The following is a 229,608-nucleotide window of genomic DNA, read 5'->3' on the forward strand; positions in this document are numbered from 1 at the left end:
CTCGAAACTGAGAAACTTGCGTTGGAGCGCGATAACAAAAAGTTACGAGCTGAAGTACGTGATTATCAAGAGCGTTCCGAACGTAAAGGGCGTCCCATGCAGGCGAATGACGTTGAAGTACGCGCGCTACAACAAGAGTTGTCAGATCGCAATAAAGAAATTAGTGAGATTAAACTATCACATTCCAAATTGAAGAAACTTTTAGCCGAAACTAATACAGAGTTAGGACATGCCGTACGTCGAGCAGAACAATATGAAGCTGAGGTATGTACTCTATTTGACCTTTACAAATGAATTATGTGCATATATCCATATATAAAAACTGAGAGTTTCTACTTTCCATTACAAAATACCTCCTCTAATGAAAGAAAATATTAGTCCGAATTGAGAAATTAAAAAGTGTGAATTTTAAAAGTATCAAAATTATTTTATTATGATCTATTTGCGGATATTTCCAATCTTAGTGGTCTTTTAAAGTATAGATACATAAAAAATAAATGCAGATAAATACGAACATATCAATCGAATTTTAATTAGCGAACGCTGCTATTCCTGTAATACCACGTCCAAGAATAAGCGCATGAATATCGTGTGTTCCTTCATATGTATTGACCGCTTCCAAATTCATGCAATGTCGTATAACATGATATTCATCGGATATACCATTACCACCAAGAACATCACGCATAGTGCGAGCAATATCTAGAGCCTTTCCAGAATTATTTCGTTTGATAAGTGAAATCATTTCAGGAGTATGCAGTTTCTGATCCTTAAGGCGCCCCACTTGTAGACAAGCTTGTAAACCTAATGCTATATCGGTTAGTGCATCAGCAAATTTCTTTTGTATCAATTGATTTGCGGCCAGTGGACGCTTAAATTGTTTCCGATCTAGTGTATATTGGCGCGCTATTTCCAAGCATGACTCCGCTGCACCTAATGCACCCCAAGCAATGCCATAGCGCGCATTGTTCAAACAGCCGAATGGTCCCTTAAAACCCTCCACATTTGGTAATAGATTGCCTTCCGGCACATGTAAATCGTCCATCAGTATCATTCCGGTGGTGGAGGCACGTAGTGAGAATTTCCCTTCAATTACAGGTGTGGATAAGCCCTTTTTAGATTGTGCCCGATCTACTATGAAGCCTCGCACTTTGCCATCTTCGCATTTTGCCCATATAATGATAACATCCGCAATTGGCGAGTTTGTTATCCATGTTTTCGAACCATTTATAATGTATGATTTACTGGCACTATCATATTTCGCACGCGTCTCCATACCGGCTGGGTCGCTACCATGATTTGGTTCAGTTAAACCAAATGCCCCTATAAACAATTAAAATTCATAAATATTAGTTTTCTAATGTAGATGTTAGAAATAATAGCAAGACCGTTATTTTGGAGAATTAATCTTAAGTCTATTTGTTTGCATGTCTTGATTTTCTATACAGCAACTGGTGAGTTTTCCCTTCAATCGGTTTTACGTTAATAGAGCCATCCGAATTCATATCCGACCAAAAACTGTCTAGTAACATTCCCTAAAAAGTATTGTTGTTTTATGTTGTTACAATAAAAAAAACTAACTACCGCCGTAGCAATGTGCACAAGTGAAGAATATTCGGATTTGGCAGCGGATTGCTCTCTTTCAGTTAAGATGTTCCAGTGTTAATGTTAAGTTCCAGTGTTAATGTCCGTGTAGAATGCAACCCTTTCGAAACCGACTGGAACAGCAAAGGAAGCTCTTTATGGAAATGTATCTCTATGCTTAGCCATAAAAACTACTTAGCAAATATGTTACCTTTTTTAGCCCGGCGCATCGAAACTACTACATTAACTGCCTTCACTTACATAATTGCATATCATGGACGAATTTATATATAATTCGTGCTTACACCCTTTTTTTCGGGCGAGCTCTTCATCTTACTTGTGGTGTTCGTCTTGATGTTGTTCCACAAATGGAACAGCCAACTACGAACGCTGATATTTTTTTATAAGGAGTTTTTTCATGGTAGGAATACACTATTAGGTTTGTCATGCCAAGGGGCGATCGCTATTAGGAGAAAACTTTCTATCATTTTGGGGTTTCATGCGCGGAGATTCGAACCTAGGCACTCCCGAATGGTAATCACGTACCATCTCTTTCATTAATGGCGACCGCGGAAGATTTTACTTATACTTACATCATTTGTATCTATTTTCTACCAAAAGGTTTACCACATACCAATAAGTTTGCCCTGAGACATACGGGGTAGATAAGTTTCCTTCTGCACAGCAGAACCATAATCGAAAATTGCTCCCATCACCAGCGAACTCTGCACGCTCAAGGCAGATCGATAAGCCGAATCTACACGTTCTATCTCTCTGGCCAGCAAACCGTAAGCCACACTTGATACACCGGCACAGCCATAACCTTGTAGTGTACAACCCAAAGCACCAAAACTGCCAATTTCTTCCATAATTTCTTTGTGGAACACCTCATTGCGATTGGCAGCAGTTATACGCTGCAACAGACTTGTTTGACAATAACTACGGAATGCGTCTCGTATAGCGATCTCATCTTCGGTCAGCTGTGATTCTAAATTGAGTGGATCATGCCAATCGAATTTTGGTGGATCCGCTGTGGTTGCAAATTTTTTGGCAAAAACTGTTCTTGCATAGAGTTGTGGTGTCGGACGCAATGCCGATAGGAGGTATTTTGTAATCATTATCAACTGTATTTTTATCTGCTCAAAATCTTTAGTAATTTATTACACTACTTGCAATGATTATTTGTTTGTTCCCCATACATTTAATCTTCTTATTAAATGTGTCAACACCGCTTGCGTGCTCTTCTACGATTGTTCACTTAAAACAGTGGCCAATTTAAATCTTGCGATAATATTTTTCGTAAATACTATCTTCAAAAAATATACTCATTCTACATTCCTATAAGTATGATCTTAAATGTTATGAATTTCATACTGTAGATTGTAATACAAGGCGAATTGAATATCTGTTATGGTGCTCACACTCACCAACGTAAACGTACGCCCGTATCAGCTGAGACGATTAAACTAATGATAGCCCCATGTGAATCAATTCTCACCACCGTTTCGTTCCGTAGTATCGTAGATCGTTGTTTCATCGTGATACGGGCGTACGATTACGTTGGTGACTTTGAGTACAATCATTTTATCATTCTTGATTGAAATACCATTGAAGATCAAGGCAAATTGAGTATCAAAGGGGCCCTTAAAAAACAGTTTATTTTTCGCGATTTTGACAAGTCTGATGTCAGCTCCCTTCGCTGCCGTGTGTTAAATTCTGAAAGCACAAGTTATTATAAAATATTCAAATGCAGTTTGTTTGCGTTTTTATGCCGAAGACGGCGTGGTAAGAAAGTATGTGTGTGTGCGTATATTTGTTTGTGAAGAAGAAAGGTAGGCAAAAGCAATGGAAACAACCAAACACAAGAATTATACGCACGCACACATACTTTCTAGCCTCGACGTCTTCCGCATAAAAACGCATAAAACTGCGTTTGGAGGCTTTATATTCATTTGTGCTTTAACAATTTAACACACGGCACTTCGTTTGCATTAGTTTAAGTAGTTTTAATCACAAAAATCACAATATTACCAAGCCATTCACTGAATTTTCACAAACATGCAATTTCTCCTACTTTTGTTTGTTTTGAATTGCGAAGGGAGCTGACGTCAGACTTGTCAAAATCGCGAAAAATAAGGTAAGGGTTTTTAATGGCGCCACCTCCACTACTCAATTCGCCTTGAATCATTGTTGCATATGACCCCATTTACACGATGTCTCCACTGGAAGGGAAACATTTTGTTCGGGGGTGAAGGACGGCCGCGGAAGAGAGAAGGGAATTTGTCTCCTGTACTGGCGACACGCTTTGTGCTTCTTATTCGTATTTCCAATCTTAAAGCAATTTTTGACAGTTGCTTCATTCGTTTTCTTCTTTCGTGGAAGAAAGTTCTAAGTTATGTGTTGGTTTTCAAGCAAACGGAAGATAACAACGATGACAAACATACAAACGCTGCTTGGGAAATGCACAATTATTTTTGCTAGTAAAGTAGTATAATTTAAAATAGTTATGGGACATGTTTATGTTGATTTCTAATTTTTCCCTGCATTTCTAGATACTCAGTTTAATTTTAAGTTAATTATTTACATATGAAGTATTTTTAATTTAATTTTTTTTATTCAAGTATAAGAATTTATAAATATATTTCAATAAAAAAACCAACAAATTATTTATTATTTAACCAGTTTGCATTTTTCATTCATATATTTAAGAAACTGTTGTCGAACGCTCTCTGCTTTACATGTAAGCGCGTGCTAGAATACATCCGAATCAGACGATGCTAAAGTATTAAATGTCAAAATGTCGCCGAAAACATTTCTGCCCGTGTGCCCGCGAATGAGACATGAAAAGAGAATTTCCAGTGTTTCCCTTCCAGTGGAGACATCGTGTAAATGGGGTGTATTATGCAAGGTGGATTTAATAAGGTGACAGCATTCACCCAGCTGAATTTTTCGCCGTAGGTATGGCTTACGTCAAAATGATATGCTTTGTTTGTATGTATTGGTATGTTTCCATTCGTATGTTTACATTTGCTTGCTGATTTTGACATGATGCTTGCACCAAACGCAACAACAAATACATGTAGGGTTTTACTTATATGTGTTTGCTGTCACCTGTAATAAATTCGCCTTGATATTATGCATACGAATGAATACAAGGTGATAGCGGTAGATCTTATATGAATTCTCCTTGAATTCGTAAAATAACCATAGCACCGAGATTTATTGACAAGTTTTGACAATTTATTTGTGTCATATATAAATTTTTTATGAAAATACATGTATGTAAGTTATTCTCCTATAAAACCCTATAAATCCAATGGGTATTGTTTAGTACAATGTGACGTGGACAATTTTAGGCAAAGTACAATAATTTATTTAATGAAACTTTGTGGAGATGTTAGGGAGTGGTTCAGGAATAACCTTTACAACTCCCAATTTTCAGAAATAATAGTTTTGCAATTTTTGGTCCTTCAGGAACTTCACTATAATTTGGCACATTATAAAGTATATTTTTCTAAACTCCACTTTAATTCATAAAATATACAGTCACACGGATGTTTTTACTCGTATTAGAAATATTTCTATGAAAATTAAATGCAAAGCATTTATCAATATCAATACTTTACAATTTCAAACGAGAACATCAATTCATTGGAATTGACAACAGTACCATGTTGCCAGATGCCTGCAAATGAAGATTAAAATACGAACAAAAGTGAAGTTGTAGCAAAGTTACTGCTACAACAACAACAGAAGGGAAGTATTTCAATTTAGTGTCCTGCCTTCATACTACACGCATGCATATGACGTTTTAATTTTTGGTTTAATGATTTTAACGTGGAAAGTAGTTCTACGTAAAAATATTGTGGATAGCGTAGCCGGGGTTGGACTGATGAGGGTTATTATTGTGAAGAGCGCCCGAAGGCAGCCCACGCGGATAGGAATTCTATGCAAAAATACTGTGGATGGCGTAGCCGGAGTTGGACTGAGAAGGGTTAATTTTTGGAGCGCGCCCGAAGATCGCCCACGCGAAAAGGAGTTCTATGCAAAAACCACGAATACCCCTTTGTAAAGCTTATTGAAGCAATACAATACAATTATAAACTGTACTTTTTAGTTTTTAATTACTTTATTATTTTTTCTGATACCTTTTATATCATTCTTTTCAAGTTTCGGTGAGTCATATGCGTGTTTAATATAATCCAGACAAAGGCGTGGTTTTTATTCCGAATTTTCTTCTGCGACGCATTTTGTCATTTAAAACAATGTTTATATTTTCAAAAATATTTCTATGTTCTAAACATAAGCAAAAAATACTCCAGATATACAAACATCCTTCCAGTGAATGTCTCTGCATTCGAACTTCATTCTTATTTGAGGTGTCTGGCAACATCAAATTTTCGCAAAATTACACAACTCTAACAATAAATTTCTTAAAAACTAAAGGGTTTTTCAATTGGCGCGGATCGATTTTGGCGCCCTGTGGCAGCCATTTTGTTTTGGTGACATCACTCAAATCTTTTGTTTATTATTCAGTTGCTTATGCCAAATCATCATGGCAAGTTGCACGATTGAACAGCACGTTCAAATGATAAAACTTTATTATCAAAATGAGTGTTCTTTAACGCAAACGTTGCGCGCATTGCGCCCATTTTTCGGTAGACGTGGTGGCCCTTCCAATTTCTTATGGCTTATATTGAACCATATAGACCTAGACGACACAGCAAACGCCATTTTATTCCATTTCAACATCTACCCGCCCTTATTGAAAAACCCTTTATAAGCATCCGGGTGCTGTTTTCCCTATCCCTAACCCCCCTATTCTACTTTTTTTCAAAGCGTGTTGCGTAATGTTAAATATTTTCCAATCCAAATTTCGAACTTTGTGCTATTACAACATTACACTTTTTAATCAGAATTTTTAGAAAATTCCGAGTATGTTGTTTTGTAGCCCACTCAATTTTGGTAATAATAAATTTAATTTGGCAAATTTGAAGTTTCTCAAAAAACGCGTTGATTTTTGAATATTTTTCTTATTTTTTGCTGACGGGCATTCCTTTCCATATTAAAAAAGGAGAAACTATTAGTTCTTTATTTTCGGCCAACACGTTAACATCTACTATATGTACTACGTACATTAAGGGTGTCTCATCAAAACAAGTTGCGGTTTATAAAGTTTGCTATATTATATTTGTTATATTACATTTTGAGACTTTGCGCCAGTTCGGAAAAATATTGAGATTTATGTGAGCTGGACCTACTTGAAAATACCTAAAAAAATCCAGCTTTTTATAAATATATATACTTAGCTTTGAAAATATAAAAAAAAAACCATCAGACGAGAGAAGAGTTTTAGCTTGAAATGAATCAATGATCAATGGAATCAAAATAATGAGATTTTTGGTACGTTCATTTCGGTTAGGCTCCCGTAAATCTTAATAGTATTTATCATAAATATTGGGTATGGGAATAAGTTTCCGCCCTCGCTGCTGATACTATTTTTGTGTTCGCTCAAGTAATTTACTTGTGATTTGAAGGTGTCGCAGTAGTTGAAAATCGTTTCAAACGTAAAGATCCTTTTTTTATTTGACGTCAAAAATGTCTACGTTCGTCCCGAAAAAAACAGCATTTGCGGGAAGTGAAGCTTCAGAATGAGCTTTTAAAGAAAAGTGCAGCTGATACGTGCCGTATATTGATCAATATTTACGGTAATCACGTTCCATCAAATGCAATTTGGAGAGTGGTTTCGACGCTTCAAAAGTGGCAATTTAGACGTGAGTGATAAAGATCGCGAGGGGGCACCGAAAAAAGTCGAAGATACTCAACGCATGTCGAACCCTTACCGATATATCTAAAGAGTTTGATGTTGATAGATCAACCGTCGGTAAACGTTTGCACGCGATGGGAATGGTCCAGAAACCAAGTAACTGGGTGCCACATCAATTGAAGGAGAGGGATGTCGAGAACGTTTGGTGAAGTGTGAGATGCTTTTTAAACGGCAGAAAAGAAAAGGTTTCTGCATCGCATCGTCATTGGCAATGAAAAATGGATCTATTATGATAACCGTAAGCGTTGACAAAGTTGAAGCCTGCCAGGTGAACCAGGTCCATCGACAGCGAAAGAAAACGTTCATGCTTCAAAGATTATGTTGTGCATCTGGTGGGATCAGAAGGGTGTCATCTGAAACCATCACTGGCGATCGTTACCGACTGCAGCTAATGCGATTGAATCGAGCTCTCAAAGAAAAACGGCCGGAATGGAACGGTAGACATGACAAACTGTTTTTGCTGCATGACAACGCCAGACCACACGTTGCTAAATCGGTCCAGAAATATTTAGAGGGGCTAAATTGGGAAATCTCGCCCCACCCGCCGTATTCCCCAGACATTGCACCGTCGGATTACCATCTGTTCCGATCGATGCAGTCAGCCCTTATTGGGGAGCGGTTCACTTCTAACGAGAGCATCACAAACTGGCTCAATGAATGGATCAAGTCAAAGGAACTCGAATTTTTCGTCAGAGGAATCCGTATGCTGGCTAAAAGATGCTGCCATAATATCATGTATTATTTAATACCCAATTATTCCCATACCAATAATTTGGCGGAAGTCTTGGAATATAATAAATCTTATAATGCATCCTAATGTGCATATAATAAGTAAGTTGAAAAGTTAGAAGCAAGAGCAGCAGGGAAAGATTTTTCCTCAATAAAAATTGTTCATTAATATAAATGAGGAGCTCATCAAGTGAGTCTATCAGAACAATATTAAATCAGTAAAACAGATTGTACTAACAAATCTTCAAGAAAACTAATAAAAATGTATATTTACATATTAAAAAAAAAAATCAACAATTAATAGATTTTTTAAATATTATATATTATAAAAAAAACTCTTTTGTATTATTAATTTAAAAGGTAAAATCTGAATCTTCGGCCGCCGTAGCCGAATGGGTTGGTGCGTGACTACCATTCGGAATTCAGAGAGAGAACGTTGGTTCGAATCTCGGTGAAAGACTAAAATTAATAAAAAGTTTTTTCTAATAGCGGTCGCCCCTCGGCATGCAATGGCAAACTCCGAGTGTATTTCTGCCATAAAAAAGCTCCTCATAGAAAATATCTGCCGTTTGGAGGCAGCTTGAAACTGTGGGTCCCTCCATTTGTGGAACAACATCAAGACGCACACCGCAAATAGGAGGACGAGCTCGGCTAAACACCCAAAAAAGGGAGTACGCGCCAATTATATATGTATATATATATAAAATCTGAATTAAAAGTTAACGTTTCTATTCTATTATTTCTTAAAATACTTATTTCAATAGAATATCTGTGAGATTATATTACTTTATTTGATTTCATTATAAAATAAATCATTTAATTTAGTACTAGATATAAGGAAAAAATCGATGGCCTGTGCAAGTATTGTGTTCGCAAAATGGGGAAACTATTCAACAGTTAATGTTATAATGGTGTTTTTTAAGGCAGTTTATTTATTTCCAAACTTTCTGCTATGAAAATCAAGTCACGATCAATTAAAATGCATAGGAAACGCTGACCGTGGTAGACAAAAGCCACTTCTGTAAATGATAAACCTCCGAGTGCATTTATAAAATGAAAAAAACTCCTCCTCATAAAGAACCATTTGCCATTCGAAGATGGTGTAAACCTGTAGGGCCCTCCATTTGGGGAAACTATTCAACAGTTAATGTTATAATGGTGCTTTTTAAGGCAGTTTATTTATTTCCAAACTTTCTGCTATGAAAATCAAGTCACGATCAAATAAAATGCATAGGAAACCCTGACCGTGGTAAACAAAAGCCACTTCTGTAAGTGATAAACCTCCGAGTGCATTTATAAAATGAAAAAAACTCCTCCTCATAAAGAACCATTTGCCATTCGAAGGTGGTGTAAACCTGTAGGGCCCTCCATTTGTGGACGAAAGTCTTACACCTCAAATTGGAGAAAACACAAACATCCAATAAAGGGTGTAGTAGACCAATGCTTTGAGTACAAATATTTTTTTACAATTCGTAATTTCTAATTTTTTTTAGCTATAAATAAAAACTTATTGTTAACTGTTGTTTTAGGTAAAACGTTTACGTCAGCGAGTGGAAGAGTTGAAACGTGAATTAGCTGGTGCTGAAGATGAATTAGATTCGGCTGTAAATCAAGTACGCCGCTTGCAACGCACCAATGACGAATTAGTTGGCCAAACCGAAGGACTGCAAGTGCAAATACAACATTTACAAACCAGGTTTGTCATTATCTAATAAAGTTAACATTTCACAATTTGTTTGCTCTAAAGTCGAAGTGTTGGCGCTTTTTTAAACCCTTGTATGTATTAACTGTTTAAAAAGGTTACATTTTCAATTAACATTTCGGATTGCTGCTTCTTGTAATGGATACTTTTTGTCTAAATCGAAACGCTTACGGTTTACTCATTCCAAACACATTTATATACATAAATATGTACATTAAATATATAAAATGTAAGACGTGCACACAGTCCTCAATTGCGCACCATCGGTGGTGTACAGTTGCGCAACAAGATCGCTGTAGAAATTCCTAGTGAATGCTTGCCCAATATTAATGATCTACGTCAGATTTTCGATGATCAACCAGCTGGTAGTCGTCATAGCCACAATGCGGCTAGTAGTTTACCAAATGGTGGTGGTGTTGCCGAAGTGGCCATTCCGAAACGCTCAAGTCACACTGAACGTACCTTGATGCAACAAACCAGCACTTTTTTCGATGCAAAACCGTCACATTTGGAAGAGAATATATTTGAGTCGAAATCGCGTAATCTCGAATTCGAGCGTGCCAAACAAAAATTTGATAATCCATCACATCTACAGCACCAACATCATCACCGCCAGCGCGAGCAGCGTGAACGATCATCGGGTAGATTTGCTGGTGGTCAAGCTGGCCAACAACAACAGACTGGTGGTAATCGCTCTAATCTGGCATTGCCACTAAAAACGACCACCAACTCGGGCATGGTCATTAGCGGTGGCGGGAGTGGCAGTGGCAGCGCGAGTTTGAATTCGAATTCGATTGCGACTTCGAATTCAAATCCTAATACAAGTAAAGATGATATAAATCGCCAATTATTTAATGATGATCATTCGCATTCCTCGACGTCTGGTGGTGGCAGTGTTGGTGTAGCAGGTGTGGTCGGTATTGGTGGTACTGCTAGTGCCGCCAGCACTGGCCAATATGCCAGAATGGATGCTGGTAATGGCGGCGGAGGTAGTGCTTGTGGCAGTTATGCAAGGAACAGTATTAATTTAGATGGCCTCAAAGTGTCTGATGATGAGGTAAGCACTGCACACATGTGACTTGGGAAACTCTTGATTTCTGATTGCATTCGGGCGTGTATTTTATTTGTGCCTGAATATTTTTTTTTTTATTTTTTATTTTATTTACAGTGATTTATAAAAACAATACTAATAACTTTTATTAACAAATCTTATTTAAAGTTGTATGCGTTTAAGTGTATGTAAGTATGCTTTGAGTTTATTTTAGTATCACAAATATATGTACATACCTATATACAGCTATGGACAGAGGAATAGCCCATTTTCCCACAATAGCATATAAAAATGATTATTTTTACTGGACGATCTAGTAGAACAATTATTTTTGCTCAAATTATATTCTTCTATTTCGGTATTATAAAAAAAACGCAAAATAAATAACAATTTAATATCTAAAATTTTAAGGAGCTCGAAAAATCGGAATGAAAGAGACACTGAATAGCGCTCTTTTAGCGATCAGCAAGAAAAACAGAAATTAGTTATTTAAAATTGGTAAATTTTGTTTATTAATTACTTATATATATGTGTATATATATACCTAATATATATGTATATAATTGGTGCGCACACCCTTTTTGGGTGTTTGACCGCGCTCCTTCTCCTTTTTGTGTTGAGCGTCTTGATGTTGGTCCACAAATGGAGGGACCAACAGTTTCAAGCCGACTCGGAACGGTAGATATTTTTTTAGGAGGAGCTTTGTCATGGCAGAAATACACTGGGAAGTTTGCTATTGCCTGCCGAGGGGCGACCGCTATTAGAAAACACTTTTTATTAATATTGGTGTTTCACCGAGATTCAAACTTACGTTCTCTCTAAATTCCGAATGGTAGTCACGCTCCAACCCATACGACTATTGACTAATATGTGCCTACTATTCGGAAGTGTATATGTTAAATCTCTATGCATGAAACACCGAAATGATAAGAACAGTTTTTTCTAATACCGGTCGCCCCTCGGCAGGAAATAGGAAACCTCCGAGTGTATTTCTGTCATGAGAAAGTACCTCATAAAAAAGAACATTTTTCATTCGAAGTCGGCTTTACACTGTAGGTCCCTCAATTTGTGGATCAACATCAAGACGCACACCACAAATAGGGGAAGGAGCTAGGCCAAACACCAAAAAATGGTTTAAGCGCCAATTATAGATTTAAAAGGAAAACAATTTTTTAAAGGAAACAAATATGTATATTTATAATTATAACCAACCAGAATTTACCGAAAAAATTACTTATGATTGAAATATAACTGTGTTATTTTGTTGTCCAACGCAACAGTATGCATTTCGAGTAAAACATGGCAAAAATTTATTAAAAATTAACGGTACTTATTATACTATCATTGGCATAAAAATATGTAAGAATATCAGTTAATCGTCTAAGAAATAACTATTCATATAGGGGATACCTTAAGTATGCTATTTCTATGTCCGTAGCTGTTTTTTTTTTTTTTTTTTGTAAAAATATTCGTAAATAAAAACTTAATATTTATATTCTTTGCTTATATTTACCACAGCTATAATCTTTGGTTTTTATTTTTTCTCCACACACTAATATTCGCAAAACGCCTGATAAATCCTAAATATCATAAAACTTTATGTAAAATCTATAGTAAAATTTAATTTAATTTCACAGACTCCGTAATTACGGCTCAACGAGCTTACTACTAGACGATGAAACTGAAGGAAACAGTGATGAGGGAATTTAAATCATCGATCGATTTTAAACACTAAAAATATATAATCATATATTTAAAAGCAATAACATAAAAGTATTCCACATTCGACTATTTAAATAAATATAATATATATACATATATTCATACATACATACTTCTAAAGTTAGTTTTAAGCTATACTAATTTGTTCATGATTTTCTTGAATATATGCAACAAACTACATACATATGTCGCCTTTTTCATTTAACTGCATGATATGCTCCAAAGTAAAAAGGATGTTTTAAAAATAAGAAGTATGAGTTTTGACAATTAAATTTTGTATTATATTTAAAATCATCCCTTTCCGACTCAATGTCGCATAAGTATTTTATATTGTGGCAGGAATTTCTTCACAATTTTACACATTACACTCCATAAATAAATATATGTATATACATACATATGTACTTCTATATTTAGTTTTAAGCTATGTCTACCATTTTATAATATGCATTTACATACATTTACATACGATCAACCAAATATTCAAAACGTGAAGGATGCAGGTAGTTGTCTGAATTAACGATGTGGCCCGGTAGAATAAACTCTTCGTTGGCAATGCAATTGCATTGATACTTAATGAGTTTTGTTTACCATAGTCTAGTGCCTTCCAATCGTACTTGGATTATTCTGGATCATATTGAAAACAAGGAGTCCGTTGTCCTTTGAAAGCTGAATTCCACGTCATTTCATTTAAGATGCAATAATTCCGCCTATATTCGTCTGAAATGCATGGAATATAGACAGTGCATCAGTGAAAGATCTACTTTTTCGACGCATGTAATTGTCAATAAAAATTCCTATTTTTGAAAAGCGCACTTTGCTTTGGAATGCATATTTTATATTTACTCAGTGTACGCCAAAAAGCGCCAAAGCGAATCTGAAAAAGTAGCTACTAAGAATTTTAAAGCCCGTATACTTTTTACACAGAATGTGTGACTATTATGAAACTAAATTTACTATATTCATACTCACTCAAATAGTGGCTTTTAAATTAATAGCAGCGCAATATATTTTAAAGTTTTGACCATTTATTAAATTTTTATTTAATTTAATTTGGAAAAATAAACAAATTTTCAGAAAAATCTCAAATTATCAATTATCAATTTCTAGGTATGCAGTTTTGTAATAATAAAGTGCCGTGTTTTTTACGCACATATGTATTTGCACTTGTAGAAACAAAACAAAAACGCATATCGACCATTGTTCATAATTTGTAAAAATATTTGGCATAACTGTTCAATAAATATCAAATTGCAAAACACATCAGACACTTTGGAAGAATCGATTTCATCCGCAACCACATGGTGACACAAAATGAATAACTCTAACGGAAGATGTATAATTTTTGCAAATTTTTGCTAGACAGCTTCATCATACAAACAGACAAACAAAAAGAGCGAAAAGGTCCAAAGAAAGATTTACATCACTCAAATCATTTTGTTTTTATTAAGTGAAAGTTTTTCAAAAACAAAATTGATGATTAGTTTTGGGTTACCTTGCATTTCGTAAGCGCATACAAAACTGTGCGCTTATTGCTTCATACAAATTTTACGCATGTGCGCGTAAAAAGACACAGCTAATGTTGTGGAAGCTTAAACTTCGCCATGGCACTAATTTAAATTACACAAGCTAGCACTATATATTTACATATACAACTTACATACATACATATTAATGTTTGACGATTGCTGAAAAGAGGAAATTAATTGAAAAAGTAGAAGGAGGTGAGAAGAAAAGCGATGTGGGTTTTTCTGACTATGTTTAAGTGGATGAAGATGTTACTGTCTTAGGATTACTAACCGATGGCGACATTTTATCGGACAGATACGAATAAAAAGAGCGACGATGAAGATGAAGACGATACATCAGAACCTTTGGCAGAGGTGTCAGTTAAGTTAGCAAGAGCCTCATTCGATAACTAGATTTTTCTCCTTAAAAAATTGATTGAAAAGTCTAAGCAGCAGCAATGTGCTTCGAAGCACTTCCGTATATACCTATATATATATATATATTATATATAATAATATACATATAATTGGCGCGTACACCCGTTTTGGGTGTAAAACATTAGCAGTTAAATAAAAACACTTGATAATTCGAAGTTTTATTTATTTTCTCTCAAGTATGGTTTCTTTAGTATTTTCTGGTATTTTCTTGTTTATTTTTACAATGAATATAACTCTTAATGTCCTATGTCTCACTAAGGATTGATGACCGGAAGAAACGATTACACCTCTATGGTTTTAATTCGCATTCAGTAAGTTCAAACGCTTTTTAAAACGTGTAAAAAGGTTTTCAATTTTAAGAAGAGTTGAGAGAAGAAGATTTAATATTCTTCATAACCTTAAATGGAGCCAAAAATTAAATTTGCACTTTCAACTTATCAAATTTTATAAGAGTAAAAAAATTTTCATTAGCACTAAAATCTTCTCAGAGTGACCTTTTTTAACCTTTTTTTGTTTAATAATATAGTTTGTTTTTTTACTTAAAGTTTCGGTAGCTTTAAATTTATAAAAAGAAAGAAACACGAAACTTAAAAATGTTTGCATTTTGGGTATAAAAAAGCATTCAATTTATTGTGAAGAGCAAATGGTTGGCAACACTGCACAACTCGGCAAACTCGACGTCACGCACTATTGATGGGCGCAATCTTCTTTCTATCATTCTTGTAAATAATGCTTAGGGCGAAGCTCAAAATTGCTCAAAATTCGTGTTGATTTTTGATAATTTTTTTGTTGACGGTGTATTTTTTTATATGTAAGAAAATAAATAAAAAATTTCAAAAATCAATGCGAAGCTTGAGCGACTTTAAACTAGCGGGCCTATTATTTTAACCGCCACTGCATATATGTATCATACTTACATAAATAGTCTTTATAATCCGGGAGCCAGGGGTCGATTTTGGACTGCGTTTATATGCCGTTAAATTATTGACTATACTTGTGATTTAGCTTTCAAGAATAACGAAAGTGAACGTCAGCTGGCGCACCCGCGGTGGGTGTGATTGTGGGAGGGTACGAAATGTACGGTAAAAAAATGTCTACCAACTCATTTAAAACCGGTTGAAAATTGTTTGTGTATTGTTGACATTTAGTAGAATAAAAAAAAATAGTGAGCTGCGCCGTAGAGGTTGGAAAATACGTCAGCTGAATAGGCGAACATTTTTCGATACGTTTCGCAGCATCCCACGCACGTACCCACCGCTACTGGACCAGCTGACGGTTCGTTTCGTCATCCATTGGATGACGTCTGCCTTCAGTATTAAAATCAGTCGGAATGAAATGATGAGGTCAAAATGATCCCTGGCTCCCGGACTATTAAGACTTCGATTCGAATAAGTGCATATTGGGGCTCGCTGCACACAATCGTATTGAAAAGTATTAAAATAGTTTTCCAAAAATACACATATATATACATATATATATATATATATACGAGTATATATACTTCCTATTTACATTACTAAAAACTAACTACATTATCTACATTAACTAACTACATGCATACCTAACATTTGTTAAATATAAAATACAGAAATGATGTTGAAAAATGTCTTGTTCGAAATTAACACAATTGTATAGATATAAGTCATATACGTGCATGAGTGTATTGAGAATTTAACGGTATCTTGCAAAAGCATATTTCATATAATACTCGTACTACTAAGAAATGTGCAACCTAAATACCATATAATACAAATACAGCCATGAAAATTGCGTTCAGAAATATCTCAAATAAAATTTAATAACTCTCTAACGTCATCAATTGCGTTTTTTAAATCTCGATTCTGCACAACTTCAACATTACACATTGAACTATTGTTAGCTAAGGGAAATTTTTAGCATAAATTCGAAAAATAAAGTCAGATACTTGAAATTTGGTATAGTTGATTGTAATAGCATTTACAGGGTGGGCCATATAGCGTTTGCTTTTTGAACCATTTATTTTTGTGAGAGTGGTAACACAAATGATATGTCCAATGTGTTCATAATTTACTTAAAGGTTTGACATTTACGAAATGGGACGCTATACGCTTGAACAAAATTGGGAAATATTGAAAACCTATTTCCAAAGTGGTGAGTCTTCTTCTTCTTCCGCGGTTACAGTAAATGGCGAGCGTTACCGTGATATGCTCAACGAGTTTTTGTTTCCAAAAATTGAAGAGGATGACATGGACGACATTTGGTTTCAGCAGGACGGCGCAACTTGTCACACTGCCAAAGTTACACTCGAACTTTTGGCTACCGTTTTTGAAAACCGAATAATCAGCCGAAATTCCGATATCAATTGGCCGCCTCGGAGCTGTGATTTAAGCCCGTTGAACTATTTTTTGTGGGGAGGCGTTAAGGACAAATGCTATGCGAACCATTCAGAGACGATTGATGCTTTAAAACACGAAATCGAAGTTGCTATTCATGACATTGGAGCCCAAACAATCGAAAATGTGCTTAAAAATTGGGTTGATCGAATGGCCTACTGTAAAGCCAGTCGCGGCAGTCATTTGAACGATATTAGTTTTTATTCATAAATGACAATGTTCAATCTTCAAAATAAAAAAAAAAGTTTGAAAAAATATTGATCAGTTTTTTTTTTATAGCCGATTCAAAAAGCAAATTTTACATGGCCCACCCCATATAAGAAATGAGATAAATTTCAGACTCTTCCGACCGTGCTAACTCTTACCGCTCATTATGAGCGTATCGAATTTGAAATTACGATTAATACGAAAAATTCTATGAAACCCATATTACAAAATTTAAATACATAGTCACATACTATTAACATATATTATAAAATAAATAAATAATAAATTATAAATATCAATCTCTACGACGAATTCGGCATCTGGGGAAATACAATATTTCTTTTTGTGTTGTTACAATCATTTAAAAAAATTAAGATTCTATAAGTTCAATTACAATTGCTGAATAGTTTCTTTTTGTTTCAACTAATCGTTTGAGAAAGAAACTAGATATACATAACATCGGACGGTGGTCACTTTTGTAGAATTTTTTGCGTGCATCTGAAGCGTTTTCCCCAAGTCAACCTTTTGGCAGCACTAACTGTATTTTATGTACAGTTGCTGACATTGGAGACCATGGACATACTATCTATGAGCATTCATTGGAAGTTAGCCACCCCTGCCAAATGGAATGGTGCGTGACTACAGTTCAGTAAAGCCCGGTTTCGAAACACCCGGCATGAAACATCTAATAGTAGTCGCCCCTCGGCAGGCAATGGCAAATCTGCGAGTGTATTTCTGTCATGAAAAACCTCCTCATACGAAAACAACCATCTACCGTTCGGAGTCGGCATAAAACTGTAAGTACCTCCATTTATGGAACAATATCAAGGCGCATACCAAAAATCGGAGGAAGAGCCCCAACAAACACCCCATTAAGGGGTATACGCGGTAAATATGAAAAAAAAACTTTAAGCATGAGATCGCAGTAAATCGTGAGTAAAAATGCTCCCTTCGCTTTATTGCCGTTATTCCTGCACAATTTTTAATCAACTTTTACAATTTCATTTTTCATCTCTTACTTACATTTTTTAAGTTTCATCCTGTATGAAATTTTTGATACAAACTCAAAAAATTTTATTCACATATGAAGTGGATTTATGTACTTGATAAATTTGATATTCGCATAAAATCTTTAAGATTAGCCCCACAGAGAGCGAAACCCCTATATTTTTCTTTGAATTTTTTGGTCAAAACTTCAGCAGATTGCAACTTTCTCTTCAGGCTTGGTCCAGCATCGTAATATTCCTCGGATGGACGTCTTACTGTATTCGATAATGTAATAACAATGCACTTAATTCATATTCACTCAGTTGTTAGAATATCCAGCTGGAAACAGCGGAATCGTTTGGATAGTTAGCAATCAAAATATTGAGCAGCGTTGAGGCCAGAATTCAACTTTGCCTACAAAATAAAAATGTCCTATAGGCCGCAAAAAGACTATATTATAATATATCCATGTAGTAGTTTCTTTTTGAAAATTCAACAAAAAATGAACAAAAATCTATTTTTTTTTTTTGGTATTTTATTGGTTTATTCGAAAGAACCACATTCATTCATTTGGCTACCGCGACTGGAATTGCAGTAACATCCTGTTAACTCCAAGACCTTGGTAACTGAATTTTGCTCACATCTCACGAATGACTTGCTTGAGTTCCTCGTCTCGAGGATCTAAATTGTTAATGGATTGTTCACATAACAATGGCCCTTCACAGCACCCCACAAAAAAATGTATCCGCATCAAATTATAGCTCCGAGGTGACCTATTTACATCGCCGTGACGGCTGACTACGCGATTATCGGGCACATGTGTAGTATGGCATGCCGTCCTGCTGAAACCAAAAATCATCCATGTCTATGTTTCAACTTCTTGCACCAAAAAATCGTTTATCATTCCTTTGTAGCTCTCTCTGTTGACCTAAATGACAATTCCAGCCCAGAATTTCCACATTCTTTTCCTTGTTCGTTTTCACGGCTTTTCACGTTTTCGGCTATAATGGAATGATCATTCACGATCAGAAAGTGGCTATTCATTGCTTCATTCCTCTTCAGAACTGGCGACATTCTTTGATGAATTTTATCACAATTTGTATTACCGCAAATGCGTGAATATGGCTTTTTGCTTCGCAAGTCCACGTGACTTTTGTCCAATAAACTTTCTGCTTACAACCCAGCTCTTCGAAAAAGCAACACTCGAGATGAAGCGGCAGCGATATTATGAACTCACTATTGCTGCAACCAATAACGGTGGCCTCTTAATCGACATCGGCTTTGAAAACATGTTGAGTTAAATTTTCATATGCACCACGAGTATATTGAATACATTGCCAAAGTTACATATTCAATAATTCCATTAGCCAGATTTTCGAAAATCTTCGATTTTTGATTTCCGGGAATATTTTGACTCGCTTACTACTAAAAAAAAATTAAAGTTAATCTTTATTAGAACCGGTCGGAGAAAAATTTCGAAAAAATGCTCCTGATTATTATTGTTCAATTGTTCGACGATTGCTATCATCCCCGAAATCATATCTTACTTATTAAGTTATGTATTGTAAATGGAATTCTGTTTTTCAAAAATTAAAGCTCTCTAAAATTAATCAAAGTCCTGCCCAGGGTAACTTTTTGAGACTTTTGCTTTGTGATTGACTTAATATTATATTAATAGAGGTTTGTCGTCTTCCGAGTCGCACATAATCTGGTCATCGATTAGCGCAGACATTTTTGACATTTCGTGGGACCTAGTGGGAATGCGGGCACTTATTCAATTGTATAGAAGATGAAAATTAGCCAGAAAACCGTTTGGAACCATATTCATAAGTTTGGTCTTAAGAAGAAGCTCAATGAAGACGTACAAAAAAGTAAGTGGAGAATAACTGGCGATGAAAAGAAAAGATCGTAGTCAATCATCCAAGCCGGTTGCTCTATCCTGGATACACCGTTTTAATTAAGTTTAAATTTCTGTAAATTAAAATTCAGTTCATCGAATGTTTTTATGCATTTGAATTTTTATTTTGCAACTTATTATTTAGGTATTATTATAATTCCTTTATTGTATTTCAGTTTAGTTGTAATACAAGCTTTAGCACATTGTCAGAAGAATGTAACTATTTTATATTTAACAAAGTGCACATACTTATTTATTTATATTTATCTTTTATGTTTTATGTAGGTATACATGCGTATATAATCTTTCGCGCCTGGTATTGATTTGTTTATTCAACAGATTACTTTTATGTAAAGCAAGTTTTTGGTACTGGTATGTTATTCTCTGTGTCGCTCCGTGGAAGAGGTACTTGCGATTTGTTAATAGTTTAATGATGACTAAGTGTTTAATAATTAATATACTATAATTAGTAAAAATCATAAATTATAAAAATAAATTAACACGACGGGCCTCTTATATGTTGGCGGCTTAAGGCAGTTAGCAACGACTCATCCTTACTTTTTGTTGTACGACCTAGTGTCTTCTGTGTTATCGACAATTATTATTACGAATGTAAGGAGAAACGTCCAAGTAGAAACTAAATAAATTGTATGCCGGTAAAGAAAATATATTTGCTGACACAATTCCAATAATATTTTTGTTAGATATTATTAATTATGCATTAATATCACAGAAAAAAGCTAGTCAGAGCCAGCTGGAGGAGATTGATGGGGTTTAGTTTGGCGCACTGCTCCAGGCTCAGGAGGATGTCTATGACAGGGTAGGAGGTCTTTGTGACCAATTCAGGCCCCTTTCTGGCAAGCTCATCAGCAATTGCATTTCCCTCTATGTCCCTATAATCTGGAACCCAGTTCAGAGATATGTTAACTGCACACCCTACAGATTTGATCTCCTCCTTACAGAAGTAGGCTAGTGGAGAAAATGTTAATATCGCCCTCGCTCCCAAGTTCCCTAAGCATTTTGCATGTCTGCAGGATCGCAAAGGCTTCTGCCTGAAAAACACTAGCAGTATTCGGCAATTTTAAGAAAACAGATAAATTGGCTGATTTAGAGAAAATCTCTGCTCCGACTCCCGATTCCATCTTGGAGTCGTCAGTAAAGACAGAGGTACCAGCTTTGGTGCAGATTGTTACTTCCTTTTAATTCTGCCTACTTGGAAAGATTGTCCTGGCACGACTCTCAAACAGTTTGTGGATAGAGAGATCTGTCTGAAGTTCAGAAAAAAGGGGTGTTAACTGACCAAAAATGCTGCAATGTCCCTTGAGAGATTGCCTTCAGCGCCAATCTCCTTTAACCTCATAGTAATTTGTGCAGCGATGGATAATAGGGATATTATAGCCCTTCCGCGGAGCTCCGAACGGTACTGCGTATGTGAACGTACTTTAAGGGTACTACTAGGAATGATCAATATTATGATGCTTTGCTATTATGAGACTGGCATATAAAACAGACGTAATAAGCTCCCAGCAACACATGTTCTCACACAGCTCACATATTCGATTCTATTACTATATATTTACCAGGCAACCGAGAAATGATGCAAAAGTGCTTCTCTGTAATGCGTAAAGAAGTGAATAATTTGAAACTCTTTTAATTTACGCTTTAGTCTATGGAACGTTATACTGGTAGTTCTGTTTTTGGGCATTTTGTACATATGCCCTGACCATCTCATTCTTTGACTTGCAAGACGCAAAATACGACGTTTGCATAATACGTATAATAAAAAAACATTCCTACCTAAGCCAGGCGGCTATAAACAAAATCGCTTTTCATCGCGAAATTGTTGCTTTCACATACAAATACTTCGCTTGGTGAGTAGCGGAATTCTCTAGTAGCGAGCAGGAAGGGTAAATCGAAAGTGGCATATATATAAGGTGGCACAAAATTAATCACCCTATCGGAGATCGATAAATTTTGTGAATGGCGTTGCACAGGTGGAGTGTATAAAAGTATAAACTGGCCAGCAAAGGACCCTGTAAAGGTCAAAGTAAAAAAGATTCGCTTTAACATCGCTTAAAAGATATTTTTTTTATTTTGTAAAAAAATCAAAAACAAAATTGGATGATTGATTTTGCATCACCTTTATATATAAACATACATATGAAGAAATGCGCAAGTAAAAGTAAAAGTTTTATTCCTCAAAAATTTGAAAAAAGCTGCGGCTCTGAAGATTTTCCAACGATAATGAGATAAGAACGATTGCAGATAGAATCTCGAAGATAAAATGAATAATAGTTTCTCAAAGGCTCACATCTATATAAAAATGTGGTTTATACATCTAATGACATACATATGTATCTCATCCGATGGAAACTGTGTTGAACAATAAAAATACATAAATCACAAATATCGTTCCTCAATTAACTACCGGACTGCTGACTTATGAAGCGCCGTTCATGTGGATGTATATAGGTATATGTATGTTATATGCTGCCATACGTTACGTACTTATATAATACACATATGTTCTTTTACAGTTCATAAAAATTAAATTTCCTATTGAGTACAATTAGGTTTTCACATGAGAAACTACACAAATTGTAATTTAAATGTTAAATATATTTTCGTAATACATTTTGGGGATATTTAAGATGCATTTTTTTTTACTGGCATATATGTACAGACAAATGTTGTATTATTTATATATGTACTATGTAATTTATTTAGTTTAATTTTCAACGTCAAACCATTGGTAGTTGAAGGTTTCTCATAGCATATAAGGTACAAATGAAAGCATTCGAAGTCAGTATTTTTGTATTTTTTTTTTTTACCAGGCCGAGTCTTAAAAAGTGAAAAGATCTACATGCATACATACTCACATATGTACGAGTATGCATTTTAATAAGTATTTGACGCATACAGTACTTTTTTATTGATTACGTTATTACGTAACGTTAGCGATATATTTACTAAATTTAGCTAAAATTATTTAATATTCAATATTAACTTAATTTCACGTTACTGTCCTGCAGAGGACTAGAAACATTTTCTCACACATCGATTTCCGTCGATCGATTTCCATTAATTCTTGCAATACTTTTCCTACACTCATACACCACTATTCAAAAGCTAAATTTTCTAGATAAATACAAATTTCATGCACTTCCATGTTACATACATATCGTTACCAAAGTGCGCGAAGGACCTATTCCAAATTTGTAATATTTTTTTAATGACGGTTTATAAAAGCTATAAAGTTTTTTTTGCGGAGGTATATTTATTGTAGTATAGGGAATGGTAAAACAGCTGTTACAAAAGAAATGTGGTCAGAGATTTTGGTAGCGATATGTAACTACATATCTACTACACATACACATCTATTTACACATACATATACATATACATATATATATTACGTTTCCATGTAGGCAACATTATTCATACTTATTAGCCCGTTGTTGCTCGAGGTAATATGATACTTCTTTGAAATTTTTTAAGGAAGTTTATGTATATGAATGAACTATTTTCGACTTTGGCAAGTCCTTGGACTACAGTTATGAAATATTTGTTTCCTTTTTTAGACTTAGATACATACATATATTTATCATTGCAATATATGTATGTACATAAGTATATTCAAAATCATTTAATCTGTGTTTTATACATTTTATTCTTTTTCTACTTATATTCGAATACATATCTGTACAATATATGTATGTGTGTGCGTATGTATGTGCATACATTCAAGTACGAGATTTTTCTTTACAAATAGGTAACTAATTTGCTTTAGTGTAATAAAATTTAGATTTGTTTATTGAATTTTCTACAACGAATTCGATTGACAGCCACATCTACCTCCAGCAGAAATGTGAGAGTAGGTACATGTGTATGTACAGTATCTTACACATAAAATGGAACAACTTCGTTTGCAGGCATAAATTTCGAATGTGAAATTAACTAAGAATGCAAATATTTTGTGAGTTCTATTTTTTATATTTACTATATTTACTTTTTATCATTTATTTACTTTCTATTTTTACCTACTTATATACATATTCTTAAGAGTAGAATAATATACAGACATGTTCTGTAAATCGTACGATTTGGAATCGGTGCGGATTGCAAAATATATTATATTTGAATATTTGTAATGAAAATAATATATTTTTTAAATGGAAACTGCCAGAAATATATCAATTAGCTTATATATAATAATTTGGTACACCATTTTTGCTTTTTTGTTAAGAAATCTCCGAAATAGGTTTTGTACATCTCACTGACTTCAAATCGTACGATTTGCAAAACATACCTGATTATAGAATTGTTACACAAAATATTCACTTCCTCTGTTCTATAAGAATAAAATAAAAAATAATATTGGATTCGGAAAGCTAGCGAGAATTTGAATTAAGCTACTACAGAAGATATAGGCATGCGCCAAAGGTCCGCTAGCTCCAACTGTTTAACATGAAGTATTTTGTTTTGTTTTTTTGAATGCAATATTTCTCGCTTCTGTAAAGGAAATCAGTATCGTTATAGCCTTGGTTCGCGTTACAATTGTTCTATGTTTTTCCGGCTAAATGTTAAGTTTAAATGGCAAATAATATTCGCGCCTAAGCAATATAAAATGCAGTACGAATTTCATCGCATCTCTCATAACCAACCACTTATTTTGTGATATCACGGAAATAACGTTTAGAATCATGGGCTTGGTAAAATGTACATATCATAAGTTCGTCTGCTCTGCTTATATGTAGTATGAGAGAAATACGTTATGTGTATTTATATATTAGTCTGGAGAAAAAGAAATCCATTATTATTGCGTAAAATGTTTGCGCAAATGCTTTATACCTATTTTAAGGTCGATCTTTAGCTCCTGGGCGTCCCTATAACTACTAACATGCCGGCAACTTCGACTATTTGTGGGACATTTAGACATTTTTAACACCAAAAATGCCGAAATGGAATTAACAAAACCATAATTGCAGTTACAGTATCGTCACCATCATTTTATCAAAGAAAAACTGTAAAATGTACAGCATTTTCTCTTTGTTGACTTCCATTTTTAGCACCCTGTAACTCACAACTGAAAGGAACAAACAAAAAAGAGCTAAAGAATGTCACCTTTAAAACAAGCATAAACTTTATGTTAAATTGTTTGATCGATACTTTACGAGATCACGAAAATAATGTCCTGTCAAGCTCAAAAAAATGAAAAAAAGGTAACGGAACGTTGAAAACGCATTCTTTTATTCTTACTTCATACTTAATTTTGAAACGCAGTCAAAATATTTGTAATACCAACTTCTTCTTCTTAATTGGCGCGATAACCGCTTACGCGATTTTGGCCGAGTTTAACAAAGCGCGCCAGTCGTTTCTTTCTCGTGCTAACCGGCGCCAATTGGACACACCAAGTGAAGCCAAGTCCTTCTCCACCTGATCTTTCCAACGAAGAGGGGGCCTTCCTCTTCCTCTACTACCTCCAGCTGGTACCGCATCGAATACTTTCAGAGCCGGAGCGTTTGTATCCATTCGGACGACATGACCCTGCCAACGTAGCCGCTGGATCTTTATTCGCTGCCCTACGTCTATGTCGTCGTAAAGCTCATACAGCTCATCGTTCCATCGCCTGCGATATTCGCCGTTGCCAACGTGCAAAGGTCCAAAAATCTTGCGCAGAATCTTTCTCTCAAACACTCCAAGCGTCGCTTCATCGGATGTTGTCATCGTCCACGCTTCTGCGCCATACGTTAGGACGGGCATTATGAGAGTCTTGTAGAGTGTTAGTTTGGTTCGTCGAGAGAGGACTTTACTACTCAATTGCCTACTAAGTCAAAAGTAGCACTTGTTGGCAAAAGAGATTCTACGTTGGATTTCAAGGCTGACATTGTTATTGGCGTTAATGCTGGTTCCTAAATAAACGAAGTCTTTTACAACCTCGAAATTATAACTGTCAACAGTGACGTGGGTGCCGATAAGCGAGTACGCCGACTGTTTGTTTGATGACAGGAGGTACTTCGTTTTGTCCTCGTTCACCACCAGACCCATTCGCTTTGCCTCTTTATCCCGTTTGGAGAAGCGCGGCTGTTAAGGCCGATGATGTCAATATCATCGGCATACGCCAACAATTGTACGCTCTTATAAAAAATTGTGCCTGAGCGTTAAGTCCTGCGGCTCATACGATGCTCTCCAACATCAGGTTAAAGAAGTCACACGACAGCGAGTCACCCTGTGTGAAACCTCGTTTGGTATCAAACGCCTCGGAGAGGTCCTTCCCAATTCTGACGGCGCTGCTGGTGTTGAGCAACGTCATCTTGCATAGCCGTATTAGTTTGTATTAGTAATACCAACTAGCCCATCAGTAATAAACATTTAATGCTTTGTCATCAGAACATCAAAACTTTGTGCAAACATTGCATTTGTACGTTTTAGAAGTGAGACAGTCTGTCTTGATTGAATCCTGGTTTTAGGTTCGCATCGCAATATAGATCTAGCAAGTATTTCTTTTTAACAATGTTTTATTTTGAAAACTGTCACCGTCAGTTCGTGCCTCTTTGACAGATATTAAATATGCATGAAATCTACAACTCACTAAGGATTTGATGAAGCTGTGAAAATGTGAAAATTAAACCACACTCGATATTTTTGTTCGTTACAAATCGTCCGACAGAGTCAGGAATAAAAAGTTAATCGAAAAATTTGACTGGACATGCTTTGAATTTGACTTAAAAACACCAGAGTCGGTTTGTGCCGGCCGTTGAATTGAAAATGGGGGCTGCTGATGTTATCGAGATTTGTTAACAACTGTTTTTGGACCTATTGCCAAAATCGCCCGTTTTAAACGCCTTTTAGAATACTTTTGTGCAGTCATCTCAAGAGTTATAGTTTGTGTGAATAATTTAAAAACAATTGAAGGAATCCTTAACTTAAATAATCTTAGTTTAGTTCGTAAATAAAACATGAAATTTGATGAAGTGTGAAACCAGCTTAAGGAAGTGTCAATTATCTTCATATGGAAAAGAATCTTTGACATATATTACAAATGTATTTTTTTGTTTCAAAGCTCTTTGTGAGCAATTTACTAAGTTTATTCTTCCGTTAAACTTGCATCACTATTTTTTGTGTATGCTTAGCGATAAGGAGCTATTTATTAGTATTGCTAATCTAAAATTTAAACCGTTTCTGTCAATCCTCCTTTTGATTTCTAAAATGGGCCGTTACAGCCTTCATAAGATGTTGGGGCGCGCTTCTTTTTTGTAGTGTTGGTCGTCTTGATTCCTCTCTAATATTTATTCACTTCCTGACGGTTTGAAATGCCAAAGGTGGCCGTTAACTTGTTTAAAATTCGATGCTTCATGTATGCAGGGGGTTTCAACCGAATAGCAGTCACGCACCTGGCCACTGTAATATGTAAAATTCAAAAGTTATGCATACATACAAGTACGCTGTGTCACACAGTTTCTGTTCCATTTTATGTGTCCTTAACTGTAAACTTTTAAAGCACATTCTTCAAATATTTTTTTATACCTTAATACCACAAATTACTTACATATGTGTACAACATTATTATATTAGACTTAAAGCGAAAGGTAAAAACAACTTTACAAAAAATTAATTTACAAGAATGGCTCTAAAATTTAAGAGTCCAAATATTACAGATATCGGCATAATGAAAGACCCAGCAGCAGTAGGAATATGTTGACAAAAATACTTCCAGCATTACCACACAATTCGATTGAACTTTCCTGTTAAAGATAGTTAAATGAATTGATTATGAACTTTTCATTTCCCTAAACCATTTACGACCGTTTTCTCAATATCAAACGCTTAATCCGAATATAGTCAGTGGTTGGTTAAAAGTGATTTCTTAATGTCTGGTTAGCGAACATCTGTCAAACGTCTAATTAATTTTATTGGAAGATGGGCTACCGAAAACGTAACAAAAAATAGTTTAATATCTCATAGTATTACACCAAGCAAGGCTAACAAGCAATATTTTACGGTATATTTCATTGATAGCATACAAGCAATTGCAATTATACAACATAACTATAACCCGTGGGCCACTAAGTCTCGAAACTTGGTTCTTCGTAGTCCTCTTGTGTACATGGTTTCTCTAAGTGCTGAAGCTTCTGGGTTTATGTGATCTTCTAGCCTTTTATCATGCTTTGCAGTAAAGGTATGTAGGTATAATGTCGACAACCTTTTTCACCGACAGATCGCTGTGCAGATCGGTACTTCTTATATACCAAGGAGCATTGACCATGCCTGTGAGCACTTTATTTTGTTGCCATTGAATTATTTCCTTGTTTGATGCAGCGGTAACCCCAATGGAACACCGTATGTCCATACTGCCTTTAAAACTTGATTGTAAAGAACTAATTTGTTTTGTATTGACAGTTTAGAGTTTCTACCAACAACCATTTAAGCTTTTTTGCTTTAATGCCAATTTCGTTTTCTTTTATTTTGAAATGTTCCTTCCATTTTAGCCTCGTGTCCCATGCCATTTCAGAGTATTTAGCAATATTACTATAGGGTACTGTAACGAATAATATTATATTTTCACCGGAATATAAGTAATCTTCTTGCTGGTAAAGTCACCGTGTACAAATTTGCTCTCGCTTAAGGGGTGTTGGACTAAAAAATCGAAAATTTTTTTATGGCATATTCTAAAAGTATATCATCTTAAAAATATAAATTCAAAAAATCATAAAGATCGGAGCACTACAACGAAAGTTACAGACCGTGGAAGCGCGCGATCTGAATAAAAATTATCCATAAATGAAGTGCACGCAAAACTTTAGACGTGATTATTTCGAAGTCGTGTCTTTTGAAACTTATCGACGCGGTGATCATTATTTATTAAACAACTATTTGACTGATTTGCATACATTTTTTTTAATTATTCGAAATTACAACCTTGTGAATCTGAACGGTTCACTTTTTATAAATATTTGCATAGTTCGCTGGAATTAATTTTTTTTTAATTTTTCAACTCCTCAAAAATCGTTTTTTTTGGGGAATAGCGGTTTTCATATCGAGAAGTTTTTTTTTGGGTAAATAAACCGTTCAGATTCACTAAAAACATTTTTCTACAATAATCATTTAATTTTTTTGATTTGAGTTGAGCTGCTCATGCGCTACCGTGATCACGGCAAGCCTCTTCTAAAAAATGTCGTTTCGGGGGAGGGGCGATATCAACAATAAATAATAACATTTTTTTAAATAAAAGCACCAAAATGTATTCTTCGAGAGTTACCCTTCAGTACAATATACAGTTAGTAACATAAATAAGTATACAGGAACCTGATTTATGGAATCGTTTGACGCTAACGCTTTCCTTAATATTATAATATATAATAGGACTATGAATAAGTTCGTTACGGTTTTACAACAGATGGCGTAACTTGATTATTATTCCATCGATCCACATTTCCAAACATTCATTGGAGAGCTATTGTCGTAAGGCACAAACGTCAGTATAAGTTTTTTATTTGAAGCGTAAACAACAATATTTTTACCACACTTGAAAATGTCGAATTTCGTGCCAAATAATGTGTTTTTGCGGGGAATTCTTCTTCATTATTTTAATATGAAGAAAAAAGCAGCCGAAAGTCATCGTATCTTGGTGGAAGTTTATGGTGAGCATGCTCTATCTGAGCGAACGTGCCAGAAGTGGTTTGCACGCTTTAAAAGTGGTGATTTTGGCTTGGAAGACGAAGAACGCGAGGGTGCGCCGCCAAAGTTCATGGATACCGAATTGGAGGAATTGCTCGATCAAGATCCGGCTCAAACGCAAGAAGAGGTTGCAAAAACTTTGGGAGTTGATCAATCAACCATTTCCAAACGTTTAAAAGCCATGGGAATGATCCGAAAGGTAGGCCATTGGGTGCCGTATGAATTGAAGCCAAGAGACGTTGAACGCCGTTTTATGGCATGCGAACAACTGCTTCAACGGCACAAAAGAAAGGGTTTTTTGCATCGAATTGTGACTGGCGATGAAAAGTGGGTCCATTACGACAATCCAAAACGTCGGGCAACGTATGGATACCCTGGCCATGCTTCAACATCGACGTCGGCGCAGAATATTCATGGCCTGAAGGTTATGCTGTGTATCTGGTGGGACCAGCTGGGTGTTGTGTATTATGAGCTACTGAAACCGAATGAAACGATTACGGGGGATGTCTACCGACGACAATTGATGCGTTTGAGCCGAGCACTGCGAGAAAAACGGCCGCAATACGCCGATAGACACGACAAAGTTATTTTGCAACATGACAATGCTCGGCCACATGTTGCACAAGTGGTCAAAACATACTTAGAAACGCTCAAATGGGATGTCCTACCCCACCCGCCGTATAGTCCAGACCTTGCGCCATCCGATTACTATCTCTTCCGATCGATGCAACATGGCCTGGCTGACCAGCACTTCCGTAATTACGATGAAGTCAAAAAATGGATCGATTCGTAGATTGCGGCAAAACCGACCGAATTTTTCACAAAGGGAATCCGTGAATTGCCAGAAAGATGGGAAAAAGTAGTAGTAAGCGATGGACAATATTTTGAATATTAAATTTGTAACCATTTTACGTCAATAAAGTTTCAAATTTCGAAAAAAAACCGCACGAACTTATTCATAGTCCTATTATAATCAAAATATTTTACACATGGTAATTGTGTACTAGGATAAGCTTTCATATGCGCCTTAATTTAGCTGTAAATTTTAGGTACCGTTGCTTTGTCTTTGATGGCAGCGAAATTTATGTCACAAAAGTTAGTATACAGCAAACGATTGTTCAGTTAGCATCAGATTTACTTTTACGTATTGATTAAAAAAGTTAAAGCTATTAAAAGGAAATAATTAAAGTGAGTAAAAAAATTTAGGGCAGTACGTTTTGTATTAATTTTTGCTAAATTTTTAGTAATGGCACCAAAAGGAAAAGAGCTTTCTGATGATTTAAAAAAACGGATTGTAATACTATATATCACAAGGAATATAAATCATTGCGAGGAATCGGTCGTTTGATAGATAGGAGTTTTGCTACAGTTCAAAAGGTTGTGAATAAATATAAAAGTGCGGGAAGCACCACTAATAAAGAGCGTTGTGGGCGTCCGCCGCTCTTAAGTCCCAGAGAAAAAAGCTTAGTCGTACGGAAAATCAGGATAAACCCCAAAATAAGTGCCCCCAAATTAAAATCTGAAGTTGAAAATGAGACTGGAAAACAATTTAGCACCCAAACTATTGGCCAGGCTTTGCATAGTGCTGGTTATCATGGGCGCAATGTAGGAAAAAGCCCTTCTTGAGTAGAGTCAATCGGAGTAAACGGATTTCATTCGCAAAAGATCATGAAAAATATGACCAAACGTTTTGGAACCAAGTCATATTTTCTGATGAGCGTAAGTTCAGTATCTGTGGATCTGCTGGCCGTGAAAAAGTTTGGAGAAAAGTTAACGCGGAATTGGATCCAAATAATATAACCGGCACTGTGAAGCATGGAGGGGGCTCTGTGATGGTTTGGTATTTATCGAAAATATTATGGACCGATATGGTTACTCAAATATTTTGAAAAATATTTTAAAAGAAAGCGCTACGAAATTGGGCCTTGGAGGAACGCTTATCTTCCAGCAGGATAATGACCCCAAGCACACATCCAACATTGTATGAGAGTGGCTGTTATAGAATGTGCGAAAACAGCTGAAAACACCGCCACAATCCCCGGATACCAACCCAATCGAACATTTATCGGAGCATTTAAAGCGGCAAATACGTAAACATCCGATTAGAAATAAGGAGCAACTGAAAAACTTCCTTCAAGAGGAATAAAATACCACCAGCTGTAACTAAAAACTTGGTGAACACAATGCCATCACGACTTAAAGCGATTGTAAAGTCTAAGGGTAATCCTACCAAATACTAGGATTTGATTTTAATTTTGTTTTTGATTTCACAAATTAATAATATGATGAACTGTCTACTTACTTTTGAGACATGAATTTTTATAAAGTTTAATATAAAAAGCTATAATTTTGTTCCTTTTTAAAATTCTGTGATTATTTGGATGAAATATGACTTTTTTATTTCATTCATGTAAATAAAACACAATTTTGTTATAACTTAGGTTGTTTGAAGGAATCGATTGGGGGAAAATTGAAAACGTGTCCGGTGTATACTTACTTCTGTTACTAACTGTATGCCTCATTTGAATAAAAGCTCTAAAACATATTTAAAAAAATTATGACATTCGTCCATTTTTTCGGGCTCACAAGGTATATAACCCCTTAATTTAATATTCTAGGCTTTAGTCCACATTCAAATATCATCCACTGATTGTTGTAATTTTCTGTTTGAATCGTGCTCGTTGTCTCCAACAGCTAGTATACATGTATCCTCAGCAAACGTGGCTACTCGGCTTATGGTAAAAACTAGTCTGCTGTATAGAGTAAATATGGTCCAAGAATGCTGCCTTGAGGTACACCCGTTTCGATTTTTTTAACTATTAAGTAAGTCTGATATGGCTCTCACGCTAAACAAAAAGATCATTCGCACTCTCACAGGCGCCCTCACGGGTCACTTCACCTGCAACAAGCACTTACATAAATTAGGCATAACTAACACCAGCACCTGCAGATTTTGCTGCGAAGATGAGGAGTCTATAGAACATCTCATCATCGAATGTTTTTAAAGAAGTTCATTCTTATAGATGAAGACCTTCAATCAATCCCTCAGGAGGAGCTGGTACAATTCATAAGCATACTTAACAGTCAATAGACATCATAGGGTGCACAATAGATCAATATGGTCGCATAGCTAAAGGCCCATACTTTAACCCTTTAACCATTAACCAAGTCTGATTTTGTTTTGTTCTAAAATATCTCTCAACAGCATATGATTCGAGTTACTCGGTGTATTGATATGGCAGCATCGTTTTTAGTTTGTAGATCAGGCCTTCAGGCCACACTTTATCGAATGCCGGAGCTACATCAATATTGTTGAACAAACTTGGCTTTGTTCTATAGCTTCTTCAATGATGTATACTAAGTGATGTACATATTTGATCGATAGTGGAGTGTTTCTTTCGAAAACCAAATGGTGAGAAGGTATTATTTGTTTGTATTCTATTACTTGCTTTAGGCGTTTGGAAAATAATTTTTCAAATAGCTTTCCGATTACTGGAAGTAATGCAATGGGGCGGTAGGATGTGACCTCATACAGTGCTACATATTCGTTTAAACGCATTGCATTTTTTTCGTTTACTTTAGAACTGTTTTAAGATTACAACAATAACAACAACAAATATTCTTCCAAACTATTCGTTTAGGTAACAGTAAACCATCGTTGCATTTGTTTCTTATCTATTGCTTTTTGTTGTAACATAACGGGTCTCTATTTAAAACTATGCTTAAAAATGCTACATATTCGTATAAACGCATAGTTTGTTAAAGACTGCAGTAGTGAAGTTAAAAGTGATTAACTTGTGAATATTGTTTGTAACTGAATATTTTGGTAAATTCTTACAATGTTTTTACACATTCATTCAAATTTCTTAGTTAAATTAAATTTTTTAACCTAATTTTTTCAGATTTTCTAAAATGCCTAAGGCAAAATACTTAAATGATGAGGAACGGGTATTGGTCAGTGTTTACCATGAGGAGGGCTATTCCAATCGTGAAATTGGACGAAAAATTGGAAGATCGGAAGGAGTTGTGCGTGCTTTCTTAAAGAATTGCTCCTTAAGCCAATTTCGAGACTCTCTTGGCACATGGATGGAAGCGTTGTCTTGCTGAAAAATGCTGTCTTCGTCCATTTTTTCATCTAAAAATGTGATGAGGGCATCTTCTAACATATCGGTGTACGTTTTTGAGTTCATTTTTGACGGCACAAAGCACAGTTGAGCCTTGCCAGCTGACGAAAATGCTGCCCACACCACAACACTGCCACCACCAAAGTCACACTTCGACATGCGTACATTATTTTTTTGTAGATCATACCAATAACATGAGTGTGAGTCAGGGCCATCTAAATTGAACTTCTTCTCGTCCGAAAACACAACTTTCATCCATTCCGTAGTCCAATGAATGTGTTTACGGGCAAATTCCAAACGAGCTTTTTTTGATGTTCCTTTAACATTGGCTTAGACTTTGGTTTTTTCCATTTTATATTTTCATCACTTCGTAAAATGTGTAAAGTGTGTTTTGCCGTTACAGGAAGACCCAATTTATTTTTTATTTGTGTGCAATTCAAAAAATTTTTCGTAGCCTCATACTTTATTTTGTTTTTGTCACGCTGTGACAATTTTGTGTTGCCTCTTGTTGCTTTCTTTATTCCATAATTGCCTGCTTTCTTTAAGAAAGCACGCACAACTCCTTCCGATCTTCCAATTTTTCGTCCAATTTCACGATTGGAATAGCCCTCCTCATGGTAAACACTGACCAATACCCGTTCCCATCATTTAAGTATTTTGCCTTAGGCATTTTAGAAAATCTGAAAAAATTAGGTTAAAAAATTTAATTTAACTAAGAAATTTGAATGAATGTGTAAAAACATTGTAAGAATTTACCAAAATATTCAGTTACAAACAATATTCACAAGTTAATCACTTTTAACTTCACTACTGCAGTCTTTAACAAACTATGCGTTTATACGAATATGTAGCATTTTTAAGCATAGTTTTAAATAGAGACCCGTTATGTTACAACAAAAAGCAATAGATAAGAAACAAATGCAACGATGGTTTACTGTTACCTAAACGAATAGTTTGGAAGAATATTTGTTGTTGTTATTGTTGTAATCTTAAAACAGTTCTAAAGTAAACGAAAAAAATGCAATGCGTTTAAACGAATATGTAGCACTGTAGTAAGCTTTGCAATCATTTTAATTTCAAAAATGTTCCAGTGCATTGGTATATATTTGAATTTCAAGCATGCATTAATTATTGAAGTTAGGCGGTACCTTTTTTTATGCCATATTTGACATTTGTCAAATAGACAAGTGTACAAGCGTTAAAATTATTGAAACTTATTATGGAAATGGTCGGTCTTTAAGAACAACAATATTCATGATTTTTTTGGTGGAAATAATCATTCAAATGAGTCGACAATTCAATGTTTGAAGAAATTGGTTCTGTCGAGTATAGAAAATCGACTGACAGACCAAAAACTGTTACGTTCTGCTGAGAATATTACTGCTGTAGCGCAAAGTGTTGCTGAACAACTTTCAGCATCGATATCTCGACGTTCGCAATAATTAGGGAATCATGAATTGACTATTTGGTGGATTTTACTTGTGGAAGTGCCCATGGTGGACATTTTTCACATACAATTCTTGAGAGCCGTATTTTGAATAAAACTTGTGAAACCCGAAAGAATCTAAATTTGTACATATTTTATTTTAAAACAACATCTAGCCGCATTTTTTAAAATACTCATTATTTGTGTTTTCTATCGTTTTTCTATCGAATTTGAAAATTGTTTTCTAAAATTCTCACAAAGATCGACCTAACTCGGGGTCGGCTAGCCCGATATCGGTGAACATGAAATTGTGATTTCAAGCCATCATTCGGTGACCGAATTATTCTTATTAACCAGATATTGAGAAAACGACCGTTAATGGGTATATAAAGTTACAATTCGGTTGCGCTCGAATACAAATATTTTATTATATATAATATTTAAGTACATGCACTCTTTTACTTACATTTATATGCTTGTTTATACAACTAACTGGACGCACCCTCGAAAATTCACGATCATTCTTATAGCAAGCAAATGTTTGATTTTTATCTAGTGGATATATAATATCGATTGGATTAACCGTCAGTTGTATCATTGTATCCCGTGGGCATCGTTGATCGATTACCACCAGAATCAAATTGCTATTCGGCACCGGTAACACAACAAATGGCCGCTCACATGCGTGAGCTGTCATATTGTAAACCACATTGTCCTTCTCATTGTACATAAGGTATAATTCGCGTTGCATGTCGCACGTCTTGAGGCGTGTCCGATGCAGCGTCACCATACGCAACAAATCGGTATTCTTTGTACTGGCCGGATAGTCACTCATGTCTTCGTCGATGTAATGATCGCTAATTTCGGCAATGGCCATATTAGTGAATTGCACAATATACCACAGCACCGCATGGAGCAACCATTTGAATATGCGCAGTAGGTGGAAGAATGGCTGTAAAAGCAATCATAAAATTAATTAGGCTCACAATTACAACTTGAGACATTAGAAACAGCAATTTGCATAGGTTTTAAAATAATAGTTAAAATTATATATATATACATAGGTATATATACGTATATATTATAAAATGGCGCGAACACCCTTTTTTGGCCGAGTTCCTACTCCTATTTGTGGCGTTTGTTCTTGATGTTGTTCCACAAATGGAGGTACCTACAGTTTCAAGCCGATTTCGAACGAAAAATATTTTTTATGAGGAGCTTTTTCATGGCAAAAATACACTCGGTGGTTTGCCAATGTCTGCCGTGGGGCGACCGCTATTAGAAAAATGTTTTCTTCATTTTGGTGTTTAAGCGAGATTCGAACCTACGTTCTCTCTGAATTCCGAATGGTAGTCACGCACCAACCCATTCGGCTACGGCGGCCACCTTAATACGTAATACCTAAAATTACTTACCGATAATAAGCTATTTGATGCATTCATATCACCATCGGATTCAAAGCAAACCGCTTGATAGTCGTACACAATGACACGCTTAAAGACTTTCTCTTCCACTAAACGAAACATAATGCCGCCATTGATTTCACCAAAGAACTTGCCAGTCTCTTGCCGATACGGCGAAATAATAATAAATCCATTATTATCGATAACATAACACTCGCGGTCCTCAACGGCGCATCCCTACAAAAGTGGGTATTGGTTAGTAAATAATATATGGGATTGTTTTACAAATTACGTAACAAATTTAATTAAAATTTAAGCATTTAACGTTAAACATTAAATTTACACGAGTTGAGAAGGTTCTGTTGCCAAGATCTTTGCCTAAACGATCGTATCGGCGTTTTATCAGCTATTATTCGTTTCGCATGTGGAAATTTAGTCCACTAAATGTTTCACTGCATCCAGCCTTTTTCAAACGTCAAAACTACTTCTTAAATTTTTTTGAAGTGCCGATATCTATTCTTGTATATCATCACCTAAAATGTAAAGGCCATAACTAACAAATACTGCAAAAATTTACTTTATGACTGTTTATGGCGCATTTCATAGAACAATAGTCCCCCACATCGTAATAAAATTTCGCGATGAAGAAACTGTTCGAACAATTCTGTTTAGAATATCAGTCAATGCTGTATTACACAAAATGTGATAGTTGCGTGGGATAATAATAATTGGTGCTACACCTTTTCCTGGGTGTTTGTCCAGCTTCTCCTCCAATTTGTGGTATGCGTCTTGATGATTTTCCATGAATAGAGGAACCTCTAGTTTTATGCGCCTCCGAACGGTAGATGTATCCACATAAACCCTCTCAGCTACGTCAACCACACTACGAGTATTTGATATTTTTGGTGGGAACTTAATTCGATGAAATATTTTTAGAAAATCACCTAATCCAGAAAAACGGAACACAGTACTAAAATAACGTGTCTTGGCAATTCTATGTGTAATTTTAACCTCTATACAGTGTTATATTTATGAGGGTCGTTTGAAAAGTCCATACAACGGTAGAGAGATGGCACTACTGGCGTGCATCGAGGTTAGCTAGTAGTATCTCTTGAAAGGACACAATCCAAGTTTCAGCCAGATCGGTCAATTTTTTTTTTAGCTTCGCATCCTTTTGAATCCAGGAAGTCGAGTGATTTTCCTGTTCCATCACGACAACGCACTAGCTCACGCCTCAGCACTTATGGTCCCAAAATGAATGGAAATAGGGTTCCAACTCTATTCACATCCCCCTTTTTCCTTATTTGGCTCTCTCGGATTCCTCGGATGACTATTTGTTCCTCAATTTGCAGAAATGGCTGGCGGCAAAAAATTTTTATTCAAACGAGGAGGTGATTGAAGAAACCAATGATTATTTTTCAGGCTTGGACAGATACTATTATTCGTAAGGGATCAACAAACTAGAACGGCGTTGGAAGTGTATAAGAATAAAATGTGACTAAGACGAAAAATAAAAGGGTTGGGGTAAACAAATAAGATGTTTTTATTTTTGCACGGACTTTTCAAAGCTCCCTCGGATATTGGATAACCTATGAATCCCAGAAAGTTTTACGTGTAATATGTAATATACAAATACTATATAGACTAGATACCACCGTTGCCTACAAACTATTGAGTTATTAAGAAGCTTAATCGTTCTTCTAGTACTTTTTGACAAAGACTAAAAATTGCTTGTACATATGTACCTATTACTTATAATCCATTTTTAACTTTCATGCACAAATGACTTACATTGCCAGTAATATTACGGAAAAGCTTTTCCAGCGCAGAATGATGAAACTGAAATCCTACAACGGCTGCTGCTGCGGATTTGCCACCTTCAGTGTGAAAAACAGCATTACTCGCAGTTACAGTAATTTCTTCTGCAAGATCTTGGTAAAAAACAATACGGGAGTAAAATTCAGTGCTTTGTTATATGTATGCCGAATTTAATATATGAATAATTTAAGCTACCTCCCGCATCAAATGGTACCGAATAAACAAAACTGTCTTCATGGATGAAATGCTGATCCACTGCACGTTTGTACCACATCTCTTCTATAGCACGTTTATTTTGTTCGCTGAAAACCTCACTGCATGAAATAAAAAGAAAAATTTTGTTTAAAGTATTTTTCTCTGAGTTTTCTGCCAGTCAAAAACAAAAAAGTTATCTCTTATGATCACAAGTATTCATCATAAAATAGAAATACATAAATACACTTGTGGTCACATAATTGCATTAATTCTGAATAATGGCAGTTGATGGCAGTTTTGATGTTATGCAATAAACTATATTTTTTGGTTGTGCAATAATGTATACTTTGTTTTTAATTAACGAATAAAATTTAAAAAATATAAAGTGACTTAATCATGTGAGCACAAGTGTATGGGAGCTAAAGACTTGTGTGAATTTGGCGAAATTGTTTAGTGCTATCTTCGATATTATTTAGGTAAAAGACTTTGAGTTTATTGAAAGACGATACATTTATTTTAAGAGCTTGTAGGAGGTGTTTGGGTTGATAGTAAAAGCTTTTTTCGGTTGGCGCTCACAACCTTTCTTGGGTGTTTGGCTGAGACCCTCCTCTTATTTGTAGTTTGCGTCTTGATGTTGTTCCGCAAATGGAGGGAACTTAACTTTATGCTGCCTCCGAAACGAAGATGGTTTTTTATGGTTTATGGTTTAAATACTCTCGGAGATCTGTCATTGCCTGTTGAGAGGAAAACGATGTGATGTTTCATGACCACTATGAGGCAAAAGCGTGAATTGCATTGCTGTGTCGCTAAGGCAACGCTTTAATTTATATATTAAATAGGTATTTCTTTCTAAAGCTTTGGGATACAGTTCTCCTTACTCTCTTTCCATCTTGAGTAAAAATAGATAAACTGATCAAGTGAAAAACATGTTTTAGTAACTGAACTTGAGCTTTGGTGTTGTCACTGAGAAAGCTAGGAGTACAAGAAATTGTAAATGCTAGAATTTAAATGGCAATGTGGTGGGAACAATAGGAATTCTTGGATTCAAAACATTCTCTCCCTTCAAAGTACCAATGCACCTTCGTCGCTTTGATCATGTTGGGCATCTTTTGTAGGTTTTTAGAGTGTGCAATTTTATTTACAACTAATAACGCTATGAATTGAGGATATGTTCTGCCTAAAACGCCAATAAATTTGCCTTTCGAAATGTATTTTGAATGTTGGTTAAGTACCGTTTTTTGTCTTATAATAATATTTTGAGTTTTTGGTTTTACTTGTCAGTGAAAATCCCGTCATAGTCATTCGTCTTTTCGGCGATAAACTCAGGGAAGCAGACATAAAAAATTTAAAAATGCTTGGTTTTAGTTATATGGGTTTTAGAATTTAAACGTAGTCGTACAACAACACCCTAGAAATCATTGAGAAATTGTATGATACTGTTTGTGAAGATCCAAATTTGACTAAGTGTGAAATTGCTGATACCACATTGATATGAAGTACTATATATAAAAAAATTATTCGGAAAGCAAGTGCTGCATTCATTAACAATTCAGCTATTGCTGCGTTTTTGGAAAAGCAATACATTGAAATAAGTGTATTGCAGTTTGTGGAGAAAATTAGAAAAAATCACATGTATAGAATATGCTTATTAAATTTAAGTTTTAGTATAACTTGGATTTACGTACATTTTGAATTTATTAATTTTTTTGTTCTGCTTCTTTAGGTAGCATTTTCCTTTTTTCTGTTAATGTTAACTTAAATGTTAACTGCAACCTTTCTACGTTTTTTTATTTTTTTATATATAATATTTATATTTACAATATAACTCAAATATTTTACCCCGTGCCAGCTTCCTCGGCCATATTCGAATGAAACTCTTGCCATCTTGTAAGGCCGCTATGTGTTGCTAGAAATGCCACAGTGATGCCAAATCGTTGTTTAAATTCGTTTCTGTGGAAATGAAAACTTTTTAAATTATTGCCCTATAAAGCAGAGTAACGAGCTATAAAAAATATGTTACATAAAAGTATGCAATATTAGTCGTACTTAAAATTATTATATAAGTTAAAAAAATCGCATATTTGCAAATGTTCATATATGTATTAAAGATTTCCTTCTCAATATGTTACCTTGGCAACAAACCCATTAGAACGGCGATTGGGCTTGAAGCACTTGTGCTGATCCAAGTAAAATTTTATAGTTTATAAAATATGTATGTTGTGAGATAAAAAAAATTATTCACCAAAAAGCAACGTAGAAAACAGAGGAAGAAATTTTTTTTGTGTAGAGAAAAAGAAACGCAGTAATTTAAAGGAACATTTTAATTATGTAGGAATGTAGGCAGCTTATCTGTTATAAGTATGGTATAATTTAGTATTTTAAAATAATTGTAATAAGTTAGAGAGTTAATGAAGTTTATTTCAGATTTCACTTCTAATACCGAATATTTCGATTCAATTACAAGTATCCGGCGGTCGCCTACCATCCAGTTCACTTTGGACATGAAACATTAAAGATTATTTCCAATAGCGGTCGCCGCTCGGCACGTGTTTTAGAGCTCGGGCGCTACCGAATGGTAGTCAGGCACCTATCCATTCGGTTACAGCGGCCCCCGAAAAATCTTTTTCAATAAAAAAGATACTAACAAATTGATAGTTGGTCTTTGAATTTCAACTTCGCGGAGATAATGACTCGGACATTTCTTTCAGGTTGGTAGTACTGGTATGATTATATTTCATCTGAGAGCCATGCTGCCCAGTTTACTTAAAGCTATTCTCTATTTGTGCGGACGCCTCCAGTCTCACAACCACCGTATTCGGCAGTTCCTCGAAAATTGTATCTTACTCTTAAACTACTTCCGGGATATCATTTTGAGTCCATAAAAGCGATACAACTTAAATCGCTGCGTTAAATGAATACCCTTCGAGAAATAGACTGAAACAAATGTTTCAAGAATTGGTAAACTGCTTGCCATAAGTAAGTTTTTTCGGAAGAGAATTGCTGTGAAGGAAAGGTAACGGATTTGTATAAAAAATGTATACTGTGTTATATATATTATAAATAAGGTTGAATTGATCGCAATAAATAATAGAGTTGTTGTCCGATTTTTTATACCGCTTCTTTTTCATACCCTCGTACACCAGGGCTCATAACGGTTGTTTTTAATAGCTTAACGGAGTTGAGACAAATGCAAATATAAAATATATTATATACTAAAATGTTCAAATTGTCGGGAGAAAGCGATTTAACAAGTGATCAGAGAATTTATTCGTCCGTGCACAACCTGGATTAACAATGAGATATTTTAAATAAAAAGGAGCTTGGGTTCTTAAGAGCTTAGCCGGAATTTCGGTTAATGATATGTGCTATTCGTTTGCATCGACCAAAATTGATGGTAGAGAATAGATTGGAATATTGAGAACTTGTTAAGAGTTCTGGAACGGCCATAACCCAAACTAAAGTTAAATAATTGAAAGTTGTCCAGAAATTTTACAGTCAAATTTCCGAACATGCCAAAAATGGGGAGGGCCAATTTTATTAATAAAACTGAATAAACTCTTAGTTGTGCCACTGCCACTGCCGTGTTGTATTTTAGGCTAAAGAAGTTATTTGGTGCCAGAAAGAAAATTAAATAAAAAATAGTTTAAAAAACTAAAAAACACGCTTTTATTGCTAATCGAGCTAAAAAGTAGAAAATAAATTTTAATGACAAAGAGACCTATAATGAAGTAATAGCAAATCGAACGATCAGTCATAGTCAACTACCTCAGAACAGAATTATAACAAAAATTAAGATACAAATAGAATAATTCAAATTAGAGTTAAAAACGTGGGATGCTTGGAATAGTAAATATTACAATCATTCTATTGGCAACTACCTATGTACAGAGGGTTATGAAACTGAAGCAAAATGCATCCCACGCTTTTAACTCTAATTTGAATTATTCTATTTGTATCTTAATTTTTGTTGTAATTCTGTTCTGAGGTAGTTGACTATGACTGATCGTTCGATTTGCTATTACTTCATTATAGGTCTCTTTGTCATTAAAATTTATTTTCTACTTTTTAGTTCGATTAGCAATAAAAGCGTGTTTTTTAGTTTTTTAAACTATTTTTTACTTTTTAGTTCGATTACCAAAAAAGCGTGTTTTTTAGTTTCTTTAAATTATTATTTTTTTATTATGAATGAAAATTATTGTTATCATTGCAGTTAGTGAATAAATGATTCGATATATTCGTGTAATATTTAATTCCTTTCTTATCGACTGTGAGTCTAAAGCTATGCAGTTATCGGCCGTGATAAAGAAGTAATCAGGATGAAGAACTGGCTACGTGGAGGTAGCCTCGCTACGTGGAGGTAGCCTGAGAAACTGATTTACAAGAATAAATAAAGATTTTTCATTTTATAACCAAATTCACCTTACCTTTTGCCCACAGGTAAAAAAAGAAAATATTAATCCTGGCAATCCTAATAAGGATAATGGAAAACTTTTATCAAATTATTGCATTGTCATCGGTCCTTGATAGGTGTGCAAAATTCCAAGTCGATCAGATTTTTAGAAGCCAGTGAAAATTAAGCTCAAAGATTCCGTTACATACATACATACAACCCGACCTAATAAAAGTGTGTTAAAAAGGCGCAAAACAACCTAGTGAAGTAAATTGAGAGTTTATTTGTTTAAATAAATCGTGTTAATTGAAATTACTAAAGTACAGAAGTGGTTACAATAATAGCACAGAGAAATTAGCGAAAGTTTTGATTACTTATTTAATTTTCAAATTCATTTTGACGTGATAACGTCTTATAATTTGATGTAGCCGGCTGCACGCACCAAAAAATGTCTCGTTATCTTGCTCATGTGTGATCATGCGTTGTTATCTTGTTCATGCGTCGTTACCTTGCTTGAACTGCAAGCAAGAGCGCGGAACGAACGACAAAGAGGCACAATCGGCCCCCGCATTCGGCAACGTTCGACATCTGGCTCTCTCCTACTTGAGTGAGCATATATATGTATGTATATGGGCATATGTATATAAATTACATATTTGTATTTGCATATGCCTCTTTCTGTGTGTATGGTAATGAACCATTTCTCTATGGGGATTATTAATTTGATTTACTTAAACAATTTAAAATAAAACCAATGGTATCATCATCATCATTACCGAATTTATAATTAGTGACGACTAGTTGTTAATAATACCTGTTGTTTTAATGTTTTTATTATTAATTTATAGGATAGAATAGGACGATGATAGCAAAAGTAGGAAATGAAAGGGAGTGTTTCGAGTGTAATGTGTCTTGAAAAAGTCAAATCGATGATGGTGCCTCTTAGTGTTGTTGACTTATTAACGTCTGATGCACAATCGAAATTGAACATATCTTTCATGAATTTGATAAATGCTTCGTAATTTTTCACGTTTGTGTAAATGTAACTTGGTCAATTCCATTGCGAATCCATTAACCTCCTTCTCTATATCCATACAAAATATCTATCAAACAAATAAAATTAAAATTTTCTTTTGAAAAATGCAACCATTCCATCAATATTTTATTATGACGTTGTCACGTTAAACTATCGTCAGTAAACCGACTTTATAGACAACCTCTTTTTTTTATAAAAATGCGGGCTGTGTTAAGTCAAAGTTTCACGCTTTGTACCATAATATAAAAAAGGTATTTTTATTGTCGTTTTTCGGGCACCATATTAATTACCTGACCCGAAGGTCTAGTCTAGACTACATCCCAACCGCGTGAAGAAGAGGACAAGTAGGAAAAAATAAGAAAAACAACTATTAACTGGCGAAGTCCTTCAGGCTGATTGGTCTTATTTTCTTTGCATTAAAAGCAATGGGGACGATTGTTCACAATTAAATCAGATCAAACATTTTTCGACTGTGAGAAAACATAAATTTGTGGCTTCCCCGACATCAAAGGAGCTTTCGACAATGCTACTCACTCGGGAGTACGTCGCATAGTAGAGAAGAGGAACGTGCAAAGACCTGTCTGCAATTGGATAGAAACAAGGATAACTAAAACCACAACGTCCAACAGTATTATCCAAATTCAAACGAACAAATGGTTCTTGTAAGGGGGTAGGGTCCTATCACCCCTCCTAAGGAGCCGTCCATGACTTACTGCACTTGGTAGCAAACAATAACATTGAGGGAAATCAATATGGGCGGAGTTTATTGAACGGTTGGTTAAGTTAAGTGCCTTGGCCTTATCTTGAATGCCAAGCTTAATTGGAAAAAAATAGATGAGATGGATGTATGTCATGATAATTCTACCAATGATAACATATGGACCGGCAAAAAGAGATTCAGGCAACTCTTAACCCTTCCACTGGCCTGATCCACTGACTCCTGTCGTTTGCAACCAATCTCCGGAAACTCCACCACACCTTCTCAAATGTGATGCTATATCGAGAAGGATTAGATATCTCAGTCAGTTGCGGTTAGAAAAAAGGCACATACGCTCAGCACAACCCAGCTCTATTTGCGAGAACTGAGTTTGTATTGCATTCTGCTATGAATAGAGGACACAAAAGACCATCTATACCTCATTTTCATTCATTCCTTCATTTATTGTATTATGTACAGGTATATAAATATATTATTATATATATATTTATATATATATTTATATATATTATTATATATATATTTATATACCTGCACATAATACAATAAATGAAGGAATGAATGAAAATGAGGTATAGATGGTCTTTTGTGTCCTCTATTCATAACAGAATGTAATACAAACTCAGTTCTCGCAAATAGAGCTGGGTTGTAATATATATATTTAGTTTCCTTTTACTCCGGTTCCGGTTGGAAAATAGGACAAAATAAAATTATTGGAAATAAAACCATAATTTCGATATCAGTCCTCAACGTCGATATCATTTGATATAACGATAGGTCCAGAAGGCGAACAGTTTCGACGGAGTGGGACTAAGAGAAAATACTGTTAGATGAACGTTCCCACGACCGGAACGACACGGATTGATAACCGGCCAAGGACTTTCACTCCAGCATCATTCCCCGTACAGGTATGAGAAATGTTTATGTTGCTACAATAACAGCAACAACTTTTAGATGAACGTTCTCACGGAAATGCTTATTCTGCTACAACTACAACAAATGAGTTCGCAGCAGACAAAGCTTCAGATCTGTCAGAGTATTGATATCAGGATAGCAGCGGGATGTCTTCTAATGTCTCCCCTGCAACATCTCCACAACGAGGCGACTATGCTCCCGGTGCATAGTAAGATGCTCAGCAAGCAATTTATTTTGGGTTGCTACCGCAAAAACCACCTTTGCAGACACTTGTTAGAAACTAAGCCGCTTTTCAGATGAGTCAGGATGCATCTCTTCGACTATATATATATATATATAATTGGCGAGTACACCCTTTTTGGGTGTTTGGCCGATCTCCTCCTCTTATTTGTTGTGTGCGTCTTGATGTTGCTCCACAAATGGAGGGACCTACAGTTTTAAGCCGACTCCAAACGGCAGATATTTTTATGAGGAGCTTTTTCATGGCAGAAATACACTAGGAGGTTTGCCTTGCCTGAGGAGGGGCGACCGCTATTAGAAAAATGTTTTTTTTTCTTGATTTTGGTGTTTCACCGAGATTCGAACCGACGTTCTCTCTGTGAATTGCGAATGGTAGTCATCTCATCTCTTCGACTATAGTGACGAAAAACAGGATCCAATACAACTACAACTAATAGATCAGACAGTTTAAAGAGACGCATTAAATGACATTAATCGGGACTCTCTTGCCACCTTCCTAAATTCCCGACCCCCGAATGTTATCATAGGAGTCCAAAAACCATCATCCTTCGCAGAAAAGTACTTCAGCTGCCTCGTGAGACCCGCGTATTTTTGGCTTAACTACGTTCTGGATATTGTAGCAGCTTAAATCCTATGCAGATTCGACCCCGATATGCTAAATATATTCCGTCATGCACGATACTAACCACATATTCATTTGCCGTCTTAAATCCACTCATCTAACACCCCTATCCCTTTGAACCCAACCCGTCGAAACAATAACTATTGGCTGAGTAGGTTTAAGCGCCTTGTGAAGAGGTCATTAATATGTTCCATCTATACTTGACACTATGGGACAATTTCGATTTCCGATATTGGATGCATCTTCAATGAAGTAGGAGTTTAACCTATTAACACATCCAGAACGTAATTGAACCTGGCCCTCACGGTGCAGCTGAAGCTTTTAAAAAATACTATACATCTTAACCTTTGACGTTATTCCATAGTTAAATCAAGGCTAGCCTAGTAAGCTTCAGAACAATCTATATACAGTAAAATAAATCTTCTTAATGAAAGTACTGTGATCGTGTGTTTATCGTTAAGATTTGGTTAAGTATCAAGTGTATTTAGCAAGTTTATTTAAGTTCTAAGGGGGTTACTAACTATTCTTCTAATACTATTCTTGAAATTATTAACGTTAATGTATACAGCCGGCCGCCGTAGCCTAATGGGTTGGTGCGTGACTACCATTCGGAATTCATAGAGAGAACGTAGGTTCGAATCTCGGTGAAACACCAAAATTAAGAAAAACATTTTTCGGCAGGCAATGGCAAACCTCCGAGTGTATTTCTGCCATGAAAAAGCTCCTCATAAAAATATCTGCCGTTCGGAGTCGGCTCGAAACTGTAGGTCCCTCCATTCGTGGACGAACATCAAGACGCACATCACAAATAGGAGGAGGAGCTCGGCCAAACACCTAAAAAGGGTGTACGCGCCAATTATATATATACAGGGTGAACGATATGAAGTGTTACCAACTTCACACTGCTTGTATCTGTAAAACAGCTCATGACATAAACGTCAAAATTGTTCTAATGACAGTTCAATATATAATAGTTTATAAGCCATCAAAAGCATTTGCGTCTCAGTTTTGTTGAATTTTTTTTTTCTGTGATGGGACTCAAACGTAATACTGTGATTTCGTTATATTTGGCTGGAAAATCACAACCAGCCATTGTTCGTGAGCTTAGTCACCTCAAAGTGAATAAAATGTTTGTGTATCGCACTATGAAACGTTACAATGATACTGGTAGCATTGCAAAACGCTATGGAGGGACCAAAAAAAAAACCGCAACAACGCCAGAAATGGTTCGGAAAGTGAAGGCTCGACTTGAACGAAATTCACGTCGAAGTGGAAGAAAAATGGCCAAAGAACTGAAAATATCGCAAGACAGCACTCGACGAATATTGAAAAATGAGCTCAAGATCAAGGCTTACAAGTTACAAAAAGCACACGATCTTTCACCCCAGCAAAAAAAAGTTCGCTGCGAAAGAGCAAAGGAGTTGTCGCGCTTGCACGAACGTGGCGAATTTCTTAACATTGTGTTTTCTGATGAAAAAAATGTCCCAATTGAGCAGTTCATAAACACTCAAAACGATCGATTTTACTTGACCGAACGGCCACTCGAAGCAATTTCCCATCGCAAGTAATGGTTTGGGCCGCAGTGACCGCTGATGGACGCTTTCCAATCGTTTTTTTCGAGTCTGGTGTCAAAGTGAATGCGACTTATTATCGGGAAAATGTTTTAGAAGCTGCTTTAGAGCCGTGGACACGCAAACATATCAGTCGTAGATCATGGACGTTCCAACCGGACTCAGCACCGTCGCATTAAGCTCGTGTGAACCAAGAATTGTTAAAAAATCATGTTCCACACTTCATTTCGTCCACACAATGGCTTTCGAATTCGCCAGACGCAAATCCGATGGACTATTCCATCTGGTCCATTTTGGAGAGCAAGTTGAGGACTAAAAAATATGCCAGTATGGATGCGCTGAAAAAAGCGATTATACGAGAATGGGCCAAAATACCTGTAATGGGCCGGGATTTACTGTATACATATATATACTTCATGTTGAACACATGAAAAAAAAATGTTTTTTAACTCTGGTATACTTTTAACGGTAACCTTGGTAGTCTAGCGTAAAACCACTAGACTGCCATCCCAGAGGTTGTGGGTTCGAAGCCCACGTAAAGCACGGTCCTCGCACTTTTCCAAATTTATCTACTTTTCCTGTAAGAAAAAAAAACATAAAAATCAAATCTCATTCCTCAACCCCAAAAACGTATTCTTTCCATTCTTATATATATGTATATAATTGGCGCGTAAACCCTCTTTGGGTATTTGGCCGAGCTCCTCCTCCTATTTGTGGTGTGCGTCTTGATGTTCGTCCACAAATGGAGGGACTTACAAGCCGACTCCGAACGGCAGATATTTTTATGAGGAACTTTTTCATGGCAAAAATGCACTCGGAGGTTTGCCATTGCCTGCCGAGGGGCGACCGCTATTAGAAAAATGTTTTTATTAATTTTGGTTTCACCGAGATTCGAACCAACGATCTCTCTGTGAATTCCGAATGCTAATCACGCACCAACCCATTCGGCGGCCGCACCTTTCCATCCTTACTCCCCGCATAAACAAAGAAAAACACACAGTTACACATTACATCAGTGGCGCCAGCAAGAGGAAGCGGGCAATAGCGGTAATAGTGCAGACACACCAAATTTAGCGAAGTGCTCAACCATCTGTGCGATTCTTCTGGCAGAAAAATGTGAAACACAGATGGCGCTCCAAGCAGTAAGAAGGTGTTGCTCCTAAGCAACAACGTATGCCCCATTCCCACTATTTAGGAATGGTAGCGGTAGGCTAATCACCTAGCCTGTCAGAAATCAAAATAGATTAACGAAATCAACGCAAGACTAAGTCTTGTCGAAACCCTATGTTCCCGAGAGAAGTGAAAAAAAGAAAAATACTTTTGACTGGGTATATATGTATAGTAGATCGGGCTCGCCATACAAAAGAAAAAGATGCAAATCCACACCGGAATTTAAAGCTTATGTTAAGATTTCGGCATAATAAAAAAATGTTTGATTTAATCCAAAACAGTATAAAATTAATCTTTTAATGAATTTCAAAGTACTAGGCTTTGATGAAACAAAAGAAAAGGGAGTACGGCTCTGGGTAACTGACCCAATATAAAAATTATTTCCGAACTCAAAAGAACATAACAACGAAATATAGAACTCCTCATTACTACATAGAATAATGACATGTTATTTTTGAAAATATAATCATGTTATAATAAAAACTAACCATTTCGGCGGTTTTTAGAAATATGAAAAACAACTTTGTAACTTTCTTATCGACCCAGTTTAATATACAGTCATTCCGAACCATATTCCATAACTTAAGGCAGGTATCATATTTAAATAATAATGTGAGATAGTGAAAATATAATTTCATCGAGACATGCAAAAAACTGTAGGCTTAGTCGAGTGGAAAGAACTGAATACTCAGAATTTTTAATTGACCCACGAAATTTGAACTTACCCGAAAAACCATAGGTTGAAGCTGCTTGAAACACAATGTGATAGACAAATTGTTTCCCTAATAACGGCAGGCAATGGCAAACTTCCAAGTGTATTTCTACCATGAAGAAACTTTTCATAAAAAAACCATCTCCTGTTCGGACGAGGCATACAACTTTTAATTTTATTCTCAACGAGCCATAAACTATTAAAATCTGTTGAGGCTCGGTTAAGACCTTTTTATTTCGTCATTCTGGAATATATGGAGAAAACTGGGAATTGGTGATTTTTTTATGATGAAACTTTCTCACCGGATAAATAAATATACAGGACTTTGAGAGATGGAAATCTTTATTTTGGCACAACTTGCCATACAGCGTGCTTAACAATCGATTTATTGCAATATTAAAGTCATCATTGACGTCATACTGCCAGATTTATTGGAAAAAGAAGTCAAAAATAAATGCGTGAAATTATTCACCACATTATAATAAAAAAAAATGTATTCCAACAATATTTTTGTTTTGTATTATCGTTTTAAGTTGTCAAGCTCTATATATCAGGTGTCTACATTCTTATTTTTGATGTATGCGATCCTGAGTCACACGGTTTTTTAAGATTTGTATGCAATACCAAAAAAGTCTTTAATTCTTTATCTTTAATTTTAAATGGTTTGCATATTTAAATGCTTGTAGTTATTTAATTTTTACTCAAATTAAAAAAATATATCCCAATTTGAATCCCTGGACGAATCCCGAGATCACGACATCAATATTTTCTGATAATATTGGCAGCCCTAGTAAATATGTATATGCTTCAACCTATGAAAAATTGATTTTTCGATCCTAAGTACGAATTTTGAGGTTAATTCAAAATTCTGAGTATGGCGTTTTTTTTCTACTTGACTAAGCTTACAACCGTATAAATCTGGAAAAACGTAGTATATTAAAAAAAAAATTATCACACAATGTTATTGCAATTATTTTAATTTTTTGTTTTTTTGAGTTTAGTTGAAATAATCAATCTTACCCCTTGTCATCTTTAGAATTAAAGCTTGTGTTCTTTGAAAACCATTCGGTAACCCTTGCATCAAAGACAAGTGATTGCATTAGCTGGCGATCACCTGAAACAAATACACAACTTGTGTTCAATTTCTGATAAAATTGTTGAAGTATATTCTATTTAACAATATTTGTATTCAATATAGAAGCACTCATATTGCTGGGCGTGAGGGTTTGTTCTTATATTTTTTATTTTTATTTATCAACTATGTATACTCTAATGAAATGAGTAAACGTTTTTTTGTAGGGAACAAATATTTTGTTTGACGATTATAAAAAAAATTGCAATGTTATTTTTTTAACTTCCAGGATAGTGAGTACTTCTTCAATGTTACAATAAATATTGTATATGTAATATATATATGCGAGTATATTTGGGGATTGCTTTGCAAACAATAAATCGACGTTGGTGCAGGTGAAAGAAAGATGGTTTTAGGTGTGGTTACACATTATAAATAATTTAGAAATAAATGTTAGATTTATAAATATGATTTTATCAATGAATTTGCAATGTGAAACATGCACAATACGTTGGCAAGTCCTCAGCTAACAATATAATATGAGACTTTCAAAATTTATTAGGTTTTAGTGGCAAAAAATAATTGTAGAAATTAATGCGACGTAAACTATTAAAATAAATTAGTTTAATGGAGTGGTTATAGCAAAACAAAAGTGATGTAGCACTACTTTTTTGAAATTATTATTTGTAACTTAAAATAAAAATTACTTGTAATATTTAAAAATATAATATTGTGCAAGCTCAAAATTAGGCAATTTACAGTCTGGTCTGTCTAATGGAAGCGTGTACTTAGAATTGCGTTATACAAAATTTAATTGCTGCTAAATAGGTGTATCCTTTTCGTAATATGCGTTGTGCAATTTGTTAACTTTGTGAGAAATTTAGAAAGCGTAAACTGTTTTTACAAAATGAGTTCCACGCATGTAAAACGATTTGAAGCAGTGCTTCTACGTACACACCCTAAAGGTCCAAAAATGTCTCGCGTATCTGTAGCAAAACATTTGAAAAAGAACAAGACGTAAATAAATGGGAGCAACGGTATACCGAAGTTAAATACGTTGACGACTGCCTCGGACGAACCAAAAAAAAAATATCTCTCCAAAGCAAAATTAGAAGATTATTGTTTTGTATGTGACAAAGCTGAACTTATCGTTGCGTCAGGCTGAAACAGTTTTAAGAAAAAGTGGTGTTAATATCTACAAAGACCAATTCGAGGACTTTTAAATGCAGAAGAGCTCAAATTCTGGAGAACATTGAAAATACCAGTGTTCTCGTTACCACACAATGAAAAGAGCATGCATGCATGAGCTAAGAAAGATTCAGAACGGAATTGAGCAAACGTAATATTCACGGATGAATCTTCCTTTTAAACGAATAGTTCCATACATCGGTGCTGGTGTACGGCTGATAATCGACAACTTCAACGAACTGTAAAGCATGCAGTTAAGGTTCATGTTTGGGGCTGCTTCTCCGAAAAAGGATTTGGCCATTTATTTGTGTTTATCTTCAACTTGAATGCAGCTTTGTTGCATACAATTTACCAAAAGAATTATTAACGTCAATTGCGAAGATTTTTATAAAAACTAGCCAACCTTGGACGGCGGCCGCCGTAGCCGAATGGGTTGCTGCGCGACTACCATTTGGAATTCACAGAGAGAACGTCGGTTCGAATCTCGGTGAAAACACCAAAATTAAGAAAAACATTTTTCTAATAGCGGTCGCCCCTCGGCAGGCAATGGCAAACCTCCGAGTGTATTTCTACCATGAAAAAGCTCCTCTTAAAATATCTGCCGTTCGGAGTCGGCTTGAAACTGTAGGTCCCTCCATTTGTGGAGCAACATCAAGACGCACACCACAAATACGAGGAGAAGCTCGGCCAAACACTCAAAAAAGGTGTACGCGCCAATTATATATATTTATATATAATATATATATATAGCCAACCTTGGACTGATTGGAATTCGGCTGATTTGGAGCCAACACAGCCTCCACAACTTGCGTCGAAATTTACACAAAGTATGCCTCGACGATGTGAAGCCATTATAGCTAATGGTGAACTTGCATTTTATTGCATATATTATACGCAATATTTACGCAATTGATATTATAAGCCCCTATAATGCAGTTTGTTAGAACTGAATTGGTCAAATAGTTTCCAAGTTATGGCGGTCACGCTTCTATTAGACAGACTGTAAACCTTCTAATTTTAATGGTGTCCCCATTTTTTTCTGGTTTTCGAGACAAGGGTGTTTGAAAATACCCCTTGGATCTCTGAAAGCTATATTTAGGTATTCTGCTAAAATGTTACTTAATACAATGATGCAATGTTGCTTCTAATGGGCACATCAAAAACTGGAGCCAATCTAAGATTTAAATGAAGAAAACTATTGAAGTCAAAAGCTTCCAATTCCCAGAATTAAGGTGAAAATCCGAGCACGGTGTAATTAAGAATTTGGTTGGTCAAAACAAAACATAAACAAAAAAATTAAAAGTGTCCAACTTTCTTAAAAAAAAGCTAATACTTAAATTATTTCTTCTGAATTCATAAAATTGGTGATTTATCGATTCCCTCGAAATAGGCCGTTGAGTGATTTCTTCATATTTGGAAACATAAAATAGTCGCAGCGTCTTGGGTATTCTCATGGCTACTCTCTTCTCTCGTAGATAGTAACATAACAAAATTAACTGTCAAATATATTGGGAGGTTGAATTAGTTTTAAAGGTGACACACAGATGGCGCTATTTATCACTTTATCGGGTGGCAATACTGAATATATATTCATGACAAAGCCTCATCCCTAGGCTTTGTTTATCAGTATCTGTCATTTCGCTGAATATAAACAACGCAGTGTTTTCGTGCTCCGAGTATGTCAACTTTCGTGCCGTCGAAACGCAATTTGCGGGAAGCTTTGCTTTTCTGCTTCAATTTGAAAAAAAATACAGCCCAAGCCCGTGAATTGCTGCAGGAGGCCTACCCAGACCATACTCCGTCGATTTCAACATGTGAGTACTGGTTTCGACGATTCAAAAGTGGTGATTTTCACACCGAAGACAAGGAGCGTCTTGGCCAGCCCAAAAAGTTCGAGGACGCGGAATTGGGGGAATTGGTAAACGAGGACTCGTGCCAAACCCAAGAAGAGCTTGCTGAATCATTGGGCGTTGATAAATCAACCGTTTGCAAGCGTCTAAAAGCGATGGGAATGATCCAAAAGCAAGGACATTGGGTCCCGTACGAGTTGAAGCTGCGCGACGTCGAACGGCGACTTTTTACGTGCGAATTGCTGATCGAGCGACAAAATCGGAAGGGTTTTTTGCATCGGGTGGTGACTGGCGACGAAAAATGGATCCACTACGATAACCCAAAACGCAAAAAATCATGGGGTTTGCCCGGCCACGCATCAACGTCGACGGCCAAGCAGAATATTCACGGTAAGAAAATCATGCTCTGCATTTGGTGGGATCAGGTCGGCGTCGTATATTTTGAGCTGCTCCAACCGGGCGAAACAATCACGGGGGATCGTTACCGACTGCAATTGATGCGTTTAAGCCGGGCATTGAAAGAAAAACGGCCGGAAACGGTAAAAAGGCACGACAAGGTTATTTTGCAACATGACAACGCTCGGCCGCATGTTGCTCAACCTGTCAAAAAATACCTTGGAACGCTTGGCTGGGAAGTGTTCCCCCACCCGCCGTATAGTCCAGACATAGCTCCCTCCGATTATCATTTGTTCCGGCATATGAGTCTCGATTTGGCGGACCAGCGGTTCTCCTCGTACGAGGCTACCAAAATATGGGTTGAGTCATGGATAGCCAAGCAGCGGCCAGAATTTTGGAGAAACGGCATCCGGAAATTGCCCGAAAGATGGGCGAAAGTTGTAGCTAGCGATGGCCAATACTTCGAATAAAATATTTTGTACCGTTTTTTCACAATAAAGCCCCAAATCTTCGAAAAAAACCTTTAAAACTAATTCAACCTCCCAATAGGATTTTCCAAACAGAGGAATCGACCCTGGCCTGTTGGCGGAGACCTTCTCTATCACGTGACCCCAAAGAAAAAAGTCACAAGATGTCGGTGGCCAATTGTGATCACCTCTTCGAGAGATAACACGGTCCGGAAACTTTTCCCGTAAAAGATTAATGGTTTCGTTGCTTGTGTGGCACGTAGCGCCGTCTTGTTAAAAATAAACGTTGTCCAGATCAATACCATCCCATTCCGGCCATATAAAATTGTTATCAGCTCTCGATAGCGCAATCCTATTCAAAATACCATCTTGGAAAACCCTTTATTTGTTTGCTTTTTTGCGCCAACTATTGCTAATTGAATCTGCTAGCATGTTTTTCATCGGGATATTTTATCTAAATACATCACACTTTAAAGCAAGGACTTGCATCAGAAGAACTCCTGAATACGGAAATAATTTGTTAGTTTTGCTACTTAATTTATGCTTATTCAGCTCTGTGTATGCTTACATATTTTGAGTCCTGGTCGATCATTTCTACTTGAAATCGGTGTCAAATTTCTCCAAAAGTTCTGCATAATATTCTAGATATTTATATGTGCCCGTAATCGATTGGTGATCATTCCAAACAACTGTCGCCACCTTGTAGGTCGACATAATCAACAGCTCGGTTTACCACAAAAAGTCAACAATCTCGACTGTAACTTGGACCGAGATGCATTATGATGAACCAGCTTTCTGACCGCGATTACGAAACGGCGCAACAAATTTTTCGATTTGCGATTAAACATTGCCGAATATTGCTTTAAATTTTTCAAATCATTGCACTTGCTGTCAATTAAGAGCAAACACGGCAACCATCTTGCGGATAACTTTTTCATATCCAAATATTTATATCATACAAAATAATAGCCCGTTTCTGTAACTATTCTCGATTGAAATAGTCTCACTTGTTGTGTTTCTGTAACAAAATTAGTTCAATTTATCGACAACCACGGTAGTCAATTGAAGTGTTCCATTCCATTTTAGTACGAATATTCGATTGAAATGATTTGGGTAACCAATGGAACGAAATATTGTCGATAATTATTCTGTGAATGAGAATTTCGTGTTTTAATTTTACACCGTTCAAGTAAAGCAATGGTTTGAAAAGTGTTATGAGGACTCAGCTCTCTCAGAAACAAGAATAATACGATGGTTTGCTGACTTCAAACGTGGTCGTAGAGACACCGATGATACACAATGCAGTGGACGTCCCCACGGGGCGGTAGCACCAGAAAATATCAAAAAAACCCACAAAATCGTTTTGAATGATCGAAGTGTGAAGTAGCGTGAGTTAGCTGACATCGTAAAGATGTCAAACGAACGATTGGCTTTATGTGGCATGAGCATTTGATTATGAGAAAGCTCTGTTCAAAGTGCCGCGTTTGCTCATCAAGAAAACGCACTGTACCACAAGTCAATCAAAGCAATGGCAAAACTACGTGAATTTAACTTCGAATTGCTCCCACATCCACCGTATGCGTTAGATTTGACTCCCACCGACTACTGGTTGTTCGCAGATCTAAAAAAATGCTCACCGGTAAGAAATTTCGCTTGAATGAAGAGGTTATCGCTGAAACTGAGGCCTATTTTGAGCAAAAGGTAAATCGTTCTACAAAAGTGGTACTGAAATGTTAGAGCTCGCTAGAATTTTTGCGTTGTTTTTGATGGAAATTACGTTGATGAAAAAGGCTAATTTGAATAAAAAAAAACATGTTTTCCTTGTTAGGCCCGGGACTTTTCAGCCCATGTGTTATGTACCTTAAATTGTGGACGCATTGTAAATTTTTTCCTTAGTGTTAGATTAGTCCGATATGTATCAGATGGTGGACACATTATAGCGTTTCTAGCAAAAAGGGTAGCACATTTTTTTTTCTTAAGTGAAAACACTGATAAGTAAAATTAATTGATAAGGTCAAAAAATTATCAACAGAGTCGTGGAGCTGACCGTGATTCTGCAACTACCGACAACAGTATCCGATTAAATGGTAAGCTACCGGTGATGTTAAGAGGGGGGAAAAATTGTAGGGTGTGCTCTGACCGAACGAAAAAATGAGGAAGACGCGAAACGATGTATTACTATGACCCAGGTCCGAGCCTAGGACACACCTTGGAGAGTACTTACTCAATTACCACACTAGGGAAAATCATAAAATATAATATTAAAATATCATATTTGTAGTATATAAATGAAAATGAAACTTGTAAATAAACTACTTTTGTTTAAAATTCTTATATTTAGGTTAGGTTAGCCTGGTTGGCAATTCTTATATTTGATGTGTTACAATTTTTTATTAAAACTACTGACGGGTAGCTGAATATCCATACTAAAAAACTGATTTGGGCGCAAAGAGTGAAATATGAATAGAAAATATGTACAATATGTAGTTGATTACAGAACTGGTTTTTTAACACAGTGAAATATAATCGAGTCGTGCGAAATGACTCTTCACTAACTGGCATTCTCAACATTTCTGAATGAAGACATTAGCGACAGCTTCATCGGATATTCAAAGACTCCAAGACTTTTGTGGTGCCATTTGCAATGTATGAGTATCCATTTAGTATATGGGACTTAAATACGGTACTTCCTCAAATACAAACGTCGGGCGTATTTCCCCCGTATTTAGCACAATACAAATCGATTTTACATTACATTACATTTTCGGAGAAGTATAAGTAGTTATTTAACAATATAAACATTTCTGTACACACATTTTGGTTTTCGTGCCTACTTTTCTCAATGTTGCCATAAAGAATTGTTGGCATACCATATCTCTCAATGTCTTGCATTTTGGGGATTAATGTTTTTAGAAACACTTTTTCTCGACAAATCGAGCAATTTGGCTCGAATGTAGGGACGGCATTATAATCGACAATCATAGTTTGTAGAATGTTATGGGAGTGATATTCACTGGCCGTGCCATTCCGCTAACGTAGAATGGACTATCGTCCGAACATGATATGCCTGTAGTTTCACTCACCGATGCACCTTCGATTTGAATGACCATTTGGTATATCAAATTCGGCTACGAAATAAATAATGGAAATTACTTGCAACCTCATTCGAAATTAAAAAAAAAAACAAGAAATTATACATGTATGCATTTGGTCAGAACCAATTTTAAATATGTATTAGTAAGATGCAATCAATGTTGAACTCAAAATAAATATTTACTTAGCATAAATTAGTTACTAGCATTGTGCTTTGGTGAGAATGCTTTTCGAAGTGTAAAATTAGTAATTAATATGAATATGTGTTACAATTGTAAGTGCTTTTCTGTGAAATTTACGATAACAAAAAACGATTTATTTAATAATTTTTTACTTTATATTTTTTACGAGCAATTGCAAGAATAAACACAATCGAAACTCAATTTTACTCACAATAGTAACTTTCTTTTTCATTTATGGATGGTAAGCGCCCGGAAGATGTGTTAGCTGTGGATTTGCATTTACATTTATAAATTATGATAATTACGGTAACATTTCTATATGATAAACTTAACGTGAAAATACAAACATATGTAAGTACGATTATGTCTAAAAACCATATAATCCATTTTAGAATGAAAGTTTTGTATTTATTGTTGCCCATCTTCTCTGCACTCTCCTAGACATAAAATAAAGGTATTCTTTTATATTATATAAGAGTATACATTTTGCAGATAGCGCACAAGTCCGCAAACATTGTAATTATATGTATAACACCGAAATAACGTTAAGTTATATCGTCGCATGCTCTTACGATCAATATTAGGATAGACAGAACATTGGTGAAACCACGTGTCTTCCACTGGAAATGCCCAAGCCTAAATGCCTCAGTCAAAAATACTCAGAAGTCATAGAGGCCTTTAATGCATTGGCAGTCTTTAACGGGAATTTAGAATTCATCTTTTAGTACCATATCATACTGCACCCGTTAGACCTACGAATAGTATGATATAAGTTGAAATGGTGGGGTAGCTTGCGCGCAAACGAAAACACCTTGTGTACTCAACTTTAGTCAGTTTATGTATATAGGTATAGGTCTGGACCAATATGAAAGCTCAACTGGTAGTAGGTTTGGATACGAAGTCTGAACGGTAAGTTAATTCTGGTAACATGGAAAATAGAAGCACTTTGAGTTCGGTCCAACCTGTTTTTAGGAATGGACCTTCATTTTGTGGTGGCTGTGTTTTGGCATCCATAGACAGGTAGAGTTCGACGTTGTGTCAACTTTATGTGGAGTTGCTCTGAATGGCGTGCCGGACTCAAAGTACGGTAAATTTTTAGATAAGCTTCTGGAGCTAGCGCGTCTACAAGGTGACGCAAACCATCAATTTATCGGAAGATTTACAATTTTTAAATAAATAGCGTTAAGTGGTTAATCAACCGTTATCACGTAATCTTTGGTGAATTCTCCAAACATAATCTGGTAATTTTGATATGTTTCAGGGGAAAGAGCTCGCATATACAAGTAAAATAGGAGTCACAAAAGCATCAAGTAACAAAGGAGCTAAAAATAAAGAACTACTTGCTATATCTCCAAAATTGTTAGTTTGCGGAACTAACTGCATGAAAATCCATCGGAAATCAGTCTGTGTTATTTGTAAACGATTGTTATCTTATCAGAAGCGGGTGGGTAACACTCGAAGCTCAGCATTAGAAATGTGAAAGTTTTTTTTCAGGCAGCCTCTTTTACATTAGTAAACCAGTAATAATGAATTAATGACAAGGTATTATGGAACTAATTTTTATACTCGCATGTTTTCGATTAACTACAAACACTATCTATGAATGGTGATGTTAATCTATTCTACATATGTACATAGATGGTTTTCGAGTCTTAAGTTAGTAAAGAGCATATGCCGTAAACTATTTATGACTAATAATTGCGCTGTATGACATTTTATATATTTTAGGAGACTTTGGGCGATTTTCGATATGCCAAGCGTCCTGCCTTGCATTCGATTAAGGATCATAAGAATGTTCTGATTGCTTTGCACAATAACATACGAAAATTAATGGAAAAGTTCTAGAATATAAATTATTTTGACTTTATGTGGCCATATGTACCTGCATCAGGGGTGTCCCTATTTGCCGCAAGAAAATCATAATGTAAAAAAAAAAAAAAAAAAATTTTCAATTTACTATGAATTGCTTAGTAAAAATAAAGTCAAAGTTCAGATATAGATATCACCATGAATTTTTTAAACAGCATAAAATATGGGTGGTAATTTTGCATATTTATTAAAAAAAAAAATCGAGTTTACAAACATATATCCGTTATACAGCGGTGAATATGTTTTCCAAATTTGAAAGCAAGGGCTATCTTTTGGATCGAAATATCATTCTGGAAAGAAAAATTAATCGAAATAAATTCAGAAGAATCTTAGCTTCGGCCAACGTTTGGACTTAAAATAAAACGTGTTTCTTAATTAACTTGAGAGTGTTGTGTTCGTGTTCCTTTTTGACATATCATTACCTATGTACATTTTTTTGTTGACTACATAAATACGACTACCACATTTTTATCAATTTCTTTCACCGAACAACTTGCTTTTCGAATTTTCTTTCGGATATGCCAAAGTTCAAAATCGCCTGGTCCATTACGATCAGCTGCGACTTGAGGAGTACACAATTGAAGCTGAAATTTATGGCTTACAACTTTTTATGGCGTTTTAAATAAGGACACCCCTTATCTATACGTATGTATATGCAAATATACCACATGTAAGTATATGCATAAGGCTTTATTTTAAATACTTAAATCTGCTTAGCTATAAATCAGCTTAAATTCAGCTTGGAAGTTTGTTTTTTATTTTTCACTGAAGTTATACTTACAAAACAGCAGGGCTGCATGTTCTGGCGGCACCGCACTCCTACTAAGTGGCCACCTCCAACCAGGTTGTGACATTTTATTCAAAAACCAGACCAATTCTTCTTCAGGTGTTGTAAATGTTTTATTGTTGTGTTTGCAATACAACCTGAATAATGATTGAAAGACAAAATAATTTTGTTTTTTAATATAAATAGCAAATGATGTATGTGAGTCGCGAAATTCAGAGAATTTAGTACAGTAAGAGTAAAATTACATAAATAAGAGGTTTTAAAATGATTTCTATTTATCGCGTCTTACAGTGGGAGTTTCGTATTTTGAAAACTACCAAAATTTAATAAAGAAATGGGTGCAATTTCACATTGACAGTTCTTAAAGTGTGTATGTCATTTAATCCAAATTACAATTTTACAATCTATTCCAGACCTTTAGATGATTTTAAACTGCAAAATGTGAGAATTAAGAATACAGTATATCTGAGATGCTTGGTGCATTTTCAACTATCTGATGGAAGTGTTCGAGTCCTTAAGCCGCCGAATCAAATTAACGTTAAGCTACAAATGCCCCGACCAGTACAGAGGTTAAAATGGTTGAAATATGGATTATAGTCCTAAGGATTTCTATATACATAAGTAAACAATTCTGGCTTAAGCTTCAGAATCGACGGAATCTGTTTTTCTCTGCCCTATAATGTAGGCGCTGATCAGCCGACCACCCTAATATGTATATGTTCTTCTTCTTAATTGGCACGATAACGGCTTCCCGCGATTTTGAGAGAATTTAACAAAACCCGACAGTTTCTATCCCCTGCTAATCTGCGCCAGTTGGACACACCAAGTGAAACCAAGTCCTTTTGCACATGATCTTTCCGACGCAGAGGTACCACATCGAAAACTTTCAAAGCCGGAGCGTTTGTATCCATTCGGCCGACATAACCCAGCCAACGAAACCGTTGAATCTTTATTCGCTGCACTATGTTTATGTCGTCGCAAAGCTCATATAGTTCATTCTTCCATCGTCTGCGAAATCCCCTGCGCCAACGGTAACGTGCAACGGACCAAAAATCTTCCACAGAATCTTTCTCTCAAACACTGCAAATAACGCCTTCCCGGATGTTCTCATTGTCCAAGCTTCTGCGCCATACGTTAGGACGGGCATGATGAAGGCTTTGTAGAAGTGTTAGTTTTATTCGTCGTCGTCGAGAGAGGACTTTACTACTCAATTGCTTCCTTAGTCCAAAGTATCACTTGTTTGCAAGAGAGACCATACGTTGGATTTCGAGGTTGACGTTGTTATCGGTGTTAATGTTGGTTCCTAGATAAACGAAGTCGCTTATAATCTCAAAATCATAACTGTGAACAGTGACGTGGGTGCCGATACGCGAGTGCGTCGACTGTTTGTTTGATGACCGGAAGTAATTCGCTTTGTCCTCGTTACCTATCAGACCCATTCATTTTACTTCTTTATCCAGTTTAGAAAAGGCAAAACTAACAGCGTGGTTTTTAAGGCCGATGATGTCAATATCATCGACATACGCTCGCAATTGTATGTTCTTATGAAAAATTGTGCCTGAGCGATTAAGTTTTGCGGCTTGCATGATTTTTTCCAGTATCAGGTTAAAGATGTCACTCTACACAGAATCAGCCTATCTGAAAACTCGTTTGGTATCAAACGGCTCGGAGAGGTCCTTTCTAATTCTAACGGCGCTACTAACAAATACGTGGCATGGGCTGCTCTGCCTTTAAAGCAAAGTATATTCAAAAGAGTAGTGAGCAACACAATAAAAAATCACCAGTGTGAACATTAATTTTATGAGTTTTTAATAAATTTTGGCTTATTAACGCGCCTCTTTTGTAAGTTTACGCAATTTTTGTAAAGCAAAAACCTTTCAGGATAGACTAGTTTCAAAATACAAAAAGCTCTATGCAAATCGGGGTGAATATTTATTAGCATACGTACATACATATATTAAGGTTTTTATTTTGTAAGATGTAGAGATTAAGCTCACTCTAATATAATATTAGGGTACACATACATACATTAGGGTGACCGGCTTGAATACATATGTTTTCTATACATTCCTGATATCTGTGATCAAATCAATGGACTTACCAGGTTGGATGAATTCGCCAGCGTTTACCACCAAAGTAGTTCAACAAGTTATCACCTTTAATATTCATGCGGTGTATCTCATTTTCGGCACGTATGGACAAACGATGTACACCATATTGCTCGGGATATGTGATTACCAGCGTAAATGGTGTATTCGGTATCGCTCTCCAATAATATTGCCGTTTAATGCGAGCAACACGTTTCTGAAATAAAATTTGTATTTATCATTGCACTTTTTATATTTCGGTGAAGTTTTTTCTTTACCATTTCGTCGAAATGATTTTTCACTAGCATCCATTTACTACCAGTTGATTGATTTATTATCGAATCTCGTATCTATAAATTATTCATAAAGAAATAGGAAACATAAATGAAAATTCTAAAAAAATAGTAAAGGAAATTAATACCGTTAGTAGTACTGGATTGAAATCTCTTGGTGCTCGATCATCGTCCAATAATTCGACTTCTATCATATCCACGCTATTGTAAGCGGGCTTTAAGATATTGCCTTGAAACTTTAAGGGAATGAAAAAGTGTTACAATTGATTTGTTAATATAAAATTATTGTTAATTATTCAGAACTTACTATTGGACGAAAATCTGGATGGAATAGTATGTAACCGTTATTTGTTACAATAAATGCGTACCCGTTGACGCCGAGCTGTAGTTTAAAGAATCATTATTAGTCATAGATTTTGAATATAATATGTAATAATTCATGCATATAATTCCGAGCTCTAGCAAGCTTTCGGATCTTTTTGAGATTATATTTTCAATTTGTCACATGTGCTAAAGGTACAAAAGATATTACCAACAATATCTTACAAATAGATAATTGAACATAGATATTAATGAGGGGAAAACCCTGCCCCCTCCCAAGCTGTGAAAGTGCCGGATGGCACTACGGCTCTTATAAGAGAATAGTCTGCGCTGACGAACGGTCACCCTCTATGTACAGGGCAGCTGTGGTCTTGGTGGAAGAGGTATGGGAGGGAGTCAAGCTGAAGGTAGTGAACAAAAAGGATCTACCTGTGCGTTCGCGTGCACGTGTCTGGCTCCCTTCCGAATCCTCTGCTTCGAAGGAGATGGAGGAAATCCTCCGCTACTGCAATCCTAAACTTCCTACGCACAACTGGAGGGTAGTTAAGGTGGAGAATACTGAGGGATCCTATCGGCAAGCGCTGATTCTGCTGAATGCAGAGTCTCTTGGTCCTTTCGCTGAAGCAAAGGAGGTCAAGGTAGTTCTTAAGATCTACCAAACCAATGCCAGAGGACATGCCTCTCCATATCTGGAGGTGCTGGGAGAAGAAAGACGAACAATAGAGGAACCTCCTGTGGGCATAGTGAACTTGTTTATGGATGGATCGAAGTTGGAAGGACAGGTTGGCGGAGAAGTTTTTTGCAAGGAGCTCCCCATCACACTCAAATTCAGGTTACTGGACCACTGCAGTATGTTCCGGGCAGAGGTAGCCGCAATAAAGGAGGCAGCTGTCAAGAAAGTAAATATTTACTCCGACAGCCAATTGGCAATTAGGGCCCTCGGGAATTGGGATCCCCCTGATTACCTGCGGTCTGCTCCTGGAAAGATGGACTACGCTCCAACTTAGCGAGCGCTGAACAAGTACACGAACTTGCAAGATCGCAAAATCCTTCTGGCCATGTGTGGATCGGGGGCGCTCGGGTGAGCTTCTGAGGTTGACAAATTCTCGGCTTTCGAACTTCGTTGGTTTTCTCAAGGGGCACTATGCGCGAGGAGAGCTTGCTGTGAGACTTGGAATTACTTCGAGTCCTTTTTGGGCCGTATGTGTGGAGGAGGAGGTGGAATCATCTTAGCACCTTCTCCTTAGCTGCCCTTCTTTGGCGGGGCTAAGATCTAGGCATTTTGGCTCTTACTTCTTTGCTACGACTGCTGATATAACTGGCGTTGACATTAAAAATCTGATGAAGTTCATCAGCAATATAGAGCGGTTGACGCAAACGCAGCACAGTCATCGTTCATAATCTACACACTCTAAGCCCATCCTCCTAACCATCCCACTACCATCTCTCCCCGCCCTCTCCTTTCATACCATCGGTTTTCTCCTTTACAATGCTATCACAAAAGACGAATCCGGTTGTCTTCCTCCAAGTGTGCCCATTCCAACCTGACCTGACCTGACCTGAGGATTGAATTCTGTCAGACAATCGAAAACACACTCCTTCGTTGATCGGTAGTTTTCGATCTTTTGCTTCCCCGAGCTGCCATTTAACGTTTCGCAAACTAATCGAAACTGCATTAGTGTGAAACTCTTATTTTAATAAAACAGTAGAAGCATTACTGCTTCACTAGTCCTGGGATTAGCTTTGCAAAATATATATAAGTATACTCACCAGAAATGGGGATAGCATTTTTTTGATATCTCTAATAGGTACATCCGTGCCCGCAACACCCAGTAGATTGGCAATTTTTGTCTAAAGACAAGTTTAACGATATTATTACAGTGGAAAAATATAATATATGCATGTTTGTCCTACTCAAACTATTCATACAGATAGCAACAGGGAAGTAAATTTTCTACTATAAATATGTATATCTGTTGTCTAACAATACGATTACAGTCACTAGATGCCACAGAAAGAAGTTTTATTCTAAATATGTAGCAACTTATTAAGCAGTACAAATACATAGTTACATATAAGGAAGTTCATTTGTATGTAAATACTTTGCAATAAAAATTATGTAAAGCTACTCAATCTGCTTTTGGTTTGTTTGAAAACACAGACCGACAATATTTGATTGACATTCAGAACCAAGAACTAGGCTATACTTTTCCGCAAGTCCGTGAAGTGTGAGTCCGAATCTGTCTCAGATTCCCTCCAGCAAGTCAAGCTTTCAAAATATTCCGGCTTAAAATTGCAAAAAAAAACAAAAAAACATAGCCAAACATATATTTGAGATGATGTAAGACAATTTTTTGTAGAGGCCGTGGCCCATTATCATTCCAGGAAGTTTATTTATTAATCTATGAGATATCCTTCGGAAAACTGTAGTTCTTCGAGTTCTTTGCTAAAATGTGGGTCAGCCTGTGTAATCTTAAGCGACTCATTACTTCTAACAAACTTGTTAAATATTTCATTCTAGATACCAAAATATCTATTATACATATTATTATAGCTAAAAAACAGTATATAATGGGTTAGAGTAATGGAATGTAGGAATTTTATATTGATTATTATTTTACATGTATAACGCTATCAAATTGCTTAAAACTGCTATACTAATAAATACAGAACGGCCAAACCGAACATCGAACGGAACTTTTGGGCCAAACATGGCCGTGACCCATGTTCGGTCGGTCTGTACTAATAACTGACATATTTTCTTTAGTGTTGTTTTTTCAGCTAACCTCTACCATAACAATTCCCTTTTTATGCCAATAAACACATTTTCGTTCTCTCATAAGCTTGCCGAACTCTCTGGCCGTTATATATAATGATTAGCTAATGTGAAGTGAAATTAATAGTCCGGGAGCCAGGGGTCATTTTCACTTCATCATTTCATGCCGACTGATTTTAATACTGAAGGCAGACGCCATCCAATGGATGACGAAACCAACCGTCAGCTGGTCCAGTAGCGGTGGGGACGCGCGTGGGATGCTGCGAAACGTGTCGAAAAAAATTTTTAACAACTCATTTTTTGTGAATTGTTGACATTTAGTAGAATAAAAAAAAAATAGTCAGTTGCGCCGTAGAGGGGGGAAAACACGTCAGCTGAACAGGTGAACTTGTAAAAAAAATAGAAAAGTAAAACTACTTTATGCGGATTGAAATTTATGCTTTATCCTTTATATTCTCTCTATATAATCTCCACCGAGTATTTTTAAATAAGAAGAAATGGCTCGGCTGTTAGAAGTTTCAGAGGTCATCCAAGAAACATGGGCCTACTTAGCTGCCTCGCAGAAATTTTAATATTTTTAAGGCATCGATAAATTGAAAAATGTTAGAAGAAGTGTATTTGGCTAAAATGAAATTATGTTGAAAAATAAATTCTTTTGCAGAAAGAGTATTCGTTAATTGAAATTTCAAGCACTATTGACTTAAGTTTTCGGTAATATTTTTAAAAAAGTATTTATTTAGAAAAAACCAAAAATATTAAGGCTTCTCAAACGAACTTAAACTTAAATTTTTCTACAGTACCATAGGTATTTATTTAGTTATGGTAGAAAATATAATCTAAATGTATTGATTACGTTGGCTCTAATTTCTTATACTATTTTCTGAAATTGAAGTTTTCCAAAAAAATGTACATTTGCATAAATGGAATTAAAAGTCGAAAACTGAAAACAACGCTATATAGAAATTGAAACGGATGAAAATTTAAATTAAAAATTTGGGACGATAATTTTAAGGTCGCAAGGTGTATCGTAAGTAATTTGATATCAGGAAAAACGAAAGGAATTGTTATTGTTTTTGTAGCCGTTCACTAGGCCCTGCCAGTGCGGTGTAGTCACCGATCGTCATCGTCTAACTTATCTAACGACAGGAAACGTGCTGTTTTGACAGGCTGGGCTCAGAGGGAGAGGGATGTTAGGTAAGTGAGTTTGAGAGGGCATATGAAAAGGTTGTTAGTGTCGTGCGGGGTGCCTTCACATGCCGGGCATATATTGAGTATGTAGAGGTCGATTCTGGATATGTAGGTGTTCTCTGTTGTTACAATATCCAGACCGTAATTGAGTCCCAGTTACGTGGGCTTCACGGGGCAGCTGAACCTCTTCGTCTGCAATGAGTGGTGGTTGGGCTCCGATAACGAGGTGGGGAGTTTTGGAAGCTAGCGAGAGTCTCTCGATGAATACCGTTTAATATCTGCATATAAATTGTCTGATTCAGTCGTTGCAGTCATATTTGGCCCGGGGTCTCGCCGGTGTAGTCCTCCTAACTCGCCTGGGAGGTAGATCAGATTCTAGCAAGTATCTGCAGTGGTGATTCCTGTGTTAACACCCCAGCAGCAATTTCTAGCAGGAATTTTCTCTGTGCTCTTTGACCGGGAGCATGGAAGCGTCATTGTGAAGGTGTTGCAGGGGAGACATCAGAGGCATCCTGGAGCTTTGCCCACTGCAAATCACTAGTACCAGGGGATCAGACGGGCGCAGCATAAGTATCAACCGAACAATTGCTTAAAATGTCGCCAGGAACATTTCTTATTCTTGCCGGCTAGCGATTTATGAATCCTGTAGTGGGTTTGGACCATAGTAGGAATTGCTGCTGTATGTACCGCGAAGGAGAGCAAATTTCCGAAGGTAACACCGAAATATTTGGAGTTGTTAACGGTCGAGCGAATATATATAATACGCCAAGTTTTGGAAAAGACTCATGCAAGCAGAATTGAGACACATCACGAAATGAATACGGCTATGCATGATGACGTTGTTTAATACCAGCAGTGCCGTCAGAATTGGGAAGGAGTTTTCTGAGCTGTTTGATACTAAACGAGGTTTCAGGCAGGGTGACTCTCTGTAGTGTGACTTCTTTAATCGGTCAGGCAAAATATTTTACAAGACGGTACAATTGCTGGCGTATGCAGATGATGTCAACCAGCATTGGCACCGATAACAATGTCAGCTTTGAAATCTAACAGGAATATCTCTTGGCAATAAGTGCTACTTTGGACTAAGTAGACAATGGAGTGGTAAAGTTCTGTCAATGCTCGTATCAGGCACGATCTTTCGTATGGCGCAGAAGCTTAGGCGATGACAACGATGGGAGAAAAATGAAAGGCAAAAACTTGAACGTTTAAAAGCACTGTAAAAGAGGGAATTAGAGGTATATTCTGACTTAGGATTGCTGCTCATGTGGCTTAAAATGCTTTTTTAAGGGATTATACACGCAGTTACACCCACATTTGAGAAGGCGTTTCAGAGTGTCTTTAAAGTGCTTTTCAAACTTTAAACGCGTTTTTCTCAAAATGGTGTTTTCAAAGTCGGTGACCAAAATTACTCGAAAACGGCTAACGCGAGCTTCTTAAATATATTTTTTAGTAATTAATCGAAGATTTTTTCTCACCGATAAATATTTTTTTATAAACAATTTAAGGCCGAAATTTCGATCAAAAAACGATTTTTTTTGTTTTGAGAAACCGCCAGTTTACTATTTTGCTTATTCCTTCGATTTATTACTAGTTTTAACATTACTTTAACGAAATCGGTTTGGTTTTGTTTTTTCCAAATAAACATTTTTACTATTTCTAAGTCTTAAAATACAGTTAAAAGATAACAATGTGCATAAATTGTAGATCAATAAATTTAAATGTTTTCTCAGAAAAAATTCTGGAAGCTTCGTTTTTTTCGGCCTTCTAACTGTATATAATCCCTTAAAGAATTTCACCGTCTTCAGATAGGTTAATAGCAATAAAATATGAAAAAGTGTAAATCAAATGATGACGCTAACAAAAAAATTCCATGGTTATTGAATCGATCGATCTCGATTTTACCTTATAAAAATTGTACCATGCATTTAGTTAGTATATGTACTATATTTTTATCAAAATTAATACAAGAGTATACAGATTTCATATCTACTTATATTAAAACGTTTTGTGGGTAAATAAAAATGTATAGGGAAAACTGCAATGCTGCTGGTTTTCTTAACAACCTATGAAGCTTACTTTGTTAATTAAATACGTAAATGTAGTCTTCCACACACATGTTATACATACATTTGTATATAAATATTTTCCAACTAACTGATTTGCTCTACTTTTATATGTATGTGTTTTCAAGTGGTTCTAGCAAGTTTTGGTTTGTTTTTAATCAAATTTCTGTACTAGCTATGTATATATATGTATTTATGTATGCAATTTAAATTATGTTTATTTAAACGTATGACGCAACAACAATAAATTTACGCTAAGGATCTTAGCAACGGATTTCTGACTACGCGTTTTCACTGTTTTTTTCCAAATTTCTCTAGGTACCTCACGAGTTTGTAATTCCCAAAGCGCCTCATTTATTAAAACCTCTTCGGTGATATTCTGTTTGTGTAATATTTGATTGGTTTGTTCATTAGTATATACAGCAGGTAAAATATATGTATGTACATATGAGAGTTCAACGTTATATTGAAATTTATATGTATTAAATATTTAATTTTTTGATAATTTTTTTGTACTTTTGCAATAAAAAATTATGATTAATTTTTCCATATGTTTTTGGATGAGATGTAAATGTTGTTAGTGTAATAAGTTTTTCCATATATATGTATACTTATATGTATTGATTGACTTACAGCATTCATGCGCCGATCATAAACAGGCATAGAGACAGTAGTCATAAATTGATATACTTCAGATTCGAGCGGTTGATTCCAGGCCTTCGTAAATAAATATCATATAAAAAAGATTTTTATGTTAAAATCTTTGATGTTTGCTTGTTACATATATTAAATTTAAAACAAAATATATTATTACAGCAATTCACAATTGGTGCAAATAATCTGACATCATGGCATTTGCCAAAACAATAATTAATATGCAAGAAAAATATTGTTTTCCGTTGCCAATCTGTATCCATATTTGAAGCGTTTTTCAATAACAGGTGTTATTTCAAATAGGATTGCGCTATCGAGAGCTGATTTACAGTTTTTTATGGCCGGAATTGGATGGTATTGATCTGGACAACGTTTATTTTCAACAAGACTGCGGTACGTGCTTCACAAGCAACGAAACCATTGATCTTTTACGGGAAAAGTTTCTGAACCGTGTTATCTCTCGAAGAGGTGATCACAATTGGCCACCGAGAACTTGTGATTTAACTCCTTGTGACTTTTTTCTTTGGGGTTCTCTTTATAATGAAATAAACATAAATGAATATTAAAAAATGGCAATTTTCTTCGAATATCAAAATAACACCTCTTATTGCAAAACCCTTTACATACATACTTATACATGTATAGTAATAATATGCGAAGGCATTTTTGGCACCGTTTGTTCGATTTTGAAAAATACAAAGTCGAGTTAAATGCTGTTGCTATATAAAGTTCGATGGGGTGTTAGTACAGAGATTGCAATTCCATGATATTGTTACTCAGTGGTTCAACTTAGAGATTTTAATCTTATCTTAGAGCTAGTAAGAGAGTAAATGTGCAGAAATAAGTGGTATATTTTAAACATATATGTGTATACAAAGTTTACAGTTCGTACCACCTTGATCAAAAAGTTCCCGAAACAACCAGGTGGCGCTCTAAATCAACTGAATTGAGTTTTGTTTTTTGTTAGGATGACACCGCTGTGATACTCTAACGCAAATTATATAATGATACTCTAAAGAAAACAGCCATTTACGAGTGGCATGAATGCTTTAGAAAAGACCTTAAATCCATCGAAGATGGCGAACTTAATGGCAGGCCGTCGACATCGAAACTGATGAGAACATGAATAAAGTGAAACTAAAGTTGATCAACAACCGCAAATTAACCATCAGAGAGCTGACAGAGAACTTAAACATTGCTTCTGCACAATATTTTATTGTAGGTAATGATTTGACAAAACTCTCGCATATTAGTTATCAAGCAACAGAAAAAATAAACATTAGAAATAAGAGGGGAAAAATAGAAATATGTCACTGTTTTACTCTATGAAAGAGAAGAATTGATCATTTTAAGTAGACAATTATTTAATGAGCTAGAAGATGTCAGCAATGCGCAACTCAGTGATCTTCTAAAGTTTGTGAAAAATTCACATTGGTTTTGGGTGTTTCCAATAGCAGGCAACCGCTGAAACCTAACCTGACCTAACCTTACATTTAAGATTCTGTAAGTGGGAGATCATGGGGCGAATTATATAAAACGCTTATACGAATTGTGTACAAAGATTTCAGATGATCTTTTTACAAAGTGTTGCTGACAAACAACCATTAATCATTATAATTATGGATTCCCAGTTTGAGCCTCGAATTGGACCGAAAGATCATATTTTAAAAGAAATGCGTTTTCGTCACGACAGTCTAATATAGAAGATTCGGACTTGAACCTTTGAGCTTTACGACGACATACAAGTATGTAGATATAATGCAGCGAATAAAGATCCAGCAGCTAAGTTGCTTAGGTCATGTCGTCAGATGGATGCAAATGCTCCAGCTCTGGATGCGATACCTACTTTTAATAACAGAGGAAGAAGGAGTTCTCGTTTACGTATGCAAGATCAGGTGGAGAAGGACTTGACTTTGCTTGGTGTGTCTAATTGGAACTCGCCCAAAATTGCTTAAGCGGTTATCACCCCAAATCTATCGACAAATTGATTAGTTGCCTTGATGGGTTATAAACAGGCCTGCCTCTGAGCTTCGTTTTGGCACGTTAGGCTTTTTTCGTAGGGTAGGCTGTAAGATCGAAACTGCGAAGTAGAGCTAGAAGCTGTCAACAAGGCTTAAAACTTTGTATTAATTTACGTAACTGCGAAGCCAGCGGAGGCAGTATAAGAGATATAGATATTATGGAAATATCGAATCACTCATGTAAAGAGGTCAATTTCTCACTTAAATCAATTTTGTCTGGTATTTAAAGTCATACCGCTTTATTGCGTTGATAGATGCGTTTGTGTACTTGGCTGGGCTCCAGCATGCGGCTACCTTCTCGGCGAAATTCCAAAACATCCTCGCGCTGATCATCACACTGCTTCATTTCCCATAGCCAATCGGAGAGTTTTGGGTCCTTAAAATACAAAATTAATATTAGTCTACAATTCATACTAATTAATTTATTTTTCCTATAATTTTAGTTCGCACTTACAATAACATCAGCATACACCTGCGTCCACACAACAGGATGATCATGTTTACCTAGAACAAGGGGTCTCGCCATTACTGGTATATAATTGAGCACCATCTCACGGACCTCGGCCATATCACTCAAGTGTACATAGTAACCTTGATTAGCGCATGCCATCCACTTGATATCCTTAACATCGGCTACTTCCTTACCAATGAGATATGTGAAAACGCGCACAGGTTTGAATGGCAAATCGCGCCAATTGTATTGTTCAAATACATCCTCATAGGTAAAAGGCGCACCATCACTAACGATCATGATGGCTTGATTGCATTGTGCACCACGAAGTTCCGTACGAAATTGTTCCAAAACTTCAAAAGCTTTCGTCAATGCAGCTGTGAAATTGGCAATGTTGGCAATTTTTATAGAGTCAACACCTTCCATGAGCTCCCGAATATTGCCAAGATTCGCCTGATGAATGGTGAACGGAAGGATATGTGAATGTGTGTTTGGGATTATGAGTATGGAGATGCGTGACAAGTGATTTTGAAAAGTATTTGTAAAAATAATATACAAAAAAGGCGAATAGGATAACTCAGATTATAACCAAGTATTTCAAGTGAATGCAAATATATAAATATATTATAAAAATGTATTAAAAAAATATTAGAAAACAAGGGTAAGTAAATGTAACGAAAAAAGCCAAACAAACCTAAAATTTAAATAGAGCATTTAATTATATTAGGTATCGAAAAACTTGTCGTGAGAGGCTTTGCCGGCTCTTTTGTATTATTGTCTGATTTTTCTTATTTTCGCGAGTATATGTTCTGCATAATATTTTGTACTAACGGTACGGTACTAGAATTAAAATAATCGCGCGACACTGGGGCGGCCCAGTGTAACATTAAACGAAATATGAGCTGGTCTTCATTCCAAGATTGGCTATCGAAAGGCTGCAAGTAAAAGTCCAAGGGCTTATTCTCTTAATAACGGATCATTATCGAGTTTGTTCACTAGATTTTACGTTTTCAGATTTCAGATTTTGGTTAACCAATACTTTCTCCGAATTCGCTGAAATAAGTGAGGGCGAGGAGCTTGAGATGCTGGCCAATAGGAACAACGCCCGAAAATTCTACCAGAAAGTTTGGCGGCTTACAGACTGGTGGCTGACATCCAGAGCATTCTTAAATTATGGAGGGAACACTTCTCGAACCTATTAAATAGTGACAGCTGCGCATGTCAAAGAGAATGTGAAGATCCCGATACCCTAATCGTTGACGGAATTGTCGTTCCGTTACCCGACCATGACGAGGTGAGAATAGCGATAACGCGTCAAAAGAACAACAAAGCCGCGAGCGCCGACGGACTGCCGGCTGAGCTATTCAAACATGACGGCGAGGAGCTGGTAATTGGAATTGGAATTTAAGTGTGCCCTGCCCAATCCATAAGATGGGCTATCCTGCAATCTGTGCCAATTACCGCGGGATTAGTCTTCTAAATATCGCCTATAAGGTTCTAGCGAGCGTATTGTATGAAATTCTGAAGGTGGGCAACCAACTTATTGGACCTTATCAGTGTGGCTTTAGACCTGGAAAGTCTACCATCGACCAAATATTCACAATACGCCAAATATTGGCGCCCCTGAAAGCTGCATTTGACAGTACGAAGAGGAGTTTCCTGTATGCCGCGATGTCTGAATTTGGTATCTCCGCAAAACTAATACGGCTATGCAAGGTGCCGTTGCTCAACACCAGCAGCGCCGTCAGAATTGAAAAGGACTTCTCCGAGCCTTTTGCTACCAAACGAGGTTTCAGACGGGATGACTCGCTGTCGTGTGACTTCTTTACCCTGATGTTGGAGAGCATCGTACGAGTTGCAGAACTTAATAGCTCAGGCACAATATTTTATAAGAGCGTACAATTGTTGGCGTATGCCGATGATATCGACATCGGCGATTGTTACCGCGTTGTTAGTTCTGCCTTCTCCAAACGGGATAAAGAGGCAAAGCGAATAGGTCTGATGGTGAACGAGGACAAAACGAAGTACCTCCTGGCATCAAACAAACAGTCGGCGCACTCGCGTATCGGCACCCACATCACTGTTGACAGTTAGGATTTCGAGGTTGTAAAGGACTTCGCATACTTAGGAACCAGCATTAACACCGATAACAACGTCAACCTCGAAATCCAACGTATAGTCTCTCTTGCAAACAAGTGATACTTTGGACTAAGTAAGCAATTGAGTAGTAAAGTCCTCTCTCGACGAACAAAACTAACACTCTACAAGACTCTCATCATGCCCGTCCTAACGTATGGCGCAGAAGCTTGGACGATGACAACATCCGATGAAGCGACGCTTGGAGTGTTTGAGAGAAAGATTCTGCGATAGATTTTTGGACCTTTGCACGTTGGAAACGGCGAATATCGCAGGCGATGGAACGATGAGCTGTATGAGCTTTACGACGACATAGACATAGCGCAACGAATAAAGATCCAGCGGCTACGTTGGCTGGGTCATGTCGTCCGAATGGGTACAAACGCTCCGGCTCTGAAAGTATTCGATGCGGTACCAGTTCTTGGTAGTAGAGGAAGATGAAGGCCTCCTCTGCATTGGAAAGATCAGGTGGAGAAGGACTTGGCTTTACTTGGTGCGTCCAATTGGCGCCGGTTAGCACGAGAAAGAAACAACTGGCGCGCTTTGTTGAACTCGGCCAAAATCGCGTAAGCGGTTATCGCGCCAATTAAGAAGAAGAAGAATACTTTCTGGAAATAGTCCACTTTCTTCATCGGAGAACATAACAGTGTCCCAATCAGTTTCCCATTGCACGTGCTTTTGAGCGAAGTCTAAACGCATTTGTCTGTGATGCGTTCTCAATACAGACTTGCACACCGATTTTTTTCCAGTTTACGTAATCTGTGTTGCGATGTGCCTGGTTGCCACTGGAAGACCCAGCTTCTTTTTTATTTGAGTCGAGTATTATTTATTTGAGTTTAAAAAACTTTTCGTGGTTTTTAATTTGGTTTATTTAGCTGTTTGTCAGTTTTTTATTGCCTTCGGTAAGCTTCCTCAAGCCTTAATTTTTTCGTTTAAAAAAAAAAGAGCGCACAACCAAAAATAAGTACACCGCTTTTTTTTAATATGTTTGAATTAAACGAAAAATTTTGCATTACAAGGAGCTCGGATCTCACACGGTTGAAGTTTTTCAAAACTACAAATTTTCTACAAATAACACCGTAGAGCAAAACCTAAAATTTAAAAACACGCGAAGAAATCAATATACGATAACTTGCAAAACTAGAAGCCAAATGTAGAAAAACTGTGATTGTAGATTTTCTCTCTGACCTCAGGTTTTTCTAAAAGGGCTTTGAAAATTAAAGGACTAATAAAAATTATTAAAATAATTCAGTGGAATGTAGAATAATAATATTGATATCAAATTAAAAAACACAAGCACCAATAGGTATTAAAAACGTCCTTTTAAACATTATGCTTGAATACTCTTGAAAATTTCCAATACTTATGTTTGAAAACAATATATGTGAAGGACTAATAGGTACACTACCACACACTTGAATTTCGTCTTTCTTACTTTATTGCAATGTAACCTCTTCTAACGGACACCTCGCTTGAACGGACATTTTTTTCTATATCTAATCTTATGTATCGGAAGAAGTTACCCCCCTTCGAGTGGACCTCTCTATTGGACGAACAAAAGCTGGCTGACGATGAGTGACCGCCCACGAGAGGTTTCGCTGTAATTTGGGATTACAAATTGTAATATTTCTCTGTACAACAAACATATAAGATAAAGAGTTTTCCAATAACACGTGTTATCTATCGCTATCGAGAGATGATTAACGATTTTTTATGGCCGGAATTGGATTTTATTGATCTGGACAACGTTTATTTTCAACAAGACGGCGTTACGGGCCACACAAGCAACGAAAACATTGATCTTTTACGGGAAAAGTTTCCGGACCGTGTTATCTCTCGAAGAGGTGATCACAATTGACCACCGAGATCTTGTGATTTAACACCTTGTGACTTTGAATATCAAAATAACAAATTTACTATCAGAGTATTTGAAGGGTATAAGGATGCCATTTAAAATGCATTTTATTAGTTGTTAATTTTATAGCAGATTTTTTACGAAGAATGTATGCGTTCGCTCACAGCGACCAGCAATATTCGGAAATCATGTGTCCCAGAAAGCTGGTTTTCATCACCGCGTTGACATGGCGGAAATGTATCATATTGTATTTTAAGGGGCATAATCTCTTTTCGTAATAGGCGTCAATCAAATTGCGGGCAAGTTCCTTGAAATTTTCAGCAAACACCTTATGCTCTAATAATATAGCATCTAATAATTGTGGTCCCCTGAAAAATACATAAAAATTAATAAAAACCTAAGTTTCACTATCGCACCACCTCGCGGCGGTGATCTTAGCGCCGTTTAGTTTTGGGAAAATTATTTTTAAAATAGTTATTTTAATTATAATTAGTGGCTTCCACATCATGACGCGTCAATAGCGCGAATAAGGTTTCGTATTAGTTCTAAGCGAAAGTATTACTTTCATGGAAGGAACTGTGGTCGGTGCCACCGCTGCGAAGTGCATAAGTTACCCGAGTCTACCATTTGTGGTTGGTGTAGTGTGATTCACTGCCGTCGACGTCCTTTTTTAAGCCGTTAGTATTTAGTATATTTTAAATCGCAGTACACTGTCTAACAATGAGTAGATATCGTATTTTATTATTTATATAATTTTCTTCTTATTGTAATTTTCGGTTGAAACCGTATTATAAATAATAGGAACTCATTGAAATCCGTTCCCATTATTTAAAAGCACTCGTTTGAGACTAATAACCGATGAATTCCCATTGAACGGGAATACATTTGTGGTCTACGATGGCAAACGTTTTCTCCTATTAGCCGCTTATACTCGTATTATGCCAGTTTCGTTATCGACGGCAAAAAATTCATAGAGCGCGTACGCATTCTTATGTCTCCATGTACTGAAGATCTGGTAACACTAGTCGCCACAACGAAGTATCTAATGATTGCTGGGCTTAATTCACAACGAACCATTCGTATAATTGATTATGTATTTTATTGCGCGCACTACCATATACCGCATCCCAACGTTATGTTTCAGCGCGTCGAAAAAATAGCACCACTATACGTAGTGCTCAGGGCGACGCATCCAAATCACTGGGTGTAGGGTATAGGTTTCGGGTTTTGATTTTCGATTTGAGTAAACCGCTGTAGTAGCAGACACAAACAGCTTCGAGCGCGCTCCATAGCTTAGGCGGAAAGTTGATTACAAAATATTTCTCGTAACACTACTTACAAATAAGCCACAAACTACGCAAAACTTATTTCGATTTGGGCACTGCATTTTTGGGTTTTTTTCGTTGATACGATTCCGACAACGAAATACTTGACGGTAGTGCCAGTGGGATCGGTATTTTGACCGTAAAAGATTTATTTTGGGTTCAAGAAGTCCCCCATGGGGTTAGTCTTCCTTCTCATAAAAAAAGTAACCAATGACATAAGGGCCATATATGGCATCATATGGTCAATTTGTTCTTTTAGAGCGTACACATGATTCCATAACAACTATTTCAGTACCTCATCAACTTTTTCAGTATCGGCCATATTGCTTTTATCCTTATTTAATAAAGTTAGTATTGCGAAATTCGAGGATGTGGTAGTGTACATATTAGTTCTTTACATGCATGTTTTTCAAATATCCAAGGATAACGTTTTATCAGATCGTTTTAAATAAATATTCGTCCTCGAACACCAAAAACTTTATTTGTTTGCATTAATCACATCCTTGAAACTTCAAAGGCTCTTTTAAAAAAAATGCTGAAGCCAGAGAAAAAACTATGAACGCAGATTTAGTACATTTGGCCCTTAGTTTTGTGACTATATTGATTTCTTATGTATAAAATTCACTGTTGCACGGTGTAATAAATTATAGAAAGAAAACAATTGGGGAAAAAGTACTTAAGTTAAATTGTAATAAAAACTATACTTGAACTAGCGTGTCCTCAAAACATTTGACGGCCGGCTCTACTGTTTTGCCAAAGGTGAAGATGTTCACAAAGTCATTGGTACCCAATGTATCGAGTATTGTATTTACAACCTTCTTTGCGATATCTAGCCTCTGTCCTTTCATAGAGCCAGAACTGTCCAATAGTATGATGATGTCCTTGGGACTTGTCGCTGCCTCCATATACCATGAACGCAGTCGGCAATCATACAAATCGACTGGTTTAGCTTTCCACTTGGCTGCCGGAAATTGGCGCATGAAACCGGTCGAGCTGCCATAAAATTGCCATGACAATGTTGGATCGTTTTTGTAATTATCACGAAATATTTGATCTAAATTCTCCGACCACTGAATGCCTTTGATGACATCCTTGGCTGTTGCAGCCAAATTGAATGAGTGTGTTTTTGTTTATTTTTTGTAAATTTATAAATTTTCCATATTCATTTGGTGATGTAGTATTGTTGAATTTTTGTTGTCGATGAAAATTATATCGATTTGTGTGTTGTTATTTGTTGTTTTTGGAAGAAAAATGTAGGTTCACATTAGATTTGATTTTCCACTTTAAAATAGTTACTTATACAAAAATTAAAAATATCACTTAAATGAGTAGATGAAGTAGATGTTATGTGCTAAACTCGTGTGTGAATCATTCAGCGGTTTCTATTTAAAGTAAAGAGCTTATCGTCTGCTCGTCTTCTTATTGAACCTCTTTTTTTTATGTGACTATAACTAGAAATATCTTATAAAGCTGATGCTTTATTAATCTGGATTTTCCAACACGGAGTGGCTTGTCTCTTTTCTCTAGCAGACATGACTTCGTAGGGATTTTCGTGCGCCAATCGTGGACGTTGTCGCAATATCATCTCAAATGTCGCCTCATCAGATAGTGCCACCATTTAAGCGTATGAGCCTCGCTACATGCATATAGAACGGACTATAATTAGAGACCGAGAGGTTTAACAGCGTAATTGTTTACACAGTCTAACTGATAAAAGTGATCCCCAATTGAATATTAATATTCACTTTTGATATTGGTATTATTGCCAGTTAGCAAACCGGGCAGAATCTTAAAGTAGTGTGGTCCTGTGGCAAAATTTATGGACCTATTTCCGAAAGTAACTCGTATGTTTTATGTTCCATGTAGCAACGGGATTGGCCAAAAATATCAAAAGAGCTAAATTGTGGCTCGAAAATGCTTAAATTTTTTATCGAAATGAATTTGGACTTTACTCGATCCTTTATTAAAAGTTTTTTTTCAAGTTTGCTACTCTCACAATCTATTTGAGCTCCTTATATCTATAATATATAATTGGCGCTTACACCCTTTATTGGGTTTTGGCCGAGCTCCCACTCATATTTGTGTATTTGCTGTTTTCCCACAAATGGTAGGTCCCTACAGTTATGAGGAGTCACTTCATGGCATGAATGCACTCGGAGGTTTGCCATTGCCTGTTCAGGGGCGACCGCTATTAGAAACAATTTTTCCACGATTTGATGTTTCATGCCCGGAGGTTCAAGCCTGGGCACTTCCGAAAGGTAGTCACGCACCAACCCATTCAACTACGACCGCCGCCATTTGAGCTCCTTTGTCAAGCAAAATTAATGAAATAAGAGTGTCTTAGGAGCAAACAGCTATTTGAACAATCGAGTTCGTGGTTTGCATGATCGTAGAGAGGCCAATGCCCTCCGTAAACATCAGTTTAGTAGACTTATGAAGTGATTCAAAGTGTCATTCGAATACAAGGATGGAAACAGCATTGTAGTCAACAAATAGCTAATAGAGCTATGGAGCAATAAAATAACGGATTTTTTAGCTAAAAGTTGTAACTTTGGACTTTGAAATCTGAAACAGGATACACAATTAACTCAGAACTTTCGGCCTAATACTATGAAATGAAACCCGCCACCATCCAGAATGTTCTAGCAATTTAGATTCACATGGGCATGGGAATTTATTCCATCGATAATTGGAACTTTTATGCTTGACAAAAAATCAAACAAATGTTAATTTTATTTTCAAATGTTTACAAAGCAACCACTAAATGATTCATTAAAACTTGAAGCAAAGTTAAAGAATTAATGCAGTGAGGAAATATGTTTTCAATTCTGACAAGCTTATGAATATTTCAAGCGATTGGTTTTTTTACTCGTATTACAACAATTTGCTTTTTATAAATCAACTATTCGTATTCCAAGTAGTAGCGCATTACTCAATCAAAATGGTAATTCAATAACAACGTTCGTACGAGCAGGCTTGGACTTGACTCAACTTTGGCCAGAATCATTTACGCAGTCACTTTAGTGCATATAAAAGCATTTCAAGCATACATGTAAATATTAGTATAACAGGCGTTAAGGTACTGCGGGGGCACGAAATGTGTCTGCGCAAGATTTCCTGACGAAATTCTTTGCATTTCCAAGTGTGCTTTCCCAAATACAGCACGTACATTAGAGCAAGCGTTGTATTTCAAAAAGCTTCAATGGTGCGATGGGTGAATGAGAATACTTCTTATGCTTATTATGTTTTTTTATATGTAATGTGTGTGCTCAAATAATAAAAAATGAATGAAGATACAACTTTAAAACTCAAACTCAAAATATTGCTAGAGAAAATCAAACCTCGATCGAAAACATTTAGGGGCACATGCACTGAACTGACGCTCAGATTGACTGGCGTATTGAAAAATTCAGCTTTCGGTGTTAGAACAATCTCTTTGGGCGGTACAAAAATGTGTGGTTCGCCCATATCGTCCAGCTCGCGCGGTGCGGGTGTTGGTATAGGATCATCGGGTTCTCTCATATCTTTGGCGTTATAATAAGAGAAAAACTGATCTTCCTTCTCGTTCTGATGTGACAGTGCAGTATTTTCTGCCGTATCCATTATGCGCTTAAAATATTAACAATATTATGTTAACGTTGTTTCAAAATATACTTACATATGTGTACATGCATATACAAATATTTTTTTTAATTAATTGACTATTTTATTTCTTACTCGAACTGCGCTTATTTTCAAATCCATCATCATTTTTACATCGTGCGCCATGTTTTCAACAATTTTGGCCCCAGATCGCGAAACCACTTGTGCTTCTTTGAAACTCTTTTCGTAAATTTAAACAATAAATAGTAAAAGAAAATTTTATTATAAATATTACAAATAGTGTCGAAAAGTAATATTAATATTCATATTTTTGCGAATAATTTTAGCAATATACTTAACCTTTTGCCTACAAAGCAAGTATACCTCCTTTTTTCCAAAAGAAAAAGGGCATAAATTAACGGATTTCAATTTTCTTCTTTATTTATTAAAAATACATGTATTCAATATTTCTTTTCTGTGTTAGAAAATTGAAAAACCCCAGCAAAGCTCAGTTCTTCCCCACTTGGCTGCATATGTAGCTTCCGACCACCCTCTTTTCTGCTACTAAGAGAGTATCTAATATTTATACATAGCCAATATTAGGCAAACTAAAACGTCCTGACCATTTTTCGACAAATGTTTAAAGTGAGACATATCTCACGATGTAAACATTGCAACAGGGCAAACTATAGGGCTGTTCAAAGGTGACAAAAAGTTACTTGAAAACGTGCTGTTTATGGACCCAATTAGGTATCAAAAGCAACAGTAAAGAGGTGGCCCCAATGACTTCCTTCTGATAATATGGAACAGGGAGTTGAGCGATTAGCCCGGTGTAAATGAAGCGTAACACAGTACCTGTTCACACCAGGTACCTTGCATCTCTCACTTCAAGACCGCAGTGTGTGATAAGGAATGGCTTCCTACAAAAAGTGACCCTGTTTTTATATATACGTTGGTTAGGCTTACAGCCGCTAGGCTAGCTTCTAGTATCGGAACCCGAGGAGACAGACTTTGACACTCTCGTCGTGACTACAACTGAGCGCTAAATCCTAAGGCAATGAGGATTGACCTCCCGGTCCATGAGCAGATTTCCCACATCACTTAAACACAACATCTGCTGGTCTTCTTCTTTTATAAACCCTCCTCTGCGGTTTTCCTCTCGTTTTTTTCCAAGAATGCTAAGTCGTATGAAGCAGAATTTGTTGATTAAAGTCTTATGCAGATTTCAAATTTTCTAATCTCTCAAAACAGTGTGTATCAGCACGGAGAAAGCAGCAAGATCACCCTCATTGTGATCGGCGCTGACTAGAACTCTCATTATAGGGCTCTAACAACACTAACACTCGAGATGAGTAACTTCTTGACTTTATTTTAACCTAGCTAATCTAACTATAAGCAACCGTGACAAAATGTCTAATTTTGTCACATCCAGCAGAGAGGCAGCGCTGAATATTATTCTGGTGTCGAGTACCTCCTGGCATGTTTTTCTATTTTCATTTCAACTCTCTTTGAGAGCTCCCACCCGTTATAGGAAATAGGAGGAGAACTGACTGGATAAAATACAAAGCGTCACTGAGAGTTTTACTCGAGCAACACATTTTTTTCGGTACGCTCAACCCAGCTTTAAGAACTTGAGAAGCGATCCCCTATAAGGCAAGGTATGCTTCGCTCAGTGAGCTTGACTCATCGTCTAAATCAGTAAACTTTGTTATCAAAATATGAATATGAAACTCTGCTTTCAAAATGTTGTGTTCTAAAGGAAAAAGGGGACCACCCTGGTGGAAAAGGGAACACAGAAAAATCGTCAATTTAACGAAAAAATGTCCAGAAAATCTTCAAAACAATTGTTAGAAGGGCCTAAGAGAATCCTAGAAAGGCTTCTACGGAATCATTGACGAAAGCTCTTTGGGAAATCGATTACGGTAGATGTTATTGAAAAATCGGATTTCCCAAAATTCAATATTTTTTTCATTTATGAGTATAAGATACCTTGAAAATTGCATTTGATTTGCACCAAAGTTGCATAGAGACCAACACTTCAGAATAGACCCATTACAACAGTATTGGTTCTGTGAACACTACTGTGATAAAGGCGTTTTCGCCTTATACCGCGAGAGGGAACCGAAAATGTAATAAGCGTTAAAAGTTGAGTGCATCGAACTTAAGATGTAGCTTAATGGTAAATATTACTTCAATATTCTCATTTAAAAATTTCCTATCACCTATGAAAATTCTCCGTCAACACAATTTTCCTCGATAATTTTTTGATGACCTATTTGCCTTGGTTAATTTATATAAACTTATGTATGGTACACTAGTAACGCCCGTGGTCGAAATAATAATAACAATAACAATTCTTACACCCTTTACTGAGTGTTTGGCCGAGCTCCTTCTCCGATTTGGAATGTGCGTCTTGATGTTTTTCTAGAAATGGAGGGATCTCCAGTTTTAAGGCGTTTCCTAATGGCAAATTGCTTTGTAAGAGGAGCTTTTTCATGGCAGAAATAGTTTCGGAGGTTCGCCATTGGCTGTCGAAGGGCGACCGCTATTACAAAAAAAGTTTGATGTTTCATGCCCGGACCGCCATAGTGATACAAATTTAGAGTTATTTTATTTTTGAATTTTTTTTACGAAATACGACCCTTGCACCATAGGTCGTTAGCCTGTTTTATAATTAGCGATTCCGAATCATAATCGGACAAAAAATGACTAGTGAGTAAGCTTATTTTGACGTTATATTCTATTTCTATATATACTATTGTGGGCAAAAAGTAAGGTGAATTTATTTGTCAAACTTCGCGAGATTAAAATTTCGCTCTAGTTATTTTTTTTCATGAGTTGGCATCACTGTTAATAACATCTGGGCCAACTTTCATGTGAATGTCATTATATATTTAAGCTTGTGTTTACCAAACGACCAAGAGTGCATTTTTCGATTTTTACAATGTCTGATTTGATTGAGCAGAGAAGTGCCATCAAATTTTGTTTGCGGAATGAAATTTCGGCTGCGGAAACCATGTTGCAGAAGGCATTTGGTGATTCGACCATGTCGCAGAAAAATGTTTATAAGTGGTACAACGACTTCAAAGAGGGTCGAGAACGTGTTGATAACTATGAGCGCTCCGGACGACCATCGACGTCAACAGATGACCAACACGTCAATAAAGTGAAGGAGTTAGTGCTCAAAAATCGTCGGTTGACTGTTAAAGACCTTACTGATATGATCGGAACATCAGAAGGATCTGTGAAAACCATTTTGAAAGACCATTTGGGCCTACGAAAAGTCAAATCTCGTTTGGTACCGAAAACTCTCAATTTCTTGGAAAAAAGTCGTTGCGTTGATGTGTGTGAAACAATGCTTTCAGACTATCAGGACAAGCTCAAATGCATCATTACGGGAGATGAGACTTGGATTTATGCTTACGACCCTGAAACAACCGACCAATCAAGCGAATATCGTGCTAAAGGCGAGGCCAGACCGAAAAGAGCACGTCAAAGTCGTTCAAAAATAAAGGTCATGATGACAGTTTTTTTCGATTTTCGTGGTGTGGTGCACTATGAATTCCTTCCACCTGGCCAAACTGTTAATAAGGAATATTATTTGAGCGTTATGCGTCGTCTAAAAAGACCAGAATTATGGGCCAACAACTCTTGGTTTTTGCATCACGATAATGCACCGTCTCACACTGCACTCGTTCTTCGTGACCATTTCGCCAAAAATTCCACGCATATCGTTCCGCAACCACCGTATTCGTCTGATTTGGCTCCGTGTGACTTCTGGCTATTCCCTAAACTCAAGAGACCACTCCGGGGAACGCGTTTCGAGTCGATTGAGGAGATAAAAGCTGAATCGAAGAAGGTGCTGATGGCTATACCGGAAATGGACTATTTGGCATGTTTCGGGGATTGGAAAAATCGTTGGCATAAGTGTATTTCATCGAGAGGGGATTATTTGGAAGGGGATGAAATTGATTTACAAGAATAAATAAAGATTTTTCATTTTACAACCAAATTCACCTTACTTTTTGCCCACAGTAGTATACTTATATATTCCACTTTTAATTTACTTACACTTGAACATTTTTTTGTTTTTGTATCTGTCTTTTGAATAATGTAACACCTACTGTCGAAAAGACAAGATAGTTGATATTATTAACTTAGTTGGTGAGAAAAGATGGAGCTCCATTTCTTCATGCGCCATTTCGAAAAACCTGTGACCCCAGTACAATAGACGCAGGATTCAGAAACTCCTGGGGACTACATGCCATTCAATTTCCAAACTCGTACCTTTTAACCCCCCTTGCAGAAGCTGTGGGGAGATTGTACGTCCGGGCTTGGCAGAATATTACGGACACTGGGTGCTCCTAAATCCCATCAATATTCTCCATTACATCCACAGCTCTGGCTACCTGAAGATATCTGCCTGTTGTAGGTCTGAAACGGCGCCTTATTGTTACTTGGCAAGTACCAGAGTGGTACTTCAACCAATTCACCTACCTACCTACCTGGTGATGTATGGAAAACAATAAGATGCGTGAATATAACTGCAAAAACACTCCTAGTCCCCATAAGTTTTGTTATGCTTGTAGAAAATATATTTTTGCACGGCCATCCAATTTTGTAAAAATCTTGCAAAATGTTTTTCGTTTATATTTTTTTAAATATTCCGCAAAACTTTTCACGATCCATGGAGACCGAGTGTCCTGTGCAGGATTTCATTTTAAAGCGAATGCCCAAGAATATATTGATTGATAAATGGATTCAGCGGAAAATTTTAATTAAATAATTTTACATTTTTGAAAATTTGTTGTTTTGTGTTATTAGCACTTTTAAAAATAGCAGTAAAAGTTTTGTTTTTTGGTTCTTCTGAATAATTTCGGTTTTGCAAATAGATTTTATTGAATATAAGCCCTCGATATGTGTTTTGTTTAATTGAAAGAAATATCTTAAACCCCTCAAAAGCTCAAGAAACATGTTTGCTTTTGCTCAGGGCAAGCCATCATAAACGACTTAGCATTAAGGACCAATTACATCAGATGGCCCTCGTAGTGGTAATGGCTCGTAAATTCCTAATGGCTTTAGCAAAATGTAATTAACCCATATTCCTCATAGATATTTTTTAGGAAAAATCAATATTTTGTCATGCCTTTACGAGTATGCTCACCTCTTGAACTTCCTTTCTTCTGGTAATGAAGTCACCCAAATGGAAGAGTTCCATGCCCAATTTATCGGCCCAAGAATGTGCACTGAATGCAGGTAGATTAAATATTTGTATTATGACATTGCGAGCTTCTTAAGTATACAAAGAAATAAACTCACAGATTGTAATTGATTTTTTCGCCTGGGACGAAATTGGCACCGTTTGGATATAGTAGAAAGAAACATATTAGCAAATAATACGTCCGCGATATCAAACAGTTCGCCATCTTTTGTTTAACTTTTAATAAATATGTTTACTTTTTTATATATAGCAATTTAGACTATTTATATGTATCCAATAAAAAACACTTTATTCTGACATTCCTTCACTCATTTTTTCACATATGTACCATATGTACATATTACTCGCCCAATTACAATGGAAATATTTCTATGAGGCAACTTTTTCCTTTTTAACACAAAATAAATTTACTATTTAGCAATTAAATATTTAACTTTCTGATAAAATTTCTGTTGAAAAACTTCATGTGTCTACACCGTTTTTCACAAAGTTCGCTTATAACGTCAACACCGATGAGTCCATCACTTAAAAGCTGTGTGTTACAAAAGGAAAAATAGCAGTTACGGCAATTCATCGAGGGTAACTCTTCTAACGCAGTTCAGCGCACGCTCGAACTACAAAGCAGCGTTTGCGCTAAGCGATTGTTTATGTTTTTCTGTCACGTGGCCGGCATAGTGGGAGGCGTAACAAGTGTTTGTTTACTAGATGTGATAATGTTGATGTATGGTCGGCGTTTTATCATGCCTTTCATTGAACTCAACTACTAAATGGCAGTTATAAACATAAACAATAACGTGGGCATGCGTATGAGGTATATTTTGAGCACACGCTTACGCACATACAATATGTGCATATATGATATAAGCAAAAGGTGGTCCATATAGTGGTTTCTTTTTAAAAATTAAAAATACTAACAAAAATCAACTTTTTTCGTAATATTATTAGTCTATTCGAAAGAGTGAAAATTTTCATTATTTATTGGGTAGGATTTCATTCATGTGGCTACCTTCGCAGTAGCGCATCCTGTTAACTCAGTTTTCCAAGACCTTGGTGACGGTTTCTGGCTTTATCGCACGAATGGCCTGCTTGCTATTTGCCTTACGGGCCTGAATTGTTAATGGATTGTTCGTATAGCATCGGCCCTCCACGGCACCCTACAAAATACCTAACAGCCAAGACGAGCAAAAGATCTATTGTGCCACGGGTTGTGTGACAAGACGTGACGCCATCCTGCTGAAACCAAAGATCGACCAAGTCCATATTCTCAATAATTTTATATACATATGTATATATATAATTGGCGCGTACACCCTTTGTGGGTGTTTGGCCGAGCTCCTCCTCCTATTTGTGGTGTGCGTCTTGATGTTGTTCCATAAATGGAGGGACCTACAGTTTTAAGCCGACTCCGAACGGCAGATATTTTTATGAGGAGCTTTTTCATGGCAGAAATACACTCGGAGGTTTGCCATTGCCTGCCGAGGGGCGACCGCTATTAGAAAAATGTTTTTCTTTTAATTTTGGTGTTTCACCGAGATTTGAACCTACGTTCTCTCTGTGAATTCCGAATGGTAGTCACGCACCAACCCATTCGGCTACGGCAGCCGCTCAATAATTTTACTTTTGATAATTTTGGGTATACTATATTAAGTTACGGTTTTCTTCATTACTAACATTCGCGCAACAAACGTAGGAGCGGAAAAAAAAAATGTAAATGGTTAAGAAACATGGTTTAATGGCTTATTACAAAATTGTAAATTAATGTTAAAATGTAAACTGTAATGTATGTAAAAATATTAAGAACCACGTCTATGATCCATATAACAGTATTTTTCACATTTTAAAAACATTTAATATATCAAAAATTGGTACATAGAGTGATCCCAAGAAATCATTATAGGAATCGTGAACATGTTGTATTTATTGCTCATACTATACTATACACCAACGCTCTCGATTTTGTTCGCACATTTCCAAACAGCTCCGCCGTATGAGCAACGAGTACCCGAACAGCTATTCGATGCCAATTACTCAAGAATTTTCAAGCGTCTACTCGAGTACATCAAGTTTTTTCGAATAATTTGAGCGATGTTTGTTTTGATTATTTTTTTACTTTTTTGTTAGTACTTTTTTTAAGTTTTTCAAATTATTCATGCACAGACTTACATTGGTGGAAATCTAAAGAAATTCGGACAAATAAAATTGACGATTTTTTTTCAACTGCAATTAAAGAGTTGGGCAGTACTGCAGAGATTTAAAGGGAATATTATTAATATTAATATTAATATTAATATATATAATATTATTTTTGTGTGATCAAAACAAGTTGTGAGTCACAGCGTTCCAAAATAAAGGTAAAAAAAGAGAAAATTCGATACATTCTTCAGTACGACTTTATTCTATTTATGAACTCCACAGTACAAAATGCAACAGCAAAACTGTAATTCCAACGATTCTGATCTGGTGATATGAATGTTAATGAGTCACGCTTTTGTAGGCTTATTGATTGCCAATCACTTAGTCACTCGCTCAGGAACTGAAGATTAGTCCGAAAACTAGTTGGAATCATTTTCAAAAGGCTAGTCTCAAGACGAAGCTCAATGCAGGGGTGTCACACAAATCCATGGAAAATAATCTTCTGGGCGATTTTTTCTGAAGCTTTAAATCTTGATCGTTTGGGCAGATCGCCAAGCCTAGATTAACATCCAGAAATGTTATTCTGTATGTTTGGTGAGACTGGAAAGAAATCACGCAGTACACTACTCGTATGAGTAGTTTCCATTGGTTCAAAACACAATTTAGACCTCTATTGTCAACAATTGGTTCGTTGAGGCAGGCGATCGACGAGAAAGAGCCAGAATTGAAGAATAAATATATATGTATAAAGAGATGGCCCAGAAACAAAAAAATTTACGAAATGAAGTATTTTTGGTTGTTTAATTTTTAAATTTTAGCGGTTTTCAAGGCCCCTATAAAAATACTTAATTTTTTCTAAAACATTATAAGGTATTATTTAGGTGTTTAGTGTAGTGTGGGATGCCCTCACATGTTGGATCGTTTTATTCGATTAACGGATTCTCCAGATATTAGACATTTTTGTGATATAGCTCTTTTGCTTTAATCGAAAACTGTTATTTGGCATATTTCTCGAGAACAAAAAAAAAGTATGTGGAATTTCAGACTCAGCATCCGATTTTACTTATCATTAATTAATTATAAACCTGTGTTATTTGTTGATTTAAGGTTTGTAACTATTTTTTAGCTTCCATTTGGAAGCTGTGCGACGCCTCTATGACTTTAATCCCATGTGTTCTAAACCACTGCTTCGCTGTTGTAATATTCTAACCATGCTCTGCCTAGAGGTCAGCTATCAATAAACTCAGGTAACGTGCTTGTTACAATACCCAAATCGTAATTTTTGTTCTCAAACTAAAAAGCATTCTGGATCTCCGTACACAGATAATAGAGCGCAGTGTCCGTAGGCGTTCCATCCCTGTATGCATGTTGGTTTATGTTGATTTTAATGGAGGCCTGATGTTCGTAGATTGATGTCATTGTCTTTTGCGTTGCTCTCAATGCAAAGGAGGTAAGACTAAGCGTTCCCCCGACAGTCGGTTCTACGTTACTGGAAAGACCCGGATTTATATTCGGTCAAGGACTGTCACTCCAGCAGTATTTTCCGTACATTTATGGGGAATGTTTATGCTGCTACAACAACAAAAACATACTAATCGGTCTGAAAGACTTTGTCAGTTGCCATTTTTTCCTAATTTTGGTATGAAAACCATCTTTTCTACTCTGTTAAGATATAAGTTAGTGAGAGATTATCTCACATTACTCCAATAAGATATTTTAGAAGTAATTCGCTGCCATGCTGTAGCTCCACCGAAGAAACTCTTTCCAGTAATAGGGATTATTTCGAAGAGCCCTCATGGCTCAATACCTCTCCACCCAGAAGCTCAGGTAACACTCATGCTACCCTTGGTCCGTGGCCAAGTCCCGCTCTTTTAACGTTATTTATAATATTCCGTTATTTCAAAATATAGTAAATTAAAAACTGCGTTCAAAATAGGTATAATATATATTTAAGTTTCACTGCGTATTTAAAAACTATAAAATTTTGTATACAATTAAGAATATGCAAAAAAGAGATATCCAAAACAATAGTTACCCACGAAACTACATAGATTTTACAACTTTTTTAGTTTTAATGAATATTTACAATATATTTTAGTAATTAACAATAGTTGTCCCTCTTGAGCAACTAAGAATTTTAAACGTCTTATATTTTTATGTGGAACTACCAAGTGCACTTGTTAAATTCAATATACTCATCAAAGCTCCGACAAGTATTTTTTCCGAAGCATATAGTATGCCGCCTACTGTTGCTGTTATTGGCTGAAAATGCAAAAGTGAATTATCGACCATTTTTTACTGGTATTTGCAATGAAGAGGCACTAAGTTCGAAATTGCACAAATACGTACACCGAGCAGATATAATGTAACTAAGATTACGCGCTGCAGAATCACGATCACAATGGACAATCCCGTTAACATTCCCAGCAATGTTATTAAGGTCAACACCTCAACTAAGCGCACAGCAACCGACATTTTAACCTTTTTGAAACCTAAAATTTATGTGCGTTGCTATTTATAGCTTTTTCCGTTAATTTTACAATTTTTAAGCGTCTTTGTTTGTAGATTTTTTGAATTTTCCTTTCATTATTTTTAATATATTTCCCTCACAGCAACTTTGATCTTGCTAAACTTTGAGATTTCCGCTTCATTCTTTGTCGAAAAGCTTTTGAGTAGAATTTCATTTATCGAAAATGTTAAATGCAAATTCAAGAAGTTTGGCCAATATCATTACCTAGAATATAAAATAACGAAAACATTGGTACATACATATATATATGCATATATGCACAAAATTATAAAGCTAAAATACTTACCAATGTGTCTGCAATGATACTAAATGATTTCATCATAATGGTTGTTATTTCTTCGGGATCATAAAATTGGAGTATTCGGAATACAACCTTGAAGAGCAGAATGAAATATTACATTTAGCTTTCATTTCCAAATACAGGCATGTGTGTATTACTTACAATAGCGGAAGCTATAATAAATAATGGCCAAATAACAGCCATTACTAAGCGTACTGCCCATATTATTGTATACCACGTAATGAGGAATAATCCTATGTAGGCAATGAGGGTACCGTAATCGTTAGGCAAATTCATGTTCTTCGTAAACCATTCATATAGTACACAATGCAGCGGTAAGTCCTGTAATTAATTTAATTAATAGAATATGTATTTACTCATTGTTCAAGAAATATGGTAGTGATTTGAATTTAATTTACTCACCGTCCAATTGCCTGCTTCAGTTGGTTGGAAAGGGGAATATGGCATTTTTTAAGAATTTTGAAGAATTAAAATTTTAAATGAAAGCTGTCATTCAATATTTCTGGGCTAAACTGTTTCCTGTAGATTTTCTGAAAGAAATCAAATAAAAGTTTTACATAAGCATTCACAATACGCCTTGTTATCAATATTGCTGGTTGAATTAATTTTGTAGCAAAGCCTTAAATAAGATTTAACTTTATACACATGAGCTTTGAATATTGTTTATACAATTGTATTTAAGATGATTTTGTAAACTTTAACCGCAAAATTTTTATACTATCAGAAATAGTATATTATGAATTAGCTTGTACCTTAAGCTATTCATATATATGATCGCAAAACAATGCAATACGTGTCCGAAGTCAATTGGGCGATTGCTTAGTTAATAAAAACACATTTTAGCAATCTATATATTGTCTTTCATCGATGCAATTGTATACTCGCATGTACTTCATGTATATACTTACATATGTATTTTGATGCCGGTAGTTATTGTTGTATTCGTGGTTTTAGTATGTTTTGCTTCATGTATGTACATTTGAAGTTTCCTTATTTTTATTTCTGAAAATATTTTTGAAGACTGAGGCAGAATGAAAAAAAATGATGTTTATTTGGCAAGTCTGGGTACATAATCATCGTACAGATCCAATTTTGTACAATTTACGTGATTTAATTATTATTAATTAATTATTTATTATTCATAAATCATGTTCTGTGTACGGAAAACGAATGCCATTGCTACCTGGCGAACTTTGTATTATTACATTATAATAAGTATTGCTTATTGGCACTATTTATTTATTTTATGATGTCAAAGAATGTCAGAGAGAACTATAAACAAACTATGGGGAACATTCTGTTGGTGTTTGTTTTGACATTCCAGTTTTGACAGTTGTCAAAATAAGTGATAAGAAGCTGCCCAACTGTTAAAATTTGCAAGCAATTTAAATAAACGGTTTTGAATAAAACCAATGAAGCATTTTTGAATTTTTTAGTATGTATGAAAATACTGCGGCCGCCGTAGCCGAATAAGTTGATGCGTAACTGCCATTCGGAATTTGGAATACGTAGATTTGAATCTCCGTGAAACTCCAAAATAAAGAAAAAGTTTTTTCTAATATCCGTCGCCCTTCAGCAGGCAAGGGCAAACCACTGGCTGTATTTATGTCATGAAAAAGCTCCTCATAAAAAAATATCTGCCTTTTGCGGTCACCTTAAAACTGTAATTGCCTCCATTTGTGGAACAATATCAAGACGCACCCCACTAATAGGTTGAGCTCTGCCAAACACCCAAAAAGGGTGTAAGCGCCAATTATCTATAAATATATATAAACATGCTTCATATAAATATATATATATATGAAAATTCTAAATTATTAATATATAGAATTTAAATTAAAATAAATCTAAAATGCTTCTTACAATTATTTTATAGCACGAATGTACATATTCATTACTTTTACTCATTTGTTTCAGCACATATGTATAGAAATTATTTTTCTCCTGTCCTGTTGAGGGTGAAGATTAGGTTGAGAGGCGAACTGTGCCTCTTATTGCTGATTATCGCTTAAATTAATATTCTCCAGTCCTGTTGAGGGTGAAGATTAGGTTGAGAGGCGAACTGTGCCTCTTATTGCTGATTATCGCTTAAATTAATATTCTCCAGTCCTGTTGAGGGTGAAGATTAGGTTGAGAGGCGAACTGTGCCTCTTATTGCTGGCTTCGGGCTCAGACAATAAAACAAATTATTTAACGGCCAAGTGCCGGAGTGGATATTTATTTAAGCGACTTATTGGAAGAGCGCTGTATACCAAACTGATTTCTTAATACATAGAATATTTCACTTAAGCTAAGCCAAAACTCGCATCACGCCACAATGTCATGGTCGGCAAGCCGACTCAGCAAAATCTTTGGCGATAACGGAAACTCTTGCAGCAAAACAAAAGTGTCCGGTTACCGTCGCTGACCATTGCAGCTATAGCGCGCTGATACAACTTATGTAAATGTGTGTGTGTGTGTGTGTGGTATATTTATTGCTAAAAATAGTTCTAGTACTGCATTTCAATCGACGTTCAAATTTACAAACAATTAAATGTCGCAATTGCGAGGGCTGTTTCTTAACTTATGAAGCACGCGGTAGCAAGGGTTGATTATAAACTTATGAAATATCCTATATTAAGTGTTATTTGTTAACTACTCCCCCTTCAAGTATAAGGCCGTCCTCGGCCGACCCAATCCCGGCGACGACTTCTCGTATACGATACACTAGACAGGGCTAGTGTACTGGGGCGGCAGCCCTTGGTCGGGAAAAACCCGAGTCATTCCGGTAACGTAGAACCGGCTGCCATGGGAATGATAAATAGCATAACGTGGCGACCTATGCTATCGCTTGCATCAGACCACTTGCCCATTATCGTCTCGATTGAGAGACCTGCCGACTTCGTTTCCGCGAACCACCGGTCCTATTTTAACTTTAAAAAAGCTAATTGGGCCGGCTTCACGGAATTCACCGAGGACACCTTCGCCGCTCTTCCCATCCCCTCTGATGTGCGCGTTGGCGAACGCGCATTCCGCAAGGTGCTCACAGCTGCTGCGGCTCGCTTCATCCCAGCTGGATGCTATAAGGGCATCCGTCCTCATTTCCCAGCAGAAGCAGCCAGTTTAGCAAACGAGCGTGACCACCTACGCCAGGCCGATCCCGGGGATCCCCGCATAAGGGATCTCAATTTGGAGATCCGGCAACTGGTAAACCAACACAAGCGGACTAAATGGGTTGAGCACCTGAAGACTTGTAACCTCACGTCCGGAGTGAGTAAGCTCTGGTCCACCGTTAGGTCCCTGTCGAACCCGACGAAACACAACGACAAGGTGGCTATCACTTTCAACGGTTGTACTTCGTCGGACCCGAAGAGATGCGCGAGCTACTTTAGCCGGCTGTTTACACTGCATCCTCCGGGCGACAGAACCAAACGTCGTGTTACCAGAAGGCTGCACAAACTGACGAACGACAGTGCGCCACTTACTTTCTCCGGTGATGAGGTTCAGGGGGCCATCAACAAGTCGAAATCATCGAAAGCCATTGGCCCTGACGGACTGAACGCGCTGATGCTGAAGCATCTGGGACCCCTGGGAGTAGGATACCTCACAAGGGTATTCAATTTGTCTCTGGCCACTCTCATCATCCCTGACAAGTGGAAAGCAGGGAGAGGGGTCCCACTATTGAAACCTGGGAAACCCGCCAATCAAGAGGAGTCTTATCGGCCGATAACTCTCCTTTCCCCAGTAGTGAAGACACTTGAAGCCCTCCTACTCCCACTCTACACGACACACCTGGCCCCAGCCCCACATCAGCACGGATTCCGACGAGTGCACAGCACCACCACGGCACTCACCGCCATAAACGCCCAGATAAATCGCGGGCTTAACCAAAACCGCCCCTGCGAGAGGACTGTCCTAGTAGCGTTGGACCTAAAGAAGGCTTTCGATACAGTCAGCCATTCCACGCTACTAGATGATATTTATCAGTCGACACTCCCGCCAGGGCTGAAGAGGTGGTCCGCGAACTACCTGAGCGGTCGGCACTCGTCAGTGATTTTTCGAGATCAAATGTCAAAGCAGAGGAAGATTAAGCAAGGCGTACCGCAGGATGGTGTCCTTTCACCCTTGCTTTTTAACTTCTACATCTCGAAGCTCCCCCAACCACCAGCGGGAGTTTCCCTGATCTCATACGCTGACGATTGCACGATAATGGCGTCGGGCAATGGCATCGATGGCCTGTGTTCCAAAGTGAACAACTACCTCACCGACCTTTCTCGCTTTTTCACTGCGAGGAATCTCCAACTTTCCCCCACCAAGTCCACGGCGACCCTTTTCACCACCTGGACAAAGGAGGTCAAGCTGTCCCTTAAGGTAAAAGTCGACGACACACCAATACCGACTGTGAATAACCCCAAAATTTTGGGTGTAACCTTTGACAGCTTGCTCTCCTTCTCTGCGCATACAACCGCAATTGCCACTTAAGTCCAAAATCGCAACAAGGTCCTCAAATCGCTGGCCGGCAGCACTTGGGGCAAAGACAAAGAACTGTTGCTTTCGACATTTAAGGCAATTGGCCGGCCGGTTCTAAACTATGCTGCGCCTGTCTGGTCGCCTGGTACTAGTGATTCGCAGTGGACAAAGCTTCAGACATGTCAGAATACCGCCATTCGGACAGCGACCGGGTGCCTCCTGATGTCACCTATACAACACCTTCACAACGAGGCACAAATGCTCCCAGTCGCGGAGCACAACAAATTGCTCAGCAAGCAGTTCCTGCTGGGGTGTTACCGCAGGTTTCACCCCTGCAGACACCTGCTTGAGCCTGAGCCGCCTCCCAGGCACGTCAGGAGACACCTCTTAGACTACGCTGACGAAATCCAGGACAAAACTGACCGAAACCTACTGGACCGGACAGTATTCAGACAGTCAATAAACGACATTCACCGGGAGACCGTTACCACCTTCATGAACTCCCGTACTGTGAATGCCGTAATCGGAGTCCAACCACCACCTATTGCAGATGAAGAGCTCCAGCTTCCCCGTGAGACTCGTGTAACATTGGCACAATTACGTTCTGGATATTGTAGCAGGTTAAACTCCTACTTATCCAGAATTGACCCCGACATACCAAACACATGTCCGGCATGTGAAGGTACCCCGCACGACACTAACCACCTCTTCACATGCCCCCTTAATCAGACTCATCTAACCCCCCTCTCCCTCTGGACCCATCCCGTCGAAACAGCATGTTTCCTGGGCCTACCCCTAGATGAGCTAGACGAAGACGACCGATGATATACCTACACTGACAGGGCTAACTATGCTGTTAAAACAACAACAACGACTTCTCGTAACTGCTTTGCAGACTTCTTTGCACCGATGATTCGACAAAGAGTGAGGCCAATGCAGATTAAAGCACAGCATATGGCTGCAATGATGAATGCCACACGATAAGCTTGATCAGTTCCGGCGCTTTTCTCGAATTGCTGTATCACCTCCAGATTACGTTCATTCAAACGATGAAGGTAAGGGAGGCTGAGGACATCTTGGGTGGCAGTGATGTTCAACAAGGGAGAATTGGCAATACCCGGGACTCTATTGCGTACGTTGTTGTGATTGTAAAACAGAGTCCCGTTAATTGCGACTCGGTCTCCGAACGTGATGAGATGCGTGCCTTGTACCTGGATCTCAGTGCCGTTGTCCACCTGAATCCTTGCGGACCCGTCGTTGAGGATGATAATTCCGTCATCTACATGGGTGATTATTTCCAGGTTGCTCGGCTGGATCTCGCAGTGTGCCGTGCCACCTGCATGGAGCTCTTTGGCACATGAACTTTCCAAAGCCAGACGACAAAATGTGGCTCCAGGTGAAGCGGCGCAACTCTGCAGTGTGTGGGTTTCTCCATCCCATTCGGCTATGACGTTGTCAAACAATCGCACTATGAAGTTCTTGTGGACGACAGGATAAATCGTGATCTTTCTGCAAGCTCTTTTAATCTTGGGGAATTTATTATTATTATTATTTATTTGTTATCTATAATTAAAATTACAAAATAACTTTTAGCACAAGCTACCAAGGCTATCGGCTTAGTCATATGGTTATAATACTTATTTCTAAAGGTTTAAATTAAGTGAAACATTTCAATATCTTTAAGAAAGTTAACAATTTGTCTTATATTAGATTCTGAGGGGGTTATAATACTTATTTCTAAAGGTTTATACTTATTTCTAAAGGTGTATGGTGTTAATGGATTGAAGAACTTTTACGGACGCAACGGGCATAAGATCTCCTATGGGAGTGTTGGTGGGTTCCTCTAGCCAAATTGATTTCAAATCTGAGAGGTCCAAAATGTTTGGGCTAACAATGTTAGCCTTTGCAAGAGTAATAGCAAGCACCAAATTTTGCAACTCCATCATTAGCATTCTGTTTCTAGACAGTAGTGTTTCAAATAAATGGCTAGTGTCAACTAGTGAGTTTTTGGCTATCTTGAGAATTCTGTTGACAGTGATTGTTAACTGGTTAAGCTGGTCCTGAACTCTAGTGTTTATTTCCATTTGTCTATTATTGGCATTTATTAACAATTTTTTTGTTTTTCTTTTTAAGGCCCACCACCAAGAAAGTTTTATAAAAACTATGCCAAGTGGCTAAAAGTAAGTTGAACAACTATATCTAACTTATACGAGTTTGCCTAGTGGCTTAAAAAAAAAGGTGTAAAAAAAAAAAACAAGGGAGTCACCTTAGGTTGTCCTTGTGGACCACCCTCCCTCTAATGAGGACCTCGGTCCCCAGGTCTGCTTTAACGGCCCTCTCATCACATAAAGGTGTGAGTTTGTTTCCGAGTCGTCGGTTGGACTTGACCAAAACTTTGTCACCAACGTCGAAGACCCTATTCTGCCGATTTGCGTTCTCCCTAGCTCTGAGCATCGTCTGAGCGTTTCTGATCTTTTCTTGTATTTTTTCTTGTGGCTCATCTGGGTGCGCCTGAACCACATCAACTGGTCTCTGGTCGATGACCGAATGGATCGACTTATTGTACTCAGTTGTAGCCAGTAAAATGACTTAACTAGATTGTCCTTGCCGGGTTTATAGAAGATACGTGCATTAGACTCGTCAATGCGCGCTTTCCACCTTTTGATCTTCGCATTTGGATTGGATTCCGTAACTGCAAAGGTCAAGGGTTGATGGTCAGTGAAGATATTAATGTCTTTCACCCCATACAAATAGTGCCTTAACTTGGCAAGTGACCTTTGAATTTGAACCTTTATATTCCTGGACTTATGCTTACTGACTGTTCCATTTTCACCCTTCAAAATATTGGAGATGGGTCTTGCTATTACGGCTAAGTCCCTAATGAAACATCTGTAATAACTTGCGAGGCCTAGAAATGATCTGACCTCGAACAGTGTTTTAGGTTCTGGATACTCCTGTATTGCCTTAACCTCTTCAGGATCCGTCGTGGCGCCAGTGCTGGTGACTATGAAACCAAGAAAGTTCACGCTTTTCTTAAAAAATCGTGACTTTTCGACGGAGACCCTCATGTTTGCTTTGTGTAAGCTTTTTAGGACCCAATCCACGTGTTTAATGTAGGAGTCCTCATCTTCTGAAAAGATGATTACGTCATCGACATAAACATAGCAAAATTTGCCAATCTGCTCTCGCAGTATGTCGTCGATGGTTCTTTGGAAGATGTTTGCCTCATTCTTTAATCCAAAGGGGAGCCTTTTGAACTCGTATTTCCCCCCGTTTACAGAGAAAGAGGTTTTTTCTAATGTTGAGAAGAATTTGGCTCTCCCCAAATTCCCCAATATCATTGATATATTTGGCATAGGGTATTTGTCAGGCACGGTTCTTTCGTTAAGTTTACGAAAGTCCATTACCAACCTCATTTTCCTATTGCCCGCTTCATCAGTGCCCTTCTTGTCTACTACCCATATTGGGTTATTGTAGGGAGAGACTGACTTTTGAATTATATCATTTTTTAGACAAGTCCGGCAGAATAAAAAAGGTTGCCTTTAACCCAATTTGTGTCTCGCCGTGAATGAAATGAATTTTGAAGGGGGACTCTACAGAGTGGACGCCTTTTAACCCTTCATGTGGCCGAATGAAATTCTTGGCCGCGCCCGTGTCTATGAGGAATCGCATGTGAGTCCCTGCTATTCTTCGTCTGATGACGGGTAGCAGGGATTTACTCCTAAAAAATTGAGGGCATCAGAGTCATCTTCTTCTATTCGATGTATTGGGATAGATTCCAAAAATGGTTGTTCCCGTTCTACGTCATTATACCGAATTGTAGGAGAATTAAGACGATCTAACGTTTGCAAGTTGTTCGCGAACAAATCGTTTCGCTAAACCATTCTCTGAGCTTCGCCATGTTTAACCCCTAATGCAATAATCTTATAATGATAACAGCCTGGTAATGACGAGAACTGCCATTATGTGGTCTGAAGATCTCGTAAGCGGCTAATGCTGCCTGCCTCCAAGATACATAAGCTTCCTGTACTCCTGCAAACTCAGGTAAACATTTGACGGCATCTAGCGGCTCGTCACAGCGAATGTCGTTTCTAATTCCTATAGCAGCATATGCTACTACTTGTGGGGCGGCAACGTTTGCTGCTGCTATTTGTTGAGCCAACTCATTAATTCTTTGAGTCAATGATCGTTCCCTCTGCTCGTTTGTAGCGGCCTGTTCAGCTAAAGCATTGCTGACAGCCGGCCTTATTATTTCCCTAAGCTTAACATGCGCAGGCCAGTGGCCGCGAAAAGGAAAACGGGCCGTCAAAAGATGGATCGAATTACGTCGTAGCTCTGAACCACGAGAACTGTATGTATTGCTATAGCACAATTTTAGACACATAGAAAGTAGCACAAAGTAATTTTATTAACGATCTGGATGATAAATTGTTTCAACTAAAATTCTCAAAGCAGTCACTTTCACGTGTTTCAGAAACCTGGTTCTGATTATTGTTATTAATTATGATCTGTTGCAATATAAAATACTCACAAGTACTAACTAATTCTTATAAAAAATTAAAACTTTTGTATTTGAAGAAAAATTTTGGCTAGAGTATCCACTTACATGATTCAACTAACACAAAAAAAATTTCTTTATAAGGTTGGTCACTCACAGCTCCCGCGCTGCTGTCTTAACTGCTGTTGGTTGTTGCAGCTCCTGTGCTGCTGTTTTAGTTGTTATTGGTTGTGGAGACCGCCCCACGTTGGGCGCCAATTATTTTTCTCCTGTCCTGTTGAGGGTGAAGATTAGGTTGAGAGGCGAACTGTGCCTCTTATTGCTGATTATCGCTTAAATTAATATTCTCCAGTCCTGTTGAGGGTGAAGATTAGGTTGAGAGGCGAACTGTGCCTCTTATTGCTGGCTTCGGGCTCAGACAATAAAACAAATTATTTAACGGCCAAGTGCCGGAGTGGATATTTATTTAAGCGACTTATTGGAAGAGCGCTGTATACCAAACTGATTTCTTAATACATAGAATATTTCACTTAAGCTAAGCCAAAACTCGCATCACGCCACAATGTCATGGTCGGCAAGCCGACTCAGCAAAATCTTTGGCGATAACGGAAACTCTTGCAGCAAAACAAAAGTGTCCGGTTACCGTCGCTGACCATTGCAGCTATAGCGCGCTGATACAACTTATGTAAATGTATGTGTGTGTGTGTGTGGTATATTTATTGCTAAAAATAGTTCTAGTACTGCATTTCAATCGACGTTCAAATTTACAAACAATTAAATGTCGCAATTGCGAGGGCTGTTTCTTAACTTATGAAGCACGCGATAGCGAGGGTTGATTATAAACTTATGAAATATCCTATATTAAGTGTTATTTGCTAACTTAGACAACTAGGCAAAAGCAATAATGAATAAATTCTTATCTGTGTGTACTCGTTTAAAATTTGTTAAAAATGAGGTTTTAGATCGATATTAGTGTCTTCACTTTATGCGACGCTATAAAAATAGCTTAAAGGCATGATGTACAGAAGCTGCATTTGGAGGTATTTTTATAATTCGTGCAAACAAGTAATTTCTCTTCCTCCTCTTTGTTTTGTTTATTTGTCTTATTTTACTTCAACTGCTGACGTCAACGGTTGTCAAAATTGCGAAAAATACATTACCGGTTTTCGGAAGGTATTATTCCTTAGTATTCTATACACCTTGGAGCTCACCTTATGTGAATTCGCCTTGGCGGTTTAGACAAGTTTAGAAAAAAAGTGCGGGACGTCTCTTTTTATGTAAATTTCTTTGTTTACATGGTTGTTAACAAATATAGAACGTTCCCATGACGATCAGTTCTACGCAACCGGAATGACCCGGATTTATATCCCGCCAAGGACTGTCACTTCAGCAGCATTCCTCGTATATACATGGGGATTGTTTATGCTGACACAACAACAACAACTAAAGATAGAAAACAAGATAGCGTCTTCCGAATTCACTGCTTAAGAATATACAAAAAAAAGAAGGTATTTTTCGAAGAGCCAAGGATGATAGAATACAAGGTTGCGTCTTCCGAATTCGTGTGTCGGCAGGGTCCATGAATAAAGGGGAATTACATGTTTGTGAAGACGAAGAGTAGGCGAAAATAATAGAAACTACCACACAAAAAGCATTCCTATTGCAGCAGGTTCTACGTTACCGGAATGACTCGGGTTTTCTCCGACCAAGGGGTGTCACCCAAGTAAACTAGCCCTGTCAAGCGAAACCTGCCTTACCATTCGTCTTTCGTCACTGGAGCAGGTCTAAGTATGTAGCAAGACTGCCCCAAATACTTATTTTCAGGACTGGCACTGAAGCCACTGAACCCCGGGACACGAAGTATACTTCTTCTGCGTATGCCATAAACGACTCCACTCTAACACAAAATCGGTTAGATACAATCCGTGCGACTGGTGGTTCATTCCCATGACAGTCGGTTCTATGTTACCGGAACTACTCGGGTTTTCCTCGACCAAGGGCTGCCGCTCCAGTAACTAGCACTGTCTAGTGAACCGTATATCATCCCCCCTCTTTCGTCACAGGAGCAATTATAGGAAGCAATCTTGCTCCAAATACTTTTCCTCAGGGCTGGTATTGAATCCAACCCTGGGCCAGAGGGACAGCACCCGTGAATGGACAACTGACTACGTTCCTCCCTGCTGCTGAGCTCTGCACCCACAACCCCGCCTGTGGCTCGGCCGCTAATCTCTATCAGGCCGCAACAGCGGAATGCACAGCAGGCCAAACGTAGATAACCACACGCGTCCCTCACGACTCGAGTTACAACAGTCACACCGAGAAGCTTCAAGATTCTGCAAATCAGCTGTAACGCACGTACGAGCAAAATAAATGAGATCGTCGACTTTATGAGCCGACACGGAATCCCAATAGCTGCGGTCCATGAAACCAAGCTGAACGCTAGCTATTCCCTGATAACCAGGGACGGCTATAACGTGCACAGGCAAGATCGCGAGAGAAACAGTGGTGGTGGCCTAGTGTTTATAGTCTACTATACAGTGCAGTATCGTCTTATTGATGAAGGCATCGTCCGCAGGGGCTCTTTAGAACGTCAAGGAATAGCTGTCCGGTCAAGTGATACCGAGCTCAAAATATTCTACATATATGCCCGGCGGGATATCACCCTGTCAAAATACTGCTATCCATGCAGACACGTAAACCCCCCCTGCAACACCTTCACGACGACGCTTTCATGCTCCCGGTTAAAGAGCATAGGAAAACGTTCAGCAAGCAATTATTCCTGGGTTGTTACCTTAGAAATCACCCCTGCAGACATTCGATGGAGACTTAACCACCTCCCAGACGAGTCTGGAGACATCTCTTCAACTGCACTGACGAGATCCAGAATAAAACACAACTGCAACTACTGGACCGGACAGTATATAGATAGACGCTAAACTCCCAACCGCCGAATGCCGTTATCGGAGGCCAACCACCACCAAAGACGAAGAGCATTCTGAAGTTGCAGCTTGACCTCATTTGTCCAGGTGGTAAAAAGGTAAATCTACGGCGACCCTTTTTACCACCTGGACAAAGGAGGTCAAGCTGCAACTTCAGGTGCACGTCGATGATACCTCAATACCGACCAATCGCCGACGGTAAATAATCCAAGAATATTGGGAGTTACCTTTGACAGCTTGCTCTCCGCATACAACCGCTATTGCAACGAGAGTACAGAATCGCAACAAGGTCCTCAAATCGCTGGCCGGCAGCACTTGGGGCAAAGACAAAGAAATGTTGCTGTCGACTTTCAAAGCAATAGGCCGACCGGTTCTTAACTGTGCTGCGCCTGTCTGGTCGCCTGGAATCAGTGATACGCAGTGGACGAAGCTCCAGACCTGTCAAAATACTGCTATCAGGACTGCGACAGGATGTCTCCTGATGTCCCCAATCCAACACCTGCACGACGAGGCTCACATGCTCCCTGTAAAGGAGCACAACAAAATGCTCGGCAAGCAGTTTCTGCTAGGGTGTTACCGCAGGCCTCACCCATGCAGACACCTGCTTGTGCCTGAGCCACCTCCCAGGCACATCAGGAGAAACCTCCTTAACTACGTGGACGAGATCCAGGACAAAACTGACAGACCACTCCAGGATCAGATAGTGTACAGACAGGCCATAAACGACATTCATCGGGAGACCCTTACCACCTTCTTAAGCTCCCGACCACCGAATGCCGTTATCGGAGTCCAACCACCACCTATTGCAGACGAAGAGCTCCAGCTTCCCCGATAGTTCCGCGCAACCTTGGCACAATTACGTTCTGGATACTGTAGCAGGTTAAACTCCTACCTCTCCCGAATCGACCACAATATACTAAACATATGTCCGGCATGTGAAGACACCCCACACGACACTAACCACCTTTTCACATGCCCCATCAAACCCACTCATCTAACACCTCTCTCCCTCTGGACCCAACCCGTCGAAACAGCTAGTTTCCTGGGCCTACCGTTAGATGAGCTAGACGAAGACGACCGGTGATTACACTACACTGACAGGGCGAAGATACTACAACAACAACAACAACAACAACAATGCCTTTCAACCTAACATCCCTCTACCTTTTGACCCAACCTGTTGAAAAAGCACGTTTCTTGTGCCAACCGTTATATGAGTTAGACGATGGCGGCCAGTAACTACACCGCATTGGCAGGCCCTACTGCACGGACACAACAACACTAACAAGGACAATTTTTTTCATAAACACATAAACAGTAACCAATAACGAATAGTGATGTCTGAACGCTACTTACATAGTATTTATTGATCAAACTCCCTGTTATTTATGTTCCATATTAACGGCTATGGAGATCATTAGTAAGCTCTTTTTAAGAAATGACAGCTTTAAATTTGTTTTTTTTTCTTTTAACGGCAAATGCCTTTATTTTCACACTCATTAAATTGAAATTACATACAGTTTAGTTATTTTATCAATGAAATTATTTATCATTTCGGTGTGGTAGTTTCTCTACTACATGTAGGTATACAGTTTACATTTTACATACATATTTGTATGTATATACTGAATGCATCTTATATATTTCGTGAATTCCGTACTTACGATGCCTCTCCGATTGATCTCTTTATAACTTTTACTTTGAATTTGTTTTGTTTCCTATATTTTTCTTTTATATTTCTGTTTTACTTTTATATATACTTTGTAAATTTAGCTTAATTTTAAACTTAAAATTTTCAAATACCATTGTAACGTGTTTTGCGTTATTTGTATAAGTTTGTTGTTATGTTCATATTGCGTATCCTTTTGTATCTCTTTTCTGTAACGTTTGCCATTTTAACAAACGTTTGAAACTTAAGCAACTAATTCAAAGTGAAAAAATGTGTATTTAACCAAAACATCTTTAAAAATTCGAAATATTTTTTAAAGAAAAAATTTAAATATACAGCCAAACGAAGCATTTAAAAAGCTTCGCAAATAAACGTAGATATTATTAGAACCCCGGACACAACACTTTATACTTTGACCTCAGCTGCGTCGAAGTATTCTATACCTAGCATGATGCAATACTATTAGTGCATAATTGTAAATTCAGTGAAAAACTAAAATCATTTGAAATTAACAATTACAGAGTGTTTTCAAATCGATTCGCTTAGTCAACTTGGTAAATAATATATTGTACTCGTTTGTTTACTGCATTTTCTGAATTATAAATGCATTACAAATTTATACAATGGGATTTTACCTTGCCACTTTAAGCGAGGATATAAAAAGGAAAACTGATTTTTTGTTATATCGAGCCATCATCACTTGTTGAACCGTATTTACTTATTGATGGACAAGCGTTCGACACTGGCAAGCAATTCATCCGCTGTCTGAGAAACGACTTGGTCTTGATCGTCGCTGGTGCTCAAATTCTGCAAACGTTGCTCCAGCGCAGACAAATCCTCAAGTTCACGTTGCTGTTTTACCATGTAGCGCAAAATGAGCGTTGTGAGCATACACATATCTTCTAAAATTTTGGCGCACTCGGGAGTGGGACGGTCATAGCGTGTGCGTAATAGCCGTAGTTTTGCTTCGGCTAATTCCAGAGGAGTTTTACCACTGCGATCAAACATATGCACACTTGCACCGCCCTGCAGAAGTACACGTACAACTACGTTAAAATTATTAGAGCTGGCCGAAATAACAGCAAGATGCAGTGGTGTATTGCCCAGAGAGTCCACAACATTTGGATTAGCGCCGAACTTCAGCAGCTGTTGGACGATTTGTATGTAGCCACGGCATGAGGCCAAATGTAGTGGGCTACGTTTGTACTCATCAGCCGCATTCGGATCCGCACCTGACTCTAATATGCGCGTTAATAACTCAATGTTGCAGGTGGCAGCAGCGGTGCGCAGCTTGCGACCATTTGACTCGGCTAAAATATTGTTATAGTTCGAACGTAAACGTTGCTTGCTACGCGTACGAAGACGCATTTTAAATTGGGAAAGATGGCTTCCTGACGGCAGGTTGCTCGGATGAAGTAAGTAATCCGAATTGAGGGGCAGTGGCGGCAAGTGTGGTAGCGCAAAATGTTCCCCACGATTCAGTTGGAATGCATTCGGACTGAAATTGGGCCACTCATGTGTGTTAGGCGAGGACGTTGGGGTAGGCGGCATTATGGCCGGTGGAGGTGTAATATCAATGATTTTACTTATGCCAGTTCCAATACCCACTGATAATCCAATACCGAGACCGCTGACTCCATCATTGCTATCATTACTTGTCTCTACGCCGGAATCATTCGCGGCCATTGCGTTTGTGTGTACCTTGCGCCGTGCGCCTTATGATATAAATAATGCTTTTTACGCTTTTGACTGTATGTTGTATTAAGCTTATATATTAATTTTTTAAATATGTCGATATTTTCGTAAATTCTCGGAGTATTTATCACGTTTTCTTAAATAAACAATATTTTTTCACACATCGGAAAATTTTTGTTTTGTGTATTTTGTGTTTTTTTCCTCTTCTTCGCCTATTTTCAATAACATCAGACTAATGCTGTCACATTTCATAGCTGCCAGCCTGTTAAGTTTGTTATGCTTTTAAAATTTACGGATCATTCTGCGATTTTATGGCCAGAACACGTTTAGTTCGTTAGAATTGTTTTTTTTTTTTGCCTTCTTAAAACTACTTTGAAAAACAACAAAATTTGTTTACTTTTCATATCAGAAAGATGTTGAACAATTTCTTGCATGTCTTATGTATACATACACCCATACACAGTTTTTAAATACCCATGTATGTTGTATAATGCCGATTGGCATAAATTTGGTAAATATATGGTATATACGAATATATGGGTTGGGGAAAAAGAAATGTCGTATTTTGTTGAGCGCGACATTTAGACATATCTTGCGTTGTTTTTATTGCATCTGGTCACACTAAACGGCGATTTGAAGATGACAATCTGGACTACAAGTGTCTCCTTGACAGTATTCTGATCGTACGTTTCAGTCTTAAGTTATAGCGCGTCAAAGATGGAGTCAAGGTGGATTTAATAAGGTGACAGCATTCACCCAGCTGAATTTTTCGCCGTAGGTATGGCTTACGTCAAAATGATATGCTTTGTTTGTATGTATTGGTATGTTTACATTCGTATGTTTACATTTGCTTGCTGATTTTGACATGATGCTTGCACCAAACGCAACAACAAATACATGTAGGGTTTTACTTATATGTGTTTGCTGTCACCTGTAATAAATTCGCCTTGGATGGAGTCCACCAAGCAAGAAATTCGTCATATTTTACGTTTTTACTACCTTAGAGGTGAAAATGCAACGAAACCCCCAGTAAACTAGCCCTAGCCAGAATTGGTCAATAGGAATGGTGTTGTGTTCCACCAAAACAACGCTCGTGCTCACACATTTTTGATGACCCGCCAGAAGCTACGGGAGCTCGGATGGGATGTCCTATCGCACCCACCATATAGTCCCGACTTGGCAGCAAATGGCTATCATCTCTTCCGGTCCATGCAAAACGCCCTTGGTGATACCAAGTTGGCCTCAAAAGAGGCTTGCGAAAACTGGTTGTCTGAGTTTTTTGCAAATAAGGAGGGGGGGTTTTATAAAGGGGGGATAATGAAGTTGCCTTCTAAATGGCAACAAGTTTGCGAACAAAACGGGGCATATTTGACTTGAATCGGATAACTCTAAGAACGTTAAATAAAGCGTCAAATTTTGATCACAAATACGACATTTCTTTTTCCCCAACCAATATTTCAGTGGCCGCAAGCTATAACCGCTTCGGTAAAACCCCAAAATGAGATTCGATAGAATTTTTTATGTGAATTACAACGGCACTAAAAGTCGCATACGCTGATTAAAAATAAAATGGATAAATCGAATGTCAAAGAAAATAATGTCGAATTCAAAATCAATTAATATCTCATAAACTACTTGACCGTTTACAAAACCACGGATCATTGGAAAGGCATTTAAAATATTATGTGAGTTTTCGTGAAAATACAGTTTTTAGAAAAAACGAAACGAAACAGTGTCCTTTAGAAAATTTAATGTACATATCATATAATTTCATTAAAACCCACGTTCCACACATGCCACATTACTACTTTTAAATTTTCTTTCGACAGCAAAATGGTGCGTGTTTTTTAATTGCTGCGCCGAGTAGTGTACTACGGTTGTACTCCTTAGTCGCATTCGGATCCGCACGTGATTCTAATATGCGCGTAAATAACTCAATGTTGCAGGTGACAGGCGCGGCGCGCAGTTTCCGACCATTTGACTCGACTAAAATATTGTTTTGGATCGAATGTGAAAGTCGGTTTTACTTGATCGAGAGGACCAAGATTTGCATCCGGCCAAGGATAGTCACAGCGACATTTTTTGCACTGGCTTCACAAAGTAAAAAGCTTTCAATGGAACCGATTAGATACGTTCCAAAGTAAACAGCAACATTCATTGACACACACTGCTGACCGATTTCTTACCATATGTCATTTTTACTATCAGTCACTTTCTGAATGCATCTTATTCGGCACTTGTCGATCAAAAAAATGGGTTTGTGAATGAAAGAAAACGTTTCTTGTCATCTAAAATACCGTCTGACAGGCCTAAATTAAATCGGTTTCGTCATTCATTTTATAATTATTATTCTTAAAAAGTCCTCTCACTTTGGTACTTTTGCAACATAAAGTATGGGATATTTATAGTAAAATTACCAATAATTCTTTACATTGAATTCAAAATTCAAAGTTGGCGATTTTCTATAATGCCAGAATTTATTTTAATTTAAAATATGCGTACGTACATTTTATAAAAGTTGAAATTACATGTATACACTACACTAATAATAAAAACACTAATTATTAAGTTAAGTGAAGGGGCAAATAATGTTCCTTTTTACCTAATAAATATGTATATTCAAAGATCTTCAAACATAATACTGTTAATATTTAGTTCTTATTATAATGAACATTTGTGCGTCTAATACTAACATTAAGAACGGAGTAAAATTATGTAAAATAATATCGACGCTTGCTTTGAGATTATAATTTCTGTACGGCAAGATAAATATATGTATAAAATAATTTAAGACATTAAATTGTCAATGCATCTTTAAGTTGTGGCTTATTTTATATAAAATGGAGTTTGATGAGTAAATATATTATTAATATTCGCTTAATGTTCACAATATTTAAGTACATATGTTTTGTATATACAAAGATATACCAATTTGAATTACCATTTCTTAGCCAGGTTTCAGTCTATTTTAAACGCTGCTAATAACAGCTTTTTATTAAAATATATGCTTCCTTTTAATCGAATGCTACCTTCCTAGTGAACGAAGTAAGCGATGAAATTTCACTAGGATTTGAATCAGAGGGTAAATGGCTAAATTCAATTTCTTCACTCGCGGCCGCAGCAACAATGTTTTCATTCGACTGTGTAGTTTCATCAGAGTTATTTGATGGCCATTGCTTGTGGCTTGGAGCATAGAGGATAAGTAGTGCAAAAATGTAAATATTCCACATTCCATAAACACCGGTCAGGAAAGCCGATGTTAATTGTATTTCCATATCCTCGTCCCATTTCCATTGGCCTTCTGCTACTTGCCCCATAATGAAGCCAGCCACTGTCAAACCGGCACAAAGTAGGGTTGCTAGCATCAGAAATTTGAATCTATATATAAGACCTAAAGATATAACGATACAATTAGGTTTTTTCTTTCATAACATAAAAACAAATTAAAATGGATATAATAATGGTTGTTATATCTAATAATTATACTTTTAATCAACTGCCCTTGAATAGATTTTTAAAATATGGCCATAAATTATTTAATAGAAACCGCTAAGTCGATTTAAATATTTGCCAGTAGTCTACAGGTATATTCTAATATAATATCTCAATTCCGAATTGGCGCCAAATATTGAATATGTGTTTAAAAAAAAACTTACCCTCATAATGTAATCGACGCGCATTAGACATAGATGGTAGTGAAGTTCGTTTTGCGCCAATATTCCTGAAAACTTTCCAAACCATGTAGCACAGAAAAAGGAAATAAATAGCTGCAGAAATTGCAGCCAAAATTATGAAACTCATTGCCACTCTAGCGCCCAAAGGAGTGGTCCAAATGGAAAAGAAGGGATTTCGCATCTGTACACCACGCTCACAGATGTCAAAAATAAAAAGTGACAAACAGCCAACTACTACCGCGGACAAATGCTTCCAGTAGCGCGAACGTATTGTTGATTTATATGGCGATTCCTGAATTAACATATGTTCCCCAGCAAACACCAGCCAGAATGAGAGCAACATTGCGTAAAACACTCCTTGGCGGATGTCACTCAGTAGTAACATATATGGCATTTCTATGTATAAAGAAAGATACTCCAGAGGGAAATTTAAAAATGTTAATGCGCCGCCAAGGTAGATAAGCATATATTCTAGTAGAGCCGGCGAACGTTGGAGGATGTGCACGCGACGCCAAAACCAAATCATTATAGCGACCACAAAGGGGAAAAGTACAGTTTTGAGTGACAGCCACACTTTTGTAAACCCACCATTCTGATGTATGACCGTTAGCGTTAAGTCGTGCATATGACCCATATTGATATTCATTTTCATATCAGTATCAATTGGAAAACGTAAATTAAGCAAATAGAAATCATGATGCAAATCACCCAATTCAAATAGTGGCACCATGTCACAAGAAAACAGCGATTCCTCCTGGCTCGCTGTTTTCAGGCTGCAATCAAGATAACGTTTCTCTAAGGAATGTGCGTAAAGTTTCCAATCATTTTTCTTGTCACCTTTATTTCTGAAAAAAAAAATATACACATTTTAAATATGCTAATATTTACATATATTTTCCCACTGACCTGTAAGCTAAACGAGCATCAACAATTAATTGTAGATCTTTTGGCGGTTCAACCAGTGACACATCCGAGTCATACGCAATATCCACTTGCAACACGCCAATTAAATTTTGCTGCCACCGCGAATAATCTAATTCTTCTCCACGCGGCAAAGGCATTTGAAATATATACACTATCTCATTGGCCATTTTGGTGACGTGCCGCTCGATATCTTCTTGTGAGACCGCTGCACATTTTCCTTCCCCACGTAAGTGCAGCCAGAAGGTTGTGTCATTTTGACGTCTTGGTGTGTCCTTACATACCATACCTAATATTACCTGGTGCCCGGCTGGTAGCGGCGCCATAAAACCACCCAAAAGGAAACATACTACTTGACTTAATAGTAAGAGAGTAACTAATATGGACAATTTCCGTCCACTGAGATTCTCGAGTATAGTACCCGACATATTTCGTGAATGTTAACACTAAATCTTTTTACGAAATGCAATTAATTAATTTAATTGGTATAAGAACACGAAAATTGTTACACTGTAATGGAAAAAGTAAGCATTGCCACCATTTTGCCACCATTGCTGCCATAAATAACGACTGCGCAAGAAGAAGCAAATCAGGTAGTGTTGCCAGAATTTTTTAGCACATCATACCCATATTGGGTCGTATTTATTTCCCAAAAAATCCCCGTTGCTAAGAAGTATTAAACAAAAAGAGGTTGTCTGTAAAGTCGGTTTCTGACGATAGTTTAACGTGACAACGTCATAAGAAAAAATGGTTGCAATTTTCAAAACAAAACTTTAATTTTATTTGTTTGATATGTAGATATTTTGTATGGATATTTTATTTATTATTATAGAGGAGGAGGTAAATGGAATCGCAATGGAATAAGACAAGTTACATTTACACAAACGTGAAAAATTACGAAACATTTATCAAATTCATGAAAGATATGTTCACTTTCGATTGTGCATCAGACGTTAATAAGTCAACAACACTAAGAGACAAAGTTATCGATTTGCCTTTTTCAAGACACTTTACACTCGAAACACTCCCTTTCTCAACAGAGAAATGGTGAATTTATATACAAATGCTCATCTACATACATATATGCTCACTCAAGTAGGACAGAACCAGATGTCGAACGTTGCCGAACGCGGGGGCCGATTGTGCTCTTTGTCGTTCGTTCCGCGCTCTCGCTTACAGTTCAAGCACATTAGCTTACATTTGCTTGCGTACAGAATAGATTCGTACATTTGATATGTCCATATTATTTGTATGCATCTTTACATATAGATTTGTTCTTTTTGAAAATTGCGCGAAATTGTATATGCATATGCATGTTTATATACATATATTAGTATACAACATATCTTATAAGGTATGTGGTAAATATTACCATACAATTTTTTCTTCATATATAATAAAAAAATTAATAATAATAACATTAAAACAACAGGTATTACAGTCTAATCTTGGTAATTCGGACACTTGATAATTCGGACAGCGCGGTAATCCGGACACCAAAACGTTTTCTATTGAAGTCTCTGTAATCCGGACACCACGTATTCATGTACCTCTAAAATTCGGACACTTCTTTATTTTCCAGTGAATATGATGAAATAAAAAGGAATTCCGTTATTTTTTATTTCATTTTATAAAGGGGACTCCCCTGCTAACTACTTTGCGTCAATAGTGCGTTTAAGTGCTCGTCAGCCTCCTAGTTCATATTCATAAGCATATTTGCGTAACGTGTAGTTCAGTAGCTAATTTCAAACATTAACTCCATAATTTCTTTAACTGTGGACTGTATAAATTTAACTATGGCACCAGCAGCTAAGAAAAAACATACGTTTTTAACGATAGACCAGAAAAAAGAAGTTCTTAAAAAACTAAGTGAAGGACAGTCAATTCGACAGCTAGCTGCGCAATACAATGTAGGTAAATCTACAATTTCGGACATAAAATCAAGTGGATTAAAGATTGATAGGTAAAAAACGAAAACATTTTGTAAGAAGAGTTTACACTCCTTTGATTATATTTTGCAGTTACATTGCTAGAACAGAATGTGGCCTTGGAAAGCGTAAAACTATGCGACCTGCGGAGTTTGAAAAGATGGAAGACCACTTGTATAAATGGTTTCTAAACGCAAGACGAAACAATGCACCGATTTCCTCGGAAATCATCAAAGAAAAGGCCAAACAATTCTGTTCCCAAATTTACAGACAAAGTGTGGAATTTGTGGCTAGTAATGGTTGGTTTAGTAATTTTCGCTCCCGATATGGAATTAAATTCTTAAAAATATGTGGCGAACAACTTTCCAATGATTCTACTGCTGTGCAACCCTTTATTGAAAAATTGCGAAAGAAAATTGCAGAAATGGGCATTACGTATGATCAAGTTTATAATGCAGATGAGACTGCTTTGTTTTGGAGAAAACTTCCAGAAAAAACCCTTGCATTGCATAATGAAAAATCCGCACCCGGGCGCAAAATTGGAAAAGAAAGAGTAACACTTCTAGTTTGGTGTAATGCAACCGGAGAACATAAACTTCCATTGTTCATGATAGGGAAAGCCAAAAACCCCAGAGCGTTTAAAAAAGTAAACCTTCCGCTTGGGTACTCCCATACAAAAAATGCTTGAATGACAGAGTAAATCTTTAAAAATTGGTTTGAAAACTCATTCGTTAAAGAAGTAAAGCGTTACTTAAAGGAAAAGAATTTACCAGCCAAAGCCATTTTACTGCTAGACAATGCAACTTGCCATCCCCAATCACTGTCGGATGTCGATAAGGACATATATGTTATGTTTTTGCCACCAAACTGCACGGCTCTTATACAGCCAATGGACCAAAATGCTATCCGAATTTTAAAGACAAACTATCGGAAGAGTTTTTTGTCTCTACTTTTGTCCAGCCCAACGAGCAATCTCCCGGAATCTTTAAAAAACTTTACATTAAAAGATGTGGCTTTTTTATCGTCTAATGTTTGGAAAAATGTGGATGAACGCGTGCTCAGAAAATGTTTTAACAAAATTCTTTATGACGAAGAATGGGACACAGATGATGATTTGCCTCTTGCGATGCTACGGCCCAGCAGCTCAACTAAAATAATTGATATTCTTGTTGAAATATCCCCTGATGTATATAATGATAACGAGATTACTGAGTGGTTGAATGACGACACTGATTTCGATATCAACGAGATTGAGGAAGAAGATAACGAGAACAGCAGTCTTGACGAAAATGAAAGTCAAGATCGTAAAATTTCGTACTCTCAAGCTATTGTCGCATTTGATAGTTGTATTAAATATGCAGAGGAACAGGAATTTTCATCCGGAGACATTTTAAAACTTGTGAGTCTCAGAGATATTGCCTTCAGAAAGAGAAATGAAACAAAATTGCGGCAAACGAATATATTGAATTATTTTACGGCCGAATAAAAACTAATATATGTACATATAACTCATTGAATATTAATCAATTTAAGATTAGATAAAAGTTTATTTCATTTAATTACTGATCTACTGATTTCTTTTAAATTTTTTACCCACTCGATAATCCGGAAAATTCGATATTTCGGACAACCTCTGGTATTTAATTGTCCGAATTATCGAGATTATACTGTATTAACAATTAGTCGTCACTAATTATAAATTCAGTAAGGATGATGATGATACACTTGGTTTTATTTTAAATTCTTCAAGTAAATCAAATTAATAATAATCAATAAGAAGGCATATGCGAATACAAATATGTGAATTTATATATGTACATAAGCGCATATACATACATATATACGCTCACATAAGCAGGAGAGAGCAAGATGTCGAACGTTGTGCTCTTTGTCGTTCGTTCCGCGCTTTTGCTTGCAGTTCATGCAAGGTAACGACCATGAGCAAGATAACGACACATTTTTTCGTGCGTGCAGCCGCCTAAATCGAATTATAAGACGTTATTATCTCAAAATGTTTTCAATTGTGTTACGCGGCGTTTATGTTGAGCTTTAAATGTGGATTTAACATTTTCGAAGATTGCTTTTGCGAAATGTGTTCATGATGCATTTATCAAATATGCATTTTCTTATATTCAGAATCATTCTTCGCATAAAAATTGGAGGCTTTATATTAGTTTGTGCGTTCACAATTAAACACACGGCACTTCGTTTTCGTTACTTTGATTAGTTTAAATCTCATATATCACATTATTACCAACCCTTCAGAAAATTTTCACAAACAATAAAATTTAGCCCTTTTGTTTATTTTGTTCGTTTGTTTTGTAATGTTAAGGAAGCTGACATCAGACTTGCTAAAACCGCGAAAAATAAAGTAACTGTTGTTTAATGGCGCCACCTAATATATTCAATTCGCCTTGGGTATTTGGTTTTACGACGGCGTTACTTTTTAATAGTTAGCTGTTTTTTCTCATTTCACCATTTTCTGTAAAACGTCAAAAAGCAAAAAGAGACCCGTCCATTTGGCAAGAGCATAAAAGACATTTATGAATTGCTTTTAAGCCTATACATTTCTTTTAGTAATTTGAAAACATAAATAATCTGTAAATTTTAACGAAAAATTGCAAGTACACCTAAGCGAAGCGAAATGGAACAGGATTGTGGCGAAGATATGGAAAACCAAGACGAACAAATAAAAAGTGTTGCTGAAAAAGGGAAAGCAAAGCATCAAGGTGACGATAGCGTTAACATAGAGAGCAGTGGAAATGAAAACCAAGCCGTATCTGATTTGCCTCGTACGCAGATCAATTCTGCGAGTCCAACCATAGAAATACCAGAATGCGCTAATGAAGGTCCGACGACGGTGCCGCAAGTGGAAACAAATAACATTAGCATCGATTCAGAAAAACAGAACGCTGCGAGTTTAGGTAAAAAAAATGCTGAACAAGAAAGTTTCACTCAAGAAATTGTCACTCTTCAAGAAAAAACAAAAAAATTGCTCTTCAAATTAGGGTTACATCGACATGAACTGCAGCGGCAGATTACTGCTGTTTCTCAGTCGCCCCAAGCTTGCCATGCCAATGATAGGTTGGCTGAAAAGGCAATGACTACTCTGCGTGTCAACACTTCTTGTAATGTTGATCACTCGGAAAGTACAAATACAGCTATACACTCCGCAATTGATATTAATCTAAACCCGGGCAATTCAACAGTTGAATCTCGGCGCAGCACACGGCGAGAGCTTCAGGAACAATTGGAGGGCTTACAAGAATTGCTTCATCAATTAACTCTAAAGAACCCGCAACTAAAGGACCGAGTGCAAGAATTAGCGCAAAGTAATCCCAAACTACGGCAACTTGATATTTTTACAGCAGGACTAAAAAAAGATTGTGCAAGCGTTGGTGTTAGTATTCAAACACTTCATACTGCAAAACAAAGGCGAGAATCAGAGGTTTCTAGTTCTAGCACAACAACATCGCAAAAAGATACAAAGGATAGCGCCAATGGCGTTCAAGGAGCCTATCGAAAGCATAGCCAACGGAAGCGCAAAAGTAAGGCAATCAAACCAGCTAAAAACCAGGCGAGTGAAATGGAATCGTTGAGTAAATACATAAATAACATTGTGAGCGACTACTTGGGTGTAGATCAGAAAGAAAAAGCCAATGAATTAGAATTCAAAGGTACATTCGAGGATTTGGAGGCCCATGCACAGAAATTGGTGCAAGCTGGAATAGGGCGCATTGTTGAAGAAGAAATAAGAATTAACCGCAAGAACAACCGTCAGTCATTCATTACTATGTGTGGAGATCGGGAAGGCACTGAACGTGATGGCATTATCTTATTGCCTGTAGCACGCCGGTATGCCTTCGATGGTGATACAGTGCGAGCTTTTGTTATGAATACAGGAACCGCTTCACCACCTACTAACGTAAAAAATGGAACTGTACTCAAGGCTGAAAAAAATGCAGAAGCTGTAGAATCTACAATTAAGGGAGGCAAGGAAAATTCTTTTTGTCTGGGTAATAAATTAGAATTCCACATATATCGATGTGTTATTATCTCTATGACTCACTGAATAATTTCCCACTCTTTTTCCGTTATCATTCTAATTGTGGTTTTTATTTTTCAGCTGACGATGAAGATCCATTTGATGACACTGAATCACCCGATTCTGATGTCGATGTTGACCCTAATGAATTAGACGCCTCCGCTGTTGTGGTGCCAGATAATTGTCCAAAATCCTTCGTCATCTCTATCGTTAAACAGACGCAGTTGCATGAGGTGGTAGGCACTATTTCCTTCAAAAATTCTATGAAGCTAAATGACGAAACTAAATATTACAAATTAAAACCGTACGACATGCGCGTACCAATGGTATACATTCCAGTAGAGGCATGTGCTTCACATTTAACATCCGACAATAAGGCTGATATTTGCGGGTTACTATATTTAGTGCGAATTACTGGAACTGATATTAATGGCCATTGCATTGGCGAATTAATACATCCAGTAGGAAAAGTTGGAAATATGGAGGCGGAACTGAAGGCAATACTTCTTCATAATGGATTAAAGAATATAAAACCTTTTGAGCAACGCTTCAATGATGTATATGCACAACCCGATCCAGCCATAAGCGCAACGGACTTGCACGGTAGGGAGGATTTGCGTGGAAATTGTGTTTTCACTATTGATCCACTGACTGCACGCGATCTTGACGATGCCGTCTCGATGGAGCGTTTGGGCGACGATTTATACGAAGTCGGTGTTCATATATCCGATGTTACTCGGTACTTGCACGAGGATAGTGAGCTAGATAATATTGTTAAAGAACGGGCTACCTCTATATATTTGGTGAATGAAGTTATTCACATGCTGCCTCAAACATTATGTTTCAAGTGCTCTTTACTGCCGGGCGAGGATAAATTCGCATTCTCAGTTTTTTGGCACATGAATATTGGGGGCGAAATCCTGAGTCAACCGCGTTTTACACGTACAGTTATTAATTCATGCGTTCAGCTTGCTTATGAACATGCACAAAAAGTAATTGACAATCCGGATGAAGACTTCGAGGTCGACGATTTCCCAACGATTTGCAATGGCTTTAGTGTGCCCGACATCTGCTGGCGCATTAAAATTTTAAATACAATAGCCAAACAATTACGTCAAAAGCGTTTCGATGGTGGAGCGTTATCAATTAACAATCCAAAGCTACGTTTTAATTTAGATCCAAAAACTGGAGAGCCGTTGAGCTATGAAATAGACGTGCGTCAAGATGCTAATTTGTTGATAGAAGAATTTATGTTACTGGCAAATCAATCAGTTGCACGTTTCATATACGATCGATTTCCAAATATAGCTATCCTCCGCAACCATGCGGCACCGCTTTCGAAATCGATGAAAAATTTACGCGAAAAATTGGCCGGTTTGGGTATGGAGTTGGATTGTTCTAATTCGAAAACGGTTTATTCCAGCATGCAAAAAATTTGTCGAGAGGCAAAAGATCCCCAGGCAATGGATGCTTGTTTGAGCGTCTTGCTCACAAAGCCAATGGCACGCGCTAAGTATGCTGCATGTGTACTCGATTATTTAACCACACATTAATAAACATCCTATTTTACTATTTTTTTTAAGGTATTTCTGTAGTGAAGGCAAATCAGAGGGAACTGACTTGTGGCACTATGCTCTTTCAATACCCATATATACGCACTTTACTAGTCCAATTCGTCGCTACCCGGATATTCTTGTTCATAGGTATAGTACATGAGAGTAGGAAAGATCTGCATACTCATTAAATTTCGTACATAGATTAAATTCCATATACAAATTCATACATAGGCCACATACATACATAGTTAAAATGCGATTAAAAAAATTTTTTTTAATTTCATATCGTTTAGAGTACTTGCTGCTGCTGTAAATTACTGCCCGCCCCCCAAGCGTACCCCTGACGAACTGCACATGCTTGCCAAAATTTGTAATGACCAAAAATATAATGCTAAAAATGCTGGAGATGAATCCATTAATCTCTTCTTCAAACGTTACATCAAAGAAAAACAATCAATTGTATTGCGAGCTGCGGTTACGGAGGTCTTTCAGCATCTTTTAAATGTGATCACTATTGAAACTGGACACTCAATCAGTATTAATTATAAAATGCAAAAAGTGTTAGTTGATACCTCAAATGCCCCCGCATATGTACTAATTTCTGAGCGGAATTCAAAGAATCCACCTGTAAAATTGCAATTATTCTCCACTCTAGAAATAAAACTAGTTATTTGGGATGAGAAAGTTTGTGGCTTCTTCGTTTCTCCGGACCTTAAGCAACGTCAATTTAACAGTATTGAATTGTCGAAGAAAAAACAACAAACTGGAAGTAGCGCTAATAATTCTATAAGTGAGTGTAGTGGCACACGGAAACAGCGTCGCACGTCGCAACGTTCAGCGCAAGAGTTGAATAATACACAGCCGGAACAACATGGAGCGACAGCAAACGCGAAATCAAAATCAAAACATAATAATGAGAAGCGTATCTACGCCGTACAACCTGATAACGAAAGTAATTAAAATTGGACTGAACTTATTCAAGTTCCTTTTTACAAACCCTGACATAAACTCAAACGCATACAATACAATATACAATTTGATACTAAACCATCTATTATTTTCAAAACAAAAATTTTTGGACTCTGGCTTGTCATGCCTTACTTAAACCCATGACACAATATACAAACACAAACATGCTTACGAACACACACGGATTTATGGTGAATTTGGCCAATTATGGTGCTATGCCCTCGCATGCAATGTGTATTAATTTTTTAGCCTTTGTAAACGCAACTAAGTCGTTTAAAACAACACTAATGCATACATAATTGAACGTACACAAATTTTTAATTGTTACCAACGGTTTCCCTGTGGGAACAGTTTTAAAGGCATACATTGTTGTTTTTACCATAAGCTACTGATACCGACCAAAATTTGTATATTTGATAAGTGAAAACAAATAATTGATATGTGATCTTGATCATAATAAAAAAACATTAACGCAATTATTCTATGTATTCATATTTTAAGCTATTTTATATAGTTTAGCGATTTTTTACAAACAAATCGAATTTGAGAACCAAATATAAGTAATTTGATAAAAATAATTTTTTCGTTTTTTTGATCTTTTTGATAAATGTGTAAATAATGTATAAATAAAATAATTGGGGTATTCACAAGAGTGTTGTTGTTTTTGCAGCGGTTTACCAATTATGTTGAACAAATTATATGTTTTTATATCCTTGTTCTCTCCGCTCGGAAGGATAGGGCCTCGACAAGACTTCCATCATTCCCATGGCAGCCGGTTCTACGTTACCGGAATTACTCGGGTTTTTACCGACCAAGGGCTGCCGCCCCAGTATACTAGCCCTGTCTAGTGAACCGTATATCACCCCACCCCTTACGCCACAGGAGCAAACCCTCGCAGCAATCCAAATGCTTCTCCTCAGGGCTGGAATCGAGTCCAACCCTGGGCCAGAAGTATTTTATTGCTGCGTCTGCCACAAACGGCTTCACCCGAACTCCACCTCGGTTAGGTGTAACAAGTGCAACGGGTGGAGCCACCTTAAGACCTGTTCAGGCCTTAAGTCACATAGGGAGTGGTCCACACGGTATGTGGCCACGTGTTGCTCCCGCCAGCAGACGTCTGATGCCTCCACGGCTACTTTACCCACTGATAGGCCGGCACTACCAACCGCCACCACAACCCACACCTCCACGGTGACGAGCCTTTCGGAGCAACTCAACCTGCCGACTTTGTTTCCGCGAATCACCGGTCCTATTTTAACTTTAAAAAAGCCCCTCCCTCTGGACCCAACCTGTCGAAACAGCATGTTTCCTGGGCCTACCCCTGACAGGGCTACCAATGCTGTTAAAACAACAACAAGACTTCCATCGTACACGGTTCGGGGCTGTTGTTTTTGCGCCGTTCCATGCGATGTCGGCATCTGCTAGTTTGCGCAACTTGGACCTTCGCTAAGAGATTTTGGCCGAATGCGACCTCTGCTCACTTGCGAGTTCCTGTCCAGTGCCATTCTCTTATATACATACATAGTTTTTTTAGTGTATTACTTAACTGAACCTTGCTTGCAAGTGTACAGTGGTACCATTTTGATTAATATGCATTTGCGAGTTTATTAATTAAGGGGAAATATAATTTTGCTCTTTTAATTTTTTTTTTCGTATTTATAGGGCTTACGTATGTTTTGCGCAATTGAATGGAATTGCTTGCCGGAAGATAATCTTGTTGGATGTTGTTGTTGTAGCAACAATTACGGGGAATGCTGCTGGAGTGACAATCCTTGGCCGGATATAAATCCGGGTCGTTCCGGTAACGTAGAACCGACTACCGCGGGAACGACTGTTGCTTGGTATTCGCAGTTGCTATGATAGATGAAAGGAAATGTAAATACTGCTAGCGGAAACTATATTTTTCAAGATTAAAGGCGTAAAATACTATTTTATAACTTAACATTTACAAAAATACCGACCGTTTGACTAACTTGAAATATTTTTTCAACGCAGTTGAATTACAATGTAAAAAGTTGTGGCAATGCCGTTAAGAGTATTTAGAGTATTTAAAGAGTATTTAAATATATTTTATTTGATGCGCTTTCTGTACTGTTTTATTAAACTTTTCAATAATTAAATTTTTTAATTGAATTACATTTTATTCACCTTGTCTGGGATTAGAGTGGCGGTCACAATACCAGCGCAACATATAAAGTTTTGAATATTTAGTTATATTTAATACATTTTTTTTTGTTTATACTACAATAAAAGTTATGTAACTCAAAGTTTTAAATTTTGTACAAAATTTAAAAAAAATTAACTAATTTTCATGATTATTTTAAAATTTTTATGTATTCTGGGTGTGTCTGCGTTCGAAGCCTCGTGCATGAAACACGAAATGATAGAAAAAGTTTTGTTTTCAATTGCGATCGCCCTCGGCAGGCAATGACAGACCTCCGAGTGTATGTCTGCCTTTTAAGAGATCTTCATAAACAAATTCCTCTATTTGTGCAAAAGTATCAAAGCGCGCGCCACAAATTAAATATGCATATATATACCTACATGTATATGTTGTGCAAGTTTATGGTGGCTAAAAATTCAATTTTATTTTCAATAGATTTTTTTGCTGATGGTGATTTTCTGTTAATAAAATAATTCGAGCACTCGTTAAATTGAAAGGGCTACAGCACAGCGAACTCAGAATTTTTCCGAAAATTCTGACTAAAAAGTTCCAAGTTTTGTTAATTTTTTTTTTCTAATTTTGTACCAAGTTGAAAAATTTGTGTTAGATGGTTGCGGCCAACGCACCGAAGCGTCGGATATTATTATAAAACTCGTATATGCAACTTGTTATTGGTTCTAATTTGATGTTAGTCCATTAAGTGCGGTGAATTCATCGGTCGTTATCGTTATCTCATTTAACGGTAGGCTCAGAAAACATGCAGTTTTGACGCGGGCCTCACGAGGTAGCTGAATCTCTTTGTGTGCAATGAGTGGTGGTTCGACTCTGTTGAATACTGGAAAGTCGAGAGCTTCTCAAATATAGTCCCCGATTTCGTCAGTCATGTTTTGTAAATGCCTTCTGATGCGCCTAGGGGTGGATCCAATGGTAGCAGTCTAGCAAAAACTGCTTGCTGAGTATAATATTAAAAGCTCATTAAGAAAGATGATCTTTGCTAAAACATCTAAAATTTTTCCAACTAACTATATAATTGGCGCGTACACCCTTTTTGGGTGTTTGGACGAGCTCCTCCTCCTATTTGTGGTGTGCGTCTTGGTGTTGTTCAACAAATGGAGGGACCTACAGTTTAAAGCCGATTTCGAACGGCAGATATTTTTTATGAGGAGCTTTTTCATGCCAGAAATACACTCGGAGGTTTGCCATTGCCTGCCGTGGGGCGACCGCTATTAGAAAAATGTTTTTATTAGTTTTGCTTTCACCGAGATTCGAACCAACGTTCTCTCTGTGAATTCCGAATGGTAGTCACGCACCAACCCATTCGTCTACGGCGACCGCCCGCTAACTACCATAAGACATTTTCGATCTAATGCTCGCCTCTGTAAAGGACTTTATTCATCTTGGTGTCGATTTTAACTCAAACTTTACCTATGTGAATCACATAAGCTACATTCTTCGAAGGCATATGGAAACGTACTCTTTCTGCGGGCGTAGGCGAAGGACTAGGACACGAATGCCTATACGAATGCAGAAGATATGTATATATAATACATTCCCTCATGTTTGCATATCATTAATTGCCCGGAATTACTTGAGCATATCGGCTTCAATGTCTCTAAGGGATCTTGCACTAATTTCCACCCATGTACAATACTTATATATTACTTCGGCTAAAGCTAATTATTGTGGTCAAGCATCGATAGGGAGGGCTCTTACTGAATTTTATAAAACCTCAAAAATCTCTACCAATAGGCAGTCATTTGTACGTTTAATTGAATTTGTGTATTCGTAGTGTAGTTTTTCTCTTTTTTCCCTGTTAACTTTATTGTAAATACTTAATTGAATTTATTCATTAAGTATCTTCGCAAATTCTTGTAATCGGATCTATAAGACTGTAAGATCATATACTGATCAAATTAAATTTAAAATGTCAAGCAATGATTCTTTGTCTTTGCCCCAAGTGCTGTCGGCTAGCAACTAGCATACCTTATTGCTGTTTTGGATCTTAATGGTAATCGTGGCTGTATTCGCCCTCGTCCTGTTTGTGAATAGAGTCGTTGTGGATTTAGTGAGGGAATGCTGGAGATTCCTTGCAGGGTAGAAGTGAGAAAAATTCGAGACAGACCTTTGAATACAAATCATCGCTGTCATTCTCGGACGCCATTGTCGAGCAAACGACAGAGTATGAGGTCAGGGAACTTGCTCTGGTGGTTAAGGAAGGGTTGAAATATAAAAGCTGAGAAGCAAGGGAGATAGGACACCACTCTGTGTCTTCTTAATTTATCCTCTTCTGTTTAGCGATTTGACCTCGAAGAGAGTAGATTGTTCGTTGTCAACTAGTAGCGCAGCATGTCTGACTGTGTCGAAAGACTTAGACAAATACAACGCTATTAGAACTGTTCTGCTGCAGGGATGGTTTTGTTTAAGTCAGCGGTTTATGTGGTGATCTGTGTACTTTACAGAAACCGCGTTGATGTATCATATCACACGGGTCAGTTGTTGCGTAAAGATCGGGAGTAGAAGGCCTTTAAGTGTTTACACTACTGGGGAAAGGAGAGAAATCGGGTGTTATGACTTTCCTTGGTTGATGGGTTTTCCAGGTTATGAGAGGACATAGATAATTGAACACCTTAATTATATATGCTCCTTTCATTGAGTTTTTTTTATACGTCAACGTGTTCAATCCATCGGGTCCCATGGCTTTGGATGCCGTTGCCTTCCTGATGGCCGCTTGAATTTCATCCCTGGTGAAAGCAAGCGGTACACTGCTACTTGGAGTATTGTGTAACCTTCTGGTTGCCGTAAGGACTGCCATATTTTAGGATCTCACGAAACACACTCACCGCATGTTTCTCTGCCATCGTCGGGTTGGACAGGGACCTTACGGTCGACTAGAGCTTACTCACAATAGAGGTGAAGTAACGGGTATTCAAGTCCTCCATCTATTTAATCCGTTTATGTAGATTTACTAGTTACCAGATTTCCGAATTGAGATCTCTTAAACTAGGATCTTGGGATCCACCAGGCGTAGGTAGTCACACTCGTTTGCTGGGAAATTTGGACGAATGTCCTCAAGAATTTCAGCAGAAATGAAGCAGGCCGTAGTAGCAGCGAAAATGAAATTCACAAGTTTCTTTTAGTATCAGGGGAGCTAATACCCATATTTGTTGCCTGCGATCCATCTTTTACTTACAAAACTACTCAATAAACAAATCAGCTGTTCAGTAATCCGCGTAACAACCATCTGCCACACTACAATTTCAAACAGATTAAGGTAAGATTATAATAATAACAATGAGATTCATACCGAGCACGTTAAGCGTAGTAATAAGTTTGCGTTTCACGTGAAATGGCTGTCAAAATCCATACAAGTTTATATAATTGCCGTGAAATATGTGTGAAATTTCGAAAGTAGTATTCAGTTCGCGGCGTGATAACACCGAGCAACATGCCAGAAACATTTTGCACACCTATTTAAAATGACGCCACATGCCATTTAAAATTGAGCGAAAGCTGGAAGTTTGTATGCGAAGGAAGTCCCTCAGTTCGAATACTACGAGAATATGTCATTTTTAGGCGAAACGTCTTCGCAAAGAATGTAAGTAAATCTTCTTTATATTTTTTGTGTTAAAATGTTGTGTATTAATTTGTTTGAAAACACTTTTCTCCCAAAAACTCGCCGATGATGCTCATAAATTTGTCGTTTCTTCCAATTTGACAGTTAAAGTTGCCAGCAACACTTAGTAACTTGCTATAAACTGGTTTTTGTTTCTTATGAAATATATTTTAACATGAATGCTTTTTGAAGCGAAAGAATGTTTTAATAGAATTTATGGTAGTCTTAAACACGACTAGGTTGGTGGGTGCGACCATAACGTCGAGATCGGGACGCACATCCATTTTTTAGGACATCTTGGTTAATTCTAGTCTTTTTTATACTCTTTCAAGCTTTTTAAGCTTTCATTGAAAATATAGGGTTGCATTTTAATTGACTCAATTAATTTTAATTCCATTTATTTTCTCCGCCAAGGCATACACATAATTTATTTTGCTGTCAGTCAAATTCGGTGCCGCAACGGATCCAGTATGACGAGCCTATTAGGCTATGTGAACGTGTTCGTAAAAATGTATGTATTCATAGTCAGCTGTTGAAGCCGACGCCAATGCAAAATTGTATGTAGACAGGCCTTTATGCAGCTTTCGAACGGCAGATTGTTGGTATTAAATGTTTTTTCTGCCTGCAGAGGACTAATCGCTTTTAGAAAAAGCTTTTATTATTATTTATTAAACAAAGTATAAAATACAACGCTTAAAGTCTATAATAGAGTACAAGCAGCTAGGTCATTGACTCTCCAATTTAATGTTAAGTATGAGAATACATATGAAATACGTGAACTATAATAGAAAAGGCTAATAATCATTAGATGTTTTATGTTTACAGTGCGCATCGACTCGGGGACCAATCGAATGGTTATCACGCACTTATATACGGCTACGGCGGCCACTTGCCTTAGCTGCCCTTATACAATATAAGAGAAATTCCCCAGCATCCAATTGAGAAAACAGGGCTTTCTTTGCGTAGCAGAGCAGGGCTGAGAGCATCACTGCGCAAGTGTATGTTGAGATGGATATGTATGTATGAACATAAAGTTTTTATGAGTTGGCGATCGATTGGCTCCAGCATGGGTCTTCCCATTGATGGTTGTATAAAACCGATGGGGGAAATTTGCTTTGTGTTAAGTTAATCGTAGAAGTTGGTCGGGGAATAACGTGGCGTGGCTCAAACAAAGATTTAATTGCAGATTAATATACGAAATTAAACATGAAATCAAAATTATTTATACTGTGTAGTTTCGGTAGGTGAAATGATATTTTGTTAATTTTAAAAAAGTTATCAAGTTTTTTCTTTCATATCAGCTTATTTATGCACAATTGTGAATGCACGCCCACAGCAGTGGCAGGGTCCGACTTTTTCAAACCCATTTTTTCCGAATTTTCCTGGTAAGTCTATTAATACATATATGAGTATTAATGTACCAGTGCTTACTATATACTCGCATACTATATGTATTTATCTATGCAAGTATCATATATTTGCATATGCACATACATATGTAGTTTTGCATTTCCATGGTACATTTGTGGATATGTATATACATATCTCCTTTTAATACTCAAGTAAATGTTGTTTGAATTCCTTGGTATAGATACCTCTTCTACCACCACAACCGCACCACCTGCCTCTTCGACGACGGTCCCTTCACCAAGGTACTTAGCTTGTTTGCGCGCCTGTCCTTCCACCATGGAATACAATCCAGTTTGTGGCAGCGACAGCCAGAATTATCACAATCAAGCTCGTCTGGATTGTGCGGCACGATGCGGCCAAGGTTAGTATGGAATGCTTCTAAAAAAATTAACTTGAAAATTTGTACACAAAATACATTTTTTTCTTTTTATTTCCTTTCAGATGTTGTTTTTGTACGGATAGGCACATGTAACGCTTTGTAAAGCCATAGTTTTTAATATGAAATAGAATTTTTTTAAATTTTGTAACTAATAAGTAAAACAAAATATTAATTCATTGACTGAAACACTCCATTTATGTATTTGGGGTTTCGCTACCGTTGAGTTGTGTCTTCCAATTAAATAAAAACAATTTTTTTTCGATTTACATTTTTTTCAATATAATTCTAATTAAATACTCGTATGTATACTTGTACTTCAAAAAGTGTGTTATCCGGGGTTATTAAATGTTACGTGAATGCTGTTTTTTTTGCTTTCCGTAAATTAAACGCCATTGAACTTTCAAAGAGCGTCGAATCATTGAAGTAATCTGTACAATTTAATACACGTATGCATGTGTATGTGTGTAAGTATATGTGCGTCAATAAATTGCCTGTTGATTAACACTTAAATCACTGCCCATTATATCCGTTAGGTTCACTCTAAGATCGGGGATTTTCTTGTTTGAAAATGAAAAATAAATACCTATAGGAAATTTAAAATTCATCTATTAACCTTATAACTAATATAAATAAATGTAGCTCTTAATATAAGTTTAATAATTTCTCAGGGCATTATATCTTTGAAAGTAAGGTAATGAAAAGGTACAGCATAAAAGTTGCAAATATGCCTTGTGTGGGTTGCACAGACTCGACATGCCCGTATTGGAAATTTTATTCACCGAGATTCTGCCTAAGGCATTGCTATCACATAAGTTAGGTTTTTTCTTGACATTATTTAAGAGAATCTAATTTTCTTTAAACTGAAAATATTAAGAGAATACCAACCAAACGGCTTCAACAGCTCAAGACATAGATAACGCTCAAGATGTTTATACGTACTAAATCCTGCAACATGTGAAGTCGATCCAATATTTTTCAGAATTTAGCAATTTTCAGAGGAAAGAGATAAAAACGAGAAATCTCGTGAACCGTCGTTTAAAAGTACGTTCACATATGCATTAATTACCAATAAATCCACAAAATTAATCTACCCGTTAACACATGGCAGACATACCTGCAAAATTGTCAATCAGCTGTCAATATTGTTGTGAAAGGTTTTTCTTCATATAAATTATTTCAATGGAATATTTCGGGGTTTTGGTTTGTTTAATTATTATTAACGACATGAAGAACAGACCAGGAGAAGGAATAGTTAATTTAATTACGCAATTGGCTGCTAATAATAAACAGTTGGAGGAAATCCGTAAACGACGTTTACTGAGGTTTCAAAAAATTATGGCAGCAATACGCATTCGAAATTCTATATTGCAATTTATAATAAGTAATAAGAGGGCAAATCGTTTTGGGCACACGCTTTTTTTTCTGTTAGATAATATTACCTTAACAAACATTTTATTATAATTATGTCTACAAACCTGTTTTATTTGCCGGCATCCATTTTATTTAGTCTTTACTTTGACATTTTTCATTACACGCGTAAAAATACTGATCTATTACACAGAAAACAATGGGTTGTATGTCAAAAACTATGGCTATTTTCTATTTGGGATTATTTTATAATCTCAGATTTTGGGGGAGAAATTTTGTATGGGAAATCGAAGGATGGCGAAAGAGGGCAAAATCTTTACCCCTTCTTGCCTAAAGGTAGTAAAAAAGTACGTAAAGTAGCTAATTAGTCCTGTAATAAGAAAAAAACAAGTATATTGGTTATATAATCTACATTATAGCAAAACAACAGAAAAAATATATATTTTTCTTTAAGCATATGTAATTTTTATTTAGAATATTTTCGATGGTTACCTAACACAAGAGCACACAGAACTATGTCATGTTACTTAAGTATGTGTAAAAGTAAAAAAAATGGAGTCTCTAAAGGAATATTTTCATTACATTAAAAAGGAAATGCTGCTAGTAAACAAAAATATTTTGGATAATTAGTTCACTCTTATACGTATGTATATGTATAGCCATGTTTAGTAGTCCTTGCATTACGAGATGTGGCAAATTTGCACATTTCAGTATTGCATATTTGTAAAGAAGCAACATGTTTTCAAATAAGGGAGCCGATTTGTCAAGAGGGAGCGAGAAAGCTGCTTACTTACCAAACCTTCTATCGTAGACAATAAGATGTTATCTATGGGTCATCTATGTTATCTATGCTATGATCGTCATATATGCTATGATCTATGGTAAGAAAGCTGAAAAATGCTTGCAAAAGCTATATTTTAGCAAAGAACGCACAAGTTGACTTAGTATAAGAAAAGAAACAAAACTGAACTTATCTGGTTGCAAAAAGGCAAAGTGGTTAATAATTATTGCATACGTAAATAGAATTTGGAATAACAAAAGCGAAGGAGTTGTTATCTTGATTTCCATTTAAAGAAACACATTGCTTGCTTTGTGTCATTCATTTGTTCATTTACCTACTCGCCCAACCAAAAGGTATTTACTTGGAAGCTGGTAAGTATGTGCCCATTGTTGAAGGTAAAATTTTCTTTATTTTATGCAACCGTAAAAAGTATTTTTATTTTGTCTTTGTTTACACCAAATAGCAAAAAGTAATATGCAATATTTTCTTTCTTATTTTCATTGGCGTATGCTACAACGCTCTGCTTACGCTTGCCGGCCATTGTTTCTATATTTTCCGTTTGATTCTCGCCACAAATTACTAAGCCATTTTAATGATGCCACCGACCCAACGGATTTTGGTGAAAAGCGGTGGCTTTTCAACGCAACTAGCACGTCATGTACAGGAGAAAATCGATGGAGATCCTTTGTGGGGTTCACGTTTTGATCAGAAGAATCCCACGGCTGTGGTACAAACACATTTGGATTTTCTTCAGAGTAAGTATAGGGGTTTTCAGTAAGAGCGCTTCAACTTTTGAATTTTTTTGAATAAAACACAAACGGTTTGACTTTTTTAACTAATTTTTTTTTTATTATCGAGTTTGAACATATACATTTAAGTATGAAATTCGATTTCTTTTGCATGACCACCGCGTGCACGGTTTATGAAGTCCAATCGTTGAACCCAATTTTCGACCACTCTTTTGCATAAATCGGCCGAAATTCCAGCAATTTCGCGTTCAATATTGGCTCTGAGCTCACAAATCGTCGCCGGCTTGTTACTGTAGACCAATGACTTCACATAACCCCAAAACGGGACGGCTTGTTAAATGGACCGTAAAATGGCCGTGAGCTCTTAAAGTAGCAGCAACAGAACGATTATTTTCATAAAAAATTTGCACGATTTGCAATCGTTGCTCAAGTGTGTAGCGTTCCATGATGAAATGTATACTAATGAAGTTTACAAATGACAAGCGAAAAATATTGCGTCGTTCGCCCTCCCTATCGGAAAAAAGTTGAAGTGCACCTATTGAACAACCCTATAGATGTAAGGAGTTGGTTAATTCGCATATCGCAGTGTGACAGGACTTAGTAAATATTTTTGTTAAATAACAAGGAAACACATTTTTTTAACCAGTTTAATATTGTTTAAGCACAAATATAAAGACGTGTGTTCTCTTCGAAGCTGTACAAGCAATGAATTTTATTGAGCGTCTCATTTTTAAGTACAAAGGAAAATAACTGTTTAAAGCTAACTGTGCATAAATACCATATGTATGTATGTATAGATGAATTCGAAGGAATAATACCAATAATGCTATAAATTAAGGTGGTGCCAGATTGGACGAATTCTGAACATCCTGCCCGGTTGAGGCGCTGGCCTCAAAATGCTCTGCGTCCAGAAGCCGGCACAATTTCTGTATCGCACGAGTCATCATACCGTTCGCCGTCTGAAGCGTGACATTACGTATTAAACCATTGCTGCCCGGATGAACCGCAGTTACGCGCCCTAAGCGCCAATATGTTGGTGGTAAGTTCTCATGTCTTACGATGACTATGTCTCCGATCTTTACGTCCCTTGATTTCGTCTGCCACTTGTTTCGAGTTTGAAGAGTAGATAAATATTCCTCGCTCCATCGTTGCCAAAATTGTTGATGTATCTGACGCAGCCAGAGCCAGTGCTTAATACGGTTGGACGGAATTGTTCTGATGTCAGCTTCAGGGACTGCAACCAGTGGAGCGCCAACCAGAAAGTCGGCAGGGGTCAACGCTAACTTATCATCGGGATCATCGTATATAGGTGTTAGCGGACGAGAATTTAGGCATGCTTCAATGCGTATCGCCAAAGTCTGAAGTTGGCTATACCATAATGACTGCGCTCCAACGAGGCGCACCAAATGATATTTGGCAGATTTTACCGCAGCCTCCCAGAGACCACCTTGATGAGGAGCGCTGGGAGCGATGAAGTGCCAATGAGTACCGAGATTCGCCAAACTTTGTTGGTTGTTGTCTTTCTGCCAAGCAGCCAAGTCTTCTTTAAGCAAACGGTTAGCACCTGTGAACGTAGTACCGTTGTCACTATAGAGATCTCGACATGGACCTCGTCTACTTATAAATCGCGTAAATGCATCTAAGAATGCGGGTGATGAAAGATCATCAACAACTTCAATATGCACGGCCTTGGTCGCTATGCAAACGAAAACAGCTAGATATGTTTTGATCGTTGTGCGCGATCTTTTTGTGCCGATGCGCACTGTAAAAGGCCCGCAATAGTCGACGCCTGAAGATATAAATGGCCGTGCTGCCGTAATGCGATGCCTGGGTAAGGATGCCATCTGCTGAGATAACATTACGCCTCGATGTCGTCGGCAAATAACACAAGTCTGTACAAAGCTTCGGACTGCTTGCCTTCCGTTCAATATCCAGTACCGTGCGCGAAGAGTTTGGAGAGTGATTTGCGCCCCACCATGAAGCGTGGTTTCATGTGCGTGTCGGATGAGTAAGTGTACCAAACTCCCATGCTTCGGTAAAATTATCGGAAAACGTCGATCTTCTGGAAGGTCAGCGTGACCAATACGACCTCTGACTCGCAATATGTCGTTACAATCTATGTAAGGGTTCAATGACCTTAGTTTGCTGGAGCTGGATATTTCCGATCCCTTCCGAATCAGAGACATATCAGTCGCAAAGGTATATTGCTCGTTTCGGATTAGCACGTTAAGAGCATCGTCCATTTCTGTAGGATTGACGATCAGTCTTCGCAAATGTCGGCGAACTGGTAGCCACCGAAGTACGATTGCCACGGTACGAAGAAGCTTTTGCAATGAACTAAAGCGTTCGCTTAATGGAATTATTTGGCCGTCTAGACGTCGAGTTGTAAGAATGCTCGCGTGGGCCGTCGTTGCTACAAATGATGACACTCTCTGTTCACCACGTACAATGTCAAGCTCGTCATCTTTTAATTCGATCCCAAAGGAAATTGGTAGCTGTTTGTCCATAAGCCATTTTGGCCCTTGCCACCACAACTGATGTTCAACCAGTTCTGATGCTCGGATACCTCTACTGGCACAGTCTGCCGGATTTTGTGCAGACCGTACATAATGCCAACGATCTGGTGATGTCAGCTCTTGAATGTGACGAACACGATTGGAAATGTACGGCTTGAGAGTAGTTGGAGGTTTACGTAACCAACATAACACGATTCGCGAGTCGGACCATAAATGATAAGAAGTGTCCGTTAGACGTAAAGCAGTCCGCACACTGTCAAGTGTGGATGCGAGTAAATGTGCCGCACAAAGTTCTAGGCGAGGAATCGTTGCACCCTTGAGTGGCGCCACTTTGGTGCGAGCTGTTAGCAATGATACAGTTGACCGACCTTCACCGTCTGTTGTCCTAGTATAGAGGACAGCCGCATAGGCAAGTGGACTGGCATCACAAAACCCAAGTAGCATAGTAGTCTTACCCTCAGCCAAACCTAACCATCGTGGTACACGGATACGGTTTATAACGTCAAGTTCTCTGTAAAATAAGACCCACGTATTTTGAAGTGCATCTGGGAGTGGTGCATCCCATTCTAAGCCAGCAGACCACAACTTCTGAATAAATATCTTCCCGGCAATAACAATTCGAGCAAGCATGCCAGTAGGATCAAATAGTTTGGCGACCTCACTTAAAACCCGACGTTTTGTGAGGCATCCGATGTTCTGGTTTAGATTCGCTTTGAAAAAGATCTCATCTGTTGTTGGGTCCCAACTTAAACCAAGCACAGTTGCCGTCGATGGTTCACTTGCTAACTCTACGATTGAGGAATTGTTACTAATTAAACGCTTTACAACCTCACCACTATTAGAATGCCATTTTCGTAAAAGGAACTGTCCGGCCGACAAAATCGCACTCACATTGACAGCGAGTTCGAAGGCTTTATCCTCAGTGTCACAACTGATGAGAAAATCATCTACATAAAATGATGACAGAATCGCATCGCGCGCAACAATCGACTGATGGCCATCTGCGACTACGTTGTAGTTATCATAACTGCATTGATTGAGTGCGCGAACTGCGTTGTACGGGCTACAAGCCATCCCATACGTCACTGTAGTTAAACGGTATACTGCTAGGTCATTGTCTGGTGATTCTCTCCAAATAATGCGTTGGAAATCCCTATGTTCGGGAGTTATCAGAATTTGACTGAACATTTTCTCGATGTCTGCTGTTAATGCTACGCGAAAACACCGAAAACGAAAGATGATATTCACAAGTGGTTCTTGAATCGTGGCTCCCACCAACTGGACGTCGTTCAGTGAGAGGCCGCTCGTGGTCCGCGCTGAAGCATTGAACACAACGCGGAACTTTTCCAGAACCGCGTGGTGAGGGATGTAGTAGTTGACCCCCCCATCTCCAATGTGACTAACGGGTTCCATATGGCCGAGGTCCGCGTATTCGCGCATGAAGGCAATGTATTTTTTCTTGAGCTCACAATTCGCTGCTAGTCGTCGTTCAAGAAGATGAAATTGTCGTAAAGCATGGGCGTATGAGTTGCCCAAAGCCGGTGCGTCAGGATGAAATGGTATATGAACCATGTAGCGCCCTTCCCTTGTGCGGGAGTGTGTGGTCAAAAAGATTTTCTCACATTCATCTTCGCCGTTACAATCTTGTGAAGGCACTTCCTCTAACTTCCAAAAGCTTCTTACGAGCTCCTCCAAGCGTGCGTCCTCTTCGCCTTGCTGGGTGCTGAAGGAAAGAGTTGGCGGCGTTGCTGGCTGCTCTGCTGGCACTGGACCGAAGACAACCCAGCCGAAGCGGGTTCGCTGGGCGTGTGGCTCATTGAGGCCACCGAGTCTTATGTCCCCTTTGACTGCTTTTCCCCATACATCCGCACCAATAAGAATGTCGATATTGCTAGGAATGCCGAACTGCGTATCGGCCAATTCTAGTCCATTCAAATGCTGCCACCGTGTCATGTCAATATGCACTGTTGGGATGACCTTAGTAATTGACTGCATGACAAGTGCAACGATTTCCAAACTGAAACTGGAATAGAGCGATTTTAACGTGAGTGTGACACGCCCACGTGTACGTGCGTAGGAGTAAGCTCCGATTCCTTCCACCGAAACTTCGCATTTGCTCCTATGAAGAGACAAAGAGTTAGTTAATTTATCTGTTATAAAACTAACCTGTGATCCGGGATCACAGAGCACCCGCGCCAGACGTCCATTGGTAGAGTTGCCGCATGCAAATACACGCGCAGTTGCCAATAACACTGTTGAACTCGCGTTGGCAAGGCAACCTACCACAGCAGGCTCTAGTCAGAGATTCGAATTTCTGGATGCAATAGCAGTGACGGCTCCTTCCGGACACGTTGACACTGACTCTGATGGATTCTGAGATAATGATTCGCGGCAAAGTAATGAGTTGTGCTTACGACCACAGTGACGGCAATTCCCCGATGGACATTGTCTTGCTGAATGACCTTGCTTTAGGCAGTTAAAACAAAGCTTTGCAGTCTTTGCAGCAGTAATTCTGTCTTCGTATTTCATCACAAGAAAGCGTGCGCATTTCATAATACGATGTGCACCTTGGCAGTATGTGCATTTACCCTCCTCTGCAGATACGACGTGTGATCTAACAGCTCTTGACGGACCACCAGCGCGTTGATGACTCTTGGACGTAAATTCAACCCCATTGCTCCATGTGACAACTGTTGTGCTGAGGCTATGAGCCCGCTGACCCAAAAACGTAAGCAGCTCATTGAGGCTCGGAATTTCGGTGGGTGAACAGCTCATGTTCCACTCGCGCTGTGTAGTTATCGGAAGTTTCGAAACTATTATCGGTACGACCACAGCATCCCATTCGGCCACTGGTAGACCCATGACATGTAGCTCGTAGTGATTCATGTACCGTGTCGACGATGAACAGTAACGCAGTTGGTGTGTCCTCAGTTGTCGGCTTGATATAGAGTAAGCGTGACACATGAGTCTCAGCCAGCTGCCTTCTATTGTCAAAACGTTCTTTAAGCGCCTTCCATAAATCAGCGTATCCCCCAGAATATACACTCCCGACGAGCGGTACAGCACTTGCGCTTATTGCCTGCCGCAACTTGCCTAACTTGTAGGCCTCAGGATAGTCTGTATTGTGGACAAGCAATTCAAAAACGTCCTTAAACGCCAGCCAATTCTGCATAGTTCCATCGAACGTTGGAATTGCTAGCGGTTCTAACTTAACCTCACACTCTCGCACAGGCATCACAGCAGACTGACTCGGTTTTGCACCCATGATTGCACGGTTCAAGTGGGTACATGCATTGTTGTAATAGGACTATGAATAAGTTCGTGCGGTTTTTTTTCGAAATTTGAAACTTTATTGACGTAAAATGGTTACAAATTTAATATTCAAAATATTGTCCATCGCTTACTACTACTTTTTCCCATCTTTCTGGCAATTCACGGATTCCCTTTGTGAAAAATTCGGTCGGTTTTGCCGCAATCCACGAATCGATCCATTTTTTGACTTCATCGTAATTACGGAAGTGCTGGTCAGCCAGGCCATGTTGCATCGATCGGAAGAGATAGTAATCGGATGGCGCAAGGTCTGGACTATACGGCGGGGGGGGGTAGGACATCCCATTTGAGCGTTTCTAAGTATGTTTTGACCACTTGTGCAACATGTGGCCGAGCATTGTCATGTTGCAAAATAACTTTGTCGTGTCTATCGGCGTATTGCGGCCGTTTTTCTCGCAGTGCTCGGCTCAAACGCATCAATTGTCGTCGGTAGACATCCCCCGTAATCGTTTCATTCGGTTTCAGTAGCTCATAATACACAACACCCAGCTGGTCCCACCAGATACACAGCATAACCTTCAGGCCATGAATATTCTGCGCCGACGTCGATGTTGAAGCACGAAGGGTATCCATACGTTGCCCGACGTTTTGGATTGTCGTAATGGACCCACTTTTCATCGCCAGTCACAATTCGATGCAAAAAACCCTTTCTTTTGTGCCGTTGAAGCAGTTGTTCGCATGCCATAAAACGGCGTTCAACGTCTCTTGGCTTCAATTCATACGGCACCCAATGGCCTACCTTTCGGATCATTCCCATGGCTTTTAAACGTTTGGAAATGGTTGATTGATCAACTCCCAAAGTTTTTGCAACCTCTTCTTGCGTTTGAGCCGGATCTTGATCGAGCAATTCCTCCAATTCGGTATCCATGAACTTTGGCGGCGCACCCTCGCGTTCTTCGTCTTCCAAGCCAAAATCACCACTTTTAAAGCGTGCAAACCACTTCTGGCACGTTCGCTCAGATAGAGCATGCTCACCATAAACTTCCACCAAGATACGATGACTTTCGGCTGCTTTTTTCTTCATATTAAAATAATGAAGAAGAATTCCCCGCAAAAACACATTATTTGGCACGAAATTCGACATTTTCAAGTGTGGTAAAAATATTGTTGTTTACGCTTCAAATAAAAAACTTATACTGACGTTTGTGCCTTACGACAGTAGCTCTCCAATGAATGTTTGGAAATGTGGATCGATGGAATAATAATCAAGTTACGCCATCTGTTGTAAAACCGCACGAACTTATAAATAGACCTATTAAATACCTTCAACCTCTTCCCATAACTTCTCGTGGGCCTCCAACTCGGCGTTTGCTGCATTTCCCACCAACAGGTCATGGTTGGTCACGAAACGTGCATAATGTGCTGACAATGATTTCAACTCTTGCTCAAGATGAAATTCATCAAATGCACCCTGCTGGAATCCACTCACCCGATCGTGTATGCGTTTAATGGCCTTTATTGCCGAAGCGCGCAAATTTAATTCTGCCATTAGCTCGCAGAATTAAAATCACACAGCTGTGGGATGCACTTTAACTGCTATTTATGCATTTGATTGCGAACGGATTTATTTGAAAAAGCTTTGATATTCCAACGATTGGTACAACTTTGTATAATTTCACTCAATTTAATTATTTGTCCTCACAGGAGGCACCAAAATGTTTAAGCACAAATATAAAGACGTGTGTTCTCTTCGAAGCTGTACAAGCAATGAATTTTATTGAGCGTCTCATTTTTAAGTACAAAGGAAAATAACTGTTTAAAGCTAACTGTGCATAAATACCATATGTATGTATGTATAGATGAATTCGAAGGAATAATACCAATAATGCTATAAATTAAGGTGGTGCCAGATTGGACGAATTCTGAACAAATATATTTATCTGTAATCCTAAATAGATGGCGCTCAAATTATAGTTTCCAATACCTATCAATCCAGCATTGAGGGTTTCATGAAACAGTTGCTACTGAGCCGTGAGGAAAGCATACAGTTGATGCGTAAAAGTGTGCAGCTTGCCAAGGAGGCTAAATCTAAATATATCGAAATGGTGGAGAAAACGAATGGTACGCAGGAGTCTGGTCTGCCACTTATAATGGCATCGATCGGCCCCTATGGTGCACACTTACATGATGGTTCCTAATATAAAGGCAGTTATTCGGAACGTGTCTCAAGCACAGATTTACAAAATTGGCATCGGCCGAGAATTGATGCTTGTCTAGCGGAGGGTGTTGACGGCTTGGCTGTGGAAAAAATACCATGTCAGGTGTATGCGCAAGTTTGATTTGTTGGCAAGTGCATGCTTATAATATTTTGGAATTTGTCTTTGTAGATGGAAGCTGAATCTGTTGTTGATATGTTGCTAAACGATTATCCTGATGTAAAATTCTGGGTTTCATTTCAATGTAAGGTGAGTCATGAAGACTTGAAAAGTTTTTAGAGAATTAATATTTGTTTTTTTGTCTTATTCATAGGATAATGAAGCATTGGATGCCCTTAATTGTCTGTCTCTACAAGGTCTGATCCAGTAATTGTCTGTCTGTTTTGTTCTGGATTTCGTCCGCGTAGTTAGTTTTTGTAGCAGGATTTACTTATAAGATTTTTTAATGAACTCCCACTGTTTTTCTGCCTTGAAAAAGCGCCTCATAAAAAACTAGCTGCCGCTCGGAATCGGCTTAAAACTGTAGGCCCTGCTTTTTGTAGAGCAACATCAAGACGCGCACCACAAATAGAAGGAGGAGCTCGACTAAACACCCAAAAGGATTGTGTTTGGTTGAGTAAATTTCGATAGCAACTTTTCAAAATCGAATCCAAATAATAAGTCGAGGGCTGCGGGAAAGTTATCAAAGATTTTTGACGTGATAACGTCTTATAATTCGATTTAGCCGGCTGCACGCACGAAAAAATGTGTCGTTACCTTGCTCATTAGTGTTACCTTGCTCATTTGTCGTTACCTTGGTCATCTGTCGTTACCTTGCTCATTGCCGTTACCTTGAATGAACTGCAAGCGAAAGCGCGGAACGAACAAAGCAAACGAACGGCAACGTTCGACATCTTGCTCTCTCCTACTTAAGTGAGCGTATAGATGTATGCATATGCGCATATGTACATATATAAATTCACTTATTTGTATTTGCATATGCCTTCTTATTGATTATTATTAATTTGATTTACTTGAAGAATTTAAAATAAAACCAAGTTTGTTAATAATACCTGTTGTTTTAATGTTATTATTATTAATTTTTTTATTATATATGAAGGAAAAAATGTATGGTAATGTTTACCATATACCTTATAAGATATGTTGTATACTAATATATGTATATAAACATGCATATACATATACAATTTCGCGCAATTTTCAAAAAGAACAAATCTATATGTAAAGATGCATACAAGTCATATGGACATATCAAATATACGAATCTATTCCGTACGCAAGCAAATGTAAGCTAATGTGCTTGAACTGCAAGCGAGAGCGCGGAACGAACGACAAAGAGCACAATCGGCCCCGCGTTCGGCAACGTTCGACATCTGGCTCTGCCCTACTTGAGTGAGCATGTATATGTATGTATATGCGCATATGTATATAAATTCACATACTTGTATTTGCATATGCCTTCTTCCTGTGTGCATGGTAATGAACCATTTCTCTGTTGAGAATAGGACGATGATAGAAAAAGTAGGAAATGAAAGGGAGTGTTTCGAGTGTAAAGTGTCTTGAAAAAGGCAAATCGATGATGGTGCCTCTTAGTGTTGTTGACTTATTAACGTCTGATGCACAATCGAAATTGAAGATATATTTCATGAATTTGATAAATGTTTCGTCATTTTTCACGTTTGTGTAAATGTATTGTAACTTGACCTATTCCATTGCAATTCCATTTACCTCTTCCTCTATATCCATACAAAATATCTATCAAACAAATAAAATTAAAATTTTGTTTTGAAAATTGCAACCATTCCTTCAATATTTTCTTATGACGTTGTCACGTTAAACTATCGCCAGTAAACCGACTTTACAGACAACCTCTTTTTTTTTTACTTAAAGTTATCAAAGCTTTTTAGTTATAGTCTGAGGTTAAGCACGACCACTTAAAATTTGAGGTTAAGTTCAACCGCCAGATGCGTTTTTGGGAGACCTCTTTGCGAGTTTAGAAGTGACCAGTATTACGATAATGTTTATTTCCATTATATATTGTACTAATTTTTTAACTCACATGTGCTCGAGATTGAATTTCAATGGTTTCGGAAATAATTTGACTTAAAAGAGCGCTTGCTGTAGCATCACAAAATATCTCTAACTTCTTTTGCAATAGTGCGTTTATATTTTTTGGTTTAAAAAATATGTTTGATGCTTCATGTGCCAGGTATTCAACCCATGATGGCACGGTAACTCTCTTGTCTATAGCGGATTTATGCTTAAAGAAATTTTCCTTTTCTAAATCAAAATATATTTTTATGCTTGAAAGCTTCACTTGTGTATCACCCAGTCGCTAACATAGAATTTTTTAATGCCACTTTGGACTTTAACTTGCGTTGGAATGCTTGTTTTGGTTCCAATCATCCTCATTCGTATTTGCAAAAAGTAATGTGGTAATTTGTAAAGCAAATTGAGTTACAAAGAACTATTTGCTATTCGATTAGATAAATCTAAACTCACTTACTTTTTTCTTTCAGTTCGTTAAACCGCTCTTTAAATCGCTGCACGTACTGGCCAATGCCGAATCCATACCTCTCATTGTGTACAGCAATCGTGGCGAATTTTACGATGAAAAACAAGGGGAATGGACAGGTCACGATGATTGCATACCGCTGGAGTCTTATGTACCTGAATGGATTGAGCTTGGCGCATGCATAATTGGAGGTTGTTGTCGTGTTTATCCTGAGGATATTCTACGGATCAGGAAATGTATTGATAATATGGGAAATGATAACTAAACATTAATGTACATATGTATATAATTTTATTAATTTTTAAGCTTAATGCTTATATGAAAAAGAAATAAAAGAAGGTATGTTTGACATGCAAAAATGTGAGGTTTAAATTAACTTATTTTTAAGTGTAAAAATATAAGTCGTTGCAATGCTTTTGTATGAGCGTTGATCTTCTTATAAAGCATGCATCTAATCGCCAGTGAATTAACCCATGCAGTCGAGTATTTAATTCGATCTGTTAGCAAAATGTTCAGATGTTCGAATGCCGAACAACATGTGCAAAGTCGATCTCTGGAACCACCACCACGGCATCATCCAAGGTTATCGCTCTGGCAGTTTGTATTGCGATAACAGTGCGGTATTGAAATATGTTTCTATTTCATATATGTTTGACATTCATTTACTTATGTTTTCTTTTTGTGATGCTATTAATTATCACCAACGATGTCTATAAACTATACTTGTGTATACATCACTTTTGCTATGAAAATATTGCATCAGACTCAGAGTTGTTTATAAAACAAGAATTAAATAATAATAATTATACAGACCTGCGCCAAGAGGTATTCAATTATGAACTTTTGGGATTAGTTTCATCATCAAATACAACTCAGCCACGTCTGCTACTTTGGACTGCGCCATTTTTGTATTTCTAACAACATAAAATGTTCTCCATACATTTTAGGGAAATGCCGCTTAACGACAGTGTTGACTTTGTTTGTCATGGGAAGTCTGAGGGATCTCCAATACGAGATTCAGCGTTTTTTGTAGATAGCGGCTCATTGCATAAAGAAAACAAATTTCAAGGGTTGTTGTTGTAGCACATTACTAAACCCTACCAGTGCGTTATGGTCACCGGTCGTTCTCGTCTCACTCAGCTAACGGTAGACCCAGAAAACGTGCTGTTCGACAGGTTGGGTTCAAAGGGTAGGTTTGATGGGGTATGGGAAAAAATAGACTAATGTCGGGCGGCTTACTTTCACATGCTTGCCGTATATTCGGGATCGTTTCAGTGTAAGTAGGAGTTGACTCTACTATTATACAATATCCAGAACGTAATTGGGTCTCGCGGGGCAGCTGAAGCTCTTCATCTACAATAGGTCGTGGGTGGACTCCGAGAACGACATTCGCGGATCGCGAGTTTAGGAAGGTAGTCAGAGTCTCCCGATGAATTTCGTTTAATGTCTATCTATATACTGTCCGATTCAGTAGTTGCCGTCAACTTTGATCTTGGATTTCGTCGGTGTAGTCGAAGAGATGCCGCACAACATGCCGCGGGACATACCCTATTATCAGAAAGCTGGGAATGTTTAAATAAAACAAAACAGACTTAAATTTCAGGCAAATTTATTTTATCTCCTTCAAAATATGACCCGTCTGCCAACGTTTAACCCAGTCCTCCATGCATCCCTGATAGGCCGACGAAGGGGTGGTTTGATCCCCCCTATCGACCGAAATCTCCTTCCTTCAATTTGGGAAACAAAAAGAAGTCGTACAGAGCCATATCACGTGGCCGTTTGCGACGTACAACATCTCTCAAACGCTTCGAAATGGATAAATAATATTCTTTATTAAATGTCTGGCCTGATGGAAGGTACTCATGGTGAACAACGCCTTGGCAATCGAAGAAAACAGTCAACATCACCTTCCCGATACTTTTTGATCATAGGGTATATGTATGGGCAATGCGACTTTAGTAACAGTCCTTGGAACGATCTGTCTATTAATAAACTCCTTTGTCTAGTAAGTCACAAAATTCAATATCAATAACTCTCACAATCAATAATGTAAATTATTATATTTTTATAAATTTAGTTTCCCAACATATATATACATACATGCATACACTTGCCAGAAAAAGTATCCGTACACAAAGAAATGAAAGCAATATATTAAGAAATTCATTGTAAAAAGAACTAAAACATTTAACACTTTTATGAGAAACGTTTAGTAAGTAATTTTTCTATAATTTCTAAAAGATTTTTCCTAAGTACATCTTTAAAAATTAAATTTTACAAAACAAAAACAAAAAACTTCACTTAAACGAAGCAGAAAAAGTGTCCGTACACATGAAAACAGGGATTCCCCCCAGTATGCAGTGGCATATTCATACCCAATAACGGTTTTATTTTAGTGTGTAATTGAAGGAAATTAGTGCTGGCGAGAGAAAAATTATCCTGAAACTAAGGAATGAAGGCAAAGCTTTCCGCGAAATTGGGCAAATCATGGGAAAAAGTCAGTCTTCTGTGCAGAATGTCGTACAAACATACAATACAACTGGTTCAATTGTGTCAAAGCCACGTTCCGGTCTACCTAGCAAGCTGACCGTACATGAAAATCGAACCATTACAATCAGTGAAAAATAATACTCGAATTACGGCTCCTCAAATATGTAAAAACATTTCAAATTCCTTGGGCAAGCATGTGAACGACGTTACTGTACGTAAAATACTTAAAAAAGATGGTAACGCGAGGATAACACTTTGTATATAAGACCAGCAGTCATATATTCCACCCGCTCACTTAAACTAGAAAGTCCGGATTCAGCCCAGATGTTACAAATAGGAGTAGTGGGGAAGGCACGTAGGCTTCTAAGCAGATCAGCGTGATATGGAGCACACAGAAGGTTTAAGTTGCTTTTGGCACAGCTTCCATAAATTGGTAAAGCATAGTCAATTACAAATAAAAGTAGCGATTTAACAATGTAACAAAGTGTAGAAGTATGTACAAAGGACTTTTTTGATGAAAAGTATTTTACAATGCTAAGACGATTAATTAATTTATTTCTAATGTAATTGCAATGAAATTTAAAAGTGTATTTACAATCAAAGAAAATTCCTAATATTTTTAATTGGCTCACGTTACTTATAGGTATAGTATGGTGAGTTAGATTTACACCCGAACAGCACTTCCTCCGACAAATATGAAGGATATTGGATTTTTCGCATGATATAATCGCTCCAGATTCGAGCGACCATACAGCAATGTTCTTAATGATTTTGTTAAAGATGGTTCTAACTGACACTAAATTATCGAGTTTAGTAAATATCAAAATATCATCCGCGTAAATACAATGCTCAATATTGTACTTATCTGTGATTTTACCTATGTATTTCGTCAAACGCGATAACAAATAAAACCATCGAAAGAGGCGAACCCTGAGGAATTCCGTTTTCTAAGTTGTATCTGTCGGAAAAAGAGCAGTTTATCTTAACCATAAATCTTCGGTTTGTTAGGAAGCTTCTTACAAAGTTGTATGTTTTAGGACCAACCGCCCATTTTCTTAGTTGCCTTAGTATAATGTGTATCCCGATGCGATCGAAGGCTTTTTCGAAGTCAAGGGAAAGTGCTGTAATATGTTTCTTATTAGACAGGGCACATGAAGAGAAATGGTCGAAAGATAAAAGTGCATCGACAGTGCTATGTCCTTTTTTAAAGACAACCTGACTGGGGTTTAAAAATTTATGTTTGGACGCAAACCACATTAGTCGGTTAGCAATTATTTTTTCTAAAATCTTGCTGGTGCATGGCAATAAGGAAATCGGGCGAAAGTTGGACGGCTTATCTGCTGATTTGGTATGCTTAGGAATAGGTAATATACAAACAAATTTCCAATTGTGTGGTATGATACCAGAAGTGAAAATGAAGTTGTATAGTTTTAATAACCTAGTTTCAATAGAATCAGGGAGATTTTTAACCATGGAGTAACTAATGCGGTCATAACCAGGAGCGGATCCTCTGGCCTGATTAACAAAATGATCAAACTCTTGGATGGTGATGGGATTGTCAATCTCTCTTGCAGGGGGAGTGAGATTTTGTGGTGCAAAATATATTTCATTTAAAATTCTGGATTTTTGTGCAACAAAGTCATGGGAAAAATTAGTGTTATCTGAGTACTCAGACCAATGTTTAGCGAAAGAATTTCCAATTTCTTTGGGGCAAGAAATGAGCTTGTCATTTATAATAAGTTGTGGGACAATAAAGTTACTATAGGAGCCCGACAGCTTTTTGATACTTTTCCATATTTGTTTTGGAGAGGATGACGGATTGATATTGCTAGAGATGCTAATAAAGCATTCTTGTTTTGCCCTTTTTGCGAAATGTTTAAACTTCACATTTGCTGCCTTATATAACATCAGGTTTTGGTTGGAGCGTATGCGTTTAAAATTATACCATGCATTTTGCTTTATTGCACGTAACTCGGCAAGATCCTTGCTCCACCAGGGGACACATTTCTTATGAAAGTAGGGACGGGATTGAGGAATGGATGACGTAGCTGCGCTGAGGATAATTTTTTTAATAGAACTAGCTTCCTTATTGATATTATTACTAAGAGGGTGGATTTGACTTTGTTCGTCGCACTGAAACCTGTATTTTGACCAATCTGCTTTATCGGTTTTAAATCTGGGTATGTGACCGGTCTTACTTCTCCTTTCACAATTTAAGTGGAAAACAATTGGATAGTGGTCACTACCACAAAGATAATCTAGAATTCTCCAAGAAAGGAGTGGGTAAATGCTGGTGGAGGATATCGTAACATCAACATGCGTGAATGAATTATGTGTGGAAAAGTGTGTCGGAGATTTATCGTTTAAGACAATTAAATCTAGGGTCACAATTAGATCTCCAATTGCTTTACCCCTCTTGTTTTGTGTGGAAGAGCCCCAAAGTGGACTCCAGGCATTGACATCTCCACAAAGAACAAGTAGATGAGGTAGTGAAAGCATAATTGATTTAAACTCGCCCATATCGAAATCTTTACCAGGTGGAAAATAAACTGATATCACCGTTAAGGTTATATTGGTTTTAATTTCAAAAGCAATAATGTTTAAATTTGTTTGAATATCGATTCTTTTATGCCAATTACCTTTTTTATAAGGATACCAGTCCCGTGTTTATTCGTAATACTTGAGTTATGGAAATAGGCAGGGTAAGGCGAAGGAGGACAAGGATTAATGGAAACTGCAAGGTGGGTTTCTTGTAAAGCTACAAGATCGGGTTTAAGATCTGAAAGAAGTAGACGAAGCTTACGGTAATTGTTAAAAAAGCCGTTTATATTCCATTGCAAGAAAGTTAACATAGTGATTGGTAAAAAATGAAATTATTGGGAAAATTATTTGTAACTGGAAATTTACTATTTTGAGCATCATTCATCAGAAGAATTTGACGTAGTAGATGACTGAGTAAGAGAAAGAACTCTATCTATAGATGGAAGTGGTGAGAATGTACAATTAATGAAGCTGTTGTCCGTTATAGCTTTGGTATTATTAAGAGAATAACTAGAAATACAATGATCTATGTCTCACTGGGCGCTGTCATTACTGCTTTCTGAATTTGCAAGAGAAGCATTATCTTCTTTGTGTTGTTGATTAGCTAAGTTGTTGCTTGTATAGAGAGATGTTTGATCGTTGGAGGCTTCTGGATTGGGAGAGTTATTTAATTTAATATAGTATTCTGTGATATAATGTAGTTGTTATCTTGGTTTACTATTGTTTTAGAAGTAGAGGTACTTTGTGCAAGATGAGAACGCGAAGTTTCTGCTAATTAAACTGTAGTACTTTGAGAGTTCGTTTGCTTGTTATTCGATGATTGTAAGTGGTTTATTTCTTTATTTATTGTTGTTTTTGGAGTAGAGCTATTTTGGGTAGTAGTGGCATTTGTAGTTTCTGTTAATGAAAGGACAGCGGCATAGGATGTTGAAGAATTAAGTGGAGGTAAAGTAATTTGTGTAATTTTTGTAGATCTTTCTTGCCTCCATCATGGAGCATTTTTGTTTTGTTTTTATAGCTAAGATTTCTTTAGCTTGTTTAAATTTTTTGCACTCATTGGAGGATGAAGGATGTTGTTCTGAACAGTTTGCACACATAATACGAGTGCAATCGTCTGGTTGATGTGGAGGTAGTGCACACCCAACACATATTGGTTGATTCTTGCACCATTTTGTGGTGTGACCAAGTAGTTGACACAGTTTGCACCGCATGGGATTAGGAATGTACTCCCTAACTTTTACAGAATGCCGTGACACATCAATTTTGTTAGGTAATTTGTAAGAATCAAAAGATAGTAAGATAACACCACTAGGAGTTAGTTTTCCATTGAACATTTTATTGAATTTGTAAATAGAAGTAACACCTTGGCTGCTGAGTTCATTCACAATTTCTTCATCAAACACTTTATTAAGATAAGGGGCATAGATTGTCCCCTTGGTGATGTTGAGTGCAGAATGAAATGAAAATGTGATATGACACAGTCCTTGTAATTGCGTGGTAGACAAACATTTTTGTGCTGTTTTCTTGTCCTTTACCAGTAGTAGAAGGTTACCATCCCTGAGTTCGGAGATCGATATTACCTCTTTACTGATAAGCTGAATTGCCTTATGGACGGCAAAACATGAATAGTCTGAAATTTTTTTATTTTCATCGCTGCAGGATAAGACCAGAAACTTAGGATCTACCACAGTAACACTCGGTAATTCAGGGAAAAGGTTAACTGATGAACCATTACTTAATTTTTTTTTCTTGCGTGGGGTATCGCTTGCGAGTAAAGCAAAGCGATTCTCCCGGTTATCAGTTGCTCCGGGGGGCATTATCGCAATTAGGAAAACTCACCAAATCGGAATAAAACTAGGATTTATATATTATATTAATAGAAATAAATAATGCAATGCTTTTAGCTAATCAAAGAAGAGAAAAATATAACCGAACAACCCGCACTGAATAACACAACGATAGCGGGCCTAAGACCAAACACCTTGAATGCTAGACGCTGACTCACACTTTGATTAAAATGATAAACTGAAAGGCACTGAAGTACTCAAACTGTAAGTCTCGCCCATATGAGTCATATTTTATAATTATTCAGTAGTCATTTATTATTTCTAGTGTTTCGATAGAAAATAAGAAAACCTATTCGAAGCTCATCTTAATGAGCGTAACTCAAAAATTATTTTGAATAAGAAATCAAGAAAACAAGCTTGCTGAGTACACAAACATACATGCGACAACAACAATCTATGAATGCCAATATTAGCGATAGTTGCTGATTCCGGGATTTGATGGTAATCTTACTATAATTTCTTATTCAATAAACCTTTTGTTTGTCTCTTAATAAATAATAACAAATACTAAGAACGACTAAATTCTGGTCATGTTCGACAACAAAATTGGACGTTTTCTGTAAATTTTTGTTTAGAAATGTATACTATATACTCTTAGTTTTGGTAACCAAACACCAAGTAAATACCATCGTGCAAAGCACCGTATTCACCTGATATGACCCCGTGTGACTTTTTTTGTTTCCCAAGTTGAAGTTACCACTTCGTGAAAGGAGATTTCAGTCAATAGAGGAGCTCAAAAAGAATGCGACGAAGGAGCTGAAGGCCATCCCTTCGTCGGCCTACCAGGGGTGCATGGAGGACTGGGTTCAACGTTGGCACATGTGTGTTGCTTCAGACGGGAATGAGATAAAATAAATTTGCCTGATTGCTGCGGAAGAGCGACGACTATGGAAAAATGCTATGAGCGCAACATCAACCTACGCATGCTGTTTATTGATTTTAAGCCTGCATTTGACAGCATGAACAGAATAAATATATACCAGTAATATTTTAGCAATGTGGAATCTCCAAAAAATTGGCACACATGGTAATGATGACTCTGCGCAATACCGAATCGAGAGTTTGGGTACAAGACAGATTATATGAGGCCTTTAAAATACAGACTGGAGTTAAGCAAGGCGGTACTCTTTCCTCAACCGTTTTTAATGTTTTATTGCGCTGCGCAATAGACGAACTCACTGATGCAAAAAGAACTGGGCCTATACTTAACAGTACTACACAAATATACGTGTATGCAGATGATATTGCGATAACCATCAAAAACCTTAATGCATTAGCAAATACTTTCTGTGTCATAGAAAACGCAACCGGTAAAATTGGATTGAAAATTAACGAGGAGAAAACAAAATATATGTTGAAAAAAAAAACGATCTGGTATCTAGCACAATCCAAATCGGGGCATATGAGTTTGAAGCGGTGAAAACTTTCACGTATCTGGTGTTTAAACCAAGCCACGACAACGCAATGAGCATTACAAATGACGAGAGAATACAAGCAGCAAATAGAGCATTCTACTCACTTATTAAACTCTTTAAATCGAAGCTGCTGAACAAAACTAGCAAAATTTCGCTGTATAAATCTATAGACCGACCAGTTCTTTGCTACGGATCGGAGCCTTGGACAATTAGTGGAAAAGACAAAAACAAGCTCCAAGTATTCGAGAAAAAATTTTGAGGCAAATCTTCGGTGCAGTCAAAGACAACGGCGAGTGGCGAATAAGAGGGGAAAATGTTGTGCGGTTCATCAAAGCTCAAAGACTAAGATGGCTAGGCCATACCATGAGAATGGACCCCACGAGAGCTCAACGAAAATTATAATAATTTAAAGCTATGTACATACACTTGTAAAATCACACAAAAACTTAACCAAAATGTAATATTGATAATGATTAAAGTTATGAAACCCAAGCTGTAGAAAGAATTACTTAGTGTCATACGACAGGTGTAATTAATAAAGGAGGCGGCCGCCGGAGCCGAATGGGTTGGTACGTGACTACTATTCGCAATTCACAGAGAGAATTTCGGAGAAACACTCTTTTAACAGAGACGTCAAATCGCTTAATGACATACCGCGTTAGAAACGTCAGTCCAAGCAGATTTTTACCATGGAACAGTACACGCCACGCAAGTCAATTGTGAAAACTCAACGTGCGTATAAAAAATTAAATAATGTGAAAAGTGCGCCTTCTAAGAACACCATTAAACGTTTGTACGAAAGGTTTTCGAATGGTGATGCTCTTTCTAATCCAAAGAGGCTCAATCACCAAGACGTCGCCAAGGACATCCCAAAATCGCCGTTCTCAGCAGTTGGGCATTGCTCGGACCACTTTACAACGAATTATCCGCATTGATTTGCATTTATTCCCGTAAAGATTCAAGCTGCGGACAAACCTCGTCGATGAGAATGGGCCCAAAGAGTCATCGAAATCTATCGGGTCCGTCGAATATGGGCAACCCGCATATATAATTATTAAAGGAGGCAAAAAAAGAAAAAAAAAAATTAATTAATGCTAAAAAGCTTGCAACGAAAGCAAGAGACAGACAAGATCAAGATGGGTTGACAAACTAGAAGACGACATGAGAAAAAAAGGTATCCAATTGGAGGGAAACAACCAAAGAACCAGCAGACCAAAGCTCACACAGAGCTGTAGTGCCAAATGATGATTGGCTGTTACACCCTTTTTGGGTGCTTCGCCAAGCTCTTCCTCTATTTGTGGACCAACTCATTCAGTTACTGCGAGAGATTAGAGAGATTATCTATGAGAGATTAGTACATTTTTTAGATCGTACATAATTAAGTTTAGTTTATTTCTTCCCGAATTGGTTGTATTGTAAAATTTCTCAGAAATATCAAAGTAGGTATGAATATTTCGGTTTTTTTGTTTGGAAATTACCAAAATCTTTATAATATATTAGAAGTATTTGTGGGCTAAAAAGTTTCCGAAAACTTTAAAAATTCTGGATAACGCGGGCCACTAAATTTTCAGATATGGATTTCTTTAAATACAATGTTTCCGTAACATTTGAATGAGTTTACTTCAGATTTTTAACCTTTAGAAAGAAATGAAAGAGAAAATTTTATAATTTCGATTAATGTCCTACCATTTAACTAGACTAAGTTAATGAATTACCTCGGGACTAGTAGATTAGATACGCATGAAATCACCGAGTGCTGGTAGCCCGGGATTGGCATCTCCAATTTACTTATGTTTATGTATGCAGGGCTGTACGTATACGTAAGAGTATTTGTGTAAGAAGAAATCAAGTAAAGAATTATAATTTTATGCCACAGTATTCATATGAAAGATCAGTAGAGAGTCGACTTTTGAAGAGAAAAGGCGATATTCAACAGACTACAACAATAGTAATACATATTATATAAACAAATAAATAATGCCAACAATTGGATAAAAAGCGTATCAACTAAGATTTTGGACTAAGAAAGAAAGTAAAGTCGGTGTAAAAACCAAAAATGAAATCGTTTAAATTTATATTTGCGCTTGGTAAGCTTATACTCGTATGAAAATAATAAATTTTGCAAACACAACAAATTTCGATAATTCGTCAGTTATCTATAATATGTATATGAATATGAATATTGACATTTTTTAATTGGAAATGTTTAAAATGTAATGATATATTTTTTTTTAATCTGTTTACAGGCATCTTTATTGTTTACTGCTCACATTTTAATGCCGCCTTTCCACAGCCCGCAAATAATCCTAATGCCGAATATGAACTTATAAATGGTGGGCCGCAGGTTGGACCCAAGCCGAGCTTTGTACCGGCTACACGGAAACCGTTGATAATAAATACACCACCACCGACTCCCGCAAATTCCAAGAATTTCGCTTTTGATCCCCTAACCAAAACATGGACACAAGTCAAAAAAGATGATCCCATACCATCAGAGGGTACCCTCTTATGGAACCAAAGCAATGACAAATGGCTGACCGAAACAGCTAGGCGCATATAATGCTCTGATCAGCATCAATGAACTTCTGAACTGGTCTGTTTACTGTGTTAGAAAAAAGGCAACAAATATTTAGAAGGCCATATGAATTTTTTTATTAGTGTCAATATGAGTTAATATTTTAATTGATCACTACACATGCAGGAATAAAAACGCTGGTTAAAATACATATGTATGTGCATATACATATATTTCCATGCACGTGTGTGAGTAGTCTTATTAATGATGTACACAATTCAATGCGAAAATAATAAACAAACACTGCACTTTACATCTGTGTATGTAGGTGTGTGTATATATACCTACCATATGCATTTAACTGTTTGTTTTTTATAACCTATTTCATTAAATTTTATACGTATTCTTATTAAAAACTTAAAGCTTTTTTATTATGCAGCTTTTGAAAAGTAACTCATCCGCTGGTCAATACTGAAAGGATGCTTTTTGCTCAAGATGAATTTTTATCCGACACATTTCCTCAGCTGTAAAGGTTAGCTTCTTGCTGGCGCTTTCCGCAAAACTGTCCAATTTGTGGCTGATCTCACGTAGTTGCTCGCGCAGAGACAAAACTTCGGCGCGCACGTCTGAAATGCCATTGACCTGGCTTTTCAACTTTACAGCCACCTCACTTTCGGCCATCAACTGATCGTGTACATTCGTAGCCGAACGTGGACGTAAGAGGCAGTCATTTTCACGTGAGCTCATTGCAATATTCGGTTCTTTAAGGTCATTACACAATTTTTTATTATTCACATTACTGTTCTTTGGCGTTGAAATGGCCGCCGTTTTATCAGCCAACAACCCCACTGGTATGGCAGTGCAGCGTTTCTTTTCCTCATATTGCCGCTGTAAGCTCTGATTGAACATATTGTAATTGCTTTCGAGCTTGCGACGTCGTAAACTCATATTTCGATCGCGCCGTTCCGCTACCAGTTTGTAAATATTTAACTTGATATCCTCGGGCAACTGGTTGTCACGCGGATCATTTGGTCGTGTCATGAACTGTAATTTGTTGCGTGAAGTGCGCAGCAGTGCACTACGCTTGCAAAGTTGCATCAGCTTGACTGGCGCACGCCGAAGTAAGCGAGAAAAGAATAAGCTTTCTAGTCGTGAAATTAGTTCCGCCTGACGTACGAGCCGATCTAATGTAGCAGATACTTGCAGCCCCTGAATATCACTAACAGCTAAGCCTACCATGAGATTGGTGAGTATGACGGTGACAAGTAGAACAAAACAAAGAAACAAAATGTGTGAGGTGACAGGAAACTTTACTGGTATATCGCCGTAAAATATATCCTCAAACTCCAATTCACCGGACATCATTGTAATGGCTTTGAGTAGTGACCTAGTGGAGTAAAAGTTGATGATTAATGTTGAAACACTTGAAAAACAGTACAAGTTCTTTTACCAAGTTATGTTTTCAAACGGTGGGTAATCATTGAAGAGTACAGAGAAGCTGAGACAAAAAGCGATTAGCAAACAGATGTAGGCCAGCAAGAATTTGCAGAAGTTACCGGCAACTATAAAAGAGTATAAAAAGAGCAAGGAAATGTTTCATTGATTTTTAGTTGGAAGAAAAATAAAATTGTTATACAAGGATTAAAATTGCTTCGCTACTTCCTAGTTTTCATTTTTACTCTTGCTAATACTCTGACCTTAAACAGATGAGTGGTGGAGCAGGTAGCGCAAAACGCGCGATGAACTGTTTACTCCGCTACAAGCTACGTTTCGTTACTGCTAGCAGCTCAGGGTACTAGTCAAAAAAAAGTTCAGTACTCTCTGTAGTATCATATTTACTTATGATATATGATTTGCCATAGAATGTGATATAGTATTATATTCCAAATAATAATAATAAGTCGTCAAGTAGCAACTATGCGAGTAGTAGTAGCGCAACAAAAATGAGAGTAGTAGCGATAGCTGGAGTACACATACAATAAATAATCACGCAAGTAGCGCTCTGGCCGATTCTAAGTTTTCTGTTACTACTCCAACCACAGAGAGTACTGAACATTTTTTTGACTAGTACTCAGAGTTGCTAGCAGTAATGGAATGCAGCTTGGAGCGGAGTAAAACAGTTGATCGCTCGTTTTGCGCTACGTGCTACACTACTCATCTGTTCAAGTTCAGAGTAGTAGCATGAGCAGAGCAATGTTTTCCGTAATATTACTGCTACGAAGTAGTTAATGCAAACCCTGTTGTCATACATATTTCACATTCCATTTTAGCACTAAGACTTTGAACCGCTCAATTAGAAAATCTCATTTCAAGGAATGATGTTGCTACAAGGAATTAGCTACGACACGCAACATGCGAATGAACCAAATGAACTTTGGAAATTTCAAATATATTCGTATGTATGTCAGTACGAGATGTAACCATTAAATTAAGAGATTGATATTGGAAAACACTTTATTTTGACCTCGTACTTACCTATTATTGAATTATTATTATTCTGTATGGGAATTAGAATTTTGTATTTATTGACTAAATAAACAAAGAAAATACTCTCTGCCTTATCGTTATACAGCTCCACAAGAATCTTCCATTGTTCGAGAGACTGCTGGCAGCTCCTTCATCGCGTGTAACAGTTACAGACAACCGATCTTCTAATTTTGTATCTAAACCTAAACTCAGTAAAGTCACAGAAAAATGTAAACCACATTTCTAAGTCTAAATAAAAGAATATATGTATATCAGCTCCTAATCTTACCCAGTGAAATCTGGGCGATTGCTATCGGTAGATCTATGCGCTTAAATAAACCATTTGTCTGAGCCGAATTAAGCCCATGATTTTGTATTAAATTAATTTCAGTACTGATTCATTTGGCATACTCGAAGTCTTGAACGATGTTTTATCTCATGTCAAGGTTGCTGATAATGCTTGTTTTACTAGGCAAATCCTTAGCTCAATCAGCGCAGGCTAGGTTAACCTGGACGGTGGTCCTTAGTGTAAACACTTCTACGCAGTGCTAGCCGACGGAGTCCAAAATGCCGTTTTTTTTATATTTCTTTAGGTTAGGGAGAGTGGGGGAATCGAGGACAGTGGGAGTGATACCTGAGCTTCTGCGTGAGGTCCTTTCCGCGCACATCAGTGAGGTACGATTAAACTTCTTTGGATACCATATATTTGTTGAACCTTGTGCTCAATGATTTTTGGAAAAAGGAGGAGCTTCTTAACGCGACACCTTGATACGGAATGTATTTTTTGAGCTTCGAGATGAACTCTAGTCGAAATGTATTTATTTGGACTTATTACCTCGTAAGTTTTGTTAGCGCCCACCTATCTACCACCTGGAACGCGTCCGATGGGAGATCAGGCAACTCCTCACGGGGTGTACGAGAGTACCATTGGGATGAAAAGGTAGAGCGTGATGCGATGAGGTGAGACCTGTGCAGGTCTGTAATAGGCACGCATGATATACTTTAAGTTTACCATTTCAGAAGTCCTTTGAGAGATGCAGATTTGTCTGCTCGACAAATAAAATGATAAACAAAAGTAACTTGCTGCATACTTATAGGCGTAAATGCATTTAAGCGGAAGTCGCTTAAAAAATAATCTTTTATTTTTTTCCAATACATCCAGAAATTAAACAAATAAGTTCAATTTTATAATATATTCGTTCTTTTTACACTCTTTTTTGGCACGTTTTGTTACCACAGAGACTGTAAAATTTCCCTTGAGCAGATTCCTAATATATTTTGATCTGAGACCCTTACGTGTCTAGCTACCACTTGAGGTCTTTGTCTGGCTAATGCTGGGCAGTGATAGAGAAGGTATTGCATAGCAACACTCTGCCCAAAATGGCAGTGAGAGTGACTAAAGATTTTGTGGTTTGAACACTAATATAAAATGCACAGGAGATCATACAAAAAGTATTAAGTAATTTAGCATAACTCATGGAGCATCAATTTTTTTTTTTACTGGAGATATGCTCCAAACAATTTATAGCAAATATTTTAAAACTGCGAAAATAAATCTAGATAGAAAAATGTATTTGTTAGACTTAATTTTACTGATTCTTTCTCTCTTAGTTGTGACCATCCCTAGTTTTTTGTCAGATTGTTTGCTAGCCTTACCTTTTGTAAACATTTGCACATACACGCCGAATATGGGAAAACGTCCCACCAACATCATTAACTCCAGCCAAACCAATAACACCACAATAGCTGCCACATGATGCTGCCACGTTGGCACTGCCAACAAGTTGCTCGGCACCAAAATCTCAGGTGTCTAAAAAAGTAAAGAAAAGTTATGCAGCATTTAAAATGGAGCAGCTCTATTGACCCACCACACATAACAAAACACCGAACACAATAGCCCATTGCAACCAATTTTCCCAATATTTCGCATAACCTTGTAAGCCGTGCGCCATCTGTAATTATTCGATACATACGAGTATAATACATAAACTTTACATTATTCTAAGCTTACCTGAAAACATTCTTTTCCCATCAATATTAAATTCAGTATGATAACGAAATAGCCCACTGTGCTTATATATCCCGGTGCTTCGCATTTCGGATTCTTATCACAATTGCGTGCATATACCCCCACAATGTACATTGTAAATAGGATCACATAAATTGCATGATATAAAAGGCTCATCAGAAAGAATTTTCGTATACGTCGCCATTTTAGAAAGAGAAAAGTTTCGCATAGAGGATGCATCAATAAACGTTTCTGCCCGACTTCGATCAGCGACAATAGTAATTCAGTCTCTCCGCGTTCCAACGATGTTGGCGGCACCAATAGACGAAAGTCCAATTTAATCTCACAATCAACGTCACCGATTTCATGATCGTTCACCTTAATAGAACTATCCATTTTGGCCGTAAGTTTCGGTATAATTTCTGGAGTACGCCGCACAATGAAAGACAAGGCCGATACATTACCCATGGTACGTGCTGTTATATCAGCACCGTGCTCTATAAATAGGAAAAATTACTAAATTATAATAATCACAAACTTCTTCACTTTTTGTTAAAAGTATTTGAAAATGTTATATCGGAAAGAGGCACACCATCAAAACAGTATATCTAGTATTGAAAATACCACATTGATCAACAATTTCCCGGATATATTTCAAAAGTGATATGAACGCCTTCAAAGACTCCCCATCAACTGCATGGCACTTATGCCAGCGTCTCGTTCAACTCTTGAAACATTTTTGCAACTCTATTTTCGGTATAGCCATCAGGGCTGTTAAAAGGCGTTCCGTGTAGTGTTTTTTTGACTCGATCAAACAGAAAAATCGCACGGAGCTTTATCAGGGGAATTATATGGCTGTGGGATGGTATTCGTTCCGTTCCTGGTCAAAAATTCATGGATAATGCAGAGTCCACGAGTTTTTTCCCCACAAATCCTTCCTTTTTTGACGAATTGCTTCACGTAAACGTCTGATGGCGTCCAAATAACAGCTCTTATTAATTGTCTAACCCTCTGGCAAAAATTCGTGGTATACAATTCCGTTGTTCGTGAGCATCGCTTTCTTTTTTGACTGAAATCATGTCTTTAGCGAAATGACTGCGGTCCCTCTTTGCATGAAATTCAAAGCTCTCTGATGGTTAATTTAAAGTTATTGATCAACTTATTTTCAATTTATTGATGTTTACATCAATTTTCAATGTCGACGGTCTACCACTGCCCCTACGTACGTCATCCTGGTTTGGTTCCAGAAGTTCATAATAAACAATACCGGGTGAAGGCCATCTCTAGGGGTCGGTTCTGATGTTTCATCTTTATCTAACCGTTGGCGTTTGCGAACAGGATTATTGTAAAGGACTCATTTTTCATCACCAGTAACGATACGGTTCAACTTTCAATTTCAAGCCGTTGTAGCAGCTGAGAACACACATTCACTCTCTTCTGAAGGTTGGCGACGGAAAGTCTATGCGGAACCCATTTTCCCAGGTGCCTGTGAACTATTCCACATTTGGCTCAGCTTCCACGAGTTTGAGCAAGGCGTCGGAGTTAAAGACTTCAGGACGACCAGTGCGCGGGGCATCCTCCACGTCGCAGTTACTAGTTCGGAATTTTGAAAACCACTTTTGCGCAGTCCTTACACTCACGGTATCCTCTCCGTAAACAGTGTTTATTTCTGCAGCAGCAGTTGTTGCTTTTTTCCACTTTCTAGTAAGTATTGGATGCAATACTTGTCGAATTAAAAATACCAAGTGAACATGAACTTGGTTCCACATAGTCTGGAATCCGACAGACGTGTTTTCTGTTCAAGTGTTGCTTACCGCAATAAAGTCGCCCGAAATCCGATGGTGTCCGATGCGGGTCTTTTGAATTGTCTGCTCTGAGAAAAATACATACTGATAGCAGCCTACTGACAATGGAAAGTTAATTTAAACTGTGATGTTTTGATTAGGGGATCACATTCCTCTGTATAAAAGTGTAGTTTAGATCCCGACTAGGTTGAGCAAGGGCTGTCCTTCTGTTTTAGCAATTTTAGCCTTCTTAGACAAGTAAGGTTTTGGCGTCAATATTTTCATCACTATCATGCATTCTATCAGGTTCCTCTCACTGCTAGCAAGCCACAGTTGCTTACGAAGGCCGAGCCACTGTCAAACCTTATGTAAAGGAAGATAGGTCCGTCTGTTTAAGGAGTGATAAATTGGTTCTGCTTCAAATAACAATTTTAAGGCCTGGCTTGCATAAAAAAATAATTACATCAAAAATAGGCGCATTAATCGACTCGGTTTTTCCGTAAAAATACTTTTTTGTGGGGAAAAATTTTGTTTATTTATAGACAGCAGAAATACACTCGCAGGGTTGCCATTTCCTGCCGAGGGGCGACCGATATTCAAAACACTTTTTCTTCATTTTGGTATTTCACTGAGATTCTATCCTACGTTCTCTCCGAATTTCGAATGGTAGTAACGCACCAACCTATTCGGTTACGGCGGCCGCAGTATTGCTTAGCTCTGGCCAAATTGATGTTGTTGTTGTAGCAACATAAACAATCCCCATAAATATACTGGGAATGCCGCTGAAGTAACAGTCCTTGGCCGGATATAAATCCGGGTCGTTCCGGTTACACAGAATCCACTGTCGTGGTAACGAAGGAGCCAACTATCGCTAAGCCTTGTATAAGTGTTGTGCCATCTGGGTCAGGTCAAATGAAAACGGATTTTAAATAGAATCGCCCATTTGCGGAAAGAACGTCACAACCTGAAAATTTGGTTTTGAGTTAAGTCTGCAGAAGTTATCTGCAATATCTTCTTTTGTGCCATTTGAGTTATGAGGCTCCTGCAGCAAATCAGCGAAAGGGCATGAATAGTCGTGTGAAGAATGTTCTTTCTCATACTGGACGCATGCCCAGTATGTCGAGTTTCTTCCGAACAAGTATAATAGTAATATAAAGAAGCGTGTATTTGGAATACCGCCGGTTTTAATCAACAGAAGGTTCTATATATATGTAGGTGGCAGTAAATGGGCGTCGAGCTTACCAATAAAAGTATACACACAATTGCTGAACTCATTCAAAGCTGCGATATGTAGCGGTGTATAGCCAAAATTATCCGCTTTGTTGACATTGGCACCCGCCTTCAGCAATGCATTGCAACAGTCCAAACTTCGAGATTGCTTGACGATTGCAGCATGCAGGGCTGTGCGACCATCTCTATAGATTGCATTCACATTGGCACCATGCCTAATCAACAAGTCGACAGTTTCAATGGATTGTGATAGGCAGGCCAAATGCAATGGAGTCTGATGGCTGGCATTACGGCAATCCACATCAGCGCCATGTTCCAGTAACAAACGTACACATTCAACGTAATCATTCTCAGCGGCTGCGGTTGGATAGGAGAAAGGTATCGTTAGGTGTGCAGTACAGTTGTAAGTGAACTTGTTTATTTGTTTTTGTTTTATGTAAATTGACAGTGAAAATTTGCAGCTGCACTGATTTGCTAATCACATAACATACCCAAGTGCAAGGCTGTCAATTTCCCTTCGCCGAATTGGGAGCGCACATCTGCGCCATGGTTCAATAACAATTCCACACATTTGCTGAAGCCCAATGCGCAAGCTGTGTGTAGAGGTGTTTCCGTATATACCTATGATGTGATAAATAAATGTGGAAAGGTGGAAGATATTTAGTATTTAAAGAATAAATTTAAATTTATGTCACGCTATTATCGCCTACCTGTGGTGTATTGGGATCCGCACCATATTTGAGCAGTGTCTCCACACACTCGACCGCATTGCGATCGATAGCGAAATGCAACGCCGAACGCTTCTCAATGCCAATGTTGATGTGCGCTTTCCGTTTCAGAAGCAACAAAATGCATTCCACGCTCTTTGCACTACCACCATGAGACGGTTCAACAATCGCGAACGACCGGGAGGGGTATGTGTTCGTGATTATTATCGTGGTTACGAACGATTTGGCGCGCGGACAATTGCCACAAGGCCAGAAATAAAACGAAGAAAAAAATTATTTATTCAAATATACGTTTTCTTTTCCGTTCGTGTCAAAAATTGTTGGTCTAATTGTTTTTGTTTATAACTATGCCATGATGTGTGAATGAAAAGCGGCGCATCGAAATGTAGATGTGTTGACAACACACTAACAACATGCAATGACTAACCTGGCTGCACAATGTAAGGGTGTAACTTCTTTTTTGCCATCGTAACGATTTGGATCGCCGCCTCGATCCAACAGCACTTTGGCGATGTGTGCATTGCCGCGACAACACGCGAAATGGAGCGGAGTGCGGCCACGCAAGTCCTTGCAATTCGGGTCGGCAGAATAGCGATCCAGCAAAAAGAGAACATTTTCTATACAACCATAGATGGAGGAATAGAGTAGAGCCAAATTGGCATCACTAGAGCCGGGAATGAGTTCTGGGGATGGATTATTGAGAAATACTACTTTATTGAGTAAAATTTACCGAAATTGCAAACCTATAAAACAATTTGATTTGACCATTTCGAATATTGCAAGCGAACCCGGTGCCAGACTGAGTGTCTCCTCGATCTCATGTTGATCCCAGATCATTTGATGCTGTTGCTGCCACAAAAAGATTTCGTGCGCCTCATCACTAAAAACTGCATCGCTATTGCTGCTGTTCTCGCTGGAAATGCTACGCTTGTCAAAGAAGAGATCGTTTGTGTCATGGCTCTCTGAATGCCATTTGAGATCATTCTCCTGAAATGATTTCCAACATCAATATTTAAGTAAATATTTAATAATAGAAGAAGAAGAAAATATTGTACTATTTAAAATGTGTAGCTAGAAAACATTCAAGTCTTACAATTATGGAAAAGCGAACATTTTCCATGGTGACCGGTGTTGAAACACGATTAAAGTATGCAATTATTTCTTTTGCAAAGGGCTGCACTTTCGCTGGAATCCGTAGTTTTTGCCTGATTGTTTGATGCAGCATTCGAGTTATTACCAAACACAAAAAAAAACATTAAAAAGATTTTGAGTAACACTGTAATTTATAATGATTTTAATTGAATTTCTAATTATTCATGTGAGGCAGCCCATTGGAAGTTACTCATGCGATCATAAATAGACCACACAAGAAAATAACGCAGTACGTAACTTTAGCACTCCAGTTGCATAGACATACATATATAAATATATATATATATGTATATATACATACATATATGTATGCGTACTCAGTTTTAAGTATTTACTGACCAATTTCTTTCAGATTTATATATCACAATGTAATTTCCATAGAAATGTGCATACAGCCATACATACATATGGCCATAAAACCAAGGGAATCTCCAGTGTTTGCCCAATTCTTTTTATATCTTTGTTAAATATTATTGAATTTAAATTTCTTATACATATTTAGAATATAAACAATAGGACGATTTCATTGATCTCATTGATGCGGCAAAACACTTTTCCAATTCTCAAAATCAGCGCAACCGTTCGCACCAAAGTGCTAAGAAGAACTGAGTGTTTACGCTTTTAGCCACAATTTTCATTAGCGATCTTCAGTTTTTGCATAGCCATTCAGAAACCACTTACAATTTAATATATCGGCTCATTCTGATAAGTGAGTATGTCTGTATGTGCATCCAAAACATTAATGCAAACCAAATGTGCTCGTGGCTCTTTGTTTGGCACAATTTTGGTCCAGAGTATGGCTGGAATAATAAACAATACAACGGCTCATTTCGATATAGCTACAAATATATGGTTGGTTGATTAGCGTCAGTTTTTTAGTGTATGTTTGGATCTGTTCTCCAGTTACACTAAGGCGAAAACTCCATCTTGCAGAGTGAATTTAGTTTAGTCCGAGTAGCACCGAAAACTTTGCCCTTAATATTGTATCGCCCTTAATTCCTTAGCGCCTAGAATATAAAGCTCTCATGATCTATGAAATTTTTTCAAAATACATATTCAATTCAATGAAATGCTCAGTACAGCCGTTCGAGAATCGTGGAATCCTGATCTTCATATCTTCAAATATGTTCTTCTTGATCGCGTAAGCGCTTTTCAACGGCCGCTTTAGTTGAGTGGTTTTGCTATGCGTTCTGCTAATTTCAGAGTTCCACACAATTTCCCGATATCGTTTTTATAATTGTTTGTAGGTTTCGGTGCAAGGCGCATTCAGATGCCAGCAAAGCAGCTGATTTCTTTTTTTTTGACACTAATTTATTTACATTGTGTTTGAAATTTTGAATTTCCAACTACCTAATCGCGAAAAACGAAATATCGAGTGTTTTTTTTAACCCTTTACCGCATATGAGCCCATATATGGTATTGCAGTTCTGATTAAATTTTTTCCAATTTAAGTTTTATAAAGTAATTCAAACTATTTTAATCCATCAAATATATATTTAGTAATAAGCCAAGATCCTTACGTAAAATAGTTCAAAGCCGAAGGGCAAAGGCCAACAAGGGGAGAACGACGGCAAATCGACATTCTGGCGTCTTCTTCAATACTTGGCTCTATGAACTTTGCAAGCAGGTTTACTTTTCTGGCGTTAATTGATTCATGATGACTTGCATAGGTATCGATATCGATATCTCTCATGCAGCTAAAAAAACACCCACATTTTTGAAGCACATAACACATGGACCGAAAAGTCCGGGGCTAACACATAGATAGCACTAGTTTTATTGGATTCATCTTTTTTCAGTTAGTAGTAACCTGTAAAAATTCCGTGATACTCTATTCATTAGTTCGAGAGTTATTGTGCTAAGAGTGACGATACTTTTGTTATTTTCAAAACAACGGATCAAAAAGAGTTTCGTGTTTAATTTTACATCGTTCAAGCAAAGCAATGTCTTAAAAAGTATTATGGGGACTCCGCTCCATCAGAAAAAACAATAATTCGATGGTTAGCTGACTTTAAACGTGGTCGTAGAGACGCCGATGATGCACAACACAGTGGACGTTCAAATGAGGCGGTAACACCAGAAAACATAAAAAAATCCACAAATCGTTTTGAATGATCGAAAAGTGAAGTTGCGTGAATTAGCTGACATCGTAAAGATATCAAAAGAATGTTGACTTAATATCGCATGAGCATTTGACTATGAGAAACCTCTGTTCAAACTGGGTGCCACGTGTGCTCACTGTTTTGTTTCATCAAGAACGCATCGTGTCACAAATCAATCAAAACATTGGCAAAACTAGATAAATTGAACTTCCAATTGCCTTCCAAAATTTGCGGCCGCCGTAGTTGAATGGGTTGGTGCGTGATTACCATTCGGAATTGACAGAGAGAACGTTGGTTCGAATCTCGGTGAAACACCAAAATTAAGAAAATGATTTTTCTAATAGCGGTCGCCCCTCGGCAGGCAATGGCAAACATCCGAGTGTATTTCTGGCATGGAAAAGCTCCTCATAAAAATATTGCGTTCGGAGTCGGCTTGAAACTGTAGGCCCCTCCATTTGTGGAACCACATCAAGACGCATACCACAAATAGGAGGAGGAACTCGGCCAAACACCCAAAAAGGGTGTACGCGCCATATATAGGTATATTGTCAAAGAAAAAATTGGTTAGTAACTGTATATACTCGTATACATATACGTATACATATACGAGTATATGTATACATATATGATTCGCATTGGAATAATTCAATGACCAAAAATATAATCACACTCTACTATCTGATCTGCAAACGTTGCAATTTATAGTTGGATTGGCAGTTACTAACCAATTTTTTCTTTGACAAAATATGTCAGCACACAACAGCAGAATAAAAACTGTGGTAGGCATACGTCGACGATTTGGATATCAAATTAATCGAGATAATTATGTCGGATTATGCCAGATAACTATTTTCGTTGCTCCATCTATAAGCAATTGGTTTGGTAAGCACGCTCGGTACGGTCCGAACTTTTTGTACTCATTGACATTTTCGGCAAATTTTATTTGGGCGAGAGTATAAAAAATATTAGGAAAAATGCTTTCGTTTCTCGTTGTCTATAATTCCAAATATTAATAGCCAGTCCAAATTATGTTTTACTAAAATGTGTATGGGCATAAAAAGTTTGGTCACGTCTGAACTTAAACAATTTTTACTTGCGTAAAAACTACTGTTATATGGCTGGTGGGCATGTTTATTGACATGATTGTTGATTCGTAAATTTTCAATAGAAACTTATTTTTTATCGAGTTATAGCTTGTAGTTAGCATTAGACCAATGGACGGAAATATAGTCTTCAGATATAAAAAGTGGATGTCCGTTTTTGTCGGATCTCAAAAATGTTTATGTTGCATGGGGAGCAACACGTGTACCAAGTTTGCAAGTTCTGTTAAATTGCCGTTGAGATACAAGCATTTACCCGTCATATAATATTATTTGTATCAAATATGAGTAATTTTGCTTTATTTAATAACAAAATATCGCGTTTTCCCGTGCTTGAAAATAACCATTATATGGGAGAAATTTGTGGACCAGGGATAAAGAGTTATTGTATGCTCCGACGGATGGACGGACATTTATAGCTTAATCGACTTCTCTCATCAATCTGAGCATTATGGTATATGCTCGTACGTACATATAGTACCTATAAGATTCCTATAAGATTTTCGAATCAGTTTACGGTAATGCAAATACAAATAAAACCAAATATGCAATTGTGGTATACATAGAGACATACATTTGCATTATTATTTAATACAAAAATATTTGGAAATTAAATTAAATGGAATACTTACACGCATACATACACATGTACATACATTTATATGTATACTGCTGCAATTTGGGGCAGCTGGTTCGGCACAAAGGATAAATCCACAAATACAATACAGAAAACTGTAATAACATCCCTGTGTCTGTGCATATATACATTTACCTGAATAATGTACCATACATTTACCAGAATAATGACGACACACACAATACTGGCTAAAAAGTATACAAAAATATACGAGTATGTACATATGTATGATTATTCCATCTTTTAAGTACTCTTAAAAGGGGTTGCTACTTGGTTGTCAAGGAGAAGATTCTTTAAGATTTTCACACGCTTCAAATGCATTTCATGGACAACTTTACAGCCGTTACTATAAACTGGGGTAGAATTTTTGCACATTTTCGCATTTCGTAAATAAGCATACATAAGTTAAATTCCATGCTAACATATGAGCACTGTACATATACATACATACATGTAGATAAGTATTATATGCATACAAACATACAGTTTGTCTCATAGCAGCGTGGCCGGAAAATTCAAACTTAAGTTCCGTTATAAAAAAATGTAAATGCTGTATATTTTTAGCAATACGTGAGAAAATATTCGTTATTTTTACAAAATGAATTCCACGTATGTAAAACGATTTGAAGCAGCGTTCCTACATATGTACAAACTCGAAATGTCCAAAAATGTCACGTGCATTTGTAGCAAAATATTTCAAGATGTCGGAGACGTTCATTAATAAATAGGTACCGATCAATAAATGGTAAACCGAAGTTAGAAACTTTGACGACTTCCCCGGAGGAGGCAAACAAAAAATATGAAAGATGATGCATGATGAAAGAAGCCGTTTTAAGGAGAAATGTTGTTAATGTGTCCAAAGACCGCCGTAGACGAATGGGTTGGTGCTGGACTACCTTTCGGGAGAGGTAGGCTCGAATCTCCAAGTATGAAACACCAATTTGGTGGAACAAGTTTTTTCTAATAGCGGTTACCCCTCGGCAGGCAACCTTCGAGGTATATTTCTGCCATGAAAAAGCTCCTCAAAAACAAAAATGGAGTTGGAATAAAACAACATCAATACGCACACCACAAATAGGAGGAGAAGCTCGGTCAAACACTTACCAGAAGTGTTTGACCCGACCCTTTTTTATCGCGTATCTGAAGACACGATTCGGGGACGTTTACCTGAAGAAGACCTGAAATTCCGGATCACATTAAAACAACCGCTGCTCTCACTATCACACATTGAAAAAATATTCGCATGGGCTAGGAAAAATTCAGAACGGAATTGAGCGAACGTAATATTCACGGATGAATCTTCTTCTGGGGGAATAGTCGCATACGTCGGTTCTGGTGTACTGCTGATAATTGTTAAGCTAATGCTGTTAAGCATCCAGTTAAGGTTCATGTCGGTGGATGCTTCTTCGAAAAAGTATTTGAACGTTTATTTGTGATACCGACAATTTGAATGCAGTTTTGAAGCATAAAATATCCTAAAAATCATTATTACCCTACGCTGTAAAAATGTTTGGAGGAACTAGACAACTTTGGAATTTAAAGAAACACAACAAAATTATTTAATTAATATAAAGAGAATATTTTAAGCTAATACAATGCAGTTTGTTAGAATCGAGTTGGTCAAATAGTTACGGCGGGCAGGCTTCTACATACTGTTTAAATTTGTGGTGTTTTATTTTATCGTTATAATATTGCAGACTTTTGACATCCAGAGCATACTTAAAATATGGGGGGAACACTTCTCGAACCTGTTAAATATCGTTGACAACGGAACTGTCGTTCCGCTACCCGACCATGACAAGGGGAGAATGGCGGTAACGCGGCTAAAGAACAACAAAGCCGCAGGCGCCGACCGACTGCCGGCTGAGCTATTCAAACATGGCGGCGAGGAGCTGGTAAGGTGCATGCATCAGCTCCTATGCAAAATATGGTCGGATGAAAGCATGCCTGCCGATTGGAATTTAAGTGTGCCCTGCCCAATCCATTAGAAGGGGGATCCTGCAATCTGTGCCAATTACCGCGGGATAAGTCTTCTAAATATCTCCTATAAGGTTCTAGCGAGCGTATTGTGTGAAAGGCTGAAGCCCACCGTCAACCAACTGATTGGACCCTCTCAGTGTGGCTTTAGACCTGGAAAGTCTACCATCGACCAAATATTCACAATACGCGAAATCTTGGAAAAGACCCGTGAAAGGAGAATCGACTTTGTTAAACTCGGCCAAAATCGCGAAAGCGGTTACCGCCCCAATCAAGAAGAAGAATACAATATATACATACAAAGGCAAGATATTTTCAAATATAAGTTCTCAATATTCCCACAGAGCATTGAAAACCAAGTGCTGTAAGCCTCGGTTCCTTCCTCTAAAAATAATTTTGTACCAATTTGATTTAATTGAACTTTACTGCTTTTAAATGTGGCGAAATGTGCATGCTTGTAGCAACGCAGCACAACAATAAATCAGCCGGCAGAAGTTTTTGGAAAAATCTGGCCCGAATAAAGCTAAAAAGGAAGAAACAATCAAAAAAAATTAGAAATGCAAAAACAATTTTGCGTGATATTGCTCAAAGAACAAGCAGTTCGGCACAATTGGCCATTGCAATTGGCACACAAACAGCTTTTTTGTGAGAAAGGGTTACCTTTGCTTGAAAAATTTTGGTTACATTAGAAATCATTAAATAATTTTATTGATGTACGCATTTCAAAGTTGTAACTAAACTAAAAGACGGAATATTTCTATCGACTGATTCGGTTTTGATGTAACAGCTATAATTGGTGATTCTATTTCAAATTCTTGCATATTGCCACGCTCCTTTTATAGATTCCTGATGTCAAAATTAACGTTCTCGGATAGCCCAGCTCTAAAATACAGAAATCTCCTTCTAAATAGAAGAGTTCAAATCGAAGTTATTACATTACGTAAACATTTCGAGACATTGCTCTGTAAGATTTATAAATATGTAAAATGTATAGAGGGGCCTTTGGATTCCAGTGTATATAAAAATTACTGAAAACGAAATAGCAGATAAAGTAGCCAGGAAAGGGACAGCCTCCCCATTTATAGGCCCAGAACCATTTTTTAACCAAACAAAGGGTAAATTCTTCTCTCTTATTCAGGAATTAGAAGAAAAGCAAAGAAGATCAATACTGGGACAATTGACCGGGTTTATCGGAATGAAAATCAAATCATCATTGCTTAAACTGATTTAATGACTCCATTGGAATTATATAAGTGTAATTTTATAATCATCACAGTAACTATAAATACTCCAATGGAGCTTGCAGGTTTTGTAGGGAGAGAGATAAAACCGCCAAATTTGTACTAGATCGTACGCAGCACGAATATTTACATACACATAAGAGGCAAAAACACCTGGGTAAAAATATAACATACCATATTAACCCACATACTAAATTAAACTCATTCAAATAGGGCAAATACTAAAATTTATTGAGGAAGTTGGGCGCGTCGCAGTGCTAAATCCCCTAATAATAATAATAGTAATAATGGAGAGACTTAGAATTGTATTCCTCTTCTTGCCATTATAGTCCGTAAGCCAGCGACAGATTTTCACGACCAAGTTCCTCTCAGTCGATAATTCGTAAAATGCCTCAGATAGTTGCATTATGAAACGTTGTAAACGTCAGCTGCGGCTCCAAGGGTGGATTGAGCAGTAGTAGCCGCCCACACACGTAAAAAAAAAATAGTTTTAGTCATTTACTCCCGATTAAAACATTGATCAAATTAAAGTTAGACTAATATTTTGAAGAAATAAAATTGTCAGCTAATTATAAAGTGGTGGATTATACGTGAGCTGGTCACACAAATATGAAAAAAATATATATTTTTTCAGTGATTTCCTCCCAAAGGAAAATTTATCAGATGATAGTGTATGTATTGTTTTTAATAAACAAATAAGTCAGCTGGCTTTATGTAGGTGGAATGTGTGTCAGCTGATGCCCTGAAGCTGTAACGTAGGAGCTAGTCGGAAACATTTATAGCCTAAGTAAATGTATCAGCTGACGAGTTTTCCCCCAACATACTGCCAGCTGGTTTGTTTTATTATTTACAGGATCATTTCAACAATCCGCACAAACATTTTTTTTTCGGGAGGAAATGATGTACTTGAAGTTATTCAACATTACATTTAATGTGCAAACTGAAATGTATAATTTTAAATTTAATTATTTTTTGTGTGTTTCAAACAGATGACGATAATGAAGACATGGTGGAAAACAGCTCTGACAGCGACTCTGACAGTGAGTCAGAAAGAGAAGAAAGTGAGATGAGCAGAAGCGAAAATGAAAATGATAAAATTACCAAACATACATAATTAAATAACTTTTTGTATTAAATCTTAAACATTATTAATTTAAGTACTGAAAAATTATAAATTAGTTGATTTGCTTCAAATATTTATTTATTTCTATTCTTAAGAATCGGAAAGTGCCATATAAAAAATTGTATTTAATCGAATCATTGCTATAAAATTATACATTTCAGTTTACACATTAAATGTAATGTTAAATAACCTCAATTTTCATTTCGTCATTTCCTCCCGAAAAAAAAATGTTTGTGCGGATTGTTGAAATGATCCTGTAAATAATAAAACAAATCCGCTGGCAGTATGTTGGGGGAAAACTCGTCAACTGATACATTTACTTAGGCTATAAATGTTTCCGACTAGCTCCTACGTTACAGCTTCAGGGCATCAGCTGACACACATTCCACCTACATAAAGCCAGCTGACTTATTTGTTTATTAAAAACAATACATACACTATCATCTGATAAATTTTCCTTCGGGAGGAAATCACTGAAAAAATATATATTTTTTTCATATTTGTGTGACCAGCTCACGTATAATCCACCACTTTATAATTAGCTGACAATTTTATTTCTTGAAAATATTAGTCTAACTTTAATTTGATCAATGTTTTAATCGGGAGTAAATGACTAAAAATAATTTTTTTTACGTGCGTGGGCGGCTACCACTACTCAATCCACCCTCGGAGCCGCAGATGACGTTTACAACGCTTCATAATGCAACTATCTGAGGTATTTTACGAATTATCGGCTGAGAGGAAATAACTGCCAAAAATTAGCGCCTGGCTCACGGACTATTACGTTGTTTTGGAATTTGCTCAGCTCTATTGGCATTGTGTATATATGTATATAATTTCGTAAGGTATGTACATGCGCAAATGCATCTTACGATTCTGTACGCCATGCGCCATACTTTGAAATTCTGGTTATTCGGAGCTACATTTGATACAACATTTCAACATATGCATACATACATACTTACCTACACCAGTATATACATACATACATAACTTGCTGACAAATGTTCATTTACTACAACAAGGACAAATACCCAATATCTTTCTGTATATGCATGGGTATTTCTGCTTTGTCTTTTGAATAAAGTAATTATGCTTTTTCAGGAAAACAATCTCGCTTAGCACTATACATATATATAAGTACATACATACATGCTTCATGATGTACATATATACACATATGTATACATGTATGTATATTATATTCGACATCTACATTTGTTTCGGATAACTTCTCAAAAGAATGCCAACGAAGAAAATAATATGAATACACATCCCAAACAATAAACCTATGCAAACATATTTGTATATGAATGTGGGTATGCAAGTTCAGGTATAAAACCGATAACCGTACCAGCTAACTAGTCCACTACTAGTACTAGACTATACAGTAATATTTCACATATGAATGCATACTTACATACCTACATATATATGTATGTACCTACATATTTGTTTTTTATATCGCTACAATAAACATATTTATGTATACATACATATGTATGTAGATTCTCGTAGCGTGAATGCACATTGTGTTAAGTGATTGACTTCATCACTGCCTAATGGTACAAAATGTTTTTTTTTTTATTTTTTTTTTAATCGAAATCAAAATAAATTATACTGGCAAAATTGCTTTGGGGTTTTGAGAAGTTTGGAAGAACGTAGACATGACCTTGTCCAAAGACCCTACCCTTTAGATTATATATAAGACTAGCTTATACAGCTCCCGAAAGCTAGAGCTACTATGCATCAACTCTGGTCGCGATTGTACATATGTATGTATATCAGAAGGAATTAACACGGCGCAAAAAATAATACACACGTACACGCATATATACATATATGAATTAAGAGAATACACCCCATTTGGTAAATAGTCTGCCAAATGTATATTAAAAAAATGTATATAATTCATAAGAAAAGTGTAATAGCATTCGTCTGGTAACATTTTTTCTTTCATTCTTAATTCCGAATTTTAGGAAACGACCAGAAAGCGATAACCAACAAATTGTCGTTACTAATCAAAGAGCGGAATATAATTTTGGGTGCATTTTTTACCTGCCAATAATAGAGAATTGTTCCAGGTAATACACAAACATTTTTTCACAGTATATTTGCATTTTACCCTAAGCATCTAAAAAGGTAACACATCTGGCGGGGTATAAGTGCGTGATTGCGAAAATCTACCCAAAGTAGGTACTACTTTTTGTGTTTCGGCGGAGGAATATTGGCATTTGTATGGCAGCCAGAGTATAAATACGAGGCTGCAGTGTAGAAAATTTCACAGTTATTGGCGAGTACTGATGGAGTTTAAATCGTTTTGAAGTGGATTTGAAAGGCACAAATTTCATTGTGCAGCATTATAGCACATCTGAGCTGAGTCATTACAGTTCAAGGCTGAAATAAAGGTGTGTGTGTGCGTGTGTATGTGTAAATATATATAAATTTGTGTAATACAATTGCGAACAAAGGATAGCGGCTAAGTTAAAAAGAAAACGCTGTGCAAGCTGAAACAAGCTCTACGAGTGCTGCAAAATGACAAAACTGAAAATAATTTCAGGTTTTGAAAACAATTTTGTTGAAGATGCGTCGACAATACGAGCTTGGGTACAAAATTTTCGTACTAAACGGTCACAAATGAAAAAAAAGCACCGAGGCGATTTACGTGTAAATGCAATGTTAAATACGGCACTGCTGACAGCCGAAGCTGACTTATGTCGCAAGCAAAACGAATGTTTTCGTACCCGACTGATGTTTCAACAAAGATCGGAGAAGGGTTATGTGATGGGACATGTGTTGGGCGAGGAGAGAGCAAAGCAACGAGAAACGATCAATAATATATGGAAAAGTGAGATAAATGACCTGGATTCATTTATGCGTTCGCTAAACAGTAGTAATAGAAGTTGCGGTGACAAAACAACTAGAAATGAAAATACTTATAATTTAAAAAGTGATAACAGCAGTACTTTACAGTATAGTATTGCTGTAGTTAGTTGATAATGTTAAATATGTCTTTTCCTGAAATAATTTTCATTGTAGATGTGTAAAATGTGTACCTCTAGAATAGATTTATTATGCAAGTTTTTCATTTGCAGTCATCGAAGCATCTTCCGAATACTTCGACAATGTGAAAACTGAGAGTTGACACCATATTCTGGTTGAGAATAGCCAGCGAGCCTGGACTGGGCATGCCCGAGTTCTGGGAGCCTGGTATGGGGTGATGCGCACGCACAACTGATGTGTGGAAAATTAGCTCAGATGTTGCTCAATCGGTTCGTAAAATTAGCATTTAAAAAGTTATATAACTCGATGTTTTGTCTTATATACGAAAACTATCTATTTTCTCAAAACAAAGTAAAACAAATCGCCATTTTGTTTTATGTAACGTTCGTTTGCGCATGGCGTCATAGGCCGCCATGTTAAACTTCGAAATGTGTATGGATTATAAATTAATATATTTTCGTTTAATAGTTTGTCGGATTTTGTTTTTATCTTGGTTTAAATTTCAAAAACTTAATCAGAATTATGATACGTATTTTATTTTGGAAGAATTTACCTGCAAGGACAGTAAAGAGGTCATTTGACCGATAATTATAGTTACTGTTCACACGAAAAATACTCGGCAATGCTCGGAGAAAAGTTACTATCTCATTCTTCATGAGTAATGTGAAGAAATTGGTAGAGACCGCTGTATAGTGTGATTTTGCATCTCTCTCTAACTTATGTATACGCTCATTGTAATCGATGAAGTAAATGGTATAATTTTTAGTCAGTTGACTAATGAGACTTAATGTAAATGTCTATCGCATATAAATTGAAATCGAAAAATGTTGATTATAACGTATATATTTTTATGCATAAAGAACAGCAAGAGAAGCATTTTGGCTATTTCGTCTTAGGTGCAATCACAAACTAGGTGCTCCAATTTTCGTATTGCCACCTTGCATTCATAGTCTGCACAAATCAGTATCTGGTATTTGTTTCACTCTTTCATAAAGCTACAAAAAGAGCAGTATGTTCTCTTATGCTTCATTTCATGTCCAAAGAAAATATGCCGACGAAATATTTTTATGTATGCATACATTAAATTTGTGTGCATAAGTGGAACATACTTTGTCCGTATTGTTGGCCTGTATGTATGCAATTTAACAAGAATAAATGAGATGGCGCTAGTTACTTTGTTTAAGTTGCCGTAGATAGTGTATGTAATACCCGCTAAGTACCTGAAAAATAGGCCTTGATTCATATTGAATTTTAATGTTCCTAGATAGTGCAATAAGGATGTAAAAAATATTTTAATCTTTGAATATTTATACTAATTATAAAGAACTGATTTACGAAAAGAATAAACAAGAATATAGATTGATAAAAAGAATATAGTGCAAAATTTATTTTCAATCTTTTAAAATCACACCATAAATGCAATTTTGTTTTACAGTTCGTTTTTTGGCGATAATGACGTATGACGTGAATACAGTCAGTAAAAGTGAGGTATTCGATACAACAACAGTGGGTGAGCTAAAACAATGAAATGAAAAATTCTACACAAATTGCTGTGGTTGGTGTTACTTCGGATCTATCCGGAATGTGAAAGTGGCGGAAGCGACGGTATGAGCTCATTGATGTGCTATAGATTTCGTTAGTCTGGTCTGTTGTATAAATAATGCAAGCTACACTAAGCTGACGTCGTGGAAAAACTAGCAGCAAAGTATTTGCATCTGTGACATCTGTAGTAAGCCATACTCGTCTATTAACCACGGCAGTCAAACAACGCAGAACACGATGATTATCAAAAAATAAATCATGTGGAATTTTACGGGGATTATAATAGCTATCAACTGACGTGGTTGCGAATGGTATTTTCCAAATATTTTCGAAGAAAACAACCTTTAATTTTTCAGCTATACCAAACAGTTGAACGTGCCTGTTGGTATTAAAAACAAAAACAAAAAGGGAGTGATTTCAAATGTGATGAGGCAGACGAGCCAAAGAGATTTTAGAGAGACTCTGGCCCGGAGGCTTTAAAAAAGATTGTTTTCAGAAATCGGGTCGTATATATTGAGAAAGATTGACGTAAGCCAAATGGATTTCCTTTTCCGATATTTACCGTTACAGAGTCAGCCGTAATTTTTCCTTCTGTCCTTAATTATGAAGATAATACTCCTAGCGCTGGTTAAAGAGATGTCTTGCGTGTCTATCGTTTCGTTTCTTTTTTGTTTTTGTCGTTCTTGGTTTTTTTTTTCTCTTTACGATTTTGTTACAGCGATACGACGCAGTTGATCAGTTCCTGTGTGTATCGATTGGCCATTAATTTCATCATACTAATGTCTACAAACACCGAAATTCCAAGAGTTTGGTATCTGAATATTTCTGGCAAATAGCATTGGGACTGTTCGTTCAAGTCTGATAGACGATCGTTGTTGACCATCTCTAAGCAGAGTAAAGTTATAAAACTGCAAGAACAGATGGGATTGAGTATTAAATCATAGAAAACATATAGTTGCTTCTCATTTAGAGAAAAATGAGCAAACTAGACACTCTCTTTCCGTTTTGCAGCGATACATTGCAGTTAATACACCTGTGATTATCCTGACGGTAAAAATTGCAGTGACGTGGACAGTTAGAACCGCTACAAACGTTAAAGGCGACGAAGTGGTGAGGTTAGGTCCAACCTATCTTAAACTAATTTATACCATTACAGCATCAAGAAAGGGAATCCAATACATAATCAGCCACAAATTATAGATCTGCAAAGAAAACGCATCGAAGTAGTATCAACGGGTACTTTTGCTTAGACTTTTTTTTTTTTAGCGATGCGACACAGTTGAACGTTCCTGTGCGTATCTAAATGCATCTGTTAACAACGTGAAGTTTTACTAAATTGCGCAGCAACTACCAGCGGAATATTAGAAAATATTGAGAGCAACACTGTTTCGATCTTATTCGATTGTAAGGCCAATTGATATTTTCTCTTAACTAATGCCTAATTTATAGGAAGCCATGTCACAATTGATCGTGCCTGAGTAAACATAAAAATTACCGGAAAGACGCAATAAGTTCAGGAAGTTATGGCGTATTTACCATCGACACCTTTTAACACATTGGGAGCAACCAACTTTGTTTCTACCCTTTACGATTGTAAGGCGATATGAAATTTTCCTTTCACTAATTGGTAATTTATAGGAAACGATGCGGCAGAGTTGAGCATTGCCCGTATTTAAATTCATCTTAAAAATGGCGAGGTTTAGAAAGTGTCCCATACTTTCCATCAACACCATAAGCACAATGAGAGCATCTCTAAATTTTTTTTCGATAACATACCATTGTAAGGCCAAATACAATTTTCTTTTGACTAACGCATAATTTGTAGATGTAAATATCGTCGACCTTGAGCACAAATCTAGCCGCAAGGGCCTAACTTAAAGTACACCATTGGGATACCTGACTATCTATGGATAAGCTTGCAAAAACAACAAAGAATGCAACAAAATGTATAAAAATGGCAAAAGGGAATCGTGCCAAAATAATACCAGATGAGCAGTGTTTATCGGAGGTTAGGTAGATTCTAATACCTACGGTCACAATATTTTTCAGTTATTTCAACGAAAAATTGAAGAAAAGACCAGAAATTGTAGCCCCTACTACCTAAGCGATTTCGGTTCGAATGGAAAAGTGATGCAGTGTGCTTTTTTTAAATCTCAAGTACCATCTGTTAAATATATATTTCTATCGTTTATATCTTGAATTGTATTGTGAACAATCCAAAAGAGAAGCAGTTTTCCATATTTTGCAGCGGTACGACGTAGTTGATCGGTGCCTACGTGTACCTAAATGTTAGCAGCTTTAAGGTCCTTAAATTCTCGATTGGTATTTGTGCTCCAAAGAAGCCTTGTATTTTAAACGCCACGTAAAAAAGATATGCCAACAAAGAGTAAGGTATCATTCCTTATGTGAAATTAATCAATTTCTTGTAGAATTCAAAGTTCATCCACAAGTGCTTTATGTGTGACGGATCACTAAGCAATTATTGTGCGCAACAGTACATCAGATAAAAGATATAATTTTTTCCCAACTTGGAATGTAAAATTGCAAAAACCAATTCTGAAATTTGAGATTTCAAAGACACAGTTATATTTCCGAACTTTTTTCCAGAAATTTTACCGAGCTGCAACTCGGCATTTAAACGGTTTTACTTTTTTGGCAATAAGGGAATCATGCCAACAACAGGTGCGAGCAGCAAAATACTTAATCTATGCGGCGGCGGCCATACTTCTATTAAGAGAAGAGGTTAGGAATACATCTTTGTGCAACGAAAGCAAGCGGTATTCATAATTTTACCATTTTAAATACGAATTGACCATCGAGTTTGGAGAATCTGCATTTTTGAAAATTTGTCTTGATAATTTTTTTTTTCTCGAAAACGTACGATTTTTTCATTATAATTTATAGCGATATATCGCAGTTGATCGGTGCCTGCGAATATCACATCTGTGAACTGGCTATAGGGAATCAAGCCATACGACACTCGGTTACAACGCACCCTTCGCGAACTCGCATCGACGAATAAATTTATTATGAGTAACGGAAGATGACCAAAGTGAGAATCCAACTATGACCTGAGTTCAAGCAGTTGTTATTTATTCTACTTTGCCTGGTAAAATGTAAACCCCTCAAATGAGAAAAAATATCCACATAACTTTACAATTTTACTTTCCTCGAGCAAAAAAGCGCACAAAACCATCGAAAAAATAGTTTATTTATTACAGCGATATGATGCAGTTGAACTGTGCCTGTACATATCTTTTATGTGAAGTCTCAAATTGGTCGAGTCACAACAAACCTGACGTGATCTAAAACCATCAAAGAGCACACTGAGCAACTAACTACTTTATTTGAGTGTTGACTCAATGGAAATTTGGGAAACTGAAGGTGCTTTGTATATGAAGCTTTCCACTTAAAATTTTATTTACAGTTTCACGATATTTGCCCATTTTATTGAAATCTGCAAGGGAATTTATCATTAGCGGCGCAGATATCTGCATCATAAGTATGGAGCGTAGCAACACCCCACACTTAGCAATAGATTTAACGAACTTGCCGAAAGCTCTCACTCGGCTATAACCCAATTAAGGAACCTGGTCGCAGTCTCGTGTCTGTCTCTTCAAATATGAGGTCATTACATGAAATATGCCAATACATTTAAATAGTCTATTTGCAGTATAAATATTGTGATGCGGTTGAATGTAATTGTATGGGATTGCATCTTTGCCACGAAGATCAAGCGAAAGATATTTCTGGCGGCATTGCACGCATCCAGATGATCGTTAAAGGGAATCGAACGATACAACTAGAAGTGGCCGTCCATATAAATATCTCGTTAACTCCAATAACGCCTGCATCAGTTTTGTTTTAATTGTGCCTTTTTCATCTAGTAACTTGCGTTTGTGCGGTTAGTCACATTTCACTGCATCGTTGGTTCTCTACTTTGTTCGTTTATGTGCGAATCCGTACGAGTCGCCGCTCTGCCTGCCCCCTGGTATTGAGCAATGGCACGGAGAGCTCTGAAGAATCTGGCCCTGAGTTGGGCGAAGAAATGTTTCGAAAGGGAATCAAAGAAACACGCGTAAGACTTGTTACGGTTCGTTCTATTAGCATAAACTTGTATATTTACAGGTCATCTGTGACTAACAAGTCATAAAATTGACTTCACTGCATGTAATTCCATCTAACGGTGTTCGAGATGTCTTAATGAGCAGGTTAAATAGGCGAACAATGGCCACAGCTTATCTTGTTAACATATTAAATATGTGCTACTACCTATTCTTGCATATTAGTGTACTATATGTTGAAAATTTTAATAGCCAAATTTTTGAAATCGTTATAAAAACGAATAGTCTTGTTAAAATAACTTCTGTCAATACACCGTAAAGAGAATTGTTGCCAAAGTCAATCAAGTTAAAAATTTTAGTTAAAATAGATAAATATAACCGAATAAATTATATTCCGAAGAGGAAAAGAAATTATATGAAGAACAATTGTAAGATGTAGTAGAAAAATCAGTACCTATGCCTAGTGCATAAACTACTAAATGGAAAAAATGTAAATGCTAATCAATTTAAAAAGATGATTGAAGTTCCATCCTCTGTTGGCAAAAAATGCTCACATATTGCGACAATTCGTATTATTGATGTGAAATATCGCAATTCCTTTGCATTGTAATATTAAAATATTTAATTTGAATTGTAAATTCATTCCATATGCAATTTTCAATGTTCTTACCTTGTAATTTGACATGTAAAATTCCCAAGAAAATGTAATTTGTTAGATGGTTTAACTGATTTGCGTAGCACACGACACAAACCAGTAAGAACTTATTCCATGTAAAATTTAACATCATGTTATTTGATATGTAATGATACTTTAGAACATATAATCCTTTGATATATTAACTGAATTGGCATAAGGCACATGCTGTTACAAAATCAAGCGTTTGTTGGTGACCAGTGAGTGAAAGATGGCATTTAGTCTTACAATCAGTCTTGCCGTGTGATGCAGCGCAGTATCATTTTGGGAGCAGAGGGATTTGCGTCTGATCAAATTGGGTGATTCTAACTACACAACTTACATTCAGAGCAAGAGCGAAAAAACAGGAGAGAGGGAGATCAAGATAAGCATAGTTTCATATAGGGAAAACATCAAAATCGACTGTTCGATTCCGGATATTGACTTAATTTTAAAGATACTACGCGAAAGATCCTATTCTTTAAAATCATTTGGCCGTACCGACTATGACGCATGGCATGTGCTCTAAGTGCTTTATAAAGTCCTACATTCGAATTCCATCCTTAAAAATACATGAGCGGTACACGCATCTTTTGCAAATCAGCAGAGCTTCAGACGGTGGGTTCTACGTTGCCGGAAGGGCCCGGATTCATATCGGGGCAAGGACTTTCACTCCAGCAGCATTTCCCAAACATTTATAGGGAGTGCTTATGCTGTTACAACAACAACCACCGCAGTCTCGTCCGACATCGTTCGTATTGGTCGGATGTTCACATGTATATCCATCTAGCGTCCTATGGCTACTTCACTGCAAGCATGCACGCACGCACGCATATTTACAACAATACCACCGTTTTTTTTTTTTTAATCCGGCCGGAGTTTAAACCAATAGTACAGCAACCAGAAATTCTGCCTTCACCTTGTGGGGATACTTGTATCTACGATGATGCTGAATCGATTAAATTACATTCTAATTCCTGATAAGCCATTCTCGTCCATTTTCAAGACGTATACTTCGTATTCTGTCGTTTATACATCGTCCGGATTGTATAACTGCGTCGAGTCACAATGCGAGTAAATTCTTGGAAAGATTTTGGCTTCACAAGTGGTGGTCAATTGTGTGCTGAGCTGTGCGTTCTCTTGCAAAGGCAGGGGCTGCGGCGGCGGCGGCATGTATTGCTTTGCAGAAAGTATGAGGACAAACTATCAATTTGCTTGCTCAACCAATCATCTTTGTTTATTACTACTGGGAAATCCTTAATCCTGACAATCACTACACGAAAGTATGGGGCTTTTGTATGTTTGGTGCTCATCTTCATCATTCCTTAATCCATCACTTTGATTTGGAGAGACAGAGAGAAGGCAATCCCTGCAACCCTATAAATCTTCTAAGTAACTTATTCTGGGACGTCAGTTCTGTTTCATTCGCTCCGAGGAAATCGTCTTTAATGGGAAGGCAGAAATTCAATTAGTAAACTTAAAACATCGATAATCTACAAGCATTGACCGCGGCGAGGGATATAAAGTATTGACGGCGGCGTGGGATACTAAGTATTGACGGCAGCGTGGGATACCAAATTTTGACGGCGGCGCGGGATACCAAGTATTGACAGCAGCGTGGGATACCAAGTGTTGACAGCAGCGTGGGAGCTACCAGCAGTTCATCGTGGGGTTGTCAATTTTATTTCTTCGAGGGATTAGTGTAGACTGCGGCGTGGGAAACTATGTTGAGACGGCGGCGTGGGATACCAAGTATTGACTGCGGCGTGGGATACCAAGTGTTGACGGCTGCGTGGGATCCAAATATTGACGGCGGCGAGGGATGCTAAGAGTTGACGGCTGCGTGGGATACCTTTCTGGGACGGCGGCGTGGGAAGCCTCTTCGATGGACTTATCAACAGCTTATTTTACTGTGTTTGTACTGCCTACTGTTTCGTATCCCATTTTTCCCGTTATCCTTTACGATGCAAATTCGTTATATAGGGCAATATCTGAGTGAATCGACGCTTTTTTGTTTTACTTATTGCCCAACATTTATCTTGTTAAGAAAGCAGATAAGGTTGTAGCAGTCTTGTTTTCGAACTAAGTTCCTTTAAAATCTGCGATTACTTTTAAAAGTAAGTCACTAAGATGGGGACCAATATAATAACCACGAAGCAAATTGTGTAGAATTTGTAGGCAGGGTTTTCAAACTTGAATTTGTATTTTATTTAAATAAATGTATAATGTTTTTTGAAAAAAGTATGCAAAGCGCTTTAAATAATTTGTGGAATAAACTGGATTTGACGTAGAAGAAATGAATGAGAATTTTATTGGGGTCTCGACGGTTATGGGGGTTATATATGTAAGTATGGACGTGTTCGAGCTTAATTTATTTGGTAAGTGGAGTATGCCCACATTTGAAAGAAAACTCCAGGAGTGTGCCCTGTGCGCTAGGTGTACGGGTATGTTCAACAATGCATTATAATGCGCAACATACCATTTCAGAGTGAGCAGTGCGTTCAAAAATGCAAATATGGCAGTACTGCAAATGCAACACGTTCTTAAACGTCATTTTTGTATCAAAAGTCGTGCATTATTTGCAGCAAAAATTTTCGCACTGCCAATAAATACGCTAGTACAATGTCTGATGAAAAGTGGGACCAATTCATTCGAAAATGAGAATAAAATACATATATCCCCGGGAAACGATTTTATTGTTTCAAAAAAAGACTTAGGCCCCTATTATGAGTTGCATTCGATCTTCGATATTCGTTGGTTGTCGAAGATCGAAAATCGAATGTCAATTTGGTATTATAAGCGGTGCAACGCTGTCGAAATTTTCGTTGTTTGCCGAATTTAGAGTCGAATGCAATTTTGCTTTCGATTGTGTAGCGTATTGTGGGAAAACTTGTTAGAGTGTAAGTTGTTTGCGATTATTTATGGTTTTATAGTAACCAAATAATAAATATATACTAATTTTGTTAATTTTATGCAGGTCGAAAGTCGTGAGTACCAAACAACAATTAAAAAGGCGAATCCACAATTCGCAAAAGGGATTTGCACCAAACTTCAAGCAGCAAAAAAATGGGAGGAATTTACAACGGAGCTGAATTGCTTGGGACCACCAGTGAGAACGGCAGCAAAATGGATTAATCTTAATAATGGTTTTTATTTGTGATGTTTATAGAAATACATTTTTATTTTCCCTTGGTAGGTATGGGCTGAAATACGTAGAGGAACTGAAATACATATTTTTTTCGAATGACGAATAATTGAATAAAGATAATTTATAACAAAAATAAAACAGAAACTGTGGCGTAAAGGTTTCTATTTAATACTTTTTAGATTTTTTTCTATAATATTCTCAAAATTTCATTTCTTATGTTTTCTACTTCTCCGTTATTTTACTCCACTTCAATATCTTCAGCACAGTGGGTTGAGCAAGTCCTAGCATACCTTCATTACCAATACTCAATTGGTACGATCCCTGAGCACAAAATCGCAGAACTGTGGCTAGCTTTAAAATATTTGGAATGGATTTGGCTCGGGTGAACTGCTGCAACTGGTTTTCTGTACTGGACAGTAGGTTCATAAACGCCTCTTTAGATAATCTAAAGTTCTATAAAAATCTGTAAGGAAATTTCTGTAATATTAAAAACGTCAACACATTTTGAAAATTCTAAACTTACTCAGTGGAAGCCATTTCTAGGGAGCTGGATGCGCCCCTCAACTGTTTTCTACTTCTAGCTAGTTCACTAATCTTTCATCGTCCGATGAATCGTCGAACCACAACTCCGTTGTACTCATTTTCACAAAAAATACTTTTTTTACCTTTTAAAAATAATGTTAGCAAAGAATTTCAACACAATCGGTTTTTCTTTTATTTTGATTTGCTGTATCAGCTGAGAAAAAATTATCTATTGTAAATGCGTCGAGCGAACGAAATTCACAATAGTCCTATTCTTCAACGAATGAGCACCATAATACCAAATGAAAATTCGTTCGATCAGCACTTTCGACTACAGTCGAAGATCGAATGTTGCTCATAATAGGGGCCGATGTCTTATGAAAACTGAGTATAAAACTAATTTTTTTAGCTTTTAATGCAAAGATATATTAAATATACGTTATTAAAACAATGGCCCTTATTATGAGCAACATTCGATCTTCGACTGTAGTCGAAAGTGCTGATCGAACGAATTTTCATTTGGTATTATGGTGACAAGGCGAATTTATTACAGGTGACAGCAAACACATATAAGTAAAACCCTACATGTATTTGTTGTTGCGTTTGGTGCAAGCATCATGTCAAAATCAGCAAGCAAATGTAAATATACGAATGTAAACATACTAATACATACAAACAAAGCATATCATTTTGACGTAAGCCATACCTACGGCGAAAAATTCAGCTGGGTGAATGCCGTCACTTTATTAAATCCACCTTGTATGGTGGTCATTCGTTGAAGAATAGGACTATTGTGAATTTCGATCGCTCGACGCATTTACAATAGATAATTTTTCTCAGCTGATACAGCAAATCAAAATAAAAGAAAAACCGATTGTGTTGAAATTCTTTGCTAACATTATTTTTAAAAGGTAAAAAAAGTATTTTTTGTGAAAATGAGTACAACGGAGTTGTGGTTCGACGATTCATCGGACGATGAAAGATTAGTGAACTAGCTAGAAGTAGAAAACAGTTGAGGGGCGCATCCAGCTCCCTAGAAATGGCTTCCACTGAGTAAGTTTAGAATTTTCAAAATGTGTTGACGTTTTTAATATTACAGAAATTTCCTTACAGATTTTTATAGAACTTTAGATTATCTAAAGAGGCGTTTATGAACCTACTGTCCAGTACAGAAAACCAGTTGCAGCAGTGCACCCGAGCCAAATCCATTCCAAATATTTTAAAGCTAGCCACAGTTCTGCGATTTTGTGCTCAGGGATCGTACCAATTGAGTATTGGTAATGAAGGTATGCTAGGACTTGCTCAACCCACTGTGCTGAAGATATTGAAGTGGAGTAAAATAACGGAGAAGTAGAAAACATAAGAAATGAAATTCTTAGAATATTATAGAAAAATCTAAAAAGTATTAAATAGAAACCTTTACGCCACAGTTTCTGTTTTATTTTTGTTATAAATTTTGTTTGTTCAATTATTCGTCATTCGAAAAAAATATGTATTTCAGTTCCTCTACGTATTTCAGCCCATACCTACCAAGGGAAAATAAAAATGTATTTCTATAAACATCACAAAAAAAAAACCATTATTAAGATTAATCCATTTTGCTGCCGTTCTCACTGGTGTTTCCAAGCAAATTCAGCTTCGTTGTAAATTCCTCCCATTTTTTTGCTGCTTGAAGTTTGGTGCAAATCCCTTTTGCGAATTGTGGGTTCGCCTTTCTAATTGTTGTTGGGTACTCACGACTTTCGCCCTGTATAATATTAACAAAATTAGTATATATTTATTATTTGGTTACTATAAAACCATAAATAATCGCAAACAACTTACACTCTAACAAGTTTTCCCACAATACGCTACACGATCGAAAGCAAAATTGCATTCGACTCTAAATTCGGCAAACAACGAAAATTTCGATAGGGTTGCACCGCTCATAATACCAAATTGACATTCGATTTTCGATCTTCGACAACCAGCGAATATCGAAGATCGAATGTAACTCATAATAGGGGCCAATATTTTATTACATTTTTCTTGATTTTAGCGATTATCTAAGTACATCGGAAGTAAAGTTGCTTCTCAGAGTCCGACTGAGCATGGAAAGTGAATTTGCTTCAGGGAGGAGGAAAAAGAGTGTTTTGTGGAATAAGGTGGCGGAAGAAATAAAAAAAGTGAATAAAGATTTGAAAATAGACGGGCAAATCGCGCAGCGAAAATTTTCTAATTGTTTCAAAAAAATAGTTTTTTTTTTTTGAAAATTGGAAAAGTAATGAATTACAATCACAATAAATTAAAAAGCATTAGCGACTAGGAAAAAAGATTTATTTTTGGGAATTTTTCGTTTTAATGAACATCTTACTATATGTGATCTTCTTTTTAGCTTTACACGTCTTTTTTTTTTTTAATTTAGCAAAAAACTATCACTTTTTACTTCAAATATATCGTCAACAACTAAACTCAATAATACTTCCATTTTAGTGTAAAACGCGTTCATAAATGCAACAAATCTTTTTGCAAATCGTTAACAAATCTATCAATTGCATCACTTGTCACATTGGCAGTGCTGCCAGCGCTGCAATTACTGCGCATTTATAATGCGTTTCTGAATATACCCTTATTTTTGGGTATTTTCCGTTTTGATATTAAACTTTTGACAATATATGTCCTTTTAAGCTTTACACTATTTTTTTCTTAAATTTAATAAAAGACTATCGGTTTTTTCCTCACATACATCGTCCATGACCAAACTTAGTCCTGGGCGCCAGGACGTACGCTCAGTCCGACCGAGCTCTATCTGAAGTTTAATAAGGAAACTGGGATGAGTAGAGGGCACAAAATACGTCATCTATGCAAAATACCTCGAGGACGAAGCATAAAGCGTTTAAAAATGTGCATTTTTATAACATTCGCCAGTAGTGCCACACCGGAAGAAACATTGAATGTGTATTTTTTCATCAAAAATTACGCATTTTCAGTTTGCACACCCCCGTCAAAGTCAGTATTTAGATCTCTTCAAACAGATAATCAATAATATTTAATAATAAAGGGCGGGAAAAGTTCCATGCCTTAAAACTTTTACTATTTATATTCATCGACTTTTCTGTATACGTAAAATACAACTGAAGTACACTACTAAAGCAAATGCCTTCAGTCTCGAATTTCAGACACAAGTAGCTGAAAGGCGAAACTTTTTCGTTTTCTCTGGCTGCAATCGGAAGGTTTCAGGTTTTTAAGTTTTGAATCCTCGGAAGGTATTTTCGAAAACTCGTAGTTTAAAGTGCTTCACTGGTTTAGCAGTATTGATATAGCAGTAGATAAAATATTTTTGAGCGCCTAGCGCCTCTCTTTTACAAGTTTTCTATTGCTCCGATCACATTTCATTCGAAAAATTTACGTGTTTGGTTTACACTAAATAAATTAATACTCTATGGGGTTGTCTCTTCTTCGCTCTCGTACCTAATATGAGTCAAATATATTTATGATTGTTTTTATTTCATTTTTATTTTTTGCTAATACATATTCCATTGCAACAATGCTATCTAAGCCTTAAATGCATTTACAAATAACTAATTATTTTGGGAAAATTCTTCAGATGCTCAAATAAACAGATTAGCATAAGGACTTAATGGGGTTGCCGTTGACCATTCGGATAGCTTACGTTAGCTAGTAATGCATTAGAGTCCCAAGAACCACCACCAGCCAAAGGTGCTAGTGGTGTCCCGTAACTCGAACTACCAATAAAACCGCTATGGGGGGATTGGCTATTGTGTCCATTGCCCAAGGCGACAGCGCCAGGGTAACCAGAGTTAATGGGACCTGTACCACCTTTGCCAAAAGTTGCATTTTGGGCATTGCCATTATTTCCAATCAGCTGGGTATTACTGGGAGCACGTGAATTCCCAAAGGGATACGAGTTATTGCCTGCACCACTTTTCCAATTCGCGCTAATATGCGGGTTCGCCGGCGCAATAAAACCTGAGCTGGGCGATAGTGGGCTGCCAGGCACATGCCAACTGACGCCGAAAATTTGTCCACCGGATGTCGAATTATATTTGGACCGTCCAATATCCCAAGTACCAGCTGTTGCTGGACCACCTTGATGGTTACTGCTTCTTATCGGTTGTCGAGTGGTTGAAATATCTTGAGCTAAGTTTCGGTGAAAAGGGGCCCAATTGTCGTATTTTTGGCTGCTGCTGCGATTATTATTAATCAGCTCTTGATAGGGAGCTCTCCAACCAGCTGTACAACTTGTTCCCAAAGAAACGCTGCTATTCGATTGTTTAGCAGCTGCGGGACTTGAACGATTGCCGAAACCAGGCACTTGGATATAAGGATGTGATTCGTTATTATTTAACCAGAGTCGTTCTCCTCGTCGCTGATAATTAGTGCCCAGTAATTGGCGTGTGTCATTCCTCCGTGGCAAGCTGTTTGAGTTGTAGTTATTTCGGTTGCTAATTTGGGAATCACTATTATTTGCTAAGAGCCAATTCCAGCCTCCATTTGACTGCCAGTTCGTTTGCGAAGTCTGGATATTTTGCTGCCAACGGTTGTTGTAAGCGTTGGGACGTGAATGCGAACAGTTGCGGCCAACTTGGGGAAGACCATCTATGTGGTGGGCCAAAGATACACATAGCAATGCTGCATATGAAATGAGAAGGATCGATTATTCTTCGTTATATAAATGTACTTATGCATAGGTTAATTTATTTATTTATTTATTACGGTCTTTAGACCTAATTTATATAATTATATGCTTATGTGACAAATAGTTCAATAATAATATTGCTGCATATAAATATGTGCAATAAAACAAATTATAGTTTACAAGTTTTTACAGCGTAATTTACAGTTTAACAAGTTAATGCAATGCAGATTCCCACTGCTTGGAAAGGAAGGGTCTAGTTTCTATCTAATCCGCAACGTTTTACAGTGATTAAATAGCAAGCTCTTGAAAGTCTTCATGTTAACAGAATTTTTTATATGAGTTGGTGACTCGTTAAAACATTTTAATCCATTGTAGAATACATTTTTCTTATCAACTTCTGTTCTAAACAGCGGTTGCCTAAAACTATTACTTTCCCTGAGTAAATATGAGTGGGTTCCGTTTCATAGACGGCTTGAAGCAGAGAACACTTCGGGATATATCACGGATTTAAGTGCCAGATCGAGCAAAGAGGAAGTTGATTTCTTTGTGCCAAAAACATTACATTACAAAATTTTGTCGGCAAGGTACTTCAAGGTATGCTCCTGCATAAAAAATACTGAAAATGATAAACTGAACAGTCAGCAAAGGCGACTTACGTATCAGAAAGACGTGTCCATCTGACCAAAAACGTACTTTGACAGTTTCAAACTTGGTGAATCCAGTTGTGTACTCCAACATTTCAAAGGTAAAAAAATAGAAAATTCGATAAATTCTTAGTATCAATGCGGCCGAACTAAAAGGTCGGAGAATGCAGCCATTTATAAATTCAATACAGTATACAATACTATAGTAAAGCAGCGGTTCTAAATATCAGCCCTGTGGGCTGCTCCCATCGAGCCAAACATTCAATTCGGACAATTACTGTTAGCAACTGATCAGATTGAAGAAAGCGATCGACCAGAAGCGACCAGGAATGGTGTTTTCTATCAAGACCAGTCCAGACCGCGCTCATCTTTAATGACGCGTCAACATATTGGAGAGCCTAAATGGCAAGCTAATTAACACCGATAAAAATCAGGCTTGAAATCCAACGAATAAACTCTTTTGCTCTGTTGCTCTGTTAGCATACCAATTAAAGTTCTACAGTTCATTCTATCGACCGATGTAACCGATTTAGTATACTTGTCATGATCCTGGTAACCTTGCAATTGGTTAAGCTAAACCATCTGCCTTTTTCCTTTCTTAATGTTTTTCTAGTTCTGTTTAAGTACCTGACTTATTTGATCGCCTGCAAGTCTCGCGCCTTTGGCTATTCCACCTATTGTATTTATGCCCAGGAATCCAATAAACCCAAAACCTGTGGTTATGAGCGAGCTTGTTAATTGCTTCCTAATTTCATTCATGGACATTTTTAGATGATGCACGGTATGATTCTATTGGGGATCCTTAGGTGGTAGAGAAAATTCCTTTAATCGGCATACCAAACAAAATGAAATTAAAACTTTTTTGCTTATAGCGAAAAAGGCAATAATAATTTTAATAAAAAAAAATGAAATCTCGCATTTAAAAACTTTCACAAAAAAAAAAACTTTTTATTTAAGGGGTTATATACCTTGTGGTCCGGTGAAATTAGCGAAAGTTGGGTTTTTTTTAAAGATATGTAGCAATAATTTTATTGTATAAAAGTTTTTATTATTGGATATTACAATGTTTAAAGAAAAAAAAAGGCTTTGTTTGTGTAAAAATATTTAAAAATGGCGGAGTTATGGCGTTTCCCCCCAAGACCCTTTTTTTGGAAGAGGCTTGCGGTGGACGCGATTCAAATCACCCAAGTCAACTGAAATCAAAAAATCGAAAAGATTTCATTAGTATAGGGTTATATCTTCTTAGTGAACGATCAATATATTAAATATTTTGATTTTTGTGAAAATAGGAACATGTTTTTAAAAAACTCCACTTCTACAGTCCTAAAATTGGCATTAAAAAATTCATATCTGCAAAATAAAAATTTATACATAAAAAGTTGATCGTTCACTAAGAGGCGACATCAATTACGAACAATTTAAAAAAAAAATTATAAAAATCGGTTGAATACTTTTTTTGCAATCGCGTCCACCGCAAAAGCATTTTTGGAAAAACACGTTTTTGAGATAATCGCGTTTAAAGTTTCAAGCGCCGCATGAGGCCGTACGCTCAGGACGTGACGACGCACAATTTAAAACGCTGTAACTTTCGATCTATTGCTCAGATCTCTATGAAATTTTTGGAAAATGTTCTCAAGGGATTACACTTTACGATAAAGAAATAAAATTTATTTTGATTTTTTTGAAAAACACAAGGTATATAACCCCTTAAGCAGTTAATGTCTTTGAGAAAATTTTGTTATTATGTTTCAAAACGCAAATCGTTTCCACATTGAGGCTGAAAAAATTATAAAGCAAGACCTCCATCAATGCTGAAAAGTTCAAGATATATTTCGTTCTGCTTTTTGCTGCGTAATAGTCCCACTCAAGGGCTACAACGCTAGCGCTAACTCAGGATAGTGTCGTTCGAAACTTTCACGTAAACGCAACCAAACAAAAATGAGTGAGAAGTACACGAAGCGTTTCGAGGCGGTATTTTTATGCACGCATTCGAAAGGGCCGAAATTATCTTACGCCGCGGATGCAGAAGTAATTAAAATATCAAAAAAGTTTTTTGTGATGTGGAATAAGCGGTATAAAGTGTACAAAAATGTTGGTTACTTTTCTAAACGCGGCTTGAAGCGAGTAACGACAAAAAAGCTGGATAAAGTGGCGTCCAACTTTTTAAACGAGACTCTTCTTTGTGACTACGCCAAGCACGCACAATTCTTGCTAAAAAGGGAATAGATGTGAGTATCATCACCATCGAATGTCGACTGAAGGAGGTGAACATATCTTACCGTCCCACATCATCAAAATCGTCCCACTTCATCAAAAACACATTGAAAAACAACAAAACAAGAAAATGTGTGGGGAACTATGAAAACGCATCTTGCCGGAAAACCAGCCCACGATTTAAAGCAATTCGTGCGTAAAGTTCGCAAAATCTGGTCCTCTTTGACGATGAGCTACGCAAAAAAGCATCAAAGCATGCCGAGAAGATGTCAGGCTATACTCGAAAACGATGCAGGTTACACAGCTTATTGAGTAATTGCGACTCCTAGTTTTGGACATACTTTTATGTAAAAAGAAATTTTAAATATATATATTTTTATTCTTCATGAATAATTTCTGACAGATTATAAATGGCGCTTACACCCTTTTTGGGTGTTTGACCGAGCTTCTGTTCCTATTTATGGCGTGTGTCTTCATTTTGCTCCACGAATGGAGGGACCAACACCAAACGGCAGATGAGTTTCGTGGCAGAAATACTCTCGGCGGTTTGCCATTGCCTGCCGAGGGGCGACCTCTATTAGAAAAAAGTTGTTCTATCATTTTGGTTTTTCATGCACGGACCTTCTATTTTTCTATTGTAAATTGTCGAAAAAATCGTTAGGCCTCCTTTTTACAATGGTATTGCACTTCAATTGACAGACATTTTTGTTTGTGTTGTGACACTTCAAGTTCGCTGGAAACTACCGGTTATTGAAAACACACCTTTTCCGAGTTTTAACTCTATCTTTTTCATTTACTTTACACACACATAAAAATATGTAAATAATAAATTCGGGAAAATTTTATTAAAAGTGTCAAAATTAAAAAAAATTGTTTTTCCAACGAGTTTTAAAAACATTTTTTCATATGATTTTTGAAAACCTTTTCTTCCCAGTAAACAACGTTTTATTTTTCTAAAAAAATTTATAAGTTAAAAAACAGTGTTTTCCGTCCATTATAAATGTCAAGTTTTGAGTTGTAGCTTTTTTGAAGAGGGTGTGCAATATTTCCATATTTATGTCGCTGTGTCTTTACTTTCACTATGTTTAATTTCATATTTTATAAACTACGTGTATATTAATAAATAATATTTACCCACTAAAATCGTAACATTTCTTGAATGCTTCATTTTTGGTAGCTTTATAATTTTTTCAACACAATTCTATCGCGCACTGGATGCTGTTAATTACTAAAATACGAATGCTCAAATCTATTAAGGTTTTGATAATTTTTCACAAGGTTACCATACAAATCTCAATAAATGCCAAGAATATACATATGTATGTGTGTATGCCTGTACCCTGTAAGAAAACGTGCAAGTTCCGAAATAATATCTATTAGGTGTTCAACTACTGTATTCCTTTCGATAGTTCGGGTTTAGTACTTGATTCGATACGATTCAGATGCTACAGTATAGTATGGGACTGAGTATAGTATGGGACTCACATAATGGCATTACAAATTTCTTCTTCTTGCAGCCGAGGTGTAGACCTAAACACAGCTGATCTATGGCCATGTTGAAAATAATTGATGACATTAGGAAACAATTTGACAATGATAATCTAACTCTCCTCTGCCTTTTGTATTTTTCTAAAGCGTTTGACTTAGTAAATCCTGACCTACTTTGCCAAAACCGTAAATATTTTCGTTTTTTTGATTTTCCTATAGCTCTGGACCAGTAGCTAGGCTATGACGAGTAATCTTGCACGAAGATGTAAAAAGTGACTTGTAAGACTGCCTTCTTTGGCAGTTTGTTCTCCTTATCGGTCTTTAGAGGCCCAAAACCGCAACAAGGTCGGCAGCACTTAGGACAAAGACAAATAAATATTGCTGTCGACATTTAAGGGAATTGCCAAGTCGGCTCTAAATTACCCTGCTAGACGGGCGTCTGGTACTAGTGATTCGCAGTGGACAAATCTTCAGACCTGTCAGAATACTGCCTTCAGGACAGCCACTAGATGCCTTTTGATGTTTCCTCAGCAAGATTTACACAACGAAGCTCTTATGCTCCTGGTTGAAGAGCGTAGTAGTATGCTCAGCAAGCAAGTTAGGCTGGGGTACTACCGCAGGAATCATATGAAAGGCTTCCGTCGCTCAACGGGTCATCTTTTGACAACGCGCTTGAAGAAAATTAGACTCAACAGATGCAATAAGTTTCTTCGGTGGCACGCTGTCAACGGCCATGAAAATATTCTTTTCACAGATGAGAAAATGTTCACTGTTGAAAAAAGTTTTTAATAAGCAAAATGACAAAATTTATGCTAAAACTTCTAAAGATACAAAAAATGTTCTTCCAAGAGCTCAGTGTGGCCAACATCCAGCCTCCGTAATGCTTTGGTGGGGAGTACCATGTAAAGTTGTCTTCATTTCTGCGAATAATGGGTTACGACCGGAGAAGAGTGTAACAGGAGGATGTCTTAGAAGACGTGGTGGAGCAGTTGAGTAGTTGAGCAGTACTCTCTTCAATGGAGAGCGTTTAATCTTTCAGCAAGATTCCGCTCCAGCCCATAAGACAAAAACCACCCACCAGTGGCTAAGAAACAATATTCCTGGATTCATAGCCGCAGAAGATTGGCCGTCTGGAAGTCTAGATCTGAATTCATTGGATTACAGTTTGTGGTCAGAATTGGGGAACATGGCCTGTCGAAGACTTCACAGTATTTTGGAGAGTCTCAAACAATCTATGGTTCGAGCAGGGATGCCAATATCCATCGAAGCCGTGCGTGTTCAAATAGCTGAAAGGCCTAATCGTCCGAAGGCTTGTGTAACGAATCTATTTTGTAACAGAACTTATTGCAGGACTAAGTATATATAAGTCATCTGTAAGGCCTAGAAGTGCAGGAAGGGATATCTGCATCATTGATATATAGATTGCATTAGTTCGTGTTAAGAATATAATCTGCATCAATCCGCTATACTAGCTTCAAGTCCGTCCCCAATTGATGCCACCAATCTAGTTCAGATAGAACTAAACGAGATACAGACGTGGCTGGACCGATGGAAATTAAAAGTTAACACAAACAAATCTGTGCATGTTTTGTTTTCATTGAGACGGAAAGAATGCCCTTCACTCTATCTAAATGGTAATATAATTCCCAAACATGATACGGTCAAATACCTTGGCATACATTTGGATAAACGGCTAACCTGGAAATGCCATATTCAAGCAAAAAAAACCCAGTTAAAGATAAAAACAAACAAACTTTACTGGCTACTAGGACCAAAATCAACACTTAATCTAAATAAAAAAATATTAATATATAAGGCTATACTAAAGCCAGTATGGACCTACGCAGTACAACTGTGGGGAACTGCTTGCAATTTTAACATAGAAATTCTGCAAAGATATCAGTCAAAAACTTTAAGGCTTATCACAAGTGCACCCTGGTTCGTCACAAATAAAGCCATACATACTGATCTAAAAATTCCCTTTATAAAAGATGGAATTAAAAAAATTACCACAAAATATTTACAGAGATTAAGTTATCACGATAACCCGCTAGCAATTGCATTACTTGATGAAACTAATGAAATTAATAGACTTAAAAGACATCATGTATTAGACATTCCATTCAGAACCTAATAGATAAATCTAATATTAAAATGTATTAAAATCTAACATATAAGTCTGAATATAAGTGTACATTAATCGTAGTATACATATATATCATTATTGACCTCAATGGAGCTCAATAATATAAGTCAAATTGTTAATAGTTAGATAATTTGCTTATTATTTTAAAAATAGATTGCAAATAAACGACAAAAAAAAAAACAAAAAAAAAACAAAAAAAAAATGTTAAATCCAAAGTATGCGTTAGATTCCACATATAACGCATAATATACCTATAAGTAGTTCCTTATGCTGAAAGGCAATTTATTTTTGGCCTGTTGAAGAATAATAAATATAATGTTTAAACTAGGGTGGTTCTCATGCGTTGAATTAAATTTGAGAAACAAATTGAACTCCATAGTTCAGGCTTTCCCTGCAGGGTAGTCATAAATGCTCAAAATAGTTTTTTTGTTCCTTATCTCTAGATTTCATCCATTTATTTGAATTCTAAATAATTTTATACAGTTCCTTTTAATGCATGGCATCAGTTTTACAATTTCAATATACTTAAAGCGGGCCACAAACAATCCTTCATAATTATATTTCTAATAAATAAATAATTGAATGAGGACCGCAAATATTTGTTCAAAATCCAGCCATCATTGTGGAAACATAAGAGCGATGAATATACAGACAGAAATATAAAATAAAAGTCGTGGCAAATTTTATTAGAAAAATCACTAATATAGAAAGTGTGAAAAAAATCTTCCTCTCCCACTTCTTTTCAAGCACAAATAAATACCATACATGACAATCATTTTTTTTCGTGCTCGATGTACACTCAGCAACGAACGCGTGAAACTAAAATTTTCAACAAATTCACACGTGTGTGGCAAAATGAGTTTCTACCGATTGTTCGGATTTGTTTTCCGTTTGTTGGCGGCTTTAGAGCCATGGCCATGGCCGTAAGAGTTAACGTTTCGTTTAAGCTTTGAATTTTTACTAAGTGTTGTTGGAAACAAAATACGTAATTTTTATCACATTTGCTTGTACACAGGGCCCGCCACTCGAAGTGTAACCCACTTCAGACCCCACGTGCAGCTGATGCACGGGCACCTATTAGTTGGGCTGTCTGTTAGTTGGCTAAATGACAGCCCAGAGTATTGTTTACTAGCACGCGGAAGCATTTTGCCGAGAGTAAACGCGAAAAGAGAAAATCAGTAATGAACGATTGCATTATAGTTGGCAACGAAGTGCCAATCAAATGGCGAAAGAACTGAAAATATCTGACCGTGGCATCTACCGCATACTGAAAAATTATCTCAAAGTCAAGCCTTCCTTACAATATCCATAAGGCGCATGATCTCACACCAAATCAGCAACATGTCAGACTTGAGAGAGTGAAGGAGTTGCTTCGTCTGACCGAAATCGGTTAATTTCCGAACTTCATAACGCCCACACAATGGCTCTCAAATTAACCTGACGCGAATGCGATGAATTATTCTCTTTGCGCCATTTTTTAGAGCAAGGTCCGAACTAAAAGATTAACCAGTTTCGAGGCGCTGAAAAAAGCCATTGTCCGCGAGTGGGCCAAAATACCTACAAGCCACATTCGGGCAGCTTGTGATTCGTTCCTGGACCCTTTCAAGGCAAAAGGTGGTCATATCGAGCAAAATTAAATTGATTCTGAATTTTGTAATATATTATATTCACACATTTTTTACTTTGCATTGAAAAAAGTAATTTTCCAAACTAAATGTATGGTCTTTTTAATTGATTACACTTCGAGTGCCGGACCCTGTAGTATGTACTCGTACACCCAAACAAAATTCGATAAAAATCTCGGCAGAATCTTCCTTTTCATTATTTTGTTTTTTGTGCGTAAAATGTAGGGGTTTTTCGTATCTCGCTAATTGCTATCGCTTATTAATATTTAAAGAAACCAGATAAGCCTCTTATCTCTTGAGTTTTTAGTAGACTTGAATATTATGATAATTATTTATTCTATACATCACATGCATAAAAACATGATTTCGTGGAAAGCGTAATTTTCTACGGTATTTCTTAAGCATTGTAAATAAGTAGCACACACTGGGATTTTTTTGTTGAAAATCAGAATTAAGTACTTAAGTAATTCATATATATCATAAGTAAATTCATATATGGTACAAAAAAAGTTTTTAGCGGAAATTGCTACGTGTGATGTTAAAAGAAAAAAATTATTTGACATGATCCAAGAATTATATTTTGTGAATTTTTTCGCCAATATGAAGCTAATAAAGTTGCCTAAGCAAAAAATGAGTTTTTTTCATAGAATTCATGATAAATTTAATTAACGAAAAATAAATTTGAACATACTTATACCTTAGTTTGTTACGTTTTTCCACATAGCACTATAGGTCAAATAACTACTTTTTCTGTGCAAAATTAATTGCAGCTAGAAAATCATGATATTCAAACTAAAACTAGTCCGCTATTCACTAGTAAGAATAAATCTTAAAAAAAAAATTAATACACTAAAAACGGACATAAATTAAAATTAACCCTTCTGCAAAAATTAATTTAAACGTGACAATTCGTTTATTTTTTTTTTAATTATATAAAACATTATTAATTACTTAAATCTAATTCATTTTGTAAATTAAAATTAAATATGACATTTTAACTTTCATTAGTTTCATCGTCTTGGGTGTTAAGATTAAATTCTTCGCAATTACAAGTGCTACTATCAAATCCATAGCTTAATAATAATTCAGAGCTTAAAAAATCTGTGCATTCTTCTACCACTACTGCTTGAAAAAGTTCTTTTTGCATATCAACAATTCTTTCAGCCGTATGCTCTGAAATAGATTGCAATGAAACTTTTACAAGGGTCTCATTTGTTTCTATACCCTGAGTTCGGCATTTGAATTTAGCGGCTGTAATTTTAGAAAAAGCTTCTCATAAAAATATCTGCCGTTTGGAGTCGGCTTGAAACTGTAGGTTCCTCCATTTGTGGAACAACATCAAGACGCACGTCAAAAATAGGAAGAGGAGCTCGACCAAACACCCCAAAAAGGTGTACACGCCAATTATATGTATATATATATAATTTTAGAACAGTGTGGATAAATGTCGCAGTTTTTTAACTTATTTACGTACGTATTGCGTTGTATTGCTCTTTTGAAAAATTATTTCAAAGAAGGAAAGCTAAAGCCTCATACGCAGTAAGTTGAAGTGGCGATTTGGTAGCATTTGAATACACAGAAATATTAATGCCCTTATTTTTTCCAAACACATAATAAAAAAAGGGCATCCAATTTTTCTTTTTATGAACGTTCTTTTCGCCATATTTCAAACATATCGTTTTTTTATACCGAGGATGCCTAAAGAAAAGTGGAATTACTCTTAAAATGCGAAAAATCGCAATTTGAAATCAATTGTCAATAACTCATTAAATAACACTCCATCTATATTTTCTAATTTGAAAGAGGTTAAATGGGGTCAATATTTATAGGGCTTCCAGAAAATCAATGAGGAAGATAACTTGTATCACTTCAAGGTTATGTAGGCTAATAAGTGGATCTTAAACTTTCTTAACAGAACACGCATTTTTATAATAAAATTCAATGATTTGCAAGCGTTGTTCGTTTGTAAGACGATTCATGGTTAAATGATAGAACAAACTGAAGATGTTTGACAGTGAAACAAAACACGAAACGTGCGTCAGCTTTAAACAACTCTTTAAAAAGAGAATAGCTAAAAAATCACCCTTTATTTACAGGACTTTTTGTAATTTTTTTGATTTTAAAATTTATTTCTATAAATTTTTAATCAGAAAAAGAGCTTTTCGATTCTCCTTTGTTGTGTAACTTTACCACGAGCAACAAAACTTGCGGACTGTGATTATTTATTGCTAAATGTACCTTCTTGATACTTAACTTATGTATGTATTTTTAAAGCAACCTTATCTATACTCTACTATCTACCTATATTTCAAATCCGTCAGGGCGCGTAAATCAACAATTTTAATGACTTTTAGGCAAAATTTGAACTGTATATCATTTATAATGCATATGACTTCATTCTTCAGCTCTGGAATCGTCTCGGGATTATTGGAATACATAGTAGCTTCAGAGAAAAAAGTTTAATGTTGCCGAATCGCAAGGTTTCGACGGCCATTTGACCTCGTTGTTTCGTGAAATATTGAATTCCGGGAGTTTCGTTCTCAATAGAGTTTCATGCGTTGCGTGACAAGACATATTGTCTAAGAAGTTCTTGGCATCTAATTCGAGCCGTACATAGTTTGTTATCATGCCACGATAATCTTAACCTTTCACCGTGACAGCGTTACCAAAATCATATTCGTAGAAGTACGGTCCAATGACTCCACCAGCCTAAAAACTACACCAAACTGTGACTCGTTGCGGCGCATAGGTCTTTCATGAATAATATTTGAATTTTCAGCACCTCAAATTCTGCAGTTTTGCTTGTTAACGTATACGTTTAGGTTGTAAATACGGAGCTCGGGATTTTATTCAAAACATCATCTTTTTGGATGAGACCAATTTTTGTCACAGCTCCCCATAAAAAATATCTGCCGTGCGTTCCCTCCATTTGTGAAACAACATCAAGAAGAATATCATACTCCATGGTGAAAAGATTTATAGAGGCCTGGCCAGGATCAGACCGTTAACCAGCTCTCAGCGAATTTGAAAGAATCAGCTTATTGGCTGACGTAACCGGTGTCATGGCAGCGATTTGTGTACGAAGAAACTGAGATTGCGTTGATGATATACGGAACAAATCAAAACAGTCTACACCCACTTCGTGCTTCGTTGCTGCCTGAGCAACGACTGATTGGACGACTGTGTGAATACGTGAAATGCATGGTGAAAAGATTTTCATCATATATTCCCAAGGATGATAGATTTACTAGGTTTGGCCAGTAACTATGGTGGATAAAAAATCTATGAGGGAGACTTCGGGTGCCACGTCATAAGGTAGATACGGCGGCCGAATTCTGTAAGATCATTTCACATGTATTCACACACTCGTTCGATCAGTCATTCTTCAGATGGCAACTAAACAACATAAGTTAGTAGTTATTGTGTTGATTTTTTTCGTATATCACTAACACTAAGTCAGCCGAATTCTGTCCAATCATTTCACATGTTTTCACACATTCGTCCGAACAGCAACGAAGTAAAATGAGCGTGGACTGTGTTGATTTTGTTCGTATATCTCTAACACAATCTTATAGCCAGCCGAAATTTGCATCACAACTTTAATCCGATTTCGACCAATCAGTCGAAGTGACATTGGATTAACGTTTTTCGTATATCACCAGCACAGCCTCAGTTTTTTTTGTAAACACATTTCCTGTTTCGTCAGCCTATCAGCTGATTCTGTCAAAATCGCTAAGAGGCGGTTAATGGTCTGCTATTGGCCTCACCTGTAAAAGTATTTTCAGCATGATATGTACCATATATTCACAAATATGTATACTTTATAATTGTTATCACATATTTTAAATGCTTTAAGTATGTACCCTATGATCAAATGGTACAGGGAAGGTGATGTTGACTGTTTTCATCGATTGCCAAGGCGTAGTGCACCATGAGTAACTTCCATCGGGCCAGACAGTCAATAAAAAATATTATTTATCCGTTTTAAAGCGTTTGAGATATGCTATACGTCGTAAACAGCCGGATATGTAGGCAAACAATTTATGGATTTTGCGTGATGATAACGCGCCATCGCACCGATCCCAAATTGTGCTGGATTATTTCACCAAACACCAAACAGCAAGTAAATATCATCGTGCAAGCACCACATTCACCTGTTATGACCCCGTTCGACTTCCTTTTGTTTCCCAAGTTGAAGTTATCACTTCGTGGAAGGAGATTTCAGTCGATAGAGGAGATCAAAAAGAATGCGACGAAGGAGCTGAAGGCCATGCCTTCGTCCGCCTGCATCCCTTCGTCGGAGTGCATAGAGGACTGGGTTAAACGTTGGCACATGTGTGTTGCTTCAGACGGGTCATATTTTGAAGGAGATAAAATAAATTTGACTGAAATTTAACTCTGTTTTATTTTATTTAAACATTCCTGGTACTTTGTGTTCATGGGGTATATTATATATAAAATTGGTGCTTACACTCTCTTTGGGTGTTCGGCTGAGCTTTTCCTATTTGTGGCGTGCGTCTTGATTTTCTTCCACAAATGGTGTGTCCTACAGTTTTAAGTCGACTCCGAATATTTTTTATGAGGAGATTTTTCATGGCAGAAATTCACTCGGAGATTTGCCATTGCGTGCCGAGTGGCGACCGCTGTTAGAAAAAACATTTTCTTCATTGTGGTGTATCACGGAGATTCGAACCTACGTCTTCCGAATGGTAGTCAGGCACCAGCTATTCGGTTACGGCGGCCGACCAATGCTTTAATAATTTAATTTTCAGGGTAGCCAGATAAGTCTTTTTAAGCCCTTTTCAGGGTCGCCATATATTTCCAAAGAAAAAAAAAGGTTTCAACAATATATCAGGGTCGCAAAATACTTTTAACCAAAGAGATCAAAAATGTTACATTATAAAAAGGTAATAACTGTTGTTGGCTTGTAGGGTGCTATTCAAAAAATGCGATATATATTAATTTCTTAATTGAAGACTCGAATATTCTTATACTTCTAATGGATGTCCTGTTACCTTTGTTTAATTCAGGTATTGCAAAGATAAACGACAAGCACTCGAATCGTATTAAAGTACAAAGTGTAACAACTGCCGTGCCTTATCAAGCGCCAGCTAGCATCAAGGGATAAAAGTGCATTTTCATTTAGGCTGGATGAAAGGACCGATTCTGAAACAAACAATATTATAGAAACTACGAAACATTGGATTTTTTAACTAATCTCCTTACCCTGAACTCCGGTCTATGTAGTGCTGTGGTTGAATTCCATGCCGTGTTTTTAAAATCCATTAAACATGTTTTTAAAATACTACATGGTTGGGTCTTATCCAGAGACAAGTTAGGTAGTTATCGGTTGATTCAAACAATATTGATCCAGCATAGATGTACACTTTGCAGTAGCAATAAAAATGCAGTGAATATAATTTTTTACTCATATTGCAATTTAATGCAAACTAACAGAAAACTTTTGTTGATTACTGAACAAAATTGCAGTAAAAATATTATTTTACTGATTACTGAAAGAAACTGATTACTACTATTTGTAATGCTGTAAATATGTGTATAATGAAGTGGCCCCATCTATGGTAAACAATTTTGATTCTGATTCTACAACTTTTAAAAATAAAATACTATATAAAAAATTAAATAATATAATAAGAAGCTCACGAGCTCAGAATACTAACATATACTTTTTACTTACGCGTATATGCTGGTTAAATAATCTTTGTTTTTTGTTTATTTTTTATTTAGTTTATTTGTTTGCTTTTATTTGATTTTTTCACATATCTTAACAAAACTAGTTTAACGAATTCCGGAATATGTATAAGCACAAAAAACAAAAACCAAAAGAATTAGCAACTTGCATCATAAAATAACAGGTATCACAATATATGTATTTATATTGATTATTGGCTAGCCTAACAAGACATGCATGCATACACATGCATACATACATACATACATATGTACATATACTCCAACTTAAAAAAATTCTGCATGCATTATTTTTGCGGGGAAAAATTATTCAGCAAATCAGTTCGATTGCCCCAAGATTTCATACATATGTACACATCGGTCATATACCTATACTTACAAACACTTATGCACACATACATAAAGTTTAAGTCTATAAATGTGCATAAGTATAACTTATAATGCTATTATCCGCGTTGCATGGGAAATAGACCTTCACAGCTGCCGCGTCGCACGATTTGGATGTCTGCAGGGATAATAATGAGAATGATGAAAATTGTAGGTACATATACATATGTAATAATATTGATTATACTTAATTTAAGTAGGCAGTGTTTAAAATGTTTTCATGCGTACAAGATGCATGCAAGGTAAAGGTAAGTAAGCAAAAAATGCAAGGTAATGGCAAATAATTCTTGGTTTTGTAAAGTCAAAATTTAATGACATTATTCAGTTGACCATGGAAAGGTAACAGGTATGTATAATTAAAATATACACACAGGGTCCGGCACTCAAAGTGTAACAAATTAAAAGCCATACATTTAGTTTGGAAAATTACTTTTTTCAATACAAAGTAAAAAATTTGTGAAAATAATACAAAATTAAGAATCAATTCAATTTTGCTCGATATGACCACCTTTTGCCTTGATTATGGCCTTGAAACGGTCCAGGAACGAATTGAAAGCTGCCCGAATGTGGCTTGTAGGTATTTTGGCCCACTCGCAGACAATGACTTTTTTCAGCGCCTCGAGACTGGTGAATCTTTTCGTTCGGTCCTTGCTCTCCAAAATGGCCCACAGAGAATCATCCACCGCTTTCGCGCCTGGTGCATTTCAGAGCCATTGTGTGGACGTTATGAAGTTTTATCCCTTCTTGGTTCACTCGAGCTTTGTGAGACGTCGTGCCGAGTCCTGTTGAAACCTCCATGGTCTGCCACCGAAATATTTGTCTGCCCGCGGGTTGAAAGCAACCTCCAGGATACTTTCTCGATAATATTTCGCATTTACCTTGACGCCAGGCAGGATGAAAACGATTGGAGAGCGCCATCTGCGTTTACAGGGGCCCACACCATTACCTGTAGTGGGTGCTGCTTCCTGGTGGCCAATCGATGACTCAAATTCGGGTATGAATGGTCTGTCATATAAACCTTATCATTTTGGGAGTTAACGAATATGCTCAATTTTGCACTTCGTCGGGGACTTCGCTCAAGTCGCTTTTTCACTTTGAACCATTTCATGTGACGTTGCAATCGAAGTTCTGCGATGTTACCAGTATTATTGTAACGAGTAATGGTGCGACAAACAAAAACTTTATTTACTTTGAGGTGATCGAGCTCATGAACAATCGTTGGCTGTGATTTTCCAGCCGAATATAATGCAATCACACTATTACGTTTGAAATCCATTACTGGTTTTCTTTTTTCCTTTTACTCTCGGCAAAATGCTTCCGCGCGCTTATAAACAATACCTGAACTATCAATTTTGCCTGTTACCTTTCCAACAGACAGCTGACGCCCGAGCGGTCTGAAGTTGGTTACACTTCGGGTGCCGGACCCTGTATACGAGTATACATGCATCTGAACAAGAATTTTCAGTCTAAATTGTTGAACAATGAAGTAATTTTTTTATATTGCAAGGCTTTTCGTTTTTAAAATCAAGTAATATATAAATAGTAAGTATTATTAGTATACAGTAAGGAACATAGTTCCATTTTCGTTCGCCAAGCAGATTATGACATTTCGCGCTCATTTCCGAATTACGAAAATCTTTTTTATTTTTCTTTTTATTCAAAATGTAAAAAAGGTGCGTACATTGTTTCTCGATAACTTGAGGGTAACACAAGTGAACTTTTGTTTTGAATAAAATTTAATGGATCTTGAAGAATTTTTTACACAACATTAACTTATTGTAATACAATATGAAGAGTTAACCGCTGCGTATCTACCGTGTACATAATTCTTTGGAAAATTTTGATTTTGAAGGTCTGATTAAAGGGTTTTGGTTAAAAAAAAAAAAAAAAATTAAAAAAATATCTAGCTCTACAAACATTGCAAATAGTAATAAAATATCATGCACTCAGTTATGTTCTCCACTGTAGGCTAATTTTTTTGTAACATTTTCTATATTTAACCTGATTGCATCTTAAACAAAATTTTCAAATCAATTTGGACGCATAGAAAAGCAAGGGGACAGCTATTTGAAAAGCAGAAATCGCCGGTTGAAGCACCCTATATTTGAATTAACATGCGTTTAACTGAATTTTTTTTCCACTAAAAACCAACTATTAAATAAATAAATGTATGAGAGAATATTTCTATGTATGAGCATATAAGTACATACATATATCTTCATACAATATATGTAAACAAATTACTCACCTGCGCCACAACGTCGCGCACAATCGAACTTTTGTTGATTCTGGTATTGCTGCTGATTGCTAGCGCATACCGGATTATACTCCGAGGTAGTGGGACAGCTGCCAAAACAGTTTAAAAATTGTGGCGAAGCTGTAGTGCGTGCTGTGAATGGCGCCATGGTAGCAACCATGGGTCGATTATTTATAAAAACAACATCCGAATCACCAATGTTAGATGATTGTTGTGTCCTTGGCGTTGTTGTTTGACTAGGTGTTTGCTGCCCCTCATTGCTGAATATCAACGGTTGCCCAGGTCCTGGACGGTTAAATTGCGGTCGAGCAAATGGATTTATATTGAAAATATTTGGAGCTGGGAAGAAAAGTGGATCGCTGTTCGCACCAAAATCACTGGGGAAGATTTGTCGCCTAAGCCGTTGTGAGGTGTCGTCTGATTGATGTCTTTGTTCTTGTGGTGCTCCATGCGTGACGGTAGTTAATATAAAAACACCTAAGTATGTAGAAAATTAAAGGATTTTGAATAATATGAACTTCTCTCCTTTTATCTTTGGCACTCACCTGTCCATATACAACAACTATGCACCATTTTATTGAGTGGATTAAAAATGTTAACACTACGATCTGCGAAACTTGACTGCTTTCTGGTAAGCACCGAACCGGTTATATGTAATCAAAATCAGCGCTAAAGCTGAGGAGCAATCAGAAAAGACAAAACAAAGCACTTAAGCGCAACTTAACGACCAAACGAGAAATAATTAACCCGCTCATGCGCGATTTGTCCCTAAACTGTTGTTTGTTTTTGAATTTCATGTAGGGATAACCATTTCAAAGACAACTATGTACAGGTTTATGAGTTTTAAAACATTACTCGAAAGCAATCTAGATTAATAGAATTTAATTTAATTTTTATTTTTTTGATTTTCATCCATAATTAATAGAACAAATTTTGTTATACTCTGCCTTTGCCTCTACTTATGTACAGGGTGCGTGAACAAAATTTAAGGAAACTTGAAGAATTATTTACACAACATTAACTTATTATATACCTATAAAATTATTTAATAAAATTTTCATTAGCAGCAATAATCTTTTCGATCCGAAGTTAGGCGGCCACAAGTTCGATGCTATGTGGTCATGGAAATGTTCAGCCATCCATTCTGGTGTCGCCATCGCTTTGTGTGCAGGCGCAGAGTCTTTCTGAAGATGTATGGGCTGTTACAGTGTACACTATCAATCCATGGTTTTATTACTGTCTCTAGAACCTCGATAAATACAGCAGAATTCACTCAAAATCTTTGAGTAAAGAAGTGTGGTGGGATGGCATGCCCTTTGCTGCTCACAACACCTAAAACCATAACAACTGCAACTAGAAACTTCTTGTGCACGACAACTGGAGCCTCTGTAGGATTGGATACATAACCGCCTGACACTCTGGTCAGTTCTGCTATTGATCTTTGGGGTTTGGTCAACATTTTTTTCCCCAGAAAAAAACCATAACATCTAAGACGCTTCAGGGGGTTTAATTCTGTCTAGAAGCCGTTTTGATCGGATAACTCGCTGTTCTCGTATTTACTCCGACATAAACTGTCTTCTGCGCAAAACGGAGAATTTATACCGGATGTCTTCAAAATGTTATCAAACATTTATGATACATGTATTTCTTTGTAAGAGTGATTCTTAAGATAAAAATCCCATGAGGATGCAAACAAAGCAGCAGGCATCTTTGAGAATCAAGGCACAAAATTGTAAAATCTCGACAACAAAATGTATTTATTTGCCTAATACTGTGATTTCAGGTTATTTGCACTTACCATAATTGTGAATTGCCACATCGTTGTTTTTTTACTTTTTCATCTTTCATCTTTTGACTCTCCTTGTGAGCATTGGCCTGCTCCACGTGGGACCTCCGTACGTCTCGAACGCTTGAGCCTTTTTTCCAGTTCATTATCCTAAGTTTCTTGATGCCGTCCTTAAGTTCGTCGGTTCATCTTGTTCTCGGCCTTCCTCTTGCTCTAGTGTTGAACGCTCTCGCTTCTACGATTTTCTTCTGCGCCCTCGTACGGTCCATTCTTGTAATGTGACCCAGCCATCTTAACCGCTGCGCTTTGATGAAACGTATAACATTTTCACTCTTTATCAGTTGATCTAGCTAGTCGTTCCATCTTATCTGCCACTCGCCGTGATCTTTGATTGCTCCGAAAATTCTTCTGAGTACTTTTCGTCCGAAGGCTTGCAGTTTTGTTTTATCTGCTTCAATTAGCGTCCACGATTCAGCTGCAGAGCATAATACTGGTCTAATGATGGTTTTATACAGTCAATTTGCATTGTCTGTTTAGTAGTTTTGATTTGAAGAGTTTCGTTAACGACGCATTCGATCTGTTCGCTGCTAGAATTCGCTCATCGATGGTGAAGCTCATTGAATTTTTGCCCTCCCTTTTTCAAAAAAAAAGTTCGCTTATTCTGATATCAACGAAACTTGTATGAACCTCCTCAATTTATACCCAATCAGGACTAATTAGTTTGAGTTTAGTTGAAGAATAGTAGAATAAGAATGGCAAGGGGAAGAAAATGTGCTATAGGGCACTACTGTGTGTAAAAGGGTTAAGATAATTATAAGTACATTTGCAAATATTTACAAACTATACTCTCATCTGAAACGAAGCAAACTTGTAAAACCACGTGGAGAAGGCAAATAGGGCCCCGTTATCCCCAAACAAATCACAAATCATGAACTTGACTTTCAAAGCGGCAAAATAACATTCGTTGAGATGATATACATGCATATATAATTACCGTCTTGTGTTTCTTATAGCGGCGGTAATTGAAAAACATACATACATATGTAGATACATATATTCATTAGGCATATCTATTACAAAAGGAATAAAAAATAATTAGGAAATATTTTAATTAACCGCACATATCATAAATAATACGATGGTATACATATATAAAAAAAATAAGTCAGCTCTATAGTTTACAAGTAATAAGTTCTCGTACGCCATTTTCCGTTAATCACTTTTGTGTAATTTTTCTTGCCGCTGAGTCAAGAATGTAAATTGGAATTCCCGCGAACTTCAAAATTAGAACAAATGCGTTAGGGATGAGTCGGTTTTGTATCGCATTATTGGAAGGGAATTTTCGCATTAAGATATTAAATATTTAGTGCTAAATGTCATCTGTTCATTTTGACCGCGTATGAGTACAGGGTCCGGCATTCGAAGTGTAACCAATTTCAGACCGCTCGCGCAGCTGATGCACGCCGGCTACTACCAGCCGGTACCGCAACGAATACTTTCAGATCCGGGGCGTTTGTATTCATTCGGATGACATGACCTAGCCAGTGGAGCCTGCACTGTATTTTCATACAGTCCAAGGTCCAAAAACTTTATTGGGCTTTACAATAGAACGGGCAATTAAATGTTTACAAATGTGTCATTCTGGCACGTGCTACAATGGGAAGTTTCTTTAAAAAATAACAAAATGGCGGACTTTTGAAAAAAAGGTATGTATGTAGTATGGAAAACTAGGGTTGAAAAGAAACGAAAGTAGCATCTGCCAGAATGACAAGGCTACAGAATAATAATCAGTTTAATCGTTTCAGATGTCCTGAAGAGCCAAAATCCTGTTGACAAGCCACCTATCTTTTTTTTAAGACGCTTACTTTGGTGCCACACTACTACAAATAAATTTGTCAAAACAAAAAAAAAAACTACTGGATGTCAATTATAACATACTATAAAATGAAAACGATTTGCATTTCATTTGCTTAAAAAATTTCTAAAAAATATCTATAAAAAATGAGTATTTGACTAGACTACTACCATAAATGACAATACACATACGGGCCACCCAAAAAATAATCACCGAAAACTCCATCGAAATTGTTCGTAAATTTATCAAAAATGAATCGAAATCATCGTTAAAATTCATGGAATCGGAATTGAATATCTACAAAACATCGATTTATTGCATTTTAACTGATCATTTGGGCTTATAAAAGGTCTGTGCACCTTTCATTCCGCGCAAGTTAACAGGGCACCAAAAATTGCTCAAAACTAAACATTCGAAAGACCTCATTAAAGAGACGATGAAAGACGAGAAGTTCCTTTACAACATTATAATTGAAACTAAGCGTCAAAGTGTCGAATGGAAGGCCCCAGGCACCCAAAAACACGCGTTTGGAGAAGTTAAAAATCAATTCGCTGCTCATTTGTTTTTACAATTCCAAGGGAATTGTCCGCAAGTAGTTCGTGCCAACGGGCCAAACCGTCAATGAAATTTTCTATCTTGGCGTTTTGAAGCGTTTGTTGCATCGCATTCGTCAAATTCGCCCTGAATACCGCGAAGGAGGAAGCTGGCGCTTGTTTCATGATGATGCACCATCTCATCGATTTACTCTTGTGACTGATTTTTTGACTAGAAATCACATTTTAACCACCAATCACTCCCCGTATTCGCCTGATATCAGGGAATTCTACCTATTCGGAAAATTGCATTTGGCATTGAAAGGAAAGCGTTTTGCGTCCATAGAGGCCATCCAAAAGGCTTGTACCGACATCCTGAAAATTCTTTCGAAAAACTTTTATTGGGTTGTAATTGCGGATTTCTCTCATAGATGGCTTCAGTTGAATTTATAGGTTTATAGACTTAGTACAAATGTAAAACACATTTTGTTATTTGATAGTTGGCAATTCAGCTATCAATCAGTAAAAAACTTGTTTGATCGGTTGCGTAGTCTTCGTTTGACGTTCGTTGAAAAATGGAAAATCAAACGGAACATTTTCTTCATATTTTTCTTTTTTACTTCCACAAAGGGAAAACCGCATCGTAAGCTCATAAAAAGTTATGTGCTGTTTATGGTGACGTAGCCTTAAATGAATGACAGTGTCAAAATTGGTTTGCCAAATTTCGTCCTAGTGATATTTCACTCAAAGATGAAAAACGCTCCGGTCGTCCTGTTGAAGTTGATGACGCCTTAATAATGGATTCGGATCGCCACATTACAACACGTGAGATTGCAGAGAAGCTTCATTTATAACATATATGCATTGAAAATCACTTAAAACAACTTGGCTATGTGCAAAAACTCGATACATGAGTTCCTCACGAACTGAAAGAAACGCATTTAACGAAACGCATTAACAGCCGCGATTTGCTAAAAAACGTAATGAAAATGAACAATTTTTAAAACGACTGATAAGTGGCGATGAAAAATGTGGTCTTTATAACAATATCAAGCGGAAAAGATCGTGAAGCAGGCCGGTGAACCAACCCAAACAACATCAAAAGCTGATATTCATCAGAAGAAGGTTTTGTTATCAGTTTGGTGGGATTACAAAGAAATTGTCTACTTTGAACTCTTATCATCCAACCGAACGATCAATTCTGATGCCTACATTGATTAACTAATGAAATTAAATAATGTAGTTGAAGAAAAGCGGCCCGAATTGACAGATTGAAAAAGTACTGTGTTCCATCATGACAATGCAAGGCCACACACATCTTTGGCCACTCGGCAAAAATTATTGGTTGGGATGTTTTGCCCCATCCACCATATATTCCCGAACTTGCACCATCTGATTACTTTTGGTTTCGATTTTTACAAAATTCCTTGAATGGTAAATATTTCAGTAATGATGATGTTGTCAAATCGTACCTGATTCAAATTTTTGCTAATAAAAACCAGAAGTTTTATGAACGTGGGATTATGATGTTGCCTGAAAGATGGCAAAAGGTCAGTGACCAAAATGGGCAATACATTACAGAATTAGGTTATTTAATATAGTTCCATGAAAAAATTGTCTTTGATTTTCTAAAAAAAATCCGCAATTATTTAACCAACCCAATAGATTGCGCAAAACAGTGTATCGAGACCAGAAATGAATATTTTGAATAAATAAACTCGAAGTTATCAGAAAAAAGCTGCTGCTTTAATATAATTTCCTTTCTATTTTAGCTCAGTCTTGTTTATTTTTTACTTCCCCTTGTATATACATATAATTGACGCATACACCCTATTTGGGTGTTTGGCCGAGCTCCAGCATCTATTTGTGGTGTGCGTCTGGATGTTGTTCCACAAAATGGAGGGCCGACAGTTTCAAGCCGACTTCGAACGGCAGATATTTTTTTTTTTATGAGGAGCTTTTTCATGACAGAAATACACTCGGAGGTTTGCCATTGCCTACCGAGGGGCGACCCCGATTTTTTCCTTATTTTGGTCTTTCACCGAAATTCGAATCTACGTTCACTCTAAATTCCGAATGGTAGTTACGTACCAACGCATTCGGCTACGGCGGTCGAATGTTTACTACTGTTTGCTTACATATGTATAATTTAAATTACGATTACAAACATTGTAGAGAGCAGTTAGAATCACCTAATATACTACACATACACTATACACATACACTTTTTATTAGCATTCGTATTCGCATTCGTACTTGGCCAAATTTTTTAACTCATGCATTTAACAAAATGAAAAGATAGAGAAAGTAAGATATGAAAAACCTTAAGCATTATTGATTTCTGTTAATTGATTAATTTTATATTTTTAATGTAATATATTATATATTTTTATAAATCATATGCACATTTTTTTAAGCAGTTTTATGCCATTAACTACGTAAGTACCCAAATGTATGCTTTGTTAAAATAGCGGACGGCTTAATTGTGGAGTTAATGCACATTTTGTTAACATTATATTAATTGTGGATATTGCGAGTAATGTTTTCTTTATTGACTCAGGCAATATGTAGAACATGATATGCCGTTTCCGTCAGACGTGGTTGAGGCATAGTGGCGATTGGTGAGATGTGCTTCATTGAATTCTCCCATTCCTTGTAGCTGGGTGGATGTTTTTGCCAACCAATTAAAGCTGTTATGAAAAGAGAGTAGTTTAAAATTCTATAAATGATATTTATATATATGCACATATATGTATGCAAGTGCAAATGCAAATTAGGATCAGCCTAACAGCTGCACCTAATATAAGTATTTCACGACGAAGAATTTTTTTATGCAAGTCACGCCCTCAATTTCGGCTAGTCTCTTACAAGCGGCATATGCATGAGGAACTTTTGATAGATAATTGCCGGCGTGCGTGTCCATTACGTTGGGCGGTTAGGTGTAGCAAAAATAATTCTGTTGCGTACTATGTTAAATAGTTTTCTTGTTACTCCATTTATAAGTAAAAACAAGTCTGTATTAAGTATCCCTTGACTTAAAGAAGTATAGTATAATTCTCAAAAGGCTTTGCTTGGATCAATGCTTGAAATAGCAATAGTTTATAAACGACAAACAAGTTTGCGCATTGAGCGCCACTATAAATCTTAACGGATTCTCTCCCAAAAAAGTAATATATCTATTATAAACGTTATCCAAGGAGGCACTAAATTAATCATCCAATTTTGTTTTCGGATAACTGTTTTAATAAAAAAAATATTTGGAATGATGGAAACCTTTATTTTGACATTTACGCCCTTCAAAACTTGTCTTTTTGCATGCTGCAGTTCACAAGTATCAAATATGATTAACGAACAAGGCCTTTTGCAAAAATTATAAATCTTCCGAGGACACAGATTTCTACACAGGGTGCGTATGGTATTTGAGGACATACATATACCTATATGTCTATAACTTCCCGAAACATGGAAGACTCCAACTTAACTCAAGAAATGAGGAGACTTGCAGTTATCATTGCTTTATGTGCAAATCGCACCGATTTACAAATCTCTAATTTTCTTAAGTGGGCCCGGTCATTCGTTTATAAGGAATGCCGTAAATTGGAAGCATCACAGGCGGTGATGCAGAATCTGTTGCAAAACGCAAAAAACACGAGAAACGGTCTGATAATGTCCGATCTGCAGAATTTATTCAACAAGTAAAAGCGATCATTGACGAGCACCCTTCAATCAATGAGAGCCCTTGCGAGGGAGCTTAATATTTCTGAGGGCCTTTTCCGTCGAGTTGTCCATGAAGAATTCCAGTATAAATCTTCCATTATTCGCAGAAGACTCGTTAAATCCTATATTACGTCGGACAAAATACAAAAACGGTTAGTTATCCGAGCAAAACGCCTTCCAAACAAAATTAAACACCCTGAAGCGCCTGAGATGTTTTGGTTGCTATCTAAAAAAAAAACAATTTTTACCAAGACCTAAATACCAACCGCAGAGATGACAGATGGCTTTGTTTAAATTCTACAGAGAGAGCGAAGGAGTTGCTTCGCTTAGCCGGAAGTGGTCAATTTCCATTGTTTTCTGAGGAGAAGATTTTTCAAATTGAACAATTCTTTAACCCGCCACAGGTAATGGTTTGAGGCGTTGTAACCGCAGATGAGCGCTCTCCAATCGTTTTCATCCAGCCTGGTGTCAAGGTAAATGCGAAATATTATCGGGAAAGTATTCTGGAGGTTGTTTTGAAGTCGAGGGCAGACAAACATTTCGGTGGCAGTCCATGGATGTTTAAAGAGGACTCGGCACCGTCTCACAAAGCTCGAGTGAACCAAAAATGGCTAGAAAACAACGTTCTGAACTTCGTAATGTCCACACAATAGCTCTCAAATTCACCAGACGTAAGTCCGAATAATCTCCTTAGGCTATTTTGGAGAGCAAGGTCTGAAATAAAAAAACAGGCTCGAAGCGCCGAAAAAAGTCATTGTCCGCGAGTGGGCGAAAATACCTGCAAGTCACATTCGGGAAGCCATAGTCAAGGCAAAAAGTGTTCATATCGAGCAAAAGTAAATTGATTATTTTGTTTTATTTACACACAATTTTTACTTTGAATTGAATAAAAGTAATTTTCCAAACTAAATTTATGGTATTTTTAATTGGTTACACTTCGAGTGGCGGACTCTGTACATACGTTTTGGAAAACGCCCTATCTTTTTTAATTTATAAACGAGCCATTTATCGTTGTACTATTGAAAAAGAGTAAATGCAAAAATTATGGGTATTTTAACTACACAGGAAAGCATTTTGGATGGTGTTTGAACTTATGACAGTAGAAAAAATAAAAAAAAGCGAACTAAATTTCTTCAAAAATGTTTATCAATTAGGTTCACCCTTATGCACATGATCACGTACAATTAGCAGTTTTCGGAAATGATACACCAGTCGCGCGTTCGCCCTCAGTTTTTGCACTCTGCCCTTGCATGGAAGCATTGTTGATCTCGCCAGTTGTTGATGAGTTTTTGCTAAACTTATTTTCTGTCTTTTGTAGGCATTTCAAAATATGCGTTTCACTGCGTTGTCGTCCACAACGACACGTAGCTAACATTGACTTATACATATTTGGTGAAAGGAAAAATGAGTCACCTTGACCGGTGTATTTGAAGGGGCATAGTTCTGAAAAAATGATACAATGCCAAAGTCATCATTAAGTTATATTACTCACTGTATATACACATATGTATTTATGTAACATACATACAGTTGAACCAAATTGTCCCAGTGGTGGTTGAAAATAGCGTAAAATTACGTGTATTGAACGGATTTAGGAAGCATCTATTATTTAGTGCAATGAAATTTCAGCCATAAAGAGGTGTATATTACATTTGAAATAGGATAGTTTTATAAACAAAAATTTACATATTTTATTTAAAATAAAATCAGTACAAATAAAAATAAAAATTTCATTCAACAAATCAATACAAATTACATATTAATTGGTTTGGCGTAGTTAAGAAGACTTGGTGGTTTGGTTTTGCGAAATAAATTTTAACAGCTTTGGCGCGAATATTTAGTAAATTAATCAATTCGCTGGAATCGATAATTGCGCACCACTACAAAACATCGCGAAGCCAGGCTATACACAGTGCACAGAACAAAGAATTTCGTTAAAATGCATGGCTACCTTTATGACCTTCAAATGATCAGAAATTTTAACAGCCTCAAAACGCAACCAAAAAGCTACTTTTTTAGAGTTATAAATTATCTATGAGTAATCTATGCGGTTGCGTTTATTGGGGAGCTCCTTTTTGAGAGATTCAACTGTATATACATACATATATACTCGTATACATATGTATGTATATGCGTAAGTATGTGTTCGTCTTTATATACATACAGGATGGCGCAAATTTAATCATCCAAAATTTATCGGAAGATTTATAAAGTTTGCAAATGGTGTCATGCTTCAATCATATTTGTCACGTGTGAAGGGAGACAGCTGCAGTAAAAATACAAACAGACAAGCAATGGAGCACGTAAAGGTCTAAATAAAGATTCCCAAAATCGAATGACTGTTTTTGCGCCACCTTGTATATTCTGGCCAAATATTGGTATTGCTGAGCTGCTCACCTTGTTTCCTGAGTGTATCTTTCAACTGCTGATTAACTTCGTTTTGATTGTAGACCCTGTTTAGTTTTTCGTCGGCAAGTTTAGCCCATTTTTTCTGAAAATTTCTACGTGCCAACTGCTCTATTCTCGCTGTCTCCTTACTGTGGAGTTTAAGGATGATTCACATGGAAAGTACATGGTTTAACATTTTTCAGTAACTCACCCTATTCTAATTTGCCTAGTGGCATCCATAATTTTTTTCGATTTGATTTTCGTTCTTTTTCTTCTGAGATATTCTGGCAGGATCTTTAATCTGTTAATATTTAAATGATATTTTAGTGTAATGTGTTGTTATTTGTACGTATTACAACTGGTTACCAAGGCTATCACTTTATTTATTTGGTTGCATTAGTTACAAGTATCTGGATATGGTTTATTGAAAGCCGATGATGAAAATACATACATACGTAAATATACTATTCGTGAATGTTCCAGGCGATAGAAAACAGAAAGACAAAAGCTAAAAATTGTTCGGCTTTCAAAGACCCTTTTCACATCTCTGACGAAATATGTGCAGTTCAGAGAAATGTTTGCTTTTAAAAAATTGAAGTTAAATAACAAAATATTTTCGAAATATTTCATTTCAAATATTTCAAATAAAAGTCAGACAAGTAAAAATGCAAAACTTTAAAGAAATGTTTGAAAATGAGGCAACCCAGTTATTAAAAATATTTTGCATGAGACCAAGGTGCATTCATTAAAGGTGGTGACTCTAGACCACTGTTCTGTACGTTTGATTGTCAAAGCAAAGTATTGAGAAACTAGATAACAAATTCGGCTTGTTTCATTCTAAGCTGACATCCCCTTGGACAACACCACTTTTAATAGATTCGCCTTGAATAAAACTTTAAATTCCATTCATTCGGGAATAAGTTCATGACATTTTTATATTTTCTTTTATTTTACCACGATTTGTTTGCTCTTTGGCAAAGGGTAAGTATTCATTCGTTAGAACTCTTTCTGCTCTATAAAACTATGTTAATTGTATTTTTGAGTTATTAAATTTTTTATTAGTTCTGAGGCTTGAAATGGAATACCCAGGAAGCAAAAATCAACATATTCGACACCTGCTCTTCTTTGCTTCTTATCGACATTAAAAAGCTGCCGAAGCAGCCCGGGACATTTGCGACGTGTTTGAAAATGGTGGGTCTACAGTACGGAAATACAATAGTTTGCAAAGTTCAAAAATGGCGACTTTGACGTTGATGCCTCTTCCTGCAGCGGAAAGCCTTCTGAATTTGATGAAGAACTTGTCAAATCACTTTTGAAGGAGAACCATTGCCAAACCAGTCGTGAATTGGCGGAAAAAATGAACGATCATACAACGATTCTCAATCACCTTCATTCAATGAGATTTACCGAAAAATTGGAAGCCTGGGTGTCTCATGAGTTCAACGAAAAAAAAAACCAAGAAAGTCGCTATTAAATTATTTCTCAGCATCTTGTCCGCCATCGAGCAACTCGCGGTCATAAACAGCGTGTTTTGCACCGAATCGTCACGGGAAATGAAAAATGGTGAAGCAATGAAAGGAGTGGGTTGCTCTTGGAGATACGCCAAAGCCTAGAGTCAAGCTGGATTTTCAACCAAAGAAGTTCATGATATGTGTTTTGTGGGACTGGGAGAGCATAGTGCACTGGGAAATGCTCGAAAAAAATGCCACGGCCAATAAGGAGCTCTACATTGCCCAGCTACACCGCGTGAATGTGGCTATTCGACTGAAAATGCCTCATCTACATGGTGAAACCATACTCACGACAACGCCAGGCTTTATGTCAAAGCTGCACTCCAAGAGCTCCAATGCGAGGTCCTTCAGCAACCGCCGTATTCTCCGGACCTTGCAGCAACCGATTACCATCTTTTCCGCTCCCTGTCAAACCACATGAAAGGCGTTACCTTCGATAATAAAGATGTCCTAAAAACTGGCTCAACAACTCCTTTGGTGTCAAAGGCCTGGCGATTTTTGGCGGAACGGCATAAACAAATTGGTCGAGAGGTGGGAAGAGGTTGAAAACAGCAACAGCGAGTATATAGTTGATGAACTTATTGATATAATTATTGTTTTTTGTTCTTCGGTAAACACGCTACGAAGGTATTCCCCAACCTAATATGCTTTGCTTACAATTCGTTTTCGAAGATAAAAGACAAAATTTACAAAGAAATCACTTAAGAACCATTATTAACTGAACAGCTGTGGGTTTCATCGGAAAATTCTTAATACTTCCCACAAAAAAAAAAAAAAAAAATCGAACGGGCCATCGCACAAACACCTAGCCAAAACTACCAGTGCTACTCAGTTGATATTTAATTTCATGGCATTATTATTAATACAAACTCAGGTTATGTTTTTTAATTTTCGAGTCTTTATTTAATTTTTTTTTTTCACTTCGCTAGAATTTGAAATTTCTGTTTAAACTCCAAACGGACGTTGAAGATCTGGTGATTATTTTTTTGAATTGCTGCATGATTTTCATTATATAATTAAATATATATTTTTATTTGTATGTATATAGATTCAAGTATTTATGTATATATATTTTTGCCATCTTTTGGTTTTGTCTGGCATTTATTTTAATTTTAATTATTTTAAATTTTTCGACAACAACAATAATAATAAGTAGTTTACATTTTTATACATCTAACTGCTTACCATTTATCACTACTAACATTCGTGCGCTCGTATTTTATGTAGTTTTTTCATGTCAATGCTACTTTTTTGCATAATCTTTTATCTTTAAAAAATTTTGCTAATCTTTTTCTTAGTTGTCTGTGTTTTTTTTAACTGGTTTGTGTATCTGAGTTGTTTAAGATTGAATTCATTACAACAGAAGAAAATCAGTTGTGAAAGTAAATTTATATTTATTAATTGAGCTTTGCATTTAGAAGTTGGAAGAAAATTGGTTATTTTGAGTTGATACAAATTTTTTTTTGGCTGAAAGCAAAGGCAGACTAACCGCAATATGTATGTAAAAATACATATGTATTTGTGGAATTTTTGCTAAATATTTGATTTTATTCTTCATGTTTGGAAAATTTGCGCTTGGCGCAGAAATAAAAAAAATATAGAAAATAATTTTTTTCTTCTACCTTAGCAACTGCTCCGCTTAATGTACCTATTATGAATACGGTTTCGCTTTATTTATGGTTTTGCTGTTTGCCATGACATCTATTGAATAATTATTAATAATTCTTTCCTTGTTTCTAATTTAAAATTACTTATTGCATTTCATTTTGATTTAATTGAGTTGATTTAAAAAATATATGTATTAATTTTTATTATACGTATGTAATACTCAAAAAGTGGTGTTCGATTGCGGTGCATGTGCTACCATTTAACACTTAGTAAATCGCTTTATTTGTTTTTTCATAATTTTTATTTTCATTTTCATAAATATGTAGGTTCTTGACTGGCTTTACACTTTATGGCCGTATGTCGTTTTATACAATTATTTACAATTTTATGGAATTTTAAATTCTTTAGCGTGCCTGCAATTTAATTCAATTAATTTAGATTATTTTTTCTAGTTGAAACATTAAAATATCAGTCGATGATTTAAATGTTGTCACACAAATATATTGCACCCCGCTGATCGTGCTAAAGAGAGCCTTTCAAAATTAAAAACAGGGTAAAATTCTTCCCATCAACTGCATTCTTTTAAGATCATCAATAAAACTCTTCAACGGACCAGCGAGTGCCAGCGACTTAAGTTTAACTACCAATTTGCTTTTGAAATTTAAATATCTGTATTTATGTATTTTCATAAAACTTCGATTTGTTTAATTAAATTTAGAAAATGATTGTTCCATTTCTAACACTTGAACATTTATTCATAGTGCAATCAACATGTTTTTTATTTAAATTTAAATATTTATTTACTTCGTAAAATAATTTGCATAATTTTTTACTTACATTACTGCTGCCGATTTTTCACGCAACATATTCGATTACTTAATTGTAAATGGAGGTAGTTTAAATTAGGTTTAAAACTAGAAGTCAACTTTTCTTAACTTTTTTTAAGTAGTAATTATAATATTTAGATAATAATACACTCACTCAATTTGGCACCCAAAAAATAAAATGTACATATAATACATAAACAAATATAAGAATCTTGTAATCAAAACGATATTGTGCGATCATGGATGCATCCCTTATATCTTGCATCCCCTGCGGCTAATCCCTGAATAGGATGAAGGAGCCCAGTAACTCCGAGAATGACAGAAGTGGGATTTTGAGAATTATTTTGCCATGACATAGTTTCAGAAGAGTAGTCAAATGAACTCGGAGGAGGTAAAAAATAGAAATTAAGATAAGTCAGTGTAAACATGGAGACTTTTTTGTAAACAAAAACACTTAAAAGAACTCTAAAATCAAGTCATCTCAACATCTAATTCATATATGCCATTCCTGTTATCCTAGACATAGACGGAAAACAAATCCCAACAATCGGTTGAAACTCATTTTGGATTTGGATTTGGATTTGTTTAAGTTTCGCGCTATTCATTGCCGAGTGGATATCGAACGCGGAAAAAAATTATTGTCATATATGGTATTTATTTGTGCTTGAAGAGAAGAGGGAGAGGAATGGTTTTTTCACACTTTCTATGTTAGCGGTTTTGTCTACTTCGTTATATTTTTCTAATAAAATTTGCCATGATTTTTATATATTATTTCTGTCTTTATATTCAACTCTCTTATTTTTCCACAATGATGGCTGCAACAAATCTTTGTTTTCCTCAATAAATAATTTATTTATTAGAAATATAATTATTCGTATATAAGGTTGTCCTTTGTCCGCTCATGCACACTTCAAACTTTTCTAAAGAAATGGGAAAAATCGTCAACTTCGCCACACACGCAACCGATTGCAAGTTGACAAATTTTTTTGACAATTTTCGATCGGTTTGACAACACGCATCAATCTGTTAAAATTTCAACCTATTGTTTGGATTTGTTGTCCGTCTGTGCCCAGTTAAGGGGAAATTGATGTCTCATTTTGAGATGGGGTTGTAAATTTTTACTTTTTTTTACAAATTGTGCTGGATTATTTTACCAAACACCAAACACCAAGTAATTACCATCGTGCAAGCACCGTATTCATCTGATATAACCCCATGCGACTTCCTTTTGTTTCCCAAGTTGAAGTTCCCACTTCGTGGAAGGAGATTTCAGTCGATAGAGGAGATCAAAGAGAATGCGAAAAAGAAGCTGAAGGACATCCCTTCGCCGGCCTACCAGGGTTGCATGGAGAACTGGGGTAAACGTTGGCATATGTGTGCTGCCTCAGACGGGTCATATTTTGAAGGAGATAAAATAAATTTGCCTGAAATTTAACTCTGTTTTGTTTTATTTAAACATTCCCGGTACTTTCTGTTCACAGGATATGCATACAAATAGGAAAAATGTGCAATTATACCTAAATTAATGTAGGAGGCCAACCTGTTGCAACTACTAAGCTGATATTTTTTGATGTTCCGCACTTATTTTACATAGAGAGGTTAAGATAAATAAGTTAATAAAAATAATGGAGTTTTCTATGTATAAACAATTTCCTAATTTCGATATCGACCATATGTTAATATTGAAAATGACAAAGAAAATAATGAAGCAATTATGCAAACAAAATTTTTATGAGACCAATTTAAAGGAATTTGCGCGCTGCAAGGACCATATTAGACCAGTTAGATCGTTATGCTTTTGCCCAAAGTTTCAAGAATTTTACATCGGGGAATGATGCTATAAAATATCGGGCAACTCAGCGTTTGTGATTGCATCTTGAACAAGCCCGTAATCGCGCAGGAGAACTAGTCTCCTCTACCATACACACATACATAAGTGTGTAGGTACGTTACATTTAGATAAAACTCAAGTAATGATTAAAAATAACAATTTTATTCCGTTAATAACAACTATTAACGGGAATCTTTAGTATTGTTCTTCGGAGTTTTAACAAAGGCATCGCTTACATACAAACATAAGGAGGATTTGTAAGAATATGTATGCGCGGTTATCGTTGTTCAGTTGAAATCTAGTAAATAATAACAGTGTTATTGCCATATACTACATACATATGTATGTATATATATTTGGTTGTAATACCGGTTGCATTTTTATAATACAATATGTACGTATCTATGTACTTTATGTGTAGGTATAAAGTTAACGCATTAAATAATAGTTTTCGATGAATATTTTTCAGTGAGGGAAGTTAAGGGAGGGAGCCTAGTCACACGAGAAATGCAAAGTGTAAGCGCCATTAAAGTGGTCTTATTTTGTGGACTTTTAAACCGTATTTTTGTTTTTTTAAATAGACACAAACAGTTTGAATATTCTTTAAGTCACTTAATTATATTTTTTTATTATCAGTAAACTTAGCAATGTTGCTTTCTAAGTTCCATTAATTAGTTTCATATTATCCAAATTTAATTTCTAGCAACACGCTAAGTACTCTAATTGTTTTTCTTGTATTTTATTTAAGTAATTTTACATATGCACATTAGTAGACATGTCGTTATTTTTTAATTTGTTTAGAATAGCTCTTTCAACTTTTCAATTTTGTTGCCTGATTTTGTTTTTGCGATACTTGTTTTTTAAGAGTTATTTTTGGACTATTTCATTAGACAACAAGAAGAGATTAATGTACATAAATACTGAATTTGGACATTACATTTTCTTATTTTTTTCCAGTAAATATTTAATTGGTTTGGGAAAAAAACATGATTATGTGGAAAAAATGCTGCCAATCTTAAAATCAAATCAGTTTTTTTTTTTTAATTTAAAAACAAGCAAAAAAATATTAAAAAAATTAAATAATACAACATAAAATGAAATAATTTAAAACAAAATGAAGATGGAATAAAATGTTTTTACGAACCTTTTATTTTTTTAATAACTTATGTTATAATTTGCAAATGTGAAATTTGCGAATGAAATGAGTTACTCCGTTTTTGGATGCAAACAAGATATTTCGTATGAAGTACAAGGTGAGACTATTACATAAAGAGAATGACGCTGTAAAACATTTTTACATTTAATCATGCAAGGTGGCATAAAATTAATTACCCTATCGGAAGATTTATAATTGTTGCAAATGGCGTCGTAGGTCAATTACATTTGAGACTTGCGAACTAGGCAGCTGCAGTATACAAACAGGAGGCAATGAAGCGCGCAAGGGAGTTTAGCCGTGCTTATATGGCCTCTGGTGACGATCCAGCATGCTTGTCGGGTGACACTCGTACTTGCTTCGTGTCACACATACTTGTTGTCGGCTTTTGCTTGATGAAAATCAAAAATTTTAGATATTAGCGTCAAGCATCCGAAACGCACACATATAAACCTGCTGGACAGCATGCTGGATCGTCACCAGAGGCCAATACTCCTATTTGTGGTATGCATCTTGGATATTTTCCACAAATGGAGGGACCTGCGGTTTCAAACCAATTTCCAAAGGCAGATGGTTTTTTAGGAAGAGCTTTTTCATGGCAGATATACACTCGGACGCTTGCTACTGTCTGCTGAGGGGCGAACGCCAGGTAAAATTGTTCCTAGCATTTGATGTTTCATGCTCAGAGGTTCACACCTGGGTACTTCCGAATGCCAGTTATGCATCAACCCATTTTACTACGGCGGTCGCAATACTCCTTGTTTGAAACTGGGAAGCTAAAAACTTTTCGGTTCTAACATATTACTTTAGGATTTGATAATATATTAGCAATGTTGATTAATAGTTTAACAAATATTTAATAGTTCAGTCTAAGTAGCGGATCTTTCAAGTAGCATGCCATTTTTAACAACCGTTCATTGCTCCATTTGAATTCGAATAACGGCTATGGCTATAATGATTTGCTTATATATACATTAACTGAGAGGTACAATGTTTAAAATAGTTCTCTGGCGTTTGACTCTATAGCAGCGTCAGACTCGTTATTTATTAACCACACCTCGTGTTTTAGAAGGATGCTACTTTTGTGGAAAAAAGTTTTTATATAAGTAAAATATCTTTTGCATTGCTCAAGCATCTTATCTTGTCCCATATACATATTATATTTTAGGCAGGCTAAAAACTTACTTCTTAATACGTCCATTGTGAGAAGTTGGCAGTTCTTTTCACAGTTTAATTTGCAATTTTGTGTATTAAAACTAAATACGTGTAATTATGATAATTTTCAGCTAAATGTTTTTTTTTAATATTTTAACTTTAATTGATCGTTCGACGCAATTTCTTGAAACCATTTGATGAAATATTTTATAGACACTTGGCTTAAAAGAAAAACTGAAGTGAGAATGAAGACTAGAAAATAAAAGTTGTGCAATAACTGTTGCACAAACATATTGCTCTTAAATTAAATAATTCTTTCAAGTTGTCTCATTCGATGCAAGTTTGTCATAAATAGAAAAGTTTATGCGATTAAAGTATAGCTGCACAATTGTGTTTATTAGCATGTTTTTGTTGTAAAATACTTCTTAAGGGATTGTCATTCTGATATTCAGCTAAAATATGAAATTATCAATATTAAATAAATAATTTAAAATGTATGGCATATCACTAAGGAGAGACAAGTAATTTTCGATTTAAATTTGTGGCACTGGGTCTAATTTTGGCCTCATGAATTAGTTGCAAGATTCAAGATTATTCAGATGCACCAGAAAATTTAAGACAAAGTACCAAAAGAATACCAGGCAATATTAAAAATATGCTATGAACATTCTGTAAAAAAAATATCGGGAATTGTTCATTTAAAAAGCACGTATTACACATTCCTGTATGTCTAAATTTTTTTTGCTGGAATGTTGGTACAACTGTCCTCTATAGTGTCGCAAAGTTTGAGCGTGAACTGTCAATTAACTTATTTTGCCATTTAATTATATCAGTCAACCGCAGGTGTGCTCTGCGATTTCCCTCTTCTTCTTCTTAATTGGCGCTATAACCGCTTACGCGATTTTGGCGCGAGATTTCCGTTATGGATAAAAATATCGAACAAATAATTTGTCTTAAATTTCGTGTTTTGTACGGGATTTCGTGTGCCGAATCGTTGAAAATGTTGCAGAAAGCCTATGGCGAGTGTGCTTCATCAAAAACGCGGGTCTACGAGTGGTACAAGACTTTCGTAGAGGGCCAACGTCGTCAAGGAAATGGTGGTATAAAACGATCATTTAAGTTTGAGATAGGTAGTTCGTGACCTTAGCGTGTCTCACGAATCAATTCGCAATATTTTACACCATCAATTGGGCATGAGACGCTAGGCTGCTCGACTCGTTCCAAGAGAGTTGAATTTCTTTCAAAGATTCATCGGAAGAAGTTAGCTGAAGACATGCTTGAGCAAGTGAATTCGGACCCAACGTTTGTCTAGCGCATCATACCAGGTGATGAGACGTGGATATATGAGTTTGGCATGCAAACTAGTCAACAGGCGGCTGAATGGCGCTATCCACATGAGCCAGGCCCAAAAAATCACGTCAAAGTCGGTCGAAAGTGAAAGTCATGCTACTCGTTTTCTTTGATTATCATAGTGTTGTGCACTCGGTGTTGTGAATACATTCTAAATGGTTCTACGGTAAATAGAGATTATTATTTGGAAGTTATGCGACGTTTGAGAGAGATTGTGCGTAGAAATCGGCCCATTTTGTGGAAAGAAAACTCGTGGATTTTGGACCATAATAACGCACCGTCTCACAAGGCTCATATTATGAAAACTCTTTTTTACCAAAACCCCGACAAATATCATCGAACAACCACCGTATCCATTTTAGATTTAGCACATTTGGATTTGGCGCTCTGTGACTTTTCCCTTTTCCCAAAACTTAAATTGCCACTCCGCGGATGCCGCTTTGAGTCGATGGAGGCCCTTAAGGAGAAGTCGCAGAATAACGATGTAACTTATTTTCATAGAACCTTTAACAGCGTTTATGTAAAGTTAAAGCTAAGAAATGCTAAGTTAAGTATTTTCAGTTGGCTCCTACATAATTTTTTTGTTTTTATTCGAGGCAGCCTTTATTTCTATAGAAAGCGCGACATCTACGAATTTTATGTTTGCGCTTTTCTAAGTAATTTTCTATAGAAGGGCATAATTAACGCTTTGGGCTCACATTTATTTGGTGGAATTTTATGTTTTTAGGGCATTTACTTTGTGGGCAATTACAAGCAGTGGATTTATTTCATAGTATCCATGACACATATGTATATACTCCTAGATTATATTCAGGTAACTTTAGGCAATTAATATTACGAAGAAAAATTAAGTCAAATAAATCCAATTTATAACAAAAGCAAAGTTTGTAATAATTGTAATAATTGTTTCTAATAATTGTTGCGTGTGATATTTTTCAAGAGAATTAAAGGATTACGAAAAAGTTCTTAGTCGTATTGATCAAATCACTACTTTCTTAAAAACTGTCGCCATCACTTTGGTAAAATATATTCTCTATTTCTGCCAATACGGAGCTGGGTATCCCAACATGTTAAATATTCCCCACATTTCCTGTAAGACCAGACATTTCCTCTAGACAAGTAGAGTTAATTCCGTTCTGATAGAGTGTTTACGAGCTTTGGTTTAACAAAAATTATGTGGGGATTTGAGCAACTAAATTCGATTTTTAACTGTAGTTGAGTGTAAACATCAGTTAAGGCTCGTTGAAAATAGGCTAGAAGAAATTAATGGCCTTCAGCAATACTTGTGAACAAATTTTAACCAAGTAAATAATCGTGCATGTGCATGTAATAAATAAATTCTCAAAAACTCTACGAAACAGCATATATGTACCAGGTACTTGGAAACAAAATTTTACAGGAATATGCAGCCTTGTAGATATAGTGTATAACTTTATACGTTAACCAACAACACAACAATTATTTAAAAATTTCTAAGACAGATACTCATTGAAAGTTCCAAAATTAGTCAAGATTAACTAGCAACATTGTTGTGATATAGTATAGGGTTTCCCAATAACAGGTGTTGGGTGTTAAACAGGAGAGATTATCATAATTGGCCACCGAGATCTTTTTTCTTTGGGGCCATGTGAAAAGATGTGAAAGAGAAGGTCTGCGGATATTATCCTGTGGTGATAAAACACGTTTTCGTGGATTTTTACGCCTCACTTATTCCAAAATTATGACGTGCCGGGCACTTTTGGATCCCAGAATTGTATTCAGCGCACAAAAATTCACCGGAAACCAGTCTCACTCTAAAAAAAGTGAATTTTGTAGACCTGCGTTATCGAATTAGTTATTGCTCTTGAGAGAAAAAAGAACTAAAAATAATTCTTTATTCATTAAAGTAAAAACTAAAAAACATTCTGTGAATTAAATGCAAAGTCTGAATTTATAACTGCATAATTTACTTAATTCATATTTTTTTAACGTTAGTTATTTTTTATACTATTAGAGGCCAAAATAAAAAATGATTTGATACGCAATTGAGGACTTTTTGTATTCGAAGTATCTGAGATAAGTCTTTCTAGAGCACCACATTTCGATTACTTTTATGATCTATTGGTGCCGTACGCCACGATTGGTGTGCTCGATATTGGTTTCCAAGGCTGCAATATGTGTTGGTTGGGAAAAATATCCTTTGCTGGATGATTGGCCAGCCTGCGCTGCTGATTTTCGCATCATTAAGTTTAGGGCTACAAGTTTTATGAATAGCAGAGAACGCAAGAATTCAGAAAGAGATCGTAGTTAAGATGCCCGAAATCGCATGATTTTGGCAGCCGCCATTACTGGAGCGCTTATCTTATTTTTCAGATTATTTTGATGCACTTTTGGTGCATTGCACCTCATTGCATTTCTTCTTCTTCTTAATTGGCGCTATAACCGCTTACGCGATTTTGGCCGAGTTTAACAAAGCGCGCCAGTCGCTTCTTTCTCGTGCTAACCGGCGCCAGTTGGACACACCAAGTGAAGCGCAGTCCTTCTCCACCTGATCTTTCCAACGCAGAGGAGGCCTTCCTCTTCCTCTGCTACCACCAGTTGGTACCGCATAAAATACTTTCAGAGCCGGAGCGTTTGCATCCATTCGGATGACATGGCCCAGCTAGCGTAGCCGCTGGATCTTTATTCGCTGCGCTATGTCTATGTCGTCGTAAAACTCATACAGCTCATCGTTCCATCGCCTGCGATATTCGGCGCTGCCAACGTGTAATGATAAAAAATCTTACGCAGAATCTTTCTCTCAAACACTCCAAGCGTCACTTCACCGGATGTTGTCATCGTCCAAGCTCATAAAGCTTTAATAAATTAAGATTTCAATAAGTCGCTGGCGCACATTTCACAAATCAGTCTGTGTTGGTGGTTGTGGACTTAAGGGGGGATTCTACTGTAAAAATCAAATTTTCATGGATTTTGTTTTCATACTTGTATTAATTTAATTAGTAAAAAAAAGTTTAAGGTTACATAAACACAGGTCTTGAGTGTACAAAAAAATTTTTTAAATTTATTTTCATTTCAAAATGGCAGCTGTACAGCCGCTCCCCCGAAACGCCTTTTGAAATCTGCCCACAATGTCGCGCATTTAAAAAAAAATCTGAAATGAAAAAAACCAATTTTTTTTATTATATATCATTATTTTTAGTTGTTAAGCCTATTACTTGCAAAAAGAAAAACTTTTTTGTATAATTTTTGAAGGTTTTTAAAAAATCGACATTTTTTTGTTGTCATTTTGTTATTAAAAAAGGGGTTATAAATAATAAATTTTTTCCCACCATAGCTTTAAAAACTAGTAAATATTGTTAAAAATATACTATCAAAGTTTGAGCTTGATATGTTAATTTTTCACGGAGCTGTGATGTGGGCAATTTTGAAAACGTGGTTTCGAGAAAAACACGCTTAAACAAGCGCATTATCAAGCGCATATGACCGTAAACCGCTCGAGCGCTCAGTTTATACCTGCTTTGCTAAAACTTTTATAACTTGAAAACTATTCAAGATTTCTTTTTAAGATTTTCATGGAACATTCAGGAGTTGTTTCTGAGTATGTTTCAACAAAAAGTAAAAAATCGATTTTTTTTAAGTTTTACAGTAGAGGCCCCCCTTAAGCACTACTTCTGGGTTGCCATCGTACACAAGGGACAAATTTGTTTTTGCCATACAAAAGTGAGACTTAATCCTCAACAAATTCATGCCTACTCCGGTATTCGATGCATGTATGTCATTTTTTGCTACTACCTGAATACTTTATCAGCTCCCTTAGAGAGATATGTTAAAATGTTATTATGACAGTTCGCCATGTGATGAGTTGCGTTTAATTTATGATTTTTGGTGGCACGTAACAGCAAACGTTAAACTGTTTCGTTATGTTCTTGGCAATTCACACGTTGAGCATCATTTTCTCTGTCTTCTACTTCAATTTATTAATCGTAAAAACTTAGGTGTTCGAGATTTTAGAAAAACAAATGCAATCACAAATTGCACCTGTATGACCAAAAGGTACCGGGAAGATGACGTTGACTGTTTGCTTCGATTGTCAGGGCGTAGTATACCATGAGTATCTTCCATCGGGCCAGATAATAAGAATAAAGAATATTATTTATCCGTTTTGAAGTGTTTGAAAGATGCTGTACGTCGCAAATGGCCGGAAATGTGGGCAAACAATTCTTGGATTTTGCATGATGATAACGCGTCATCGCACCGAGCCCAAATTGTGCTTATTTGACCAAACAACAAACACCAACCCCGTGCCACTTCTTTTTGTTTCCTAAGTTGAAGTTGCCACTTCATGGAAGGAGATTTCAGTCGAGAGAGGAGATCAAAGAGAGAAAAAGAAGCTGAATGTCATCCCTTCGCCGGCCTACCAGGGGTGCATGGAGAACTGGGGTAAACCTTGGCACAATTCAGACGGGTCATATTTTGAAGGAGATAAAATAAATTTGCCTAAAATGTAATTGTGTTTTGTTTTATTTAAACATTCCCGGTACTTTCTGATCGACCTGGTTGCATCAACGGCCAATTAGTTTCTTCGAAAATGTGCCTTTTTTGGAGTTTATACTTTGCGGCAACAAGCACAATTCGTGAATGGAGTGCTATTTTAATGCCATTTAGCCTGATGTGTAAAAAATGAACCGGATAATATTGTAATAGAGTGTGAATTTTTAGTATTTGTCACGTCAGTTAACACATGGGCTGAAAAGTCCCGGGCCTAACACATGGATGGCACTAGTTTTATTGCATTCACCTATTTTTCAGTTAGTAGTAACCTTAAAAATACAGCTGTTAAAATTTCGTGATATTCTATTCATTAGTTCGTGAGTTATTGTGCTAAGAGTGACGCTACTTTTGTTATTTTCAAAACAACGGATCAAAACGAGTTTCGTGTTTTAATTTTACATCGTTCAAGTAAAGCATTGCTTTAAAAAGTATTATCGGGACTCCGCTCCATCAGAAACAACAATAAAACGATGGTTTGCTGACTTCAAACGTGGTCGTAGAGATGCCGATGATGCACAACACAGTGGACGTTCAAATGAGGCGGTAACACCAGAAAACATAAAAAAACTCCACAAAATCGTTTTGAATGATCGAAAAGTGAAGTTGCGTGAATTAGCTGACATCGTAAGGATATCAAAAGAATGTTGACTTTATATCGCATGAGCATTTGACTATGAGAAACCTCTGTTCAAAGTGGGTGCCGCGTGTGCTCACAGTTTTGTTTCATCAAGAACGCACCGTGTCACAAATCAATCAAAACATTGGCAAAACTTCATGAATTGGGCTATGTTCAGAAACGCATTATAATGCGCAGTACTTGCAGCGCTGGCAGCACTGCCAATGTGACAATTCATGCATTCAGTGTGAAAATTTTTGCTGCAAATAATGCACGACTTTTGATACAAAAATGACGTTTAAGAACGCGTTGCATTTGCAGTACTGCCATATTTGCATTTTTGAACGCCCTGCTCTCTCTGAAATGGTATGTTGCGCATTATATGCATGCATTGTTGAACATACCCTTGAACTTCCAATCCGCTATCAGATTTGGCTATAAGCGACTACTGGCTTTTCGCAGACCTAAAAAAATGCTTGATGGTAAAAAATTTCGCTTGAGTGAAGAGGTTATCGCTAATACTGGGCCCTATTTTGAGATAAAAGATAAATCGTTCTACAAAAGTGGTATTGAAATGTTAGAGCGGTCGTGGATTGATTGTGTTGTTCGGGATGGAAATTACGTTGATGAAAAAGGTAATTTTTGAACAACCAAAAAACCTGTTTTCTTTGTATGGTCCTGTGCAGTCCATGTTCTTTTCCATACATAACCCTCCTTGTATGTGTATGTTGTATAATTTATGAAACCAAAAAGGCAAAGAAAAAACTGAACTTTTAAACTCAAATCAGTGTGTAGGGTGTTGGAGTACGATTACAGTTACTTTTTATGCCTTTTCTTACTTTTACAGTATGCAGAAAAATACGCATTCACAACGTACCTTTACTGAACAAATCGCCTAAAGACAGTGGTTAGTTTTAATCGATTTTTTTTACTTTATCTTTTGAAGTTATGACAGTCTTCATGCAAACGAGCGGAATTTGCTCGAAATAATATCTGCAAATTTTAACAAAACATTGCAAATCGGCTTAACTCATTATACGTCGAAAGTACTAAGTACTGGCCTATAATTTGATTTCTTTTCATTTAAAAATTAAAGTTAAATTTAAATATTAAAAATATTT

The 229,608-nt window shown here is 36.9% G+C and overlaps 15 protein-coding genes, 1 long non-coding RNA gene and 1 pseudogene across 27 annotated transcripts in view; 7 read left to right on the forward strand and 10 right to left on the reverse strand.

The window, feature by feature from the left end:
• Positions 1-12,722, forward strand: part of LOC128862468 (coiled-coil domain-containing protein 102A) — a 15,825-nt gene extending 3,103 nt beyond the window's left edge. Inside the window, exons 9-12 of one of the 3 annotated variants that reach the window (XM_054101113.1) lie at positions 1-264; positions 9,670-9,836; positions 10,077-10,899; positions 12,531-12,722. The exon at positions 1-264 is cut by the window's left edge and continues 51 nt beyond it. In XM_054101113.1, coding sequence (XP_053957088.1) covers positions 1-264; positions 9,670-9,836; positions 10,077-10,899; positions 12,531-12,539 — 1,263 coding nt within the window. In that variant the 3' untranslated portion in view covers positions 12,540-12,722. Of the gene's footprint in view, positions 265-9,669; positions 9,837-10,076; positions 10,900-11,010; positions 12,341-12,530 lie in introns of those variants that run through there. The other 2 variants (XM_054101114.1, XM_054101116.1) reach the window with 2 other exon arrangements.
• On the reverse strand, positions 407-2,963 carry LOC128862469 (glutaryl-CoA dehydrogenase, mitochondrial). The gene is made up of 2 exons (XM_054101117.1): positions 2,219-2,963; positions 407-1,323 (listed from the first exon to the last, which is right to left on the reverse strand). The coding sequence occupies exons 1-2, from the start codon at positions 2,700-2,702 to the stop codon at positions 530-532; spliced, it is 1,278 nt and encodes a 425-aa protein (XP_053957092.1). The 5' UTR covers positions 2,703-2,963; the 3' UTR covers positions 407-529.
• Positions 12,723-20,159: 7,437 nt separating the features above from the next.
• Positions 20,160-87,497, reverse strand: LOC128862470 (voltage-dependent calcium channel subunit alpha-2/delta-3). 4 transcript variants are annotated; one of them, XM_054101121.1, is made up of 23 exons: positions 87,018-87,497; positions 86,863-86,944; positions 81,834-81,938; positions 81,458-81,725; positions 78,821-79,212; positions 72,804-73,253; positions 72,585-72,725; positions 70,308-70,391; positions 69,997-70,053; positions 65,418-65,498; positions 63,634-63,708; positions 63,455-63,562; positions 63,312-63,383; positions 63,048-63,250; positions 60,941-61,083; positions 51,063-51,156; positions 40,798-40,845; positions 40,508-40,618; positions 38,669-38,787; positions 38,447-38,586; positions 36,668-36,892; positions 35,719-36,204; positions 20,160-27,769 (listed from the first exon to the last, which is right to left on the reverse strand). In XM_054101121.1, exons 1-23 carry the CDS (start codon positions 87,122-87,124, stop codon positions 27,677-27,679), a joined length of 3,684 nt encoding a protein of 1,227 aa, XP_053957096.1. In that variant the 5' UTR covers positions 87,125-87,497; the 3' UTR covers positions 20,160-27,676. The 4 variants fall into 4 exon arrangements, with proteins under 4 accessions (XP_053957096.1, XP_053957093.1, XP_053957094.1 ...); XM_054101118.1 differs by lacking the exon at positions 40,798-40,845; XM_054101119.1 differs by lacking the exons at positions 40,798-40,845; positions 69,997-70,053.
• Positions 87,498-89,234: 1,737 nt separating this feature from the next.
• LOC128862368 (uncharacterized) lies at positions 89,235-89,841 on the forward strand. Its single transcript, XR_008454478.1, has 2 exons — positions 89,235-89,270; positions 89,335-89,841. It is a non-coding gene; the product is annotated as an uncharacterized LOC128862368 (long non-coding RNA).
• A 1,137-nt stretch (positions 89,842-90,978) lies between these two features.
• LOC128862475 (uncharacterized) lies at positions 90,979-91,536 on the reverse strand. The gene is made up of 2 exons (XM_054101130.1): positions 91,402-91,536; positions 90,979-91,314 (listed from the first exon to the last, which is right to left on the reverse strand). The coding sequence occupies exons 1-2, from the start codon at positions 91,525-91,527 to the stop codon at positions 91,207-91,209; spliced, it is 234 nt and encodes a 77-aa protein (XP_053957105.1). The 5' UTR covers positions 91,528-91,536; the 3' UTR covers positions 90,979-91,206.
• On the reverse strand, positions 91,535-93,166 carry LOC128862474 (uncharacterized). 3 transcript variants are annotated; one of them, XM_054101127.1, is made up of 5 exons: positions 92,792-93,166; positions 92,286-92,413; positions 92,025-92,204; positions 91,869-91,955; positions 91,535-91,786 (listed from the first exon to the last, which is right to left on the reverse strand). In XM_054101127.1, exons 2-5 carry the CDS (start codon positions 92,328-92,330, stop codon positions 91,733-91,735), a joined length of 366 nt encoding a protein of 121 aa, XP_053957102.1. In that variant the 5' UTR covers positions 92,331-92,413; positions 92,792-93,166; the 3' UTR covers positions 91,535-91,732. The 3 variants fall into 3 exon arrangements, with proteins under 3 accessions (XP_053957102.1, XP_053957103.1, XP_053957104.1); XM_054101128.1 differs by lacking the exon at positions 92,792-93,166 and adding an exon at positions 92,636-92,722; XM_054101129.1 differs by lacking the exon at positions 92,792-93,166 and adding an exon at positions 92,553-92,571.
• A 12,237-nt stretch (positions 93,167-105,403) lies between these two features.
• LOC128862476 (ankyrin repeat domain-containing protein 54) lies at positions 105,404-107,361 on the reverse strand. Its single transcript, XM_054101131.1, has one exon. The coding sequence runs from the start codon at positions 107,122-107,124 to the stop codon at positions 106,153-106,155; it is 972 nt and encodes a 323-aa protein (XP_053957106.1). The 5' UTR covers positions 107,125-107,361; the 3' UTR covers positions 105,404-106,152.
• A 2,330-nt stretch (positions 107,362-109,691) lies between these two features.
• Positions 109,692-112,295, reverse strand: LOC128862477 (protein wntless). The gene is made up of 3 exons (XM_054101132.1): positions 111,714-112,295; positions 110,790-111,652; positions 109,692-110,524 (listed from the first exon to the last, which is right to left on the reverse strand). The coding sequence occupies exons 1-3, from the start codon at positions 112,154-112,156 to the stop codon at positions 110,148-110,150; spliced, it is 1,683 nt and encodes a 560-aa protein (XP_053957107.1). The 5' UTR covers positions 112,157-112,295; the 3' UTR covers positions 109,692-110,147.
• A 3,837-nt stretch (positions 112,296-116,132) lies between these two features.
• Positions 116,133-120,803, forward strand: LOC128862479 (DIS3-like exonuclease 2). 2 transcript variants are annotated; one of them, XM_054101134.1, is made up of 4 exons: positions 116,133-117,648; positions 117,783-119,214; positions 119,285-119,404; positions 119,551-120,803. In XM_054101134.1, the coding sequence occupies exons 1-4, from the start codon at positions 116,301-116,303 to the stop codon at positions 120,215-120,217; spliced, it is 3,567 nt and encodes a 1,188-aa protein (XP_053957109.1). In that variant the 5' UTR covers positions 116,133-116,300; the 3' UTR covers positions 120,218-120,803. The 2 variants fall into 2 exon arrangements, with proteins under 2 accessions (XP_053957109.1, XP_053957108.1); XM_054101133.1 differs by having other exon boundaries at positions 116,134-117,672; positions 119,551-120,802.
• Positions 120,804-127,078: 6,275 nt separating this feature from the next.
• LOC128861506 (uncharacterized) lies at positions 127,079-128,058 on the forward strand. Its single transcript, XM_054099676.1, has 4 exons — positions 127,079-127,243; positions 127,305-127,388; positions 127,595-127,774; positions 127,855-128,058. The coding sequence occupies exons 1-4, from the start codon at positions 127,210-127,212 to the stop codon at positions 127,893-127,895; spliced, it is 339 nt and encodes a 112-aa protein (XP_053955651.1). The 5' UTR covers positions 127,079-127,209; the 3' UTR covers positions 127,896-128,058.
• Positions 128,059-130,106: 2,048 nt separating this feature from the next.
• LOC128862481 (uncharacterized) lies at positions 130,107-141,481 on the forward strand (annotated as a pseudogene).
• Positions 141,482-151,391: 9,910 nt separating this feature from the next.
• On the forward strand, positions 151,392-152,376 carry LOC128862484 (uncharacterized). The gene is made up of 2 exons (XM_054101140.1): positions 151,392-151,587; positions 151,747-152,376. The coding sequence occupies exons 1-2, from the start codon at positions 151,557-151,559 to the stop codon at positions 152,058-152,060; spliced, it is 345 nt and encodes a 114-aa protein (XP_053957115.1). The 5' UTR covers positions 151,392-151,556; the 3' UTR covers positions 152,061-152,376.
• On the reverse strand, positions 152,217-161,987 carry LOC128862482 (transient receptor potential channel pyrexia). 3 transcript variants are annotated; one of them, XM_054101138.1, is made up of 12 exons: positions 161,789-161,987; positions 161,325-161,436; positions 160,975-161,218; positions 160,659-160,914; positions 160,214-160,373; positions 159,995-160,124; positions 159,516-159,860; positions 156,493-156,986; positions 156,350-156,433; positions 156,138-156,291; positions 153,466-153,577; positions 152,217-153,402 (listed from the first exon to the last, which is right to left on the reverse strand). In XM_054101138.1, coding segments are annotated over exons 1-12 (3,015 nt in total). In that variant the 5' UTR covers positions 161,791-161,987; the 3' UTR covers positions 152,217-152,480. The 3 variants fall into 3 exon arrangements, with proteins under 3 accessions (XP_053957113.1, XP_053957111.1, XP_053957112.1); XM_054101136.1 differs by having other exon boundaries at positions 161,723-161,987; XM_054101137.1 differs by having other exon boundaries at positions 160,659-160,895; positions 160,962-161,218; positions 161,723-161,987.
• On the forward strand, positions 153,247-181,089 carry LOC128862483 (uncharacterized). 2 transcript variants are annotated; one of them, XR_008454486.1, is made up of 4 exons: positions 153,247-153,261; positions 171,543-171,971; positions 172,659-172,835; positions 174,002-181,089. XR_008454486.1 is itself a non-coding variant. In XM_054101139.1 (2 exons), exon 1 carries the CDS (start codon positions 172,099-172,101, stop codon positions 172,558-172,560), a length of 462 nt encoding a protein of 153 aa, XP_053957114.1. In that variant the 5' UTR covers positions 171,978-172,098; the 3' UTR covers positions 172,561-172,835; positions 174,002-181,089. The 2 variants fall into 2 exon arrangements, 1 of the variants encoding a protein (XP_053957114.1); XM_054101139.1 differs by lacking the exons at positions 153,247-153,261; positions 171,543-171,971 and having other exon boundaries at positions 171,978-172,835.
• Positions 181,090-185,975: 4,886 nt separating this feature from the next.
• LOC128862485 (uncharacterized protein MAL13P1.336-like) lies at positions 185,976-191,251 on the reverse strand. The gene is made up of 2 exons (XM_054101141.1): positions 191,147-191,251; positions 185,976-187,147 (listed from the first exon to the last, which is right to left on the reverse strand). The coding sequence occupies exons 1-2, from the start codon at positions 191,178-191,180 to the stop codon at positions 186,132-186,134; spliced, it is 1,050 nt and encodes a 349-aa protein (XP_053957116.1). The 5' UTR covers positions 191,181-191,251; the 3' UTR covers positions 185,976-186,131.
• A 9,756-nt stretch (positions 191,252-201,007) lies between these two features.
• On the reverse strand, positions 201,008-204,252 carry LOC128861508 (uncharacterized). The gene is made up of 3 exons (XM_054099678.1): positions 204,173-204,252; positions 203,619-204,104; positions 201,008-201,488 (listed from the first exon to the last, which is right to left on the reverse strand). The coding sequence occupies exons 1-3, from the start codon at positions 204,198-204,200 to the stop codon at positions 201,430-201,432; spliced, it is 573 nt and encodes a 190-aa protein (XP_053955653.1). The 5' UTR covers positions 204,201-204,252; the 3' UTR covers positions 201,008-201,429.
• A 5,955-nt stretch (positions 204,253-210,207) lies between these two features.
• On the reverse strand, positions 210,208-214,498 carry LOC128861509 (uncharacterized). Its single transcript, XM_054099679.1, has 5 exons — positions 214,273-214,498; positions 214,118-214,207; positions 213,916-214,055; positions 212,701-212,961; positions 210,208-210,491 (listed from the first exon to the last, which is right to left on the reverse strand). The coding sequence occupies exons 2-5, from the start codon at positions 214,144-214,146 to the stop codon at positions 210,358-210,360; spliced, it is 564 nt and encodes a 187-aa protein (XP_053955654.1). The 5' UTR covers positions 214,147-214,207; positions 214,273-214,498; the 3' UTR covers positions 210,208-210,357.
• Positions 214,499-229,608: the final 15,110 nt, after the last annotated feature.

The sequence above is a fragment of the Anastrepha ludens genome, chromosome 4 (genome assembly GCF_028408465.1).
Source record: "Anastrepha ludens isolate Willacy chromosome 4, idAnaLude1.1, whole genome shotgun sequence".
Classification (NCBI taxonomy): domain Eukaryota; kingdom Metazoa; phylum Arthropoda; class Insecta; order Diptera; family Tephritidae; genus Anastrepha; species Anastrepha ludens.

Bases quoted from the DNA above. Each gene is read 5' to 3' on its own strand.
- LOC128862469 (XM_054101117.1), bottom strand. From the start codon at position 2,702: ATGATTACAAAATACCTCCTATCGGCATTGCGTCCGACACCACAACTC. The intron at 1,324-2,218 runs GTATGTGGTAAA...AATTGTTTATAG, and splicing joins GTCTCAGGGCAAACTTATTG to GGGCATTTGGTTTAACTGAA.
- LOC128862470 (XM_054101121.1), bottom strand. From the start codon at position 87,124: ATGGCGAACTGTTTGATATCGCGGACGTATTATTTGCTAATATGTTTC. The intron at 40,619-40,797 runs GTAACATATTGA...TCATTTCCACAG, and splicing joins CTAATGGGTTTGTTGCCAAG to AAACGAATTTAAACAACGAT. The intron at 27,770-35,718 runs GTAAGTAAAAGA...TATCTTTAACAG, and splicing joins GTATAAACAAGCATATAAAT to GAAAGTTCAATCGAATTGTG.
- LOC128862475 (XM_054101130.1), bottom strand. From the start codon at position 91,527: ATGTCGGTTGCTGTGCGCTTAGTTGAGGTGTTGACCTTAATAACATTG. The intron at 91,315-91,401 runs GTACGTATTTGT...TTGCATTTTCAG, and splicing joins TTACATTATATCTGCTCGGT to CCAATAACAGCAACAGTAGG.
- LOC128862474 (XM_054101127.1), bottom strand. From the start codon at position 92,330: ATGCCATATTCCCCTTTCCAACCAACTGAAGCAGGCAATTGGACG. The intron at 92,205-92,285 runs GTGAGTAAATTA...AATTAATTACAG, and splicing joins CTGAAGCAGGCAATTGGACG to GACTTACCGCTGCATTGTGT. The intron at 91,787-91,868 runs GTAAGTATTTTA...TTTATATTCTAG, and splicing joins GTATCATTGCAGACACATTG to GTAATGATATTGGCCAAACT.
- LOC128862476 (XM_054101131.1), bottom strand. From the start codon at position 107,124: ATGGCCGCGAATGATTCCGGCGTAGAGACAAGTAATGATAGCAATGAT.
- LOC128862477 (XM_054101132.1), bottom strand. From the start codon at position 112,156: ATGTCGGGTACTATACTCGAGAATCTCAGTGGACGGAAATTGTCCATA. The intron at 111,653-111,713 runs GTCAGTGGGAAA...TTTTTTTTTCAG, and splicing joins GATGCTCGTTTAGCTTACAG to AAATAAAGGTGACAAGAAAA. The intron at 110,525-110,789 runs GTAAGTTTTTTT...TTATATCTTTAG, and splicing joins GCGTCGATTACATTATGAGG to GTCTTATATATAGATTCAAA.
- LOC128862479 (XM_054101133.1), top strand. From the start codon at position 116,301: ATGGAACAGGATTGTGGCGAAGATATGGAAAACCAAGACGAACAAATA. The intron at 117,673-117,782 runs GTAATAAATTAG...TTTATTTTTCAG, and splicing joins GGAAAATTCTTTTTGTCTGG to CTGACGATGAAGATCCATTT. The intron at 119,405-119,550 runs GTATAGTACATG...CATATCGTTTAG, and splicing joins CCGGATATTCTTGTTCATAG to AGTACTTGCTGCTGCTGTAA.
- LOC128861506 (XM_054099676.1), top strand. From the start codon at position 127,210: ATGAAATCAAAATTATTTATACTGTGTAGTTTCG. The intron at 127,389-127,594 runs GTAAGTCTATTA...TCCTTGGTATAG, and splicing joins ATTTTTTCCGAATTTTCCTG to ATACCTCTTCTACCACCACA. The intron at 127,775-127,854 runs GTTAGTATGGAA...ATTTCCTTTCAG, and splicing joins TGCGGCACGATGCGGCCAAG to ATGTTGTTTTTGTACGGATA.
- LOC128862484 (XM_054101140.1), top strand. From the start codon at position 151,557: ATGAAATCGTTTAAATTTATATTTGCGCTTG. The intron at 151,588-151,746 runs GTAAGCTTATAC...ATCTGTTTACAG, and splicing joins TAAATTTATATTTGCGCTTG to GCATCTTTATTGTTTACTGC.
- LOC128862482 (XM_054101136.1), bottom strand. From the start codon at position 161,790: ATGTATGTATGGCTGTATGCACATTTCTATGGAAATTACATTGTGATA. The intron at 160,915-160,974 runs GTTTGCAATTTC...ATCCATCCCCAG, and splicing joins CAAATCAAATTGTTTTATAG to AACTCATTCCCGGCTCTAGT. The intron at 160,125-160,213 runs GTAGGCGATAAT...ATCACATCATAG, and splicing joins CGGATCCCAATACACCACAG to GTATATACGGAAACACCTCT.
- LOC128862483 (XM_054101139.1), top strand. From the start codon at position 172,099: ATGACAAAACTGAAAATAATTTCAGGTTTTGAAAACAATTTTGTTGAA.
- LOC128862485 (XM_054101141.1), bottom strand. From the start codon at position 191,180: ATGAAGCATTCAAGAAATGTTACGATTTTAGTGG. The intron at 187,148-191,146 runs GTAAATATTATT...TTTCATATGCAG, and splicing joins AAATGTTACGATTTTAGTGG to CATTGCTATGTGTATCTTTG.
- LOC128861508 (XM_054099678.1), bottom strand. From the start codon at position 204,200: ATGGTGCATAGTTGTTGTATATGGACAG. The intron at 204,105-204,172 runs GTGAGTGCCAAA...CTACATACTTAG, and splicing joins TAGTTGTTGTATATGGACAG to GTGTTTTTATATTAACTACC. The intron at 201,489-203,618 runs GTGAGTAATTTG...TTATCCCTGCAG, and splicing joins TGCGCGACGTTGTGGCGCAG to ACATCCAAATCGTGCGACGC.
- LOC128861509 (XM_054099679.1), bottom strand. From the start codon at position 214,146: ATGGATGCCACTAGGCAAATTAGAATAGG. The intron at 212,962-213,915 runs GTGAGCAGCTCA...TCATTTTTTCAG, and splicing joins AGATACACTCAGGAAACAAG to AACTATGCCCCTTCAAATAC. The intron at 210,492-212,700 runs GTACGTGATCAT...TTTTCATAACAG, and splicing joins ATTTCCGAAAACTGCTAATT to CTTTAATTGGTTGGCAAAAA.